General features: G+C 42.2%; 2 protein-coding genes and 1 pseudogene across 12 annotated transcripts; all 3 read right to left on the reverse strand.

Annotated features, from left to right (window-relative positions):
* Nucleotides 1-920: 920 nt before the first annotated feature.
* GPM6B (glycoprotein M6B) lies at nucleotides 921-111889 on the reverse strand. 5 transcript variants are annotated; one of them, XM_054196223.1, is made up of 8 exons: nucleotides 33210-33285; nucleotides 25736-25855; nucleotides 14856-15042; nucleotides 10936-11092; nucleotides 7522-7693; nucleotides 5551-5624; nucleotides 5174-5239; nucleotides 921-2824 (listed from the first exon to the last, which is right to left on the reverse strand). In XM_054196223.1, exons 1-8 carry the CDS (start codon nucleotides 33268-33270, stop codon nucleotides 2675-2677), a joined length of 987 nt encoding a protein of 328 aa, XP_054052198.1. In that variant the 5' UTR covers nucleotides 33271-33285; the 3' UTR covers nucleotides 921-2674. The 5 variants fall into 5 exon arrangements, with proteins under 5 accessions (XP_054052198.1, XP_054052179.1, XP_054052173.1 ...); XM_054196233.1 differs by lacking the exon at nucleotides 921-2824 and adding an exon at nucleotides 3296-4474; XM_054196204.1 differs by lacking the exons at nucleotides 25736-25855; nucleotides 33210-33285 and adding an exon at nucleotides 111711-111889.
* Nucleotides 111890-115708: 3819 nt separating this feature from the next.
* On the reverse strand, nucleotides 115709-157215 carry GEMIN8 (gem nuclear organelle associated protein 8). 7 transcript variants are annotated; one of them, XM_054196292.1, is made up of 7 exons: nucleotides 157039-157211; nucleotides 156154-156206; nucleotides 152822-152858; nucleotides 149623-150049; nucleotides 131236-131482; nucleotides 116400-116464; nucleotides 115723-115871 (listed from the first exon to the last, which is right to left on the reverse strand). In XM_054196292.1, exons 3-7 carry the CDS (start codon nucleotides 152822-152824, stop codon nucleotides 115849-115851), a joined length of 765 nt encoding a protein of 254 aa, XP_054052267.1. In that variant the 5' UTR covers nucleotides 152825-152858; nucleotides 156154-156206; nucleotides 157039-157211; the 3' UTR covers nucleotides 115723-115848. The 7 variants fall into 7 exon arrangements, with proteins under 7 accessions (XP_054052277.1, XP_054052267.1, XP_054052257.1 ...); XM_054196274.1 differs by lacking the exons at nucleotides 115723-115871; nucleotides 116400-116464 and adding exons at nucleotides 124208-124283; nucleotides 126008-126150 and having other exon boundaries at nucleotides 157039-157212; XM_054196302.1 differs by lacking the exon at nucleotides 116400-116464 and having other exon boundaries at nucleotides 115709-115871; nucleotides 157039-157210.
* On the reverse strand, nucleotides 117922-121342 carry LOC128917136 (patatin-like phospholipase domain-containing protein 7; annotated as a pseudogene).
* Nucleotides 157216-288358: the final 131143 nt, after the last annotated feature.

The following is a 288358-nucleotide window of genomic DNA, read 5'->3' on the forward strand; positions in this document are numbered from 1 at the left end:
CCCTTCAACCGTTACAAACGGTAGGTCACAGTAACGCTGTGCAGGTAACACAAAATTCAATCTTCATCCCATGTTTTTGAAGGTGTCCCATGGAGCCCCTTGGCTTGTGATAGACCCGAGTGGACGAGCCCCTTTTACTGCAGTGGCAGGGGAAACAACCACTTAAAAACAGCCTCGTCTCATGTATCACCTTGTTGGTATTAACCAGCCCAGAACGGAGAGATTCAAATAAAAATGCTATTTAACTCATCTTTATTTAAGCTTTGTATTTTGTAGGTAGATTATAGGCAAGATCATTAAACTTTATTTACAGTATAAAATACAGGGTTTTTTTTTTTTTAATCAATAAAGTAATTTAGGTTGGCAGCATATATTACAACTTGCACTGCATTTGAGGCTGCTCATCTTGACCTAACTACAAGAACGCGAAGCCAAGTTTGACAGAATTTTAAGGGCAAAAAAAATGAAGCTCTATCTTGTGAATTTATTGGCTGTCAAAACACGGTATACCAAAAAATGAGCCAGAAACAAACTCTGCTTTTAGAAATTCAGATGAGAAGCGACTGGGTAGTTCAGACTTAATTTTACATGCTGCTTAATTTGGTGTTGCAGCAATGCTAGCATTCGCAAAATTTCTGCGAGACTCGTCGCGTTTGCCGTGCGGGAGGGGACGGATAGTGCTCGTTGCGTTATGCTGGCCTGGAACAACTACCGCTACGTCGTCGTCATCGTGCTGGGAACGCTCGCTGACTTACCACGCTGCAGCCTGCACCTGCAGGGCCTCCCTTACCCCAACAGGAGCACGGGGGTAGGTACCACTGAACTAAACGCGTTTTCACTTCAGGTAAGAGACATAAAGCCTAGAGATGCACTAGGAGGGAGTAGCTGTCGGTCTGTTTTCAAATAAGCGTACACAAGTGTTGTCTATTATCTACAAATATTTATTTTAACACTTGGATGTAACTACAGGAAGCCCTTGGCACTGATAGAAAATATTGATTCACTGTTAGGTTACAAAAATTTATACATAGCAAAATTTAATGCTCTTTACATAAAAATATTAGACTACTTAAACAAAACTTCAAAAACTCCCAGTAATAGCTACACTGAATTAGAAAAGAATTAGGCTTTAAGACACTGCCTCCATTATTACCCTTATGCAAACACTGGGCTAGAACATCACCTGCATTGCTGTAGAAATGTCTCCTTCATGCAACAGGTAAGAACATACACTAGGCTATTTTGTCATATTTGCTCTACATTGATCAACTTTGCCCCTTTTTTGAAACTGTCAAATTAGACTTCAATATTTAACAAAAAAATTTACGTTTGAAGTTAATACCCCCCCCAAACACCTTTTCTCTTAATACTGACTTGAAGAAATTTGTGCTTCCTTTGATTTATATTCAGCAAACAGTCAAAACTATCAAACCACACGTCAGCTTAACATGGGTATGACTCGAATATTTAATTTTTTTCAAATGACTGATGTATTTTACTTTTTCCCCCCAACATTTATATATATATATATCATATAGAACAAACACCAAATATACCATCACTAATACTCAAGATATCACTGAATGCTTCTGAAAAAAACATTAATTAGAAGGCAGACTTCTATGGGAAATGACTTTAAAATGGCACCAGTTTGTTGTTTTTTCTCTGAACACCACATTTTCTTAATGTGCTAATTAATTTGTAAAAAGGAAAACACATAAGCACTGACTATAAATTTGCTAAGCACCAAGATAGAGAAAGGTGGACATCCTGTATTCTATTTTATGGCTGTAATTTTTATTGTTTGTGTAAAACTCTGCAAACTTTCTCATCCGCTCATTTGGAATTGTCAGATCAGTGTCATTTTAATAAGGTAACACTTTTCACTTACTTAAAACGTAGGATAATGGTCTCCTGCCACTATATAAATGCTAAGACATTTATAGAAAATAAATATTAAGGCAAAGCTGACATTTATTTTCAAAGAAGGGGATCATTATCCAGATCTGGGGATCTACATTCCGTTAAATAGTTAATAAAAAGATTAAAACTGGGGACATCTGCTCAACACGTAAGCACAGGAGCGTGACTGCTTCACTTGGTCATAAAAAAAAGTGTGGCACAGAAGCAGAGCGCTGTTCCTGCGGCCCACGGAAAGAGCGGTCAAAGACAGCCCGGCTGCAACGTAGGAAATGCTGCAACGGTGCTGTCGCGTAAGCACGAGCGGCCAGAAATGTTAGCCGGCCACAGTTTCATTTGGTGTATAAAAACTGAGAGACTAAATCACGCACCGCACACGTGCCTTTGCCTAAGGTCTGTACAGAGCTCTACTGCCTGCTGGTTTGGAGCACCTGCCACAGTTTCGTGCAGGACGTCATGCTGTGGAACGTGTCAAATAGTAAATACCAAAAGTCTCAAAGAAGAATAATTTGGTCACTTGTTGTGAAGTGTTGCCTTTTAAAATGCCTGGAATAAAACCTCCATTCTCTGCACGAAAGGATGGAAGATTACCCACGGGAAGGTTTCCCTATGAATGTGTTCCAGGAGCTGGAATGTGAAGCTTTTGCACTTCTCTCTAATTTTGTTTGGTAGACACACATCTGTACTGCAGAGCAGCTATTTGTTGATTTGTCAGAGCTACAGAATTCTTCTGCTGAATTACTGTGGCAAACATTTATGTGTAAGAATTGAGTTGCTCTTTTGACCGAGACTGGATATCCTGAAGCTCCTGCTCTTCTTTTGCTTTGATATCTTGGTAGGCCTGCATTTTGCTTGCATCCTTTAAGTAGGCCCAGTTAGAAGACAGTATCATGAGGAAGTGGATCTGGAAGAGAAGGGTGAGCATGATGGCTAGTGAGCATGTCAAGAGGCAAAGCAAGCTGCTAGTTAGATTAATAGACGCTCTTTATAATAACGACCAAAAAAAAAAAAAAAAAAGTTACTCTACGTTAATAAGCATTCTGTTATTAAAACAAGCACAGAGGCTATTTTCAAAGATCTCTAGAACTTGGCATGCTAATATTTCAGTTGGTTATTCACAATTGAGAGAAAGTTAGTATAACAGTAATAAAATGAGCTACAGAGTTGTACGGATCAATTAAAATGCAGAATGGGGGGGAAGCAGGAAAAAAGTTTTGTACGTGGCGATACATGTAATCTGTAAACTAGGAGGTGCTCAGAAGAACTGCTTCCTAAGGTTGTGGTGTTTACGCAGATCCAAGCCCAGATCCTGGGAAGTCTTTTCCCCCAACAAGCAGGTGAGAATTCCACCCTCCCCCTGGAAAAAGCCTGAAACTGTAAACCGTTTTATTTATGTGAACAAGGCTACATTAACATATTGAAAAATTAAACAACAAAACATGAGTCCAAAACTAAGCAAAAGCATGCAATCTCTGGGTTAAGAAGTCTTAATCGTATATTTTTATAACTACATTTTAAACTTCCATTGTCCAACCTCAAGTGAAGAGTTTTATATCATATGTAGCGACTGGTTCTTTTTTTTTTTTTTTTATTTTGTGGATTTCCTCTAGTTTGTGCATTCACCTCTTCCCAACTTCTTTGCACCGTACTTCATGCAAAAAATCTACATCCGAAAACACTGATTCACTTCTCTTATTTTTTAATCCCAACAGCGTAAAAAGGTCTCTATGATCTATGCATGGTTTTGCTTCCCGTGCAGTCATACTTACAGTTTTGAGATCTGGCTACTGAGAAATCAGTTACTAAAGTGCAAGCCATACAAGAACAGAAGCTATTTATACGCTGTTTCTTAAAGTTCAGGGTCCAAAAGAAAGGAGGTGATTGTTTTACGCAGAGCTAATACAAGGATGTATTTCCTTCCAGAGAGAGCGTGATTTGGCAATTACTTAAAAATGAAGTAAAAGAAAATAACTTTATCATCCGTGCACTGGAAATGCAAGCCAACTAATTCGTAATACCTGGGCTTCTGATTCCTGCCAAAAGAGACTGGCACTACTTTACTGTTCCTTTTCTTTTGTATTATATATATTTTATATGCTCGGGGGGGGTTGTATTTGGTGTTCAGGATGAAGAATAAGTTAATAATTCTGACCCTGAACTGTTCCAGTATTTGTTTCAGAGATGACTGCTAGAAAGCAAGTGGGGACTTGAAATGGAAACATCCCATCTTCAGAAGGATGATTTATAAACGTCCCTACAGTAACTGAATCCTCTCGACATGAAAAAATAGCCAGATCTCATCCACATCATAGTTCATATACAAGAAGTCATTTTATTAATCTGATAAGCTAAATGATGTTTACTGAAGCTATTTACAATTACTGTAACAAAATTCAGAAAGCTAGACTTTTAGCCTAGGGTGTCAGTGGTATTTCAAGCTACGCAATGCAGCTCTTTACTGGGCTTATACAATTTAGAATTTAGTGCAGCAATCTTCCCGACTCTTAAACTTCAAAACAGCATAGTTATATGTAGTAGCCATCATGTAGATCAGCTGGTGGAAGAGAACAAAATACAGGAGAGTAAGATACAACAAGGTGTCGGCTCAAGCCCACGTGGACAACTGTCCATACTTTTACAACAGACGTTATTCTGAGCTTCTTCCAGGGTGAAGATGCAAGATAAATGCCATTTATCTGGAGAGGGTAGTCTACATACAGACCCTAAGGCCATCAACAACTAGTGAGTATTACACCCGGATTTGGCTGACGTGAGGTTAGAAGCTGGCAGCTAGAGGAAGCCTTAAGACATATGAAGCAAGGCGTCTTGTTAACGTCCCTTTTTCCAACTGCTACCTGTCATTGGCCTTGCAGGGTCGGACTAGTCAAACTGCCTGGGTCCAGACAAAAAAAAACCCAAGAGGTTACAGGCAACTGATCAAATAAACTACAAAAATGAAAAGAAGCAGTGGACATAAAAACAGAAATAGTGGCTAGAAGTAGGATTTTCAAAGGACATGCAAAGAATTTTTTTCTACAGATGGGGGAGGTGGGTTAAGATGACTTCTTAAAGCAAAAGTTTGGGACCTGCTGACTTGTAATGACCGAACCACAGCAGCAAATAACGGCGATTAAAGCTCACCCTCCTTAACGTCTAGTATCACTATTTTTAAGATACACAAAATGTAACCTTAAAGCATCTTAAGCCTGAAAGGAACATGTTACACAATAAAACAACAAAAAATGCTACCCACCAATGCTATGACAGTGGCACCAGCTCCAGCACAAGCCACAATGAACAGGTGGTAAGACATGTAGAACTAGAGAAAAAACATGTTAAAAACATTGAAGCAATTGAGGACAGTATAAAATACATTTCAACTGTTCTAGAGAACGAGGATAATAAAACCATCTTTGTAGCACGGTATGCAAAGCTTTAGAAAACAAAAATGTTCTGAAATAATTTTCATTTTCTGGATGACCTAACACAGAATAATTTCAGCATTGTGTTCGAATCAATCTCTTTATACTATTAGTACTAGTTTTCTCCAAAAACTTTCATCCAATTATTTATTACATGGTGCCCAAGTGACTTGGAGGCAAAAACTGCACACCAGTTATGTGTCTGTACCTCATTCGTGTTGCAGATGTTCTCTAAAATCGGACCACAGGCTTTGCCAGGTACAGCATTCCAAGGGATAATACCTGAAATACCACAGCAAAAGAAACCGCTAATTTTAGCAATCAACACACGCTTTCTGTTCCTCTCTCATCTTTCCCACCCACTCGCCAGTTGTGTTCCCATTCTGGGCATCCGCGCCTTGACCAGTACAGCTTTGGAGTTGGCAGGAGGAATTAAAACAACTCACTCAAGTTGTGCCTTCTCCCTATCCCGCGGCTTGCTGCCAAGGCGTGTTCTCAGATGTGGTTTTCCCATATGGCAGCCAAATGGTTGGTTGGGTTTTTGCACTTCGGGTCCAGTCGCGTACTGCCTACTCTCCCACTCAGCTCTGGAAGGGATAATCTGCCTCTCAGAGGTACTTGGCACCTCACTTACCAGATCAAGCTCTACTTGGACAAATACCTACTGTAGAAGAGTGTGAATATGGAGGTAGAGGGAAGAACGACGGGATTTTTTCTGTTTTAGTTCCAATGGGTAAAAAGTGAACACCGCTATAAGAAAATTCAGTCTGCCTCACCTCACGTATTCCCAATTACTTTTCTTACACGATTGAAAAATCTGAAAAGTCAACAGGATCTAGCAGATTTGAAATAACCTAAACTTTTAGGCCTGTAACAGATGTAAAGCTTAAGCAAAAGCCATTTGAAACAGGAGAAAACCAGTTTGCCTACCCCTTATAACTTGCATTTCGAACTCAGCAGGTTGGAATAAGCAGCTCTGTCAGGGGCAGGTCACTGAAATTATCTCAGGATGGAATAGCTTTCAAAAAGATTTTACGGGATTTACTTTAAAGCCAGCTGCTTCTCTGCGACCGCAATATACACTTGAAGCCTTTTAGCCACCGCTTCCACCTAAAAACGTGTGGACAATTCAGTGACACGAGTTGCCTGTTAAGGAGCTGCTCCCTGCCATCACTCGTTGAAACTCAAATGATTTTACTGCTCGGAGGAACAGCACGGCCCCAACACGGGGCTCACACAGCTGAGAAACCACCAGGAGAAGCCCAACGGCGGAGGAGCCCATCTTCTCCCTGCACTCCGAGGCTTTGCTGCTGAAGAAAACGTCTTCCCAGCCTCTCGCTGTCAGTTGCTAAAATAGGATGCAAACATTTAACTGATTTGGGACTTGTTGCTTTTAAAATTAGTATATCTTATCTTCTCCTACTGGACTTACAAGCCCGGATAGGAAAGCAAAGCCAAGCTTTCTTACTTTTTCAACTCTGAATCCGTTTTCTCAGCTTTGAATGACTTAGTCCAAAGAAAGAAACGTTCCTAGAAAATATTAGCTAAAAGGAAGCCAGAAGTAACGGTGACAAAAGCTCATCTGCACAAGGGAAACTGAAAAGGTTAACTTCAGGAAAAAATCACCTTAAGGGATGAATTACTTGAAAAGCTATTTTAAGCTATCATCCCCCTCTCTGCTACCTGCACCCCCCTCGTATTTCTGTGTGTCATCAGAAAGCAGTATTAATTAATTAATAGTTAAGGCAGACTCTTGATTGCAGGTTTTTTTGCCTTTTAACTGAAAGTAATTGTCAGAACAAAGTTTAGGTGTAAAATGTAAAACCAGCTTTTTGAAAGGAAAGAATAGATGCATATGGGTTCAAAACCCAGAATCTGGTTATCTATTTCTCAGCGCTGTTTCTAAGCAGTTTATTTGGAGGCTGATCTATTTTTAAACCTAATATTACAGTATTGGAAACCGCTACAAAGCCATTTTAGATAAATGACTTGCCGGTTCAGTTAAATTGATTGCATCTGGAAAGAGATCGCTGTAATCTGAATTAATTAGAAAAGTAACAGCACATTCAGAGATACGAGATGCTTTTGCGTTGAGTTCATTTGATAAGGCTGAGACAAAACTACTGAAGACAGACCAAGGAGAAAGGATAAAGCTTTTAATCAGGATTAAAATAAGTACCGTATTGCCTGATATCCACGCAGATCTGGTCCCCGGGAACTGTCACGTTTGTCTGAAGAGATTTGATGACTTCGCAAGTTGACCATATGTTATAGAACATAAAGACAGGCACAGCAGAGAAGCCAAAGACCCCAAGCCAGGCCACTCCAAGCACATAGGTGAGGAAAACAAACTGGACAGAGAAAACACACGTACTTCACCTTTATTCTTTGAAAAGAATACTTGAATTTTCCTTAAAAATGCTTCAAAATATAATCTTTAAGCATACTTTCAAGAAGTCAAGTAATAAAACATTTGATTTCCAAGCACAAATAAAATCAGTATTCTCGTTGCTTACAAATACTTTGGTAGTTTAAGTGCTACTGAGAAAGTAATTCGGACACTTCCTTTTTCATCAGCCTGCTTGAGTAAACAGCTTGACCTCCTGAAAGAACAGTCCATTAATTTCTCAAGATTCTCAGCTAAGCAGGGATGCTGCTTGTGGGCTAAAACCAATAACATTCCAACAAAAATCAATGATGTAAGGCGTTTTTTTTAATTAACTGTAACATACTAGCATTTCTATACAACTTGCAAATCAAAATAATATAGTGAATTGATGTTCACGGAGCTGCCCCGTACTCCCTGATTTATTGAAATCAATTCTGAATGTAACTTTTGAGAATATTTGGTTTTGAAAATGTACCACGACCGTTACAGCAGATCAGAAAGATTCGGTTGATCTAATATACATAGCCAAGAAGAAAATGAGTTACTCCACCTTAGAGAATTATGAATTTTCCCTTGAAATCTGCTGGTTTGGCTTTGCTCTTTTAAAAAAAACCATTAAGTATTATGTGCATTTTCTTGGGTAAGATTATAAGGTATAGCACTCATTGCTTTGGAAATCTCCAGCTTCCCCCTCCCACCGGACCTCTTCCCTCTTCCCCCTCTTCTTCTAAGTTTGATGGTGAAACAGTAGCTCTGGCACCAGTTCCTGGCTCCCTCCTCCTGGTGAAACGAGGATTTGGATCCTACTTAGAAAGCGGGGGAACGCTGCTCCAGCTCGTGTGTTGCCTTTTCACTGTTACTTAACCGTAGGTGGACTGGAAAGCCTTTACTTCCAGTAAAGCACTGATGCCGTACTGTCTTACTTGAAACGTGTGTGCCAGAGCACAGCCGCGAGGATGGGAAAGGCTCTGAGGCGGGGGAAGGTTGTCTCAGCCTGACCCAGAACTGACAGACCGAACTCACGCCGCAGGGGTGGAGGTTTGCATCCTCACAGCTTTTTGTCCAGGCGCGCTCAACAACGCTGCGAACGTTGCAGCAAAGGTTGAGCAAGTGGTTAGGATTTACAGTCAACGAAAGCGGTGTGTGTGGGGAAGCGGAAGTGCTGGCAAAACTAAGGCCCATAAAACCCCCAGCTGGCCTTTAATTTATACACAACTGAACTAAAATACCCGAGTTCATATCAGATAGTGCCGTATGTAGTGCCACCTACACTACATCTACGCTACACCTGTATGTTTTATGCGAGAATAGAGAATTCTCTCTTTGGATTTTGGTAAGGACCAAGTGGACCGGTTTAAAGGATTTCTATCGATACACTATACATAAAATATGGGTTTGCATACGTGTATGTGGAACTGTGCACGAGAGGAAGTACGCAAAGCCTTTAACTCCTAAAATAGCCAGGAAAAAAACACGCTCACTCTCACATTTAATGCGATAACTGTGGGAAAAGGCTATTCTGCATTACCACAGCCAACACAAATAATTTAGGAAAGCTGGAAGTCTTGTCTTCCCTAATAACCTCATGCAAGATGGAAGGGACTGCCTTTCAGGACCTTGCTCGGTAATGTAACAGAGGAAGAAGTAGAGGAGCTCTTGATCAAAGAAGCAAAAAAAAGATAATAAATCACTGTATGTCCAAAAGCTTGTTGTCCGTACCCAGCTGCAGCCGCCAGTCTGTTAAGATACTCTATCTCCTCACAAACCTTGTTGTAACCCTGGTGTTTTATGCAGCTCTACCACTATACAGGCATTTTGACACCATGACTGTCACCATGAAACGCTGATGTGTCTTACCAGAGCTCTGAGCCGTTACTCAGTTGCTAAATTCTCTCCTTCATGGTGTGGACAAATATGGGCAAAAATAAAAACACATTTTTCTGTCATATTTCCATGTGCCGCCCTGGTATTTGTATAAGCAGCTGACAATCATGTGCCTGCAACTACTCAACTGCACAAGCAATTGTCTGCGCTCATGAGATGCACATATGTGTGCGTTTCTACTGCATTTTGGATCTTTGGAAAACACTGCTTTAGATCTAATTTTGCTCCTCAGTGAAGACCATACTCGCTAGAAAAAGAGCAAGCAAATAGCTGCTTAACTGGAAAGTGATGGGACGTCTTATTTTTATTAGCTCTTGAAAAATTCACTAAGTATCCAACAGCACAGTGGAAAATTGTTAACCCTCTTGAAAATAAACATGCATCTCTCTTGTATTTAACCAGCGGAAAGTACATATTTTTTAAGTACAGGATATAGATTGTATATTAAAATGCAACAATCACATCAAAAGCCTCTTCTCTTTTCACCCACACTCTCCCGTGGGCGATCTGTCATACTGCTTCGCTTCCTCCATAACTATGAGCTTTGAATTCAGATTTTCAGAAATAGCTTTGAAATCCTGTCTCAGAAACATAGTTATGTTTCTGTTCTTGCAGAGTGCGCCCTAGGGGGCAACGTGGGTGAGAATCTGAAGTTTTATTTTTAGTTAAACTTTGTTTAAAATTTTATTCTGGTACAGAAGTATACTGAAGGGAGGAAGGCTTGTAAGTTTAAGGCTTTAAGTGTTGCAGCTTTGCGAAAAAGCCTCACTGTTATATCTGCGTGCCTTTTGCCATCTGCAAAAGCAAGACAGCAATACTTGATTCAAGTGCAAAGATGCTGCAAAGCCTCATTCATTACTGTTTGTCTGAAGGACCCAGACATCCTCAAGCAGAATTGACGATGGAAGTCAGAGGCATTACAGTTTGTTATTTGAATAGCTCTGCAAACCACAGCCATTTTACAGTCTGCCTTTAATCATCACTGGTGTGCTGATGTTTAGAAGCACAAATTTAATTTTGTCTCACATTGAGTGTTTTAAAATTAGCAGCCTCCACCAACTTAATTTAGACCAGTGGTTCAGCTTTATGACAGGGGAGGTCATGGTAGCACCCCGACTATCCGTATGCAGAATTTGGATTTGACCAAGCGTCCTTGAAGTTCAAAGAAGGATTAGCAACAGGGATTGACTCTGCTCACCCATAAGGAGTTAAACAAAGAAGGCAGCAATACACTGTTGTTCAAAAACACAGGAGTCAAACTGAGCCCCAACAGGCTTTAGGCAAGCGAAGGCCACTCTTCCCATTTCCGATGCTACTCACCATTCCACTGATGCAGCGGCCGCAGGCTGTTGTTTTGAACTCTCCATGCAGCTCCTTCACAGCACTTGTTGTATAAAAACCTTCTGCCAAAAGGATGATTCCGTATAAGAAGAAAAATGATGCAATGCCATAAATTACATACTGCATTAGCTGTATTCTAAAATGGAAAAGAAAAAAGATAGAATTAGATTTCAGTCCTATAAAAACAAAGTCAGTCCTCCCAAATCATAACAGGTAATAGATAACTCCTTTTCTAGAAATACTGTGCAAGGCTCCTTAATGCATTTTAAGCAAGCAGGCTGCAGGAGAGCGCCATACGACTGTCCCGCTTCTACAGGTAAGCAATACAGATGTCCATGAGTCTTCCACGTGCTCCAGCATCCCCTGTTTGTGCTGCAGTTCTTACATGGACTGGTATTAGTCACCAGCACAAAGCCACAATTTTATGCCTCCACTATGGAGATTTATTTTTTTTTTCCTATTATTGCTCCTGACGCCTAACTCAGGGAATGTCTGACAGGGACAACACAGGGCTTTGAAAGGGCAAAGGCTGGAGCTGAGCTACTGGCTGAACTACCAGGCTCTGTGGTGATTCCTTTGGCTTAGGGAAAGGAAGCAGCCCCTGAAATTCACCGTTTTCACACGTAAAATCCCATAAATGTATGTTTGCAAAAATCTGTAAATTCAGCGATACTTGTCGGATACAAAAAACTGAGCAAATGTGCAGTGACTTCTCCTGGGGAGGAATAACTTGCTCTACAGCCTAGGAAGGTACTGCCAAGTTAGCAGGTAGTTTCAGTGCCTTCAGAGTGCAATTACATTTTAAAAAAAACCTGAAAGAAATATTTAGGAAATGCTTCCATCTGAGGTACTCTGGAACCATCCAGAGGAAGATGATCTCAGGGCTTATGGTACAAGCACTTCCATCGGATATTATTTCAGAAAGTTCTTGATTCCTTAAAAATCTACCATCTGCAATGGCACACTCTGGTATTTTTCCTCTGGCTGGAACAGGTAAATGGAAAGAATAATTTCTGAGTATTATCAGATTCAGTATCTGAAGCTAATTGTTTTAGAAGACCAGAAAGCCAGATCTACACAATGCCTTCTGGTCTCCAGAAGTCATACTTCATTATTAGCACAACTTCCCCAGAACTTACGCCTTCTTAAAAGTAATTTGATTGTTGGGGTGGTTATTTTGGATGAAGCTATTCACAGAACAGAGAGGTTAATTTTATACATCCATACTGCCAGTTTTTTAAAGACAAATATCAAATATATCTTTCCTCGGATGCTTTTTTTTCAGTTCTTACCACTCTCCACTAAGTAGCTGCTAGCACAGGTCTCCAAGGAGCACCTGCATGGTTTAGCTTAATTTGAAGAAAACTGATGACTTCGTTTATAAAGTTAAATATTATCCAGACAGATAGCACATCCCTTGTATCAAAATAGGATATCGCTCATTTAAAATTATATGTGGGAAGTGTTATGTTTGTTTTCCAAACTGATAAAAATAACAGGATAAACTGTTGCATCTGTGCTGTAAAGCATGAAAAAATTAAGTCACAATTTGAGAGAGTATAGAAGAATTCATTCCACCATTATTAATACTCAAGGAGGGACTCAATGCATGTTACCAGAAATTAGTAATATGAGACCCTGTTAAAAAAAAGGTAATTATATTCCAAAGGGTGCTTTTCTAGCATATTCTTCATTTATTTTATGTCTCTGTGGCCTTAAATTATCTGCCCCCTTCTAGCACCCCTCCTCCCTTGCCTTTCTTGTCAGGCCTCCACAGAGTCCAAGGCCTCAGCTGCTTTGGTAGGAATTATGCGTCTCCCCAGCTGCTGATGCTGACTTGACAAGAAACATTGTCAACAATTCTCCGAAATGTAAAACTCGCTGCCTGTTGCGGCTGCTTTTGCAATTTCTTCTATTTTGCTCAAACGAAGACTGACAGAAGAAGAACAGGGCGTTCTGCGACTCGGTTGCCGAAGAAGAGCTGCTTGCAGTTTCTCGCTAAGCCTTGTGGCTAATGGCAGGGTCCCCGTGGCTCGTGCGCTGGAGCTGGGGAGGGGGTGCCCAGCCGCAGCCGAGGTGTGATGGGCAGCACTGGGGTGGGGGACCCCCAGTCCCTCAGCCACGTGGAGAGTCTGGGCACAGAGGGTCCTGCAAGGCCGGGGGGAACCCCAAAATGTTGCTGTGGGACTGACACCAGTGATCCCTGGGGATGGGAAGGGGTCAGTTGTGCACGCGAGCTGGCAGGTCTACAGCTGCAAGCATATAAAGGGAGTCGGTGATGAAAGAAAAGAAAAAGAAAAAAAGAGAATTAAGTGTGTTGGGTTGGACCCTGATACCAAAGTCCTAAATGTAATGTCCTAAAAGCTGGGTCTTAGGGGCAGGTAAGCAAAACATGCCATTGTGAATCACAACTGGCGCAAAATTCCTCGCTGCCACCGGACAAAAGCCTTTTCAAAGCCTGGGGTTCAGCTGGAAGGGCTGCATAAGGCCCAGCGTGTTCAGGGTCCCCTCCCAGAGCCCGGGACCTGCACGTCCCTCAGCATCAGAGTAATCACAGAATCATAGAATGTGTTGGGTTGGAAGGGACCTTTACAGGCCATCTAGTCCAACCCCCCTGCAGTAAGCAGGGACAACTTCAACTAGATCAGGTTGCTCAGAGCCTCATCAAGCCTGGCCTTGAATGTCTCCAGGGATGGGGCCTCCACCACCTCTCTGGGCAACCTGTGCCAGTGTCTCACCACCCTCAGCGTAAAGAACTTCTTCCTAATGTCTAAAGGAAGGAGGGGCTCACGCCGGCGGGGCTGGGCGCTGGGTACCAGCCATGATGCAGCCTCCAGGCCTTCCTCTGGGGTCACGGAGAAGCCTTGGGAACACAAAAGCCCTGCATGTTTCACCGGTGGTTATTTCCAAAGGCTATGGTTGCAGAGACAAACATTTAAGGCCTTTCCAGTCTCTTCTCTCTCTTTTTTTCGCATTTGTGCAATCCCAGTCCACCTTCTTCTAAGGGGGGATGGACAGAACAACACTTCCATAGAATTCCTGTCATCCCTTCAAACTTTGTTTTCAAACCCTCTTTCAGATTAAAATCATTACCCCTTGTTCCATTGCAACAGGCCCTGCTAAAAAGTTTGGCCCCGACTTTCCTGTAGGCCCCCCCTTTAGGTACTAGAAGGCCACTATAAGGTCTCCCTGGAGCCTTCTCTTCTCCAGGCTGAACAGCCCCAACTGCCTCAGCCTGTCTTCATAGGAGAGGTGCTCCAGCCCTCTCATCATCTCTGTGGCCCTCCTCCAGACCTGCTCCAACAGGTCCATGTCCTTCTTATGCTGGGGGCTCCAGAGCTGGAGGCAATACTCCAGGTGGGGTCTCACGAGAGCAGAGTAGTGGGCTCTGCTCTGTCGGCTCATGTGCAGCTTTTCATCCACCAACACCCCCGATTCCTTCTCAGCAGGGCTGCTCTCAATCCCTTCATAACCCAGCCTGTACTGATACCGGAGGCTGCCCCGACCCAGCTGTAAGACCCTGCACTTGGCCTTGTTGAACCTCATGAAGTTCAATGGGGCCCACTCCTCAAGGCTGTCAAGGTCCCTGTGGATGGCATCCCTTACCTCAAGTGAAGTAACTGCACCACTCAGCTCAGTGCCATCTGCAAACCTGATGAGGGTGCACTCAATCCCACTCTCTATGGCACCGATGAAGATATTAAATAGTATTGGTCCTGAAATAAGCAGGTTAAGCAGGATACGCTGGTTGGTTTTGCATGAACATGAAAAAAACACTGAGTGCTGTTGGACCAACAAGCAACCTAATACTCAGGGATGGAGGCTGTGGTTTGAATCCATCTCTACGCATTTAGCATGAAGGTGTTATGAGGAGTAATGGAAATGGGAGGCATACTTACACTTCACTCAGCAAAGCATGGTCGCTGGCAGTCGTGGAGAAGTGCTGCTCGAGGATAGACACGGTTCCCGTGAGCGCCACGTGGCCGCAGCCACAAAACAATGCTACCCCCGAGAAGCAGAGAATGGTTGCCACGAGCGAAGCATATGGCACTCCTCCTAGGCACTTAATGCAACATTCAAAGCAACCTAAGCAGAAGAGAGAAAGCGAAAGAAACATTATGAGCAAAAAAAGCAAATTATGAGGAAAAGAATATCTGTCCTCCACTTGGTAAAAGCCACAGGGACTAAAAGGCCCAGGCATTGACATGCTGAGCAAAAATCTATAGGTGGTGCAAGACATCATCACCCTCTAAAGCAGTGACCTACAGATCTGTTGGTATGGACTGAACGCCCAGAAAGTGGGCTGAGTGCTCCTGTCTTTACAGGATCAAGAGGAGATCAATAAGACAGCCTATGAAATGGAAAAAGAAAAAAAATCACTTGTCTAAAGTGATCCATTGCAATTCAGCTGCTCATGCAGAGCTCACGACGTTTCAGCATTACTAACAGCAGGAGCATCAGCTACGCTCGCACCATTCAGGAAGGCAGAGAAGCAAATACTCAAGACAATGAAGCCTTTTGGAAAAGTAAGAGATACTTTGCATTTCCGTTGGAAGAGGGACACATTTAGGTCTGCAAAACTTAACTAGCCTACACTCTTCCATGGCTCCCGAGTGTCTTTTTGTATAAATCCGTATGAGGTTATAGGGATGCAGATATTGTAACAACAGAAAAACTAAAGGCAGGCCACAGAGTAGCAATTTTTATGGAGAGCAGCGAGATGAAGCTGTATTCCACAGACAATACATTTCCAGCTTTATAGGATACACTGGATTTACAGTGATCCCTGAATACAGTCTGCCGTAGCATAATCACAGTTTTAATGAAATGTATCATTTAAGCAGTCTGAGTTAACAAAACACCCCCCCAGAACTGCTGTTCTACAAACACTGTAATAAGGAGGTTGCAGCTGAATCGCCAGGTTCCTCCTGACTGCGTGGCCTGAAAACCCATCTGCTTGCAGAGCTGGGAAATGTAAATCGGAAACAAACACAGCTTTTAACTGCGCTATAATGGTAACGGCAATCCATACCAATTCATTACTTTAGGGTGATGGCATTAAGCTGTCTCCATTAATGTGCATTTCATACAACTGTGCAAAACGCAAGCCATTAAGACAACGCTTAATGGAGCGACCAGCATTGTCCATCGCAGGGACGGCCCGCTGCTTCTATGGGAAGGTACTAAACGGACAAAGCGTTTGAAGGCAGGGAGACAGCTGGCGCGCACGTACATCACATTACGTCTTCCCACCCCAAAAACTCCTCACCGAGATCAGCAAGTCTCCATCCGCCACACGAGGCAAGTTTATTTTTATCACCCTCCCTTTCCCACTAATGAATGAGTTGCAGAGCAGGCATTTCCGTGAAGCACTGGGGAATAATATGCATCTGATAATTGAAAGCTTTCCCATTTCCTAAGTGGGAAACTCTTCTTTTAGAGAGTCACTAGCAAGTGTCCTAGTCAGGCTTAAGCAGCTATCACCACCGAAATGACTTATGGAACGCTGCCTCGCTAACTGCAGACAAGATTTAATTGTACAGAAACAAGCCTGGGAAGCTTTTATAGTCAAGCCCACAGCTGGAGTCCACTCAGTAGGAACTATCTTCATGACAATAACACTGCCGCATGAACAAACACCGCCGCTTAGCAGTGATGGGGCAAACAGAATCCAAATGTGAGCTATCAGAGGAAATCATCTCTGGTTTTCATCTTAACACACAGGTCCAGAGTCAAGTTCAGACACCAGACCTTGCAGAGTGATCCTCTGCGTTGGGGAATCTGCCTGGATGCAGCTCACGAGCCACACGCCAGAGGCATCGGCAGTCGTACACACGAGGCTGGCTCGCCTCCGCGGCATCTGCACCCGGGTCAGACCCAAACCTCCAACAGTTAATCCAAGAAACGCTTGCACCTGGCACAGGATTAGCAGGGAAGTATTATCCAAGAGTAACGATGCTCTGATCCAGAGGGCAACGCTCAACACATGCATATGGCCTCAGCCCAGCACAAAATGAACGGCCTTTCGGGCCACACTCCCACGGGAGAAGGTGACTAAACACTAGGTTGGCGTGGAGAAGGTTGATCACCTAATTGTGCTGACCCACAGGTTGCTTCACAGAAGGATCCCATCAGAGATAGGAAACAAAAACCAGCTGGAAGCAAAGCCAAGGGACTGATGAGGCCTGAAAGAAAAGCTGCTGGTTTCAGAAGATGGGGGCAGCCTGCTTGACAGAACTCTAAAAAATGGTATTTACTTTTTTTAGATTGACAATTAACGCCCTGCAAGTAGGTAGCTGTCCTCCTGGTACCCCACACCACACACCTGGCTTTCCAGGCCACCAGCAGAACATTCGCCCTGGAGAGTTTGTTGTGTCCCTTACCCAACACATGGCAATATCCACCACTAATCCACACACCCTTGAACACAAGCCGAGAGTGGCAACCCCCCCCTCATCTCCCAGCGACTGGCAGCTGCACATAGCGTCTTTGTGGCCATACTCTTTATGTCTTCCTCCACAGCCCAAGTAAAAAGACACCAGAATATCTGGGTGGCCTTTGCTTTATCAGCACAGGCCACGGCCAAGGGACTCCCTCAGAGGTATCTAAAGCAACCACGCTATTTTAAGCGAGGCGGAGAAAACTGCCCAGATGTGGAACTGCAGAAACTACTCGCCCTCGCACGGAGACTAAAGCAGGGTGCAGAGGGACTCCAGTTCACAGGGAAATAGCGCGCTGCCAGCTTGCAAGCGCAGGAAGCACCCCAAACCAGCACGTTTCCAAGAGACAGCGCCCATCCCCACATAGTCATTCCGCACCCAAAGTGACAGCAGAGCCACGCAGCCTCCTGCCAGAAGGTAGCTAACTGTGGGACACCACCTCATCATGGTGCTGGGGCTGCCAGACCCCCCCCACATCCCACTGTGAACAACACTCTCTATAAGCAGCCTAAATCCATGCCTCGCCTGAGCAATATCACCGGTTTTATAATTTTGTTTTAAAGCAAGCCTAAAACAGCATTGCCGAGAGCAGCTTTCAAAACCAGCTCAAATTTGAAGCTCATCAAGCACTACGATATGCGCTTACCAAGCTTCCCGAATAAGCGCTGAATCAAATCAGTGGATTTCTGAAGAAAATGAAAGCCTTCCAGAAAACGCGCTTTATGTAATCCCAAGTCAGCAACTATCTTCATACAGTACAACTGAAAAACCCCTGATAATGTTTGCCTAGTTCCTGTTCACAAAACAACGTGCTAACGCACTGATGATAACTACAGGCTGAAGGCCTGTGAGCTCAAGCTGACAAAAATAAGTAGTATTTTAATAAGTTTATTTCCAATTTTCTGCTAGGTTTTACTTTCCATATGGCCAGCACGGTGAACTTTTCAGCTGTATATCCACTTCCAACACGAGAGTGTAAAATGATTTAAATGTGAAACTGTACAGCACAAACACACATCGCTGCATCTCCCCTTTCAATGGCCATTTTGTGCAAGGCATCACTAGGACCTTTTGTGCAACTCAGCAGAATAAAAACATTTTTTGTCCTCAGGCTGGCGAGCAGCAGTTGCCATGGAGGCAGGTTAATAACAGCCCAATGATTAGCCCAGAGCTGCCTGTGATCTTGGCTACAGATTTAACGCACTCTCAGAAGGAGGCCAGCTAAAAACAAGGACTGAGATTATTCTCTAGGGAATGAATGCTATTAAACACACAGATACACACACAAATATTCTTGCTAGAGGACAAAAATAAAGAGAAGAGAAAAAAAAACAGGAACCGGCTATTCTTTTAATCTCCTGGAAACTATCAGTCACAGGAAATTGGTAAAGGATGAACCTACATATGTACACAAATCGGCAACTGGTTGCTCAATGTATGAAGAACAATTATACAATCTACCCAGCAGTGTGCGAGCTATTGCATACATGCAGGGGCTTAGCCATTCAATTTCCCATGTCAAACGGCAATTGTGTGGCTAAACCTTCTTTGGTACTTTAAGTATGGCTTTAAGATTTAAACTCAGAAAAGCAAGGTAATGCAGAATTAATGGAAAGCAGTCTTAAAAAAAAAAAAAAGCAATTCTCAGACTCTAACTCATCCTACTAAGGTCAAGATAGAGTGGAACGACAAAATCTGTCCTTCGGAAATGACAAAAAGACAATGCAATGGGATCAGGTAGGTGTCTTGAGTGTTCCCAGGGCTTGCTCTAGGGAGTTTGCACATCAGCTTTGAAGCCCGGACTTGAAAAGCCGAGACAAACACATGTTCACAAAGCCATCCCTCAAAGCAAAGCACAGAAAACATGATGAAGGCAAGAGCGTCCACACCTCCTGGAGAGAAAACCAGCCTGTCCTCTAATGCCCCAAACTCCTCCTAGGTGAACTAGTGCCTCAACATATCTAAGGTACGAACCATTGTTCCCATAGTCAGGGTCACTATGGAACAAAAACCCAAGGAAGGAACAAAGAAACCCTGAAAGGAGGTTAGAAAAGCTCTCAATTCCAGGGACCTAAACCTCCCGTGGCTGTTTTCTGAGTTAATTCTCACTCTCTTTTCCTTAGAAGTTTCATTTCTTCTCCTCCCATAGATCTGTCTTGCTGTTCTGAAAGATGAAGCAATGGGCACCAGTTTTTCTCATCTCTTACTTCCTGTAGTTGTGTAATGCGCTTTTAGAAATCCTGGCATGTTGGACGACCATCCCGTTAATACCTGGTAGAAATTACATGGCATGTTCCACCACAGAACCACGATCTCTGTTGGCTTCAGCAGCACAGCTCAGGGAACACGTGTGGAGGAATGGTTTTAACAAAAAAGAAGGTTGCAAAAGACCCAAGGAAAGAAAAAGCACTAGATAGCATCTTAAATGACAGCACTAGATAACATCTCAGATGCAGCCATCGCATGTAAATCAGGCACATTATTACATATCTATGGGAGCCTGCTGTTGGGAGCATTACTTCCAATTCACAAATAAATGTAAGAGAACTCAATACTTTACATTCACCCTGTCTCCCCAGTGCCGAAGATTACCCTACACCAAGTGTACCTAATACCATGGGAGTCCTAAACCACCATGGATCTTTGTCAGAAAATGAACTTTATGTCAATGGAAGCAAATGCCAATTTTACTTGCTGACATCTACTGTATTTTTTAAAATCTCCATTCTGAATGGCTTATGCATGCTAGGATGTGCATTTTGGTACCTTACAGTGTGATTGACAGCTACGGGGGAAGTAGTGAGGGATGTGGGAATACATTAATACCTCAGAAGCAAAATCGGAATTTACCTCCTTCTTCCCTGTGTGAAAATAAGCCAGTACCTGGCCGAAAGGTAACTTTACTTCTCACATCTATCACCCACACCAGCAGCCAAGGGTTAGTGGCAGAAGTACCATAAGATAAAACATTTAATCTTACAAGGGTAAGTTTAAAGCATGTGACAAATTTCTCTCCACACTTTAATAGGGGCACTAAAATAAAAAGGCTGTGTGTTAAATCACTTGGCAGTCTTTATTGAAGCTTTGTCCTTACCTATTCCCGTTCATCTTAACTTTTACTGATTTACAAAACATGACACGAAGCTAAAACCTCTGCTATTAATTACAATAAATGCTCACTCACAACACTTTGGATTAAGTACATTAGACTAAATAAGTGATGAGCTCAAATAGAGAAAATCCTGTTTTCCTCCCACAAACCTCTCAAGGCTCTTCCACAGAAAACCTCCTTTCAAGTTCAACCTTCCCTAATTTTCCCTTCCTGTCCTTTCCAAATCAGACGGTGTGAAATTAACTCATACTGAAAATGAACTCTTCATGAGAGCCAGAAAACTTCATGTGAGGGTACTTTAGCCTAGCTAGATTGGTAATCTCCCCCTGCATTTGCATCCCCCTCTCCCAGAGTTGTAAAACAATAAATAAGCCTTCTTAGCCAGCACACTATCTGTGATGGAGAAGACGTGACCTTTGGAGACCACAGCCATAGGGCACCCACAAAGGATGAGATCTGAAATCCATCGATACCACCACTCTCGCCCTTCACGGTGTCTATGGCATGAGATGCTCCATTTGAGTTTAACACTGTGAGATCTGGGGTACTCCGATTCATTCAGTAAATCTCACCCCAATCTCTACTATTTAAGAGCTGCTCAACAAGTAGCACCTTTCTGAAGGTTATCAGCATTAGTTACAACTTCTCCAGATACTCGTGATACATACAGAAGATATTTGGTTTCAGCACTGCCATACAGTCAGTTCTGCACTTCTGAGAAAGTATTTATTGTCTACTACCAGTTTTAAGCCTGCCATCTTCAAGCTTCATTAGATGCTTCCATATTCTCCTTCCTCATGCCTCCTGTGCTGGAACAGGCGCGGAGAAACCAGGAGAAGTGGTTCCCACTAAGAACAAGCACCTCACAGCCTGGAAGCATCATTGGCAGAGTCCTTTTTAAATCCACAAAGCACCAAGTATCTCTGTAGTACTGTATGAGTAATGATAATAAGCTGCTCCTAGTGCTCCAGGAAAAATACAGTATGCATAGGTTTAAAATCAAGCACATTTTTTCCTAACGTGATTAACAACAAAAAATCCTTGCAGAGATTATCAATGTTCCTCAACAGAAAAAGCTCAATTTTTCCCTTTTACTAAAGAAAACATGAAGTTCAAATTGGAAAAAAGGCTATTTTACCAAGGCAAGATTTCTCTCTTCTGGATGCTGTTAAATGACACAGAGAAGACTCTAAGGCAGTAAATATAACCCCCTTTTTTCTTCAAATCTCAGGCCCAAACCGGCACATTCCCACTGCAGGAATGAAGCCTGTTTCATGCAAGGACACGTGATCCGACTGGCCGTTTACAGGCCTTATCTAATTTAGTTTCTTCAAATTCATTGAAACACCCCACATATATCGCTCCCAGCCTTGGCAAGGCTCATTAAAGCTCACAGGTGTTCTGAAGGCGTCTTTTTCAAACAGTGCAATCTATGCAATATGAATCACTACATCCATGCTTACTGCAAGCGCCCAGCCCGGGTGTTTGCTGTGTGAGAGCAAGGAGTCAGACCTGCCCTGTGAGACATTGCTCTCGTCCAGCTTTATTGCTCTCGGACAAAGGTCAGGCAAAACTTTTTTAATTTCAATTCATGCCTTCGCTGTTTTACTTTCGGCCCATAAAACAGTGGAAATCACAGCAGGAGAAAAATACCTAATTTGTACTTTGGAAAAAGCCTTACTTCAAACAGGTCTATATGGGAATCCTTGAGGGTGGATATTTTTCATCTGTAAGCCACCTCTGCAGAAAAAATTATGTAGATGATTTAAAAGAAAAATTCTTCTCATGTAAGGAATAACTTAAGGAGTATTGATATAAGCTTTGGCATTATTCCTCCTGGAGACTTGTTCTAGCGTTTTACTACTCAAAATAACCCTTGGACTTTTGCACAGCCTGAGCATGTGGAAGGGCTCGTTGACACCCAGAGCTCAAAGTGCAAACACACTGCCCCAGCAAGGGCAGCCTCTGGTCCAAAATGTGGCCCTAACTCTCAGCTGACATATCAACAACTCACTGCTCAATGTCTCTGAAGACATCCCTCCTTTCTGCCCTCACCCTGACCTCACTCCCCTTGCTTCACCTATTTTTCCCTTCTTGGAGAAACACTCAGTAGGGTCAGCATGGAAGAACTGCTGCTTCAGTAGGTGCCAGCCCAAGTGATTATTGTGGACAAACTCAAGCCAAAGAGGTAAAACAGATGAAACGATGGGCAGACCGCCAAAGACATTCAAAATGAAGGTCCAGACAAGCTTGCTGGGACACATACAAAAGCACCTGAGCACTTCAGTCCCATGGGCTACTTCAGCAGTTCTGTGAAACCTTCTGTGAGGACATTTGAGTTTCCTTGACTCAACCATCCTCCAGACCCACCTGTACTTGGCTGACATCATTTTTCAGGGTAACTTTACTTTAATCAAAGGTGAGTATCTTACCTGGGAGACTGGAGTTGAGACTCTTAGCTCCACCTTTCTGGCAGTTGTAACTCACCTCACTCTCCATCAGCCTTCATCATTCAGTGGGAGAGCAAGACTTTTGCCACACGGGATTTCAGCCACCGCTACCGACCACTTCCCCAGTTGACTCCTCCCTAGCTACAAAGAAGCAAACAGAAACACAACCTCTCTCTCCCTACAGCTGAAGGCCAAAAACAGCATGTGGGGGGGATTTCAGCCCGGTGGATCTAAGATTCGGAAGGTAAATTCTCCATTTCAGAGACAACTGAAGCTGCCAAGATCTTCCCAGATGTTTACCCAACTATGGAACTAGAGGAGCAGTAAGAAACCTGAACCACAGCTGCAGAAGTCCTTTGCCCTGCAACAGCTTTCATGCAGGCATTCCCCCAGTTGAGTTCCCACCACACCATTTTCACAATTTAAGCTTGCTGCAGTAAGGGAACGGGCTGTCACAGTGAGATGCTCCACATTCGCATGCCCTTATGGGCTTACAAAGCAGCTGAAACACCTCCCAGCATCTGCAGGAAGCAAGTTAAGGAAAAGCAAAAAAAAAAAAAAAAAAAAGAAAAAAGGTTTCCATAAAGCAAACAACGCCCACCCAGCCTGGAAGACTGCCGACAGCTAAGCTCATGTTAAACAACCATTGCTAAGTTTCTCTTACTAAAGAAAGAGATGGTACTTTGCTTCCTGGGAAAAAATTGTTTTAGGCGTTTTGAAAGGCTCATTAAGTTTGCAGGTGTTCTGGGGAGGTCCTGGCTCCAGCACGGCAGTGAGTATCCCACGCTGACTCTTCCCTTGTTGCTCAAGTGCTGGATTAAAGCTTAAAATGGGGAGGGGAGATCGTGTGGTATGTGGCAACCCTGGGAGAGGAGGTGGATGCCACCAGGACTGCCACAGAAGTGCTCCCCTAGCGGTGTCCATTTGGACACTGTCGGAGGAGACAAAGTAGAAATATCCACGTGGCAAAGGCACCCAAGAAATAATGCGGCTTGCCAAAGAAACGGAGAGTTTATCTCAGCACAGCAGCCAATGCCGCCCAGCAGCAGGGAGCTGTACGGCAGTACAGAAGGGAGGCATGTTACAGCTGTGACTTGTGTTGTGACTCAAGTGTCATTTTCCCTCTGATCTAAGGGCAAGGAGCAAAGACTGTGGCTTAATCCATCCTTGGCAGATTGGTCTTACTCAAGACCTGTTCAGAGCAGTTTCACTGCTGCCTAGGAACATTTTCATTTCCTTAAGTGCAGCCATTTAAGCACATTCTCTCAAATGGGTATTTCTGGGCTTTGTTGGTGGTTTATTTTTTTACCCCCATCAGCAAGAAGCCTTTCATCTTCAGCTCCTCCACGACAGGCACCACATTTACCTGCATGATATTTCAGGAAGCTTCCCAAGGCAGCCTGCATAGGGTTCAGTTGCCGAAACGAGGGTTTCTAGCACCATTTTACGTGCCAGACTCCCAGCTGCTGTGACAGAAGGCTGTGCGTCTCCTCTGCGTCCTGCCTCATCTGTGCCAGCGCATATGGACATGTCTCATCACTGGGGACAGCTGACGGGGCACAAGACCCTGACAATCAGGCACCTGGCCTGCTCCCTCCGTGTCCTCCTTCCCAGGGAAGGCAGCATTCATCATCTGCCGCTCCTTCCTGAAGCATTTCACCCGCGTATAAAATAGGCCATGAGCACTGATCTGAAGTTTGGGAATGTCTTCCAGCAGCCCCAAGTCTGTCACCCGGGTAATTTGTCATAAAATATGGCCAAAATGACTATTGATATTGAAGACGGAGATCATGATTTGCAACCTAAGTATTTGCCAAAAAAAAAAAAAAAAAGGCATTTTGAAATACATAAACATTTGAATCCTAAAGAACAAACGTATGTAAAAATATAATGGAAAAGGGAGGGATTAGGCAGCAAGCTTTGCTGAATATTTCCCTGCAGTTGCTGTTGAAGTCTCCGATGCAGAGGCAGGCATCTCCAGCAAACAAGCTGTCAAGCAGGCTTCAGTCAATCAGCTCCATAAAGAGAAGAGGATTGCTGGATAGAGCTAGCTGCAAACACTATCTCTGAGCATTTATATCCTTCACTGTGTTAACTCCCAGTCAGACTGGAATTTTCCAATGCAATCAATCATGTGCTTGACTTCAGGTGCCTTTCCGAGATGCTTCAAAACTAAATTCCCCCCAAACTCTTAAAATGAAGCTCCGGGAAAACAGAACAGGATCTTTTTGAGGTCTCAAGCCAGGTATCGAAAGGACAGGCACGTGGAATCACCAAACCAGTTTTAAAGCTTCAGCTGAAATCCTCCTTTAGACTCTGACCTACGCACTTACTGCTTCTAGCAAGGGAAAAATGCAAAGAAAAATCATGGAATGCCGCCTAGGAAGCATATTGTAGGAGACCAGTAAATCAGATGTGCCGTCACTGCTTTAGTGTCAATTACTGCGTTTGTGGCTGATCAGTTTGATAGATTCATCTGCATACAAACCCCATACTACGCCGTCTCATCTGTAAACAGTTCTGAAGCAATTGGGCAGCACAGTTACAAGGGAGGTGTCCCTCACCACGCATTATTGTCCTTCAAGTATTAACAACCGAATTTAAATTTATGTTAAGTACTCATATGAAAGAACTAGATTCCTTACAGCCTTAACAAACAAAACAAGAAAAACAGAAGAACATTTATCATAAATTGTTAGGACTAGTGCAAAGCATTAGGTTTATGCTACCACCATTTCTGAACTCTCCATTTCCCTTTCACCCAGCCCTTTATTTACCTTGAATCCCCAAAGGACTAATATTGCCTCTCAATGCTGGCACATGATGGTACCGGTGTGGCCTTGAACTCCTGTACATCCAGTGGTACCTGCCAATTTCCATTTCTGGTCTGGTGATCACTGCCAATTTCAGGTGGTAAAAAGTCAGTGTCACCAGCAAGTTTTAGTTCAGCACTTTCAGTCATTTAACTTTAAAACTAAGAGCCCAGATAAAAACACGCTGTAGTTTCAGAACTGAAACAACATAACTTTACTGAACCGAGGGAGGGGTTGGGAGGGACATCGACAGGGAGACACTCACACAGGTGTTAAGAAAGGTTGAACAGCTAAAACTCCACCTAGGAGTTGAATTAAACATGTAAGGAAGGACCCTCTATTCCTTCCCCCCGCCCACTCTCACATCTCCCTCTCTTTGTCCATGGCAAAGAGCTTTGCTACAGAAGTAAAAGAAGACAAAGTCATGGAAAACCACGTTACCTGTTTGGGTTTTTTTGAGAGACCCTAAATCTGTCAAAGCAAATGGTTATTGTCATGCGTAGAGGTAGGGCAAACACAAGAGTTTGCTCCATTACTTTCTTACATTAAAAAGTCATTGGTTTTATTTCACATAGGTTCTGCTGACGTCCAAAAATCTGGACCGAGTATATTAAGGCAGTCTACAATGAAGGAGGGCAGTTATCCTTCTCCTCGCCTTTTCAGAGGACAGATGAAGCTCAGCAACACACCTGACCCGCTCGCACACTCATCCCACACTCACCAGCACAGGGCTCCCAAGCCCCCTGAAAGAGGCCACTGGCCACCTACGCGTTCCCCCTCAGCACCGTTATGGCTTTGTCAAGGCTGTCAGGGCGAGACAGACAGATCTTCATGTAAAATGCACCAGTCCCACTCTGCGGTGTCTAAATGAGAAAGTAACCATCATCTCTGGCCAAAATAAATCCGATTCAGCAGCATTTGAGCAGGTGGAGGAAGCGAAGGTCATGATGCTGAAAACCCATCTACCATAGACTACATCAGAGACAAATTTCAGGGGGCATGTGGATTTGGGGGGAAATTTATGGCATAAGGATGCCATAAATTTCTGGCCTGTGAGGGGCTAGGAAGTGTCCTGGACCTGGTCCTTCCCTCATGGGGTTTTGCTGCTACAAGTTCGACACAGCTACATTTACATACATCAAGAAAAGAAAAAAATCTTGGCCTCAAATCCACATGTTGGATCTAGAAGTTCGAAGCAAGGATTTGTTCATCCCCTACACCGGCAAATGAACTACAATACTAAAACATTCTTTTGGGTTTGGGGTGCAAACTTAGTATCAACGGCACTCTCAAAGGATATTTTGTGGCTTGGTATTTCTCCCCTCTCTACGACTCACACAAACGAGCAAGCAGGTTATTAGGTAGTATATTTTTCCTAAAAAAAAAATAAAATAAAAATTCCTCTTTTTACAGTTTATCCTTCCTTTTAGGAAAGGCAAATTCCACATCTTACAAACATAACCGAATTCAAAATGTGTTGAAGGCATTGTTCCAAAATGACTGTGCACGCTCAGGATGATATCATCTCCTTCTGCTTACACAGGAACAAGCCTGTTTATGAGATCACACAAGACGCCATAATAATTTAATTTGATGCAAAATGGAAATAACAGAATTGCTCACTAGTACTGCATACTGTCTGCCCTCTCCCTCCCAACTGTTTGCTCCCTGTTTTTTTGAAGCTACTTACTGGACCACAGTAACAGATTAAGACTTTTTTTTTTTTTTTTTTTTAAATTAAAAATAACCAGCTGCAAAGACTTCTGGGACGAAAAAAAAATTCCTCATTTGCATTGCAGCAGCATCTAGACCAAATCCATGTCACCAAACGGATTTTATCCTATCAGGCCTGAACCCACGATTTGAGATTTCTACTGCAGCAGCTACAAACCTCCCTTGCTCAGAGCAGAGCAGGCAGCTGCCTTTCCCCCTTAGCCTGAGGGGATGCTGGTGAAGTCACCATTGTTTGCCGTGGGATGAACATCAAACCCTGAACCGTGGAGATTGCGTGTAAACTTTGTAGCATCGCCTCGGCAGGTGAAAATATCCTATGAAGTTGGCTTTTTTTTAACTAGTAATTTCTGGTTTTGCAGTAACAGGGCTCCCTTCATTAGGAGACAGCTCAGACTCCGTAAGGAATCTCAGTTTCGCCACTGCTCTGCAAAGAGCCACTTCGCAATGGCTGTTTGGTAGCCCTCACTGCATGCCTGGCACAACATCTGAAGCTGAAGAGCATCTTTTCGTGACTTCACTGGGACCCATCCTGACCCACTCATGCAAAATCACCACCAGGTCAAAAGCCCCACAGGCTTCAGTGGCGTAACAACTACGGCACACAGTACATACGAAACAGAGTTTGACTGTACCCTGAATAGTCAGCAGAAGAAATAATGACTTCTTTATCTCTTGCTTTTTGAGGACCTAACTACACAAATTGCATTCCCAGGTCTAGGTTACAACGCTCTCCACGCACAGACAAGCTCCTACAGCTGGAGGTCTCCTGTTTGGACCAGGCTGTACTCCATCCTGCACAGCCGCAGCAGCTACAGGGGTGACGTTTTCATGTCACACCACACGGGCAAACTGACGGCGACTGTGGTGTTCAGGATTCACTGGGATGAATCATCTTGCCTGCTTGTAATAAAACTCCCAGTGCCCAACATCCTCACGCTTGCTGTCTTTGGCATATGGTTTGAGAGGAAACCAACAGTTACGACCTTCACCCTTGGCAGCTGACAGAGCAGTCCACAGGAGCAAAGAGAGGGCTCTCATTTGGTTGTTTGTGATCTGGCGATCTGGTGATGAATACTCCATGAGGAGCAAGGCTGGCCAGAAAATGGGGAAAGGTTAGAGTAACCAAAGGGGGTTCCCCCCCACCCCTCCTTGCTCCCCTCTTTAGCCCCTTTGCTCCCACTGCAGAGTCCATTGTGCACGTGCAGTGCCATCTGGGGCTTCCCCCCCTCCCCGTTACCATATCCCGTGGCACATATGTCTAGGTTTTCTGCTTTCATGAGGTCATTCAGACCAGTATGAGTACTTTCTCCAAGCGTTTTCAGCCCCCGCCTCCTATTTAGAAACCAAATCCTATTCATTAAAACCTAAATCACTAAGCCTGCCAAATTATTATCCCCAGAATATCGCGTGTCCCAGATTCTCCCTGGGCTGGACCTCTCTCCTACTGTCATATTCTTCAGGGACTTAAAGCAGTTGTTGTTTTCAGGGGATCTGAAACACCAATAAACTGCTTGAAATGGGGAAAAAAAACATGCAGCATACTAAAAATCTTTAAGCGGCTTGACAGCTCTGAAATTACCATACGAGCCTGACATCAAGGGGATACATTTGAAAATTTTGGCTAATAACCATAACGTGTCTACAAAAAAAAGACAATTTTTTCTATTTGCTGTAATGAAAAACACATCTACCTGTGATGCATGAAAATGTCACAAGCTCACTGTCTAAAAAGAACTTTGCTAAAAGTGAAATAAACTGCACATTAATTCACTCCTTTCTCATGTTGCACTTCAGCAGCTCCGTCTACATTACCGCACACAGTTGTGCAGTTGTGTTTATGGCAAGTATTTTCTTTCTATTTTTGACTAGCATATACTTGTCTATTTAGAGTTTAAAATCGGAACGATCACTTCATATATGATAAATAATAATAAAGCTCCCAGCCGTTTCTGAGCATGAGGTCTTCTTTCATCGAGAGCACATTAGTAGGGAAGAGCCAATTAAAAGGAACCTTGGGTACAGCTGCTCAGGCCGCTCTGCATTATTCCTCAGCACAGCATATGCAATTTGGACATCGTATGCATTCATATAAGGAAACTATATCGTAGTGAAATGGCTTTCTTTCATTCTCCCATGTGTAATTTGGTAAATTCACCATGGTCATCCACAGTTGGGTTTTGGGTTTCTTCTTTGAATATTGCAGCTTGGTAGTATTTCTCACGGTTAAATGAAAAAGGAAACTTACTGTCTCTGTTAATGTGTATCAGGATCTATAACCTTCACTGCTGATGCAAAACGGCATTTCGTTTTTCATATTTATTCCACCTCAGTAAATCTGCCTGCCCAGTCCTCACGTTCTGATTTAATTTAATGCCTGCAAGATAAACCCTGTCATTTGTAATAATTTGTAAACCTTCATCTTTAAAATGCATCCAATCTGTCCTGCAGCCCTGTAAAGTATCTGTTAAACATTTTGCTTCAGCTTGCTCATGGTGTTCTCCTCTGATAAGGGCTGCTGATACGCAGCATAAAGCTCTTATTTCTTATCTCCATCGACATGGGTGTTGTTCCATTTCCAATTAAAAAAAACTGGGGCAGCGACCACTCATCTGGGTGCAGAGAAACAAATGTCTGATAAACACTGAATCCATCAGCTGGGGCAGCATCACTGCCTGAATCAGGCAGGGGACTCACAAAAATAATTATTAAAATCTAAAACTGGAATTCGCATACAATTTAGTGAACTTTAAAAATCTAAATGAGATCAATCATTTTCATTTCCCTATCAGTAAATATTCATAAAGCACATCAGCTTGTGTAAATTGTCGAAAAATAGCTGGCCACCCGCATTTGCCACAGGGACAGGAAACACAAACCAGTACCTTTGTGACACCGCCGTTCAGATCTGACTGTATTAGGCGCTCGAATTGAAAACGGCTCTCGCTGCTCATCCCAAGTGCTGGGGCAGTCTCGCTTTCCATCATTCTCCTCCAGAGCACAGGGAGCCCTGTACACAGGGGCTGGCAGCTGGGCATGTAGTCCTAGCCCAAATTCCTCCAAGTATTTATTCTATACAATTACAGTAAATCATTAAGGAGGTCCTTGCATTAAAAAAACACAACCTGGAAAACTGTAAAACTCCAGTAAAGGGAAAAAAAAAAACCCCTTTTAGCTGAAAAGTACAATTTGCTCATAGCTAAATGCAGATACTTTCCCCTGAACTTGGCAGCGCGAAGCATACTGAGTGGGATCTTCTCTTGCTCAGTATTAGCAAAAACTACATCCCCCAGACCCCTTTTGACACTGGTTTATCTCCTAGGACTTTGCAATTCATTTCTGGAAGGAAGAGTTAAAAGACTTTGTGACAGCACTTCCACCGCTTCGAGCTACGGTGGCTGCCTCACAACCACTGCATCCAGAGCATCCCGCGAAGGACGGACATTACGCTAAAGTCCAGGAGGATCTTAGAGGAAGAAGCAAGTGTTGCAAACCCGGCAAGCCTGTAAGGCACCGCAGGCAGGAGATCCAGTCCGGACAGAAAATGGACACGTTTTTGAAGGGGTCAGCTTCCGTTTTACACCCCAAAGCGAAGCGGCAGCATTTTCCAGCAAGTTTCTTCACACAGAGAAAAGGCTCATTTTTCTCCATGAGAGAGCGCTGCTGGTGAAAACAGCCCTTTTGAAAAATCCTGCTATTTCGGAGGTACCTGATGCCTGCTGAGCCCATCTAAAAACCCGACTGGGCTAGACAGTCTAAGCACTTTGGAAGATCTGCCCCCCAATTCCTCCTGCCTCACTGCTTCATGGCAAGAACTTTGCAGGGGAATCTGGGCTATTTATTTTGCTACTGAAACTAGGAGTAGGACTGTTTCAGTTTTCTCCATTTTAATTCACTGTGAAACATATTGGGAATTTAAGCGAATAGAAATAAAGAGCATAACGTGAGAGACCATGTGTTACTTTCAGAACTGGCAAGAACAAAGCCTTGAAGTGTTACATACACATACCTATGTGACAGATCCAAAGTATGGAATTGTCACAGAAAAACTCGGAAATGGTGGTAAAATTAAGATAGGAAGTTCCCCTGCCTGCATCCTATGAAAGCAACAGATCAACAACCGTGACTTGGTAACAGATTTACCATTGTACATGTTGTGCTTTCATCCTTGCCAAAATAAAAGGGAAACCATAAACTCATCATAAACACACTCGGCAACACATTTCATTTTGCACAGCTGCTAACGCATACAGATAACTTTTTGTGGTGCTTATTGTAGATGAGTTCTATCGGTTTAAAAGAAACTCATCAATCAGAAGAAAAAATTGCAGTAATTTTTGAAGGATGGTCTGTGAGCTCAAGATGGCTTTATAGCCAAGGTATTTAGGGCATTTTGTACATTAACTACTCAAAATCTGCAGTGAGGTGGGTTATTGTCCACATACACTAACGGCTTTCAGAGTTTAATCTCTCATCAGTGGACCTCCTTTTGTGAAATCCCTAAGGGATTATGTAGTACTATGTCTAATCACTTGACAAATTTCATTTACTTGAAACTGAAGCTAGGTTTGAATTATACAAAGCATGCTGGAGGAATCAGATTCAAAGTAGGAAAACAAAATCTGGTACTGGACAGTACCGGGATTTATCATTACATTCACATCTGAACTGTTTAACAATAAATTAAACAATTCTACTTGGGGAAATGTATTAGGTGTGCATCAGCTGCATATGCCTATGAGATACTCAGATTGCTTTAACTGACACACAACAGGTTCAAAATATACTATGACTCATGTAAAAAGGCAGTGGAAATTTAAATAACTTTGTTACCGCTGTATCATTTAGCAAAACAACACTGCTACGATTTGTACAGCGGTCTGCTACACTGAAGAGGGACATTTATTTGGCACCAACTATATGATGCAGAAACAAACCAGTCCTTTGCTAGTTGAATTTACCCTCCGAAGTTCAGCACTTCAGACCAAATAAATCACCTGTGAGGCTGGGAGGGACGAAGCACCTCTCTCCTCCTGCGCTGCCATCTCCCTACCGCAGAACCGCTACCAGGGAATTGTTCCCTCCACTAAGCAGCAATACTTGGGGATTAACACATCCTGAAATCTAAGGCTGTGAAACTCATTGCATTATTCTCCGTTATCATAGTGCAGGCAGATCTCTACAGAAGCACGGTTTGCCAGACAACACCATAGAAAAGGAAATTTTAAATTAAGAGTAGCGTTTGGCACCAAGCTAACTACACAAAGGTTGCGTGATATTATCATCTATTCTATGTTATTATAACCTAGGTCTCCCACACTGCATTGCAAAGCCTTGCTACATGGCTAGTCTCGACAAAAAACACCAGATCATGGCTCTGAAAACAGCACGCAAACACACAGGCACACGCTACCTCTGTAAACCAAATTTACCAAAACCCATCAAAGACGCAGCAATAACAAGATTTATTTTGCAAACATAATTTCTGGTAGGGTTAGGACAGATTCAGAGCAAATACAGACGCAGACAGAAAGATTGCCACTCTATTAATGTGTTGTCAAGCCATGCAGGAAAGGACAGCTAAAAGCCCAAAGACGCAGTAATGATTGTTTAAGAGCTATTCGAAAAAGTGACAAAACTGGCCGAAACCTCTTTAAGCCCCCTGAATGAAAAGATTTAAACAGGCTATTGTTAGACCCCTGGGTACCTTTTTTCTCTTGGCTTTGTTCTGCATTTTCCTCCGCTGCAGTTTCCATGGCTGGCTTCATACCATCCACCAAAAATGCCGCCCCCCCCTCCCCCCCCAGAAAGCACTTTTTCTCTTCGCCTCCTTTCTCACTCCCTTCCGTCTCCTATTTACGGCGGCGGTGATTGAGCGGCTCTGTTCTCCCCTACAGTAGATTACAGTCTTTTCCAAAAACGCCAGAAAAGTCTTGTCAGCTTCAATTTCGCTCCGCTGACTGGTCCACGGAGGAGCCGTGCCAGCCAGCGCTCAGCCATACGTCACGGCGGTCCCCAGCTATAAAATAGCCATCCTGCGCCCGACCCTGCCCCGGCTGGCCGCCTTGTGGGGACCGGCATCACCACCTCGCATCCCCTTCCCCTCGCCCTCCTCTCTTCCCCCTCTCTTTACTCCCCCACCCGTCTTCCCAAGGCTCCCGACGACGAATGTTAATCAATTCTCTGGGCGGTGAATGGATTGGCGACACCCGGGAGGGGAGACGCGAGGGAGAAAGAAAGGAACCCCCCCGCCTTGGCCGCCATGGGGTGAGCCCCCCAGCCGCCGTCTCTAAGGGGAGGTGCACGCCGGCACACAATTGCCAGGCTCCCTTTTCCCATGGGACCTCGTTATTATGCTGCGCGTTTTGATTTATTCCACATGCCCTCTGCTCTTTTCAAGGGGCAGGGGGCGACAGGGTCTGTTCTCTGTTTGCTTTCTTTGCCGAGCAAGTTCTGCTCACCCACGGCAAAAGACTGTGTGAGAGAAGCATAAAAGCAAAAATGGGCATATATCTATATACACACACATGGAAAACTTAAATTCTTTCTCTGACTAGCGAGCACGATGGAAAAAAAAGCACAAAAAAACACCCAAGCAAGTAGAAAGGAAGCAAGCTCAAGCAACCTGAAATGCACATGCAATGCTTTAAAGGATAAAATGTTTAAGAAAACGCAGCTTGGGTTTTTAAAAGGATGTCTGCCATTAGAGACCTTCTAAGCCATGCTTAGAATCAGGCGCAGAGTTGCTGCTACGCACATGTTTGGTCGCTCCCCTAAATTGAGACAGGCTACAGCAAGATCTAACAAGCTGTACTAACCTGGCTCTGGGAGCAACAGAACCAGGACACATCTGCATTGCTCCACACGAGGTGACTTTAGGTGTCCCCAGCCCGCTCTGAGCGGCCCCATGCCTGGCAGCCACAGACCAGGCAACACCACACAGGGGTATTATTCACCTTCCAAACCCCAAGATAACTGACATATTTAAGGCTGTGCTGTACCGAGGCTAATTAACCTTGCCTGTCACTGTGCTTGTCTCAGTGGCCTCACAGCGTGCCACACTGCGCAGGGCAGACGTGCCCAAAGGCACCCCCCTTTTTTGTGTGTAGGATGATGGAGCAACCATGGCGTAATGGCCTTTGAGGTCTGGCAGTCTTCTCCGGTCCAGCCGCCGTGGCCGATTCTGCAGGCTGCAGAGACGCCGAGCAGATTCAGCAAATGCTGGGGATGTTAAAACCTACACACTGCGTGTACCATATAACAGATTCAACCAAGGGAGTGGGAAGAGGGAAGCAGTCCAAAGATTTGTAGCTGCAATTCAGCCTCTTCTGGTTACAGTTACTACACCCACAATTTTGCTGTGCATTTTTATTTCTATAGACGCCTAGTGAAAAGCACAAAAAAACCTCAGACCCAGCCTTTAGAGAAAGTTCCCTTCTCTCGCAAGAAATCAGTGCACAAATCCTTTTCTTTCACCATGGTCGCCATAGTTGTTACTTTGCTTTGGGCATTACTACTCAGACATATGCTTCAGCCCAGCTGCCAAGAGCTCTTGGACTTATGCTAAGGTTTCACATCACAGCATCAAAACTTGATGTCATGCATTTGCCTAAAAAGATTTCCTGGAGTCCAGGAAAAGCCTGCAGTTGAAGCTCCCACTTCAAGCAGACCTTTTTATAAGCAGGAAGAAGTTAATCGGTAGAGGAGATGGAAATATCCTCAGCAATCAGCGTGAGGCAATGGGTTGGGTTCCTGAAGGTGATCAAATGGGCAGCACCAGCAGAGACCTCAACCCAGGCACAAGGCATATTTCTCCGATCTCCTCCTCCAGCGCCCACACAGCAGTCCATCGAAAAATTGAAATCCCTGCCCAGCAAGACCATGCACTGCAAACACGTTCCCTCAAGGAAACAGCTGAAAGGTGAAACCGTAGGTGATGTGACTGCCGTACTCTTTTAACCATTGCTAGAAGTTGTTCAAGTCCCGCAGTCAAGAAAGGAAAGAGAACTTTACAGTTGGGATGATTACACAAAGAAAATGTTCTACAAAGACTGTGTTTTTTCCCCTTTTAACATCAATAAGATTGAAAATCCATAGCAAATACACCCTACTTGCTGAGCGTCACACAAATTTTAGTCGTTGGCCAAACCAGCTGATTGACAATAAAATTCCCTTGGAATTTCTCATCATGCAGTCCATACTTCTGCTCACTGTTATCATAGTCTGTACCTCTGTTTCTTAATGATCTTTGCTTATTTTGGGAAGCCTAAAGGTTTAAAAGGTTGAAACCTCTCTTCTGACTACCAAAAATTACAAAAGGCCTGTTCAAAAACTAATTGAAGTGGTATAATATGAATACACTTATCAGTATAAATACACAGAAAACACAAACATGGCCTGGAATTTCCTTTCTTTAAACAGAAAACACATTAGACAGAACCTTTGGTTACAGACTGTCCCCGGAGGAAACCCACTAACGAAGCTCTCCACTCTGTATCAGTGAGACCTACCCCTTCAAACAGTTGCATGCTTTCCTGCTGGTGAGCAGAATTTTTTAGGCAGGCTCAGGACTTCAGAGCAGATGTTTTACAAACACAAAACTAACAGGCTAGGAGATTATTTCCCCTACTTTCTCCAAGGATAACCCCCTCCCCAAACCAGCAACGAAGAAGTCAGTGCACAATAACAGGTTGCCCAGAGAGGTGGTGGAGGCCTCATCCCTGGAGACATTCAAGGCCAGGCTTGATGAAGCTCTGAGCAACCTGATCTAGTTGAAGATGTCCCTGCTTACTGCAGGGGGTTTGGACTAGATGGCCTTTAGAGGTCCCTTCCAACCCAACACATTCTATCATTCCATGATTCAATACCAGAATCAGCTTCGGAAGTACTTGAACTGAAGACTTCAGAAGCCATCAATCCCAACTAGTCAAAAACATTAATTCTACCTACTAAATCATCCTCTAAAAGCTGCAAGTGATGCGTCAGTGTAAAGTTCTCCCCCTTCCCTTCCTATTAATTTCCAGATTGCTGGAATGTATGATAGGTTTTAAGCGCTTATTATCTTAAGTAATTTCTTAATCTTCAAACCTCTGTCCCACCACTGATAAACACAGCAGACGAAACAAACTATATGCTGTTTCCTCCAGGGCTAACACGGGTGCTGATCTCGTGCTTCGAGCATTAACCTTAGCCAGCAAGTTGTCTCATCCAACGCTCCCTCCCTTAATCAGATACATCCTTTTCACAGTATGTGATGAGACTAGAACATGTCAAGTCCATGCCTACGACAACACAGCAAAAGACAAAGCCACAAAGGTAGAAATTACAAAAAAAAAATAAAAAAATTAAAGGTTGATATTCAGCAAAAAAAACCTGCTGTACAGACCAGGCTGATTTAGATAACCAGCAACCAGAGAAAGCGGCTAGTTACATTTCAGGAGCTCGGCCCATCATTTTATTTGCAAACAAAAATAAAAATGAAAATGAGGAGAGGGGCTGAGCAGTGAGGGTTTCTGAGCCTCCAGCCAAGCCTCAGGATGAACAGCAGTAGAGCAAAGTATGTGAAGGCACTGCACACCAAGCGACATTCACTGCCAAATAGTTTTTAAAAAAGAGGTTTTAACCTACTTTATCTAGCTTTAAAAATAAAAAAAACATTTAATCATTTTGCTCAGTCAAGTAAAATAGTACAATTGCACAAGTTAAAAAAGGCATTAAAAATCCAATTCTGTTCACTTGCCAATTCCCTTTGAACATCTATCCTTAATGTCACTGAATCTAGTTTACATTCCTGAAGGCTGAGAAGCTCTACCATAAGCTACAGCAAATTCTTCACAAGCTTTCAGGAGACGAATACACACTTGCCATTTCTACAAAGGCTTCGCAGAGCTGCAATAAAGAGCGTTCTCACATAACTTCAAGAGCAATCTGAGATTAGCCTCTGAGATGCGAGACTTAGAAGTTTTAAAATACAGGGACTGTCCCTCAAACAAGACTGACATGTATTCCAAACAGCCAATTTTAAAGACAACTTGTGGAATGCTTTCTCTCTTTTTTTTTTTTTTTTTTTTTTTTTTTTAGGAAATATGCAAAAATATTTAAGAGAAGAACAAATACACGTGCAGCCACTTGGTGTGCCTCTCAATGTAATTGCTTATGTTCAGACCAGCTTTAGACGAGCTACCTAAGACGTGAGTATAAAAACCAATCTGAATGCTTATGCAAAAGCAGGCAAATTTTCCATGTGGATACAATCAAAGGATGACAGCAAGCTTTTAGTTGTGCGGCAGTCATATACCTGGCAAATATTTAAAAAGAAGATTGGGGCCCGTTTTTTCAGACATACTAAACTACTAAGAAAATGAAATCCAAAGTAATGAACAAATAACAGTGGAAAAACCTGCATTTTTACCACAGTATAAAATATAGACTACTAAAAAACACGAGTCTGCACTGCACTTGGGGATCTCAATCTTGGATTTCGGTAGAAAAGGCAAAACTAAAGGCTTAAGTGTGGATAGTGTTTATCTTTGCAACCAAAGAAAATCACAGAGTTAACTGATGCAGGTAAGTCCAGGAGGGTGAGCAGACCTTAACAGTGTGAAGGCACCTGTCCTGTAACCCCTTTAATAAAGCCACATGAAGATGGCAATAGCTGCTGCCAAACTAAATGCCTGGCGGCAAGCAGATGGGCAAAGTAGTTGTCGTTCAGTTGTCGGGTTTCATACATTTGTGTGGCCGGCCTGCCACCTTCCAGCTGGACCACTGCTTTAGTCCACTGCAGTCACAGCCACTGGCGAGAATCAAAGCCAATAAACAGCCTAAATCCAGAGCATACACGGATGGCTAACCTTTATTTGGAACATGGGGGGGGGGGGAAACCTGATAGCATCACAGAATCTTAGTGGTTGGAAGGGACCTTTGAGATCATCGAGTCCAAAGATGATAGATAGATCACAGGAATCTCAACTACACTGAAGACTTTTAAGGAAAAGTTATAAACATGAAAATAAAATAAATAATGTTTGAAACTGAGCTGGAAGCAACATCACCCCCTGCACCCCTCTGCTGCGAGGCTGCCTGGAGTAGCACCATGCTTTTGGCAAGCCAGACAGAAACATGGTGACAAACTGGAGCCCACTTATAGTATAGCTGAAAGAGCATGGATGAATAGGAAAAGCTAAATGAAAAATTAAGAGAAGGCAGGAAAAGACTCTAAACATTCACAGGGTATAAATAAACATCATGATGGGAAGAACTGATTTAATATGATAAGAAGAGGATGCAGTTGAAAGGGAAAACCTCAGGCAAACTTCCTGACATCACACCAACCTCTAACGGAAGCAATGAAATCTCCTCTCCTATGGGACTGACCACCTTGGGATGACAAAGACTACAAGAAAAATAAAAGCAGACACCCCATCTTCTCCCCCTAGAAGTAGGTTTCATTCAACAAGCAACATTCAGAGCACCAGCCCCAATGGTCATCTTCAGCTTCTACTCCAGTTCAACAATTTTATGGCAATATGTACAGTTTCCTACAAGTGTAATGCATACCAAGTTCCAAATGCTTTAAATCTGAAATTAGGCAGCAAAACAAGGCTTTGAGTTACCCAATCTTATACACATTTTCTGCTCAGCAGCGGCAACATCCTCACATACATGACTAATACATGAAGTCCTTCAGCGGTGATTCAAATGCTCCTCCATCATTTTAAGGGCTAAGTTCTTGATTTTGGCACGCATAACACCCTTTTTTTTTTTTCTCTCTCTGTCACCTTTAAAACAGAGGAGATTCTCAGCTGTTATGCCTGTCTCCCCATCCCTCTGCCTCGAGTCACACATTCGACAGTGGCAGGAACACTGCAGTTCTGCAGGAAACTGATATGCTCAGGTCCTTTGTCATTCCCTTAATTCTGCACCTTAAAGACAATTCAATCTACTTAGCTTTTGCTATGAACCCTCTCCTCCAATACTGTTGCCAAAGCCTACTGCCATCTCAGAAGACTAACAATAGAGTTCTAAATACTTGGACATACTGAAATAGGATCCTAGATATTTATGTTGCTCTTACTAGCACTTCTAACATAAGTACCTCTTGTACTTGTAAAAGAGCTATTCCTGCCAGAGTTTTTTAGAAGGCAGCAAAGGTATCATTATAATACACTCCTGCTAATGCAGCTGCTTAGTCTCAAAATGCATGAGAGTTGAGACAGGATCAGTATCGGAGACTACCTGTTGATTATTTTTTTTCTTTATCTATCTGTAAATGAATCAAAACTTCTCCGAGTTCAGCCTTGACACAAACTTATTCTTCTGCTCCACAAAGTCAGATTTAATCACACAATCCTCTGTTAACTTTACATCCAGTTCTGATTTTCAAAAACTGCCCTCCCACTCTTCGCATAGACTTCAGCATCCCACCTACAATCTCTCATCTATTCAGTGCTCGTTTTGTTCTTCAGTCTTGGCCTCAGTCCAGTCTTTTCACAAAGTGTGGAGAAAAGCAGGGAAATACAAAGAAGTACAAAACCCTACAGCTCCCCAAAGAGAAACCACGGGCACTCATTATAAAAAAGTACCCCACACTGGAGGGGCATGGGGAGAGACAGGGATGAAGACCCCTCCTGAATTTCATGAGGCATTCCATACAGAAATCACAGATATAGATGTGTGTGTGTGTATACATATGCAGAAAACATGTATGTGTGTGTATAAGTAAGTACATGAAGAAAACACATGCATATATTACATAGATATTTTTATTGAGCAGAAAACCTTATCAGCACCATCAGAATGACAATGACGAATGCAAACTAATTTGTCAAGTCATGCAATAGGTACTAAATTTGATAGTGAATGCACAACTAAGCACCATCCTAGTGCTACAGCCTCCCCCAGATCAAGATTTCAGGGCCAAGAACCAATTCACCCAGCGTCAGACTGGATTTTGTGGCAGAGCTAAACCACGCAGCGAGAGCAGCGTTCCTTAGGCACCATTATCCGATCACCCCAGCATCCCGGGTTGAAAGGCCAGCCCCACCACCACCAGCCTCGGCTGCACGTTGCTCCAAGACCCCACTCATGGATTATTGGGCAGTTGCGTGTCAACATTTTGAAAAGACCATGTAATTCAGCTGTCAAAATGTTGATGTAAAAGAAAGTATCAAAATAATGATTGGTACAAGGTACCAATTCTTCATTCAAAGTTTCAGCAGGTTGTAAGTCACTGTTACTGTAGCTGTTTCCCTGATACTGAAAATTCCCGTTCCAGTGTAATTAAACTATGCTTTGGGAAAGATCCTGGATCAGTTCTGTCATGCAGCCCTGGACCACCTGTTGAATTGCAAATACAGTTTCTGTTCACACACAAGACATTAGTCATGAAATCCTCAGTTAAGACACTAACGAAAGGGTCCCCAATTAATCATTGTATTCTTCGCAAGAGCAGATATCCTCATTAGGAAAGCGGCAGGACAATAACAAGTTCCACTTTGAGGGTGTCCAATTAACTCATCGACTAAATATGTGCCAGGCAAGTTCGACCGGCCTAGCTTTTCCAATCCCCTCTTTTCTAGCGGCATCAACTGGGATCCCAGTCATGTATAAAGTAGCGGTTCTTTCCACGCTTTACAATGCCTTTGAGAACACCGCCAGTGGACAACAAACAACAGCCGCTGAAGTGTTTAACAGGTCTTTCACTTGAGTCCATAAAAAAGTTAAGTGTGCTCTTGGAGAGTTCAGCGCAATTAAAAAAAATAAAACCCACCCTCTACCTTATAAACAGGGAATAACTTAACCTGCCGACAACGAGCACGATTGGAGCTCCGTCGGGATCATGTCACGCCTCGACTTCTGCCGAACCTCAGCAGTGGGTGATCCTGCATACAAAGCAAGCGCTGAGACAAAAGCGCTATAGGGTGAGTTAAGGACAGCGTAGCAGCTTTCAGCCTGGATTCCCAGATAGGCTGTCAAGTAAAATCCCTTGCCAGGGCAGGATTATTCCCTGGAGTATACCCTTCCAATGCTTTGCCTCACCTAATTTTTTAAGTGTCTTGAGCTTGGAGCCCCTCGGTGGTTTCGTGGGAAGAGCCGCTCTGCAGCCCAGCAGGTTTTGAGGCTCGGCACAAAGGAGGGCTTGAACCACGGGCAGCCCCCGCTGCCACCAATGCAGAAGGAGAGGCTTCTCCAGAAGGAGCCAGAGCAGGATCCTGACCTCCAAACTACCCTCCTATCCTGCTGCCTGAAAACCACCCAGACTCCGTTTTTAGCAATCTCACCATGACATTGCCTAGTTACATCCCCATTTCTCTGTTTCTTTCCAAACATGGCATTCACTTGTTTTAAACCGCTAAAAGGCATCACTTCTGCACTTCGTCATGAGTCAGAGAGAAGTTCATTTAGCATCTACTTTTCTTCATCTGTTCCTTGTATCATTCCCATTTCATTTCTGCTCTCTGGGTTTCAGCACATTTGTAACCATCTCTCTTGCACTCAGAGCTTCCCAAGTGTAAACACTAAGCATTATCATTACATGTTTGCTCTGGAGACCCTCACATTCGTTATTCAAAATGGCACTGGGCATTTTTGTTCTCAGAAGTACGACAGACACATCTTCTGTCTCTATTACCACTACCGATTCCTGAAATACCATCATCTGCTCCACCTTTCTGCACCTTTTGGAGAGGAAAAGAAAGGAGCTAATGAACTAAGGAAAGGGAGAAGGAATGGATAGATCAGGAAAAAGTATAATTAAAACATTGCAGAAAAGCACAAGACAGAAACAACATCAAAGCCTCTAGCTAAGGTTCTTTCTTTGGTCTGTAGGAGGAACTGTGTCTCTGTATCGAAAAACTGTACTACATCAAGTGTGCGCTCACCATCCTGGAGGTGACCAAAGGCATGTTGCTCAACATGGGATAGAGCTCCACTCATTGCAGATCAGAGACTCACCCACAGGCTGCAGAAAAGGATCGCAGCTTCTCATGCCCAGCCAAAACCAATCGGCCCCATTTGCCTGTTCACAAGTTTATTAGTACAAGGAAGAAACTGAAGACGAACTACTACTTTAAAAGCCTTTCTAAGCACTTAACTCCAGCTATAGTCCTCAGAAATATTTAAACTAATTGTGTGTTTGAATGTGGCACATACTTCTATTGCAGACAGAACATCACCAGATTGCAAATGCAATCAAAAGCCCATTTTCTTAGTTTAATTTGCCATTAGTACAGTGCAGGTTTATAGAGCCAAACAAACAACTACAACTAGAGTTCTCATTGCCATTTCAAACCGTTTCCAAGCAAATATCATAGCAACATTATCAGAACCTCGAGTTCATTTAATCCCAAATTCTCTATAATAAAACAACACTAGCACCTGTTAAAAACTAAAATGAAAATGTAGTCCTCCTGGGTAAATTGAGCATCTCCCCAGCTCCAGACCAATAAGGTCAGACTCCTGAGACAAAAGCCACCATTTAAAGAGCTCTTCGTGACTTGAAGAAAGAGAAGAAAACCCCCAAACCCTAGGTTTTTATATTTATCACACAGTAAAGAGTAGTGCTTGCAGATTTTTAATACTTACCAAGCACTGATGAATGTACTTATTTCAACCTATAATATAATCATATAAATGAGCAGTAACAGACTAAGCACCATTTCACAGATTCCCCACTGTTTCATAACTATGAAGAAAAAAACCCACTCCAACTGCAGCAGCAGTGGAAGGCGCCTCTTTACTGCAGGAGCTCAGCTCCACGCAGCCAGCGAGCACCACTGCCCCGCAAGCATCAGCAGCTTGGAAAGGAAGCAAAAGAGGCCTTGTCAGGAAAAAATCCGTTGTTTCAGCTTAAACTGCACTTAAAGTGAACGCGAAGTAGCTGCCCGTGTTACAGAGAAAGAAATACTGTGTTACAGGGCTTCAGGACGGATGACGGCGGCGAGCGCTTGCAAATCTTGATGGCAGCCCCTCCGTTCCTATCCTAGAATCACAGAATAGTTTGGGTTGGGAGGGACCTTCAAAGGTCATCCAACCCCCTGCAATGAGCAGGGACGTCTTCAACTACATTGGGTTGCTCAGAGCCTCATCCAGCCTGGCCTTGAATGTTTCCAGGGATGGGGCATCTACCACCTCTCTGGGCAACCTGGGCCAATGTCTCACCACCCTCTGTAAAAAACTTCTTCCTTATATCTAGTCTAAGTCTTCCCTCTTTTAGTTTAAAGCTGTTACCCCTTATCCAATTGCAACAGGCACTGCTGAAAAGATTGTCCCCATCTTTCTTGTAGGCCCCTTTTTGGTACTGGAAGGCCGCTATAAGGTCTCCCCAGAGCCTTCTCTTCTCCAGGCTGAACATCCCCAACTCTCTCAGCCTGTCCTCGTAGGAGAGGTGTTCCAGCCCTCTGACCATTTTTGCCCCTGTCCTGGTTGGCGGCGGGGTGGCTGACATGGGGAGCACCCCCGAGGACCCCTGCCCTGGTGGCACCAGCGGGGGGGTCCCTTCGGGGATGGGGGCAGGCAGCGCCCATGGGAACCGGCACGGCCACGGGGCCACGGGCCTTCACGGGTGACCGGTCCCATCAGCCCTATTCAGCCCCGCTCCCTGCGCACAATAACCAGCAGCCGCGCTCCCATAATACGGGCCTCCCCCTTCTCCCTGCTTTTATCATCCTTCATATCTCAATGATGACAGGACTGAAAGGGCTTCTGATGGGAAATGTGCTTCGAATTAGCATATTTCCCCCCGCGTACAATGGAGGCATTAAGCCGCTGCGTTTTGAAAGTCCAAACAAAAGCAGCCCAGGCTGTTTTTAGCAGCGCTGTTTGAAGTTTTATTCACCCCCCCTTCTCTCTCTCAAGTTGCAAGCACATTTAACAAATTTTCACTCTTTCTGAAAAGAGGGAAGCGTGACCTATAAAATCTGTTTTAGTAAATTGTATTATTTGATACATTTCAGACTTTAAACGTAAAAAAATAAAAAGCGCCACCCTTTTTGATGTGGCAAAGAGCAACATGGTGTCTGTTCAGTGTTTACCACAGGCTTGGGGTCCACCCCCCCGTGAGCTTGTCTGGACACCACCAGCACTTGCACGCACCCCGTCATTGAGGATTTCGGAACTCAAATACATTCACAGTAAGCCAGCATAAAGCATCCTGTACCCACAGTTCAATTCTCCCCCTATACCAGGGGCACACTGCTGAAAATACTGGTTTTCAATGGGAAACCAAACAGACGTGCTGCAAGGAACAACAAACCACCCCCCCCCCAGCCCCAGGATTATCCTTTGGTTTAACTCGAGGGTTATGAACAGGGGAGCTGAACCTCAGAAGTACAACCTTTATGAAATGGCTTCAAATTAGAAAGTGAATAGCTATTTACCAGGGAAAGGAGGGCAGGAGGAAGGAGATGGAAATGGAAGTGACACAAGGCTCAACACAGGGAGGAGACGAGGAAAAAGCACTCCTGTATCAAAACATCTTTGGGCAACAACTGCTAGAAGAACAAATCTACCTCAGCTCAGTGTGTTGGTCTGTAATTGCTCATTAGCACAGCTGGATCATTAGGAAGCCAGTTTGTGGCTTCCCTCCTATGTTAAACAGCATTTTCTCTGAGAGGAAGACATAAGATTACACGATCAAAATGTTTCTCAGAGGAAGGGTTTGGTAGGTTGTGGTGGAGTTTTTTTTCCCCTCCTTCTTCTTCTTCCCCCTCCCAAGATTTCCAAGGTATTTATGTAATCTTCTATATGCGGCACAGCTAAGAACAAAAATCATGCTCCTTAACAACATGAGATTACAGCAGAAAAGCAGAATGCCAATGAGATCCCAGGCAGCCAGCCTGCAAGTGAGGTGGATATAAAAACTCTTCAGCAAAAAAGCCTGGGATGCAGCCTGCAGAAGGAGTCTTATAGGAGAAATGTCTGCTTTGTTCAGATTCTTCTGTCTGTTCCAGGAAATTTTCCTGAGGATCAGGATCCATCTCCACTCCTTGATTCCATTAGCAGCAATGCTCAAGATACTCAAGAGTCTCTGCTGTGCACGAGCACTTTGCTCTCAACCATCCGCTTTTACCCTGCCAGGTGCTAAGCGGCCCACGCAGCGTCCTGCTCCCTCCTGCAGAGTGCCAACCCAGTGGTTTTTGCAGATCTGCATTACCTGGCACAAGAAGTGTTTTCACTTACCAATTTCCACCAGAACTAAAGAGCTCCTGGTGCAGATGCGGTACGGTGTCCATACGGCAGCCATGCAGCAGTTACTGAGGGCTAACAGTATACATATTCCTCCCTCCTGCAGATGTTCTCACACCCTTCTCACCAAAACATCCTCTGCAGCATCAAGCGCCTACAGCCCAAGGGATTCTCCACTAATGACCCACACTCTCCTCTGATCACCAGCTCAGCCAGTAATGAGCCAACTTTCCCCCCAGGAAAGCTTCTCCATAGTCTCCAATAGCCACACATTCACAATGTGTTTGCTGTATTTGAGGCCACACATGACTGAATGGTGACTTTCTGACCAAAGGGGGCTAAAGAAATCTGGCTGGTGAGTACTGTGGCAGTATTTGTCTACCACCACCTGTAAACTGCCTTTAAAGGCTGGACACGCACTTTCCCATGCTCTGAGGCACTTCACAACTTGGTACCAAAACAGTGGACAAGACCTTCACATGGCACCCAGAAAGGTCTCATGTCAAAACAAAAGGAGGAAGGACTTAAGGACTTAGGATGCCTTTCAGAGACCTTCATTCAGTCATTAACAGATGGACGAGAGTAATAAAGCAGTCTAGGCAGGAGACAGAGGAATTAAAGACCAAAATGGAGATTCATTTTCTCACTCATACTAGGATGAGCAGAACTTCACTTTGTAAGCACTCCTTCTGAGATGAATCCTTTGGAAATGTTGTTCAATCAACTGCCACGACAGCTTGACACAGAAAATGAAATAAAACAGATTTCAGCTCCATTTACAAACAGATTTACTTGCACCACCACAGTTCTTACAGGTCACAAAAAGGTGGTAAGAGAAATGCCCGCTAAAAAGGTCCAGTAAACTCAGAAATGACATTTTAGGCTTCTTGAGGATGGCATCTATTAACAGAAACTTTAGGTAAAATAGTCTCAAAACTTTGAATTTAGATCAAGACAAGAGAAGGCTGAGAAAAAAAGCCCTCCACTGATTAGGAGATATTAAGTCTCACCTGTGGGATTTCTCTTCAGGATGGCTGGGGTGTGCAGAAGAAAGAAAGTGAAAGAGGCCAGAGCAGGGTAAAACAGTGCCTTTCACATTGCCGATGCTCCAAAGGGACCTGACCACAGTACTTTACCAATCAAGGAAATATTCTCAAATTCCAATTATTCTTCAGATTCACTGGATTCAGACCAACGATGAGTACACTGCACATGCCGCCATCCGCTGTGGCGTTCTGGCACAGGGCAGCACCCTGCCAACAACGGCACCACTCTTCCTTTCAAAAAGCCCCTTGAAAGAATGCTCTGTGTTCTCATGTGATGAGACGGCTTTTCACAGATCAGATCACTACAGGGTATTGAACCCTGACAGTATTCCTACCGAAGGTTCACTTGCTTTTTCTTCGACCTCAACAGGTACGTATGGTATCTAAGCTAAAATAAAACCATCCTCGTTACATTCATTTTGTCATCACGAGTCACTCTCTTGCTGAAACAAAACTACCTTCTCACCTCCACATTGAGTAAGTGTTATTAACTTCTCCAGTATCCCACCTACTGCTATTTTCTTCTGTGCAAGTGAGCAACATAGAAGTACCTCAGAATATGCTTCACGCTTCAGCTTTCAGCGAGAAGAGAAAGACACAGAAAACGTTCAGGACATACTATGCATGCTCCTGCAGGCAGAAATAGTTTCTGGCCTTCTATATTAATCCCATGAAAACATAAACCCCAAAACTACAGGCACTCAAAGATTGATTTGCTGCGAAGTGGGACAAGTCCCTTATGTCTCCTTTCCTGTCCTTTTAACTCAGTCTAACAAAATTGACTTCCGGGCTCTTTACTATTTTTACTACTTTATCAAAACACTGCTCTGACTTGGGGAACCTGGCTGAAGGTATGAAGTCACTGCAGAGGTGATTTTTGGTCTTCTCAGGATATGGTAGAAATTTGCTAGTCTAAAATTTCTGCTCTAAATGTGAGCGCTCCGGCACTCATTCAGACACACATAACAACAGACATTAAAGAAAGCACCCTGGGCTCTTAAGGCTGCCCTGGCACAGAAGAACAGGGTCCCATAAAATAGAAGACTCCCTTCAAGTCAAGGCTGGAGAGCTGGGAACACCAACTATTGGAGCTGGGCTGCAAGCCACATCGTGACCAAGATCAGGAGAGCGATGCAAGCTGGCACGGAGCAGGGCGAGGAAGAGAAGGAAGTTCTTCCCTACATCTCATCCTATGCACCCTACCCCATCCCAGTTGGAGTGCAGTGCTCCTAGGTGGAGTGTTAGACATGCTGGTCCATCCTGATAACAACTGTTTGAGATTTTTCCTTAGGACACAAAATGCCTACTACCAATAGAGAGGGGGTCCCACTTCCCACCCCTACGAGTTGAAGCACTGTTACAAATATGCTGTGTAAATAAACCCTGTGCAATCCCACAGAAAAAAAGAAATTGCACACCTAAAGCTGAGCAGTCAGAACTGCAGCAGAGAGGGAAGACATAAAAGCAGCTATTTCCATCTTAAAATATTTGTAATTTCTACTGCATAACTCATCATTTTCTTTTTGAAAGGCCTTTGCTTCTCAGTGCTGGTGTAAATCCTAAATTTAGAGACATGTAAAAGAATTTCTGTTCCTCTACAGTAAGCATTATAGAAGGATTTTCTGCCTCCATCTCTCCTTTGGACCACAGTTCAGCCTGAATTTAACCTTTCTTCACTGTACAAAATAGTTGATGTGCATGTAAACGAATGAGATTAGAGGGGAAAGTATGTTTTTGCTTGGAAACATGCTGTTACAATGCAGTATCGGAAAATTAAGTATATAAACTGAGTAGACTGTCCTTTTGTGTTTGCTGAGATACTTCACAAATGTAGGACAGGTGTATTATCCTTTTTAATGCATAAACTAGGACGGAAAAATTGCTTTCACAAACACTAAAATCACTTTATCGATCTCTCACAGTATGTGCCTAGATTTCTAGATGGACTCTAAACTACAGGGGCCAATTAGATACAACAGATATATTTAATCATGTAAAATTACCTGAACAGAAAACGTTAACAAATAAAGTAAGCTACCATTCATGTGTGCCACATCTTTCAGGAGCAAGAAAGCTACTTTCAAGTTATCCTCAAGGAACATTTCAGTAATACTTCTCTTGTATGCCTTAAACCCCCTCTGACAAGCTCTACTGACACAGTCATATTTTTCCCATTTGCATTTTCACATCGTTTGAATGCATGCATTGTCAGCCTCCTCTGCTTCCACCTCTCCTTTCCTACATTATGTGCAGTACCCATTTGTTTCAGATTATAAAAAGCACTAGTGGATTCTGAAGCCACTAAAAAGAAGTAGCCGGCATATGGGATCTGTGGGGAATCTGATCCAGTAAGTGAAATGAGTCTCAACTTTGGAAGCAACTGATAAATAGGCGAGAAGTTTCAAATATTATTACTAGAGGATGGGTTGGATTTTCCTTTTAAAGTTATACAGAACTGCGGCCACTGCCCTTGCAGAAAACTGCAAGAAACCTGGGGTTTTTTTTAGGAACAAGGCAGATGGCCCTGGCTTCAAATATAGAAGACCTTCCTACACAAAACAGAGGTGGTGGCACATGATATGTGGGTAGAAGGATTTTTCTGGGTACTTTCCCAGGAATGTGTGCGCCCAAGAGGTGAAGTAGCAGGATAAGAGAGAAAAGAGGAAAAAAAACCCAGAAAAACAAAGCTGAGAAGGAAGAGGGAAGAAGGAAGCACCAGAGCAGCAGGTTCAGAAGGCATGGTGTTTGTGACGGAAGAAAATGCAAAAAGCATAGTTTTATGAGCAGATGGGGAGTGGAAATGCACCTTTACATGGGGATTCAGATTACCACGTTGATCCCCATTCCTGAATGATTAAAGGGGACTTGAGATGGCAAGCAAAGAAACAGCTTCAGTTCAGACGCAGGAGGTGGCAGAGCTCTGCCAGACACCATCCACCTCCCACGCGCATGGGAAAGGAGCACTTAAGAGTCCTGCAAGAGGCAGGGTCATGCCAAACCCACAGTGGGTTTCACCCGGTGACCAGACCACTTCAGGAACACAAAGGGGAGCCTCTCCCACCCAAGCAGCAACTACTGGCAGTTGTCTTCTCGTTCACAGTCTTCCTCCCCTGTTGCCCGTCACAGACACAGGCTCGCTTCCTTTGTCTCCCTCCCGAATAACTCCTCCTGCTTTCAGCCTGTGCTTAATCCTCCAGGAAACCTCCCTCTCCCGAGAAGAAGAGTGCTTCTGTAAGTAATCTCCAGACAGCAGCTGTGACCCCGGCACCCAGAAAGGGGATCATTGTGCAGAACCGTGGTATCAGGGATGAACTTCCCCTCTCCCCCCCCACCCCGATTTATTTAAGGGCTGCTGGAAGAGGACCCTTAGTTTATGCACGCTCACTGCCAGCAGTGATTTTTGCTGGCAGCTGTGGGGTGCTTGTCCCTTCCCCCTCATTGCAGGCTACCCTCAGGAGCTGCACAACCATCTACTTTATTATTTTTTATCTTGCATTTTAAGGGAGTGAACTTCCCACCTGCCAACAGAAGGAGCACTTGTTTTTTTTTGCATTCGGTCCTCGAGGCTACGGCAGTATTACTGAAAAGTCACTTTGTCCATTTTTAATATCCAGAAATACAGAACAGCTGTACTTTCTCGTAGTCCTTTTGTGAAAGAGTGGTTTAGAGACAATACTAAATTCAAGGCTGCTAAGGCTTGGATCTGAACTGCCTGAAAAAAATGGCTTTTGTTGTGTTTTTTTTTTTTTTAATTTTATTTTTTCACACTTTATACCAGTTCTAAAGACACTATCCTACCAGCACAAGTCGGTAAAGCAACAGGTGTCATTTTAAGGCAGAAGAATCTGAACAACGTAATCTTTCATGGCCAGCTTATCAGCCTTTTAGCACACTCAGCTTTTATTACTCTGACACGAGATAAACTTACATAACAGCACAGAACGTACTAATTTACAGGACAACAACATGGATGCCGAGTTCGGAACACTGCACTTTTGTTTCAGACTGTGGATATTTCCCATACTGCTAAGAAAGGCATATGCTGCGCAAACACTTTTAAAAGCATCCAAGTGGAATTCAATATATTGAAAGAAGCTGAAGTACTCTGGAGTGATTAACAAACGCGCTTCAGCAGAATGGCACAAAAGGATAATTAAGGACTAAACCCACAGAGATACTGAGATAACTAAAATCTCTTCAATTTCTTCTGCAATTGATCAGAAAAGCCCACTTGCCCATTGATGGTGTACAGGTGGATATAAAAGTGGTTCCAGATCACCGCAAGTAACTACAAACCTTCCTATCGTCTCATGCAAATCCTCACTTCTGGAGGATTTAAGCGCCCCTTTTGGAGACCGCGAGGATATATGTGGTCACGAAGCTGAACAGTACCCCCTTCTCTGTCTCCTTCCTTGGCTAACTTTTCTCCCTCATGTGCAGAAAAATGCTGGAAACCGTCCACCCAGGAGCTGGTCTCAGAGAGTAAGAGTCAGAGCAGAAATAGTATTAGAAAGACAGAGCTGTCTGAAATGGCAGGGGGGAAAAAAATTGCTGGGACTGCCTAGTTTTCCAAAATTAGCCTGTTTGACCTATCCCCGAGGACAAATACAAAACACCTGAAGGACAAAGAAATTCTTTTTTCCTCTAGCTCAATAAAAGTTTTCCAGGCTTTGCTTATGCAGTCCAAGGCATCATCTCCCCACTGAAACGACACAACTCTGTTGAAAGATAAATGGTCACCATTCATCTTACTGAAGTGGATCACAGCAAAACTATTTTCTTTGCTCTGGTCTTTCCCAAAGTCTTCTATTTCCTCCTTGAACTACTGTTGTTATCAAAGTCCTCAAGCAGAAAAGAAAAACAACCAAAAAGCACTCACAGCACTTACTCAAAGGCTGAGACAAATTTCCAGAAGGGCCCATGCAAACCTCATGAAATTTAACAAGGCCAAGTGCAAGGTCCTGCACCTGGGTCGGGGCAATCCCAAGCACAAATACAGGCTGGGTAGAGAATGGATTGAGAGCAGCCCTGAGGAGAAGGACTTGGGGGTATTGGTGGATGAGAAGCTCAACATGAGCCAGCAATGTAAGCTCGCAGCCCAGAAAGCCAACCGCATCCTGGGCTGCATCAAAAGAAGCGTGGCCAGCAGGTCGAGGGAGGTGATTCTGCCCCTCTACTTTACTCTCCTGAGACCCCACCTGGAGTACTGCGTCCAGTGCTGTGGCCCCTGACAAAAGAAGGGCATGGAGCGAGTTCAGAGGAGGGCCATGAAGACGATCAGAGGGCTGGAGCACCTCTGCTATAAAGACAGGCTGAGAGAGTTGGGGTTGTTCAGCCTGGAGAAGAGAAGGCTCTGGGGAGACCTTATAGCAGCCTTCCAGTACCTAAAGGGGGCCTACAGGAAAGATGGGGAGGGACTTGTTATCAGGGAGTGTAGTGATAGGATGAGGGATAAAGGTTTTAAATTATAAGAGGGTAGACTTAGATTAGCTATTAGGAAAAAATTCTTCACTCTGAGGGTGGTGAGACACTGGAAATTGCGGATGCCCCATCCCTGGAAGTGTTCAAGGCTAGGCTGGATGGGGCTTTGAGCAACCTCGTCTAGTGGAACGTGTCCCTGCCCATGGCAGGGGGATTGGAATTAGATGATTGTTAAAGTCCCTTCCAACTCTAACCATTCTATGACTTTATACTGAGCTACTATTTGCTGACTTGTAAAACACACCTTCCCTTCCCTCCTTGGAGACAATCATCCTTAAAAGAGGTACATGCACGTACACATCCCTGCTAGCTTTGTCACACATCTTCAGCATTTGTGGACCTGATGATGAAAGACACTTTGTGCCATGAGCTAGAGAAAAGCTCCCAGCTGTAAATCCACACAGGTGAGCCCTTCCCACCCATTACTGATTCCCCCCTCTAAAGAGCACTTGCTTATACTCTATCTGCCACGCTAGTCCTGCATACACAGGCTGCTCTGAGCATCCAAGCATTCATAGCATTCATATGACGGTCCAACCCTTCTCAGATGAGATGCCTCCAACCAGTCAACAGGCTGAGGACCCCATCCCATAGTGACAAAAAACTGCAGGCAGCAACGGCCCATGAATATTCATATATTGCTATATCTGTTCACATATCAGCAAGCACCAGTGCTACTTCAGGTGGTTGGCACCAGGGCTGCCTTCATCATCAAGTGCTTCGCAGTGAGTAAGCAGCTCTGAGGCAGATCCGTAATCACTGCAGATGTTGTTTGCGTGTCTTTTGCCTGTGTCTACACAAGTGAACATATGGCCTTCTAGCACAAGGCCAGCTTATACAGTCATTAATTAGATATAATTTCAGCCTGCCCAATGCATCTGATGCAAAAATCTGTCCTCCAGCAGGAATGCTGGTGTGCTGTAGAAACTTTCTCTCTTTGTGAATTGTCTCATCTGATGAGGAAGAGTTAATTCCTTTGCCTATGACCAGAAAAATTTCTGTTTATTGCAAAGGCAGGCGTAGCAGCGTAAATACACCTGAACTTCCCAGTGGGTTCCTTCTCACTTTCTCTGGTGAGCAAGTTGTCTCAGTACAAGCGGAAGATGGTCACCCCCCTCTCTCCCTCCAGCATGCAATAACTAAGATATTCTCCCAAAAGCACCATCACAGCCCAGCAAGGCATTACGATGCCAGCAATTCTGTTACGCTGCCAGGCTGAGAGCGCTAGTCACCGAGCTCAGGGAAAGCTCATGGAAGTAATCATCTCACATACAGACATACCTCATGCCTCTATATACCGAAGTGGACTTGGTGAATTGTTGGAGTTGGCTCATTTTTAGATGCATTATCAGAAAGAGGATTAATTAAGGCTGAAGACTCATAAAAGTCAGTATGCAAAATATATTTTTGGTAAAAGAAGGGAAAATTTTGCGCAGATTTTGTCTCACTGCTTCGTTTTTTCACATAGAAGCACTAAACAGCATAACCTCACTGGGGTTTCCTCATCAACCCATGATCCCACATGCAAAAGACAACTAAATCACACTCTCTTCCTTCATCCCTCATAGTGTCATGCGGAAGTTTCCAATATAGCACCATTTGCAGAAAAGCATCACAAATTCACGGAGCTTGTGAGAATTTCCTAAGATCAGATGAGGTGCAAACTGACAGTTCATAAGGAGAAAGAACTGACCTACAGGCACAGCCTGGAGTCAGCAGGGGAGAAGACCTTCCATGTGAAATACGAGTTTTCAGAAAAGCAAAGCAAGTATTTTACAGAAAGCAGTGAGGATTTAACAGCAACAACAAAAAAAAAAGCATTTGAGTGATAGCGTCCAATTCAATTACTCTTCTTTGATGGTAGTGAACTATTCCTGAATTCCTATAAAAGAACTTTTTAACTTCTCTTAGTAGCTCTTGATTAGAGACCAGTCACAGGACGAAAAGATCCCCAACAATAGTGGCCCTTCAGAACACAGTGATGGGTAGAGGCGCTTTTCTGTGGAAACAGATGGGCAGAAAGATCTTTCCTTTAGAAGCTAGCTGGTTCACTGGTTTCCCCTTGAACCCTGTAATGTTTGCATATGCTTATTTTTAGCTGAGCAAATAAACTTACTTGAAAATGCATTGAACCCCTCTTTCATCTGAACCCTGTCAGCTTTACTGAATTGTTTTGTGAGAGACACAAGTCTCACAGAGCTGAGTAGTCAGGAATTACATATATCTACTGATTATTATTGAGAGGAAACCAATTTTACCTTCTTTGTTGTGTTTCATTGCAATGGATTATTTTTTAAGACTGACTTCCAGCAGATTCTAAGTGTTAGTAGATAAGTTGTACTTTAAACACCTATGGTATATGAATAATGCTGTGCTTATGCAGTATACTCATCCTTTCTCAGATCCCAATTTCCAATTGATTAGTATTTACTTAGTAGTCACTTTTTAAATATAATTCTTCACTATTAACTTCTGAAATTGGGATTTCTGCCAGCTAATCGTTGTTGCCAAGCATAGGTATTTTCCTCATGCCTCTCTCCAGACAAGGTACTTTCAAGCAGGAACAAGGCAGCACTCAGTGGTCCATGTACTATCTAGGATTCCTTATTATTATTTATTCTTATAGCGTCCATAGACTGTATCAAGAGCTCTACAAACTGAGGAGTTCAAGGTTTGTTTGGATTCCTTATTATTATTTATGTCCATAAACTGTACCAAGATCTCTACAAACTGAGGAGTTCAAGGTTTGTTTGACATCTTCGCCATCTCTATCCCTTTCTCAAAGTTCTAGAGAGTGATGACAACGAGCTGGTAATGAAGAATCACTTAACATGGTTGATATTCACATGGAAGGCTCTAGAGAAAGATTTGGCACCTGGAGATCTCAGTCTGCCCTAATAGGCTGGAGACAAATCACTGAACTGGCTCAACACCTGGTGATAAAGTGCTATAGTAGGTCAAGGTGTCACAAGGCAGGTAGGAACATCAGAAGGTAAGTCTCCCTGAGCTGGAAGATAAGGATGGAGAGCAGAGCAACCCACCCATAATCCAGAAGGAAGCAGTCAATGATCTGCTTCTGCACCTAGACGTACATAAGTCTATGGGGCCGGATGGGATTCACCCAAGAGTACTCAGGGAGCTGGCGGGAGAGCTCACCAAGCCTCCCTCCATCATTTATCACCGATTCTGGTCAACAGGGCAGGTACCAGATGACTGGAGGGTGGCTAATGTGATGCCCATCTACAAGAAGGGTCAGAAGGAGGATCCAGGGAACTACAGGCCTGTCAGCCTGACCTCGGTACCAGAAAAGATCATGGAGAGGATCATCTTGAGTGAGCTCTCACGGAAAGTGCAAGGCAGCCAAGAGATCAGGGACAGCCAGCATGGGTTTAGGAAGGGGAGGTCCCGCTTAACCAACCTGATCTCTTTCTATGACCATGTGACCCACCTTCTGGACGCGGGGGAGGCTGTGGATGTTGTCTATCTGGACTTTGGTAAGGCCTTTGACACTGTCCCCCACAGCATTCTCCTGGAGAAGCTGGCGAATCATGGCATAGACAAGTGTACTCTTCGCTGGGTTAAAAACTGGCTGGATGGCTGTGCCCAGGGAGTTGTGATTAATGGGGTGAAATCCTCTTGGTGGCCAGTCACCAGTGGTGTCCTCAGGGCTCAGTTTTGGGGCCGGTTTTGTTTAATATCTTTATCGATGATCTGGATGAGGGAATTGAGTGCACCCTCAGCAAGTTTGCAGACGACACCAAACTAGGTGGGAGTGTTAATCTGCTTGAGGGTAGGAAGGCTCTACAGAGGGATCTGGACAGGCTGGATCGATGGGCCAAGGCCAACTGTATGAGGTTTAATAAGGCCAAGTGCCGGGTCCTGCATTTCGGTCACAACAATCCCAAGCAGCACTACAGGCTTGGGGAAGAGTGGCTGGAAAGCTGCCCAGCAGAAAAGGACCTGGGGGTGCTGGTGGATGGCCAGCTTAACATGAGCCAGCAGTGTGCCCAGGTGGCCAAGAAGGCCAACAGCATTCTGGCTTGTATCAGGGTTAGCGTGGCCAGCAGGAGCAGGGAAGTGATCGTGCCTCTGTACTCGGCACTGGTGAGGCCTCACCTCGAGTACTGTGTTCAGTTCTGGGCCCCTCTGTACAAGAGGCTGCTGAGGGGAGACCTCATTGCCCTCTACAACTACCTGAAAGGAGGTTGGAGAGAGGTGGGTGTTGGCCTCTTCTCCCAAGTGAATAATGACAGGACCAGAGGAAATGGTCTGAAGCTGTGGCAGGGGAGGTTTAGATTAGATATTAGGAGGAATTACTTTACTCAAGGAGTGGTCAGGCACTGGAACAGCCTGCCCAGGGAGGTGGCTGAGTCACCATCCCTAGAGGCGTTTAAGAAATGTCTAGATTTGGCACTTCAGGGCATGCTCTAGTAGCAGAGATTGTAGGTTGTTTGGTTGGACTCGATGATCTCAAAGGTCCTTTCCAACCATGAAGATTCTATGATTCTATGATTTAGTAAGCTGCTTCTAAAAGTTTCCTGAAGAGCGAAACTTAACTGCACGCAAAAGCCTCCAAGATCTAGTCTTGCCCTTTCTTCTCCACAGGGCACTGATCTGGATTTTCGTTCTGTATTTTCATTTTTTTCCTCTGATGCCCAAACAAATGCTCTGCTAGAACAGATTATAATGTGCATCATCCATTCCTGCGGTGAAAAGACTACGAAGCAAGCCCACATTTCCTTCCACTGCCAAAACCACTTAGACATTTTGGCAACATAGGACACATTCTTTATGTTAACTGGCAGCTACTGTCTGACAGCTGTTCAGCAGCCTATCTGAAAAAGTCCTGATGGCCTCACTCCAGTTCCTGACAGACTTATTCCAGATCACAAAGCTTTGAGATTATTATAGCCCACAGGACTTCACCCAGTGAGTCCTGCGTCATCTCACTGCCTTCTACCTTTGCTATAAAGCTATACCATTTCTTCCAGAGAAAGACAGCTAATCTGATGTTCTTTAAAAACTTGGCCAGATGAGGAACCTACCAAATTTATGCCTTAGCTCTTTCATAAATCAATCATCAGCATAATAAAGACTATTACTTTTTAGTAGCATGCATTTTATGTTCCAACTTCCAGACGTCAAATCTTGTTATGCCACTGCCTTATGAATCAAATCTCTGTCTGCTGGTAGAAATATTCTCCCACATAGAGGTTGACCTGGCAACATCTTAACCTTCTCTTGGATCAAAGCAAAAGCTCACTCCCTCACAGCTTTTCTAGACTTACTGTTCTCCTTGCAACTCTTGGGAATCAGACTCTTTCAGGCAGTACCGAATCTTCATCACTCCTGTAACCAGGGATCAGCTGTGTTTCTTTACTGAGTACGCTATGCTGAGAGCTCATGTTTCATTACCCATCACCGACCGTATGTGCCTCTCAAATGGCAGTTTTTCCCCCTCTTGGATTGTGACCTACATTTGGTTTCTAGATACATTCTCTTTTCCCACTGTTTCAATACTCTATCTTCATCAATATTCTATCTTCATCACCTATGGCTGGTTGAGTTAATTAAAAAAGACATTATCCTTCTCCCCCATCTGCCCCTCTGAAAATTCATCTACTTGAAGTCCACTGGATTTTTTTATGAAGCCATTTAATCTGCATATAATTTACTCATATTAGCATTTATTTACAGCTTAGACGGTGATAACAAGATTTTCTTATGCTTTTTTTTTTTTTCGTTATTGCTTAATAAGAAGGTGGCAGTCACCCTTAATTATACCTGTTGGACTATTCAGCCCAGGTGCTCCAGGGACAGCTATCATTAACTGAGTAACTTTTCCACTTCTAGGGGTGAGGGGAGGGAGGAAAAAATCCAGGTATTGCTTTTTGAGTCACAGCTACAAAGATTTTAATCTCAGCTCAGCAGTGTGACAGTTTTAAATGGCTTCTGCAACTTTGCACAGTATAGAAGATACATCTCAACACTGCTCGGCTGAGTTCTTCCCAGAAAAAAACATAATTCTTCAGAAGTATCTCAAAAAAAGCCAACAGACTTTGTCTTTCAGTGAACATCGCCTAGTACTCTTCCTCAAGTCACCTGTCACTTTAAAAAAATAAGCGTAAGGACACCAATATGCAGAATGTGACAAGAAACTCTTACCTATCTCCTTCCAGCCTGGACCACACATCTAATTGATTTAGAATTTCTTTGACATTGACGGCCCAGAATCTCTATGGACCCGCAACAGGACACCACTGACACATTCGTGTTAAAAACTAAGATATATGAATTAATGAATTACTTCAGAATAGCAAGAAAGTAAACATCTAGAATAGAGAGCACAACATTTTGTGGAAGCCATATTTATTTTCTGTTGAAACATTTAAAGTTAGTTAATGCCAAGGAATTTTCTCCTTCCAACCTGTCGGGTTGGGAAGCATCTACAATACCATGTCTTTTTGCTCATCTTGAATCTCTCTGGCAACAGGCAATCAATATCCTCTCCAACAACCATAAAGTAAATCAGAAGGCTTACAAAGGATTAGAACTGGATATCCCTGCTACTTTACATGTTTAGTTTAAGCCATGTGAAAATTTAACGTTTAAACATGTTTTGAAACAAGTACTTACTTGGAAAAAGTCCTGGAGTTTGCCTGGGAGGAGACAGGTGTTTGAAATTGCTGCTGTTTGTTTTTCTCAGCATTCAGGGAGTAGTGCTATGAGACTGGATTCTGGTCCTGGCAGAGGGTCTATACTAGGGAAAGTAAAGCTATACAGTACTTTAAACTTACTATTTTCAGTCACCGACACATTTTTATGCACATAGGAAAAATCAGTCCTGGGCATACCTCTTCACAGCTACTTTCAACACGACCATCCGCAGACAGTTGCCAAGGAGTAACGCACACGCGCTCCCCTCCATTTCATGGCTGGCGGATAACATTCCGAACATCCAGCAGCTTGCTGCACTGGACTCCTGACCTCTAGTTGCTCACCAACTAGTTGCTGCTGTAGACTTCTGACCTCTACCAAGACCATTCCCTCTCCGTTTCTTTGCGGTTGTCAGCAACTGTACAGAAAATGCCATCATATAATAAAATGACAAACTCATGCAATACCATAGATATTGCACATACAATGAAGATTAATTTCACAAAATTATAGAATAATTTATGTTGTGAGGGATTCCTGATGGTTTCTAGTCCAATGCCCTGGCCAAAGCAAGGTCAGTTATATCAGATTGCTCATGCCTTTGTCCAGTTCTGTATTGAGTATCTCCAAGAATGGAGTGTCCACAGCCTCCCTGGGCAACCTCTCCGTCCAGCGCTTAACCACCCTCACAGGGAAAAAAAAAATTTCCTTGGATCTCATCAGAAATTCCCATGTTCCAGCTTGAGGATATGTTTTCTCATCCTAACACCATACATTTTCAAGGTGAGCCTGGCTTCTTCTCCAAACCCTTCCATTAGGGCATGAAAGACTACCCGCCATAAAAAAAAAAAAGCTTTCTTTCCCCCATTTAAAGCATTTTAGCCAAACTGATACAGTCTTGAAAGTATTTTGCAATCACACAATTTTTACAGAAGAGCTGAAAATATTTGTAAAAAAATACACTTTGAGAGGATGCTTCAGAAAGAGCCCCGCTAAAGACTTTATTCTGCACATTCACAGATTTCAATAGAAAACTGACTACTCACTATTAAAGAAAAAGCAGAGAAGAGGGACCAAAATTTCCTTTGTTGGTGCCAAAATCTTCAACTCTTTCAAAAAAAAAAAAAGGAAATCACATCCTGTAGTTCTAAAAGCTGCTGCACGAATCAACACGGTATTTTTTCTTCCAGGAAGAAGAAAGTTAGTTTCCCATCAGGCGATCACGGCTAAAACAATTCATCCACATTGTGATTAAATGAAACTTTTAAAATGTACTCAAAAGCTACATTCATTCCTGTAAGGAAGAATGACCTCCCTCATAATGAACTCTAAGGCTGGCAGCCAGCTTACAGAGGTTTTATAATGACCAGTTTTGGCTTCAGAGTAGCTGGTAGCTTCATTTTGCATGTAGCGTAGCAGATTTGGGGGCCCGCTGAGACATTGAAGAACCTAACTCAAAAGTCTGCAATTGGGGCTGGAAAATGTTATTTTTGTATTTAAGTAATAATACTATAAACCTCAAATTTAGCTTTTATTTTAATGTTCTGTCTTCAGATAAGCACTAGAACTCGAATACTGCAGGCAATCTTAAACGCTACATTTCAGTTTTAAATGACATGAGAAGAGAGCTCCTTACATACTGAAGAACATGAGTTGGATCAAAGGACAGACAACACTCCTGAATGCAGTTTGCCTATGAAAATCCTAAACTGTGTAAGAGCCAAAAGACATCCTACTTGCACCGGGGCAAAAGGTTACCCGTGAAGGAAAACTAAGGAAAAGCTAAGGTGATGGACAAAAGGGCCAAAGGGCTGTGCAGAACTGACCCGCAACAGAAGGGCACACAGTGAGGTCCCTCCACACACCACCATTGCGCACTTCTACTCCCAGCATTGCCTCGCTGCTGGTAACACAACAAATTGAACAATGAAAGATGTGTAGGTGCTGTACATGGCCAACAGCTGCAGTTGGTCCGTCCTGGCCTAGACAAAGCAGTGGGACAACTTTTAGGTACCTGGATGGATTTTGGTTCTTTGAGCTAGGCAGTGAGGCTCTGCAGAAGATGGCTGTTGCCTACAGACTGGCAGCCAGGCTGGGACCCAGGAGCACGCTCATGCCATGTGATGAGAAGAGAACCTCAGCTCTAAGCTTTTTCAGATCTCAGGTGAGGACTTCTGCACACTCCAGACCCAGCCACGGAGAACACTGGCTGAGGAAAACTTCTTGAGAGCCTCTCTTCCAAAGCCTGCTGACCACAGGAAAAGGCGGCAACAGCCATGGTGTCAGCAGTGGGAGTCACTTATGTACACAGCAAGAACACACGCATGCATGCAAGAGCACAGTCCACGCCTGGAGCTTGCCCCCCTTACCTCACTGTTGTTTTAGAAGAACACAGTGGCCATCAGTGCACGATGCCAGGTACCCAATCACAGAAGCCCACATTCATAGGAGACATGTAAGTTTTCTTCTGCATCCCTCCCTACCTTTGGTACAACACAGCTCAGGACTTGGAAGAGGGACTGAGCTTGCCCAGAGCTCACAGACGAGAACTCCACTGGCTCCCCTGCACAAAGATGGGGTCCCACAAGCCTTCCAAATTTAATTGGGAAGGGATTTTCATATTTTTAAATTCAGCCTCAGGTAGCTGAAGCCTCTTCTGGTGTGGGGTTTTGCCTGAAGTTACTGTACCTTACAATAGTACCGCCCCTGCTGCTACGGCACCAGTCTTTTTTCTCAGATTCAATATATCGGGCACATTACTGCTGCATTAAATCAAAATAGAACATATAGAGCTCAGACATGTCTGTCTGCAAACACAAGTTAAGAGCCCAATACCCAGAATTGCCTTTCCTATAGACGGATGCACAATTGGCAAAGCTGGGAAAGCAGTCTGTTAGTGAAAGATCTCTATAAACAAAACCTCTGTCCCTTTGGGGTCAATATCAAACCAAAAATCTTCTTCCAGAGCCCCTTCTAAAAGGATACGCCCATTTAATTACCAAGGGGGCATTCCATTAGTTAAAAAAAAAAAATCAAAACCAAATGGTTGGACTTGATGATCTTTAAGGTCCCTTCCAACCTAGACGATTCTATGATTCTAAGCTTTGTTTGTATTCTAATACTCGATGTTTATTTTTGTGGGACTCCTGGCTAGAACAATATCATAAAGCAAAGTAACAGGAGTAAAATGGGAGGGGGGGATGACTGGAAGAATTCACATTGACCCGTACAGTTTTCACAGGTTTTTCTCCAGCACACCTTATTGTCAGAGGCGCGATGGTATCACAGGAAGGCATGCCCAAGTTGGATTCTCTCTAGCTAGCGCAGTTATTAACCACAAGCCAAGTCACAAGGAAAGAGATGCAAGAACAAGCTGTACCAACTCAAGTACATGGGCATTTCATTCGAAACGAAGGGCGAAACACCACTATTTCACCGCAGCCCCCGTGAAACTGAATCTGCTTTGAGAAATCTGATTTGACGCCCCTCAGACTTGCCTGCATTTTCTCTACAGCCATTTCCAGCAACAGGGACTGCCACAGACCTTCAGGCACGAGGTCCTTCCCTCCACTGGCCTATATCTGCATCTGTGTTACTAGTAATAAAGCACAGTAATAGAGATAAGCACCACATAAGCCATTTTCTTTCCTCCGTAATTTAAATCTACTTTCTGGCTGCAGCAGCAAGTGCATGTTAAACACATAAGCACAGTAAAAGCCCTAAGACTTAGGCACAATGAACTCAAGGGAAGAATGGGATTCTGCACTAGCACAAATACAGTATGCAATTATAATGACTACAAATATTTTATGTGGAAGACTTATTGGCAAATCTCCACAGGGCCTGTAATCCCTAGCACAATTTCCTTTTCTCTTATTAAAGGAAGATAACCTTTTGGCAATTGTTTTTTATAAGACGACAGTAATTGCTCATGATAAAGAGCTTAATTAGAGAAAGATAAAGTATTTAATTGAAGGAAATGACAGCAAAATACATTCTGAGTAATTCTCAATTTTTGTAATAGTTGATAAAACGGAAAAAAAATAATCTTATCGTTTAAAAGAGCACAAGAAAATATTTAACAAAACCTAGGATGGGGATTGCAAAAACACTTTCCAGCCAGCTGCAGATAGCTGGACAACAGCGTACACATACTCGACTTTCCCTTGGGTCGTTTGTGGGTTTCTTGTTGGAAATGGAAGTAACTGTGATATACACAGACTTCTAATGAAATGTTGTAATGGAGTCCTTTGTTACCGTGTGACTGGGACACTGCATGACCGCGTGCTTTCGTTTTACTCAGAAAAGAAGCCTGCGGAATTTTAATCAAACACAAACGCACCGCAACATACAGTGTGGCCAAATGCCATCTAAGACATCGTGTCTTAGACAAATACCATCCTAAAAAGACATCAGTTTCTAGCCTGGATCAAAAGAACTCCCAAACCCCACAACATGCGATAAACCGAGAGGCACAGAAACATGAGGATTATGAAGCACGAAGGCAAGGATAGGCAACAACTGCTCCATGCCTGTAGGTGCTCAGAGTTGCCACAGCAACAGGAGACAGGCTGGAGGAGGCAGGAAGCAGCAAGGAGATATCTAGGACCGCATTGCTCACACCCTCCCATCCCACAGCTCGTACACACCGCTAAGTGCTGGCAGTTCCAAGACATCTAAACTGCAGAGGAAAGACCACCAGGAAATAGGCAGACAGACCAAAAAAACATCCACCACATATTGAGTGGTTTTTGCACTGGCATGACTTCTGCAAATACCAGCCCCTGCATCGATTTCTAGACACTTCTACCCACCAAAAGCAAAACACAGGCTTAAGAACCAGGGCCCTAAACAGCACACCTCAGCCAGCAGTTGAGCGTGGATCCCAGCTCTGCATCAGGTTGAACTTTTCCTACCAAACCATACCGGTTTGCATACAGGTGCCGTCAGGGCACAGAGCACTTGCACAGAGCACCCTGGATGGGGAGAAGATGTCCTGGAGCAACATCCCAAGCTCCCCCTGAACAAGAAAAACCAAAATGGATGCTTTGAACATAAACATCTACTGGGCAGCCAACAAAGCGACGGAATACAAACAGGTCACAGCTCACCATGCTCCAGCCTGCCCCTTAATTACATGTAGACAGCACACACTAATGAAGCACTTAGGGCTCAATGCCTTTTCAGATAGCAGCAACGGCTGCTCCAGGGTAGGGAGACAGAGTAAAGCCGATCCATGTTAGGAAGCAGAAGCCCTAGGATTAAACAAAAACAAACAAAGGAACCACATTGTTCATCTGGCCGTAGGGAAAATTTTAAGAAGAAAAACTCCCTTCAAAACAAGAAAGGAAAGTCAGGAACAGCAAAAGGTTAACTCGTCCCAGAAGAGGAGATGACATGCGTAAGAACTCCCCACAGCAGACGGCTACCTGCAGGGCTGGCAAGAAGAGTGAAACCGGCCTGACATGGGAAAGCACCAAACTTCAGGGAAGTGAAGTCAAAATTATGCAGCTGAGATCTGTTTTTCATTATGTAGATCCTGTATTGGCAAGGTGCGAACGGACAAGAACAGACCTCAGACACTTCGGACGCTTCAGTCAGGCGTGTGCGTAGGGCTCATCAGCAATGTAATTTATGCAGTATTTTACGCCATACTTGGTCACAAATAGAAATACCACTACATTCACCATGCATCACTTATCTGGTGGACAAGAAATAATCTTAGGCGCGGCTAGAGGCAGAAGATGCAGACAAATGTCCCTTTCCTGGGTCCCACTAAGAAGAGGTGCCTGCTCTGAAGGGCTCATTGCCCCATGTCCCAGCAGGAGGGGTGCTGCCCCCCCAGCGCTGCCACTGCACACCCCGCGGGAGCCAGGAGCCCTCAGACCAGCAGCTGAGCCGAGGGAAACAAACACCCGGGTGGCTGGGAGGTGGCTCGTGTGCGGGGTCCACATCTGCCTCTGCCCACAGGGAATGAGCATTTCATGGAAGCATTTTCTCCAGATGTAAAACTAGTTTCTAAAGCCAAAGAGAGCCCGGAAATATATCTTTTTGCTTGGCCTGGCCTCAGAGCCTAATGCGAGACACTCATGGCAAACCTGGGCTCATGCCAGCGGCAGTTCGAATGCGGGGCTTTTTCCTCCCTTCCACAGCAACTGGCTTGAGAGGCTTACATTTGTGATCCTAAGCATGCACGGATACCAAAAAATGAAGGAGGAAACCAACCTTCAGGAGAGTTATGGAAGGTGGCTGAAAGAATTGGCATCTCATCCATCCTCCTGCACGGAGTCACCGGGTCTCCGAGAAAACAAACTGATAATCTAAGGCAGCATTCACGCAGCGAGACAACATGCATTTTGAGCACACGTTCAGAAACAACACTTTCAAAGGACCGAATCCAAGCCCTGCTGAAGCCCAGGTGAGCCCTGTAAGGCTACTAACAGCTAATTTTGCACACCTGTGAACAACTTCAAGCTCTAGCAAGATTTTGATCTGCAACAAATAGAAGAAATCCTGCTCGTCTCTGTGTGAAGTTTATCAGTAAGGGCAGGCAGTCCTATAAAGGACAATATTGCGTACACATCCAGCTCATTTTCATTCAGCTGCCATCTTCTAACTAAATACATTTTGTGTCCATGGGAAATTGTCCAGGGAACAGGTCACACATAAGCACTGCTACTAGAAACCACAAGAACAAGAGACTTCTGAAATACAGGATAAACATTTCAAGGCCTTGTTATGGCACATGTGCATGCGCACATATATGGAGAAATTATTTGGTTTTGTGCTAATCAGGAGTGGTAAATAATATCTACGCAGCATTCAGCTGGACCGAACACTTTCCAGTCCCCCTCTTTTCCTCCCCTCCAGTTAAGAATCTGTTCAGAGCAATTCACCAAGAGAGATCGCGGTTGGAAAAGCTCTCTCCTCTTTGTAGTGCATCCTTAAGTGCTACCCTTGAATCACACGCGCTAAAATGCTTTGCCAGCTCAGAGGCACACCAGGCAGCACATGACAGCAACATCCTCGGTCTGCATGTGGCACTTTGTACATCATCTCGGTAACATATGGCCCAAACGCGAAAAGCCAGTAGTGCAGAAATTACTTGCACCCTTCTCCTACACACCTGAAGAATTTGCAAGTTGGGCTCCAGTGAATGCACCTCCACGAACAGGAGCTTTGAAACAAAGCTACGGGAGGCTGCAGAGACAGTTTCACAAGACCCCGCTTGCCTAATTGGAAACAGAAGCGTATTTTTCTTAGCAACTGACATCTCATGAGACTCACTGCTTTCTGAAGTACAAAGCATGTGTGCAGGGAAATAGGAGGTCTGTCATATGACCTTCATGTCTTTCATAACCATTTTGGGGAAAAAAAAAAATGCGTCAGCCCTTGGCACATCAGGTGTCATTTTTCTGACTAAAATGTGATGTCTGTTTTGTTTTCTTTTAACAACTGAAAATCATCGTTTTTCCAAGCAACTGGCAGCATAACCTTTTTTTTCAGTGTCCTTGTCACTTTCATCTTAAGTCTCTACAGAGTTAAAGCAATGGCAGGTAAGTCTATGGAAGTATTAAATCTATTGCTATCCCCAACCCAAACCAGTTGACTTCATTTATACTTGCACTGAGCTTGGCTCTTCTCCTCAAAATCATTAAACCAGCATTTTAAATTAATATTAATTCACGCAATTTATACTTTGCTATTTGTCACAAGCACTACCAGGTTTCTTTTTGAAACACCACCCTGCAAACTGCAAGTAGTTGAATGAAGTATTTTACGTGCACACAGCTCAGTCTTAGATTAAAACTTAATGGCCATACTTCTCCACTCTTCACATACTGTGTGCTGAGGCAATGCCTATCATAAAATGGCCCACACTTAAGGCAAAGGGTGAATAAAATAGCCATAAATTCAAATGATGTTCTAACTGTGCAATTTGAGACGGGTTGTTTATGAGTCTTCACTGAAGAAATAGGCCATGGTTTTAAATACTGAAAAAAACAGAGATCTGCTTAAGAAACATATTTTCCTTATTTTAAGGTCAGCTTTTAAACATCTGCATCTGATAAACATGTTATTTCCATGATATGGCATACAAAACACTAATGGCAGATCCAGTTGCTATTTTAATTCACTTCAGGGCTTTAAAATATGGCCCTATTTTGATATAATAATACGTATTCATGTTTGTTAGGAAGATCATTAGCAATGCTAAGGGAGTATTTCTGTAGCTCTAACGCAAGTGTTGAAGCCCTTCAAAGCAGCTAAAACGTGTAATATACTGGGCTCTGCATGCAAATACATCTTTGCATCAGCAAATCCTATTTTTCAGCGGGCTACCATACAACTTAACCACCATCCACCCTTAATTTACTCCCGTTGAGGACTAAACTCTTGAACTCCTTGATGCCTGTATAAAACTTTTCACTCTGGCCACCATGATCTATTGCCTTCACCACTGTAATTCCACTGTTTTGGAGCAGACAGCAAGCACAGCTGCAGTCCTGCAAGCCCTCTGACTTACTCTGGGGGAGGCTAGGACTCCCACAGACAATGGGTAAGAGATACCTCCACCTCAGATACTCTCAGCATCACTTCAGAAGACCAAACCACCCAGGAAGCAGATAAGTAGTGGGAACGTGCACTGACAACCAAGAAGTCGGGGGCTGCTGAGAGACCACCGAGTGTTATTTGTACTTGCTCTTGTCCCCGTTGTTTGCTGCCAGTGTCCCCCCAAAGCAGCTGATGCTGCATTAACAGCACCACCCCAGTCGGCACCAGCACGGGTTGCTGGGTCCAGAGTTAAACTTGCTTGTAGGCAACTGGGGTGCGTGAAAGGTGTTCACATCCAAGAGAGGTCTACATGCACACATCTATAAGAATCATAGAATCATTTCGGTTGGAAAAGACCCTTGGGATCATTGAGTCCAACCACCAACCCCACTCTACAAAGTTCTCCCTTACACCATATCCCTTAACACCACATCTAAATGACTCTTAAACGCATTCAGGGATGGTGACTCCACCACCTCCCTGGGCAGCCTATTCCAGTGTCTGACCACTCTTTCTGTGAAATTTTTTTTCCTAATGTCTAGTCTAAACCTACCCTGCTGCAGCTTGAACCCATTCCCTCTTGTTCTATCGCTAATTACCTGTGGAAAGAGACCAGCACCAACCTCTCTGCAATGTCCTTTCAAGTAGTTGTAGAGAGTGATGAGGTGTCCCCTCAGCCTCCTCTTCCTCAAACTAAACAGTCCCAGTTCCTTCAATCGTTCCTCATAAGATTTATTCTCCAGGCCCTTCACCAGCTTCATTGCCCTCCTCTGCATTCGCTCCAGCACCTCGATATCTCTCTCTCATATTGAGGTGCCCAAAACTGGACACAATACCGTGGCACACCTCTACTGGGCATCTGCTTGTTGGAACCGTAATGAAGACATGTCACTGTTCAGCCATTTGTTCATCAAGTTAAGAGAAGAGGAGGTGAGCTATCTTCACTTTCCTTACATTAACTTATCACTTTTATAATGCAGCAAGTCAATACAGGACACAGAGCATTACCATGTGCAAATGTGGCTCACGCTGTTGAGTAATACCACTATTTTAAACCCTCTGCTGCTAAGCAACACTGACAGTATGGTTAGAACATTTTGGAAATACCGAATGCTTCAGTTCTTCCCCCCACACACATGTACAAAAGCTGCTCCTGCACTGTACATCCATCCAGAAGCTACTCAAAGATAGGGCTTCAGTTTTTATCGTGCTGGTTCTCCATAGCGTTGCAAGGACACTGGTCACATTTGCACAGAAGCAGCCCCTTAAGAGATGCACAAACCTGGCCCCTTGATTTGTACTTAGGCATCCCAAAGGCACCATTCCCGGAAAGGCTCGGCAATCATCTGCTTGTTTCGGGCGTTCACAGCCAACAAACAAAAAAAATGTTCAGCTCTCTTAATTCAAGAACAACACGGGCTGGGATCACCTCCAAATATGGTGCCTACCTGAACTGTCCAAAAAACCAGCAGTTTATACACCTTACTTTAAGAGCCAGAAGGGTATTTGTGATGAGCACTACAACACAAAGAGTAATGGCTGACCTGCTAACATGAAAAATTTCCAATGCTTGCAGAGCAACAGGGACAGAAGACAGCATGGAGAAAGCACAGCACTTAATGTCTTAGGAGGCTGACAAGATATGGGAGGACTTTGGTGAAACTGCACTTACTATGCTGAGGAACACTTAGTTTAAACCCTTCTATTTACTTACACACTTCAGTAGGAGAAGGCCTGAAACCAAGCTTGGAGGGCTCTAGCCCAGGGGCTGCCAGGACTTAGTCCCTTTAAACTGGTCTCACCATGTGAAGAACCTTCACACTCATCTCTTTACCAAGCAACCAGCACAAAATGGCCCAGTGCCCATTAACTCTGTTTCCTCTTGGCTGGATTGTTTCACAAGGCTGGTCCGTGTTTCCTCAGGCAAAAGCCTACCTCTGAGATACGCCTGATTAAGGAACATTGCCCAGTTTTGACAGAACATACTTCAAACTTTTCATAAGCTTACTCCTCTCATTGTTATTCTAATTTATTCAAGAGTACTTAATTTCGCCACAGACATTAGCGAGGTTACAAATATTCATGTCTCTCCAACTATTAATTTTATGGCATCTTTCACTTCATCGTGTATTTACCCGTCTATTAACTTACATGGATGATTTCATTGCTAATCATTTCTACTAACACCCTCTTAGACATCTGTGACTTCAATACTGAAGAGGTAGGTGGCTGGAAAGACTTGTTTGTCTTCCTCCTCCCTCCTGAGATCTAAAATTAAAACGATGTGACCAGGACAGTGTGCCTCACACATCCTATACTTCTTTGACAGATAGCACAGGTCTAGACCCAATTTCCACCCAAAAAGTGAATCACTGAAGAACGGCAAGGCAAACCTTAAGTAAGCACACTGCAGCCCCCTGGGGCAAGAGCAACATAAGATAGATGTAGAAGCCAAATTTGCTATCATAAAGGTACCATTGAGTAAGATGCTGTTAAAAAAAATGTGTTTATCTTCCAGTTGACTGATTTTTACTGGAACAGACCCTAATTTGGTAAAATGAGAACTGTATTACTCTATGATTATGCTGTAGTTGAAAAAGGTCTTCTTACCTACAAAAAATGCATTTAAGAAGATAGCGTCTCTTTGGACCATTCTCTCTTACTCCAAAATAAGGTCCAAAAGTCCACTTTCCATAATTAACAGAGCCTGGTAATCCTAATCCCATCACATACGTCTCTCTGATTTGCAACACGATTATCTCGGTGATCTACTGCTGTGGAAGACAACATCGTTCAAGCACAGCATCCTTCAGCCTGCAGTATTTAAAAGCGCTCTTCAGCTATCGAAAGGCAACTCTTTTCTCTCTTTTCATCACGACACACTGCAAAACAAGAGACTACAGCATGACTAATGACTCCCTGAATTCCCATCTGCCAACACAAGTCAGTCAGTGTTTCACCCGCTCGCCCCCAACTACTTAGCACTCCGAAGCGTCTGCTGAGCCCTGCATCTGATCCGCCTCAAAACTGGATGGCTGAGAACTGCAGCACATGCCACGCAACCAAAATCTTCCTGGCAGGGCACTGGACACCTCTCGCCCGCTTTTGCTGTTAGACAAAAGGGTATTTTTGATAGCTTTCTCTTCTTCTGTTCCACCGTCAAGTTTCATTGGCTGTAAATCACAGGAAGACCACAAAATGAGTTCATTTTCATTTCCACGTCCAGTATCAAGGTTTACTTTCATGACTGCTGGAGTACGAGACAGGCACAAACCACTACCTAGTATGTAATTTAGTGATTTGCTTGCAAATTTTCTGTCCTCGTTAGAATTCTCTTCTTTACATTAAAACCCTCAATGTCACAAAAATTACTTCCTTCTAGAGCATTTCCTGCCGAGTTTAAATGTCAGGATGAAAAATTGAGCAATTAATTTAGATACGCTTAAAACAATGTACCTTCAAGGTCCAAACTATTGAAAGGTGGAGACAGAGTGGAAGCGAGGGAGCACGGTCGCCTCTATTTCAGTTGTCACTCAATGACCTGGTTTGTGAGCCCAGCAAGTCAAAATGATCCTCCATCTCCTCCGTTCTCTTTCCCTTTTCCTCAGTCTACCAACAGTGGGTCTCATGGAATCTGAAATCAAACACCGCTGTAACTTTGCTGATGGGAAAAACCTAGAGCACAGATACCCAATAAGGGTGCAATGAAAATCAACTCCAGGTAGCAATGGAGGGGAATCCACTGCCATTTTGATGCAAGTTTGCTCCATCCGATGAAAAGCAGAAACGCAACCGACCTGCTGAGGGTACCTGGCCCACCCTGCAGCTCTCCTACATGAGGGTATTCTTATTCTGCTGAGAAGCAACCATATGCTGTAAGCTGTCATGATCAGCAGAAGTATTACTGCATTAGCACCTACAAGGCTCAATCAGAGAGAAGGCTCTTGCTGTGCCAGGCATGTCAGAAACAAAGAAAGCAGACTGCTGTAATCCTAGTCTGAATTCTCTGCTACATAGACAACTTGCAGGAGCTGAACAAAAGGAACAGATGGAAGGGAATATCCGTCGACTAAAAGGATAAAGCAACAGTGAAATTAGGACACATTTTATCAAAAGCTGAGACTTCAATCAGATGTTTGAGATCATGACCAGCCTGATACCAAGGCAGGCACACTCTGGAGAGGGCTGTTGAGTAAAGCATCGCTTTTCCAGACAGGGAAGTCTTTACACATGCACACAGCAATCCTACGAAGAACCAGAAAGTGCGTGCAAAAAAAGGCACGACGAAAGTCAACAGAGCTGTTTGAGCAAGAATTCATACCCAGACCGAGCCGGTGTCAGGGATAAAAAAGGAAAAATGCTTTAATCAATTTTTGTGCTTTTGGGAACATATTTGGTAACAGTCCAGCAGCAGGTTTGCTCAAAGCAGGCAAAAGTTGTACCACCCTTTATAGTTACCAAATCCCACTAGTGTATGCAAAGGATACTGCAACTGGGAAAGGGGTTGTTTTTTTCCCCCAATCACTTCTTGTTCACAAGGATGCAAAGGTCAAATGTGGCTTAAGTAAGTAGCGACTGCTCAATGTTGTCAGAGAATAAGTGAATGGGAACACACTAGTCATACTGTCATGAAGACGCAAAGGACGAGGGAAAGACAATGGCAGTCATTCATTTTTTAAAATGACGTGTTGCAGCAAGACTTTCGGGCAACACTTCCCTTAACAGAAAGCAGCAAATATGATCGAATGCCTATCCCCGCCTTCTTTCACTTGATTTTCCAAACAGAACAAACAACACATGTTAAGTAGCATCACCCATCCTTTACTCCTCCAAAAACTCTTCCAGAGCACCTGGTTATAGAGAATGATGCCTGGCCTATCAATTTCTGATGCATCATAACCAAAGCTGTCACGGAAAAAGAAAATATTCTTCCTATGAAACTGGGAACAATTTGTTTCCATGGCAGCAAGGACAGTGATGAGCAGCTTTGGCAAATAGCTCGAGAATTATTAGGAGCACAATGTGGATCAGATGATTTACATACAAAATAAATAGTGCAGGAGGTGACGAGACCAAGCAAATAGCCTTTGAAGTATGAGAATGATAGAGCCAATCATCGGATCTAGACTTCTGTCTTTCCCTTTCATCCCCGTGCAGAGTCAGGAGAAAACTGTCAGTGCAGATGGATAAACAGCACTGGAGAAGATAGGATGGCGTCTCTGAATCATAACGCTGTAATCCCAAAGTGGGCTCGCAAGAGCCGACACCTGCATGAGAACAGCAGTAATTTTTAACAATTTTCAAAGTGAGGCATAAACTTTGTTTAATTTACGCTCTGCAACACACTGTCAACTGTTACCTCAAACAGTCTGACAGACACTGTACTACTGTTTGTGGAAGTTGCACATCTAAAACAACATCCACTCAAAACTCATTTTCATCAGTGAAACGAGCGTTATCTGTCCTCAGCTTTGAGGAGACTGACACACAAATTTCAAGGCAACACAAACCCATGCGGAGAACCAAAGTCAGACTCCCAATCTTCTGTCCTGAGCACAGGATTTCACTCCCTCCCTCCACCTGTTTGTCCATAAATGCCCTAAGTTATTAGAGGATCCCACCTTAATATTGTTGTGTCTCGGCTCTTTACAACCTTGAACTAGAATTTTGGTTCCAAAACTAACTGAACTAGATATGTTGATTGTTAACCAGCTGCAACAGCTTCTGCTAAAAAAATAAATTCTGTAACTTTTGAAGTACAAAAAGTTGCACATCAGCTAAAAGTTTCTACACTGTGATAGAAGATTAAACTACCTGTGAAGTTTTTCTACATGGATTCACTTCATTTTGTTTATTATTAATACTGAAGATTGCCAGCAGGCACATTTTGAGAGCAATATTGCTAACGCCGTTATGACACTGCAACCTTGAAGGCACTTTGAAGACTGAGTAGCATCGCAGCCATGCCAGGGCTAATCCACTTAAGAAAATCAAGATGAAATTCCTTGCTTGACGTTTCTGAGAACAAGGTGACAAAGTTTTAACAAACCTATCATTGAAGACAACTCAGAAAGTTTTCATGGAGATTATATTCAGTTTACGGTACAGATTATATCCATATAGATTGATGCAATAACCTAACTGAAAAAATTAGGTGGAGTGACCAGGGAGAGAAAATTATTTTCTTCTATGTGGAGCGACAAAACATTCTGCTGTCCCCTTCGGGTTCCTCAGCCCCACATTACACAGCCAGAAACCTCCCCTCAATTAATCCTAAGTGTGCCAAAGAAAAGCTTTGAAAGAAGCTAGACCTGACGTTTTCCTGTTCGGGGAATTATCTTTTGCAGCCATCCAACTAGTCTTGAAATAATAGCATGGGAAGATAAGCATTATGAGGGTGCATTCATCCCCCAGGAAATAAACATTTCCATATGTATACACAGCGAAAAAATATCTATAGCATGAAGTTTGTGGGAACATGGGAACAGGAATTTCGTGTTGCTTAAAAATATAAGTAATGATGCCCAGCTGTGTCAGAGCAATAGCCATCTAGCCCAGTATTCTGACTTGGAGAATGACAAAAGCAGATGCTATTCAGAAAGATCACACGAGTCTGGACATTTTTTACAGCTCTTTCCTCTTATACTCCCTGAGGATTTGGAATTACTATATTAAAGAAGCTAGTGGGTACTTGGAACTTACCACTGAAATTTTCCCTGAAACCCTGAATCCTTTCCTACCTGTAAATTACAGCCTTCCAAAATTAACCCTCGCTGTGGTAGATGCTGCGGAGTTTGATCAACAGCAGTGCACGGATTTCAGTGACACAAAAAAGCTGCAAAACAATATGCAGGCAGGTATCTGCAACTCATTAATATCTCTAGTGATTTTTCCTTTTAATATCTGCGCATTTCAAAGGGAGAAGAGTCCTCCTTTAAGTTAGTTCAATTACTGTTTGTTCATTCGGGAGCACTTTAAGTTGAATTCTATTAAAAATTACTGAAGCCAAGCCAACGTGCACTGGCGACGCTGGCAGAAGAATGCAGGTGCTGTCTTTATTTCCTTTCCAAATGGCAGGAAGGCCCTTTCCAGGACAGAACATTTTTACATTTCATTGCCCTATTTTAACCCACCATTTTTGTAATTGTTCCTCCTGAGTTCACATACTCAGACCACATTTCACTGCTTACTACTGCACTGCAAGGGACCAAGAGGCTGCCACCACCGTATCGTGGGAAGTTGAGCTCAGTCACCTGAGTTTACCATAGCTCTGAAGCCGCTGCTACCACCGCACTCAGCCTCAGTGAAGAGCCAATAATAAACCCCAGGCCTTATTCTCTTGAACACATTCGCATAAAGCAAGACTGTTGATTTCTATGCAAAAAACCCACATATTGAAGTTAAATTCCCACCCTTGCAGCCCACGGAGAAGGTTGCCCACACAGCAAGCAAGCTGTTTAAAAGCTTATCCCTGCGCCAGTTTGGTTTACTGTTTAGCCAGGAAAAGCTTCTGCCTCCCCCTGCTCAAAGGACATCAGCGTTATTCAAGTTTAGTGAGAGCAGCCATTATTCTGGCTGAAAGCAACAAAACGTCACCCTTTGAGTATACTGACTGCAGAAAAGCTTTGGGGTGGGAAGAAAAGCCCAGGGGAAAAACAAATACGTAAAGGCTATAGTTACCCTTTGATCCATGGAGAAAGATCTTGCTTGGGACTGGATCCTAGTTAAAGGGCTGATATGTTTTTAAGCTTGATATGGAAGCACTGTGGCGTTATTACCGTGCTACCAGACTACGATAAGCAAGCCACACGTGACACTGGCTTCACACAAACCTCTTCTGGTGGAAAGTGTTAGCTGAGTTTTGAGGTACCTGGCAAGCCCAAGGAGGCAGAGTCTCAAACACTTAAACACGAGCTTATAAAGCATCGTCTGCATTAGCCTGATGTAGGTTACTTGCTCCAGATCAAGGGTCCATCCTCCCCCACTGAAAATGCCCTCCTTCATAGCGTGCCTGGATAGACTCAGGATAAAAGCTAAGCACAGAAGCAGCCAGGAGGAGTTGAAGGATCACTTGAAACTTGTCAGGGAAAGCACCCTGATTGCTGTTAGGCCAACGATGCCCTTGTGGTTGAAATGGGTAGGATTAAATAGAAGCATAGTCAAGAGGCCAGCCCCTTCAAGGCTCTCTCAACACCAACACTGCCAGAGCGTACCTGACACCAGCCATCTCCAAAGGGCTCTTCTGTGAGCTCCCTCCTGCCACCACGCATGGTTACCTAGAGAAAGCCTCCTCAGCTATGAAGATAAAGTTAGCCGGTAACATAGAAACGCATTCTCACTACCCACATCTCCAGATGTCAGATTAATTTAAGCATATTTAACCATATTCAAAGTCTATGCGTTGCCAGGAAAACAAGTGCACTCATTTGTGCCTCTGAGAACTTCAACTGGCAAATCCAGAAGCGACACTGCAAGTGATAAACAGGTTAGATAGTGGAAATAATCATGCGTGTAGTCTTGGCTGTAATTTGTAAATATAGGGCTTTTAGCAAGCAAAAAGCATTTGCACGGAGACCTAGAAAATGAAGCACTGCCAAAAAGATCAGCTGCTAGAAGCAACACTGCCATCTCATGATTTTATTTCAAGTCTCATGATATTCAGTGCTTTCATCAGGAATTCAGCTTCTCAACTGTTAAAACGTCAGCTGTGAGCTGTTTAAAAAAAACCACAAACAAAACAAAACCAAATTTTCTAGCCCCTATGTTTTCTGAGAAAAAAATTAAGACTGTAACCTTTAACAATTCACAAACAGGCAAAATTGATGAACCCAAAGCACACAATTTAAAAACAAACCGTGTGCTTTTGGATCATGACTTTCCAACAGCCTGACCTTCTGCATCAGACTGCCATCCTCATGAGCTAGGTAAGTATGGCAAATGAGTTCACCGACTGATTTTGAGAAGGTCTGGCCCTCTGCTCTACTGGTTCCAGAGCTCAACTTCTGGGCATCTGAGAGGAAAAAAAAAAATAATTTCAAGATAAGAGCCCACACTTCCCTTGTACAACAATTGCTGGAAGGGACCAGCACATCCCAGAGCTCGGTAACTTTTCTAGTTTTCTCAGCAAAAAATAAACACACCTGAGGTACAAACCACCCACAGATTCCCTCTCCCCCACTGACAATTTACTGGCAAGAAGGCTTTACAAACAGGCTGTGGTTTGGTGGTCACAAGCACACAAAGAGTTATTTAAACCTGAAGCGAGAAGGCCTTTTGTTGTTCAGAGCAAAAGGATGAAAAGGATGAGGCTGAAAAGGATGGAGGCACAACCTAGGCACCGACTCCTCTCCCTGACGTCTCTCAGCCTGGCTCCATCTTCTCCCCACTGTGAAAGTACTCTCCATGCTCTCCCTGGCATGCGAACCCACTGATGTGCTTTCTCTGGCCCAGCAGGAGCAGGGAAGAGCCTGGTACACAGGTCAATTTGAAGCGTCCTCTCAGTGATAAATACAAGGTTTCTTACTGACAGCTCAAAGCCTCTCTTGATTTTATCCACTTTATTTCATCCATGACGGCTGGAAGGCTTCTAAGTAGCTTTAACTACCTGTGGGTTTGAGTTATTTTGGGAGGGCGGGAAGAGGTTAAGCCAGACTGCAGATACTCCGTAACTGAAGCAAGCCAGCCTCGGCAAAGAGCACACGAAGCACAGCACCCCGAGTTCCCCTGGCTGCCCGACCCCAACCAACCTGCAGTTGCAACCCAGAGCCAAAGCCGGCAGGAGCTACACTGTGCTTTGAAGCTCAGGAGGAGTTTCTCCCAAGACACATCTGCTCATGGAGGCAACAAAACCGCAATGCTCAACAGAGGAACACATGCAGCTTTGAGGGCTGTACTCTTGGTAGCAGGTCTTGATTTGAAGGGCTCCCCACAACAGCAGATGCCCCAGAAGGGCTTTTTTCATTCCCCCCTGCCCCAAACTTCATTTACAAAGGAGAGATTTTCTGGACTATTAGGTTTCGAAAGGAGCAAACCTGAACAGCAGAGCTCGTGATTTCTTTCCTTTGCAGAGGAGCACCAGTAGAGGCCACCACGAACCCAACTGAGCAGGTCTTCAGTCGCACAGGCAGGTGCATGGGTTCACCCACACTGAGGGGAAAAGGGACTGCAGATGGATCGGGGCTGCAGCTACATCTCGACCCGTGTTTGAACAAGGCATCAAAGCGAGTCTCACCACTGGCAGCCATCAGAAACTCTTCATGTATTACTCACAGTTCTGTTTTTATTCCCCTCTTCTTCAGTTTGAAACTCATCATTAAACACAGAAGAGCACAAGTGAAAAAATGGTAAATAATACGACAGTATTTCCTGGGCATCGTGCAAAGTGCTGTGGCATTCAGCAAGGAGAAATCCCAGTGAATCTTTACCAAGAGAGGCTGAGGTTACACCGTCATCCCTACATTCTCTTGTGGTTCACAATAAAGCCTTGTCTACTAATGTCAAATCCCATTTCTGCTAGGAGAAACAAATACAGGCCAGATATTTTCCCCTCTCACTTTTCTCCCCAGTTAAGTCATCACCTCAAACTCCCATATACATGAAGGCCCCATCCTTATACCCACTCCTTTCTTAGGAACAGCTACCTGCCGAACAAAGTACACCAAAAACATGCAAGGGCCCACAGATGTACCACCAAACAAGGTTGCTTCAATTCAACACTTATGAATTGCCACTGGACTAACAAATGCAGTGTGGCCAGGCCAGCTCAAGCCAAGACTTTTTTCAGAGCTTATACACACCAACGTAAAGTCCAGTCCAAAATGCAAGCTAATTTTGCATGGTAACTAAGTATACATTTTCTGTAGGTGACGAGTTGTGGAAGGGAGGTATACTCAATGGATGTGGTTTTGGCTGATGCTCTTGAAGGAAGACAACTGGAGTTAAGGCCAGGGTGACTTAAAAAAAATTATTAAAAGGTTAACTAACTAGCTACAAACAAGGTGATATGGTCCTTGTTATTACTGAAATACTTAAGCAATATCACAATTTCAAATACTGCAGCAATCTTCCTACTCTCCCTTTTCTACCTATATGTACTCCTTGAGGGAGGATCATCAGATGAGCAGCGTGCCTCTCAATTTACAAAGACCATTTATTTTACCACAATGCCTGAATACTAGTCCTTTTTTCTTACTGCTTTTCCATAACATTCTTCACACAAAACACTCCCTTCCTAGTAGCATTTTTAATTTCTATTACACTGTTGACTATAGATCCCAAATAAGATAAAGCTAGGTGGTGATTATTGCACTTATGGTCATTATTTGCAAGACATGTCTCAGCTGTAGGTGTCAAGGCGAGGAGAAGTCCCAGTAATAGTTCAGAAACTGTTTCCTGGGAGTCTCATCTTCTTACGGTAAGACAGACTTTTCCTCAGCATCCACCAACCCACAGTAACCAAACAACACGTAGTGCAGGAGATCACTTCCTCCACAGCCAGAAGTTTTAGCACCTGGCAATTCCTGGGCTAGCAAAGCCCCGAGACTGGTCATACACAAGACCTTTAAGTTACTTGCTGTTGTGGACCAGTAAATAGAAAACTCGTAAAATTGCGTGCTTTCTGACCTGTGTTAGAAACTGTCACCCAGCAACCTCTTCTAAAATGTATGCAAGTTTTTTTTAAAGGTGTGTGTAAAAAAGAAAAGTAAAACTAGAACAGTATAAAACCATTTAAATACCAACTATGCAGCCTTATACGATCACTGGCAGATTCTGCAAAGACACTGCATAGAAAACATTCTCCAGTGGATGCATGTACATGAGCTCATCAGGCTTGAAGGAACCTTAAGTATATCTTAAGCTCTTGCTTAATCCAAAAGCTTTCATTAAAAAGCCATTTTTTATTTCCCGAACAGGAAGGCTTTCAGGCAATGATGTCTAGAACTTCTGTAAGTAGAGTTCACCTCATTAATATACTTTTAAAAGAAACCATAAAACCACTAACCCTCTCCAAGCACCGCTTCTGTATCTTGGATGGGGGCATTTACCAGAACCAGCAGTCCCTTTTGAACCAGAACTGTAGAAAGGCCTCTCTTTGCCCTTTACACTCCATAAAAATGAGAACAGCAGCCTTCAAGAGAGGCCAGATTAAAACCCCCCGCTCTGGCTCAAGCAGAGGGGTGTTTCATGGCAGATTCTGTGGAGACTGAACCAGGTATCCAGAGGTGCTCGGGTCTGGGGTGGGTGCACACCAGAGAGTTACAAAACCCAGGTATCGCAAAGCAAGCCCACCTTTCCAGTTTACCTACAGGCCGTGCTTGGACCTGACAGGGAAGAATAAGTCACTAACTGTAGCTAACTACTGCTGCCAACTATTTCTAAGTCATTGTTCACTGTCCAGTTACGTGTTATTGAGCATTGTGAGTCATTAATTGAGCATTACGGGTTAAAGCCACATAAATCAAGGTTAGAGTGATAAACAGGAAGAAAGTGTACACATGTTCTGTCCCAACTGCTTATGCTACATATTTGCTACTGAACACACCCATGGTTTCACAGATATCTTTATTTTTTAGACTCAGCTAGACCTCCATCTGTCATTAGATCAATAGTCTATAAAGAAAAGAAGGATGCGTGACAAAAGATTTTGAACATCTGAAAGGTTTCCGCAAAGAGGATGAGAGTGTATCCTCCTCCCTATTCACCAGGGACAGACAGTACAGTTGTCATAAAATGATGATAAAAAGACATTTAGTCTGGTTATTAGGAAACCATGGGGAGGCGGCGGTTAAGGGAAGAGGAGCAAGGGAAAAAAAACAAAGACAAACCCCCGCCCCAGGTGTGAGAACCAGAACGGGTCACCTAGAGGTGCCCACAGTGTCAGTCCCTGGAGGCGTTTCAGAAGAGGAGAGAAAAATGTGTGCTGGGAATCGCATGGAGACTGCGAGGAACTGGGGGAGAACCAACAGGATGGTAGGTATCAGTGCGCTCTCTTACAGTGTTATGATTACCAGATTTAATTCACTTTCTTTTTGTCTTACAAGTGCTTTCACCAACAGACACAAATCTATTAGATAGCTGACAGAAGATTACCGCTTAGAAGAAATGCATTCACCAGAGGTGAATGGCAATCTAAGACTTCTTTTAAAAAGTCTGAAGAGAGGAGGAGAAGCTCTTAACCTTCAACAATTCCCCACTGCCCCATCTCATGACACTGAGCTACCCCCTTGACAACATCTCCTGCATTTCAAAGCAATGCAAAGACCCACCCGAGGGGATTTGACAGCTTTTTAGCAACAGGGACACTGCAATTTCCTTTTTGATCCAAGGAGTGAGAACGAATAAAGTTTATTTCTACCAATTTCAGCTACCCAGTTATCTTTTACTGGATGGTACATGACAGAAAAGAATAATTCCTTTGGTATTTTGTTGTTCAGTCATAAAGTTCAATATTTTGAAAGCATAACAACGATTTCTCCAGGTCAGTAGAAGACTGTCGATCATGCTGGGTTTTTCATTAACTCAAGGACAGTACAACTAAGCTCTTTTCTTTCCTCTTCATGCTCACATATATTAATCCTTTAAAATGAAATTTTGTAGAAGTTGCTTTTCTTTGTTTAACTATGTAGTTAAATAAATGGTATCGTAATGCTCTGGATAATGCATAACAGCTTTTATCCACAGATTTTTGGCATCTATGTCCTTAAAGTTGTCACAGAAAGAAATAGAAAATTTAAAAATAATACCAGGAATTTCTGAAAATCTTTTATAGTTCATTAGTGACCAGATCTTTCCAGTATCTCCTAAGACTTACGCAATTCTTTCCACACATTGGTATTGGCTGCACTCCAGAAATGTAACTATTCAACATATGTATTTGCTCTGTTTGGCCATCAGCTTTTTAGAAGCAGTTTTTCCATTCAGGAAAAGTCCGGTTATGAACCTACAATACAATAACCCTAACCACAAAACAACAATATGTTTCAAGGACAGTTTGCCTAAAAAACACCATATATATTTCAGACTTACTTTTACAAGGACTTAAAACCCAGTATCAATGGTTCAAAACATTCAATAGCTCTCTTCAGCAAACACTTAAATGAGTGTAAACTACTTCGAAAATCTGTACTGCTTTTAATCTAATAACATGGAATAACAATTTCAAACACCTTATGTGTGCCTATAGAATAGGTTATGTTGCACACTCGCACTCGTACATGGACGTAGTAGAGTTGGGCAGTTCCATGGTGACACAAAGAAGACCCACAGAGGGCAAAGGAGCGAGGTGTACCCACAGCCCCCTGATTTCTCCCCTAACTAGAAAGTTCATGTGCTTAAAAAGAGAAGAGTAGCACTGAGAACTAAGGCACTGACAACTGTGATACAAGGGAGCATGGTCCTGTTACCGTAGATCCTTGACACGCTGAGCAACTGGTGATTGAGCAGGGCTAACGAGTTCTCAGCTCCCAACCACATTTCTTGACTCCCGAACAGCACTGTAGTAGGCATCTTGGTTGGTTTTTTTTTTTTTTTTTTTTTTTTTTTTTTTCTTTTTAACTGAAACACCAGAGTCACTGATTATTCAAAGTGGTGGAAAATAAAAATCCCTTAGCTTAAACACAGTATTTTTTCAAGTTGGGGAAAATGCATAAAACTGGCTGTACTATTTATTCTGGCTTCTTAAAATGGTGATCTGATCCTTGAGCAAAGATAGTAACAGGTGAACCAATGAATTTGACTAGCTTGTGTACAGGGAAATGATTAAAATTTCATCAGCCCTTTAAAATAAATGTTTGCTATTTCAAGGTGAAAATGGAAAATTGTCTTTTGTTGACTATGCCACTTCCATCTACAGTTGCACAGTCTTTGCATTCTGCAGTGATCATATAGTCAACCATAAATTCTCATAAAATCACCTGACTCATTAAATAACGCTTAAACAACAGGCACTCATATTAAATCTTCCATTAATGAAGTATTCAGAAGGTGTTTGCCATCAATAAAAAATAGTAACAGGCTATAAGACTACATGATAAGGGCAGAGGAGAGGACAAATGTGTATTAAATGAGAGCTGAAACTTGACCTCACTGCAGAGTCTTCACCCTGCAGCAGGACACTGCAAAAAGTGATGAATGACACTACCTGGTCACATACAGCTGCTAAGAATTATAGCTGCTAAGAATTATATTCCCACTGATATTTAATATCTATTAAAAAATTGACTTGGATCTTTTTAACCAAGAAAGTTGTGACAAATCACAAATTAATTAATTTCCCTGTAAAGTTTGGCAGTAGTTTGAAAGGCCAGTTGTCTGACGGGACCTTCTCAAGTAACTCATAACAAGCATACAGTCTTTTTGATGCCAGGGATTTCTCTCCCACAGTTATATACCCATATTTCCCTGGACAGGGTGCAGGAGAAATGGGGAAAGAAAAGAGGACCATACACACCTCAGAAAGGTGTGCTATGAACTGTGCAAATTAAGTTGGGAGTAATTTGGTAGGGGCCTCTGGAGGTAAATGAGTCCAAACTCCCGCTTATAAAAGGGCTAGTTTCCAAGTTAGATCGGGTTGCTCAGAGCCTTGCCCAGCTGAGTTTTGAAGATCTCCAAGGTCAGAGTTTCCACAATCTCTCTGAGTAACTTCCAGCACTTAACCACTCTCACTCCAGTTTTTGCTTCTTATGTCCAATAAAAAATTTCTCTTACTGCAACAAGTGACAATTGTCTCCTGTCCTTTTGGTGTGCACATCTGAGAAGCATTTATTTCCACCTTCTCTACAACACTCCCATTATGATTTGGGGATTAGATCTGGCCCCCAACACCATCCTTATTCCTTCCCTCAGCCTCTTTTGTCATATGATCCAGTCCCCTAAACATGTCACTGGATTTCTGCTAGACTTCTCCTTTCTGACCTCTCAAGCCAAGATAAAGCAGTTACAAAGAAGTGGCAGCTCAAGGAACAATAAGTCATTATTAATCTGCTTCGAGCTTTTTAGTGGTTCTTACACTGATAGGACATGGAGAGAAGCACCAACAAATCCTTTTCTGAACAAGGGGTATAATAAAGTATCCCAAAGGCGTGCTCTTCTTTTCCTGCAACAGTTAGGTTGGTCAACAATTTCAGTCTCATTGACCTCATACTAAGAGCCACCACCCTTGTCAAAAGTCTTCTACCATAACAGACAAAAAAATAAATCTAATTGCATTGTAAAAACAATCAAGATACATCAAGTCATCATTTGGATAAGAAACCAAACTTGCCAGACAGTAAAGAGTTTGCTTCTTTTAATTATGAGCTGTAACGGACACCTAGCAAGTTCAACAGGAATTTCTATAAAATATTCTAGCAAATACAACGCATGTGTTTCATGTTACGACCAGAGAGAGGGATTAGTACACTAGATAAATACACTGACCACGTAGAAAACATTTTTTTATATGTGTGTATATACATATGCATGTGTACGTATGTGCATTAAGTACTTTGACTGGCTTACAGTATGAAAAACCCAAAGAAGTCTGTGTTCTGACTGATTTTATAGAAGTAGTAGTTTCCTGCAAACAAATACAATTTAACGGTCCAAGCCCCAACTCAGTTCCATAAAGCAATCTGAGAAACGGCATTCTGGCTCCCTCCCAATAAAGAAAACATGAACTTCCACATTGGTATAGCAATCTTTCAGCTCAAAAGAGAAAAAAGAAATTTCTTGAGAAGTGCTTCTCCTCACATGAACCAACTCCCCATCAGAAGCCTGCAAAAAGCATAAGGCTTCAAACTGACCTATATCAAATAGAAAGCATGTAGTAGCCATTTATAGGTGGTTTTTAAGAGTAAAGTACTTTTAAGTGATTTATTTAGAAAGTGCATTTTAATCATTTTAAGTTAGCAGTTTGCTTAGGTAAATTAAGTTAGCAAAGACAGAAAATGAGTAAGCTGTACAATGCTAAACATATCATAGTGAATACACTCATGTTGTTGTGAGGCAGAAGGAGAATGTCTGCACAACAGAAATAAGTTTTACACTAGTAGAAAGTTCGTCAAGAGATCTCTGTGCAGAGTGATACATGTCCAGAGAGGAATTCAAATACGTAGCTTCTTCCATATACTGCCTGATCACTTTTGCTCATGGGGCTTTGCTCATACAAAGCAAGCACATCTGTGTTTCCACTTCAACTATCCATCTTCCCAATGGTTAACCCAATAAACAATTAGGTGACTTCCTCTTTGCTGGAACCGGGTGAGATACTTTTCAAAGTCATTTTAGAAAGCAGAATAAAATGGAATGGGCTTTTAGGTAAGACTATAGATAAATGACAGCAAGTTTTCCTCCTGCATCCCAGGCAGAAAGCAGTAACATAGTTGTGCAACAATTCAGGTGAGGTGGCAATTAGTAAGTCATCATCACCCACCCACACTTCCCATGGTCTCTCTGTCTAATACTTTAGCATTAATTTTGACTGGTCCTGGAAACATCACTTATTTTGTGTGTTCCGTCCCAAGAACTGCTAAAGCAGCAAACCGATAATTACAAGGAAAACAGCTTGCACCAGCTGATTCTAGCAATGAACCAGTTAGGAAAGTACTGGAGGGAGGTGGGACAAAAGGCATTCTGAACTAGTCAACTGAGAACTGAAGAAGGAGAAAAGAAGTCCAAGAACTCACTCTAAGAGACATTTTGCACCTAAAAAAAAAAAAAGTTTACACTTCCACAATACAGCCAACTATCAATGGTCAAGTTCTTCACTCAAATTTCATGAATAAATGATACTTCCCTCTTACAATTAATTAAAACCAAATTAATAAGGGTTGATCATTATCAAAGAAAATGAAAGCAGCCTGATCCTCTACATTTAGAAACCACAAATAGTAAAACAAGTACAGCCTTATGATCTTCACTCCTAGAAGATGCGAGATGCAAGACACTAGCAATGACAAGGTCAACAGCTGAGCAGAGTCAAGGATGCAACTGTGGCGAAAAGGCACCCTCCATTTCTCCTTCTCCACTTGCTGCTTAGAAAAGAAATATCAAGATCCAAGCCTGAAAGGGAAAACAAGTACTTTCAGTTTATTATTGCAAGTCTTGGACGTTGAGCTTTGCTGAATCCGAGCATCGCTGATATCTATAGCAGATCAGTAATTATCTTTGCACGCGTGCACCCCCATCCCCCTGGAAAACAGCCTTACTAATCAAAACACATTCAAATGCAATTCTATAGGAAACAATCTAATTTTGCTTGCCCAGCATCAATTTCTGGCTCTCCCAGACAGTGAAAGTCCTTTTTCCTACTTTGGAGTGGTTTTATTTCAAGAGTATTGAAACAGATTACAAAAACATTCCTCAAGCGCAGGACAGACAAGTTGCTGGTACTCATCTGCAAAAGGTCAATTTTTCATTCTTCTCAATTCCTACAACTGCCAAAAGGTATGCAATTTACATTTCTGTTTCAGTTTATTGGTTTAATTATATGGTCCGTATCTTCAGCTTACGTAATGATTATATACTTAGCAAGCAGATGCAAAGACTAACACACGAGTTGCAGGATGTCAGACATGGGGCAGGTGGCGGAAGAAGGGGAAGAAACATATCAGGATACAGAGTACTCCCATAAATCATTTTCACAAAGCAGTCACAAAGAAAGCATTTATGTGAAACTGAGTAATTTAGTGTTGCGCTGGTCTGCTTTCCAGCTGCAAATTAAACTCTAGCACCAAAAGGAATGTACTAAACCTGTTCCAAAATGACCAGATGCGCACACTCAAACACCATTCACACCACTCTGGTGAACAGCTGGAGCCAAGTTTTGACAAGGGCAACACCGCAGTTTAGTACTGACAGACAGCATCATCTGAATTATAACCAAGTGATAGGCTCCAGCCAAAAACCAACAAACAAAAAAAAGTTAGGTTCATTGCAGGAACACATTCAATAGACAGGGAAAACTAATGCTGGATTGAACGGGCAAAATTAGCACTGCATTCTTACAAAAACGCACAGGGATTGAACAGCCAGGGAGCATCCATACTACAAAACCCTAAAAATTACTATTTAGATGAAACAAGTGCACTTCTGTCACAAATCTCTCAGTTATCCCCCCTTACCATACCTTGTCCCACATTCCAGTGTAGTCTCAGAGCACACATACTGGCTTTCTTTTTAATTAGAATTAAACCAAAATGTGTGCTCTAGAAGCACATTTAATGTGCCCCATCTGTGTAAATGCACTCAGTTTTCAGGCTCAGACCAGAGCTAATTTGACATGACCCTCCACCCTCCAGGTAATATACTCAGCAAGGACACCGGGACTTTATCAACAGTGGTTTCACCCTACAGATTCAACCCTAATGAGCCGCACTAGCTGCTCGTGTAGGACACGGACACCTCAGGCTGCGTCTGCTGGTTGTGCACAGCATCCCCTCCATGCAGACCTGGACCTGGCGCAGGAGAGCCACAGCTCTCATCAGGCTCAGCTAGAGATGTGGGTTTCACCTACCGGGTTGCATCAAGCTGTCGTACATGTCCAAGTTTGGCTACAAATATTAAAGTATTTCCTTCAATACTCTACCTGAATAAGCACTCTAGAAGCTCAGTTGTTGTGCTACAGCCTATTCAACACCACCACTTTAGCATTACTTCATCATTTTACGTCTTTTTGAAGTCTGCTCTGTCAAACCTAAACACAATTCAAAGAGAGAACTACAGAAACTACTACAAATCCAAAAAAGCATCAAAGAGCTAAAAGCCAAGGCAAAATAAGTCATAACAACTTCACTCCCTTGTGGCATACCTTTTACCCTCTGACTTTTCATATGTCACATGCACCATTTCCTTGGCACAGACACTAGTCTGAACCCTGGTCAGCTATCCAAGCGTGGCTGGGGGCTATGTGGTGGGTGGGGAGGGACATACCACAGAAGTAAATTAAAAACCTAAATTAAAGACTTCCTTAAGTTTTCTTCAAAAGTAAAACTTCTTCTGTGCTTTGAAAAGCTGAGGCTTACATTGATATATGACCTACATGATTACTGCATATAGCATATACCCACACAGTTTATGTTTTCTGTCAGGTTTTAAAGACGCAAATCAGATTAGCAGCAGTCACTAGCTAAGCACCCAGAATTAGAGGCTACTGAAATGGCTTTTTTCTTTAAATTCTGATTTTCCTAGCGTAGTGCAAACATTTCCCTCGTTACGATTTATTTTCTAGACTAGTCACTTAGAGCTGAGAAAGTGATTCAGATTTGGGAAAAACCCAATCTCAGTCATCACTTTCACCCACGGGGCCAGGACATGCTCCCCAGAGCTGGCCCTGCACGCCCCTCCCGCGATCACAGGATTTTTGGGAACCATCCTGCCCAAAGCACCGCCAGACAGCATGAGACAGCCCGGGTACAATCCATCTAACCTCACCAGGGGCAGGAGTCCTCAGGATGTTGTCACAGGCAGCTGGAAGGTGAGGTGATGCCATGCCTGCCCCTGCCCCAGTACCTAGAGCCCACCTGCGCTGCAGAAGGGAGAGAGGCAGGGACCGCAGGGCGGGTGGACAAGCATGAGCTGCCCTGCTCCGCCACCTACCCAGGAGGGCTCCCCACCTCTCCGGCTTCCCTCAGACCCACAACTCCTCACAAAGACCTGCACCAAAACAAGCGTGGATCACCGGCAGCATGTGGGAGATCGCGTGCCGGTTTAAAATACAGCATACACATAGTCAGGAGTGATCGTATGCAACTACTTCTACTTACTAGGTACACGTGCCCCTTTTTAAGGCAGGTTTGGTACGCGTTATTATTTAACCTTGTTTTAGTCAACTAATAAATACTGAAGGTGTTGGAGTGCCTCAAAAGGATGTGCTCCTCATTCAAACAAAGCCCGACTGGAAACTGATTTATTGTTTAAAAAGAATCATCCTCCATGTTCTAATAGATTAAGAAACTCAGATTCTGTATCTTCTTAAAATAGACCCACATATTGTACAAATAACAAAGCCACGTGTGAATTAAGCACAAAGGCTATCTATAGCTCAGTCAACAAGTTTTAAGTGGTTGTTGGAGAACCAACTGAGAAATAAATTTGCAACACGATAGCAGCTGACTTGCAGGACAAGTTGCTGCTGCTGAGGCCTCAGCACCCACAGAACACGCACTCCCAGAGGAGAGGAGGCGACTTCAAGCCAGCTCTAGTCTGACCCCACAAACTGAGAAACTTTCCACATGCCCTCCTGGAGGGTACATTTCAGTCCGGTTTCATCCAAAAGGAACCCAGTTCGCGTGCCCCAGAACTACTCTGAGATCCCAACCAAAGCACGGTACATGAGGATCAATGAGATTTGCTTCAGGTCCTCATCCCCGTGTCAAAAATAAAACACAAACGCAGAAACACCAGCCATCTGTTATGGCCACTTAACTTGACTACAGATTTCTCTTTGCTCTCAAAATTCAAAATATTTGAGTTTATCCATTCCTCTGGTACAGTTTTCACTGTGCAATAATTTTGCCTGCAGTTCTAAAGAATTAGAAGAATTCCTTTCAGCTTCACAGCTCTCAATTTTCAGCTTTGCCTGGTGACCCCAGCTCCTATGAGTACAGAACAGCTGGGGAGAAGAGGGGGCCAGCTCCTCTGTACTCCGCTCTCTCCTTCCCTGTCTCATTAAAGGGTTAGCTTATTTGCACACTTATTCACGATTCCTTCCTCTTCGGAATGCAGTACTGGGTGCAGCCACTGCAGGACAGTTAATTTTAGGAATATATCCTAATTTAAATCAGAAGTTTTGCTCTGTAGGTAGACTGAAGCAACACACTGCATTAAATGTAGCAGATAAACATTTTTCAGCTGAGCTAAATGGCACCTTAATGGTGATTCGCAATCAATCACATTGCTCGACCTAACAAAAATGGGGTACTGGGGAGGTCGAAAGGGGGTCTTTGCATACCATTTTATCAATAAATTAACAGCAATCTTACCAACAGTAGGACAGTACTTGTCTTCACAGGTTACTTTCTTTCAGCTCATGAGATATATTTTCACACATCTCTCTCTCAAGGAAAATAATCCTTTGAGCTTGACACTTCTACTTATCCTTCAGCAAATTAAAAAAAAAAAAACCAGCACAAACATTAACATTTAATAAAAATACAGTCTTAACATGGACCTTAAAATCTGTCAAAGTTTTACCTAGCTACTCTGCTCAATATTAATCTGTATCCTCACCGCAGCATATCTCCAATTGCACACACAGGAAAAAAGAAGAATGCGTTCGTGTCAAATATTCACATGCTCATGCCCAGGTTCGAAGTCCTGGTAAATGAGCATTCAAACATTCTGCTGAAAATTGAGCTGCACTCTGTACAAAAAGTTGTGTTGCATCTACATCGCACCTAATGTTAAAAAAAAAAAAAAAGAAAAAAAGATTTGTACATATGTAATCAGACACTCAGGAGTGTGACTAACTTATAATTATGTCCAGCTCTTGACAAATTTGACAGCTGTCCTGGAATACATCTTCTCTTTTCATCCCTTCTTTCTTCCCCATTTTCACTCTAACAGATGCTTTTATTCTGTTTTGGGTTTTTTTGTTTCTCCTTCTCTCTTCAGTGGCAGCATTGGGGGGGGGGAGGGAGGAAGCGTAGGGTGCTAATGCACAAAGCAGCGCTTGTTAAAAACTGAACATACCCAGGCAATTCGCCAAACTTAATTCCAAAGACCCCACTTGTGATTCGATGCTAAAATGGAATATAGCATTGTTCTATCTGTCTGCAGGACACTGTGTCTTCTATGGAAGAGGGGTTAAAAACAAAAGGACAAAAACCAGCTTGACACTCCCCCCAGCCTCCAAACACACACTTCATTCCAGAAAATACAATATTCATTGGCCTTCAGAGTTGTTAGAAATAAATCAAGCAGCAAAAAACCGGGATTATCTCACAAACACCATGAAAAAACATTATTGAAGTTCATAGCGGACACAGTAAGAGCCAAAAAGGGGTCAAATTCTGCTGCTTTTATCAGATCTGCTACGTTCAACGTCTGGATTTGGACCCTGTTGCAGTGAAAACTGTTCATTTAGAAAAGATATCAGAGTCTTGCCTGAAAATGTTGTTCCCTGTGTCCTTGAAAGATGTAAAATACTGACCAAGCTTCCCCAATTCTTTTGACTGTGAATCCCTTATTTATTTCATAAGCAATCGTTACCTGAGGCTAGAGGAGAGGCTGCTCAGGTGAGAAACCGCTCACACATGTAAATCAGTGACTTTGAAGCAAAGACAGATTAGTTTATGAAACGGGGGAGGGACAAAGACAGAGAGAGATTACTTATGCTTAAAATCATGATGAGTAATAGTCACACACGCTTTCTCTCACGCAGTTTGCCATGTAGCCTGATTTGTCCCAACAGATATTAAACCATAACTGGCAATAATTTAACAGTGGAAAGGAGTACTAAATTGTGAAATGTGCACAATGTAACTTTAAATTCCAGATGATTTATGCCATATTCCATTACTAGCCTTACGTATCCAAAATAAAACAAATATAATGACATCCATAGAAGTAATAATATATTAAACTACATACTCAAGTCACATGCAGAGATAAATCAGTATTTGACTGACAGTACCAAGCACAAATTTGAACTCGCTTTCCATTTAGACCATTTTTTCTTTTTTAACCTCATATGCAAGAAGTGCCTCTCTCTTTTCCCATGACTTTCCATTTTTCCCCCACGAACAGCCTTTTCTGTCTCTGCCTCAAACCCCCTGCTCATCGCCAGCTCCCTCCCCTCTTCAACCCAGGTCACTCAGGCACCAGTTGAGCAGGGATTAGCGCCTCGTAAGGGCTCACAGCAGATGTTCCTCTTCCCTGCTCCAGCTGTGGGGTCTCTGCCTTCATTCGAATGACCACTAACAGGGTCCAGCTAACTTTACTTACAGAGCACAAAGAAAAATTCATCTTTAAAGATGGGGAGATAAAGCAGGAAGAGGCTGGATGTCTCAAGGCCAGGAAAGAGAAGAGCTTCTCCATTCAAGAGCCATCAAGCCTGCAAACTCTAGGAAATACGGTCACTCTTCTCAAAACCCTAAACGCTGTCACCCAGCTCTTTCTCAGTCACATAGCAGAGGCAGAGGTGTCCCCCCACCCCCGTCACCTGGATGACCACATAACTCAGCTTTCCCATGCAAACACAGAAAGCAACAACGGGATGGTTTGCAGCCAGGGCATGCTTCCTATTGCTGATGCTACAGAGGTGGCAGAGCCACAGATAGCTCCAAATCAAAAATCTTAAGCAGCAATAGGCTTTTCCAGGGGTTTTTTTTCTTGCTTAGTTTTTGGGGGCTGTTTTGTGGGTTCCCCCCCCCCCCCTTAAATCATAAGAGACTGTAAGTCCCTCGTATTTAGACAAGCATATATAGAAAGGCAGGGAGGAAGCAGAACATGCTGGGAGAGTGTTAGAAGGAAACTAAACTGCAGGAAAAACTGGACATTGGTTTCCCAAAGGCAAGGCAACTCCTCTTTCCTCAGCCACAGCCCATTTCTTTTTCCAGTCTCCTCCTTTATGGTTTGACAGGATTTATCAGCCATTTCAGACATCACTCTTATGGAGGGTGCAGACACACACACTAGTTGAAAATGCTAAGAACAAGTATGAATCAAACCTGCAACTCTAAGTCATGTTTTTTCCACAGAAAAACCTCTTCAGCATCACCGTCCATTTAGGCACTGAAGCATTTTGAAGAGAATAATTACCCATTAAGCATTCTGAGTACATAAGCAAATGAAAGACAAGTGAGCTAAAAGAGTTCAACTCATTCGCTCAAAGCCATAAAACCAAGAAACGGGTATAGATAATACTTAAAATTCTCGTAAATCATATGATGTTTGCCACTACAGCATATTACCTTAATGAATCGCTTAGCATTTTACTAAGTCACTATGCTTGCTCCTGTAAAAAATGGACTTGGGAAGATTCTCAAGACCATTTTCGTCAGATGTTACCTTCTGTAGTCAAAACCATAATGCTCTCTCAATAATGTTAATGTGAAGAATTGACATTAAAAAGCAAGAGCGACTGAAAGGCTTTCCAGTAACACTACAAATTATTGAAATGCTACACAAGACTTGTGTTTCTCAGTGTTCAATACATGGAAGATCAACTGACCCGCGTCATTACTGTTAAGGACACCATGCGCTTGACAATTTCAGCTGTTAGGAAAACTTGCGTGTTGTCTTCTGAGTCTAGTAAAATTACACTATCCTACTTAGTGTCACATTTAATGAAGTTTAAACATCACAACAAAAGAACTATCTTGCAGCTCTTATGTTCTAAATTCCCACAGACATAGCTGTTAAGGAATCAAGCTTTTTGGAAATTCAAGAGTTAGGAGAGCTGCTGTACACAAAGCGTTCATTTATAGAGGACATAAATTCTGCATCCTCAAGCATTTTCTTAATCACCCCATTTTGTAACAAGGCATTTATTTCACAACCCGTCACACAAAATAACCTGGTTCTTCTTCAGTAACTCTACTGCCCTCGTCTTAAAACAAACTAACTTGTGTAACTTTGATAAGATGGTGCACTCAAAAGTACTTTTTATGCTGTTGACACAGCATGAGCAGCTTGCAGACTAGCAAATTTGCTGCAATGAACAGAGTTTGAAGACAGACAGCCCTTTCACACGTTGCTGACCCAATGTTTTACACAGAGGAAAAACCCAACAAGACCGGGCCACCATTGCTCATGAACTGTTGAGGGTTGGCTTATTTTTTTTTTTTTTTTTTGCTTTGTTTTCTAATAGTTCCTCTAATCAAAGCACGCTACTGTTCTTTGTACCACTGTTATGACCCTATAACTGAAGAACCCTGAAGAAGTTTCTTATTCACACAGGAAAGCAAAGGTTTCACCCTAACCACTTTAATGCTTTAGTCTAATAGCTGCCAGCTTTAATGACGGCTTTGTCTGGAAGTTCAGAGATATATGCAGAGTTGAGCTTAAGTCTTCTCTGGCTTCCTATCCAAACCACAGTGTCCACCAGCCAGATACTACAAAGAGCGGGTTGGAAGGTCAAAGAATTTAAAGCAGCACACCAAAACGACTCACCACCTCTGCAGGTGAGCAGCGCCCAGCAAAGGACTGAACAAGCCGTAAGTGGAATTGCAGCAATCAACTGAATTTAGAGAGTTTCCTAGCAGGGCATAGTGTTTGTTACTAGCTGCATTTCCATTTTAGGTTGATTTGCTTTTAGGAGATAAGGCATTCTTTTTGAAACGGTAGCATATCTTAAAATAGAGCAAACTTTTTCCCCCATATTGTTCCCCATAATTGCTGCATTATATAAGGGCCCAGACCACACAATTAGGGTGAGCTTCAGGTCTAATGAGTGACACACAAACCCCCAAAACAGTCCCTGCTTCCAATTACTGACACCCTAAGCTTCTGTTCTGCACAGGCACACTCACATACCAAACCTTCTTTCACAAGAACAGTTTAATTGGCGTATATGTACATAGTTGTACAAGGTATGACAGGTAAATGACTTGACAGCAGATGGTAAGAAAGCCACAGTGGTAGAAGCGCAAAGTGACTCCTCTCAGCTATTTTTATTTTAAAACTGCATAGAAGAATCTATTTCTGACTATTTAGATACCAAAAGAAAAGATGCCATCAGTAAAACAGAAGGAGGTTGCTTACTTTTGTCTTCTCAAAGGACACGTTCCTGGCAATACACAGGTATCACAAAATTCTTTTAAAGAAACTGAACAGTCACTACAAAGCAACACTGCTGCATTTATAGTAGCACTTTATTTTTAAAAAGCATAGTTTCTGCCACCTAGCTGCTACATGTAGGTTTATGTACTCTCTATCTAAAGGAGTTTCAGCATTTCAGAGATTAAAGTTTATTCACAATATAACACAGTTTTGAAACAGTACATGTATTACAGCACTGCTTTACACCATTAAATGCACGTATAAGGGGAGCTATCTATATAAGAGGAATCACCCAGAAAGGCTGCAGTTAAAGTAATTGTTAGCACTTCATTACTGAAAAAATAACGGGCATTTGGGCTTGTCTTTGCATTTTTACAGAAGACTGAAAAACGCAACTCTGAAAGCACAACCAGCATGCTCCCCTGCACTCCTGGCAATGGATGCAGCACTTCCCAACGCATCCGTGACTCTGTCAGAAGCCCTGTTTTCAATTAAGTATAAGCACGTTTAATGTATTTTGCAACTATGAAACAGGATAAACTTTGCAATTGTACTTACACTCTCCACCACAGATCAAGTTCTTACTTATTAATACGCATTTGATTGCTAGACGGAAAACAGCGCTAACAACAGTTGCAAAAAGAAAGTGGTGTGAGGTTCTGGAAAAAAAGTTCCAGGTCGAAGCTTCTACATGCTACCCCACTGCTAGCCTGAAACATCTGTTAGAAGCCAATAATCATGCTTTCAGGTGTCACTTCTCTACGTAAGCTTAATCATTTGTAAGCAAGTCGCAGTGTACTTAATTTCCATGAGAGCTATCTCCTACCATGGTAGTGATCTTCAATCACAATTTCCAAGATCGTGCTCATAGCATGAAATATGTTTTGTAGATCTTCTGATATCAAAAGTTGTTTCCTGGATTCTCAAATAGCAATGCTTATTACTGTAATTACTTACCTGAAAGATGAAGCTAAGGAAATATTTCACTTGGTCTTTAACGCAACGTGCCAGCCAAACCAAAATTATTCCAAGTCATGCTTCATGAACAACCCCAAACCATTTTTTTCCTACTTCTAAGTCTAATACAAAATATGACTTTTCCTGTCTGTTAAAGCAAGCATTTGCAATGGTAATAAAACACTGCTGCAAAGTCTCAAATCAGCCTAATTTTTCCTGCTGTGTATTTTCCTACGTGTCTTTTTAACACAAATGCACACATACAGATGCTAATCTAGCAGACTACTTACATGTTCTACGGCTAAGTACACTAAGTATTGCCTCTTGAGCTCATGAGGCTGCTTGTCGATGCATCTAGGGATACGCACATACATTGGTGCATTTCTGAACTGGGACAAAATTTCGTATAACAAGTATGTGCCACTAACACATTGCACCCCGAGACACCCTTCCCCTCTAAGAATTAGTTATTTAAATAGGCATGCATTTGGTTTCACATTTTAGCCTGTTATTTTTTTTTTTCAAATAGGCACTTCACACTTCCATTTGCACCCACTGCCTCTCTGCAGCTTGCCATATAATGGGGGAAGGAGGGGCCAACACTGAGTGTTAGGAGACAACAACTAGTCCTAGGTCTGCAGAGATGAGTTATACACTTCAGAGTAATCTTCATTACTTTTAAAACTGTTTGTCTTGGGAAGTTTCAGGAGAAAGTTATCCACTAACATAATATTTTGTAGAAAGTGACCCTCTAAAAATAATTTATTTTTTTAAGCTCTTCACTCAGAACAAGGCAAAACCAAGTTAACTCTCCTATTCTTTGCAACGTTACGTTAACATCACCTAGCTCTAGATCCTCCTATTTCTTCTCATGGAAGACAGTGGAGTGACCTGCTTAGGAACTTTAAAAAAGAAAATTACCATTTTTTGCTCTTAGGCTCCAAGCAACCACCAATCCAGTAAATCATGGTTAATTTTTAACTTTAAATACAGCCCTGACTCAGCTTGCTTCCAGTGAAGTGTTTAATAAACTCTTATTAATTGGGAGAAGTTCAGCTGAATGCAAAATCTTCAAATCAGAGGCCTACATTAGATGTCCAGTGGGGCTCTTTTACCACAATGGACTTTTTTTAAATGAAATTGGCCTGCATGAAGCCTTTTGTCAAAAAAAGGCCTATATCAAGACAAGCGGAAACTTCTCAGCATAGCCTGACTAACACACGGTCTACGGTAGGGAATATATAAGCCATTTGGATAAGGAAGTCCAAAGCCTCCAGCATTTCTACCATCACATTAATTACATTTACTAGAGACTGAACAGGTGGCAGCAGAGAGATTTGAAAAACCAATTCCTTAACGTGAAGTAGCCTAACACCTACGGAAGCTGTACAGGGCAAAAAGAAATCTATGCAATTAGTTCACAGTTCACTGAAAATTAATTGCACTTCCAATTTTCAGGACACAGTTTTATTGGAATTTTGCACCTTGTTGTAAGAATGCTGCACGAAACAGAAAAGGAAATTCTCCTCTTCCTGCTAAAGGGATTTTGAGGACTGTGCGCAGATCTTCATCGACAGCTGCTTGTACCAGACCACCAAAGCCACGGTGGCGAAATGATGCTCTAACAGTAGCTACAGGCAGCTTCTCTTCCCTCGCTGTGGTTACTCCCTAACTGTTTTAGTAAAGGGCAGATGTTGTGCATGACCCAATTGAATACCCATTTTTATTTTGTTATGGCTTTGGGGTGTTGCACGCAGAATTCAGCGTTGATTAAAAAGCACTAACATTTGGCTGAACAAAACCCAATTTAGCCCCCTGGGCCTGTCTGACCCACTAACCACCGCTTCCTAACTGCTCTGTTATGACAAAGTTTGCCTGAGAAATGCAGAGCAAAAAAATATAACGCTTACGTCAGTTTTGCAACATTTCCTAAATGACATTACTGTGAAAATCCCCATTCCCCCATCCTCAAATTTATTGTTTTTAAATTAAACATTTGTAACAGAGACATAACAACTGATGGAGCCTCTTTAGTGACCAAACAGGGAATGCACAGAAGTATCAGATAGACATATTACATCGCTCAAATGCAGACAATAAAGTTATAGCAAGATCTCATTTCACTACAGGGAAAAGATGGGGGAAGAAGCACAGAGTATTTTGAGAATTTAAAATATACCATCGCTATGTTACAGGACACCACCTTCCTCCAGGCACACCTATCCAAATAGGTATCACCCACCAAAAAAAATTATCCCCGTTTTGTATCCAGTTTTCTTTCAGGTAGGTTTCCTTAAAACATAGGTCGTTCATATGTCTTGTAGGCTCAGGGTTTGCCTAGGGTTTGTGCTTTCCGATAGACCTGCAAGAGTAAACCCTATGCAAAAGAGCATAAAGCACGGAGGCAGGTAGCACAGAACATATTTAGCCTTTTCTTCCCAAAGCAAGAGCAAAGGTACTAGGTGTCATGCAGGAAGAGGGGCGTGATAGCTACATTTGCAATACCTCCACCAAATTTATCAAGACTTGGTGCCAAACTTAAGTCCCAGTTCTAAAGCATGCAGGGAAAATTGCATCTTCTATTGTGATTTTTTTTTAAATAAACGTAGATTTCCCATTTATCACCACAAAAGAGGGAAAATTTGAAACAAGTACCAGCCGCTAAGTGCTCAGAAACCAAACAGTAAACAAAAGCCTCCAAAATAATAGCAGGTCTTGTGATTTTTTTCAGCATTCAAGGACTACAACAGACAATGGCTGGATAGGAGCAGGAACCAAGAGCAAAGGTTTTTGTGGTGCTTAAGAACTAGATGCCTGCAGCTCTCCAAAGCCCGCAGAGAAAGTAAGGAGACAGCAGAGACCCCCTTTCAAAAGAACATGAGACATCTTACGGGTAGTGGAGGTTAATGATATCTTGCAAAAATGTGATTCTTAACAGGGAGAAGGGACTGTCACGTTTAGAGATCATTAACACTTAATCATTTTACAGGACCAAGGAAAATTATGCTTAGTGATCTCTCATGTCTTGAGCTTTCCAAAGATAAATTAGGACTTCTGAGAAAGAAACAGGGAAAAATCAGCAGACCCCAAAACACAGCCTCTCTGTACAACTCATACATTTGCTTTCCTTTCCAATGACTCCCAAGCTGAGGGGATGTGCAATACAAGCCTTCAAACTAAGGACTGGTTTCATTTCACAGAGACAAATCTTTCATAGTGGGAAAAAAAAAAAAAGGCAGCATACTACTGTGTACATTTCAGACATTTTTTCCACAAAAGAGGTTTCAATTTCTTATGACAGAAAGGCCTTTCTAGTATAAGTATCTTGCTTGTCTGGATTAAAAAAAAAAATTCCTACTGGTTTTTGTTCTTCTGCCAACATCAACTTCTTAAACGCTGTAAAAGCGATCGACGGTGAAAAAATAATAATATTTGCGCCATCATCAGAGGTCACAGACATGGAAGGCCTTACCACACCACTGTACGTCACAGCAGAACAAGGCTGGGGCATCAGGGCATCCAGGCACTATACTGGAGAAGAATCTGGGAAACCATTTCAGCAGATCCCCATGGATCCTGTCTGAAAAATGCCTTGGAAAACAAGTAGCACAGCGGTAACGTGAGAGACTTTGAAACTAGGGCTCCATAGTTGTGACACAACGACAAGACAACCTGATGCAAAATGCTTCTTTTCAAAAAAGCTTTACTGCATTTTTTTTTTTTTACAAAAATCCATGTTCACAGTTTACCGTCCTTTCCGCAAAGACAGACTGAAGATACTCTTTTAAATGGTGTTGTCTACATATAAGGAAAAAACAGGCAAATCACATAGCTCATGTGAAAGAAAACCATAAGCAAGGGACTCTCTGAGCCCTCAAACTGACAGTTTCCATGGTTTGAGATTAAAACTCTGTTGTACTCTTGCTTTTTCCTGAATTTCCCACACACGCATACAAAAGGCAATGCCTGTAAAGCCCAAAGGACTTGGATTTAATGCAGTAACTCCAAGCAGTCCTATTTTGTTAACTATTTCAGATGCTTATGAGAAGAACAGCATTCAGTACAGTTATAAAGTTACCTTTTCACTCCCCCCCCATTTTCTGCTCCTATAGGAAGTCCTGGCTTTCTGGAGATGGGCTAACAAGAGACCCTGCCAGCCATCGGCAAGCTCTGCAGTGGGCACTGTACCCCTGACAGAGTCTCACCAACGTACGTGTTAGCCAAGCCCCTGCTTTCTCTACAGAGATGAGGGGTCCCATCTAAACAGATACTACCCCAGCAGACGTTACTGAGCCAATGGAGCAGCAGGGGAATGAACAGCATGGAAGGAAAGATTTAGCAAAGCCAAACGCTGCTAGAGTTAATAATCATGCCCTAATTCAAACCAGGCTCCTCCAAGGCAGTTCAGGTTCATTTTAATTACTACGCAGGTTTTTTTCTTGGCATAAGCCAAAGGGGTTCACATCAGAACCGCAGCAACCACTTGGGAGGCAGGAAGCTGCGGTGCTTATCCTGTGAGTACCATGACCTGCATTAATTAGTATGTAGTGCTGCACATTTCCTCAAATCATCTCCAGCACATACATTCCTGGTCTCACATCCAGGGTCACCACAGCTATGAGGAGACAAAAGACATTGGTGAAACTCGCCGGCACTGCTGCTGGGCCTCTTCCACACATCTCCACAGGGGCACAGCTGCCGGGGCTAACATTTGGGAAGGTATTTCCTCGTGAAAACTCCTGCCATGGATGCTACAGGTAAGCCCACACACAGCTTCATGGAGAGAGACAGCAGGAGACAGAACTCCCAAGCAAAGCTGGAAATGAAAAAGACGGCAGGCCAGTGTGTGAGAGACTGAGTTAATAGCCAATTTAATGTCATGTGAAGAGAGGCAAGTTTAGGTTACTATAAAAACCCTGATAGGAAAGAAGCTATACAGCCCAGACAGAACACTACCAGACATCTAGACTGAGCAATTTTTGCCCCAGTGCATACAGGGGGATTGCATCTGAGGGTGATCACAAAGCCACCTAGTCCGCTGGGCTTGTTATAAATGAAGTGTTATGTCAGCAGTATACACAAACACAAGGAGGAACCCTTTAATGCAATATTACTTTTACATCTGCAAAAAGTCTTTTCTATTGCATCCACCGCGTTCCATAAACAACAACAAAACAAACAAACAGATAAAAAAGCAGACACAAAGGGGGGAAAAAAGTAAAAAAAGAACATTTGCCTTGTTTCACGCTGAGCCTTGAAAGGCTGTAGAAACACCACCCTCAAAAACCCCTTGCGGAAAGGACTGCAGATGCCCAAGCCATGCCTTGCACTTTGTCCTGCAGCCACAAAAGCCCCTGATCATGCTGGTTTCCCACACAACGGATGCTGGCAATGGGCACACAGCTAGGAAGGGCTGTAATCCTGCTGTCCTTCTCTCAAGCTTCATGTTTTGCATCATTAACTTCAGTGCTTAAGAGAAACACAGCTGCCTTGGCAGGTCATGCTCAAGGAAGAAAAGCAGTTTCTGAGATAATAACTGCAAAAGCTCCTTAAAAGCTCCTTAAAAGGTCCGCAATGACCTAGGGGAAGGATTTTAAATTAATTGCCAGTATCTCCTAGCAGGAAGCACCGGCATGGTACATCCTGAGTGCTGTGGGAGGCCTGGGATGCAGGCTGTCACCAGGGTGCTCTTCCCAGCTGTCCCCTTCAGGACAAAGCAGGGCATGCAGCAGCTGCCAAGTGGGAAAGCTTTAAGGGTCACAGCTCCAGCCGTGTCTGCCACCAGAGAGCGAAGGCTCTTGCTGCAAGTCCACTCCTAACTATGGAAGTTATCAGAGTGCCCAAGAGCAAAAGCCTGAATGTCTCTGGGACCACACATAGCAGCTCAGGATCTATTCATTTTTGGGATACTGCTGTCACATCAGTGATTTAGCCTGACAAAAGAAAATATTATTAAAATGGAAAATAAATGCAAGTTCAACAAGGCCAACTGTATGGTCCTGCACCTGGGTCAGGGCAATCCCAAGCACTAATACAGGCTGGGCAATGAGTGGATTGAGAGCAGCACTGCCGAGAAGGACTTGGGGTATTGGTGGATGAAAAACTGAGTATCAGCCAGCCATGCACACTCATAGCCCAAAAAGCCAGCCATATCCTGGGCTGCATCAAAAGCGGCGCGGCCAGCAGGTCGAGGGAGATGATTCTGCCCCTACTCTGCACCACATCCAGCTCTGGAGCCCTCAGCACAGGAAAAACATGGACCTGTTGGAACGGGTCCAGCAGAGGGCCACAAAGACGATCAGCGAGCTGGAGAGGGCTTCTCTTCTCCAGGCTGAACAACCGCAACTTTCTCAGCCTGTTTTCATAGAAGAGAAGGCTCTGAGGAGACCTTATAGCAGCCTTCCAGTACCTAAAGGGGGCCTACAGGAAAGATACAGAAGGACTCTTTATCAGGGAGTGGAGTGATAGGACGAGGGGCAATGGTTTTAAACTGAAAGAAGGGAAATTCAGATTAGATATTAGGAAGAAATTCTTTACTGTGAGGGTGGTGAGGCACTGGAACAGGTTGCCCAGGGAGGTTGTGGATGCCCCATCCCTGAAGTGTTCAAGGCCAGGCTGGATGGGGCTTTAAGCAGCCTGGTCTAGCGGGAGGTGTCCCTGCCCATGGCAGGGGGGTTGGAACTAGATGATCTTTAATGTCCCTTCCAACTGAACCATTCTATGATTCCATGATTTCTCTCCTGTGTTTAAACTTGAATAAGAAAAAGAAATCTCTCTCCATAGAGATCTAATAACCAGATGCAAATGCAAAGCACAAGTGTTGGAGCAATGAAGCATATGCAATGAAAAGCTTGACATATTTTCTGAGTAAGGCAGTAGAAAACACTTACTTTATTTACAAGGCACAGGACCTAACATAAGGGACATTTCACACATGCAGAAGATGACAGATTACTGACCATGTGGGAAGTGGGTACAGCAGTCACGCTGTATGTCACGTATGGAAGGAAAAACACATGCTTCCCTCCTACTAATCTTACCATCCTCTTCCCTAAAAAACAAAGGGTTAAGGATCAAGTATTTTAAGAAGGATTACAGTAGATGAGAACTTAAGCAACATGATGGCATTTTTTGAATCCATAAACCTGCCTTATACCACGGGAAAGGGGAAGAATGCTTTGGGAACTCACATTTTGGCTGGATAACTGCTTTTCCCCTTCTGCATCTTCTTATGAAGTTGGTATAAGACCCTCCTCAGGAGTCCCTGCACAGGGACCCATTTAGCATGCTGAAGAAAGAATTAATGAACAGAGATACCACCTTTCCAAGTAGCTAGTAGAGCTTCTTTTGTTTCTTTGTTGTTTTTTTTTTTAAACATAAACTCAGGTATTGTTTCCATTCTCATCCTTCAGTTAAACTCTAACAACTGTGTTGCAAACAAGAAATATTCCTAATTCTCTAACCCATTTGAACAGAATTATTTCTAAGAGGGTAGGTAATCTTCGTAAAGTAGACTGCCATCCTACTGCCAGCATACTGAACAATTTGGCTCTACATACAAAAACCAGCAATGCTATCTAAGATCAACTAATCAAGCATGAAACAAAATAGTTTCAGCAATTAAATGCATTTTGTAAGGAGAAGTAGATGACACCAACTAACTACATTGGTATTTTCCTGAATTTTTTGTTTGTATGTTCTTATAAAAACAGGGAAAAAAATTCAGTGTGCAGTAATTAACACATTTATACACTGGGTTTTAACAGCAGCTGGGGCATTCCCATTAGCCTTGGCAACAATATTTCATTGTGTGCTGTGCCCTTCTGGCACTGTGGAAACAGAAAGCCAAGCCTCCAACTTCCCTCCAGTAGAGCACTTAATTTTGCTTTGAGAGTGTCTCCTGAATTCCTGAGTTTTTTTACAGCTGTTTCTCCCAATGTCCCCGCTGTTTTCTATCTCTAGCAGAAGTACATCACTTACTTTGAAAGTTTTACAGAAAAAGAAAATAATTTTAATGAAATCTGCAGACTCTTTAAGGCTAAAATCATTTGAGTCTTGACTCACTGCTACCTCATTTGTTTTTTGTTTCAGTTCCACCCACTCCCTAAATACTTACCTTCAGTCTGCCATGGCTACTTTTAATCAGCATTTTCAAGAGTTTACTCCTTCATGGTTCATTTCTGCCTCCCTGAGGTTTCCACTGAGGAATAAAAGGAATTTAATATGTGGTAGATTACAACAATTTCACAAACACAGTGTTGCAAGCCTATTAGTGGCAGATAGGATGAAAAACCTCAAAGAATTTAAGGAGGAAGTTAAAGATTAAGTACCTATTGTACGCTACTCACAGCTCAAGTTCGAGGAGAAAAGCAGGTATTTCCAAACTGTTTAAAAATAATTTAAAGGGAGGGACTAAAAATTACAGGTCGTAAAACCCAAAATTACTTAACTGGCTATTTTTCATTCCATGTCATTATTTCTTTAAGTTTCCAGACATTATCTGAAATGGGGGATTTTCATCAGACAATTACCAAGCATGAGAAATTGCCACTTTAATTTCAGCATGGAATGGGAAAAACGTCTATGGAGTGAAGGCACACACTGTATGAAGGAAATAATTACTAACACGGGCTACATCAGTCACACATAGCAAAGCCCCCTCTGCATTGCATTCCTTGTATTTGCTTATGGAGAATTCTGGCTCAATATAACAGTTATCAGCTTTATTACCTAATAACTTCACTGGCTAGGAAGCAGGCGATAATAGATGATGCACTAGATTCTGCCACATTCCCCTGACACAGTACGACAAGCATCTCAGAGATTTCAAGAGATTTCAAGGCTTTTGTGCCAGTGCCCATCGCAGAGCCTAAGCAGATGTTGCATGAAGCGTTATTGTTCGTTACACCTTGCAAGTGGTGGGCTCTTGACAGATGTGCTGGAGCAGATCCCTGTGCTTGCACCGAAAGTTCTCTCCAAATACTCCCACTAGTCATCTCTCTTTCCTCCTGACTTCTTTTTTTTTTGGTAATACATGCCTAAGCAGCTCAAGAAAAGCATTTAACTTCCCACAAGGGAAGTTCCATGGGGCAAACTTATTTTCAGCTGCGTGCCTAACAAATACGACAACTCATTTTACACTTTTGTTTGGGAAAGTGCATGACATTTATGTCAACACAGTTGTGGCAACAAAAGCTTAAGTTTACACACAAACAGCAATCATTTAAAACCTTCCAAAAGTTATTCCTTAAAAAAACACCAATGCAAAAATACACAAAAAACAACCAAGAAGAAAATTAAAGTTACTTTAGTATGGAAGTTAGGAAAAAGTAACGAAGATCCAGCCAGCACTCTGCACTAATTCAGATTTGCATGGCGTTTGTCGGCACTGTGTGTGCCCAGGACTTCATTCCAGCAAATCCTGACAGAGGTTCACAGAACCTAGAATTTAAGCAGCTTTAGAGAGACATCTTGACAAAAGCACTTTCTTACGTTGCAGAACACTTCTGACCCATCAGAAAGCAAAACACATATAAACCCAAAGAGTTTAAAAAACAGTCGATGGGAAATCTCTCTTGAATAAGGTCAAACAGCAGCTGCTCTCCCGGGCAGGCTCACAAAGGGCACAGGCACCAGCCAATGCTCACCTTCACCCTGCAGCTTCCCCAGTGTGCCCTCAGCACTAGGAATGAAAACCCTCTATGCGTTTTTCTAGCACGCAAGCTGCCAAAAATTCAGACTAAATAGTAAAGCGAAACCCAGACATCAGAGAGTCCCAGTTAGCTGTGCCTTGCTGGCAGCATGAGGGAGTGGGATTCCTCCTCGGTTCGCCATCAGCGGCAGCTTCCATGGCTCCAGCTCAGCAAAACGACCATTAAGTCCAAATGTATGTTTCCAATATTATGAAACCCAGTACACTACTCAAAAACGTAATCCTCCTCTGGCTGGACTCCCATCATTTACTCTGGTTTTTGGATCTCCCGACCAGCTGCATTGTTAACACAAGGCATCCTTTCTGCCTGCCCGGTCCACAAACCGGCACCTGGAAGGCAAACCAGCTGCTTCCCTACTCCTGAGCCACTATCAGAGCAAGTTTTGCCCTGCTTGCCTTCAGCACAATCCCATTCTCTGACTTATGTGTGGTTTAGATGGGGGCAATTCTTATACTGTCATTGGCTTTGAAGGAATGTATACAAAGACAGAGTTTTAGGCTGCAATATGCAATGATTGCTCTATACTCTTAATAAAACATTTTTAAAAATCCACAAAATTATGAAGGCTATATCTTAAGTTGGATAGTCCAAATCAGTTCATAACTTCAAGAAGTCCATTCTTCTTCATGACCCAGGTCCTGACTATCTTTGAACCACAGTCCTTTTCAACATTCCTCCCCCCAGGCAAAAAAAACCAAAACAACAAAACCAACCCAAACATTAAGTACAAACACATTCCTGAAACTTCAGGTTAAAATTTCAAGTGTCACATGCACTCAAGTATCAAAGCACAAAAACAAACACACAGCGATGCACTGAGGTTTATACCACACTGACAGCTCTGCATCAGGCACATCTTTCTATTAATGAAACATAAGCTCCATTCACATTTTGAAATTGCTGCTAGTCAAACAGCTCCAAAAAAAATGGAGAACAAAAGATCTTGAATTCTCATAGTTCTTTGTGTTGCTTGCAAATGTTTCCCAAGCCGCAACTCCACATGCAAGCTTTTGAGCCTAAAACCCAAGAGACAAACAATTACGGAGAGGGAGACTGACAAAGCACCAAGACAGAGCAGCAACAGAAAGTAACAAACAGCTGAGGACTAAGTGGCACATATGATGCTATCTACTCGTTACACCGAACGGTCACATCTCCTCCACTGCTGCTCACTGTGTTTAGAGGGGAGGGATGACAGGGAATTTTGATGGGCACAGCCACCCTGGCACCCCAGCTGTCTGAGGTTCACGCCTGCCTGTGGTAGAAAAGTTGGGAGAGGATCAGGAGACGTGGATTCCTCCCCTGGTGCTGTCACAGTGAGTTCGCTTCTTCCAGGCCACAGGCTACATCACATATGACCTGGAAGAAACCACCTTACAAGATGGGTGTGATGGGCAAGAGTCACCATGGCTGTTTCGTCCTTTGTGGATATTGACCCGGTAATCCTCCCAGTGCAGGCTTCTGCATCTGTATAGAGCCTCGCAGGCTCAGCTGAGACCCATTACTTTATTACAACCATCTTTGATGTCCCACACAGAGACTAAACTATCTTTCATTTGCTCACCACAGCTCAAACCCAGAGGCACTCGTACCCAAATGGATTTTAAAGAACTAGCCAGGGGAACAGAAAGGATTTTGATTTCCCCGGATGGTTCAAACCAATCCAGCCACAAGCATGCTGAGGCAAACCCTGAAGAAGGACCCCCCAGACAGTACCACACATCCCACCAGACCAGCATCCCGGTGAGATGCCATGTGCTCCATCAGGAGTGAGCCTCAACCCCACACTCCAGGGTAAAAAGCACCTATGTTAAAAGTACGCTATAAGCAAATATATACATCCTCCACTGCATTAACACTGTGGTGCCACAAAGGGTTCAAAGTTTTTGCAGGAGGACCTGAGCAACTCGTGGGAAGGTGGCTCCCATGGCTCCATGCAAGTTCTTGGTGTCCCAGTGGGAACAGCCTAAGGAGCTGCACAGATGAGCAAGGCGATGTGCAGCCCAGGCAGGTGCCAGGGATGCATTCATGGGGCCCAGGCGCACCCCCGTGTGAGGAGGGGTGAAGGGCACACACCGCTGGGACGCACATGGGGAAGGTGAAAAAGAAGAGAAACCCCAGGAGTTTCAGGGGGAAGAACTGCCCTCGTGGGGAGTGTGGTAACATAACAACCCGCAGCAGCTCCCTCTGAAAATGCTTTACCCTAGTGAAATTTTACTGGATACAATGTTCTTCTAGAAAAATAAAAAGGCATTTAAATCCAAATACCATCAGTGGAAGTACAATATGCGCAATGATTCCGCGTCTGGCTGTACCAGCTGTATATCTCAGGGAAAACAAAATCCTCGCTATGAGATTGTGCACCCACTCAGGGATGACACGATGCTGCTGCACGAGGAATAAAAAAGATACCAAGGAGCAGCCTTCTCTGGGTTTATTTTAAATTTATTTTAACCTTATCATGAAATGGACTTTGGACTTATTTTTTTTACAGCAATGACTTTAGATACTGCTAAATATTGCCCAGAGAAGTTGCAGATGCCCTGTCCCTGGATGCTTCGTCCCTGGAAGTATTCAAGGTCAGGCTGGATGGGGTTCTGAGCAAGTGAAAAGATGTCCCTGCGCATGGCAGGGGGTTGGACTAGATGATCTTTAAAGGTTCCTTCAACCCAAACCATTCTATGATTAGGCAGCATTAATCTTGAAAAGCAAAGGCTATAGAAAAAATACTGTATAAAAAACAATGCTTGCAACGTGATGACTGCCAGAATAATAACACGCGGAAGCAAACTTGAAAAAAAACCCACCATACCTGGCTTGAGAAAAAGAATCGAATGCTTAAAGTCCTTTAAACATTGAAAGTGACCTGCAGATTTCAATTGGTTTATAAAATTCTAGAAACACTCTGAAAAAGACAGATAACGAGGCACTGCCACTGTTCAACCCTGACAAGGATGTAATCTATAATCCAGTATGTTTTTCTGAAACGTAACATTTCAAGACTTATCAGACACATGATAATTCACACATAGGACAGCAGATTTCCTATATTGTTGAATCACACATTTAGAAAGAGAGCAGGAGGGAGAATCTGTAAACATGGTGAAAACACAAGTTGTTTAGGATACTGGGAAAAATCTGAAATGCACAACATTTTCTCTTCCACCTCCTTCTAAGACAAGGAGGATTACAGTGAGAAGGCAAAATTAAGTACTTTTTAATAGCCTAAGCAGGTGTTGTGGAGACAGAGGAAGGGCAGCAGTAAACAATTTTATATTTCACAGGTTTTAAGAGAAGATAAACTTAATATTAGTTTCTTTTTTTATATATAGGAACAAGGTTAAATATATTTAAGAGGTGCAAGATTTAACAGAATATGGACTACAACACTTGACAATTGAAATCCAGCCACCCTTAATGACCGATACTAATCAGATTTTACTATTACCGCAACACACAAAAGATTTCAGCTCCCGCCTGGACAAAGTATACAGCTGAACAGAAAGACAGAGGACTGATTCTCTTTCAGGATTTGCCCCCAGCTGTTTATAAGAAGAAAGCCTGGTTTAGGGAATATTTGAACCTACTCTGGACACGTTTCACAGAAAAGTGAGGACCATTTCTATGGGTGGTAGAAGTCCCCCGAGATTACTATCTAGGAGGAAGGGATGGGTCCCTCTGGGATGCAGGAGCAAGTGCTGCTGGGGAAGCTGGATGTGCTGCAGAAGGCGTGAAGGACAGGGGACGGCCCCGTCACGGCACAGCGTGATTGATGCTCCTGGAAACTCCTGGGTTTGCGGGCTCTGCGTGGCAGCAGTTTCTGCACAGGGACTGCAGACAGACGGGATGCAAACCCACATGAAGGCGGGCATCATTTCATCCCCCGTTTGTGCACAGTGTTCTCCTCAGTATCATTTTTTGGTTTTTTAAACAACAAAAAAACCACCACACATGTACGCACTCTGCTGCAACCACTTTTCTTGCTTGAAAGCAACAGTTTGAGGAGTACAAAGAAGAAAATCATGAAAACATGCAGTTCCCAAGAAACAACACCGTACCACTTTTCGGAACTTCTAGGAACAAAAATCTTCCACACTTTTTGTTCATTTTGTAAAATACTAGCCCCCTCCCCACCTCCTAGATGAGACACTACGTTTGGGAGAGCGTGTGCCATGCTGTTAAGAGGTGGGTTTTCTCACACGAGACACATAGAGCACTGTGCTGGTTATTACCGACAACCCTCCAGCAGATGCAAACCGTAACCGGTGCTGAACACAATGTCCCCGACCCTCAGAACATCAGTGGCCACGGTGGGCTCTCAGCACCTCCGCTAGTCCTACACAAAAATTTTGTGCGAGAAAGGACAACTGAAATGGTCCCAAGGAAAACCAGTCAAACACATCCTTCCCATTGGATCAGGAAGCTCGACACAGCACCAGGGCTGCAAACACGTCCTGGTTAGATGGTCACATCAACCTCAGCCTACCCAAGGCCAAGGCAGCAGTTACACAACGGCACAAACAAAACATCGTATTCATGAGGGACTGGATCCCCAGCTGACAAAGACTTCTTTTTGTAACTTCTTTTTGAAGTTTTTCATCTGAAATTTGTGCTCTCTAGAAGTACCCTCTAGAGCCTGACTGACCATGCCACCGCCACCCCACCAGGCATGGCTTGATCATCCAACAGCATTTCTAAGCAAAGAAGTCATCAGACCTTGGAGTTTTGTGCTATTATCATCATTATTTGCAGAACATTCAAGAAATGTTTTCTTCTCTCCACTCCCCTTTTCCCCAACTGTTACATTCAGGACAAGACATTCTATACAGACATAAGACATACATTTCAGATACTGTTGCAGAGCCACAACTTGCGAGACTAACTTCAGTGTTTTTCTAAGATTTTAGGACTACAATTAAGATTTGCTTCTCCTCAAGATGAATCATCCACAAAGATTTCAAACAACTTTTTGATTTCAATCCCTAGCAACTTAATTTACTGAAGAAAAATCAGTTTCATAGACTTAGTAGCAAAGACACTTAAGAATAATTTTACACGTGTTACATGTTATTTAACAAACTTTATTTCCTGCCTCTTCCCCCAATAAGATGTTGTAATCCAATGAGTACAGTTTTCTTCGTAAGAAACCTGAAAACATTTCTCTCCCTCTCCCACCCCCATTTCAAGATTTATTTGACATGGATCCATGGCAGTAGAGTAAAAGTGTATGTTGAGAAGGATACTAAGATACAGACACGGGAGAGGCTGTGAACTTTACAGTTTCATTTAATATCAAGAGTTAGGAAAGCATAGTCTACAAGAGTAAGTATCGGAATATACATGCAAAAAATAAGCTTTCTGGTGCAGATAATAAAGCTGATTGGTTTGTTTCAGCCTTCAGAGCTGCAGAGGCAGTAGGGTTCCGTACTTTAACATGCATTGAAAGAGGTTTTGGAAACTTCAAAAAAGCTTAGCAAAAAAACTGTAATACGACAGGAGTCTGACCTTCACTAAGCTAGGGAACAAACCAGTTAATAAGCATTTAGAAATTAAGGAATTAGGTGATGAGAATTAATTTAACAAAGTAGCAACCATAGGAATTCTGTCAGCTTCCTTTGGCTTTGGCTGAGTAATTAATTCTTCTTTTTTTTTTTTTTTCCTTCTCTTTCTTAATTAAAACCAGAGACAGTGCCAGCATCAGCGTGTGCATATTAACACATGGGCACGCACTGATAGCTCTGCTTTAGCAGCTGCAACCTCTACGCAATAATACGCCACTGGCAAACTGGACCGAAGATACAGCTGTATTCTTCTTCTTTTTCTTTTTTTCCCCCCAAACCTCCTAACTTTCATTAGTGCTTAATACATTTGGGTCTACCGTTGGTTGAACGGGAAGGCTCGCAGGAGGCAGCCCCTGCTAAAAAGGCCCGCGCTAGAAGGACGCGAAGGCTGAGCCTGTGCTATCGACCACCGAGCGACCCACGGGCAGGACCAACCCTTCCCCCGGCGGGGCCTCGCTTTGCTCCCGGTAACCCACTCGCGCCAAGCGCCCCCCCTCTACATAAGTTCGGGAACAGAAGCCGCCACTTTCCATCGACGCCCCATTGCCTCCACCGAAGGAGGAAGAGGACCAAGACCCCGAGCTACAAGAGCTAAAAGCGCATCACTTTATCCCAAGGGCCCACAGGATTCCCTCATGTTCCCGCCGGGACGCTGATGCCGGGCACACGGGCGTCCCCAACGCTTCCCACCTTGACGAGACACCTCCGCTCCCCCCCCCCCAGTCCCATCCTCCTCACTCGCACCGCGCTCCGACCCCCGGCAAAACCCGCACCGCCCCCCAGCCGACCCGCGCTGGGCGCGGAGGGGCCGAGCGGGACCCCCCGGCCCCGCCGAGGGGCGATACCACCTCCCTCCACAGCGCCGGCTCCCAGCCCCGCGGGGAGACCCGGCCCCGTCCCGCTCCCCCCGGGCCCGGCACGGCCCCGCCGGCCGCCCCGCTTCCTCAGCTTCAGCGGGACGGAGGGAGAGCAGACACGCTCCGGGGCCGGCTGCCTACAGCGGCCTCCAATAAACTGTAGCTCCGGGACTCTGTACTACTAGTACAGATTAATAATAATTTATTTTTAAAGGAAGGGAGCGCGCCGCAGCTGGCGAGGTCCCGTTGCCCCCCGCCGGCTGCCCAGGAGCGCCCCCCCCCCCCGCTCCCGCCCGAGTCCCTGTGGTGGCAGCGGCCCCGGCCCCAGCGGGGCGAGGCGGGGGCCGGAGGGGCGGCCGCCCCGGGGCCCGCTCAACAGGCTGCTGCCCCCCGCCCCGCCGGGCCGGGGCCGCCGCCACCCCCGGGGCTGCCCCGCACCTGCCCCCGGCTCCCACCCTCCCCGGAGCGGGGGCTCCCCGGCAGCCCGGCTCGCTTACCCATGGCTGGCTCTCGTCGGCCGGGCGGTGCGGGGGGGAGCAGGGACAGGGGCTCGCTCTACCGGGCTGGGCTGGGCTAGGCTGGGCGGGAGGCGCGGCGGAGAGCGGCGGCGGCAGCTCGCACACTGGCGGGCTCCGCTCGCCTCCGGCGGCTGCGGCGCGGCCAGAGGGGCGGGGATGGCCCCGCCTGCCTGCGCCCGCCCGAGGGGCTCCCGGCACGGCCCTGCCCGGCCCCGCACGGCCTGCCGCGGGGCAGGGGGGCGGAGCGCCGCCCCGCGGCCGGCCGGGACTGGAGCTTGGGTGACCCTGAAACGGGGGCTTGTTTTCTTATTTTGGCCCCCTATTTCCTCGCCCTCAGGCGGCTTCCAGCGCCCCGGGGCCGGGCAGGAGCCCTGGCCCCTCTCCCCTTCAGGGCCTCGCCTGGGACATGGGGCTGAGGGCGCCCGTGACCTTCAGAGGCGGCGGCTTCTTAGTGTTTCTCCCCGACGACGGGAAGGGCACTGTGTGCTGAAACATAACGTTGTCTCGTTAATACCTATATTCGTGTTCAACACTGTGGTTCGTACCTTCACAGCCTCTCCCCAACCCACGCTGCGGAAGCTGACACTTGGATGATGATGTTCCAGCCGCACAACCTCGCGCCACGCTGCTCTCGCAGAGACTTTTTCCTTTCTTGAAACACTGTGAGAAACATACCTTAGCTTTTGGGAAAACCAGCGCAGGGGATCCCTAAGTGACAGACTGGTTGGTTTGGGGGGCGTACGGGAGCTTACTGGTCTAACCCCTGCATACCTGGACACGTTAGAGGCAAAAAATAATTGTGTCGCACAGGAGTAAGCGCAGATGCAGGCAATGGGTATGAAAGAGACTGTCAAAGTCGGCTTTTTCAGTTTAGTTGCTTTTTTGAGTTGGACTTCTACCATCAGAGCGATTTGATTGCCTCAAATGCAAAAGCCAGCTCTTTTGTCAGAATAAATGCACCTACAGTGACTAATACCAATCAGATGGTGCTGATTTACATTAATTGGTTACTTGGCATGCATTTCCCTTGCCTTTGTCACAATAATAGTATCCTAATTTTCTGTTATTTCCGTGAAGCATAAGGACATATTTCATCTTCTCCCATGATTGTTAACAAATTGATCTATTAAATTATGTAACCATATTATTCCCCTCTAAATGAGATCGATTGCTTAAGAACACATTAATATAACACAAAGGCAAAGGAGTGACGAAAGTGTGAACACTTCTTTTCAGGGAAATTAGTTTGTACTTTCCAATTTCAGGCCCCTGCTCCCAAAGCAGCGTGCGTCTGCGCTCACGTATAAAAGTTGCAATGTTAAAGCTGTGGTTTGTTTTCCATTAAAAGAAAAATCCCAGTCTCTCGGGCCAAAATCATCGGAGGCTTTCGCATCAGTTAGAACACACATGGTTTTCCAGTAAGGACTACAGGCCCAACACCATGCAAGCACTGCAGCATCAGGGAGTAAATGCTTCTTCTCTACAAGGCAATAAGTGGATTGATTGAATAAGCCATTTTTTAAAGATAGGAAAAAAAATTCACACCAAAGCTGATCACTGGCAAGCTGCTTCCAGTCCCCACTGGGAATTAAAGCAGATGAGCTATGCACCTTTGAAAAATGAGATTAATCATGGAAATAGCACATGACCCTTAAATACAGTGGCACTAAATAGCACTGAAATATGGTGGGAACTGAAGGCAAATGGTAAGAGCACCCCACTAAGTGCTGGTGAGGGTATAAATTAATTTCATTTTTTTAAAGAAATTCTTTAGTTAAATTTATGTTCTGTGAAGCTCTTGCAACACACTGCTTGATTAATATTAGGATCAGCTGAAAAATATGTTCCTGATTCTGACTGCGGTTGCACTTACGGGTAACTTGCATCGTTGAAATCCATGGGACCAGTTGCTCAGGGGAAGTTGGTCAACAGGGTTAGCGCTGTCTGGATTGGGTTCACATACTTGCACCAAAGTACGGGGTAGACATTCCTATGGTAGTGCAGAAGGAGTTGTCCATATTAACATGGATGCAGTGAGAGGAGGGACTCGCTGTCCTTTATTAGCTTTCTGTCATCCTCAGAAATGTTGGTCATTTTTCTTTCCAAAGAGTAAAGCAGAGAACAGCTGTCCAAATATTGGTTATGGCTCAGCAGTCAATGGGGATTTCCACTCACAGAGATACTGAATCTCTGACAAGTGACATCAGAAGTTTTGGTTCTTTAAGCAAAACTACATTACAATACTCAAATGAGGTCAAGGAGGCAGGAATACTTAGCTGGAATTTCTGCTAGGAATAGAAACTGACGGATTTCATTTCAGAACTAAGATGTCTGTAGAAACAGGGACTTCCCGAGTTGGGAAAGGCTTATGACTGGATTCTGGTCCATGCTCTTACTCTTTTATCAAGTACATAACGGAAAGGAGAGAGGCCGGAGTGTGCAGCATTTCAGCAAGTCTTAGTAGCTGAGTGGCTCCTTGCGTGCTGTAGCAGTAGAGTAGTGCAAAGGCCTGCTGTGAATTACGCTGGAAGCCAGGTTGATCCAGACAATCTTGGCACCAAGGGATTATAAAATGACAAAATCTGCAAATTTGATCTGCAAAAAAGGTCATTGGAATTTTGCACTGATTAATGTCATTCATTGTCTATGCTGGGTGCTCAAAGCCTTTTCCATAGCTTGGGTAACACCCTGCAAACATTTCTCTATTTGTCCTGTTACCCTAATGCTTGTGTGATGATACCAGGTATTTCAAGAAACACTTTCATTCCCTGCAAGCAATATGCTTGGTGTCTCTCCTAACCTAGTCTGGAGCAGTGCGTTCTTCTCTGGAGATGTTTTAAAGAGGTCATGATTTGCAGGAGAAAACTGAAGCTAAGCTTCAATATCAAGATCTGGCAAGGAGAGGTAAGATGGAAAGACTCATCAGTTGTAACTGAGGGAGTGGTATCAGCCTGAAACTCCGTATTTCACCATACATTTCACCATTTCCAGCAATCAGTGGTGAAACAGATTTTGAGAGCAAATGAAGGCTGGTTGCATATAATTCTTCATTATTTTTTTTTTTTAATTTACCAGGCTCCATCTGTCTCCCCACTTCTTCCACTGGAGACCATCCCAGCTCTAAACAAATCCCTGTTTTTCTTTGTAGATGGAACGGTGTGGTAGCTGCTGCTACCTGTTTGCTCATCTCTTTTACACTCCTGCCGTCTTTCCTCAGGCGGTCTAACTCGACAGATTGCCCTAGATATGGAAGCCTTCCCAATTAAAAGCAGAATCAAAGGCAGTATTTCCACTTAATGTTTTAGCTTTGACTAAACATTTAGTCGCATTAAAGTTAGTTGCTTAATAATAAGATGTGCTAGTGGCACGCCTGCTTCGATGGGTTCTCACCTCACACCGTGCCCTACCGTCGGCTCTACGTGAGCCCCCCTCCCTTGGCTCCCTCTGCTAATACTGAAGCTAAGGGTTAATTGTGAATATTACTTCTTCTGACTACTACACAGGCAGTGCCAGTGGGTAGCAGTGGCTGCCAGTTTCCAGAGGATTAGAGTGAGTGTATAGGATGCCACTCCTACGCTTGAATTTGCAAAAATCCTGCGAACTTCTAAAACCTTATAAAATCAGGGACTCATAAAACAGCCTCCCCTTGAATGTTAACAGGAGTGTAGTTTAAATTTAAGGGAATCAGAAGGGATAAAATCTGATTTTAGTTGTAGTGAGTGTTCTTTGTGGCCTTTCTCAAGGGGGTTCATCCATCCTCTCTGTCTTCAGCTTCTGTGATTCCACGTACAGTCGAGGCATGCTGGGGTTTTTCTCTCCCACGTGATCTCTGTTCAAAGTGGCGTTACAGAGGCCACAGACGTTAAAGAGAAATAAGATGACAATTGGATCACTTTGTACTCTCATCTGCGTGCAAAGAGGTGACCTTTTCGTGTTTTGAACTCAGCATCTTGGTGTAGATTAAGGGGAATGACTCACGCTCTCCTGTGTCGTTTGTACCTATTATATGAAGCTGATCCGCTTTAGACTCCAACTGCTGCTACCAAAACCCCTTCTCAGTGCTCGCTGCAGAGAGGTGTTTGCAAAGTTCATCCAGCAAAATGCCGAACAAAATCGTTCAGATCATTGGTAATGTGTAGTCTGGGGGAAAAGAGAGAAAGGAAAAGATAAAAAATGAGAAGTAATTTGATAGTTTAGTCAGCATGTAGATACTCCTCCTGGAATTCAACATTCAGGTACGATAGTGTAATGAATAAATATTCTTCAAAATCAAAACTGTTTCTTATTACCAAGTAGGTCATATTTCCAGCAACCATTTCTCAATATGTAAATATGAGCAGTGATTGCTTTAGAATAGATATAATTATATATTCAACAGAATGCATAATTTTTCCCAATGAACCACAGTTAATTTTATCTGAAAATTAGTGATTACCATTTTGGTGTTAATTACAGAGTACTAAATACATCTTCAGTGTTAAAAGACAGACTCATCTCTGTTTCGTATACCCCAAGTCACTTGTGGAATAACCAATGTCACGTTGTGATTTTAAAGATACAAAAAACCTAATTAGAAAATATTATTGAAAATGAAGGATTAATTTTTAGATTAGTATCTCTGGCAACTAAAGAATCATCTTTCACTTAGCTCTACATGAGGGACCTTACCATAAGAACAGCATTTTGCACTTAGGTGCGTGGCTATTCTGTGAGTGTCCGTGAGAGATCCGGGTCTGCGGAGATACCAGAGGGAAGGGAAAGGTAATATTAGCTGTTTTTATTCTGGATACACACACTTGCTTCTGTGTCTTTCTCTCTCTGCATGCTACGTAGGTAACCACACCTGGTAGGGAACCATGTAGGAGATAGTATGAGGTCTGAAAGAGGGTGGATGGTCTCCGTAAAGCATTATACAGAGTGGAAAGCTTGTGAGCGAAAGAGTAAACTAACATCTTTAACACCAGATGCCCGTTATACAGGAAAAATACAAGTCAGTATGACCATGTGCACTCCACCTCGTTTCATCCTCCCTGATGGATCTGTGAAACGTGGATGAGAAATACTGACAAGTCTTCCTCTGAGTGAGAGAGAGAAAAGTCTTATCTCCTGCTATCCGTGTCACAATAAAATGACCCTGGTGAAGGCATTCTTCCACACGCCTCATTCTAAAACGTTCAGGCTCAAAAATGCACTTGAGTTTGGTCAGGGATGATGAGTTCAGTCTAACAGGCTTGGCTATAAACATCTACTGAAGTGCTTTGCTAAGTTCTTGTTACGTCGTGGGCTAGGATCGTGTGGGCTGGAGAGGCCAGCCTGTCTTTAGGAGGAGCTGACTCAAAGGTATGGATTATCCAACATTTTCATTAGTACCAGTGGGGAGATCTGAATGTGGAATAATTTGCAAATGAAGAAACCAGACGGGGGCAAAATGCATACCCAAGGATCGTTAGCATTCAACTTCAGAGCAACTTCTGTGGGAGCATATATGTACTTATTGCAATATCCTGAAAATAATTGCATACATATGTATGTTGGCCCCACCCTCCAGGGGTATCAATAGACTTACCCTAAGTTTTATGTTGAGTTGCAAATTAAGGGAATAGACTTTATTTTAAGAGTGTTGAACACATGGCTGCCATCCAATAACTTCAGTATGGCACCCACCCAAGAAAGTGCTCCAAGGCAGCCTAATCAGGACAGAATTCCTGGCAAAAGTACATTTTGAGACAAGGCCCGCTCTCTTTTTCCAAAGTAGAAAACTCCTTTGATGCGAGGCACAGAGAGCATTTAAGAACATTCTCAGGTGCCTTTTTTTTTTTTTTATCTGAAAATCAAGCTCAAAGAGCTGGGAAGGAAAATTGCGGGACGCATTTTAACACTTTTCCTGATCCAGTTGGGCAGTGGATGCTGAGTAACAGCCAGCTGATTTCATTTTAGTTCTCATTTTTTCACTTCTGTCAATAGGCACAAGCTCATAAATTATTACAGAAGGTTTTAATTCTGCTCTGTAAACACGAATGGTGCCTAAGATTTAAACTGTATCATAAAGCTGAGTTAATTTCTCTCATAATGGGCTACCCAGCTTTAGTTTTCTACCAATATACTTTTAAAAATGCTGGTTTGGGTTTTGTGTTGGGGTTTCCCTCCTGCTTTGCACAGTCCAGTTCTAGCAAACGGCTATACTCCCGAGTTACGGTTTGTGGCAAAAATGTGATGTGTTGGAGAAGAGATGGGAATGACTCAGTAACTCAGCAGCAGTGTCGCTCGCTTGGCGTGCCCACGAGTGCAGCAGCATAGTGCAAATGGGCTGCAGCGGTGCCTCCAGCTCTCCAACAGTAGGCTCCTGGTCTCCCAGTCCCACCATTAAGATGCAGTCAGCCTGCTGGATGCAGCGTTGGGTCCTGGGAGTAAGGGTGCTGTCTGCCTGGTAGGGTATAATAGGGTGAATATTCTCCTGCTGTCCCAGCCAGCTAGTTGGTTGGGATCCATGGATACTATCCAGCACAGCAGAACCAAGTCGTTGTTTGATGTTACCATTGGTGAGCAGCAAAGCGGGACCCACAGCACTGAGAGCATGCTTGAGAGCATGCGTGAGCTCCTGAGTAAAAGCCGTAAGTGGCACCTCTTCAGACACCACCATAAGAGCTGCTGTGGAGAGATTGCTGGCAGGATTTCCGGCATCCCACTTGCTACTCGAGCTGTGTAACTCACGAGGATGACCTTCCTGCTGAAGACTGCCAAGAATCTTCTCACCCAGCGGGTGAATAACTCTAGTCACAACCTGGGAGAATTTGTGTTTGGTAAATCTCAGTGCTCCCTCTGGGAGTCTGGCAAGTTCTGACTCTCTGACTGCGTGTACTGTTGCAGCTCCAGGTTGGTGGGTTAATGCCTCTACCACTCCAATTGAGTCTCCCTGTCCATATTCACCTGTCAGGTGCTTTTTTCCATCATCCATACATATGACTGAGTGAAGTCAACCATTCAACACAACGTATGTGCAATCTGACTTGTCAGCCTGCCTATAAACAGCTTGTCCAGACTCAACGTCCATCCAATCCAGGGCAAAGTCAATTTGCCTCTAACGAACTGGGGCATTCTCTTACAACAGCATGGGCCACACCGAGAACAATGCTTGGCTGCTCCTGCATTATCTCAGAGAAATGGGACTTGGAAATAGACCGGAATCTGCAGTCTCAATTAGCCTTGATGGTGAAAATCAGTGGTTCCCCAGTCAGGGCAGCAAGCTGGCCTATGAGTTCTCCTGGATGGGTAAGGAACAGACAGGTGTCCTCCTCCAAGCCTGTCTTCTGTGGGTACATGTGAAGCATCACTGAGACCACAACCATTAGCATCCTGATCTCCTTGCTTTGATAGCACAGTCCCAGCAGTAATCTGATGCAGCATCACTTTGCCATTCCACAACAAAGGATCATCAATTTTCATCAAGGTCGAAATATCTTTCTTTGCTGCTTTGACGATGGCATCAATATGTTTGCTATTACATGAATCTTGCACAGCACTATAATGGAGAACTGCTGAAGGAGTTTCTGTCGCTGTCACAGTCTTCTTCAATTTTGACTTGCCCACAACAGAACTGCTGGCAGTGTCCTCTGAGCCAAAGTGCACTCTGTCCATGTCTATGTCTGACTTTTGCACCACTGGAATTATTAGAAGCCTCTGCAGACCCTCCATAGGGAGGTGAAAAAAGGCTTCTTCTGAGAACATGCTCAGAGTTTTCTGTACCAGAAATCTTCAACGTATCTATTTCCAGTGCTTCCCAACTTTTTCAAACTTTTATCCAGGATCTTCCTGTGATACATTAGACACTTGTCTTTCTACTGCCTTGCTTGAACTTCCTCCAGATGTTACACTTGCCACAGAGATGAGTGGGATGGCTTGGCTCTGACAATTGAAGAGCTCAGTAGTCAGACCAAGGCAGTTGTGCAAAGCAAGGAATGTTGCTCTCTGCAGCCTCGCCATGGTGATCTGTACCACTCTAACAAGGGTTCCAGGATATTTCTGGAAGACAACTTGAAAGGCACTTGCTGGAAGTCGCAACATAATGGACAAAACAGCTGCTCAGGCTGAGACCACTTTATAAGGAGCAGGGTGACCTGTGATAACATCAAGAATGCTGAGATGGCTGGAGATGCTGTCTCCTGCCAGCACCTCCTTAACAACCAGTTCTGTTCCATCACTTTCTTGAATGCAAATTTCCAGCATGCCATCTGGCACAACGTAGATGCTGTGATCCAGCTGCCCGGGATGAAAGATGTATTCACCTTTGTGCAATTGCACAAGAAACACGTGCTTGTACAGTTCCGGGAAAAGAGGTTTCCCAAAGTGGCCAAGGACCCTAACGTTTTAAGCATGTCTAGGAATTCCGATGGCAAACAGGAATTCTTTACATCAAATTCAGTCACATCTGTTAGTTTAACATCTCACTCCCTAGACTAATAAACGTGTTGGGTTTTTTTCTTAAAAAAACCCAAACAGCTATTCTAAGCATGAACATTTTCCTCCTATTTTCAGTCCAGACGCTGAATTTTTGCAAATGCATGAGCACATGATTAAAAATAAAAAAGCAGAACACGCTAATCACCCATATATATCCATGCTCCAATTGGGAGAGACGAAAAAGTAAATAAATGCAAGTGTCAAGTATCTTATGTTAGTAATCATTTTATCTTTCACTTATAGCATTTCTTAAATAAAGATCTCTTTTTTTAAGACTCTTGTTATCTGACTCTTGTTTTCTTGGATATCATGTTCAGCAAGTAGGAAAATAATACCATTCCAAGAGAGGAATGTAATAAAACTTTTTATTAAAGCTGTATTAAACATGGGCTACTGTCATAGGTGGATTTGGATTCTTACTTTTTGTACAGTTTTTTTAAAAATAAAGTTCAGGCCAAACTTGAGTGTCTTAGCTGCCATATAGAACATTAATTCTGGCCTCCCATATTCCAAGGAAATAACTTCTTTGTGTTTAAAAGATAAAAGGAGCACAGGCAAACCAAACATCACATGAACCTGGCAGACAAAATGACCCAGGACCGTTAAAGAAGTTACGGAAACTGCAGCTTGGGAAATTATTCCCAAAAGGCAACGGCACTTCTAGCCGCCCTTGGGCCTTCCCTGTTTGAAGCCCACCTTGAAAAGGACGCAGAAGTGTGTGCCCCAGCTTTGAAATACTGTGAACAGGCTCCTGCATGTGAAAGCAGCAACGGGACGATGCTGTGATGGGCTTGGAGATGACCTCCCGGAGCCCTGGTGGTGGATGATGGGCAGGAGGAACCAGAGACAACACCCAGCACTGGTCTTCAAAGCTGCTGCGTTTCTGCAGAAGAGAGGCCGGAGCAGAGGTAAATGAGCCCAGCAAGCTGGCAATGAAGGCACCAAAGCAAGCAGGAGCCAGGGAAAGGTACAGAGAGGGAGGCAAGGCTCTGGAGGCAAGCCTGCCGAGGGAAATAGGGAGAACAAAACAGGAAGTCAGTGGTTATATTTCAGAAACGAAAAAAAACCGATCTTATTAAAGCAGTTTTTAAGGCACCAGCTGCTGCTTCACCTGCAGTTAGATGTAGCCACATCTCTGTGGCAACTGGGTACATGTTCTGGGCTTGTGTCCTTTCTTTCCTATGACTCCCACAGGTTTTGGACCCTACTATTATAGATTTGCAGGCTTAAAGATTCCAGCGGTAAAGTTAGAAACCTGTAGCCATTAAAATAATGGGAGATCCCTAGAGAGAGCAAACACGGCTATGTAGAGAATTTATTAGGAGCAGGAAGAGAAGCCTGGATCAGCACTTTACTGGTGGATAAATCAGTGGGTTTGCTAATGATGTTTCGGTTCTCTTGATTGAATTGGATTTGTAAGAGAGAAATGCAGCTGCAGACTGAATTGCTTTATATGACAAGAGAATAATGAGTAGCCAATCCTCAACACCCAGGGTTTCTGTATATATGGGATAATTTAGCTTCCGTTCTTGTTGTTATTATTTTATATGCAAATGAAATTATCAATGCCTTTATATAATCACTTCCTGGCTCACATTTATTCCAGAGTTTTTGCCTGTTGGAGTGCAAGAGAAATCTCCTTCCCTCATTTTTAAGCCAGGGTGTAACACTAAATCTTAGTCCTGCTGCAGCCTGTGGGAGTTTTATTATATTATAGATACGACCCTTTCAGAGACATTGGAAGTGAACAGAAAATACTGGAACAGCCTGTGGTTAGGAGAGTGCTATTATTTATTTGGAGATAGGGCCCATTACCTTATGCTATTATCTGCATGTTACATGTGCTGGGTTTTGCATATTTGGCGTTTACTTAAAATGCATATCAGGTTCTTTTAACAGTAGCGTTTTGGAGATGATCTGGCCAAGTGCCCTCATCAGCTTCTTGCTAGGTTGTTCTCTGGGGTTCCAGCCAGTAAATCTCTATGTGTTTTAAGCTCTAAATAGGCTACTGCTCCCCCTCCAAAGGATCACGCTGAGCTGAAGCAATGCCCGCTGGAAAAGTAGAAAATGGAATGCCAGCTGGCAAAGAGGGCTGAAAAGAGAGAAAAAGAGATAAAATCATTCTTAAATTGAGAAAGTGCCTTAGCAACTTCCTCATCTGCTGGGTTGGAATAGATCATGGCTGCCTGGTTGGTCTTTCAAATGGCTGAGCTCCTAAATTACAGTTACGCCTTGCCATTGGAGAGATGGAGTTGACAGAGATGTACTGTCAAGACACGCTATAAATTAAACAGATGGATTGTGAAGTCTAGGCTCTGTATCCAGTAATTGTTCCTCCCACTAGGGGAAAGTCTTACAAAAGCTTCCCCTGGTGCTCAACGGGATCGTGGTGGTTTCATTCCACTGCGACTTTAGAAAGGCTTTGGCCAGTAGTTAGGACAAGTGGGGAAATCTACTGTGGGTGATTGACTGGAGTCTACCCAGAGTGGGGAGAGATGAACTGGCAGTGACATCCTTCCCACCACTTGCACAGCAGTGAAGAAGTCCTGTAGTTTAATTAGGAAAACAGGAGAGACTGATCTTCCGTCAGCCACCGACAGCTCAGGGACAGCAGTGTGGGAAGCATCTCAGCGCTTTCTGCTTTCAGCATTTATGGTGCCAGAGGCACTGCCTTTTTTTCTGGTCATCTAGATTAGTCCTTCTCATTTGCTCTGCTGGCTGCTGAGTCTCCAGGCAACATTTCATGCCCGACGTGTGGGAGGCGGACAGGAGTGTAGGAGCTGAGAGATGAAAGAGCAGCATCAGGCTGCGGAAAAGCGTGTGGTGGAGTGGAGGGATACAAGCTAGGCAGGAGCCTTTGTGAAAAAGAAGATGAGGGAGCAAGAAGAGAGCACAGATGGACCGAAAATGACTGAGGGAGGAGAAACCCTGAAAACAGCTCAGCTGGATCCTCAGAGATCTAAAGTATGATGGACATCGCCAGAAAAATGCATCACCGTGCATATCTATTTAATTCAAGGTAGCTTCGTGGGGATGGCAGTGGGAGAGGCAGTGTAGGCGTTTTTCCTACATTCAATATGCATTCAGATGTTATTTCAAGCCCTGCAAAGTGCGACTGCGACTGCTAAGCTGTTCAACATTTTAAAGGTTGCTCAGTTAAGAAGTACAAAACAAATTCTCAAGTTTTATTTCTGGAAACCAGGAAATGAAAATAATATTGGAAAATCAACAAACCCAACACAATTTTTTTTGACACTTCTTCACAATTATAACTTTGGGCACCCTATTAGAAAAAAAAATCTGCATTGTACTTGAGATTCTGTTGTATGCTTTCTAGCATTATAGTGGTTTTACATCATTTCACACTTCAAAAGCCTGTCACAAAGAAAGTTAAACTAGCAAACAAAATTTTTCAATTACTGGTTTTTAATACGGTATTTTAAAGTTTCAACAATATAAACTGTTGGTATGTTTTATTCTAGTAGGATGTGGTATCTTCTTGGACTGAAGTGAACAATTCTGTTACGCTGACAGTGACTACCACGCTGCAGGCTATGCCTGGAATGAGAGTTTCCACAATGTAACACAAGCCACTAGTGCTGTTAATTATTATCAATGTATTTACCACAAAAAAGCTCTAGCCACAGCCATAACTTAGAAACAGATTTCGCTTTGCTAGACTTGAATAATGCAAGTAACACCGCTAGACTGAAAGAGCTGTTGAAGGGAAGAGACTACAGTAAGGCAGCTCTTTTTCTCCTTCCAAACAAGATTTACCTGCTGTTGACAGGGAAAGTATAGGACATCTTTCTAGAGCAGCTCTGCATAGTAAAACACGCTTATGAAGGGCAAATAACTGATCTTTTTAAAAGTTCTCAATAGAAGCATTTTTGCCCTCTGGAGATACGTGTTTATGCTCTCACACTTGAGCTGTAGATGACCTGAAGAGGGATCTGCTCAACAGAACAACACAGGAGGGAGCACTGAGCACTCATTTTTGCAGTCATTTTCTCCATTTTCTTTGCTGGTAGAGGAGAGCAGGTCTGGAGTAAGGTCTTTCTGTAGCACAATGCAGCTGTTCTTTCTGGTGCGTCCCTGAAATTAATTCATCATCTGACATTTATGAGATCACGGCCTGTTGCCATGGCACCCAGCCACGTCACACGTATCACGCACACATCATCATTGCTTTCAGAGCAAGAGCAAGAGCAAGCCTTGAAATGGGCAGTTCGGTTTGTGTGTTCTGAGTGCAACGGCCAGCAAAAAAAAAAGATAACATAACGAAGACCACAGGACTGGTATATAATGATAAAAACAGCCACTGTGAGTGCTGGCCAGCTGCAGGGCTTCTCGGAGGAGGTACCAAGGAAGGACTCTGTGTGTGCCCCTAGAACACCCAGGGTGGTGACACCAAAACAGGACCACAAACCATCCGTGGCACTGCTGGCACACAGCTCTGTGGCAGAGCAGTACAAATGGAAATGTCATCTTATGCTCAGGAAGACTCAATATAACAACTATGTTCTTGGCTGTAGCGCAGGATGATCTGGCATTACTGGAAATCCTTAATTCAACAACAGATAGACAGAAAACTGTGAGGAAGTCATGAATATTACTAACTTCCCCGATGTAATAATTATGTAATGCCTGTTATTTTTTTGCTTTTGGTTTACAGTCCATTTCGGATTTATATTCTGCAGCCATGCAAGGATTATTCTGCTTGGAGCAACTCATCAAACTTTTGTGTTTCGAGTGCATTGCAGCATAACTGGCTGAAGTTTTAGCTCAACCTCACCACTTTGCATGAAAGGAGGACAGTGGGATGGGAGCCTTCAGTTATTACTCAACCATTTCATGGAATATGCTACAGACCAGAAGTGTGGCCTTTGATGAATTATTTCTTAAGTAAAAACATACTTCAAGCGTTTACTTCTGTCACAACTGCAACTCCTTTCCTTCTGTCCAGGGGGAGGATATTACAAAACCCCAGGATACTCTGCATTTACGTTTTTGCAGCTCTCTGACAAAGGACAACTTAAACTTGTGGCAGTCTTGATATTTTATTATGCTTCACAAGCAAGAAGCATGCCATGCAGCCTTAACTAGCAGAAGTGGGGGTGACAGGAAATGGAATTTGCTTTTAAGTGGAGACTAATTAGTTTCTGAAATGTAGCAGACAATGTGGTTGCCGGAGGTAGCAAAAACTAGACATGATGACCCAGGAGATCTCTTCCTGTCCAGTGCAAAGGATGGGAATAAGACTTAGCTATGTGAGAATCAAAATTAATGAAATACAAGGCACAGACTTTTTCTTGCACGTCTAGACCAAAAGAGCTGACTGAATCTTGGGCCTCCAGCTCCTGCTACAGTTCATAACAGAGCAAAGGGCATGAACCTGAATAGTGCAGTATCTGCAAACCTGCATGCTCAAGACACTACCTTTTACACAGAAAGTAGCAATGAAAAAAAATCATTAGGAATCTTGGGATAAACCTTTCCGTAGGTTTGCCCAAAACAAGCATTAATTTCTGTGTTCAGCAAGGAAAATAAACACATGCTTTTCTAGATGTTTCGTAATAGAGAAAGCTGGCTAATATGCCTGATGAAAGAAACGCCAAGGGATTGTTTTTATACCAAAGCAGGAAAAATTCTTGAAGGCTCCATGTACTATGAAAATGTGCTCATACGTTCTCTTCTAATGGTGGCAACATTGCCTTACGAATGCTTACGCCTGTGGAGTTTGCTACCTCTAGGCCTGCTCGTCCAAGCACAAGCAAGTGCTTCCCTTAATCCTTTTCACAACAAACAAACTGGCTTACATTGAACAGCTTAGCTGTAGGGCTTTTCCAGCTCGACTCCTTCTGACTTACATCGAGGGAGCGACCACACAATCAAGAGCTGCTGGCAGACCTCGATGGAAGTAAACTTTGGCACAGTTGCGCCACAGGGGTGATTTCTGTACCTAGGAAAAAGTAGATGCATGGGATAGCCAAAAGCTGAACCTCAGGACTGATATTTCAATCCTTATCTTTAATATAAGCATATGGAAGGATTCTAAAAATCACTATAAACAGATCAACAGTCTAGTTAGCTTCCTATCTTCCTATGCCATCACCCAATGGCAGCTGTCTAGAGGACAGTATAAGAAAATTCCATGAATAAAGCAATATTTTGTTACCCCTTCCCAGCGTCCAGTAAGGTGCAGCTTAGGGACATCCCAAGACAGGGGTATAACTTAATTTTTAACAGCCACTGATAGACTTTTGCCTCACATGTTTATTGAACCCAGATTTTGGGGGTTTAAAACAAAGTCTAAAAATTAAGGAGGACCACTTTGAACTTCGTTTGGAAAAAATCCCAATCCTTTCCACTTTTGTCATCCCTTCCTCCAAAGGTATTTCTTTAGGACGGCTGTAAACAACAGTCACAGGGATAGCAGTTTTGTGTATTTTGGGTTTTCAAAAGCCTTTGTAGGCAAAAGATCTCAGTGTAGTTTAGCGAACCAGCAGTGGTATTGGCATCATTACGCTGAAAAGTATTTTCTTTTCAAAAAATACGTATGTTCTCACTTACTCTGTGTGCTTGCTTTCTTAGAAGAAAATGAGTCATGATTAAAGGGGAAAAAATCCTTCTGTGACTCTGTAATTAATGGAATCCATGCAGAGAGAATCTCGATTACACACTCAAGGCTCAAGACGAGCAAGTCTTTCTCCACTTTTGGTCAAGCAAGACTTCTGTGCTGCTCCTGCCCCGCAGAAATTAATAGTTGAGGCTGATGCATGTGCGCTCACCTACGTCAAAGAAAGGACTTGAGTCCAAGCAATTCTTCCACTACGATAGCCAGGTCTCCAAGAGAATACCTGGATAGCAATATCACAGTCTATCACCTACCCACCCAGAGCTCCACTGCACATGTCTCTGAGTACCAGCTCAGCAATTCCAGCTGTGTAAGAATATATGAAGGGATGTGAGGCTTGAACTTCAGTCTGGCTATAGCCACCCTTCAGGAGCAGCTGAGACTCCCTCACAGGCTGCTATTCTACCTAGGAGAAAGCCCGTAAGAATTTCTTTCCTTTGGACTATCCAGGCAGGATCACAGGAGACAACAGAGCAGGTTAGACAGGGTAGACGGTTGATGAATTAGCACACAAACATGAAAACAGAATTTTCTCACAGCATGAATGTATTATTTATCAAGTAGTATATTCCCCAGTAACTTATGCTTTTAAGAAACCAGAAGGAAAACAGGGTTCTGGATACTTCCTTTTGACAGACTGTATTTCACATTTTGGGCAATAATCTTGGCCCCACTGTAATTCTTTCAGCCAAAATATTCAGACCAGCATGCCAAAAAAATCATACTTAAAAATCCAAATTTAAGCAGCTGAATCAAAGTGTCTTACTTTTCTCAATTTCTATTCAAAGAGTTGGACTCCTGTTAATGCAACAAGAGATGAAGATGCCAATATTTGAAATGTATTTCATATAATGAATGAGTGAGAAGCTTTTGCAAAGAGAAAAAGACGTGAACGAACAAATCCATTTGGATTATATATGTGTTTATCCTTCACAAAGGCTGTTACGGATTTTAGGTTGCTTTTTATTAAAGCTTCTTCTAAGTACGAGATGCTTGCAGCTAGCCATTATACACGACTACCATCAAAAACAATGAATACTTACTAATAAGGTCAACTAAAAGAAAAGTTATGCTCATCAAAATTGTTTAATCTCTTCTCAGTTTGCCTATATACACAGGCATACTAAACTGTCATCTGCTTTATGGGGAAATAATTCTAAAAGGATGAGCGTTCTTGACAATGTCACCAATGCATAAGAGTAAGCAGTTTTTCTTTCAGCAGGAAACAGGGAGGTCATTGCTTCATATGTATGTTAAATTTGTACTGTACCAGTTCTGAAAGTTTTTAAAATTTCTTTTAAGAATGCTTTCAATAGAAAAGATCATTTTTCTCCAATCTTCAAACTGTCTTCAACCAATCACAAACTCTTCTTCTGAACATGAGGCTCATTTGCATATTTGCACATAGCAAATGAGGAAACCAGTTCCTGAAATTAAGACATGTTTGTATGACAACTTGTACTTGCAGCTTCAGGGTGTAATTCCTTCTACTGGAGCTCGGAAAAGCTCAGGAGAAACAGCACCACCAGGAAGTGAAGAATTCCCTTTGGGCAGAACTGTATACGCAGTTGCCGTAACTGAAAGCAAAGGTGCAACGTTCTGGACAAAGAATAATCAAGTCTGCAGCATCATAGTTGCATTCCAATCAAGAGGCTGGCATAACATTGTATTTGGTGGGGGGGGGAAGTCTACATGGTCCCATGATTGAGGATTGCAGCATAATACGTATGTGCAAGAAAGGTGAATGTTACAGATATTTTGACTGAAGAGCCATTTTTGAGTTGCGGTCGCATTGCTTCTGTGATTACATGTTTTTATGTGAGATATTTCTTAGAAAGTAAAATGAAAAGTAAAAGAAGTGTCAATCTCCAAGTTCCACTGAACTACCAGCAAAATGGGACATCTGGCCAATTACCAGCAACAGCCCAACCCCTGAAATTCAGGAGCAGTATAGAGATTATTTGGCAGCAACTCCTAAGTGTGCAGTAGTGTATTCCTCCCTTTCAGGCCTTAGTACACAGTTCCTGGGGAACATTTCACCCAGTTCTCTCTACTTCCAACCTCATGAAGCATATTAAACCCTCCTAGAAATAGTTAAAAGAACCAAAGGCAAGGAAATTTCTTTTATGTTTTATCTGAAGTAGGAAAGGAACTGAATGTTTGTCTTGTAGGAGTCTTTACAAATACTTTTGGAGATCAGAATTTCTACTTCTGCTAGAAGAACCAGTTGGATGCAGAAACAACCACAGCAAAAACTGGGAATTGGGTTGAAAAGTAAGAACAGCCCCGTCCTACCCTTTCTTTATTCTGTACTGAACTGCACAGGGGAGACACCACCACCACACTGGAACCATTTCAAATAGGAACAGAGGGACCTATGCACGTTAATCTGGGACAGGGTTTTCCCCCAGCAGGTGTGCCAGCCCTCCCATTCATTTCGTACCATACCCTGCGTGTGTGGTATTGACTGGCATTTATGTGAAAGTCCTGTCAACACTCTTCATGCTTCTCAATATGTTAAAAATGTCCTTGCTCTAAGTTCAACGTTCCTTAAATGATATAGTAGCTAAAAGAAGGCTTTAGCATCTGAGAACTGGAATGCTGAAGTATGGAAGTTTGTTTATAAAAAAATAAAAATAAATTACAAGGTGTTATAAAGAGAATTTATTTTGTTAACAAAAGGAAACCCAAACAAAACACTGAATTTCTGACAAAACCTGCCAAAAACAAGAGTGAAGACAAATGCAGGACTGCTCATAACCCTTTTCTCTCTCCTGTCTCACACAAATTTTTCAGATTAATCACACCAGTAATAAGTCTTGGAGACTGGGGCCTTTTACTTTCAGTTTTCAATTTAACTCCATCTCGTCACACCTAAAGTGAAGGAGATGGAGCTGAAATTAAAATGCTGCTTTGAAAAAAACATAGTTACTACTAGCAAAAGCAAAGATGTTCCAAACTGCACCGCAGACTTGCTTTGGTGCAGCTGGCTGCTGCAGAGGGCATAGCAACAAAGCTATTGTATTACAAACTGCGCATGCTACAGAGGTACATTAGACACAATAGACATGAACTGAAGTTAGAATTTTATTTGTGACCTTCCTCTGTTGCTAAAAAAGCACATGAATGTTTGTCACAAAATGGCATAGGGTTCCTTTGCCCTGGCATGGAAATGCTGCTTAATCCAAACTATAGCCCTTCAGCACACAATGATACGTAGCACAAAGTCCTTGGAAGTGTTCAGGGTACCATTTTCTAAGGAGTCACCAGTATTAAGAGGCCAATTCTGCCTGTCTTACGCAGACCACTTGTGTGCCTCACGCTACCTGCTCAGCTGTTAGTGGGGCAAGAACAACTGACCAATAGTAAAGAGTGATGGAAGTGGAGCCAAACAGCCCCTGCAGATGGATGAGTACACACAGAGGCACATCTAACTTGCCCGTGTTTAAGCTTTGTGCATGTAATACGCAAGTGGGCATTGGAAAGCTGCACCTAAAATAAACACAGGCCTCAGGGCTATATGGCTTCCACACATCCATATACGGCATACAGACACACCCTTTGTCTGTCAGACTAATAACGTCTTTTTTAAAGCTTCAAACCAATTAAATGCTTTTTATTAGAATAGCAAAAATCACTGTAGGCATTGGCCCCAAGACTGCTTTGTCCTCTTAAGTTTCTCTTCTGCTAAACTGATCTATAACAGACAGGGCCACATCAGGTTTCTTCCCCACTCCCCTCACCCCCTTCATTAAAGGATTTTTCTATGTAATTTTGCTTTAGAGTCGAACTCCTGCCAAAGAAGTATCAGTCTGGAAGAAAAACTTCCTGCTTTATTACAAACATTTGAAATAGAATTCAAATGGCTGGGCTACAGTAATTTGATATGTTGTATCTTGGCCAGTGGGCTCCCAGTTCTCAAAAAAAATAATCAAAGATTAGCAGACATAACACTTCGAGCTGTGCTGTGTTAAACAGGATCCAAATGCTACTATGTTAAATAAGACTGAAAAATGGGACTACTCAATTTCCTAAATGGGAAGGGCAGACGGTTCGTATAGTCTTTTTCTTTTTGACATTACTTTGTCTTCCCAGTTCACTGAGTACAGACATTGTTATGTTTCTTGCAAGCATGGCTCAAGGCAGGACGGTATAAAATGAGTGAAAAAGGTTTGATATTTCTGTCCCTCCTCCTACTACTTGACAACAGTATGTAGGTAGACTGGACGGTGACCATTGCTGACAGTGTAAAAGGAACACAGGGCAAAGAAACATGCTGCCCTTGCTGGCCTCAGCCCCAAAGCCCAACCAAAGCCAACATTTGCAGTTTGTTCTTTCAGCAGCACAATCTGACTGAGGCACCTGTCCCTACAGCTCAGTGCCAGGTCAGAGCGCAGTACAGGTACTCACAGCTTAAGGGGAATAATGGGCCAGTATTTGGGCTGCTTTTTGTCACAGTTTCTATCAAAGATAAGCTGCATGGCAGCCTCCATTGCCTGGATTTTGGAAGCTTCAGCACCATACAGTTTCTTCATTTCTGCCATGCGCCTCTCCCCAGGTCTTTCTGCAGGCGGCTCCACAGAACGCCCCCTCCTTTTGTGAAGGTCTTGATCAGCCTCCACGTACTGGTGCTCAGCTTCCAGTTGCTGCTGTCTCCCTAGACAAATAAACCACAAGAGATGTAAATTACAGAGCCATCAACCAATCATGTTTTATTTTAACTTTTTAAATATTACATATTCAAATTTGCACTGGGTCTAGCCAGCCGCCATCCACATATTCTAGGTACAGCCAGCTTCTGCAACTTACAAAACAAATCACATATTATTTATCCTGCTGTGCTCATTATGCATAATGACAAATTCCTACTGAACAGCGCAATAAAGCCAGGCTGGAAGAAGTGGGGACAAGGGAAGACAACCCTGGAATTGAATCCTAAAACTGTAGAAAACGTCTGTATTTGTAAAAACAAGCAAAAATCAGCATTACTTCATTTCTCCCCAACATACACATGCTCTGAAAAGGAAAAAAAAAAACAAAACCACAAAACCAACGAAAAACCCAACTCCCCCCTCCACCACCATCCCCTCACCAAAACCAAACACCAAGGAGGAGAGTTGTTTCCAAAGTAATGACTTAGCGGCTGCGATAAGGAAACAATGCGCTGGACAATGCAACTTTAGATGAACCGTAGCCAAGAGAAAATGTAATCAGTTACTACTCTATGAAAATGAACACATGGGTCATGTAAGCGTCTGTTGGCCATGAAGTGCATCCAATGAAACACAGCTGTAAGCATTGCGTTTAGATAAACTAGACAACCCCATCCATTTCTCAAGACTTACAAAGTTCAAAACTGACAGTCTTACTGCTATTGCTTTGAAGACAAACCAAAACAGTACCCAACATAAATCCCTGCACCACATCTTTTAAACAGGATTTAAAACAGTTCAGAGGGGTGAAACATTTGGACCAATTTGTCATCAAAAATCCTCTTTGGTAAGCCTAATTGGGAAGCAAGAACTTGATTTTGCATGCCCAAACGTACTTCCGCTTCCTGGGTGCCCCTCTGATGGATAATAATGCTCTATGCAGTTAAAACAGTAAAGTGCTATACAGGACTCCCCTCTTATGGGGATATTTCTAGAGGACGAAGAAATCGTCTGGCAGTTGTTGAGCTCCTTCACCTACCAATAACAAATGACAGTTCTCAAAACCACATCACAGAAACAGTTCACTACTAATAAGGGCATTTTTTATTTTTGTTTTAAAGCATCAAAAGGGACAGAGTGTCCACAGGTCAGGATGCATTAGTCACATACAGGACATGCTTCCCAGTGTTTGGTGCAATGTACCTCTTCCCTCCTTCCCCTAAAACAGAGATTTAGCTTCCACAAAACACATGACATCTGCAAACCCTAACCCCAAATTAAGTATCCTGACATATCTGTGTAAAACATCTGCAGCTTATTTTTACACTGGAAAGTAACTGTACAGAGCAGCCAACTGACTGTCTGTCAGCCTTACTAAATGAATTATCCCCTGTACCTCATTCACAGAAAACAGATATTTTAAACACTATAATCAGAAACTTCAATTCTGGTGTCTGTTTGCCAGAGACACAGAAGGTTTTTGTTCTGTCATTTCAAACACCATCCACAGTTTTGTGTTGATAGTTGAAGGGTGGGAGTGCTTGATGGGCTATTAGCAATCTATTCCAGAGAGCCATTTCACTTTCTGTAATTTTGCTTTAAGGGCACACCCCTGAAGTGGGCTGCACTGCCAGAATTCATGAGGAAACATATATTAGAGTCCATATGTGTTTTTGGAAGAGTCAGATTTATTTGGTGTGAGGCCATTTTAACCAGAAGGTCTGAATTAAAAGAACTAACACTGCCTAGTGGGCCCAGCAGTATGACAGGCTATAGCACCCAGGCTGCGACTGCACTTGCATCCCATGGAAACAAACTTCTTGGGATACCAGACTGCCCAGAACTAGGTAACATGCTTTTAAGCATGAACTTGATGCAAATTACACTGAATAGTGTTAGTCAGCAAACAAAAATCTATGCTGGAAAAACAACATCTCCCACTGGAGGTTACACAGCAAAATTCTGGCAAGGCAATTAATCAAATATGTATTTGTTGACTACCTTGGGCCACAAAGACAATTCCTGGTACTTCTGTATTGCCCATGGAAATTTTTTATTCATTACTTCTGTAGCTGCATGCTAAAGACAGCTGCTTCCCTGCTTGCTTGCTGTAGAATGCTCTCTGGTCGCTCATTGCACACAATAACACTTAAGAAAAATTAATTTCTCTGGAGATAGATAATGAATTCTTCTGTTTGGAAATTAAGTAGGTCTCTAGCAGAAGCTTTTTGATGGATGAGTAGATTACAGTTTAGTGTGCATCAATCTCCATTTTGTAGCACAGAGTAGTTCATAAACCTGCAGATCCTAATGTTAGCAATCAAAGTAATAATAACAATTTAAATTCCATTCTCAAAATTACCTAACGAACGTCTGGAATACATATTTTACTTTACACTAATCAGATATATTGCCCTTAACTTTCCAACCTGACTGGTACTATTGCATAGCTACTGGTTAAAAGATTCCCACAGCAAATCACAGAGTCTCAGACACATAAATCAGTTCTACAGAGTCCAGCAGAGGCTGGGGGCAGAAATCTGTTACAGGGACCCACAGCTTTTTGTACCAAAGGTTGAATTTGAGCACAGAACATGGCAGCTGTGCTGGTAATACCACTGTAGCTGCGTAGAATATGTTGCAGTTTCAAATCAGTTATTTGTGGAGAGATACTACCATGACAAACTCTGTCAGTGATGGCACTATTTGCTGTCATGGAAAATCAAGGAAAGAGAACCCATGGAAATACATGGGTAGGTAAACTACTGAAAAGCAGTGTTTCCAGCTAAACATAGAGATAAGAAATAGATGACAGCAGAAAGTTTTGTCCTGTTGAGATGCACGCTAAACTTTCTTTTGTGAGGCTGGGATAGTACTACTTACTGTTCTTATTTCCAGCAGTCTGAGTTCTTTCCATTACCTCAAAATTTGCTTTAAAAAGATAGAGAGCAGTGCAACTTGAGCTAAATGTGCAACTACGTCTTCATCAAAAAGATGACAACAAGCATCTGACAATGGAAAAAACAAAAAAAGAAAAAATTATAAACTTTCTATAGCCCTAAACCTGCAGGGTCAGAGAAATCCTCATAAGTAAGCACCCAATATTCAGCCATAAATTAGGCAGCAAGGTTTATAAAAACACTAATTCTCAGCCTGCAGTAATGAAGTTCCTCAGCTCATTCTCAAATCAGAGTTTCACACTCTGAATTCGCAAGTCATTGTGCTGCCAACTTATAAATATAAAACAAATAATTTTTACACAATTCTAAGTAGTTCCTCCTTCCACTTCACACAGACTAAAATAAATGTGCTTTCTTTTACAGCACTCAGCTTCAACTACTGGCAAGCTTCCCCCAGTCATGGAACAGTATTTTGCAAATATTCACAAGGTGGGCAGGCAGCTGCAGTAGTGGTTAGCTCCTGCACAAAGGAAAAGCATTGCTGACATTTTCCTAATTGGTCAGTTCCATTTTTTCCCAAAGATGCTCTTCCTCCCTTGAAGCTCTTTTCGGAATTAGCTTATTCCTACCAAGTCCAGTTCTGCTGGGAAGTCATCATTACCTGGCCAAAAACAGTTGAGACACCTTTTTCCAAACACAGAAAATAGCCTTTTTTCTTCATCTTTTAGGAATACTGAGATCTCTGCCTAACTCATACCGCATCCTGAGACATCATCAGTGATTCCAGCCCTTTTGAAAGAAAGTTTTGGGTTGCTGTTCCCCGCCCCCTTTTCCATTTCCCCCACCTTTTATGGATGACTTTTCAGCTAGTATACCCCAGATTAAAAGAAAAGTGAACAAATACAACTACCCGCACCCTCAGGGACTGCCAAAAGCAGGACAAACAGTAACTAGTACCTTAGCTATTCACTGCATTTGGGGCTTCATATGCACACAAACGCCCTCTTACATACTTTCAGCAAAACTATGACCTAAGCCCTTCAAGATGTAAGCTATTTTCCCCATAGGCCCTTAAAAACTCAGATGTCTTGTTTCTTTTACTTTATAAAAAGGAGAACGTCATATACTTTCCGTAGGTTTGATCTACTTTTCTCTTCTTTCTCTGTAATATCCTTTCAGAAGCTTAAGTAGTAATAAAAAAAAAAAAAAAGTTCCTCTCTGGAATTCATCCTTTTTCTTATTAAAAGGAAAAAAAAAACAAAACAAGGAAAAAAACAACCTCAAAACCAAAACCCAAATAAATTCCCTTATTTGGAGAGAAGCCTCCATGGAGAGACTTTTCAACATTAAAAGAAGATAAAAGTAAGGAGGGTAATTGTGTTGGATTTTTAACGAAAGATTCAAACCCAGCATTATGTGGTTTCTTGTCCCATTTTTAGCTCTTAATATTTATACATCCAACCCTTATCTCATTGTAGCCAGTGATCATATGTTTCATATGCAGCGAACATATGACGATGTTTCTTATACATAGTTCTCCACCGTTCTCTAGGTGCACAGGCTCTGCAGTCTGCCATGTTCCTGGGCTCTGCCCCACATAATGGTAGATACAGCAAGAGACCAAGGGCTTGCTCCCCATAAGTTTCAAGTGGCCTTTACGAACTTTCAGTTTCTTGCTTAGTTTGCACATTATTCTTCAAGGAAATATTACGCTTTCCCTAGCCTTGATCTGTTTTATCTTTTCCATGATTTCTGACTGACCTATACCCCTGTTCACATATTTGCCTGCTGATTTCAAATGATGAATGATTTTCTGTTACTGCTGCATGTGCACTTTCTGAGATTTCTCATCTTGTCTTAAATGCTACCTGAGCTAAACTTGAGCAGCCCACACTAACAGAGTTAAAAACACTACCCATTTCTACTGATTAAAAACTCCTAGTTCTCTCTTTGAATGCCACTTCCCACAAACCTATCTGCTGTGTTAAATATTCTGCCCACACAGGCTTCTCAATGCAAAATGCCAGCTTCTTCATCTCCCTAGAAAAGCTAAGTACCTTTGCCATAAACTTATGTATGAATTTTTCTGAAGTGATAGCATCAGACCATTTTATTGGTTTCATGCACCATACTTGCATGAAACAGGCATACAATGGGGAAAACCAAAATCTTTGCCCAAAGGAATTCCAACAAAGTAAGGATTTAAATCTGAGGATTTGTAAACAGGATATTCAAGGAGTTTAATTTCTACAGAGCTCTGTATTTCCAGAGAGCTGACATCTCAAGCATTACTCTTTGTCAAGTGCAAAGCTTTGCAGGACAAGAGTTTCCATCAGTGGGATCCTGTGAGACACAAACAATTGTGATTTACCCCTACATCTGTGAAGATAAAGTATTCTGGGTTGCCGAAAACAGCACAGAACTGTTTGCTGGTGGGTTACTTTGGAACACTAAGCAACGTACAGAAATTGTGGAAACGTACTGTAAGAAGAGAGCGATGATTTTGTAGCAAAACGAACAGCTTCAGTCTAGCTGCAAGTTGGTTTAGGGAAAACAGACTTTTATTTAAATTTCTACTTAACTTCAAAACCTTGTGCTTGCAAAAACTGCAACAAAAGGATTACAGATGACACAATGTAACTTCTCCCCTCCCATTTTTAACTGCAGAAGTTTGATCTTCAAAGAAGTGGAGACAGCTAGGCCATATCTTACCACAGCAGCAGTCTAACCTATGCAAAAAACCCAAATGCAGTAGCTGGCTTGAAAACACTAATTTGGAGTAAAAGTGTCTTTTTTGGGGGTAATTGCCTGCAACGATAAGCTCTCAGTCACTAAACTCACAAATACAGTTAAAGAGACCACAAATGCTGAAGGTTTTAAAACCCCAAGTATGTCCACTGACAAGTTTTCCATCTGCTAGTTGAGGAGGGAATGAGTTAAAAGAAATTGGGTATTTCACCACATATATCTACAAGCAATGCAATATTCTCAAGAAAAGAGAAAATGTTCTGTTACAAGCTTTGAAGTAAGAGCAGATGTGATTCCTTGGCAGGCTTGTGGCCGTCTGAAACCATGGTTCCACGGACATTTTTCCTTCCTCAGCTACAAAACCAGCTTATGCAGTTTCTGCTCCGCTCCTTCTCCCTGAGCCGCGTGATCCAGCTCCCAGGCCCCTCAAGGATGCTGTTACAGTTGTCTTAGGGGCCACACAATGAATCCTACCAAAAAAACCCCCAAACAACACCAACAAATTATATTTAATCCTGGTGGTCTTGGCACCACACAGGCTGAACTAAAGGGAGCAATGGAGCAGGAGTAACTGGCTAGGAAGAAAAATTGCTTAACCTGGCTTTGGTACTGAGAAGTGCTCATTGAAGCACAGCCTGACTGAAAACCTACTGCTAAAAGCAAGCAAGGAAATAGTCTAAGGCAAGAGAGTATGCTCCCCAAGAAAGACACAGTTGCAACAGGCTGCCTATGCAGACAGCAAAGAGATTTTGCTAATCTGAAGTACTCAGTTTGATACATTCTCTTCCACTTAACACAGATTTTCTACACATTTTAAAGAGGACATCTCTGTAGAAACAGGGCAAAATTACTTACCAAGACAGCAAGTGGAGAGAAACTATCTTTGAAATCAAAATTAATAGAAAGCCAGGAAGTAAAGTTAGAACCAAGATGTTCCACTTCCATGTTTCCTACTGCATGCCATGTATCACTTTCAAGTTAATTAACCACATGCCTCCCTGTAATGAATCTGTAAAATGACTCTAATACTTTCCTACCTGACAGAGAGTTTTAAAGAATTAATTATCTCACATTATTTCGACATCTGTGAGTTAAGTGACTGGCACAAAGCTACACAGTTAACCAGAGAATAAAGAAGCCGATTTCTGTTTTAGAAACAGGATTAAAAACCAAGAAGGTTGTCTTCTGGTCTCCAAAACAAACTGCCAAAGATCCTAGATGGAAACAATACAAACCTTCATGTCCCTGTTTACACTAGCAGTAGGCTAGGCTGGTTACTGCCCAGCTAAACAACAAATCACCTTTCTTTTATTTTCTTCTATTACCTGCCACAATGAAACCCTCAAGAAGGGATATTCTTATCCCCAACCAGAAAATGAACCAAAACAATCAAACCACATAAACACAAAGCAGCCAGCTAGACCAGCAGAACCTCAAGTGAAAGCCTGCTCTAGAAATGTGAATGTTCTACATGTAATTCATAATCAGGTATACGTGCATCTAGGATGGAAAACACACGGGTGAGTCCAGCGTAACCCGGGGTCTGTATCTCACCAGAGACACCAAGGTGGCCACACTGTACGCTTGTGCCATCTGACAGAATTAAACAGCCAGGAAGCTGCTGACTGCTGCTTAGAAATTAGTACAGGATCAGGCACTGGCAGCTGCCTCTAGTAAGGATCAAGTCTACAGCAATAAGATTAAATACAGACCAGCTGACTCTGTGCTCCCATCCCCCAAAACAACTCCAATCTGTCACTGATGGCAACAATGCTGACGCCAGACAAAGACACCAGTGCTAGCATAAACAGAAGGATTACTTAAATCTATATATAACTGTATCTATATATACACATACATATATGGCACAGTCGCAGGAAACTGAGCAAGGAAACATTCAAATTTAAAAGTGCTTCTTTAAAAGCAAACCAGCACATTGAAGAAACATGAGTTTCACAGTCCTTTTTCACATATGCCCTGAATAGAAATTAAGCACATGCACTTGGAAGAAAGTGTTCCATGATGTATGGAGCGCTAGACAGCTAAATAATACTGAAAAGTTTGGTGCTTTCAGGAAAAAATAAAATAAAATAAAATAAAGTAGCCTGTACCAGCCTTCTAAATCAAACTTGCACATTCGAACTTTACGTTGAAATTCCTTTCTTGACTACAGCCACAGACTACACTGCTGAATTGAACTTTGTTTTATTGTATGACATGAGAAACCAACTCAGTAATACATGCAGGGAAATCTGCAACTTTATAAAAAATATTTGAAAAAAATTTTTGAGAGCAATCTGCAATCATATAATTGATTTTCTGAAAAGAAGCATACTCAAGCTGACCTTTCAAGTTAGCTGGCAGGCCCATAGGTTAGTATTACTGCAGACATGCGGAATTGAGTAACAATCTCTGATCCAGATAAAATTAATTTCAGCAAGTAAATATGCATTTTTTCCCATGCTGTTAGTAACTAGCCTGCTTGCCTGACCAATCACTTTGAAAGAGCCATCTGGAAAGAGGGTCAAAGTAAAGAAATCAGCAAAATGTATCAAAACTTGTGAAAGAAAGAGCTGAGAGGTAGCTTTGGAAACTTAGTTTACTTTTGACCTTCTGAGCTTTTACCTCCTTTTATCTCCTTTTACCATACTAGTAAATTAAATGAAACATACTTAAATACACGAAGATAATTGCTATGCCTAGTATTAAAAACACAACAAAAAAATACTGGGAAAATATGCTAGAGAAAACCTGCAGATGCACGTCCTATCGTACCTTCCGCAAAAGGGAAATGTTTGACGCTGGAAATAATTCCACCGTTGGTTGCTGGAGTATAAATCTAAGCACTGTCTCCTTTCAAAAAGGCAGCTGGCATCCTGCCCTTCAGCAGGTTAAGTTGTACTTCTTAGCAAGTGGGAGCTCCACATCTCCCACTCTGACACTTCAATGGGACAATTCACACGTGAAGGAAGCATTTAAGTGACTTGATGAAGACAACACTTTACACGAGGAGGGCCATCAGACTAAAAGCCCATCTAGCCTGGTAACTAATGCCAAGGGAAGAATGAAAAAGCAGGGAATGCAAATAACTACACATCACCAGCTTTACCTACTGAGAAATACAGAGATCAGAGAAAGGCAGATACTTCTTCCTGCACTCCTCCAAAGCCAGTCAGATGCTCTGCCATCTACCACCTCCTCCACCAACGCGTCAACACATGATGCAGTCTCCATAGTCTGGACTCTTATACAATTTCTCAGCCTCCTTCCCACCATACCAGTGTCCAAAAATCCCAAAGCAATGACAACTGATGAATTTTAAAGTGAGTCCTCCAACCCTTCTGCTCAGCATCCACATCAGGAATTGCAGACCTAGAAATAATGGTGCTCTGCAAGGGCTTGTGCACAGTGAGAGAACAGCATTGGCTTGTTAGTATTTGAACAACCCCATTAAAATTGAGGCCTAGCATGCTCTTTGGAGACCTGCATTCCTTGGCAAAGTTTCTCCAATTTCTGCGAATACAGAGCTGTCTTTTAGAGCAAGAACCACCACTTCAGCAACTACAAGTGAGATTAAACCCAGGTGATTCTTATCCAGCTAAATGGGAACAATAACAATCAATAGTATAACACCCACGTTATTTATTTCAGTACAAACCTAATTTCAGTACAAATATCCATTTAAGATTTATTCTTCATTTTACATAGCCTCTATGATTTCAGCGTACTGCATTGTTCTGATAACTTAGACATACATCCTTGAAAACATCAGGGGGAAACTCTGATATCCAGATAAACAGGTCTGGGTACTTTGGATGCCAGTAACAATTGTAACACTGATGAACAGCTGGATCAACCTTTACTGAGTACTTCGCATGCCTGCAGCACAACAGTTTCTCAGTGTGTTGTCGTATCATCCTTCTCTATTTTCCTGAGAGACAGGGAAGTGCTATCACCCCTGTATTACATGTCCAAATAAAAAGAAAATAGACAAGAATTCCTAGAGCAGGAGGTGCTTTAGATTCCTTGGAATGGGCTTCACGGCAGATCATCAGGAGGTGGCACAAGTGCTCAACCTAGCCACTGGAAAAGATAAGAGTAACAATGTTCCCTTGCACCTTGGGGTTTAAGATGCGTCATCCTTTGGGTATAAATGACTATCTCCCTTCTTCCTGGAAGGCATGGTTGGAAGAGAAAGATTATTTTGGATATCTGTTTCTAAATTCCACCTGTGTTAAAAGTTTTTGTGGATCTAGTCCCAAATGGCATGCTCAAGGTCATGATGGAAGTCTGTAAAGGCCACCCAAGTCTGAGACGGGATGCCTAACAGCCTCTCTGTCTGTCTCTCACTTGATTTTCAGCATGCTAGGAAATGAGTTTTGAAAAGACCTGAGCAGATGGAACTCCCTGTTTCTGCCTCCACAGCACCCATGCTTCCCTAATGACGACGGACATGGATGCTTCTGATAAAACTGACGCACAGTGAGAGATGTTGAAAAGCAAATGGTGCCTCTGAAGTCTTGGCATTAACAACACCCCATTAAAATTAGCAGGGGTAAATTACGTGTCTCCAAGCAAAACTGTACAAGAGGTTTGCTTTATAACAGAGACTTAAAATGTGTAACACTTGAGATATTTTGCTGCCATGCTCTGTTGTAGATTCTGAGCAGGTTTTGCAGATAAAGAGCATAAAAAGCACACATCGTTACATCCTTTTCCACCTTGGTCCTTGACGATGCTTTTCACCCTGGAATTCTAAACATTCTTGCTACAGCAACAGTTCCACTATGTAGATACAAAAAACATTGTGTTAGAAAATGCTTAACTCATAGCCGACACTGCCACAGTCCACTTACGAGGTTGAGAGTATCACGCTACAGGCGGATGAATTCAGAATTACCAGTACAGAACTGAGTCAGAGCTCTACCCTAAGTAAAATCATGCAGAGATCCAGAAATGTTGCAATGTGGCACCTAGATGGAAGCAGTAATCATGGAATTTTAGGGGAAATGGAAAAGCGCATAAGCCGTGAAGACAGACTGCCCGAGACGAGTGATTAGCACAGAGCAGCTTTTATGCCACTTTTCCCTGGAGCTGTGTCTGTCAGCATGGTCTCACCTGCTCTTTTCCACAGCAGCTGCAGCTGCTTTCACAGGCTCCCCTGCAGGGACAAAGAATGAAGACTAGAGGAGCCACTCAGAGCAGCTGCAGATGCTAATGGCATAAGCAAGCAGGCAGACCTGCCTTCAAAAAATTACCAGCACCAGTTCTGAGTGTAAGTAGTGTCTGTGTCTTCCCACACCAAACTGTTCCCATATGAAGCAATCTTCTAAAACAACCTTCTGAAACCTATTTTTGCTCTAACAAGACCGGGGAAGAATTCCTTGTTCCACATGTGGCCTCTCAGCCCTGCTGTCTGCCTGGCAGTTCTTTGCCAAAGCTTTGCAGAGCCCAGGTATGTCACACCAATGTCCTCGAGCCTTGGGAACCACATGGACACAAAACACGCACTGACACTCTGCTTGTCTGACCTAAAACTGAATTACTGCATGTATTTTCTCTGTAAAGAGAAAGTCCCAATAGCTAATCCATCAAAGCTACTAAAGTGACCACGTATATGACAACAAGCTACTGACCTGTTTCCACAGGATCCTTCTGAGACCAGCAACTATCAAGAAACAGCTATCAAAAGCAGATCTAGCACATGGATGTTGAGGGACAAGGCAGCTGAGAGGAGCAATGATCTGTCCCTGTCCTGCACATCTTATTCTCATATCCTGAAGAGAAGTCCAGTCAGAAGGAATTTTACCACAGCACTGATTTACTAAGGGCAGCAACAATGCAAGATTCCCAGACTTCTCTTACTGACTCATGAATAACTTAGGGATAATAGCTCTCTGGGAGAGAGGGTAGTTCATATCCTGTATTTGTCCAGTAAAGATGATGTTGAGAGGATGCCTTTTGGTCACAGGGATGACATCTAACTTAACTGTTAAGCAAAAGGTCTGGAATGAACAGTTATTCTCAGATCACATTGTTCATTATTCTACGACCTGAGGCTTTTGCTTACTTCCTGCTGAGTTACTCAAAATCCCTTATAAATATGAACAAATTGAGCCTCTCAACAAGCCGTCTGAGGTATGTACTATCTCTACTATAACAGGAACACATTAGAGACACAAATAAAGGGTGACAATTGTAAACACAGGTTTCCAAAGTTTAATACATATTTTCATATTAACGCAGCTACTGAGGCATTCTTCATTTTCACCAAATGTAAGAGGAAACAGAGGTGTTTGACATCTTGGCACACTGAACCACATGAGCTTCTTTACCCACTCTCCTAGCTATAAACCTGCTGTAACTCAAATCATAGAAGCACAGAATGGTTCAGGTTGGAAGGGACCTTAAAGATCATTTAGTTCCAACCCCCCCTGCCCTGGGCAGGGACACCTCCCACCAGACGAGGTTGCTCAAAGCCCCATCCAGCCTGGCCTTGAACACTTCCATGGAAGGGGCATCCACAACTTTTCAGGGCAATCTGTTCCAGTGCCCCACCACCCCCACAGTAAAGGATTTCTTCCTAATATCTAATCTAAATCTCCCCCCTTTCAGTTTAAAACCATTACCCTTCGTCCTATCGCTCAACTCCCTGATAGTCCTCCCCCATCTTTCCTGTAGGCCCTCTTTAGGTACTGGAAGGCTGCTATAAGGTCTCCCCGGAGCCTTCTCTTCTCCAGGCTGAACAATCCCAAATCTCTCAGCCTGGCCTCATTCCACAGCATGCTTAGGAAGAACTGAGCCCAGTACAGCCACTGGCAAACACGGCAGTGGAATTCCAGGCTGCATGTATGGGAACACGGTCCACAGCATCCTCAGATGCCACTTCGGAGCTGAAACCTGGGTCATCCCTTAGCAGCAAAATAACAGGCCTGGCCTCGCACTTGCATCCTTTCAGGGGTCGCCAACACTGACAAAGTTTCAGCCTGAGGCACATAACAAATAAGAAAGATTTCACATATAATTTCCATTAACATTCACACAACTCTACTGAGCATGCAGCAGAGGATATCCATCTCTGACTGTATCTGGTCCAGTGACACAAAAAGTGCCGTTTCCCTAGCAGCACCTCAAGCTTTCTAGTGTATTTCTTCCATTAATTCCTGTAGCAGCAGGTATACCTGGACAACATAATGTCCATTTGTGGCAAAATGTGTTGGATTGATAGGAAAGACATAGGTCCACACAGCAAAGCTAAACATTCTTCTAAGCTCAAATTCTGTCTCTAGAAGGAGATCCAAGGATATCTTCTTGACTACCACCTATTTTACGAATGGATGTGTTCCCAAATTGATACTCTTAATACAAAGATAACCTTGTCTCTTATGAAACAGATATAAAACTGTGCCCAACTGTTGCTCTCCTAATGCAATTCAGAACCTCTATTTTTGCAAGTACAGATTAGTTTTTGATATTAAAGTAATGAAAATTGTGTCACTTTTCCTTGTTTCTCTAGCAAGGAGGCATTTTCTCAGCTGTTGGCTTCCAGTACCAAGTAACACATTGGACACAGCGTGTGCACTTGAGAAGATTCTGCTGCTACACAGTAAAAGGTTCAATCATCAAGAGCAGAGATGTGGTACAAAAGGAAAGCCTTTCACATTTCTCCTTCAATTCACAAAAGAACATGCTTCAAAAGCATCTCCCAAGCATCCACACATATTGCAGACAGCACTCTTATTTCACAGGCATTTCTCAGAAGCTTCAGCAATTCAATTTCTAAAGATAGCAGTAAAAGTTCATGTGCCAACAAGGCTGACAAAGCCAAAGAAGTTGTGCAGACATTTGTAAGGTCACCACCCACACCAATTTGACAGGTTAAGGTAGGGAAGAAGAAATGAAAAAGATGCTGGTGTCCATGAGTAAGAATTTGAACTACAGTGTGATGGAGAAAAGGACAGGTGAAGAACAGGGAGAAGCATTTACCAAAAACTGAAGGAAAGACAGAAAAGATGGGGTCAAAAAACCTGCATCAAAGTCTATTTTCCAGTGAAGTACATAGGCCTTAAAACCAAAAGCTCCATGGATCTCGTACTATTCAAAACATGGAAAATTCCATTAATCTCTCTTCACAGAAGAGGCAGTGGCAACCATCATCTTTCAGAGAAAAAGAAACCTGAGGGGAAAAACCCTACAAATTGCAGATTTGAAACAAACATCTTCATTCACCATTTCCTTTCAATATTTTTAAAGGTTTTCCGTCTGGCATGAAAATTTTAAGTTGAGACAACATTATTTTGGGAAAAGCTCGAGGGTATGTGTGGGCAATACAAACAGAGACCGGAAAAAACTAGTCATAGCATTAACAATTGACAGACTATTATCCTTCAGTAATGAACTGACATGATGGTACTTTTCCTTTGCTTTTCTTTGTTTTTAAATAAAGGACACGGTCTCATTGCCTGTTGACTACTACAGAACGGTCTCAATGTTCTTGCAATGCTGTATTCACTCAGTTACGGTAGTCATTTTCTCTTATATGTAAAAAGGGAACAAAGAAAAACTGCATCAGGATACATGTTTCAAAGCCTAAATTGAAAACTGTAATAAATATGCGCAATTAGCCTAGTTGCAAAACTGTTAGGCTTGTGAATCTCCCTTTCTTGGTTTTTGTCCTTTTAATTCTTGAAAATACAAAGGGGCAACTTACTGCATTCTGTCCTTTACATCTAGGATGCTTGGAGAATTCAGTACACTACCTAGGTCTGACAGGTATGGTAACCCAGAAAAATAACTTCATGCTTTCCACCAGCCAGAGGGAAGACTTTTAAATGCAACTAAAAACACCTCCAAGAAGCACAGTATATTAGGATCACCAGTTACATGAAGAACCAGAACAACAGACTAGCCTGACAAGAAAACTCCCCAGAAAACAGATTCACTAGATAATTATGATTTCCTATGAAGAAACAACTGAAGAGGGAAGAAATTAAAACTGTCTGTAAGGGATTTTAATCAAATGCATCATATATCTAGAATATGAGATAAGTTTGTAGCACATTAATATGTCTGAGTTCATACAGCCTCAGCAAAACTCTGCTCACAATTACTTCAGGGCATTCCAGGAACACATAACTCGACTGCAATGCCTGACATGAATATAAAAACTAGTAAGAATTGACACTAATTCAAAGACGAAAAAAGAGATTGTTTTAAAAGATGTTGTTTCTGAACAACTGTATCACTGCTGAAGTATTAAAACATGCAGCAGGCTCAGAGTTTGCCGATTTCAAAGGCTTTACTGTGCAAGTCATCCAATCGTTGCAAATGCCCACTGTGAAAACAAAACAAAACAAAAAATCACTACAGAACTTAGGAATCTGCTTCTTCTTCAAGTTTGTGTCAGTGAGTGAAAACTGAAATAAATTTGAAGTTTTCTTCTTTGCTGAGTCTGACATGATGGCTTTCTTATCTTTGAAACCTTTCTCTTTGCAATTAGCGTTAATATTTGTATTTCACCATCCAGACATAAATGCCTTTCCCACCTACATCTCAGGCCTATTTAAGTCTCCCACAGTTAAATTTAGCAAGATCCTATCCCCTAATGTCCGTGATCATGTTTACCTCCAGCAGACTCTATCTAGATCAGGCATTAGAAGTGAAGAGTCTGACATCAGCTAGGTTTCATTTTAGTCCATTTGATTATCCTTCTACATGTTGATGAGACACGGATCATGTGTGGGAACCAGCTATATCGTACTTGGTAAATCAGGACTCTCATTATGCATGCCCACAATAGCTGCATTGATGCTGTGTAGTATTTCCTAATTTTGCAGACTGACGGAAGTCATCCTTCACAAAGACAAATCAGACCTCCACCCTCTCTACTATTATCCCCTTCTTTATGTGCCAGATTCCCGTTTCTATTTGTCCCACTGCTCTTCTTTTCGCATGTGTCTCACAGTTCAGTAAGTTGCAATAAACATATATCAAACTCTTGCATAGCATTAATTTTAAAGAAGAGCAAGCCAGGTGTCTTCTCCCAAGTGCATATCAAGGTGCAGGGGTCAAAGGCTGTGAACTCCACCTGGAGCCCCTTATTTATCCAGAGACAGAAAATATGAGACACAGCCTTCCCCTTAACGTTCCCTAACAGCTGGCTTATAATTCAACTGATCATCAAGGTCACTATTGGTATTCTGCTTTCACATACCCAAACATTCTCATTCAATTTAGAGAAAATTTAAAACTCCTAACTCAACATTACAAATGTCTCTTCCAGAGATGGGCGCCTAAATTTCAGGCATTACTGAGCTTAATAGTGGCCAAGTTCCTCTACAAATCTGTTCCTACGGTGAGGAGGGCAGGCCAGGACATACACTTTGGGATTAAAAGGAAAAGGCATCAGAGAGGAAATACTTAAGTAACTGTGGGTTTCCTTTGTGGATGCATTATCTCCATCTTCTTGAGCATCAATACAGAATGACAATCATTCTTCAGCATAGTATGAAAGATATAACATGATAGCGTCATTATGGATCGCAGCTTAATGAAGCCCTAAATTTCATTTGGTTCAGAAATAGCATCCAGGAAAATTAAAAACACTACCTTATAGAGTACAGTGGTACTGCCTTCAACATGATCTCCATACCAGCTCATTTCCACACCATCAGGGAAACGATTTCCCCCTCCTCCTGCTGCTTACATTTCCTCTTTTGAGAAACTTCAACAGACTTAAAAATGTATTCTATTTTCCTTTTCCCCCCACTACGCAAGAAAAAAATATTTCTGAACAAGATCATACCATATTTTTAATTACTCATAAAATTAGCATTTAGATAGCACCATTCACACAAGAGTTCTGTGGCACTTTGAAATTTCAATTAAAGCAAGTACTTATTTACTTTTTCATGCTTTGAGGAATCACAGATGATTATTATTATCCTCACTTTATCAGGGACACCACTGAGGAAACAAGCATGCAGCAAATAAAGACAAGACTCTGCTTAAATTTGCATCAAGATCTGGAATAGTGCTGCTGAAGTGAAAGGGGTTACACTTACCCAGAATTAGGCTAGTACATGGCACACAGCAGAGACCTAATTATTCCAAAAGGTTCCGAGCACCGCTGTGGTGGAAGGAACGAAAGTAAAATCTGTATTCTGAGTCACAAACTTCTCCCCGATTCACCAGCTCATCATAAAGAATCAAATCATATTTTTAGCAAAAGCAGCCAGTGAGGGGTCAGGAAGAGATTAAATAGCTATACCAAGGTCATATAGGAAATTTGTGACAGAGAACTTTAATCACTCGTACACCTTTAAACACCGCTAACCATAAAGACAAAATAAATCCAAACAAAATGTACTGCATTTCTAGAAGTCGCGGAGCATCTTAAAGCATCCTATACCTCATTAAAGGAACATTTCGACAGAGCACCAAGCTGATTCTGCAAAAGCATGATGAGAAAGGGATGCACGTCAGGCACTACCACTGAGCTCCGTAACTCACCTTCCTCTGCTAACTAGAGCAACTGTGTGTGCATCATACTGATGGGAAGTGTGAAGTTAAACTTAGGCGTTTCAGCTCACCGGATACCCTCTGATTTTTATCTCCCCCTCCTAATCATTGCCTTTATTATGCATATTTACAACATTTCCCTCTTTCAAAGAAAGCGGAGAAAGCTCTATTAAACATTCATTCTGGGTACTTCCTATTGGAGTCTTGTTGGAAAAGTTATTTTCATCATGCTGCTTTCTTAAAACAGGAATAAATTTGCCTGCAACATTTGTACATGCAGTAAAGTGCCACTAAAGTACAACATAATCTTATATTTCTTTTAAGGATTTCACAGAAACAAAGATGACCAACACCTCTGAAGATCAAGAACTGAGAAAAATCTTAAGCCTTTGCCTTATACTCCCTGCTTAAGGACTTGGGTCCAAATCAAGACGCAAAAGAAAGAGAAACTTCTGGTATGGTACAGAATGAAGAGTACCCTAGGGATGCAGGGGGAGAAGAAAACAGTCATGGAATTTTACTGTTGAATTATCCAAAGAATAACAAACAAAATGGCTGCTCCATGTTATAAAATACATTGAGGCTTACTCTAGGGTTTAGTGATGTAGTAAAGCATTTCCTCTGGGTTCCCCTCTCAGACGTATAGCACGTTATCTAGATTTAACCATAAAAATTCTGGAGTTTTTTCTTCATCACTGAAGATGAATATTGTCTTCTGGACAAGTGTGTTATTCTCCTCTTTGCAGTCAAAGAGTAAAGCAACACTCTCTCTCTTAACGAAAAGCCTTCAAACATGTTCTGACACTTACTTCTAACGAACGATACTTAAATGCACCCCACTAGTTTTGCTGTTTGGCTTGCTCACTTGCAGTACCTATTTCTGTGAATTGTTACAAAACCTGTAAATGTTGAAGCCATCCATCGCTCAATGTTATGGCCACCAAATACCAGAAAACACAGAACAAGCATGTACTTACGCAGTTCTTCCCGGTGCCTCTCTGTCTGTGCAAAAAACTGACGAAGCTCCTCTGTGATCTCCATGTTACTCAAGTCATATTCTATCTCACCTTCAGACTCAGAGTCCTCCTCCATTTCAGAGTCCCCATCAGCATCCTCCCTCCCTTGGTGGGTATCTGTGTACTGCTGAGCTCCCCCATGGTACTGAGCTCTGCCATGTGGACTATAGCTGGAAGAATAGTTGTGGGTATGTGGGAGATCATTCCCATCCCAATCGGAGTAGCGGCCACGTGGCGAGGCTGCAGAAGGATGCCATGGCAGGTGATAAAAGGACTCCATGGCTTTCCTGTAGGCTTTCTGGTGTCTACGCATCCAGCGCATGGCTAAGTCATAGTGTTTCCAGTATCTTGCGTACACTTTCTGAGAATACCATGGCTCTGTGTCTTCCTGTGGACAAAAAAAGGAGAGGGAAAGAACATCAGGGAAAAAAAAATGTAAAAGGAGGAAAAAAAACAGTATTTGAGGGGAGAAACACTGTAAACATAAGCACAAAGTCTGCTTTTTAATCATTAGTTATCCTTTTCCTATTATAAACCATATGAATCTGAAAGAGAAGAAGAGGTATTAACACAGTGCAAGTGCATTACACTTCATTACTCTGACAAGAGTTTTTGCATGAACAGAACTACCAATGAAGAATTAGTAATAGAGAAGTCGCAGTGTTCAGAAGGAATTTTCAAAGTGTTTGTGCTACTACAGCGGGAGTCAGTTCTTTTTAGGGGATATGCGGTGTGGATATGTTCCACATTTCCATAGCCACTCATGCGAGCTGCAAGAACTGAAACACTCCAAGGTGTATGTATTACAACCTACACCTGATTTCCAAATCCGCAGACAGAAAACACAAGAGATTAAAATTCCTCCATATTAAACAAAGGCATTCATTTTATCCAGTAACATATTTCCTCCATCTGCCTGCCAAAATAAGTTTCTCAGAAAAGGTCAAATGGCAACTCAGCCAAGTTCATATATCCATCATGGCCTCAATCAAAAACAAGGCTGTATTTAGCCAAGTGCAAGCTGCCAGTAAATCTCCCTTTTGTAGTCATCAGCAATCAACATATGAAAAGGGGTAATAAAGTACCACTGATAAAGTACATGGAAAAATAGTTCTATAGAATGAAACATACTGTAACACACCTTCTCCTGTCTTCCAGCTAATCTTAGTTTTCCTGAAAAAACAGTTTCCTGCTGTTCAGATTTCACCAGCAACTACAAAGCCCTACAGTCCCTCTAGCCTTAAGCCCCCTTCCTACAGGCCATTTAATTTCTATCCTCATCCTATTCTCAAAAAGATGGGATAATAGAGGATCTTAAGAGAAGGCCATAGAGTAAACTAGAGCCTAGAATAAGTAAGATAAATAGCAAATTTTTTTTTTTCTTTCCCCCACCTCTTAATTTCCATACAAAATATTTTATTTGGGCCAAAACAGAATGCCAGTACTTTAAATTGGAAGAATTTTAATTAAGCCATGTTTTGGCAAACACTCAAAACTATGACGAGATTAGCTGAGATTTTCAGATGAATGTGACATTTACAGTCCTTTATTAGTTTTTGGTGTTGTTTTTTTTTTTTTCCCCCGAAAAGGGCATACAAGACAAAAATCTTTCTTTAAGCATGCTTTCTTGATCTGCGCTGGCACCATTCCATAGCCTTACAGGAATGATCCTCTGGCAAAAAAAAACCCCAAAACAAAACAGAAAAAAACAAACCTAAGAAATACTTTCCATTTTATGATAACAATATCAAGTGAAGTTAATTTCATTTACTTACATTTGTTTTCACTTTCTGGTTCTCATGCAATAATGCAAATGCTAGAGAGTTTGGAATAACAATTGTAACTCTCATGTTTCCCTTCTTTCTGCAAAATTGAGCCCATTATCCCGTAAGAGAACCATAAATGCTATCTCTTTTTAAGGTCACTGGTAAGTGCTCTCAGAAACAAAACACCTCTGGCTAGTAGAGTCCATAAAGAAAACACACTACGACAAACACGCATTCCTTACGAATTTCTGATCAAAAATTGCGCCCTATTTGTGAAGGGCTGTGGAGCTCAGCTACATGATTTAAAAGTCCAGATAAATTATCTTTCCTGAAAAGTAAAAATTCATGGAGGTGAAACTTCATTCTGAGTCTCCTCTTGGTCTAACACTGTGTTGCTACAAGACCATGCATTTCAGAAGATTTATTCCTAAAATGAGTGGGTGCAAGAAAAGCATCTGCCTTCCATATGGAATTTCTTCATTCTTAATCATCCAGCCACCTAAAAGCTACAATGACAATGTTTTATTTACCGTTCTTGCTTTGCTTAAGAATGTCACACTGACTCCTCATCCTTCAGCAGTTAGATGAGAATGTCCTGCTGTCAAATCCGATACATTCACAGGTTACTTTTAGAACATTTTGTCTGTTTTTTCAACTACTTAAAAACCTAGTTTTGAAACACCATGAAGCTTGACAAAAGCAGGTATCTCCTACATTCTATGTATTTCCAAAGAAGACAACATATTCTTTTAAAGCACAAAAATTATCTCCAGTTCTTCTAAAATGTTTCTAAAAAGGGCCTTGATGACTTTACTGAAAGCTCTGGAATCCAGCTGGCTGATTTGTCTAGCTGACTAGCTCCAGTTGTTAATTTAGGGGAAAGGAAGACAAAAAGCCAGTTCATGTAGACGGAACTGTGATGCTGGTGCCTGTCCAACTACTTTTTGTGGCTTTTTTTGTTGAAAGTGACCCTTGAAAACCCCTTTTGCATTTGAATATTAAAAATACATCTGTTAAAAAAGAAATTACAGAAATGTTTTATATTGGGGTGGAAAAGGGAAAGGAACACTTTAAAGCCTAACTTAGTTCTATGTCTGTGCTTTTTCAGCTGCGGAATAAATGGAAATAAGAGATTTCCTCAAGGAAACAAAAGCTATAAATCTAAAGCAAATGATCAGAGTCCTCTGTTATTTTCCTGTTATGTCTCTGGAGTCTTCCCAGGAGTAGACAAATCACTCACTGTTGTAATCTGAATTCTATTTTCAAAGCAATTTAGCTACTTTCACATCTAATTTTTACGTGTCTGCACTGACAGTTCAATAGAAGTGTTTATATGCATTTTATACATAAAATGTGACTAAGTTATCACATAGAAACCTATAAAGACCACTTACCATCTCTTGTGGGGTCTGTTCTGGTGATCAAGGTGAACTGGAAACGATAATTCATAAAAATATAGGTATTAAGATGGTCACAAGCACTGAATATATTTTTCTTAAACATGAGTACTGTGGCTACAGCTATTAGATATCCCTTCTCTGTTGTGGCTAGTTGAAGTCTCTTATTTATAGTTTTTGATTAGCATCAATAAAAATCCAATTCCTTAAAATTCACCACTGAAATAAGAAGGTTAAAAGGGAGTCTTCTACACAATATAGCCTAAAATGCTGGGACCGAACACCTTTCCCCCCCCCCCCCCCCATTACCCTTTTCTTTTCTATTTTCTCCCACACTTTATGCTTCTACAACCTTTATTTTCCAAATTAATGCCAAACAAAAATCATAAACTTAAATGAAACACACTGTTCTTGTTTTTTAGTGGTGTCTGTGCAGGGACATCTATAAGAGAAGCAATTACCATAAAATAATTAAACCCATCTTGACTCCATTCAAGTAGTGAGGTGCACTTATAACCGCAGGCAATCCCTTCTTTCATTTTATTTCTCTTTTTTTTTAGACATATGATCCTGCCTCCCATAAAACATAAGCCAATTCAGGTTGCAATCACATTTTTTAAATGTGAGGTAAAGGTTAAAGGAAGAGGGGCAACTGGAGAGGAGAAAAAAAAAAAAAGAGGGGGACAGCAGAAAAAGGGAGAAAAAGGTATCTTTAACTACCAGGCAGGATTCATAATTACCATTATTTTCAGTGTGATTTACCAGCATGAAGCACTGAGAAATATTCTGAATCCCCTTCCTATCTGACAACTATTTTATTATATTAAGACATTAGCTGTTTCGTCCACATATTTCTCCTGATGCACTCACCCTCAACTCGAACTTTATGTTAGGTGAGTGCCAGTGAAAGGTAACGGAAACTCGGTACACTAAACTACCATTGCTACCTCTAAGACACAGTCAAATGCTATTCCCAGCAACTCTGGAATATAGCCAAGACAGCTCTTAGAACTGTTGTAGATTTATACCAGCACAAACCCAGGATTTTTCAAAATGCATATGAATACAGTACATACACGAGTTGTATGTGCCTCAGATTTAACAATACTGATTAAACAGCAACTTTTGCCTCTTAAGATAAGCTGTATTGCATGAAAGGAGAATGGGGATGGGCTGCATTCAAAGAAGATGCAAATCATGCAGCTACCACAAAGGCAAATTATTGTCCTTTGCAAAGCCCACACCAAGCTCAAACCCATAAACAACCCATAAACCCTTGATTACACCAACCCATCTACAAGAAGCCCTGCATACATGAGCAGTCCCAGTGTGACCAATGGGACAACTCATGCGAGTGAAGGATTGCAGGATCAGGCATTAGGCAACCAAGGACTGTGAATCCATTGTATTCTCTCCTGCCTGCTTTAAAGAAGCAGAAAACCCAGCGGTCACTGTAAAACACTGCAGTAACCTGTAACACTCGAAACCCATGGATACATAAAAGGCTCCTGGGCTATCCCTCTTTGTTCACTTCAAATATCTCATTTCCCATAGTAGCTCTCTTCAAAACTTTTATCTCCACTCTCATGACGTACGCATGTACTTTTCGTCCCTTTGCTACATACATCTGGATACTGTCAAGGTTGCCATACTGTCTTTTTCTCATTCTTAAAAACCTAAGTCCACAGTAGCAGATTCTTCATTTCCACTTCAGAAAAAGTATGTGTATTTCATTTTCATGTTCACTCTAATTCCTGCATGACAAAAGATTCTTTGAACTAGCTTCAGCATAAATAGAAATCAGATTCAGAGCATAATGTAAATACACTTTTTAAAGTGAAGTCTGATACTTTATTATTAATAGCAACATGTACATATGCTCTCTGAAGGGGCAGGAGGGGAAAAACCCTGGCAAACCTATCGAACTATACTAGTTTACTGAATATGAAAAACCTGTTTTACCAAGCACAGAAACTTTAATTATTTTCATAAATTATTTATGAAACATTAGACTACAAATATAAAGCAGAATATAATGATGTTGCAAGCTGGGACGGTAAATTGAAGAATGAGTTTGTTTTACTTTCATCTGAATTACTATTACAAAACAAACTACATAAAATATGAAACATGTCAAGAGGCAGAAAATAAATGTGATAACTCTACTTCTATTATTTATATTTTTAAAAATAAAATATGGAAGCAACTGAAAATATGAAACTTACCAGCAAATGTAGAATTTAAAATGAGGATGAGATTTCTTTGCCTACGCTGACCATTAATGATGGAAAAGTTATTTTTTGATAAATGTTATTACTTCCTTTTCTGAGCTTCAAAATATTTCCCCACTGATAATTAAATACGGATGTAAGCTCTTTCATCAAAACATGTCTGCCTCCTTGCCAACTTGAGGCAAGTAAGCATTAGTGAAAATAAATAAATCTGATCAAAGCAATGACAGCATTTAATTCCACTGGAGTCAAAAGAAGTTGAGACAATGTCTGTCATATTGCGAGACGCAACCATGAAATATTGTTTTTTATAACTTGGAAACGTAATTCATACTCTGGGAGGAAAGCCCTCTAGTGGTGCGTTGGGTACAGTGCTACCACATGGCTGCCATACTGGAGGTGATATGTGCAGCTCAAAAAGACCTACCAATGATGGAACAAGGAGGGTTTGACTTTTGACATTTCTCCTGATTTCAGCAAGTGGCAGTTCAGATGCTTTTTTCAGCCCCAAACTGCTTTTGGCATGCAAATCCAGAATGTGTCATTTCTCTGAACCCATGAATACTAAGTGTTTCCACGACAATCCATGGCAGTAAGTTTCACAATTTAAGATGTTAAAACACCAGTTTGCTCTAATGTATGTTGAACTCACCCTACTACATATTCTTTAAAAATATCTGAAGAGTTCTGTAAGAAAAGCATGCCATGTAACAACATCAATAGTGTGCATCTTCCCACAAACACCTATTTCATTTTATACTTATCTAATGCTTACTTTTGGTGCAGAATTACCACCAGAAGAGGGAAATATCCGAAAAGCGTTTTGACACTCTGTGCTTCAGATTAATACTGTGCATTGCCGGTGTACGATATTAACTTTAATACCGAAGCGCCCTAATTACAGTCACGCAGAAATTTTACCCTGTGATTGCTGAGACAATTGGCAAGTATTAAAAGGAAGAGAAGGTAAAAATTCCCAACACTATATTCTGCACTGTTGTTTGTGAATGGCTGTAAACAGAAGACCTGCCTGGCACTTAGGATACAGTTATGGCTGGCTGTCATCCCACCAGGAGAGTCAGTTGAGCTATGACCTACCTATCACTATGATGTCTTCACACCGGTGTCCTTAACACCAATAGTAGCAATTCCTGCAAATGGAAGGGAAACAAATTACATGCAAGACAAAATTACGTTCATTGCAGGGGCAATCCACATTTAACCACCAGACCTGCAAACAAAGCATGCAGATCAAACTTCAGCATATGTATTACAGGTCTTTGGACCTCAGCAGAGCCTGAAACAGTGTAATCCCCTGCTGCTCCCAAAACCAGGGTCTGTCTTCTCTGAGATCCAGGATACAAACCCAAAAGCTATTTGGGTCAAAAATCAGAGGTTAAAAGTGAAGTGCTAAAGCCTGTACAATTATTAGTAACGCCAGTTAGCTTATGTTTTGTATATGGCTTGTCACTTTAGTTATAAAGGAGGAAGTGGATGAAACTTTTAGACTGTTGCTTTGAAAGGCAGAATTCCTTTCCCACAGATGCCGTGCCCAGACTCTCTGAGTCGTTAAGCATTGCCCCGATGACAGAGCCGATAAGCAGCTTCTCGCCTCTGCCAAACAGGACAACCTATTAAATCTACGATCTGGCAGGAAAACAAGCCCTCACGCCCGGGCTCACCGCGGCCTCAAGCCCCAGCACACACAGGACGCCTGAGCCCAAGCTCCCGCACCCCTGCCTCAGGCCGGAGGGCCGACATTTTGCAGAGGAAAGGAAAAGCCCCGGGCCCGTAGAGCCGATCTGCGTGCCATAAACGCCGCCTCTCCGTCCCCGCCCGGCTCCGAAAGCAAAACCGCCTCCCGAGCTGTTCGCCTTCCCGCTCGCCCCGGCTGTCCCTCCCTCAGCCGTCCCGCCGCGGCCCAGCGAGGTGGGAGGCCTAGGGCCGCAGCATGCCCAGAGGCAACGCCATCCCCGCACCCACCCGGGCAGCGTGGGGCTCCGGCGGGCGAGGGGAGCCGAAGGGAACCGAGCAGAGCCACCTGCAACGCTTGCTTCCTCCCTCCCTCCCTCCTGTGCGGCGAGGACGGGCCCAGGGCGGTGCAGCGCGTCCCGGCGAGCGGAGCTTCCTCCCGTCGCTTCCGCCCGACGCCTCTCCGGTCCCGCGGCGCCATCTTGTGGGGCCGCGAGGAGGCGGCGGCGGCGGACCGGCTCCCCGAGGGTGGCCGTGGGCCTCCGACACCGCAACCGTCTCCTTCGGTGGAGGGAGTGACCCCACATAGCCACCTTCCCCTCAGAGAGGCGGTGGTGCGATCTCTGCGATCGGTGCCGCTCCCTCTGCGCCCTCGGTGCCTCCGCCAGTCTCAAAGCATGTACAGTACTCAACAGGCTGAATCGTTCCTCAAAACCTGGGTGTGCTGTGGTGGGTGGCACTGTCATACATTGTCCTCGGATTATTATTTTTTTCCCCAATTAATTTCTAAACTTTCTGTTCAGGTTCTGTACCACTACTAAGCTAGTATTTTCACGGGACTGTGTGTGAGCAGCCTGTCTAGGGCCTGTGGCAGCCAGCAGAGGAAGGGTTGCTTTTTCCCTTGTATAGCGTTTCACATTATCTGTGTTAAATTAATCTGCTATTATTCAGTGCCGTAATGTTGTTCCGTGTTTCTCCACCATCAGTAAACCTCAGCTTTAGCCTACCGAACAGCAGAGTACCCTCCCCAGGCCATGCCACCCCATCGCTCCAGCACTTCTCCGGACGACTCGTGGATGGGCTGTGCACAGCGAGCATGGCTCCTGCCACCGATTCTCGCAGGGCAGGCTCCCCAAGACCTCCTCTCCCACCGTCAGAGCTAATGGTGATTTCTCCTCTCTACTTTCCTCGCTTTTAATTAGTACTTCCAGTACAAGAAACTCACATTTTATTCCCATCTTTCAGTTCTCCTGGTGTGATTACTGCCCTAGCTGCTTGCCTGCTGAAAATCCCAGCAGGCCATGCTGAGACAATTTCCCTTTCTTACCTGCTTGAATTAAAAAAATCCATTGTGGAACATGATTTCACTTTAAAAACACACATATTGAGTCTGAGTTCATATAGCAAATTTCTACATTTATCTCCAGTATATCTACTGAAGTTATTTGAAATAATTTCAACTAATTTGTCTGGCATGGACATCAGATTTAATAGTTCGTAAGATCTTCAGATGTTTTCAGGAACATGTTTTACTAATGTCATCAAGTTAACTACCTTGTGCTCTTCTACTGAGAACTTTAATGCAACTCGTGGATACTTGAGTTCAAGAATAATTCAGGATTAATTCAGTTTTGTGTTCCTTTCAGAGCTCTTGGGGAAATACTCTCTGGCCCTGCAGATCTGCCATTGCTCAGTTTCTCTGTTTTGTCACCTGCTCTACAAACACTTCAGGTGAGAAAGATCCTCTAATGCACCTCTCAACATGCTAGCATAGCTGTCTTCTCCATGTTTCTCTATGATGAATACAGATGAAAAAAAACCCCCAAAAACCCAAACAAGCCAACCATTACTTACTAGCCAAATCTTTTGAATGTTCAAATCAGAACGGGCAGCAATAAGGCACAAGTCAAGATGTGAATCGATTCCTTTTTTATAGCTGTTGTATATTTTTGCATATATTTCTGGTATATTTTTCCTTCCCAAGATCATTCTGATTCTGTTTATGGCTCCTGCAACGGCAACAACAGACCAGTTCATAACAACAGACCAGTTCAGAATTCCCTAATCAATGATACTTATAGCGGATAGATCTACAACAATTCGTATGTATGTACTGAATTTGATCACCTTCCCACCAAGCTGCATGGCAGTGCAGTTGCTGGTCATCAGAGTGAGGTGTACATTTTTTCATCAAAGTATTTGGATAATACCATTATATCTGGTCTCTTCAGGTAATTAAATTATAGACAAAATTGGACATTGCTTTATTTGCTCTCATCAGTATAAAATCTCAAATTCGAAGAAGTAGACACTTTGCTTCAGCAGTTTACTACTTTAGCACAAATATGGTAGGAGTGCTAGAGGAGGTAGTCTGGCAATGATGGCCCTGAGGTAAAACACACAAGAGTTTAATTATAAGAAGTAAATATACTGAACATTCTCAGCACGTTAAGAGCAGTAAATCGCTCCTCTTAAAACACTAGCAGCTTCTCCATCATCTGTTTATTCTTTTCCTCCAGCTACTGTGTCACTGTAGGCATCTGTGTAGAGCTGATTAGTCTAGATACTACAGTGCACTTTAACTGTGGTCTTGTTCAGCCCCTGCATCACAAGTGTTTTGTGATTTCCCTGGTGTGTGGCCAAAAAAATTTGTCACAGCCTCTCTGTCTCCAAGGCAGAAGAGGTGTATTATGCAGTTGTCAGCCTGCTTTTTCTCATGAGCACCCGATGCACTTAAAGACTCTTCCAGCTTTTCTTGCTCCCCTCTCATCTGCGTATTTCCACAGACAGATCGGGTTGCTTCACGCTCAGACATTTGTGCTTGCTTTTACACATGGCAAACTGATGGCTGAAAGTTGTGGACAGCGGAACATCTAGGTTAACTTGGAGAGTCATTAGGTGAAAAAAAGGTATCAGGCAAATCATACAAGGAATATCTGTTAGTCATCAAGATACAGTTCTGGCTTAGGAAGTCCCTATGCACTAAGAAAGAGCTGCTGTGTGCTTGCCCTGTTCATTCCTGAGGACATTGACCACTCAGAGACAGTGTAATGGACTGGATAGACCTTCAGTTGGACTCAAAGAAGTGATTCTTATGTTACATATATATTAAAATGAAGGCATGCATTACTGCTGAACTGCGGTACTTTGTATGGGAGAAAGGCATCAAGGCAAACTGCACAAAGGTATGCCATGTGTGTTGGTTTTGTCAAGGTTATCAATCTCAAGCAAAGACTTTAAGGAATACATTACTGATGCTGCTATGTAGATTCTGAAAATGTGATTGTGCTGTTCTTAGTTTTGTAATATTTCAGTTTAAAAGAGGACTTTTTGGGGTAGTGTTACTATGAAATGTACATTCTCTTCGTTCACCTCTTCCTACTTATTCCCTTCTACCTGCCTTACTTATGCATATTTGCAATTGCACAGTTATTGTCTGTGTGGAAGCACACGAAAAGTTATCTATCTTAACGGGATCTACACAAATATCACATTAAATAAACCTCTGATTATATGCATTTTGTGAACAGTGAGATCAGTACTTCCTGCCTGCTGAAGACTGATTTCTTCCTTTGCGTTTCATCTGATCACATTCACTGGGTCACTTCTGGATCTTTCACTTTGCAAAATATCTGCTGCTGTAAGAGCTGTATTTTCCTTGGAAACCTGTGTAGATCTTTCAAGTATTTAAAGTCTACCTTTTATCAGAGGAGAAGGAGCAGCTTGGCAGAAAGGTTTGCTTTTAAAGGCAACCCCTTTACGTGGTCCCTCACACAACCCAACAGTAGAGAAGGTTTCACGTTAATTCTCGATTTGTAAATCCTTTTCTTCTGCACTCATGAAACATGAAAAATGTAAACTGGGTCTAGAATGATGTAAATACCCCTGCAATTTCTTTCCCAAACCTAACACTGCTGAGGAAAGGGTGTCTCTTACTGATTCCAATATGAGATCTTCCCTCCCAGATTTGGGTCCAAAAGCATAATAGAGTATGTTTGGTTTTATTGATCAGTTTTATCAATGGTGTCCCATAATGCAGCATGTCCCTCTTGAACTACTTTCTCCCGTGGCTGTGTTCCTTGAAGCTTTCAGTGTGCTCCGATGGTTGAACGTTAGACTCGAACCAGGCTGAAAATAAGGATGGTGTTTCCTGGCAAGAGAATGAAATGTTAGACTAGAACAGCTATTAGAGTAGGGAAATTTCCTCATAAGAAACAGCATTTGAAGTTGTCAAGTGTAGACATCTTAGAGAGTATTTTACAGCTATTAAGATTCATTAATTAGCCAATTAATTTAATTCACTTATCCTTTAAGAAGCAAGGAGTGCAATGACTGGAGGTTTGTAAAAAAAAATGTAGAAAGTTTAAATCTTCAACACACTTTATCGCTTCCATAAGCTGAAAAGAGCATTCTTAGGCACCAGATCTGAAAGGGTGGTAGTTTCCGGCACAGGGGGATAATGATAGGAAGTTGGAAATTAGGCAGTAAACACTTTTTCTTGTACCACTTTTAAAAAGTGTGTGGTTTTGTTAAACTTGTGCAAATTTGTATGTAGACCATTGTTTTGCAAAGATTGTTATTGTAGTGTTGCTCTATACTGAGTTAAGGATAATCCAAAAGAAGTCACCTTTAGAACTGTAGACTAATTATGGACTGGCCAAAGCGCTGAAATTATTGACTCTGCTTGTCCTTTGTTAAGACAAAATCATATTTAAAAATACATTATTTGTAGCCGATTTTCAACCGTGATGCAAATTCTATTGCTCTTGTATAATCTGAATCTACAATTCATAAAATTTATAGGAAAAGACTGATACCTCTTTCTGTGTTTGTGTGTTTGTGTGCAGAAAACCACATGTAAGAGTTCTCTTACTTAACAGTAAAGGGACAGGCTACTGGAGGCAGAGGGTGGAGAGAAGTAGAAACATCTTAAAGACAATTTTACTGCCAAAGGAAATATCCAGTGGAGCTGGACTTCTGGACCAAAGGTCATCGCTCATACCAAAAGTTTGATGTAGTTAATCCCTCTTTTCTGTAATACCTGTGGCCCCACTGTGTCAATACCTGTTAATGAATCAAAAATCAGCATCACCTCTCTCTGAAGACTTTCCCCACTAGATGAGGGGATAATATTCCTTTTGCTGGCTTTCTGTGCTTACTTACAGTGTGACAGTGATGCCTACGCCTGAGCTAGTCACTGTTCAGATACCTTATAGCCATGAGCAAAGCACAGTAGTGCTTTTTGGGTGCTGCTTGTCTGATCTATGTTGATTATCTACTTTGGGGTGAAATGAATCACACCCCAGAATTGCTTATTCCTTCCGCTGACTTTCAGGGAAGCTTGAGGCCATTCTCACGAGGTGCTTTTGTTGCAAGCGTGTATGTTTAGCCAGATAAATTCCATAGAGAAAAACTATGAAAGTGCAAATAGTTGATAAAGGAAAATGTGGCAACACTGATTACAAAAGATAAAAGCCCACCTAAATCAATAGATGGCAGCATTGTAAATGGTAATGCACAACCCTCTGCCTGAAACAGTGGTGCTAGGGAGTCTAAGCTGGTTGCTCTGGAGAAGTAAAAGATCTCTGAAATAGCCCTGACTCATGTACCTCTAGCTTGCTAAAATATGCTGTCTTCTCTTAACTTTCAGATGGCACAAAGTCTCCCTTTTTCATGAAAGCTAAGAAAGGGACCTTGTGCCATCCAGATTTCCAGAGTTTGAAAAGCAAAAAAGGACTGAGCACTCAGCTAATTATTACATTTCCATTTCTGGAGGCTTAACACTGGAACATTTGGCATAGCGACTTAACAATGATTTAGATCAGAATTTTATGTGGTAATTTTATGCGGTAATTTTATGCAGTATACACACACACTAAAACATTGTAATGATACATTTTCATCTTGTCTTTGAATTTTATTCTCTTGGTCTTTAGCAATTGGATTTATTTTATGTATCTTTGTTAATTTTGGCATTATTATACAGCAACAGTATTTAAACTTTTTAATTAGGAAATAAAGATGACATAGTGCTGTTTCTCTTGTATAGAAAAAAATTGAATTGTTTCACATTTGCCATCAGTTATTTTTAATTAAACAACCTGAGGAATAATGTCAGACGTGTTTTAAATGCAGGCAGGCAGCCAGCAGGTAACGTGTGAAGAGGCCACAGTAGGAGTGAAGCCTGTAAAGACCTCAGAAGATGTGGGCCAGGTTTTGACTCCTTTGCTCAAGGAGAGACTCAGTGCCTAGATCAGATCCGGGAAGAGTTGTGTAGCCCAAGGGCTGTGATCACAGTGGTGAGGGATGGGACCGGATCTCCTGGTAAATCCTGTGCTTGTTCTGCCTAGGCTGAATAGCTTCCACCTCATTAGCAATTCTCCTGGCTCAAGTGTTACTGTGTACAAAGTACGAGCTCCTCACGCCTGAACGTGACCCCAACAAAGTGTGTTGAATCAAAGTGCGTGTGGGTTAAACCAGCACTGTACCTGGCTTCATTATTCCCCTCCTCCTTCTGTTTTTTGATACACACTCAAAAGATTCCCAAATCCATATGGGCCGCACACATAGATATACTGAAATATTTGCCCCTAATTATTAGAATTTAGTCCACAAAACTCATGATATCGAAGTTAATGCCCCAAACTAACATTTAATCCACTCAGTTGTATGTTAGTGTTGTAAGACTTTGCAAATGATTTATGACCAGTAAGGACTAAATAACATTCAGCATTTTAATACAGGCTTGCTTTTTTATTTTCTGCTTTGACTAACATGGCATATTAGAGGTACAGCTGGCTTCCCAAAAGAATTTTTAGGTTTCTGTTATTTTTATTTGTACACCGAATTTGTTCATTGGTCTTTGAAATATCACGAACTGCCTAAGAGTTATGGATATGCAGGTTCCACCAAAATGAATAGACATCTATGTGTGGAAAGAGTTTGTGCAAATCCCATAGCTTGGGATCAGATTTGTTCATTATTGTGCATATGTTAACTTCTGCGTAACCTTAAAAATCATCCTTTGATTGACCAGAAGTTAGTAACAGAAGTGCTGAATAACACTTTGGCTTCAGTCAAGATCACTCAGCTATGTACTTTGTCAGGCCTTGTAGCTGTTTGATTTATTAGCATTGCCCTCTGTCATCTTCCTTCTTTTCTTCCCTTCTTCTACTATTTCTTTTACCTGCCTGTTCTGTCCACGGCTGTTGATGCTGGCTGCTTGTTTGTGAGCCATAGCTCGCTCTCACTTTGAGTTGTTATTGCAGACTGCCTCACTGATGGTGTTTCCATGACCTTTTGAATTTCCACAATTGCAAATGGCTGTGCTCAGTACAGTGAGTGATAATAATTCTACACATGGCTGCACCTAGATCCAGAGACAGACCACAGCACGCTGACCGATCTTCCTGATACAAGAGGGCTTTGAGGAGGCAAAAGGCTTTCTCTGTGTTATCTGTATCCTCTGCTATAAAAGGCTTTAGTCACAGATACTTTGAACTGAGGCTAGAAGTGTGCTGAGAAGCAGTGCAGAATATAGATTAGGTATGTATCCATGTTGACCTGCCCCAAATAAGGGGAAGCTGCCTGGCACTGTAAATGCATTGCTCAGTCTCCACAGGACTGAGAATGACAAGATGCCTGTTACACCGCTCCAAGAGCAACAGAAAGTTCTTGACACAGGGACAGGAGATGGCAATGGCTCTTGAGCTTGGTGCACAGGTGGATTGCAACTCAGGAAAGTCAGTCTCAGCAGCTTCTTCTAGCTTCCAAGGATTTAGATGACCCATTGTCTGTGGGGCCAGCACAACCCTGAGAGGTATGGCTTTGATGAAAGAGCCACACCTGAACTGCTCATAAGTCCCCTGTAATCCGAGAGATACGTGTGTCTCTTTAGTATCAGGGTTCCTGAGGTTTTCCAGGGTAGTTCATTAGGGGTCAGATTACATGTGTGAAACGAAACTGGCTCAGGAGTTGACTATCAGGGAGGAGAGGGTAAAAAAGACAACTGTAGTAGAGGACATAACTGCATGATTTTTAGAAGCTTAATCCACAAGGTGGGATCCAAAGCTGAAAGCCATGTCTGAGGTTTTCTGTTCAACACAGAGAGGCAGTTGTGTGCCCCAGAGAGTTACCTGGAAAACCTTTGTACTGGTACCTGTGTTTATTCTACCAACATTAAGCTTCCAGGTGAAGTGCCTGTGGGTCCTTTATAGTCAAGGAAGACCTGCACCTCCAGGAGACAGAGTTCCAACCTAGCATTTGAGCTAAGCTGTTTGGAAATGTCTGCCTCCATTGACCTTAGACCACCAAACCTAGATAAGAGCTTAGGTACCTCTGCTATGTATTTAAAGGTAGATGAGAAGAAGGTGGAGAAACCATAGTGTGGAGACATCTTTACCTGCAGCTGTTCTCTCAAAAAATGATGCATGTCTCTCTCTTTCAATGAAAAGTCATGATGAATGTGCCCCCTCTGATTATAGAATAGCTTGCTGAGTACATCACTTCCTTTGAAAATGAAACATCTGGGTTTAATTCCTTTCTAAGCCTCAGAGGCTTAATACTTACCCCTAGGAGAACAAACAAACCACGTACCTCTCTCTGACCTTGAAAGCCTGACTCCTGTTTATAGGCCAGCATCAACATTTTGTTTTTCATTCTAGCTTTTGTATATGTCCACAGACATTATTTGGCAAGCCATTCTGCTGGCTTTGCCAGAGATATTGCAGTGCTCCAGACACAAATATTTTGGCCAACATAGGCAAAAAAACCAGGCAAAGTGACTTGAAATCTAGGGGAATAAATATGATGTTTGTTGCAATAGGAATGAGTAATCCTGAAAAAAAATAATTAGGTAGGTTCATAAATTTTAAATATTTTGAGCATCAGCAGTTTGTTTTGTTTTTGCTTTATTTGTCTAATCATGAATTGGATCCAATTTCTCTGCATAATTACCTCAATTATGTTATTTCAGTGAGAATGCTCTCCTGGGTTGACGTTTTCACAGAAACATTTGCTAGTGCTCTCAGTGTAGTTTGTTTTTGCACAGGAGTACCTGGGGACCCACCACAGTGGGATCTTCCTAGGAATGGGGACATAAGAAGGGGAACAACTTTCCTCAAGAACATTTGTGTGAGGGCTGAGGGAGGTCCATCACATCGCCCTCACGTTCTCAGCTCTCACCCATGGGATCCAGCTGTTGGTGATCTGTGGGAAGCTGATTTCTGAGTGAAATCTGATTTCACTGTTTTCTCAGTGAAATCTGAGTATTGGAAATACCAGATAGAAATATGTTTATACATTGTATGGTAAATGGCCATACATAGCAAGGCCTCTGCTATTGAGAATTTGCTTGTGTATAGGAAAACCAGGGAAGCTTCTACAGCAAATATGCTTCTTTTCCAGCAGCCCTATCTAGTTCTAGAGTTGGCTGAGCAGATGCTGTTAGGTTGGTTTATGCTTAGGCAGCAAAACCTTGGGAGCCTCCTCACGTACAGCAGTCCAGAAACTCCAGACAAATGGATATATCCTGCAGATTTCCGCCACCACAAATTCCCAAATCAGAAAAAAAGGGCTTGTCCAGGAGAGCCTAGCTGCATGCAACCTCAAAGGAATGGCCTACATGCAACATGGAGATACTGCTGTTTTGGGAAACAAATTCCCACTGAGCATCAAATCCTGAAGGCTTCACTTCATTTTGGCCAGGAATGTGCCCACGTGGCCAAGAAGGCCAACAGCATCCTGGCCTGTATCTGGAATAGTGTGGCCAGCAGGATTAGGGAAGCGATCATCCCCCTGTACTCGGCACTGGTGAGGCCCCCCCTCGAGTACTGTGTCCAGTTTTGGGCCCCTCGCTACAAGAAAGACATTGAGGTGCTGGAGCGTGTCCAAAGAATGGCAATGAAGTTGGTGAAGGATCTAGAGAACCAGACTCATGAGAAGTGGCTAAGAGCGCTGGGGTTCTTTAGCTTGGAGAAAAGGAGGCTGAGGGGAGACCTTATTGTTCTCTGCAACTACCTGAAAAGAGGTTGTAGAGAGGTGAGTGTTGGTCTTTTCTCCCAAGTATCAGGTGATAGGACACGAGGAAATGGCCTTAAGTTCACCAGGAGAGGTTTAGATTGGATAGTATGAAAAATGTCTTCACTGAAAGGGTTGAGAAGCATTGGAACAGGCTGCACAGGGAAGTGGTTGAGTCACCATCCCTGGAGGTATTTAAAAGACGTGTAGATGTGTCACCTAGGGACATGGTTTAGTGGTGGACTTGGCAGTGTTAGGTTAATGGTTGGCCTTGAACTTAAAGGTCTTTTTCAACCTAAGTGATTCTATGATTCTATTTTCTGTCCTAATTCCTGGGTTCAAACTGAATAAAAGTTGAATGAGAACCTCAGTATATGGCAAACATTGATATAGAATAGTGTTGGAAACTCTCAGAATATTTTTGGTAAATCTAAATAAAACGTCTTCGTACAGAAACTGGTTTTGTAACACTGAAAGCAAATGTATTTTCCTTTGAGAATTCATTAATTACTGCTTCTGGGTCTCATTATTTGGGTTGCATTTGACTTATACATTCTGGCTTGACGTCCCAGTTAAATTCTGACAATCCTAAAGGATGATGCAAAAATGAGAACTTTGAACCAAGCTTTTTAAAGAAGATGGGTACGTGTCACACTGCTGGGTTGGCTCCTGTTGATCCTGTGTACTTTTAAGCTTTCTGCCTGTGGCGAGTTGACCCTGGCTGGATGCCAGGTGCCCACCAAGCTGCTCTATCACTCCTCTCCTGAGCAGGAAAGGGGGAGAGAAAATATAATGAAAGGCTCCGGGGTTAAGGAAAGGGAGAGATCACTCACTAGTTATTGTCATGGGCAAAACAGACTCTACTTGGGGAAACTAGTTGAATTTATTACCAATCAAATCAGACTATGGTAATGAGAAATAGAACTAAATCTTAAAACACCTTCCCTTAACACCTCCCTTCTTCCCGGGCTCAACTTCACTCCCGATTTTCTCTGCCTCCTCCCCCACAGTGGTGCAGGGGGATGGGGAATGGCGGTTGCAGTCAGTTCATCACACGTCGTCTCTGCCGCTCCTTCCTCCTCAGAGGGAGGACTCCTCACACTCTTCCCCTGCTCCAGCCTGGGCTCCCTCACATGGGAGACAGTCCTCCACAAACTTTTCCAACATGAGTCCTTTCCATGGGCTGCAGTCCTTCAGGAACAGACTGCTCCAGCATGGGTCCCCCTCGAGGTCACAAGTCCTGCCAGCAAACCTGCTCCAGCATTGGCTCCTCTCTGTCCATGGGCCCACAGGTCCTGCCAGGAGCCTACTCCAGTGTGGGCTTCCCATGGGATCACGGCCTTCTTTGGGTGCATCCACCTGCCCTGGCGTGGGGTCCTCTACGGGCTGCAGGTGTATATTTGTTCTGCTGTTAACCTCCATGGGCTGCAGGGGGACAGGCTGTCTCACCATGGTCTTCACCACGGGTTGCAGGGGAATCTCTGCTCCAGCGCCTGGAGCACCTCCTCCCCCTCCTTCTTTACTGGCCTTGGTGGCTGCAGAGTTGTTTCTCTCACATAGTCTAATTTCTCTCTCCCACTGCAGTTGCACAGGGTTTTTTTCTGTTTTTTCTCTGTTACCACGGAGGTGCCACCACCGTCACTGATTGGCTTGGCCTTGGCCAGTGGCGGATCCGTCATGGAGCCCGCTGGCACTGGCTCTGTCAGACATGGGGGAATCTTCTAGCAGCTTCTCACAGAAGCCACCCCTGTAGCTCCCCTGCTACCAAAACCTTGCCACGCAAACCCAATACACTGCCACTTGAATAATTCTGGTGTTTTGTGTTTGGTCTCTTCAATGAACTTATGCAAAGCCTGGGCATCTTCCTCAGAAACAGGGCTTCATTGCCTAGAAGCCTGAACTAGCCAGGAGCAATGGTGATCCCTTGGTGTCCCTCACACGAAATTGCCCACTCGTTCTCAGAGCCTGACTGTGTGGGGATGCAGTTTTGGTAAGCTTTCCAGGAAATCAGAACCAGAGTGTCTTCCCTGTACCTGTATTCCAGTTTTCTCCTTGCTCTGGAACTATCCTTGGGCTTGGAATGCCCAGAATCCTCCTTCTGCAGCAAGGATATCTCCTCTCCGTACTGGGTCACTGCTCTGGCTTGTAACTAGCTTTCTGCCTCCTCTCCTAGACTCACCTCTGCTCCTTTACTTAAACCAAAGTTCTCTATGTCAATTAAAACTTTTATTGGTCTTCTCGGATGATCCAGGTCCACATTTAATAATCCCCTGCTTGGTTACTTCCCTCTTTAACAGAGGATGAAAAAAGTTTAATGACTAGACAAGTTCAGCCAGTCTGTGGACTGCATGCTGACTCCTTTCCTGGTGGTGGCCTGGAGATGGGGAAACAATCTGAAGTGGCCTGGATGAATTGCTTTGGGAGCTCACAGCCTCTTCCCTGCCAGTCTCCCTCCTGAAGACTCAGTGGCCTTTTTCATCATGAGACTGGGGATGAAATGTATTTATTGCAGCTGACATGCTCAGGGCCTTCTTGCTGTGGTCTGAGATGTGCGTGTGAAGTCACTTAGGAGACCTGATGCAAATGCACAATCCCACCACATGTCCAGAAGTGATGTATGTGATGGTGCACGTAGTGACCATGGTAGAGGAAGGACCTTGTTGATACTCCTAAAATGCTGCATGTGTGATTATACAAGTGAGGAAGTTAGTGGTGAATAGCGACTGAATGTCTCCGTTAACAGGTTGTGTGACACATGCTGGCAGAAAGATGGCATCACTGCTCAGCTGTTAGCTCTGAATCACCATCCTTGGGAATTTCAGCGCAAAACAAAAATGAGGAGATAAAACAACCAGTAGAGAGGGAAGACAAACTCAGTGTATGAAGTGAGATTGCAGCCTTCACAAATTAAACACAGGGAAGCTGTTTTTAAATTCTACATACAGAGATTCTACAAATCATTGCATAACCATTTACAGCCAGTCACACTGAAGTAATAGGCACAAGCTTTGAAAGTCCTGGTTCTCTAATCCCTGAAGATGAGCATTTAGTTTATTACTGACATTATCCTTCATACAATTTTTCCAAGAAGTCAGCGAAGGGCTAATGACCTGACTGTATCAGTCATACTGGAATGGATTGGTCCAGTGTTCATTAATGACCCTATAAAAACACTAGAAGGCATACAAGTGCATGTACTACCTTTGCAAATATTCCATGATAAATTGCAGTGGCATTCATTCCCAAATAATTAATTATGAATTGTTCGTCCATTCTCTGTTAATCTAAATGTTCTTTGCAAGTTTTATCTTCCCAGTTTGGTATCCTATGATGTACAACTGAAGCATCTCCCTGTTAAAAGAGAGATTGCGGTTTCCAGAGAATCCTACAGAATGAATAATGAATTACTTTTTATTAAATGACTGCGAAAATAAAAATCTCACTACAGGTATTTCATGGAGGGTTTATTTTACAAGGAGATGCACACGGGATTGAACCAGTGTGACAAGAAGTCTTCAGGAGTAGAGATGAAAATCTCCCTCTACAGAATGAGAGAAATGCTGGTGTGATAAATAATACTGGCTTTCAAAAGCAAATGCAATATTGTTGAATTTTCCAGGCTTGTGTCTATGCACAATATTACCAGGCAGACCAGCTTTTACTTGACTTTGTTATTTCTTACTTTACTTACTGTGTATTGTACCCAGAGACACTGGAAAAGCTGCACTATACAGGCACCAGATACACAAACCACCTAATCTGCTAGCATAGAAATGAATATGAATGCAATCCTATTGTGGGAAAGGAGACAGAGAATGTTATTTGTATTTTAAGTAGTTGGAAGGTGTTCAAATGCTGCTGTAACAGATACAATATGGCATAAGTGGATAGATCCAGAGGTGGTTCCAGAGATTTATTTCTGAGAACATAATTCCACTCTTACACATCAGCGTTTTGTGATACACTTAACCAAAATAATAAAAATGCTTGTGTGTTCGCATTGTTATTTTACAGGTTTATGAGGGCACCGTAAAACTCCGTAGTTGAGATTGTTTTGTTATGTTTAGAATCCTATTCCTAAGAAGTAACAATTAATTTGTGAGAATACAAACACTGAAAATCCTTCTCAAAATCCTTTTGGCTGGCTTAGGTTGTACAGAATTACCAAGGCTTATTATATTACTACTGGTTTATGTGGTGTTAGGTTTTCAGAAGACATTTTCATGAACTAATCAACCGTCTTTCTAGTATTTATCCTTTTTCAGAATGTCTATGACCTGTCATTACTGTGAACAATGAGGAGGCCAAGCTGTCCTCTGCTAAGATGGTGATAGTTTCCATAGCATCTTTATGGTACTGAGCTGGTCTTCAGCTATGATAGCCACCTTTGCAGCCGCAGTTACTCTGAGCTTATGCCATTTACCTCTGTGGAAACACCCTCACTGGCTTCAGAAGGTGTACAGGTGAGCCAGCACTGAGGATTAAGCAGGAGACAGCAAGAGGAGAAGCAGATTTACACGCAAACGTGAGCATTAGAGGAGGAAAAAGCAGCAGTACGACAGCATATTTGTAGGGCAGCAGTAGGAGATGGCAACTATTGACGCGTGAGGTGCTGAGATCTACGCTATGTGCCAAGGTCTGAGTTATTTGAGTATGGGGTGATCCTCAGAACAGTTTGTTCTACTACACGCAGTTGCTTGCTTGGAGATAAATAATTTTTGATGCATCGGTCTAGTGCCAGCCTTGTGAGTTGTGATACAGTCTGAATACATACTGAATACAGAATACAGTCTGCAGTACATACTTTCATTAACTTTGTATCCAAGAGTTTCCGGGGTTGTGTAGCCTAAGGGTACCTCTGATCACTTTGTTGACGAGAAGAAAGACTGCCATTTTGATGCCCTTTCAAGCTATTACTAAGGATAGGTGCAGCAGCTGCAGTGAAGATGGGATAGGGACAGTCGTATGGTGAACAACACAAACTGCTGAGCAGTGGTAATGCATACTGCTACAGCCTCTCCCAGGGACAACCTCCCTAGTCATCAACCTAACAAAGCACTTTTTGCTGCTTTCAAAGGGACCCTCACCATTGTTTCTGGAAACAGTGGGGTATGAAAGTGGCCAAGGGAAACTCATGTCTTGTCATGTGAGGTTGTTCCAAGTGAGACAGCACTTCTACTGGAGCATCTCCTGCAGTCAGGAGCAGGCATCCCCAAAGGTGGATTTCAAAGGCAGAAGACTTCTAGCGTGCTGCCTCAACTCCCCCGTAGGCACATTCTTCCCATTCTTCCCAGAGCCTTTAATGCAGCATGCCTTTCTAGGTGAAAAAGTGCTGTACAGCATATACTAACGTCTTCACAGAATACCTTAAATCTCAGACAATATAATTCAGGAATTCAGAGAAAGTAAACAATCAAAATACTTGTGGTAGAGGAGCCAAAAGGAAAAATAAAAAGTATGCAAGTCCCAGAAAAATGCTGGTAAAACCAGAAAAACTACATGCAGAGCTTTGTATCATAAGGATCTAAGAAATTAATTTCTTCCCTTTCATTCCTTTCCTCACATTTATCTTATTACTATTCTTGTTGCTCTAGAATTTATGAAAATCTGTAATTTGGTATTTTTCATTTTGAAGTAGAGCTCTCTGTCTTTTCTTGGCATCTAAATACTATTCAGATTTCATTGTGTTAAATTGTCTGGATGTTGTTCATAGGACATTACATTTTTCAAACTTTCAAGACACATAGCCTTCAAATTTTTTAGTTTAGATTAATTTTGGCTCATTTTATCTTCCTAGAATAGATTTAACTGAGATCGCAATGTCTTCATTACCTTGTAATGATTATAGAAGTCTTTCCTTAGCACATGAATACAAGTCACAGTCTTTGACACATTTATAAGGGTTATCAACTAATGAGATACAGTTTTCACGTGTGTACAATGGGGCCGCATTCCATCGACTTTCATTAAACAATAGATGTAGCACAATACTAGCTGGGCTGTACAGAAGCATAGACAGAAGTTTTTCTCTTAATATTTCCTCTCTCTGCCACTTCAGGAATTTTGAAGACAGAGTTTGGAAGACAATGATATAAAGTATATTAAATTATAAAGCATTTTAAAATCATTGTGAATACCGCTTTTAGTTAAAATGTTCGAGTCAGGTGAGAGTGGACAACCCCAGCAGTGCAAGGGCAAGGCAGGCGTGGTGAGGGGCAGTGCAGGTGTAGGGTGGTGCTGGCAGGGGCGCACATTTCTCTTGCGGGATAGTGATGTAGCTGGGGGGCACCAGAAATGGAAGCAGGAAGGGATAAGACCCAGTGATACTTGGAAAACAGTGATTTTTGGGATGGTCTGGTTAGATGTGCAGGGAGCTGGCTAAGAAGGTATCGAGGTCTGGTGAGGCAAGGTGCCAGGAACGCTTCTGGAAGGCTGCAGTTCTGACTGAGGTGCAGAGACCTAGGATGGATAGGCCTGGTGTGGCCTGGGCTGCAAGGATTCGTTTGGAAAAAAAGAGGTAATAGTTGCTACATTTAGAAGGGCTGGGAGAGAACCTGCAATCTGGAGGGGCAGGAGCGTACAGCTGAATAAAGGTAACCGTATTTATAAAGGAGGTGGAAGCAGGAGGGTAGACAAGCTAATGCAAGAAAAGAGGAATGGGACCCTGATATTAATGTTAGATAAGTCTGGAAATATACATGCCAGCTACTTAATGCTGTTGCTATAGCTATAGAAATAATAGCATTCAAGTTTTCATCAAAACTCTTCTTGTTACACGTTTTGACAACAACTGAACTTCTGGAGTGGTTTAATTTCTTTAAACTGGTCATCTCACCACTATCTCTGTACCTTTCAAATTGAGACAAAAACATCCAGTCCTTATGTAGGCTGTTACAGGTGATAGACAAAGCATCTGTTAACTCACATTGACAAGAGAAAATTTTCAGCTTGATGGTAATTCATACAAATTTTTGTATGACCCTGCCATTAGAATGGTCATAAAATGTGCCAGCTGTTCACAGCTGTTTCCTTGACCACGAACAACAGAGTTCATTACCATGCTCCATAACATAACAAATAAGCTAAACTGGAAACTAGAAGAAATAATGACATCAGAGAAGAACAGCTGTAGAAAATTCTTTCTTTTCCAAAGCCTAATTACATTTAACCTGCCCCATTCAAGTGCTTGAAAACCATGTGGTATATAGCTAATATTTAAATATCCTTGACCTGAGCCTTTTCTAAGTGCATCAGTGTGCATTCCTATGTCAAATGTGGGGACTCTCACAAATAGACAAAAAACCCAAGGTGATTCTACACCCAACTATAGGGGGAAAAGTTTCACAAAATGTCTCTGGGAACAGCTTCCAGTCTTGGTAACAGGAAGAAAACATTTATGCAATCGTTATTTGATTTTCTCTGTATTCTGCCTTCTGGTTTCTAAACAGTTCATCTGCTGCAGAGATATTACTGGGGCAGAATTGATAAAGTCTGGATGTTTCAAAGCAAACAAACACTGGGAATTTCTCTCACGTAATTTTTTTTTTTTTCAGTAATGGCATTCAAACTAAAATGGCACAATTCCTTTTTGTGGATAAAAAACCCACAGCAATTAGAATTTTTTAGATGATCACGGTTTCTGGCAAGGACATACTGGGCTTTTTTATATTTCAGTCAGGTATAATCAGGCACTGCAGCAAACACTTGTGAGATAATCTGCTCTAGAGCAGTAAGACGAAGCAGAAATCCCCCCAGCAGTAAGAGGAAGCAGAAATCACCCCCATCAGAATACTGTGCATCAACCTGTTTTACTGGTGTTACCCATAGCATTGGCTGCAACTCACTTAGAATTGCAAGCGAGAAGATGAGATACATTAGATATCAAATGTTGGAAAACCTGTGTTATTTCCAAATGTTGCAGTCTGGAGTAATTGCTCTGACTATGCCGTGTCAAGGTCTGGGTTTTACTTTTGTTTATAATGGGTGATTATTTAAAAAAAAAATAATCTCTGTTTTCTCCAGGTAAGCATGTCATTGCTTCTGAAATGCTCCAGTTTTCCACCCAAGCGGGCGATTTCCTTAATAAATATTTGATTTACTTTGGCAAACATCAACATTTAAATGGCAATCCCTCTACATCTATAAAAAGCACAGCAACTCAGGGCTTGTTTTTCTCCAATGTCCCCTCCTGGACCTATCCTACTTTTTTCTCTGTTCTTGCCTTGCTTCTCTTAGTAATAACTTCTAGCTCCTCAGAAAATCAGGCTTATTCCACAGATGCTTCTCTCTGCTCTTTAAAGAGGGAACAGAGGCCATGGTCAGCACAATCTACAGCATCCTCCTGAGCAGTCTTGACTGCAAACTGTCCCCTGCAGCATGGAGGCGCTTGAGAACAGAGATGTTGATGAAAACATGGCTGAGTGCTTACTTGTGAGTGGGAACATTGAAAACAGGGTCTGGGAGGGAATACGGTTAATGTCCCCAAATGCATCAGTCCCCACTCTTTTGAATCTTGTGTTGTCATTTACACTATAAGAAGGGTGTAAAATACTGAGGAGCTGATTTTCTTCTTACTGGTATTGATGAATAGCAGAAAATTGGAATCAGACCTTGGTTACTTTACCATGTTAGATAAATAATTCTGCTCTGAACCATTTTTGCTATGCTTTGTGGTGATAATTACAGTAATAAGATGATGTTGGAAACTTTGCCTGAGGCACTTTTCTCCCTTTCGTTTTTCCTCCTTCTCTTTATTTAGCACCTTTCTGCAAACACTAGCTATTGCATGGTGAATTTTAAACAGCCAAAGAAAGGCTTGTTTAGCATGGGAAATGTCAATAGAACAGTATTTATGTGGCAGGGTAATGCATGCCTGTTCAATAAACACTGAACCAAAGGTCCTGGCTGGATGTGGAAGAGGAGTAGGTGGATACAGCAAAAGTTCAAAACCCAAAAAAAGATCCTCTGAAGGCTGCAGCCCAGAAGGCTGCAAAGCACAATTTTTTTGAAAGCCAAGGATTATTTTCTCCCCAGCTCTCCACAACAACTTTGCGAGTAGTCTTAACCTTAATAAAATACTTCTCTAAAAGTGCAATTTGAGAGAGAATGTGAGGAGCTGTGTTTACCTGCTGTACATTTATTTTCATAGTGTTTCACTTCTCCCATGAGTACTGAAGTAAGTGATTCTCTTTCTTGGTGTTGGATTTGATTTTGTCTGCTCCCTAAAGAAGGAGTTCAAATTTGTCTTAATAACATTTTGACTTGAGGACTTCATATGGAGTCAAAAGTGCTTTGTGTTCTCAAGAGCTGATCTGAAATCCAAGTAAACAAAATGAAATGAAAATGACCATGCAAATAATCTCATGACACATTCAGCTGAGATTTTTTTCTGGTTTTGATTTAATTTCTTGTAAAAGCTCTGACCATAGTCCCAGAACTCAGCAATTTGGGCACTGTGACAAATGCCAGTATCCTGCACTCTCAGTGACTTGGGGCAGAAATTCATCCCCTCCTGCTCTCTCCCTTCAGGAGCAGAAATGAGGCCAGACACAACTCCTGTGACTGGAGCAACAGAGATGGACCTTCTAGCTATACCTACATCAATTAATTCCAACTGTCTGAGAGTACTGCCTGGTGCTCTTACTGAATAACACAGGACACCCTGCATCCACATCGCTAAACCACCCTCCTCCCTAATACAAGCTGCTGCATGCCAGCTGCCTATCCATGCTAACTTCTGAACCAGAAGTGGAAATTTTTTGGTTGTGTTAGTTGAAATGGTCCTGAACTGTACCAGGGATCACTAACAATTTAATGGTGTAAAGAATGGAGGCTGGCAGTGCTGAGTCTGAAATGTGCCTTGGTGCTGTTTGATTTACAAGTATAAGCATAGCCTTTCCGATTTTCAGCTACCCACCATTAAATGCACCATCAGTTTTATGTTGGATTTATTTGGCTGTGCTTTACTTCTAAACTCAGGATCTTCCTGCCGTGCTTCTTTTCCCATACACATGGCTCTTTCTCTTGTACACCCTAGCCCCAGTTCCCCTGTCCTCTTTCTACTTTGATAACTTCCTTAGCGATTGTTGAACTAAGAAAATAATCCTTCTTTGTACATTCCTTAAAGCATTGCCATGACCCGTGGATGGAGCTGAACTCTGCTCTTCAGTCGCCAACAGTTGCCTAGTTCTCAGTTTATGAGAATGCTGCAAAACTCATGTTTTCTTTTTCTTCTCTGGTGCTAGTAAAGGGGAGGCTGGGAGAGGCAGAGACATGTCTTTTTTTTAGGCTATCATTTTATATTGCTGATTAGACTCATCCAGAGTGCAAGACAAGCTCCCTTTTAGGACTTAAACAACGGCACTCAATGGCCCAGCCCATCATCGTTAAGCACACTTTTCATAGAGGGTCGTGAACTCCATACTGGCCTCATTAAAGCTGTGGAAATTCCATCAGTGCTTATGTTTCTGTGTAATGATTTAATTGAATTTTCTTATTGCTGGAGATGTCATTATGCCAGTGATTTTCATGCTGGCTCCCTAAACTCACAGAATTTTTGCTCGAGTCTAAATAATCCAAAATAGGTTTCATCAGTGTGTAGTCTGCCGGCAATGTACGAGGCCTGAATGAACAAGCTCTTAATTGGAGGGCTGGGGAATTTTCTTAGTTTTGTCTTTTGCTTAAGAACTTAATTTTCAGCTCTGCTTTTTTCATTTTTTCTTTTAAACAGAATACACAGTAGACTTTCCAACCTGTAACATAAGCCTTAGGAAACTCCCAACATGTAAACAGAAGAAGCTTGGACTCATTAGTATGTGCTAGGTAAAGCTGGATTTAATTTGTAAAAAAAAAGCATGTGACAAGAAGCTGGGCGATACAGAAGTGTTAAGCTCTAATCTAACATTGTTCTGGGAAGGCACAAACCTATTCAAGACACAATAACTTCTACATTAACATGGGATTGTGGCTGAGAATTTAAATGCTGCAATGCCAGAGGAATTCCCACAACAATCAAATTTCAGGCCTCTGTGGTATTGAAGATTCATTTTAGTCTGGGCAATGTTTTTGTATGATAAACCCATTAAAAGCTTTGATGAGGAAAGGCAGCCGTGAAGTGGAAGAGTTGGAGGGCTGGGTGGTGACTTGTGAGCAAGCGGAGATCATAGAGACAGGATACTGATACTGAGGCGTATATGTCTTGGCACAAAATAGGTATCAATGAGGAGGTGAACCCCAGTGACAGGGTGGCGCATGCCTCAGCTGGGCATGGCTGAAGAGGCAAATAAGCAAGATCAAAATCTACAGCCAGAATACGGCCCACTGTATTTTATATCTTGGAGTATGAGCCATGCCTTTCAACTGACTCTGTGTAACGACCAGTTCTTCACCTTACCTCAGCTCAGCAATTGTATACTGCTTTGGACACCAGTGGTGCCATATAAATGACGCAGGAATAAATGCCAATCATCTTACATTTGTGACTTGATGTTCAAAGGTCATTTTTTCTTTTTACAAGCTCTTTAATTTGAATTGCATGATTTTATAACTCTAAGTTGTAGCCTGTCTGCAGTACACTTGCTAGGTTTTGAGGGTAGAGCAACTTGTGCTGCTAAGGAGGTGCACAGACGAGTTTTGTATCATCTAGATTTTTCTTCCTGACCTCTGGTTAATGTCCTTGATACAGCAAGTTTTTTTTATGGTGCCTAGAAGACATTGAGTCCACAAATGATTATGGCCAGATCTGCGGGATGTCTGTACTTGACAACCATACATTTATGACATCTGGGCATTTGGGGTTTTTTTACTTGCTGATAAGGCTGGAGCTAAGTAGGTAACATCCAGAGAGAAAAAATAACCTGTGGCCAAAAACCATAAAATCTCACAAAACACTTTGTGATACTGCTCCAGACGTTCTGATATTTTTGCTGAAAAAAACCCCAAACAACTCCACAAGGGAAGAAAGTGCTATTTCACGGGAAAACAGAAACATGAAGAAGACAAGTTCTAGAAAAGACGCAGTCGGAAGGCTCTTGGGGTGAATATAAGAGGACTGACACAGGTCAGAGGATATAAGGTCACATTTTGCATACTGTTGCTCTTGGAGAAAAGGACTGTGGGTCTCAGTCTTCTCTTTCTGGCATACTGATGACAACCTGAAAAATGTTTGTGACTTCATCAAATGGGCAAAATACTGCTAAAACTTTCTTAATAGTGTTTAGTTGGTAAACCACAGTCTGTACATACTTGTGATGATATAAGCTCAGAGTATCCACTGGTTCCAGTTAAATTATTCTATATTTGCCTAAATGAACAGAGTAAAATTAATCCTGATATTTTTACAGGCTATTATTTGGCAGACCAGCTTAGCTTTAATGTAACTTGCTGCAACTATGAATGGAATTTATTTGTACAATTTACAATTTTTTAATGTACAATGCCTGTATGTTGCACTGATGTAGAATAGTAATACTGGGAAAACCAAGTCACGAAACGAAACAATTCAATCAGAAAGTAGGAAGACAGGGTTTGAATGCTGCAAGAGTTACGTCTGTTGTACATTCATGCTACATTTATTCACGCTGAAAAATGGAAGCAGAGGAAGTAGAAGTTCAGTTTAGCTAATTGCCTCACATCATTCCAGCTCTTGATGAGACTTTCACTGCAACACTATATTTTGTTGAACCCCATTATTAAATTCGTTTATCCCATTCTGGGGATAAAGATTTTCTTGCAGTGACAGGTGGTTTAAAGAATGCAGCCCAGAAAGCCTGAATTATAATTTTTCTGAATGAGTAAGATCTCAGTTTATATATATTGCTTATATAGAATATGTAAATATTTATCATAAATACAGTTGTTTGTAACACATATGGCATATGTTTATATATTATAGATTATATAAATACATAGCACATGTATATTCATATTTTATGGTGTGTGTGTAAATATATAATGTAAATAAATAATGTAAATAGAATATCTATATGTTATAGGATATATCAAAACAAAGTTTCACTATGTTGCCAGCTGGAGGCTGTTTGTACAAACAGCTACACTGTTTGTAGCTGGAGGCTGGAATATAGGCTTCTTCACTAACGAATTGCTCAGGGAAAAGTATCCACTCTGCTGCCGTGGTACGTGAGATTGTGTGAAGATGGGCTCTGCTTGGCGATCCCGAAGCAGGCAGTAAATAGCACGTCACTGGGAAAAGAGGATGATGGGCTCAGCTCCCCACCAACCCTGGGTTTGGTGCTGGAAGGCAGCAGGTCTTACTCATCCCGAGCCGGGAGCTCTGCTCGCTGGGGCAGCACGAGAAGGAGGTGCATCAGTGATGTGGACCCCACAGGAGAGGTCTTATCGTTCCAAGCTCATGCAGACATAAACATTTAATTCAAAACTTTCAGAGAAGCGCCTGCTGTGAGCCCTCTTCTTCTCTGCTTCGGACAATTGTCTATTCAGCGAAGCACTCGCACTCCCAAGGAAACTTTCAGGATTATTTCGTTGTTGTTAATGGGCTTCCAGGCAGCAGGGGGAAGTTGGCATCTTCGTTAGTATTTTGAATCATTCTTCAGGGGCCTTCTTTCAGGCTGGGCTCTTTCCACAAGCTAAGTAGCCCTAAGCTGAGTACTCTGAATTATTTTATTATTGATGCCTGCTGTGACCAGACATCTGGTTTTGAGATGTTCAGCACTTGTGTTAGGCAACTAAAGTAGGCGATCTGAATAGATGCCATTGTGCCAGAGGACTGAAGGAAGAACAAGTGCCAAATTTAAGATTATGTTCTACAAACAGAAAGCCTATTGCTTCTGTCTAGCTCAGCAAGCCAATTCAAAGCCAATCCCTTGAGCCAAAAGTGAACCAGCTCTACTTATTTCTAATTTTGAGTCCGAGCACAGAAGGCAAGTAATTTGATTTGAACTTGGATTTGCAGATGGGAAAACTGACATACTGCATCTGGATGTTTACCTTATATATTTGTAATTTTATTTATGAAAAGTCATGGAATCTGAACAACCACTTCCTGAATTGCTTGCAAAGCTTGCTTTAAATTTTCTACGTATTTTATCTAAGTAGAGAAGCATGGGTTTCAGCATGTTCCTTTTTCTGTTTTCATCGCTTTGATTTATTTTGTAAGAAGTTCTACTTGACCATCCTGTAAAATCATGCATTTGGAAGTGTTTTTGCATGCTTTCAATATTAATCTTTTGGTTTCTGTTTTGCATGCTTATGACTGCCAGTGCACATTGTGAAGATAAACTGGCTTCTTCAAAAGGATCTGTCCTTTCTCTGTCCACGTGTGCTTGACTCTTTTGGGAAATAAGACATGGACGAGGAGGAAAAGCAAACTGGAGCGCACAATAATAAACCTACCTTAACTCCTTTTCCCTTAGCAGGCTGAATCAGTTTTTTCTGGACATCAGAGAATCCTTGGGAGAGGCTTCGTGCTTTTGAATACACTGGTGTTAGTTGGCCTTCCTCAGCTCTCTTTCTCTCAGTGCTGTAAAACATCTACTATGAAATGTGAGGAATGATGCAATCTGAGCTCAATATTGAATCCAGTTCTGCACGGTAGCATCCAGTATGGAGGTGACAAGAGCTCCAGACTTTCTTGCCCTTTTTACCCTTGCCTTTCAGTAGGAGCACTGCAGTCCTTTCTCTCCTTATCAGAAGTCTTCAAGCTTTCCAGGTCGCAAAAGTTTTGTTTTACTTCCCGTGTACAAATATGCGTCTTTATTCTTGTGCAAACAACTTAGCTGACAAGTCCTGTCCAGGAGTAACTTCATCAGCTTGAGCTGAGGGTTTGGTAATTGGGACTTACAACTGAATTTGAATGCCTGAATGGAGGGCTAGTGTAAGGCAGTGTCATGGTTTGGGCTGGACTGGACACTGAAGCGAATGACAGATGCTCTCCTCCACCTCTCTCTCCAAGGAGAAGAGGGAGAGAGAGAAAGAGACTTAGGAGTTTAGAAAAAAACCCAAACTAATGAAAATATTAATAATTAATAATAATATAAATCTGAAGTATATACAATATATACAAAACTGAATCAAGCTCCCAGGATGACGATCACATCACCGGCAGGCACTGGGAAAGTCCTGGGCTGGACTCAGTGACAGACAGGAGCTGGATTTCAGATCTGGATTCAGGAATGCACAGATCAGGGTCAGAGGATCAGAGGCAGATGAACAGACAGAGTCCCTCTCGGATGCTGGCCATTGAAGAAAGAGGGCTGACCCTTTCCCTCAGCTTTTATACTGAGCATGAGGCAGATGGGATGGAATACCCCTGTTGGTCGGTTTTGGGTCACCTGTCCTGTCCCCTCCTCCCTACATGTGGGACCCCTCTAAGCTCTTCCGCCTCTGACCCTCCAATGGGGCAAATAACAGAGTTAGCTGGCCTTGGTTGTTATAGCAATAAGTATAAGCAAGAGCCTCTCTGCATACCATTCCTTAGCACAAATTACAAATAATCAGGTCTTATCACTCTGAGAACAAACAGTGTCTCCACAATATGCTGTTAATTTCTGAGAGTTCAGTTAGTTAGGAGAGGCTTAGCTAAAATGTAAAATTACTGAACAGAAAATTGGTTCTGCTTTACCTCAAACCAGGACAGGCAGGATAACTTTGAAGGGCAAATCAGGCCTCTGACGTAATCAAGAAATTCTTTCCAAATGGAAAAACAGTCTAATTTTTTAGAGAGATTGCTGTAAAATCAATCCTTAACAACTTTCTTGCTTAAGTTTCTAGACATTTGCAATCCTTTTTAAAACAATGCGGACGCGAACTGTTGCAAAAGAATTTGGGGCAGAATATGGTCCACTGTGAAATCAATAGCTGGACATTGCATTGGTTTTAGTGCTTTCTATGCAATAATTTGAAGGGGAGAAAAGGATTTTCTTGTGGTTACTCTATCACTCTGCTGCCTTTCTAATTTGCTGTTGTGGGAACATAAAATTACTTGTCTAGTGTGTCACTCAATGTATAGCAAGTAGCTTGAAATGACTTCTATTGAAAAAAGCAATTACCTCTCCAGCAGCAAAGAACCGCATGTAGATGTCATGGCCTTTTTTCTAGGAAAGCTGCTTAATGACACAGGACATGTACATAAAAAAGTAATAAGTCTATTTTTCAGCCTTGTTGTATACTGGACTTCTGATATTTCAGAATTCTTACTCCTCAGGAGCTTTTGCGTATGTGTGGGCGTACGTGTGTGGGTGTGTGTGAGAATCAAAGGAACAGGGTGTCCTTTGCTTTAATAGTTTATTTTATGTTATTGCTTTGTGTTTTGCAGTCCCTCTAGCCAATCTGCATTTATGAACTGAAGAGAATAGGAGCCAGGGGCCTAATATTACAGTAAATTAGGTACTGAATTTCTACTCGAGTGATTTAGTTTTGAATTTAGCCTTTATTCTAAGTAGTTAATGTACAGAGATATCATATTGGGAGTTAGGAAACTTGCCTCTTTCCTCAGCAACAAGAAGATGGTAGTCAAAGAGTGAAGAAGAATGTTTCCCTTTTAAACTCTGTTTTCTCTGGTCTTTTGGGATGTTTCTCTGACTTTTATATTGCCTGCCTTGGACATTCAGGGGTCCAGTTGCTAGGGCTATCGGGATTTTTAATTGCGACTAGAGCAGGAGCAGGATGATTTCTATCCATGGGAAGGAAAATGCAGCGGCTGCGCTTTTCAGCTTTATTTGGAGCAAGAGACTGTTTGTGTTACCAGTCTCAAAAAAAATTATTACTCTCTGATAATTTTATTTTCTACCATTGCTAGAAGCAAACTGGGTTAGCAGAGGGGAAATTCATAGAGTTTGTCTTTTTCCTGTTTCACAGTTTATGAGACACTTACTCTGTGTTGGAAATATGATCAGATTAGACTGATGCTTCTGTTCCTTTTTCAGCAAATGCAGTAAAATGTTTATGGGTCTGAATTTAGATTCTTAGGAATATAGCCTTTTTTAAAGCAGACTGTGCTCTGGTGCCACTGGGAGGATTGGACTAATCCTCTGAATAATTGCCTCCTCTTTTTATACTGTAAATACTATAAAATTAGCTGTGTCAAAAATTCACTGCTTTTGATTTCTCAGTGGCATTATGCATCCAGATTCAAATTTTCACAATAACTTGTGAGGGATATTTCGCATAAAAATTGTTACAACTTTTTATCTTCTCAACCCCAGTCATCCTTATTGCTAGAGGTCGTGTCAACGGGAGGTTTAATTATATGAGATTTTCAGGAATTGCAATGATGTGTTTTTGCTGGTATGACTAGTGAGCTTGGTTAAAAAGATAGTGTCATCCCATGTAACTGGTGGAGGCACTCTCTCAAATGGAGTCCTAAATGAAAAGCTAACTGCCAAGGTGAGAGCAGCCCTCTTACCTCGTGTGAGCGCAGGTGTCCCGGCTGGTAAATCCCCAGGAGCTGCTCCAGGAAATCATCTTGGAACTCCAGAGGATGGCTTGAGCACCTGGCTGGTTGGGCTTTTCCTTCTTTTCAATTGACCTACCTTGATAAGACTTTCTGTTGTAGTATTTATTTTCCTGTTTGGAAGTCACACGGTTTTGTATTAGCCTCAGTGAAAAATGACATCATATGTGAGGTTGGCAACCCAAAGGAGTTTCTTCATGACACCTTTATAGCCACAGTTACTTTGATCAAACACAGAAGACAGCCATAAAATATAAAGACTAGGCAGCTGACATTGAAACTGCTGCTTTTTATCCCAAAATATCAGTATCTCATTGTCAACTCATGTTTGCCTATCTGCTTTTGGTACCCATGCAATACCTCCTGTTACCTAAATGTCCTCTTTTGAAGCAGGGGCTACCGTGTTTCGCTATGTTTGTGATGGTTGCTAGCCTCCTGTTCGGAAAACAAACAGTTCCTAGAGGAACAGACCGCTGTGATCTGTGCAACATGCTGTTTAGATTGTCACGAGATTACAAACTTCTTGTCATGCCTGAAAAAATAATGTGATATGTTTTACTAAAACTTTTACTAAGCCAATTATTTGACTAGAATCACGTTGACTGCAGCCGAAATGGACCGGGGCTTTATAATGCATTATTTACTCTGGGGTGAATATGAGCCAAAATTGCAAAGAAAGCAAAGTATATGCTGAGCCACTTTAGGAGGAATGTGGCCAACAGATCAAGGGAAGGCATTGTACCCCTCTCCTCGGCAATGATGATGCTACCACTAGGAGACTGTATCTAGTTTTAGACCTCTCTGATTCAAAATGGATGAGAACAAACTGAAGAATGTCCAGCGAAGTGCTGCCAAGATGACCGGGAGCTGGACCACATACTGCATGAGGGGAAGCTGAGGGGGCACTCAGCTTCTTGAACGGCAGTTACAAAGATGGTGGAGGCAAATTCTTTTTGGTGGTGTACGATGACATAGCAAGTGTCAACAGCCACAAAGCTTGGCTGTGAACATTCGGGTTGAACATTAGAAAAATCAGATTCACCAGGAGGAGGGCAGAGCAGCATTGGAATAGGTGCCCAGAGAGGTTTATTCGATAAGCATCCTTGGACATTTTGAAGACTGGCCTGGACAAAGCCACAGGTGGCCTGATTGAGTATTGATGAAAGTCCTTCATCAAGAAGGAGGTGTGTGGGATGACATCCGGGTGCCTTTGAGTCAACACTTGTGCAATTCTGTGACTTTGTATCTATATCTACGTTATAATTCTGGTAAGGGGTCTAATCTTAGAAACCCAGAATACCGTTAGACCTGGCAACTGGCATCCACAATGCACTATAAAGTCAAGCTGTCTGTAGGATTAATCTGTCCTGAGACAGGTGATTTCGGGGCCTTTGTAGGGAGGACTCCTGGGGTCTTGATATGACATTGGCCATGTGATGCCTCTCAAAAGGCAGAAGGAGGCTGTATGGTGTGCCATGGTCTGCTCATGTATCAGAGAAGTGCAGTGCCACCTGAGAGCACAGGGCATATTCAGGATCTCTTTTCAAGGAATATCAGCTGGATTGCCCACTCAAAAGGGTACGGAGGAAGTTAAATAGAATTACTCATTTCATACCAGAGGTATGAAACCTCTTCTGTATGACTAGACAGAGGAGAATATTGAGTGTGGAAAAGACAACTGTGGTGTGAGAACCATGGAGAAGGTGAATAGGGGCTAATTAACTGTTTGCTATGTTCCAAAATGAGGACTGAGAGAATATGAAATAACACTAATAAACAGAAATAGGCTTGAATGCAGCCTAGATCCAACACCTAGTGCAATACTTACCCATTCATTAAGTATCATTGGCATTGTTTCTTTTTCTAGTTAATTCAGCTGAGACAAGCCAACTCATCCACAGATGTCAGTGGCCTGAGATCAGCCACACACTTTGCAGACAGACTGTCTAAGGTCATGCCTGTATTACTCAATTCAGAAGCATTTCCCGTATCTTGGTTCCAGGTGGATCCTCAGGCCCCTACCTCCTGTGGTATCAGGTTTGCACCAACCCCTCCCCATTCAAACCTCTTAATCCTTCTGCGGAAGTATGGCAAACCCTGAAGAGTAAGTTATAGCCTAAACAGCCATTACGTGTGAATGCAAATGAATGCGAATGAGAAAGAAGCCCATACAAAAGTTCTCCTCCCACCATCCATTGGAGGAAGGTGAAGACTATCTCTGAGACAAGCTTCTGAAGACATGTACATAACTAATGTGGCAGCCATGCTGCCTGTCTCAGCTGATGACTGGCAATGGATGCTGCTGGAGGACAGAAGTTTCTAACAGGAGTTAAACTATCCAGACTGTGATGGACGTGAGGCTGATAAAGGTCAGTCCTCAGTGGTGACCAAGGGCCTGGAATGACAGTCTTAAGAGAATGTCTGAGAAAGAGTTGAGGCCCATGGCATGTGTCTCATCCACGAAGGCTTCACAGCAGAGTGCTGCGAGGCAAATGAGGAACGACTGTTGAATTCCTCAAGGCTGCCTATTTTCCTTCCAGACATAAACAGTGGGACAGATGCAAAATAGTTGCGCTTTGAATCTCTCATTGGGAGCTAGTCTATGCATGGCTGCATTGCATGGGTTTTCTGTAATTTTTTATGTCATTTAAATGTTTGTGTTTTAGTTCATTACAATTCTTAAAACAAGACTCTTAAAGAAAAAGTATTTTTTTATCCAGTGACCTACAAAAAGTAATTGCTGCCTTTCCAGACATTCTGTTTAAAAATTAATGATCAGAATAGTCCAGTAGTGAAACTACTCTATTAAAAAGGAGATAATTTTTTAAAAACGCACACCAAAGACACTTAGAGCACTACTTAGGAACAAAACAAGCCACCTGTTTTGAGAACTGTGCTAAAAAATGTAAATTGCCGTACAAAGTGCAGCCCTTCTGGTAAGCCTGATGTGGGTTTTGCTGTGGTACACACAGGTCCCAGCGGCTCCCTCCCCACTTCTCGGCAAGCCTTTGCCACCTGGAAAAGCGGATGCTGTGCTTCCCGGGTGACCCAGCTCCTCTGGATCCCACTGCCTGTTCCCTCCCTGTGCTGCGGGCTGCTCCCTGGCAAGAGGCACGCCTCCCAAACCTGGGCTGAGCTGGGCTGCTCAGCAGTGAAGGATTTATGCCTTTTCATAAAGCAAAAGCTAGATACCAAAGCAGCCCTCTTCAATATTTAGGCTGGAGTGAGTAATCCCTGGCAGCACAGTGGGGCAGGGGAGGCTCTGACTCCATACACGGACAGCTTTGCCTCTGACCCTTGGGCATGGACCGTGGTCGCTGTACATAGAGTACCATCACCTGCCCCAGCAGGCTACGGCAGCATCTTCCAGCCCTCTGTGGACTTGGGACCAAGCAAAAGGTGGCTTGTTTTCCTGCGCAGCCCAGCAGGGGAGGGAGGCAGCGGTGCTGGAAAGCAGCAGCTTTGCTACCAGCATGAGCCCTGGCTTGCTCTGCACAGAACGGGTTTCCTCTGGCCCCTGGTGAAGCACTGCATATGGTTCGGCACGCTCCCGGCACCCCTGCTTGAAGAGGAGAGCAGTCCAAGGCCATCTGTTCTTTCTCTGTGCTATTAAGGGATCAGCAGCTGGCCATGTCAGCTGTGTCTGCTCTAATAAATTAAGCAGTGCCAGGGCACATCACTGGACTTGATTATTTATATTGTTAAATTATTGAAATGCCCCCTGGCTTGCTTTTGGCCAAGTAGTGCTCTCCCAAACGGTTCCCAGGCACAGTTCAGAAGTTAGCTTGGGCCAGGAACTGCTCCCACGTGCAGCGTAGCTGCAGCCACTCTATTTTACAGAGTAGGAGAGTTTAATAGTATGGATACAGGCTTTTCCATACCACTTGGCCTTAGTGTCAGGGAGCAGCTTCAGGCATGCTTCATTCAGCAGTGTGGCCATAGCTTTTGGGTCCAAACCTCCTTTGTGCCATCGGAGCAGCATGAGCTTAAAAATCTATTCCAAAGAAAAAGAAATCCATCTCACACAAACAATTGTCTTTCCTTTCCTTTCCTTTCCTTTCCTTTCCTTTCCTTTCCTTTCCTTTCCTTTCCTTTCCTTTCCTTTCCTTTCCTGTCGTTTCCTTTCCTTTCCTGTCGTTTCCGGTCATTTCCTTTCCTTTCCTTGTCGTTTCCTTTCCTTGTCGTTTCTTTTCTCATTTCTGTTTGTCCCGGAAATACCTGGCCTCTTCACTTTGAATATATTTTTTTTTTCTCCAGCTGCTCTTATTATTATGCTGTTTCTAAGAGTCATATAGAGGCATAAGATTTTGTGCTTAGTGTTTTAGGGGACCTCTTCAAGGATGGAAAAGGAAGGGCTAAAGCTGCAAAAAGAGTTTAAGTGTTTTTTTTCAGCTTGATAGAAAAATCCATAAATAATATCTCCCTGAAAAGCCTGTTCCAAACACATTATGTATCCATACACCCACATTATATATATATATGCATACACACATAAAATTTGATAACTTACTTTCCTTTAAATAAGAAAAACATCTTATGATCTCGATATTCTGATGAACACCTTAATAGTCACAGCTCTAAGTTTTTCTTGGATTTCCTCCTGCTCTTTTTTTCTCTTTTAATTTCCTTTTCCAATGCATTAAATATTTCTCTGCAGCACAGACATTTTTTATAAACAGTAAATTTAATTTATTCTCTGTGGAATCAACCCAAATGTTCAGGCTTTGCTTTCTTGGCTACTGTTTCAAGTGTAATATTAGCTGTGAAAACTGAAGACTTTAACACCCGCTGTTTCTTGGACAAACTTAATATCTTCCTGTATTCTGAAGAATCTCTATTCCAGAGACTATGAAGTAAGAGAAAACAGCTCTGCTTGTATCTTTACTCCCAGCTGGTGTCACAGAAGCATGCATTTTGAGGCTGTAAACATGTTGATGGGAATTTCATCCTTATTTTAGGGAGAGAGAGAGGTGCTCTTTAAAGAGAGCGTCTGTCGTCCATTTCGTGGCCAGTCCAGCCCAAACCAGGACACATTTAGAAAACATTCAACAATGGGAGAGACTGCGTCTTCTCAAGCCACAGCAGAGCATGCCCTAGGTGTTCCTATCTAAGCCTCTTCTTCTTCCCTGATCCAGAGGAAAAGCTTCACATCAAAATCCCTGGTGAAATCATTAAATGACAAGCATGAGCTCAGTTCCGATTTGCTGCATTCCCACAGAAGAAGCATGGGGGTGAATAACAATCCTGGGATGGAAAAGGCCACTTTGACTCAATTTTCCCTGGGTTTGGTTGAGAAGGGAAAGGCTTTCAAACCTACACTCTTTCTCTTTGAGTTCACCAGCAGGTAACAGTAAGGATTTTCAACAACCTCTGATTTTGCCAGGAAGAATTATTCCATTGCAAGGATGGAACCAAGCGTCTAATTTTAGCTTGAGATCTTTAGTTATTTTTTATAATGTCATATATCATACTTTCACTATGAGACTGATGTTTGAAACCTTCAGAACCTACTTGTTCTGTGGACTTGTATCTCATCTTGTAGTGCTTCTGCTCTTGGCAATAGCAGTGGTGGAGGGTCACAAGAAAGGAAAGATGAGGACTTCTGGCAGCAATGTTGAGCTTGATAATCATGTTCCATGCAGCTTACAAGAGAAAAACAAAGATGTGAATCTCCTTGATAGTGCACTGGAAGGCAAAAAATATGTAACGAGACAAGGCAGTTTAAGATGTATTTGAACAAGCATCCAGTTATAGAATGGAGTGCTTGGGGGGAGGGGGTAGACACCAATGAAACAACCCCAAAAAAGAGTTTGCTTGGAAAAAAAAAAAGTTTTCTTCAAATTTTTGAGTCATGCTGTAGAAAAAAGTTATGCCTCTATTGACAAAGGGGAAGAGAGAGAAAGGAGAGAAAGATAGAAAGCAGAGCAGAGGATTAGGAAGGGGTCATGCTCAACAGAAACCAATGAACTCAAATCACACAGTAAATTCCAAGTGTTAAGATAATTTGAGAGAATTAACTGATTTAAAACCTTTAGGAATCTGTATAATATACTCACTTATTCTCACACATTAAAACAGAGTGAATGGTTTTATAATTTAACAAAGGATTGTTCCCAAATTCTCTATACTCTTCATAGTTTTCCTGAAACTAATTCATTTCATTTGGGCTCAGTGAAAATTATCATTCACAAAAAAGAAGTATTTCAATCTTTAAGGAATGAGAAAGGGAAACTTTTTATATCCTATCTAAAATGCCTGTTATTGCATAATTTTGTCTTCCCTTATAAATCAGAGCATAGCCCTGTCTGATAGCAGATATAAATCCATGACATCCATTTATTTTATAAGAAAAACATAATGAAAAGACTAAAGAAAAGTATCACTGAAGTTTATTGGAAGTGATTAAAAGACAAAGAAAGTTAGACTGATAGATTAAAAGCAGAAAATCAGGTAATTAGATTTTGCTAGCGCTGCATAGCGGGGCACTATGTCTGTTGCTCCCTGTCCAATCCAATCCAATTCAATCCCATCAAAGCTAATCCACCCCAATGGACATGTTGTGGCTACGGGTAGGCAAATGTTGGCCCGTGGTGGTCAAGATCTAGAAAATGTTTTTTCAAGCACTGTTTTAATGGTAAGGCCTCTGACTTCCATTCTGCCAGTGTCAGGACTGAGCTCCGTGTGGCTCTTGCTCCTGAGCTCCTAGGTGTGGGTACCTGCCCCAGGCCTACTCCTAGCTGGGGTGGCATGTGTGCAGCTCAGGCACAGACAGCGTGAGCATGGTTGTTACACGGAATATGAGCAACAGGAAGTGTTGAGTCTCGACAGCCTTGGGGCCATGGAAGGGATTAAATGCAATGTATTTGATAGAATTAGTGGGAAAGTGGCCACTTCTCCCCTTCCAGTCCCCCAGGTTTCATTAAAATGACTAGCCAAAGGAACAAGGTGGAGTGAAGTGTGAACAAAGGGATGCTCTGAAACCTCCATTAGCAGAGGTACTCTCCACCACATGGTGGGGAAATGACAAAGCGATTGTACAGCCCTCATCCAATTTGTGGTCACAGCCAGAGCTGGCTCAAGACATTCATCTCTGTGGGGAAAGCTCAGTATCTGCAAAGGGGGCTCCAGGTGGGTAATGCGAAGAGAAGAGGAAAGAGGGAATATGGTGGTTTTATATAACTGAGTATGTGAAACTGATGTATTGATGACTTAGGCTGGGAGAGAGCAGGGGAGGTTTTGTGAGGCTTGGAGAAAGAATTGGAGTTTTGGAGAGCAGTAGTGGGGGCAGGAGCCTGAAGTTTCTTTCCTCCTTCTGTTTTGCCCTAGGATACGGGACCTCCACTTCCCCCTGAGACCTGTCAGGCAGTGGAGTATCCCCCCTGCCTCATGTGGTGACCTGCTCCCTGTCCTGTCCCACACTGCTTACCAACCTGTGTATCTTGGTCTCCTGGGGAGGGAAAGGATGGGTCCAGTCAGAGATCCTAGAGGAAGGCCAAAGAAACCAGGGCTTTCTGGTTCTCCTGTTGCAGGAAAAGGCCACCTTCTCTAGACTCTAACCCCTCCCAGAGAATCATCCAGAGGTGTCTTACCTTCAATAACTCCTTTCTGTGCCAGCAGCTGCCAATTTGCCTTTGTCTGAAACTGAGGGCTCCAGAACAAAGAATCATCATTGACTCGAGAAAGATCTCCCACCTTTGCAAGGTGTATTTGTTGGGTGTTTTTTTTTTTTTTCCTATGAGCAAGAGTTTGACTGTAGTTTGATGCTCAGATATTACGCAATTTATTTTGCTCTTAGAATAAAGTAGATAGATAGTTCCAAGATGCACAGAATATGTGCATCAGAAAACTTTGTGATTATGTTTGTGAATCAACAGAAATACCTTACCAGGGTGCTTTGGAGACTTAGAGTCACTTTATTGTCCAAAGTAAAATCAAAGAGCATGTTGGTATTACCAGAGAACAGAAAATGTACTGCTTTTCGCACTGCTTTACTCTTACTGTAGAGTTTTACTGCTTTCCTCTTTTAGATTTGTAAGATAACAGAGCCAATGACTCTTGGAGACAATGAACTAACCCACCTAGCCTTTCATCAAAGCCAATATAAAGCATCTGATGATATTTCCAGCCCCTGCAACATGGGTTTGTAAGTCTTTGATTTGACAGATGGCTCAAAAATAATATCATCATTCTATGTACAAAATCTGCCCACCGTAATGTTGTTTTGATTCTTTTGAAATTCCTTCTTCAGCTTTGTTGCTAACTTTAGGTAATATTCCCATTTCCAATTGCCTTTAACAGCTTTCATGACTCCAGCTTCACAAAAGATCACAGTTTGGTCATTTCTCCAGAGCCCACTTTGATTTCTGTTTTGACAAAAGACCTCCTGGTAGCCAGATACATAATTAATGGTAATATGAGGCAGCTATTTCTCCTTTAATATTTCTAGGCTTCTGCAGAAAGCATTGTTGGCCTCCTTTTCTTTTTTTTTTTCATTTTCCATTTGGTTCTTCTTCTGTGCTTACAGAAATAACAATATTGCATTTGTTCTTTAGAAGGATTCAAAACCTCTTTCATCTAAGATCTAAGAGCCAGATAGATAGTTATTTGCATTAGAAAATAAGTCATGGACCAAGATGCCATTATGCTTGATGCTTTACAGACAGGCATGCAAAATGGTCCTTGACCGAAAGAGCTTAAAACACAAGTATAAAAGGAGACGCACTGGACAAAAAAATTACCAGGGCAGCACAAGGAATGGATTAAATACCATTGGTCATCATGGTAAGTGGGGCTTGCAAACCTATATACAGCAAAGAACCTTTGTTTTCTCTGAGATTTTTTGTCTAGAAAATCTTATGACAAGGGTATGAAAAAATTCACAACGACAGTTCCAGAACAAGTATTCATAGACAGAAGAGTATTTGCAAATACTTCAAGTATCTCTATTTTTTATTATAGTCCCTTTAAATTTGGAGACTGCATCACTAAGAGGATAGAATCCTGATACACTGAGTTTTCATTTACACTGCAATTTTTTTGTTCATCCTGTACCTTTGATAAGATGTGCAAGCTCCTAGCTTCCTAACCAACTTTAAGTTGGTTAGGGTAGTAAGAAGCTTAAATCTTTAATCAAATCTGGCTTTTGACAGACTAGTGATTTCACGGTACAGTGTGGTAGACGCTGTATACAATGTGATTAAAGCCCTTTCCATTGTTTGACTGAGGCAGAAAGGTCTTCAACGTGATGGCTTTGTCTCTCATTTAGTAGTCATTGTACAACCTGTAAAATGGTGGGAAACATGATCTAACTAAACACTGAGGTAAGACAATCCAAGACATAGCCTTCACTCATGACTTGTGATCATTTGCAGTGTTGCAGGATGAACTACATATCTGAAAGTTAATGTTTGCTACATATTATACTGGTAATATAAATTTGAATTAGCGAGATCTAGTCATGTATTCAGAGAGACTAAAGTAGGTTTCAGCTATTTTTCAGAGAAAGATGACAGCCAGGCTACTTCCTCCAAGGTAGAATGCCAAAACCAACACCACAGTCAATCAAATCGGTTGATTGGTGGTCCCCTGCTTTATTTATTGCTCCCTTAAGAATTCTATCATCTGCCCTGCCTGGGCCACGTGGCTGGTGCTGCTTGTCTCAGGTACGTGCAGATCGAATGTATCCCGTGTGCTAATTATGGTGCCTAAGTCCTTTTGGACCACAGTAGAGAATAAACGCACAACAGCTGCGGTGCAGGAAATGGCAAAAGGAAAGCTAATACCCTCTAATAACTAGCAAACATGACTCCTTTGGGGAAGTACCCAAGAACTAAGAATAAAATGCTCTAAAGAACAGCAGATTATAATAGTTCAGTGGGTTGGTCTAGAAATGAATTCTGGAATAAATATAAAAAGATTAGCTATACGATTCCTAGTGACTAGCGGGAAAGAAATTATTATATGTTTATATGGGATTAGTGGCAAATTTAGAGTGCTATCTTTAATTAAACTTACAACTGCTTGGGCATGACTAAAGGAAATAGATATGATCCTAGTATTTTCCAAGTGTATATTGTGATTTTTATTAGCATAGCTATAGGATTGACATCTCCCAAGATTAAAAATCCTGAATAAATTACCCAAGCCTATGAGACTGGCTTGCAGATAATGATATCTTACCCGTACTTCTTGATTTTGTTATCATCTGAAACCATTCAGGAATACAGTTAATAGCTTTTGAGCAAAGAGCTCAATTTTGTTCTGCATAAAAGCTGTATCCTGATGTAACAAGCTGGCTCTAGTGTCAGATGTTGCAAGACTCACAATAAAGTTGGGAGACTGACATCCTTCAGAATGAGATGTGCTGATGAAAATGCTGGGATGCAAGCAGATATAATTATAGCATTTTCCCATGCCACTCTTACAGAAGACCTAATCTACTCAGGGGGAGTGACCGAGCATTCTCCAGCTGAATGTTTCAAACAGGAAAGGGAAGCCATCATTCTCCAAACAGCTATAGCATCTGTGTTTCTCCTCACAAAGTCCCTCACAAATGTAGGCCTTATTCTGCCAGCTGTCGACAAGGTCATAACCAGGGATAAACCAGTGACAGAACAAACAACCAACGTGAGTTTGTCTCAGTGGCATATTGTCTGACATGTCACATAACATAGTGAGTTATTAACGTTGCAGCATACATCAAAACAACACAGGGTAGAATATTTGATCTCAAAAAGCAAGATTTGGTTGGTTGTCAGTATTCTCTTGGAAACGGAGGTTGCAAAAGCCAGGGCCAAGCTGTTCATGAATTGACAGACGCTCGGATTTACCAACTAGCCTAATTATATTCTAGTTTCTGAGCTTGTCTTCTGTGGTGACTTCATCTATTCTGTCTGCCTGATGGTGGCATAGAGCAGTTCTAGGTCTAGATACAAAACAGCATAACATAATTCATATGGTTTATTGGCCTGGCTTACATTGAAAGCATCAGTTTTTTAATGTGACTAGAAAGCCCAGATGCTGCAGTGGCAATTTACTGAACTAACGAATCTTCACAATGATTTCATTCCCATCGAATGATGCTGAAAGCTACTTGCTGTATGTACTGCGTTTCTGTTTTGAACATCCTTCCCCAGAGACTAATATGGGTGAAGAGGACTTCACAGAACATGAAAATGGAGCATCTATGATAGCCATTCCTGAAGTCAGTGACTAAAAAGAAAATGAGACTATCTCATATGAAGTGGACCCAGCTGACAGACCAGATTGAATTTTCTTTTTAAATTATGGCAAGCAGCTGCAATATTTCTGTTTAACACAACTTTTTGCAATGTAGTAGTTATGGCTCTATATGTATCCAGTTATTTCCAGAAAGAAGAGAAATTGAACAACAGGGAGATTGCATACTTTCAATTTCAACTTGCATGCTTCTCTTTTTCCGGTTATGATCAGAGACTATAAAAGAAGTAGCTCTCTGCTATTTTTGGGAAGTGTAAAAGTAAACTGAATCTCTCCTCAGTGCCTTTGGTTTGCGTGGTGCTTTTGAAGAGTAAACAGGGAAGTTTTTATGTCTGTATAAGTCAGGAACAGACAGCTGTGACTTACTTGACACCACAGATCTGAAGCCTCCGCTGAAGGAGTCTTCAGAAAAAACAGGGAGGCACCAATAATTTATGAGTCAGGACTAAGGAGCACTACCCAGAGTGCTTAGAAAAATACACTTATTCAGTACCTCACTGGGAAGCTTTTATAATAGGCCAAGACCACAGAGAATTCCAGTTTGATTGAACTTCTGAAACCCCGTGTTATTCTCCATCAGAGCAAGACACTCGTTGGAGTGCTTCTTTGTAGAGAAAGGCTTGGGCAAAGCTCCGAGAGCCAACAGTCCAGTGATTCGTCTCTGTATTTAGGATGTGTGCCAGTCCCATCTAAATTAGGCTGAAGACATGCTGACCTGTGATGTCCACAGCAGTCACTTAAGACACAGGTGACTGGCTGCTGCTGAGGCTGGTGTCTTTGACAGGATTTGTTGGAAACGTTCATCCTAGACTAGAAAATCCTTCTGAGGATTTCAACAAGTCTGCATGTTGACCATATTCTGCACAAAGATTTAACTTTACTTACCACTCCCCAAAGAGATAGCAAGAAGTCTGTTTTTTCCCAACTGGTTCTCTTCTTCCGGTAGCATCCTATCCATATGGTAAAAGTATTCTCTCCAGTGGGTATAGAGCATGAAATCCGCCCTACTGAACTGAACTGGATAAGGTACATGAAAGGACACGACACACAGATGTTCTCTGCATCCTTTAGTAGCTGGTGTCTGCAGTAGTGATTTAGCTAGGGATGAGCTAAATAAAGAAACCGTGTGTATCTTTGCTCATTACTTTGAAGCAATTGAAACTCACTTTGCTGATAAATTAAATCTGATTAAGTGTTGAAAGTCTTGAAGGGAGGCAAGAACAGAGAATGCCAAGTAATTGTGAAAGCCTTGCAAAGAAACATGAGGGCTTTCCCAGTGGAAGTTCAGCTAAACGGTCTAACAGTGCAAGAAAACTATTCTGGGGAAAAATTAATGGCTTTAAGGCTGCAGCCTCCTTTCTGTATGCCAGCTCTTCTATATAAACTATATTTTTTACTTCTCACAGTGCTCTGTGGGGCTTAGTGTCCTTGTCCTTAGTTATATCCTCATTGATTACTATTCTTGTCAGTTTTTTAATTCAGAGCATGTCTCCCTCTCCCTTCAGCAAACCAACCCAGGTCAAGATGAGATGGTGTAAAAGGCAACATCCCCTTATACTTCCCTCTAAGAAATATCATGAGTGAAGAAATTTTCAACTCTGTTCCTGCTTTTCCCACCAGCTCTCTGACCCAGTTCATAAAGTGGTCCATGACCACTTGGCTGGACACGGCTGGGGGGGTTGCATGCTGTCGAGAGTGTAGCATTTCGTTGCAGTGGTATTTGTCCAAAGGGTCTGCAAAACTAAAGTAGGTCTCACTTTCCTTAATCCCCTGTTTTGGGATACCTGACTCCTCTCAGCAGCACTGTCTCTCCTCTTTCATGTAATTCTTTTTGCCTGTTGATCAATAGCTATAATCTCAGTCAAAGATTTCTCATCATTAAATGCTGAAGGACACTACAGCTTTGCCTTTTTCTCATTACCTTTGTTTTGTCCCATTTTGTTCTCTTCTATTCCTCTGCCACCTTCATTTTCTTTCTCTCCCTCCTCCTCCTGTGAGTTTCCTCTTTCCAAATTCTGCCTGACTTATCAGTGCAGTGTCTGCAGACAACAATACTATTTGGATATCCTTTGTTCTTTACAGACACCTCCGCTCTGATCTCCAGACTAGTCTCCTTGTTGCCTTCTTCCCCGTTGTGCCTGGCAGGCTATAGCAGAACTCCAGCTGGGAGCCAGATTTAAGTTTAACACCACGTTTATTCATTATTCTTTCAGTCTGGCTGCAACTCCAGTGTTGTACTTGCTATTGTCATTTTTGCAACTACCGTGAGCGTGAGAGATAGGAGTTGGGTATTTCCACACAACAATCCTATTATCTGGTGAAGTTTTATATGCCCAGCATGCGTTTGTTGAACAGCCTTTCTCTCATATCTTTCCTGGCTTCTCAGGAATGCCTCGGATCTCCTCCATGCTTAAAGTCTGCTGCGTGCTCACCCTAGGAATGGGACTGCCAGAGGGTACAGCAGAGAGTGGAGATGTCCAGGTGACTCTTCTCAGACTGAATGAAGTAAAAATATAAAGGATGTGTATGGAAATGGCATATAACATCACTCAGACCCTTATCAAATCCTGCATCCCCCATTGCAATTAATTTAACCAATTTAAAAAGATAGGTCTAACAAAGCAAGCTCTTGATTAAACCGAATCACACCTCTGGTCTGTTCCTTAGTAGATGTGATACATATAGGAATTCCAAGATTCCCCAAATTACATTTGGATTCAGATGGGTCTTGTTTCCCTCGGGCCTTAGCTTGCTGCTACATGAGCTATGTACCCACAAAACCCTTTCATGGGTGGGATGTAGCTACTTAGTGCATTCTGCAGCTAGGGAACATGTAAAGGAACATGCAACCTCTCAAACACATAAATACACACATATATATATGTATGTATATGTATATATGCAAATATCTGTTATTGTGTATATTGATATATGTGATGTGTCTGTGGGGACTGAGTGAGGCACAAGTAAATGGATGCCAACATGAAGATAATTTCAGGCAGGTGAAGTTGGTGGCCATCGGTGCTAATAAATAATAAATGCTATTTTTTTTTTTTTTGTGATCTCTTCATCTTTGGATGAAGTTTTTACAGAGTCTCTAGTTGACTCTGGGGCTTGTTGTTCCCAGACACTCAGAAAAGGGGCCTGTGTATTTTTTGTGCAGAAGTCACAAGCAAGGAAGATGCCAAAAGGCTGATGAGATGTATCAGTCTTCAAATGATTGGTAGATAGTGAAACCAAGGCCCTTAGTTAGGAGGTTAAATGGAAAAAGTTGCTAAGAGCTATAATAAGAGCTTCACTTTTTAGCACTCCTAATCATCACTTGAAGGAGCAGCTTTCTGAAAATGGGAATTTTAGTGTAGACGGTCCAGGCATGGCCATGGATGGGTGATTTGGAATGATGGCAATAAAAAGAATAAATTGATATTGATACTGACATTATTGTTAGCAACACTGATAGTAACAATAAGAATAGCATTACTGTAGTACTAAAACCTGTGACATTCTCTTAATGCTTATGCTACAGCATTTGATGGAGGAATTGTCCTTGTAAAGGGCAATGTAAGAATTTAAATACTAACATGACTTTTTAAACTAATGGGACCAAAAGATGAATGTACACTTAATACAGCAGGTAAAGTAGATGATTACTAACAAAGAGTATAAAACACTTTAAACAGAGAGTTGTTTGTAAAATATTGAGAATGGTAAGCAATGTCAACCCCCAGCCCTAAGTCTACTGGTTCATTGTTACCTTAGGTGGGATGGATGTTATATAACAGCAATTATAAAGCCCTCTTTAAAATGATCTGCCTGTAAAAAATGCAGTTAGGGGATGGTACTGATGAAATAAACCTGCTTTGTAATGTTAAAAGGCTTGCTTTGGTAAAAATATACAATTTGGAAGAAATCTGTGGTATTGCTAATTACACTTTGGTTACTGATAACTTTTTTGTGTGTGTTGATGTAATCTAGTCACATTTCCCCATTTTTTTTGTCATTAACAAAAGCAGGACAGTGGCATTGTTTTTTCAATTCTTCACAGCCTCTGAGGTTTAAAAATGGTAGCAAAGACAAAAAAAGGATTCCATAGGAATAAGCTCCTAACAAGAATTAGATTTAGTTAAAACAATTGTAGCTATTGATTTGACTTTGATCCACAGAGGTTTCTGGCAAGGTAAAGAATCAACAAAATGCTTTAGTGTAAGAATACCAATTTTCTTTCTTGATGTAGATGCAGCCAGCTTAACCATCTTCTTTCTATGCAGAAGCACTATGTTAACCTAACTATGAATGTCGTGTCAAGATAACAAGTGTACAATTTCTGAGAAAGAGTAGAGTGCGTTCTTCAAATGTCTACATACTTTAGACAAGGGCTATGAGAAATAGGATAATCTAGCCCTTGCATTATCATGTTTTCCATCACAAAACTTTAAAATGTAAAATGAAAGCCAACTGCAATGTAAAAGATAAAAAGTTTTATAAAATTTATTTAAAAAATAAACATACAGCAATAAGAAGACAATTTTATTATCTAGAAATTGCCTACTTTTCACCAATATATGGCATGTACTTCCTTTATACTTAAACTGCCATAATGTGATGCCAGTTATGCGTGTCTTTCGCTAACAGTATTTATAGATTTCTTTCAGTCAAGAACCAAAAACTATATGTCAAAAACTAAGTGTCCTGTAAACATTAATATGTACAGTAAATGCTGGATTTCAGATCTTTTTTGTATGTGTATTTTCTCAAAGACAGGAGTATGGGGCGTTTTTTTCTGCGGCAAGTAGGGAAGATGTTGTTTCACCATTACCTAGGTATGTTGAGTTTATAAAGAAGAAACTGGAAGGGAAAACCTTCAAAGATTTAAATTCACAGTAATACCAGGAAGAAGAAATGACTATTACATTGTCTATTGCTGTGGAACACATGGAGAATCTCCAGAGATGACTGAGATGAATTTCTGCAGGGACAGTGTAATTTGTCACTGTTTCTGACCCTTTTTTCCCCTCTTGATTGAGATCCTATTTTAATTTCCCGTAACAAAGCATAAAGCTTTAAGTCCTCATGGTAGCAGACCAGCCTGCACTCAGTATAGTCACATGGGACTCGGAGGACAGCCTTGAGGATCACAGGGTTTTAGTCATTCATTTGCTATTAGCAGGCGCAAAAATGATGGTTTTACTTTTACAGTGAAAAATGTTTTGCTTGCTGTGTGTGAGAAATATCCCGCTGCTGGAAGAGTGCTCTCTGTGCCCTAGGGCCACAAAGGGTTTGGCTCGTCTTACTTGTGAGAGTGTAGCATTTTTTCTTGAGATACCGGTAGGACTTGGACTTCAGTATCTTCTTACGAACTGTAAAAACTGCAGCTTTAAGTGGACTGATTTGGCTGCATCTTAAAACACAACCTCCAGACAGAAAGATGGCTGCTTCTACAGACCCTGAAACAAGGCTACCTGTTTTTTATAACTACCTTTATGTGTATAAATGTTTCTGTTTTAATATGCTGCCCCAGTCCTTGGGGTTCATGCTCTGCTTACAGGCTTGTTTTTCTGATTGCGGAACAGCAGGAGCTTTCTGTGATTCACTCGGAGTGCGTAAAGGCTTTCTGAAGAGTGTTTTGTAATGAGTAATGCTTTTAGTGCTACACTTAAGACAGCAGTCACGTTGGAGATGCAATTGCCTAACTTGTATTGTTGATTTTTTTCTTGATAGTAGAAGTTTTCATTAAGAAGAGGTTTAAATAGCAATAGTGGAAAACCAGGAAAAAAAACCACCACAAAACCGTTCCTCTGGCCTATGGGAAAAATAAAATTCCTGGGAGCCTCTAGAGTTGTTTGCACTAGTGGGCTTTGGATACACAAGTAAAGTATGCCTTGCTTGTTTTGTAAAATTATTTTGTTTAGATACGGGTTAAAAATGGCTCTTGAACTGTGAGTCTTATCTTTTAGAAAGGAAAGAAACATGCCAGTATTGAATTTGATGTATGTTTTGGACTACTTAGTAATAAGATGATCTGTACGCTTCCGGTGAAATCAGAGACACCTTTAGAATTAACAAACTTACAGAGAAGAAAAGGGCCTGAGAGAAGGAAATTTCCCCATCTTTGAAGAAAGTAAAACTGAAGAGTCCTGGTAAATACATTTTAAGGGTAATTGCTTACAAAAATTCTTTGTTTTGTAAACTGACACAACCTCGATAGCTAGGAGGAGTAGCAATATGTTTAAATAAAGGGTCAGCAGCTTATTCTTGTGAAAAACGCTGTATTTGTTTGGTACTGAATTTTGTTCTATCCCTTTACTTATGCAGATGGGGTCATCGTATCTATAAAAAATATAAATATACATAAAAATACATAAATATGTATAAAAATAATCAGCATCTCATAGCATGAAGCCTGCAGAGCACCCGAGGGCCATGGTGCAGGATCAGAGACCTTTACGCTGCAAAGACAAAGTATCAGGTGAGAGTGTTCAAAAATCTCTACAGGTCTCTGCACTGCAAACACCTTCCTGAACGACAACGCCAATGACAACAGCAAGTTTCCTTACATACATGTCTCTAGATCTTTTTTGGCCTACCATTCTGTGCCCTGGAGGAGGAGATGATACTCGCGTGAGAATTATTACTCCCAACCTTCACTGTCAGCAAATGGGAGTTAGGCCTGCAGATGCTGAGAAGCAGGACACTTGCAACCAGCCATTTTTCTTTGTGGTGCTCTGAAAGCCTCAAGCAGCGGAACGAATTCCGGTATCTCACAGGCTGCCGGACAAATCCGTGTTTCCATCTTTCTGAGTCACAGATTGCTCAGAAATGCTTTTTCCTCTTTTTTCCTCCTGTGGAAGAGGCAGCAGCTGTGATCAGGCTTGCTGCGGTGGTTGGGGCAGCACCCACTGCTCAGCCTGGGGTGAGCTGTGGCCAGTGCCCGGCAAAGCCATACACCTCTCTTCTGGGAGTCACCCCCCTTCTGTGGACCGCTCCGGTCAGGAAAAGTTTCATCGGGTTTTAAAAACTGAGTGCTGAAGGTACTTGTGATGGCTTGAATCTCAATGTAAAATGCCTATCAAGGGGGTCCAATTGCTTGTTGATTAATTAAATTTCTTTAATTAAGTGTAATTAATTGCAATAGAAACAGCGACTAGGCTTCACAAGGGCTTGAGTGATATTAACCCCTTGCTGTACCACAGGACAGAGAGTATTCAAACGTGTCCTGAGAAAATGAGAACGTACTGCATACAAGACATGCAGTTTCCAAAGCAGCAATTTTTGGAAATTCCCAGGCATGGGATATGAAAAGGAGCTGAGGCCAAATGGGAGCATGGCATTTTAAACTCCTTGCATTAGCAAGGCAGTGTTCCCCTGCCTCTGTAAAACAGCCTCCCCGCCTGCACTCCCCTGCTCACCTATCGCTTCCTGATCTGGAAAATCACTGGCCAAACTGGATGCTCTCTCCAATGTGCCTCCAGGTCACTGGCATCTGGCTACTTTCTCTTGGGCTCCTTATTTCAACAGTCACCCAGGATGAGCCGAAATGCAGATTTGCACCACCTCCCTCCTTTTCCCCGCTGCCACAACTGCTTCTTTCAGTGCCCGTCTCGCTCCTTGTCCTGTTCTCACCTCCCTGAACTCTGACTGCAAAGTACTCAGGAAACCTCCCCAGGTGCCTACATGTCAACCCAAAGACCTCATCCCTGCTGTAGGAGAAAAGGAGGTATCATCTCTGGGTTCAACCTGGCCTCTCTTCTGCAAGGACTTCCCCTAGGGGATGGGGTGAAAGCTATTCCCACCTGGCTGGTTTCCTAAGTATCTCTCCCACGCGAGTCCTTTGCTTCCAACAAAACAGGCTCCAGCAGAAAGGCCCTCCTCCCCCTCAGCACACTTCTGAGTTGCTCGTCCAGTGTGGGGTTTGTGATTTAGCCAGGCTGGGTTTTGGATGGCTTTTCATCTCTCACAGGTCATCTGTCCGTGTTTCTTCTGGGTGGACTCTCGTTTTGATTTCACCAGAGAGCTGCAGCCTCTCCTGCTGCCTGGCCAGGGTAGCTGGAATATTCCTTTATGGCCGAGATAGCTCTTATGTTAAGCTCTTCTTCCATTTCAAATATTTATACAGCATCTCTTGGGTGAATTTGTTTATGCCGTCTAGGGCAGCATCTCCAGCTCCTCTACAATGGCTGTTTATGCAAAGTTTCTCCTTGGGGAAGATCTCCTGATGCTGAAAAACTTCTGAGCTCCCACTGCAGGTTTTACTTCAGTTACAACATGGATTTGATCCCTCTCCTGTGCAATGTCTGTCGTGATCAGGGATGCCTTTGTGAATACTTTTCATGCTGAACTGTTTTATCTGATTCCTCCTTGGAGAGCATCTTTGCTGCTCCTCAGAGCTGTATTCACTCTGACAGACTTCCTAATACCATACCTTGGGGAATTGTAATTTTCAATTGTGGTGTTAATGTGTCTATGTGTATTTTAATTCCTTGAAAATTTCCTCTCGTAGGTCCTTGCTCTTCTCACTCAGGGTGTGCACCCAGTGAAGAACCCAGGTTTGCATCAAGTGCCAGACAAAGGAACCGCAAAAACATACGTGTCCTTAAAATCCTCCTCTAGACCCTGCCCACCCGCCCAGCCAAATCCATATAGGCTCCACTGATGCTCAAAATACTCCAGAAAAATCAGCAAAGCAGTCTCCAAATGAGGTTACAAGAAGCAGGGTGTACTTCCACTTGCCAGATGAAGTCTCAAGGAGAAAAAATGATAATGTTATTGCTAGAAAGTATTTATGATCGTTAAAAAAACAGTAGGAAGCTATAGAATCTGACTGAGTTTCTGCTGCAAGAGGAGAAAGCAGCCATAAGCAACCCAGAAGTCCTTCCTTACCTCATCAGGGTATCAGTTTCCTGATGCATAAATTCTGTACTCAGAGCCTGGGGATCTAATCCTCCCAGTCAATTGTCACAACTGATATATTCCCACAATTTCACTGTTAATCCAGTGTCTTGTCAGTCAAACAGTGCAATTTGAGTCTAGTTTGCACTGAGTGGCTGTTAAGGAGTAAAGGCTAGTTTTGGTAATTCACTGAGAATCTTTGGCGTGGGGGCAGAGGTGATGGGGGACAGACTCCTTTGGGTTTCCAGAAGGAGAAAAGGCGGTCTGGAAAGCAGGAAACAGGGCTGTGGCCATTACCAGCAGATCTCTTAATGCTGGTTTTGCAGCCTGATTAGTTGTAAGATTTTGTGATTTTGAGACCGTATTAACCTTTGGTATCTAAAACATACACTTGACATAAATGTTTAGGTGCCTTTTAAGATCAATGGAGGAAAAAGGCAAAACTGTATCAGATTAAAAATGTACACTGCAAATGTCCAAGACCTGTTGGATGAATCCCACTTGCTGTAACTTTTGCCTGTAAAGAGTCCACCTTTCATTAGAAAATAAAAACCCCATCCTAGCTGTGAAATAGCCCATGTCCCTTTATCTCTGTAAAGATGCCAGAGAATGAATGTTCTGTTCCCTGGACTTTTAGCGTGGCTGTTGTGCATGAATGGTCATCTGACCAACTCTGAGTGATTACTCAAGCATTTAAAAGAACGGTTTATAGAAAATGAGATGCTCTGATGAAGAATACCCTGAGGATAGATAGCTGACATAAACTGAGCAAGCAGCCCAGCTCAGGCTCACCAAGCTGTGCCAACCCCGTTTGACCCCAGCAGGCTGTTAAACTTGGGGTCAGGACAGCTGTGGCTTAGGGTTGGTAACCAAATCTAATGCAAGGTGAAGTGGGGTGTCAAAATCAGGAGTCCAGTACACAGTAACAAGACTGTTACCGATGCACGCACAGGAGATCGATCCACTTCACCTCTACTTTCCCTAGTTTGCCAAAATTAAACACCGGGCTGAAATTCTTCTTAGTTTCTCAGCCGTTCATCCTCTGCCATTACTCACTCCCGTTTGGCTCCCCTGCCCTCTTTCCCAGGCTCACCGGTTCCGTTCCTCAGTACAGAAAGGTCCCGGAGCGGCTGAACAGATGGGAATCATCTCAGCTTTTCTGGTCTGTTCATTCCTTTTGTGATTTACAAACAGGTGTTCAATGAGGTTTCTGGAGCAACATGTAAGCTGACACAGACCACCCACCAAAGCCAGGTTTCTGCCGAAGTTCAGGCAGAGCCCTGCCTACCCTGTAAGAGGTTGGACATCTCCCATGAGCTGCTGGCTCCCCAGCACAGGTAGTTTGCGTAGGGTAACCGTGGGGTCCTGGTTGCGTACGTCACCTTCCTGCAGTCCCCGCTGGTGGACACAGGCCTGGAATTTGTCCCAGGAGTGATTTCTAAGGCACCTCAATTTGAAGTTGTCCCAGTTAGTGCAGACACCATTGGTATAGCCGCCAAAATTCAGCAGGCAAGGAGAAAACAACGCTGACTGCCTTAAATGTCATGGGAGGCAGACCCATAGGGTGATTTTTCATTTCATCTTTCTTCTATCTTTCATATTTCCCTCACTGAAGCTGGTGGAAAATGCAAGCATTCTGCACATTTTAAAACCAGACCACTTTATTTTAGCCTACAGACACACAGGCTGGATGATATGCCTTTACATTCTGAGTTACTCTAAAGCCTTTTGCACGCAATGAAAATGTTCTAGTTGACTGTCTTTGGAAAATGCAGTTTGCAAAAGACTAAGCTACATAGAGAAACTATGCAGAAGTCAGAACCAAAATATCAATTTATAAATACTTTTCCCAGCATGAGGTTTTTGTTTTGAAAAGTTATCTGGTGTTTCATTGGTATTTAATAAAATAAGTGGAGGGACTTCTCTCCATTTTGAAAAATGAGATGACATTTCTACTAGATGACAGCTTCAGGCAAATTTCTCCACTTTTCTTGGATTTTTTGCCATTTTCTCTATACCTCTTTTTTAAACAATTCTGTCTTATTCACTGTCCTCTTGGTCTTTCATACACTTTAATGTAAAAATCTAGTTCAATTTCATCTCAGTAAACACCCATCTAAAAAAAAAAAAAAGGCATTCCTCAAGATATCCTCAAAATCATATCTCCATGTATAACATACACTTGCTGCTTCTGTACTTTCATTACTGTTCCTTCCCTCCACAGCTCTATCCCTTTTTGTTCTGTTTCTCGGAATTCCCTCTGGTTTCCTGAACTTTGCTGGGTAATAAAATGGATACCACTGAAAGCTGTGGGCCACAGGGGTGTTTTCCAGCATCACACAATAAACAGCTGCCTTGCCCCTGCCAAGCTGCTCAGACACAGTTCTAAATGATCCTGTCCATTTTTTGTTGCTGCTTCTTACCATGTCAGATTTGAGTTCCCTAAGTGGGAACAGCTAAGATGGGCTTCTTATTTCCTAACCAAGGGTGGACTCTCTGCAGGTGAAAGTTACAGCAAGTGGGATTCATCCAAGAGGTCTTGGATATTTGCAGTGTACATTTTAATCTGATCTAATTTTGTCTGCTTCCTTCATTGATCATCAAAGGCACCTGAATATTTAGCTCAAGCATGTGTTTTAGCTATCAAAAGTTAATACAGTTAATATATTGTTGGCAATTTCCATGCTTCGTCTTTTCCCAGGACACCTCCATCTGGGCTATCATTTCCCCCAGATGCATGTGTTCTTCATCTGCTGGAGCTAAACCGGTGTGGTACCTGCAGCATCAACACTGGGAAAAATCCTTCTCTGCCCCAGTTCAGATGCTTTCTTCTCTTGCCTTTCCTTCCTTGCATTGTTTCACAGCTTTTCTCTACTCCTGACTTGGAAATCTGTTACCTCTTTCTTCATCCATGGCAAAAAGGGGAAAGAGAACTGATTAGCTCAGTTGGTTGAAGTTTGATTCCTCCTAATTACAGAGGGGAAAACAGTGTTTGTTTCATTTGAAAAGGTAGTGCTTGATTAAAACTCATCCCTCGACAGCCTGAGGGGGATTCAGCCGACCATAGTCCTCTACATCGGTGCTTGCTGTCTAGTCTCCTGCTCTGATCAAGGAAGAAAAGTGGGCAATTCTCCTAATCCTAAAGGAAATATCTAAAACAGATGATGAAGGGTCCTTAGTATAACTCCCCCCCGGCCTTGTCCAGGACTGTACAAGGTAACTTCCCGGGATTGAGTGGCCTTACCTGAGAGAGAGGGCAAGTGATTTAATAACATGTGAAAGATGTGTAGCATGCTCTAAGATCGTGATTTGTGCACTCGTTTAAGGTATTCATGTCTAGCGGGCTGGTGCTTTGTGTTGTAACTTTTCGGGATCACTTGTTAATAGTGTATTCTGTGAATTGTTTTTGTTCTTTTTTCCTTAAATTGCAATAGTGCATTCTTCCATTGTATCCACAAGAACTTGCAATAGTGGCGTGTCGGACCTGTGAGTGAAGTCCAAATAAATTGTTAATTTGAACCTCTCGGTGAAGTCTCTCTCTCTCCGCCACAGTGAGATCATCTCACCTCAGCTGTCTTTAACCATCTTACAGAAAGGTTGTATTCTACAGGAAAATGCTTTAAATAGTAACTTTAGCAGCGTTTCACCAGATAGAAGTTCATTCTCACTGTGTACCCTCTTGCTCATTGGTTGAGTTTCTCTCAGGCTAGAGAAGCAGTGTCATTTTGCCTACAGTAAATCTCTCTTTGCAGCTCTGGTGCATGCTGGCACAGTGCTGTGATGCTGCCATCCAGCAGATGATGTTGCTTTTCCTCCCTGCGCATAAGGTTCATTTCCTTCACCCTCGTTCTGAACTTTATGCAGATCACATGAGAGTACTGTCTGCTTTGGATTCACCATCCACGGTTCCTACAAGAATGATATTTTGAGACAAAGTTCACTCAAAATGTAACACTCAGAAATTCTTATGGAAATTGTCAAAACAGTATGGGGCTCTTGCCTGCAGGACACAGCCTAAATGCCCATGTTCTATCAGAGCCTTTCAGACAAGCGCTTCTCCTGCATAACGATGCTTGCTGAAAAGGGCATAAGAGTCACTAGAGGAAAGGAAGAAGCTGAACCAAATTTTGTCCTGGTAGAGCATGAGGAAGCCCCACTGATTTTATATGTTTTTAACAGGGTTTAGTTGAATGCTTCTGGCAGGAACATGTTCCCCAGGGTGTCTGAGTAAAATCAGGTTGAACTCTCACTTCTGTAGCTGAAGAGACCGTAGGAATAAACTGGTACTGATGGCAGTGAAAAGAAAATGCAGGCAAATGTGGATTATACTTTTGCCTAAAAATCTGAAGCAGGGCACTTTGCACTTGCCTTTTCTGTTACTTGGAGTCCCCTATAATTAATCCGCTGTCAGAAAAATTCAGTTTGTTGTTGCTAGGCATGAAGAGCATCTACAGGGAGCTACTAAAGTAGCACCTGTGTTCCTGGCAAAGACTGGAGCTAGCACGAAATACGTTTTCCAGCTCAGACACTGACTTGTTGAGTACCCATGGGGACATGGAACTGAAGAGGGGTTAAGCAGGGATAAAATACGTTTGCAAAGCACTTGAGAGCTGCGTAAATGCTAATTGTGCATGGCCTGTGGCTTAGGTGGCTACCTCCTGCTTTCAGCCTGGCACCACCCTGTGAATGGACATCTTGTCTCTCCTCAGGGACCAGCTGAAGAGCCTCTTGCCTCTGAATGTTTCTTCTGCCTCAAGGGTTGTGTCTGGAAAAGTGGAAAACTTCTGTGCCTTTGGGACAGCAGAGCTCACCCTCTGCCAGCAGCTCATGATGTGCATTATCTTCCTGGCCCAGTACAGCGATGCCCAGCCAGGGCAGTTGTTTTATCTGAAAGCTCTCCAGAGATAACAGGCTGCTTAGGGTCTGCAAGTGTCTGCAAGTGTCTGCATTGCTCCTGGCTCTGTCTGCAAATGGCCGTAAACACGGTAGGACATCTCTGTTTTCTGGAAGGGCTACTGTAGCTTAGAGAAGTGAAACTGGGAAGTCACATTTCAGAGCCCGCTCACTGTAGTAAGGACCCAGGTATGGACATGGACCGCCAAATGCTGAGGTCTGTTTTACTTTACCTTGTTCTTGTGTCCTCCTTGAGTATGATCCCTGGATGAAGTGGTCGTCCCCTTGGCTCTCTAGGGCTAGCTGGAAGAACCACAGACACTTGTGTTTGTTTCTCTCTCAAACACCCGTGGAAAACTCATAGCTAATGGCAAGCCTCAGAGTTGACAACTATTGAACACTGAAGGCCTATCCTCCTTTTTTCAGGCAGGAATTTAGAGGAATTTGTATATTGTCCGGACTGGCATATATCTGGTAGCTCCAGACACATCCTTAGCACACATGCCGGATGACTGTGCTCTGCAAGGGCAACAAAGCTAACACTTGCAGGAAACATCAGACAGCAGCTGGGCATATGTGAGATGTTGGAGCTTAAATCCCCACATCCTGAAAGCATAGGCTTGCTGGGCATGCACACACCATCTACACGGCAGTGCAGACACATCCACAAAGCTTTGGATTTGTTGCATGTGCTCCCTGAAGGGTATGTTCATGATTTCCTGGCAGACGTTTGCTGTATTTAGCTGTAGCTGCAGTGGTGTAGGGATACAGGCAGGGCAAAGATTGTAGGTAGAGCTAGGATGCTGTACTACATTAGCTGTCAGAGATGCACAAGCTTTCTGGGGCAGGAGCCCTTCTTGAGGTCTGCAATAGAAGCAACTGCTCTAGGTATGGGCTGACAACAACTATTCCGTTTATTAGGTATTTACCACAACAAGTGCTGTGCTAATTAGATATTTACCAATTAGATTCTCTCTGACAAAGAAATAGTTGGCCCCTGGAATCGCGGTTATGTGTGTGTGGTGGATTCCTGTCTTACAAAGCTGTAACCAGAGCACAGCTGCAGATATTACCCAGAGCTACTGTTCTTAAGGTATTGTCCTCAGATAAGGGTGCATTGAAGCGTATGCTGAAATGTTTCTTGAATCCAGGAGTTCAGAATACTGGAGAAGAGAAGAGAAGAGAGAAAGGAAAAAAAAAGAAGAAAAAAGAAAAGAAGGAAAAAGAAAAGAGGGAAGGGAAGGCTGCCTTTACTTTTCTGAGAATGAAATACCTATTTTGCATAGGAGGACTGGGGACAGATGCTTACCTTTTCAATCCCTTCACACTCATAAGTTAAGCATACTCATTTCTAGAAACTACTGTGTGGTATTTAACATTGGGAACAATAGTGTATATTACCCAGAACACAGAGTAATCGCATTCAGATGCAGATTCCAGTACAAATACTGTGGATGTTTGTCCAAAACCAATATTTAGCCAAAGGAATATGAAAATAACTAATTAGACACGTGACTGTCTGTTTTAGCTCATGCCCATGACAAGTTTAGAGAGGACTGATGTCACTTAAGTGTTCAAGCTCTTCTGAGTTTTCTTCTTTTTAAGAACCTTTCTTTATATTTATTTTTGGTGCTTTTGATATCAGATATTGTTTACCAGGTCTGGGTACAAATTCTCTTTAAAAATAAACTGTTTGCAAAGTCACATCTTGATATTTCTTATCAGAAGGAGCGTGTATTTGCTCTACTTTATCAGCAGAACCATAAATCAGCAAAGCTGTTAATAATGCTGAATGAATATACTGACAGTGCTGGTATGCCTTTCAGTTTGAAATCAGACTTCAAAATATTCAACTGATAGTTTTATTGTTGAAACCTTAGCTGAATAGAAATCCTTATGAAAGTTTTTATATAGAAAATTCTAGACTCAAGTTCACTGACACTCAGTGACATGATCTTCTAGTGCCTCTAACTGTATGGAGATAGTCAGCAAACATATTGCCTATCATCTCATGGAAACTGAGCGCGTACCTAATTTTCATCATTAATTACTATTTGTAAGTTAGGTGGGTTATATGGGAGGAGAGCCAGAACTCAGGTATGTTAATTTTATTATCAGCTTTTATTCTCTACTCCTGTAATTTAGAGATATCATATCATATGGTGCACGTTGTTTCATGAAGAAGAGGTAAGGATGCAATTAATAAAGTATCATTTCTCTTTACACAGGTCACCTTTACCTTCAGGGATGCCACCGGTACCTGATTTTCCTGCCAGGGTTAAGGTTTTTCTAACCTTCTTTAAAGGTTGCTGTAACAGCAAGTGTCCTCTTATCCACTGATCACGTGGAAACAGCCCTTTTAGGAAACTCCTTATATTACTATCATTCATTTACGCTGTTCAAATAAGTGCCTAAACAAATAAATGGATTACCTAGGTTGTGTTTCACTGCATGCTTGTGTCTCACATTCTTATAAACAATTCTGCTTTGACAGGAGAGAAGTCAGGAGGCTATTTGTAACACATCTGAGCAATTGACTCCTGATGGTAGCTTAGAGGTTGTATTTATTTATTTACCTTTTGAGCAGCCAGGCTGCGTCTAAATAGTGAGAACTGGGAGTGTTTCTCCATTTATGTATGGATGCATATGTGGGTGATATCCTGGCTTCACCTCAGGATGATACTCAAATGCATCCCTTCCTTCTTTTCCTCTTCAGATTATTTTGTAAAAGAAAGGCATTTTCTCTGTCTGTACAAAGGGAATTACCCTCACAACGGCTTTTGAGAGAAGGCCCTAATTTTCTACAGCCAAGGAATAAATATCAGTATTGAATAACAGTGCTTCTAAATATGTATTAGCATGATAAATTTTATTCCATTGTGGTGATTGTTTTTATTTTGAAAAAATGAAATATTGTTAAAGCCAAGTTGATTATTGCATAGTTTTCAGTCTAATTCTCCATCACGTAAGAATGACACTGAGTTTATCCCAGCTAGTATTCTGCATAAGCCATGGAAGTTGAGTTATCTTCTAAAATTAACAGAATGATGTTGTTTACTCTCTCCACAGACATATGCTGCTGGCTTTTTGGATAGAAGAAGAAACAGGCCCAAAGTGTCTAAGGATAAAAGAGGTCTAAAGGCAGTTGCTTTTTCCTGGAAGCTTCTGTAGGTTTGCAAATATCGTGTACTTGCATGGAACGAAGACAAAAGCTTGTAAAAAGAGATATTTATAGTAAAGGTTTTGCAAACCTTATAAGCAATTATAGAAACAAATATAAATAGGAAATGTGTATGCGTGTGTAAGCAGCTACTCTCCAGCCATGTAAAAAACTATTGAAAGGATGTAAACAGAAGTGATATTTCAGTCATGGGTTTGTCTCACCTGTGTTGCATGAATAAGCATTTCAGCTGAATGGAAATACCATAATTCATACTTACTGTGTGCCTAGACTTGCATAGTTTTACTTGTCAAAATATAGTTGAAGAGCTCTCCTCTCCTCTCCTCTCCTCTCCTCTCCTCTCCTCTCCTCTCCTCTCCTCTCCTCTCCTCTCCTCTCCTCTCCTCTCCTCTCCTCTCCTCTCCTCTCCTCTCCTCTCCTCTCCTCTCTCCTCAAATGATAATTTTAGTTTGTGGAAAATCTTTACACTCCCAAGTTTGTCTTAATTCACAATCAAACAAAAAAAATAATCACTTACCAGCTTCCCACAGAATGAGGAAAATGATTCAGAACCATTTAATTGTTTCATTCAGATAACATCAAGATATTATAATGTAAAATATGTTATATAATTGTAATATAATAGAATGGTAGTTTGCATATTTTATATAGCTAAGCAAAGTGAATCAACACAAAGCAAACTCGATTTTAATCATATTTGAAACAATATGCTCTAACATCAAAAAGTAATGTGAAATTGAAGTGATTAAAATAAATTTACATGTTTTTCCCCATCAGATTTTTTAATAGACATATTCCTTCTTCCATTGATTTCATTCCAGTTAAACCATCTTTTTTAATGTAAATTTTGGCCAGTGGTCTCTCTGAAAACAAACTCGTTACTGACTAGTGGAGTGAATTGCTGTGAAAGTCACGTGACAAACATTCAGTCATTTTCTTTGTAATCTTTTGTCATTGGCTATATCTAAAGGGTAATTTCAGTCATCTCTGTAGACTTATTCCCATGTACTAAGACTCAATGCTTCTGTTCAAAACTTTTCTAAATAGAAATCTGTATGGCTGAGCTATGGCTAATGACGTGCAAGAAACAAGTCTTCAGGAACGTGGGACTCACATGCCAACTGGACAGCACGAATGCAGCATGTCCATCCTTGCAGCAAAGCTGTATGGTACACAACTTGTGTACAATAAATATAACATTTGCTGAAAATTGCTTGGAGGCGCTTATCACATCAGACATCCATGAAGCAAATCAGATGCCCGGATGTAGGTGCCTAGGGCTGTTTCAGATGGTCCAGCATGTATGAGATATTCAAAAGGGCTGGTGGGTGTAGCATAGGACACATGGGAGATCTTTGTCCATCTGGAGAAGCAGCTGGAGGACATATGGGATACTCCAGGGTATCTAAAATGTCACTAGATACCTATAGTTGATGACAGGAAACATTCCCCATCAAAAACATCAGGCTTATATATATGTACATGTGTGTATATTCAGATATATAGGTTTTAAAATCTGCTTTGACAAAATTTCTGGGCAAAAAGAAGGGATAATGTCTGGGAAAAGGTTTTATATGCTCTGGAAATTACATGAGTTGGTCTTTCTGTATTTTTTTCTGCAGAGCTCTTTCTGGTTTCCTCATATGTAAGATGGCAGAAGGCCTACACTCTGGGAAATCTCAAGACACCTCTATACTTTTAAGTAAGAAGCTCCGTAACAGTCAGATGGTTTCAACACTGTCTAAACAGAAATCCCATTTGACCATGGCTTCAAATTTGGCTTCAAATTGAGATCTGGATCAAACCCCTAAGTCTTGTGCAGTACAGCTTTTCAAATGTTTTCAAAAGCTTTGGAGATCTCGCTATTGGAGCAAGGTGGACAGCGTGCTTTGAGAGAAACACAAACTTTGTGAATACAGCACCAGCTAATATTTGAAGACAAAGGACACAATTTATTCTTGATGTTACCCTGTTGGCATCAAGGTTCAGTCTGGTGTGTTCTGGCACAGAGGAAAGGATGGGCGTGAAGAGGATGCTTCACTGGGGTAGGGACCCTCTGTTGATTGTTTACTCTTTCCTTGCAGAGCCTCCTTGGGAGCATCAGCGTGTTTTTCCACGGTAATAAAAAGATTAAATTCTCTCTCTTTTGATTCTCAAGTATGTTGTAACGTTTTGTGTGTGACAGACTGTTCAAAATCATGTCATTTGTTACTCAAGCACAAGGAGTCTGGGTAATAAGAGGATTATTATCAGAAAGGTTACAGTATGCTTATTTTTCTTTTTTCTTTAATGTGTTAGGCATACTTTTATAAGCACATTTAGTAAGTTTATTCCAAAACACTTTGCACTTACCTTCATATGAATATGTGGAATGTTTTAGATTAATTATATACTAATTATAGAGATAAATAATTTTAAATAGTATGAAAAATAATTGAAATGAAATAGAAAAATATGTAAAAAGTGAAGTGAAAAGCATGGAAAACAACAAAATCTGTTAACCTCCCAGCACCCTCTGGTCCATACAGGTTCTATATCCACAAGCTAGAGAAAACAGCAAAGTAAGCAGAATAAGGGCACTGTCTTAATCTACTGCTGCTCTTCCAGTTTTATTGAGACACCAGGTATTCACCTCATGGAAAAATAGATATTCCTGCATTTTATTTTTATTGTAGGTTGTTTGCAGAAGTTTTTGTGTCTTCTTCAGTTTGTAATTCATTGAGGAAACCATCCAATTTTAGATTTTCTGAGGTTCTGAGTATTTGAAAACAAAGAACCCACGGAATAAATATCTGAAGAATATATTAAGTGACTGAATGCCCATAGAGAGTCTCTACCCTATTAGAAGGATAAATTTCCTATTCTGGTTAATCACTTCTATCTTCCAGCACAATTTTCATCTACTGCTTGTCTAAACTTCACAAGAGATTAATGCTTGATAGTATCAGTATTTCACTGTTCTTTTCCATGGTTAGTTTTTTTCTTCTAACTGATTCTTCTGAAATGAAACTGCAACCAGGACATTCCCACACTGTGTGTGTATACTACGGTTAGAGTTTTCGCTATTTTCTCAACATTAAATTATTCCAGTGGGTCTGGATGCTTTGGGCTGGGTATACCCGTGTACATTACAGAAAGCCTTTCTGAATATTGCAAAAAATATTCTATTATGTCTTTCATCTTTATTATCAGTATCTCATGCTGTTAAAAATGGATTACTTTTGGATGCAGTACAGTAAATTTTTTTTTTTTCTTTCAGAGCTAAGCTTGAGACCGTTGGAAAATGCAATGCAAATGTTTCTAAATTTGTAATGAAAAAGAAAGGTAATACTTTTGCTGAATTGTTGTATGATTTTAAACCCTTACTTAGCATCTCTGCCAAGACATGTATACCAAAAGTCAACTATAATTCCCAAAGGAAAGTTGATTTCCCAAGGTTGCCACAAACATTTGCATTTATGAAGGGAAATGTACAAAGACCAAAGTTTTCCACCCAGTGAGAATTAAATCCATGCATTTCAAACTTTTTGTGTGATTGTATTGACATTCTGCTTCATGTTATGAGGAGGATTAAAAATATTTGTTTTGGAAAATTGCCTCTGAGGACTTTATTTTTGTGAAAGCAAAGGCATTGTTGGGATTGAATCAGCATCCTATACCGGTTGAAGCGTAGAAGTAATATTACATGAGTCATTCAAGACGAATTGCTGTGGTTTTAGATAGGAACTCTCAGCTGTTATTGTTAAGAAACTAAACTTGCATCCATCATGCTTTGAAAGTAATTGCTTACTTTATGTAGCTATTAATGCTAATTAAATTGCAGGAGCTAATGTGACAGGCTATTTGTTATCCTTGAAGGTATGAAGTAGAAAGTTCAATATGTCAGCTGGTAGCATTTTTCTGAAGTACTTGACAAAGCCACCAGTTCCTGAATTGTCTTCGTAATTCTGCAGCTGAGTTAGATAACATTTTATTTCTTAGTATTTTGGCCTGACCTTTGGTGGATGAAACGTGTTTGAGTGTCAGGTAATGAACGGTGGACAGAGCATTTTCTTAGAAAGCCTGTATTATCCAACTCCTTTATTATGTTTGATTGTCAGTAAGTTTTGTTTTGTTCTCACTTTTATAGGCGCAGTAGCTTTCAAGTGCTGTAGGAAAAGATCCAGAATCTGTGGTCCTGTTCCCAAAACTGAAAGCAAAATTCCATAAACAGATTAGGCAGATTCCATGATTTTCCTATTTTCAGCAAGGTTTTTATATAGAAAAATGCTCAGAGTGTGAAGGTTTGCAATGACTGATCTGTTTGCCACAAACCTTGTACGTTCTGTGGAATGAAATAGCAGTTCCTTTTTCTCCTTCCTCTTCAAGACTAACTTACTAAGTGTTTATAAGTATATATTTACATATATGTTTTAAAGTCAGTCACAGCGTGTCTTAGCAGTACTGTCTTGGAGACTAGTGTTTCAGGGCACGTGGGAAGCTTTATTGCCCTGAACTCCTGTGGCCGAGTGCTCTACACGTAACTTGAAGAGATGGCACTTCTGGATGTAAGGTTCTCATACAAATATGCCAGACATAGGAAAGAGATTTAAGAACATAATATTCGTAATGCCAGTGTGAATAATATCTGTGATTCCAAAAAGTAATGCTAGGAAATAATCAGTATATGAAAAAGCTAAAGTAACCCATAAAAGTGAATGCAATCCAAGTTAACCAACTTCTCCAGTTCTCTAAATATGAGAGAGATTCAAATTCTTATTAAGGATCTTAAAGGTCTTGCGGGAAATAAACATGGCTCTAAAGCCTGTATGCATTCCTTCTTGGCAACCAATGTGATTAGTGATAGCAAAGTTTCAAAGCCCTTTGATGACAGAGGTATGTGACTCTGCACTCCACGTCATCTGAAACACATGATGGAAAAAGAGACTGTGGGACTGAAGAATAAATTTCCAGAATGATGCTATTTGCATCTGCAGAAACAAGTTTATTTGTCATATTTTTTCAATGGAATATGTGTATATTTATGCATATTTATGTTAAAAACCTCATCTTAAAATGCCTCTTTCTTAAAATACCTTGGAATGAATAATGCAGTTTTGACCTCTTAAGTTTAAACAACCAATGTAGGGTGGTTCAGCTAGAAAAAAATATACCTAGTTCATTGCATCTAAACCAAAGTAAATGACCTAAGACCACAGACTGATTGCTGCAACACATGTCGTATCATTACTGTAGTAACAGTCGGTTGAGTGCAGTTGATCCATTAAAGTTTGAAACAGTGGGTTCACTTCTGCAACTGTACGAAGACTTTTTTGTTGTCTGAAAAAGCAATTGGTTATTTGCTTTGGTGCACACATAAAGCATTTTATCTTCCGCTCAAAATCTTATAGCAGCTCATTTCATTGTATGGTAAGCATAATTCTATGTTCCTTGCATCCTTCTGTGGTGTCCAGCTGACTCGGGTGAAATGTGTGAAACGGGAAAATGCAGTGTCATGAAAGATCCTTTACTTGTACTATATATAGCCTTTAAATCACTCCATCTCTAAAAGGTACCCTTTGTACACCAAGTCTACACAGACTGAAAAAAAGAAAGCAAAGCAGAACTCGGCCTTATTGTGCAGGCACTTCAAGTGCCCCCGAAACATGCCTTGGGCTAGGAAATGCAGGGGCAACTCTTCACATTAACTCCCTGAAATCAAGCAGAACCTCTGAACTTGGTGGCCTTTGAAATGTCCCTACCAAAATCAAAGCTGGTGTGTTGGTGCTGTCTGCCACGTGTGGTGAACTGTGAAAATGCTGGGGAAGATCTTCACAGTGTATTCTACCAAGTAAAAAGTAAAAGCTCCAGAAGCCATGGATTTGTATTGCAAAGCTGAGGGATTTGCCGTGGTCTGGGGTACTGCAAAGGGAGTGGGTGTGCAGTGTCTCCTAATGTTCAACATGGAAAACTCTTCCAACAAGCGTGCTATGAGAACTAGCGAAGAAGGGACTGCACATCCAGCTGCTACTGCTTTTTTTTAGGTATTAATTTGTCATGCATCATTTCCTGTTATTTCATGTCATGACATATTATATTAAGTTATTTTAGGATATAGGTTGTGGCTGCAGCTGGTACCATATGTCATGTTATATCACATCAGGTGGCAGCATAACGTAAATGCTTGGTTTGAGCTTTTAGTTTTTTTCAGCAAATTGAACAGTTAGGGCCATTTGGGTGAATGAAGTGAACAAACCACCTTGGGCTTACTGAAGGGGTAGAAAACTCATCAGCCTTTGAGAGTTGGATGCCCCCCAGGGCATCCTTTGCCACACCCCAGTGCTCTCACCGTGTCCCTGTGGAGCCCTTGGCTTTGTCCCAGTACGAGTGTAACTCTGCTTCTCTCACAGGCTGAAGCCTGGTTTCCTTTTTCTGGGAGCCCTCTTGTTTTGGAGAAGAAAACCCAAGTTGTGTTTTGAGCTTTGGAGGCTGAAAACTCAACGTGGTCCCTTCCTCTGCCCCACTGCTGGGGGCTGCAATTCGTTTGGATGGGTTCATTGGTTTTTGGCGCCCATGTCTGCTCAAAAGCCTGGGGCATAAGGGAACAGGCAGCCATCCCTCACCCAGATCCTGGTTAGGGAGCTGCAAAGGGGCAAACTTGGGCTTATGCTCTCTGATATCAGGGTATTATCCCTCATTTTGCCTGGAGGTGACCTAATGACTAATACAGGCACAACGTGGAAAGTAGATCTGGGACTCCATTCTGCCCCTTCACAGGTGAGGCTGCCTCTTGCCCAAGTACTTCGTTCTCCCTGACTTTTGCATTCCTGTCTGCACAGCTGCCTACTTGCAGGGGCTGCTTGGGCAAATACCTCTTCCCTTTTCACTTCTCCTTCTGAGAAATGATATTCAGATCAAATGAGTAACAACTAACTTTCCAGTCCTAGCTGAGAGAGAAAACTAGAATATTCCTGTAATCCCTCTGCCCCTTCCTTTTTGCCCAGAGGTCTGGTCTTTTCTTTTCAGACTGCAGCAAATCTTTGTGAAGGCTCCAGCTCTTAAAGTTTACCAAAGACCAAACCAGCAATCTGAGAAATGATGCACCAGGGCTGGCATTACCGCTTCTTAGCTCTTCATGGTGAACTCAGTGGTGCAGCCTCCTGCTTTTTCCCTCTTCTGCAGCCCTGATGTGTCAGACCTGGCTGCAGCGAGAACTGTCAGGCTGTTGTCCCGGCTGATGAGTTTCTGTTCATGCAAAACAGCTGAAGGAGGGTCAGCCCCTGAGCTGTGGTTTGCTTTATTAATTCTCCGATAAAACATGTTCTGGGTTTCAGCTGCAGTTAAAATGCATCTAGCAAGACTCCTCAACTCATGCACTTTTCAGCATATGTCTCCACATAGGTCTCTGGAGATCAGGCACAAGGTATGTCACTGACTTTATCATCCATGTCATATGTGAGATGTTTTGCTTGCAGACGATGACGTGGATCTGCCAATGGCTCCCCAGATACAAGCAAAAGACCTTTTGTTTCCAAGCTGCTAGCAGTCACAACTCTCAGTGCTGACATTTTCATTCCCGTGTATTCAGGGGCTATGAATAAATCTAGACTGGAAATCAGAAGCAATGAAGGTCTGTAACAGCCTTCCTGTAAGAATTATGGGAGTGAGCTAATTACTTTTTAGATGGACCAGAGCAGGAAAAGGATTGGATGATGTGGCTGCCTGTGATGGCTGAGGGTTTTGTCACTGTGACCCATGTGTTTTCTTCCAGTGCTGTGTTTTCTGTTTAGAGGACAAAAGAGATTCCTATTCGTTCCTACATTTTCAAACTGTTAGTGCCTTATGAGCACTCAGTGCAAGTTTAAGTTGTTGGATGATAACCTCCTGCCATTGTTAGCTCTCACCTAAGTGTGCTGATGCTTCATACTTAGATTAATCTGCCCAGTTAGGCTCAGATGCCACTTCCATTTACATTGAGTATGTCATTCTCAAGAGCTAATGGTCCACTAATGGTGTTCTACAATTCCCTCCATGAGACCAGAAAGACAAGTTCCCAAACTCTCCTCAGTGAAAAGATCAGAGTAGCTCAGCATAATGTAGCATCAAGAACCACAGGAGATGCCTGCAGATCTAAAAAGATAACATGAATAAGCAGGGTACCAGAGAAGGTCCATTAAATTGATTGTGGCTTTGTAGTGTGACTAAAATCAGTTGGACAAGGGTAATCCATCTGTGCTGATGCAAGATAACTGTTCCTGTGAGTTAATGGTGTGTTAAAGAACATGCAGCATTTTCATCTTCTAAGAACACAGGAACATTTCGTTCAGACAAAAGGGCTGTCTTATCCTGTACTCTCTCTTCGACAGCAACCAGCAGTGGTTACGTAGGACAAGGATAAAGAGGGACCCTGGGCTTGCCACAGGGTAAAACTGCTAGATATAAGAAGTGTGGACGTCTCTGATGAGGAAATATCTCAGTGACCCAAGGAGAGAAACTGCTGAGCTGAGTTCCAGCAACAAAATTGAGACTTCATTCAAGTTAATGGAAAATGTGGATTTCCGTGGGGCTAGGATTTCAAAACAAATTTTCACCCTTTGAATTTTTCTCAGCAGACATGTCTGTTTCTATTAAATCTCTCAGAATCAAAAGCTACTTATTTTTATCCCTCTAGGCTCTGTTCTCCTATTAAAAAAATCACCAGTGCCACTGGTGCCAGGACTGTAAAGGTCTATAGGCTCAGGGTCTGTATATAAAGGTCTGTACATAAAAATAGCCTGCTTTTATTGCAGTCTGAGATGGCAAGTGCCATGCGGTTAGCTGGTGCACTGATGCTGTATCTCTGAGACAAATGTTGAAATATAGCTTCATGTGTATGCACTGGAACCTGAAGACAGGAAGCGTTCAATGATGCCTGCTTGTATAGGAATGCCCAAGTATTGGGGCACTGCATGAACCCTGGCTCTCAGAAAGAACCAGGGAAGCTGGGTCTCTGGTGAGCATGGAGCACTTTTGTGAGACCAAGAGGAGGTGGTGAAACTGTGAGACAATGCCCCAGGCTGCTGCAGCGACTAGTATGGAAACAAGGAGAAAGAGTCCTAGAACCTACCAGGCTCCGCTTCCCTTGTTTTACTTGTTTTTTACTGTGGGTGGTAGATCCAGAAATCCTACCAGGTGTTTCAAGGCACAACTTGAGATAAAACTGAAGACCAGTCATTCTTGTGCTTTGCCTTACTGTTTGTTTTGCCACGGCAGCTGTGCCAAACCTGGTTCCAGAGATCCAGTTTGCCATGGAATGTCTCCTACTATTTTCAGGATCCAGACTATTAAGAGTTTCCAGTAAACTCTTTAGCAAAGGTGGACGTTTAATGTAAGCAACGTTATATTCAATGGCATCATGAACTGCTTTCCATTTTATAATTTTGCCTGGATTAACACTTCTAATGGAGTTGGTGGCTGCAATTTCTTCTGAAATGGCTGCTTATCTACACCACTGTCCTGGTCTGGGGTGGAGCAGAGCCAACCACCTGTCCAGTTCTACCACGCTGTACCTTTTGCAGACAGGAAAAGCGTAAGTTACTGGTAAGGATGAAAAATGGATAAGCACATCTAAGAGATGATATATCTATCTCAGCTGACAAATGAAAGGATTCTGCAGCTCCGCAGCACGACACACGCTGATACGAAGGAACAAAAAATGTACGTTCAGTAATTTATATTAGCATCTTCATATGCAATACGTTTAAGATCAATATTGCAGCAGGCTGAAATATGAAAAAAGACAGTTTATTTTTATACCATTGAATACAAATTTTGTCTTTTACCATCTCTATGTCAAAACCAAATTAGCTGCTCATGTGAAAAGGGGTGATTCAGAAGCAATTATTAGTTTTTTGCTGTTTCCCCTTGTTAGATTGAGGATACTTGGGCCTATCAGAGAAGGCGGCCGTTCTTTTATCTAGCTGTGAAAAAGGTTTTTGGAAGTATTTTTTTCTTTTGGGCACATCAGAACTATTGGGGATTAATGAGGGTCGTGCTTTCACACAATTTCTTTAATAATGTTACATATCAGAGAGATCTTAAAGTAACTGCATGTTGAAAGGAATAAGTGGGGAATGGTTCATTACAGGTCATTACACAAGCGTTCTTGAGGAAGGGAGCAGGTAATAATCTTCCAGAACAAAGGCAGTCACAGAGCTCTCGTTATCGTTTCCAGAGTTTTCATAGGCTTCTCACGGTGCCTGTCACTAGCATAAACAAGAAACAAGCTTGCGGTACCTCACAAGCTGCAATATACAATGTGATAATTTCCTCTTGGCACAGACTGAGAAATTAGTTTTCCGCTATTCCTTAAATAGCAAAACAAAACAAAAATCCATTTTGAAGAAAGAAGATGAATGCCTTGTGTTGGAATAAAGGGCCTTTTACCTTGTTTTGTCCTCTATGGCTTCCATAAGTAAATGTTAATTGTTAGTACAAATAGTAGGCAACACTGTGGTCTAAATACTTATTTGTATTTGAAGTTGGGACTCTGAAATGCAACCGCTTGATGCACTCTGAGTCAATTTGAAACCAGGGAAAGTTTCTGAAAAAGAGACCATCACGTTGACCTCACATATTCAGAATTCAAATCCCAGAATTGCCTAAACCTGCACTTTGGAGCCTGAGAGAGATGTTGAAACACTTGCAAGCCCAGGATATCACCGAAAATGGCAGGCAAGTGAGATGGAGCTTGAAAAATTGCAGCTGAGAAGGAAATGCTGTACGGAAACAAATGGCTGTGTTTCTGAGGACTAGCCTTTAAATGCATTGCAGCTGCCTCTAGTTTGAAGAAGTCTAAGGAGCTGGGTTTTCTACTCTGAAGCATAAGGTCTTTTACAACCATTGGTTAAAATTTATGAAGAGTCTTGGGCCACATTCAGCCCCTGGATAGACCAGACAACTCTGACTTCAGTGGGAATTTCATGCCTGTTCCTCAGGAAAGACTTAGAGTTGCTCTTTAATATGCTTTCTGACATTTTAGACTCTTCTTTCCTGTAGGAGTAAGAGGATTCACACATCAGAGAGCATTCCAAGCCTCGGTGTGCCCCAGTGACCACCGCCTGCCAAGTTCATTCACTGATCGCCAGGCAACAATCCACCTTCATGGGGTAGGTAGGTTTAATTTTCCAAAATAAAAACTCACAGATTCAGATGGGAGTAGAAATGAAGAGGCATTTATTATTGATGCCTTTTATTAAATATTTATGGAGAGCCATGACTTTGTCTGGTATTTTAAGTAAAGTATTTAGGGATTTATTTCACTTTCACCTCTTTTGGATTACTAACACAGATGTACTTTCATGGGCTTTGAATTAGTTATCTTGGCTCCACACTAGCATCGATTGCACTTCTCCAGAGAAAGCTTTGGGGTGCGATTCAACTGGACGTTTATGTGCTTTTGTAGCATGATGTGTTGTTCTGATGAGAACTAATGAGCCTCTGGATACTGCACGTGTTTCCAGCTGGGCTAGGTCAAGGCTTTCTAAAGATACAGTTCCCCACATCTTCCTTTCCCAAACAAACTTGACGGTAATACCAAGTAACGAAAATCAGTACAGTAGAGAGCTTCACATTCTTGCAAGCAGTCTCTTTTTATCACACTATTCATTAATATATATGGCCAGTACTGTCTGCGGAGTCTGGGAGATACTCAGCTATCCAGATATAGGTGTCTGCTTTGGGGTGAGCTGAACCCCAAGCTGAATCTTGGGGCTCCAGTTGCCTTGATTTCCATGGACTGTAATGGGACCTTAGACATCCAGCTCATGTTTAGGAACTATACACTGTAAGCCAAGTCCTACCCAAAACGTTCAATGTTACCACTCCTGGAACCATGCTCTGCCCTCCCTGAGACAGAAACAGGAACAGCCACCAGAAAAAAACCAAGATCAAAGGGATCCTGTATCCTCCCCCCACCAGGCTGAAGGCAGTAACTTACAGGAAAGGAGTGAATGGAGGCAAGTCCATGCTCAGGGCAGCAGGCAAACCTTGCCCACCTCACCTTCCCAGGTGCCTCTGTACAATAGGTACGAGGCTCTGGATGTGGAAAGCCAGTTAATGGATGGTGTGGATGATGGTCCATTTTCACCACAGGCATTGCCAAAATCAGAAAGGCCTACCCCCCTGTATCATGTCCACCTCCATGCGGAAGAAAAGACAGGTTATAGTTGTAGGCGACTCCCTCCTGAGTGGAACAGAGGGTCCAATATGCCAGACAGACCCTCCTCTTAGGGAATTCTGCTGTATTTCTGGGGCCCAGGTTAATGACATCACTAGGAAACTCACTAGCCTCGTACCTCAGACTATTACCCATTACTGCTCTGCCATGTAGGTGGTGATGAAGCCACAATGCATAGTCAAACAGCAATCAAAAGAGACTGAGGGCCTTAGGACAGTTGGTAAAGGAGTCTGGGGCACAGGTTATTTTTTTCTCTCTCCTTCTTGTGGGCAGAACATTGGAAGAAACAGACAGCCCTCGTCTATAAATACCTGGCTCTGTGGCTGGTGTCACTGATACAGTTTTGGTTTTTTTGATAATGGGAAGGCCTACATGGCACCAGGGTTACTGGCGTTGGATAGGATTTGCCTTTCTCAAAGCAGGAAGAGGGTCTTGGCTTACAAGATAGCGGAGCTCATCGACAGAGCTTTAAACTAGGCTTGAAGGAGGACTGGGATAATATCAGGCTTGCCCATGGCAAGCTGTGGTATGACACGCCAAAATTAGAGGGACGGGGTGCAAGTGAGGGCCCTCAGCCTGTTATTCTGAGACATGCTAGCTACTCTGCAGCACGCTTGAGGTCTTACAGACGTGCGCCAAGGGCTCCTAAGGTAACAGGAGCCAAGAGGGAAACACCAGTGAATTAAGGGGTGTTCCTCTAAGAAGGTGACGCAGTAGACAACCCAGCTGAAGTGCCAATGCACACAGCATGGGCAACAAACAGGAGGAGTTGGAAGCCACCATGTTGCTAGACAGCTACGACATAGTTGCCATTACTGAAACTTGGTGGGACGAATCACATGACTAGAGCGCTGGTATCGATGGCTACAGGCTGTTCAGAAGGGACAGGTGAGGAAGGAGGGGCGGAAGCATTGTCCTCTACATCATGAAATGGGTAGAGTATGAAGAGGTCTCTGAAGAATAGCCACGAGCAGGTTGAAAGCTTATGGGTGAAAATTAGAGACCGAGGCAACAAAAGGAACCTTGTGGTTGGTGTTTGCTACAGGCCACCCGATGAAGGGGAGCCTATTGATGAAGCCTTTTTACTCCAGCTACAGGACGCATCATGCTTGCAGGCTCTTGTCCTTCTGGGGAACTTCAGCCACCCCAACATCTGCTGGAAAAGTAGCACAGCGAGCTGTAGGCAATCCGGGAGACTCCTGGAATGCATTGATGATAACTTCTTAAGCCAGGTAATAGACAGCCCTACCAGAGGGAATGCAATACTAGACCTGTTGGTCGCTAATGCAAGTGAGCTATTCCGTGATGTCAAGATTGGAGGCAGCCTTGGCTGCAGTGATCATGCACTAGTGGAGTTCACAGTCCTGAGGGATATGGGTGGGGGGAAGAGTAGAGTCAGGACCCTGAAGGGGAAGCAAACTTCCAACTCTTCAAGGAGTTAGTCAATAGGACCCCCCAGGAAACTGCCCTCAAGGACAAGGGAGCAGAACAGAGCTGGCAGATCTTCAAGGACGCTTTCTGTAGAGCACAAGAGCTCTTGATCCCCAGATGTAAGAAATCAAGAAAGGAGGGCAAGAGACCAGCGTGGCTGAGTCAAGACCTGCTGGTCAAACTAAAGGGCAAGAAGGAAACACGCAGGCAGTGGAAGCAGGGAAATGTATCCTGGGAAGAGTATGGGGATGCTGCCTGGTTGTATGGGGATGCTGCCTGGTTGTATGGGGATGCTGCCTGGTTGTATAGGGATGGGGTCAGGAAGGCCATGGTGCAGCTGGAGCTGAACTTTGCAAGGGATGCAAAGAATAATAAGGGCTTCTACAGGTATGTCAGCCAGAAAAGGAAGGTCAAAGAAAGTGTACCCCCCTGATGAGCAAGACTGACAAACTGGTCAGTTTGGAGGAGAAGGCTGAGGTACTCAACAACTTTTTTACCTCAGTCTTCACTGGCAACCTCCCTCCCCCCACCTCCTGAGTGGATGGACCACAAGACAGGAATTGAGGGAGCAAAGTCTCTCCCACTGGTTTCATGAAGATCAGATTTCATGACCACCTGAGGAACCTGAACGTACACAAGTCTATGGGACCCGATGAGATGCACCCCAGAGTCCTGAGGGAACTGGCTGATGTAGTTGCCAAGCCACTGTCCATGACATTTGAAAAGTCGTGGCAGTCAGGTGAAGTCCCTGCTGACTGGAAAAAGGGAAACATAGGACCCATTTTTAAAAAGGGTAGAAAGGAGGGCCCCAGGAGCTACTGCCCTGTCAGCCTCACCTCTGTGCCTGGGAACATCATGGAACAGATCCTCCTAGAAGCTATGCTAAGGCACATGGAGGACAGGGAGGTGATTCGAGACAGCCAGCATGGCTTCACCAGGGGCAAGTCCTGCCTGACCAACCCAGTGGCTTTCTACAATGGAGTGACTGCATCAGTGGACAAGGGAAGAGCAATGGGTATCATCTATCTGGACTTCTGCAAGGCCTTTGACACGGTCCCCCACAACATCCTTCTCCCTAAGTTGGAGAGATATGGATTTGATGGGTACACTGTTTGGTGGAGGAGGAACTGGCTGGATGGTTGCATCCAGATGGTGGTGGTCAATGGCTCAATATCCAGATGGAGAGGGGTAACAAGTGGTGTCCCTCAGGGATCCGTACTTGGATGGATGCTGTTCAATATCTTCATCAATGATTTAGACAGTGGGATCAAGTGCACCCTCAGCAAATTTGCAGATGACACCAAGCTGAGTTGTGTGGTCAACATGCCAGAGGGACAGGAAGTCATCCAGAGGGATCTGGATGAGCTGGAGATGTGGACCTGTGCAAACCTCATGAAGTTCAACAAGGCCAAGTGCAAAGTCCTGCACTGGGGTTGGGACAATCCTCATTATCAATACAGGCTGGGGGATGATGTGATAGAGAGCAGCCCTGCAGAAAAGGACTTGGGGGTACTGGTGGATGAAAAGCTGGACATGAGCCAACAATGTGCGCTTGCAGCCCAGAAGGCCAATTGCATCCTGGGTTGCATCAAAAGAAGTGTGGCAAGCAGATCCAGAGAGGTGATTCTCCCCCTCTACTCTGCTCTGGTGAGACCCCACCTGGAGTACTGTGTCCAGCCCTGGAGCCCTCAGCGTAAAAAGGACATAGACCTTTTGGAGTGGGTCCAGAGAAGGGCCACGAGGATGATCAGAGGGCTGGAGCACCTCTTCTATGAGGACAGGCTGAGAGAATTGGAGTTGCTCAGCCTAGACAAGAGAAGGCTCCAGGGAGACTTTATTGTAGCCTTTTAGTACTTAAGGGCAGCTTATAAGAAAGTTTGGGACAAACTTTTCAGCAGTGCCTGTTGCAATAAGACAAGGGGTAAAGGGTTTTAAAACAAAAGAGGGTAGATTCAGACTAGATATAAGGAAGAAATTTTTTACAATGAGGGTAGTGATTCACTGGAACATGTTGCCCAGAGAGGTGGTAGATGCCCTGTGCCTGGAAACATTCAAGCTCAGGCTGGACGGGGCTCTGAGCAACCTGATCTCGTTGAAGGTGTCCCTGCTCATTGCAGGGGGGTTGGGCTAGATGACGGTTGAAGGTCCCTTGCAATTCAAACTATTCTATGATTCATGACAGGTTCAGTTGCCCACACATATGTGTCAGGTGCCATTTGAAATGCCCCTTGGGATCCCACCTGGCACCTAGGGGCCACTCCAGAAAGGTGAAAGATTCTCAGAGGTCCAATTCCCTTTCACCCAGCCTTTGGTTTTATGACAGTAGGTACCTGCATTCAGATACCTGAATTCTGCTTTTAAATCCCATGTTGATTGTGTTCTAGTGAAATAGCTCCGTGAGACAGATGTTGCTGTTCAATCACTCGAGACAGAATAAATATGTAACCTATATTTTGCAAACTTTTCATAATAAATAACTTACTACTGATTTTTCACAGTTTTTCTTCTGGTTTATTTTTAATAATGTGTTCACTTTGAATGTGTTCCTGCCTTTTTTGTTTGATGTTTTCCTTTGCTTTGTCTACATTGTGGCTATTTGTTTTTTAACTAATAACAGGAATATACTTCTAAAATCAGTCATAAGTTATCTTTATTTTATTTTTTATAACTGTTTCTTTTTGAAATGTGTTTGGATTTTGTGCCAATGTTATTATAGCTGTTTACTTAGCATGATGCATTTCATTGCACTAACAACTACTCTCCTGCAAGATGAGCTAATTTTGCATAAATGAGTGCATAATTACAGACTCTTTTAAAAAATAGTGAAGATCCCTTCACTTTCAAAAAATGTATTAAGTGATGCTGATTGCTTACATTTTACGCATAAAATTGAATTCAGCTATACGCATTTATTCCTTCAGAAGTGCAGAATGGACAGAAAGTTATTGCAGTTATTCAGTGATATAAGGTAACATCACAGTTCATTTTAGCCCTGCTATAGAACTGTTTCAAACGTTTTTGGGTAAGGACAATGTTATTTGTTTCTCAGGCAATTTTCCTAAGGACACGGAGGTAAATTTTTATTATGGATGAATTTTATCTAGTCTTTCATGACCTGAGAGAATTTCATGTATTGCTTCAGGATCTGAGAACTATGCTTCTACTTATGATTTTCATACACATGATTATCTTCTCTATATCTAAATGGTCATTGAGGTAACTGATACAAATGTTCCTGATGGGTTGGTATTTGTATTTATTGGACTATTTTTATCAACATATATACCAAGCTGCTGCTACTGTGATGATCAGCTTTATGCATTACCTATTGATTCACTCAATCTAAAGCTCATACTGGAGTTGCAGTTTTTTCATGAGAAGGCATTTTGAAGAACACCGGAGCTGACAGACTGCCTCGTCCATAGATGTGAGGCTGTCAACTTCAGTGTCAAGAGGGTGAATTCCCAAATACATGAGACACAATATCTGCTTTTGTTTCTGCGTTTGCCTCTGCTTAAATTAGTGGAGGAGATGTGCTAGAGTCATATTCTACGTTCTTGCAATGCCAATGACCATGAAAGGCTGAATTTCAGGTCCTGTGATATTTTCCTCAAAGTTCATCATAGAATAAATTTCTTCAGGAACAACTTCTCCTATACATTGGATTCAAACTCATTTCTTTGAGAAAGTGCTCCAAGTTGAATAGAAGATATCTCATCATTAAAAATATTGCTACTTCTTTAATGATCTAATTAGTTTTACCTGCCAGGGTCAGCTTCATTGATTTCAATTAAAAAGAAAAAGAAAAGACCTGTCAAGTGACCTACTTCCTAATGTATGCAGTAAGATCAAGGTTGGAGCAGCAAAATGTTTTAATGAACACAATCCTTGTTTGCTAAAAGTAAAGCTATAACTGATTTCTTATTGATCTGAAAAAGAAAGGACAAACTAGGTTAGAGGATATTTCATGTTTTATCATTAAAAATCAATGAAACCAAGACTGACCTGCTTTCTCTCTCTTGTGTTTACACTTGAAACAGATTAGATCATTAGGGAAACAGTAATGGTCTAATTATTTAGACCATTCTTAATTCAAATTGTAGAAGTGGATGAACTTGCCTAACTATAAATAACAAAATGCCTTTATCTACATAATAGGATCTGGGGAAATGGTGTGCTGGGAGTCAGACTATGGCCACAGTATTTTAATTTATGGCATCACTTCACAAGTACCGTGTAACGTTAGGTTGAACAGGAATACCAGAGTTAAGAAGAAAAAAAAACTTTCAGATCAAACTTCAGTAGTAAGTGAAGTCTCCTCTCTTTGAAGAGGGATAATGTTACGTGACGTACACCACAGCTTGTGAACTGGTTGTCTAAATGCCGTCTTCAAGGCCTGTAAAGCAAATAGCACATATCGCTTAGCCAGATATTGCACTATGGAATATTATGGTGATGGCTGTGCCTATACAGTTAAATAAAAGCAGTAGATGGAGTGGCCCTTGCACTGGATCCCTATGTGACTGTTACCTCTCACCCTAGCTCTGCTTTGGACCACTCCAGTTGGCTCTTTCTAAGACCAAATTTCTGTAGGTGTTGGCAGCATGGCTGTGAGCTAGCCACTGACCCTTGGTCTTGGTGCCAGGAATTGCTCCTCAAACCTCTTTTTTGGTTAGCAGTAGGAACACGTCCAGTGGGACTTACTTGGAGCCCAGCCTTACTAATCCTTTCTCAGACATACCATCTTCTTGCTGCACTGTCATAGCAGTGCCAGTGAAGTGCTTTTCTGAGCAATGATGACATTTGTGAACAAGGAACTTTTGGGCTAGGCTTATAGAAAGCTCAACCGTTGTTGGGATCTGTCTGACATTTCTGGCTTCTTTGACCTAAGGCTGTTTGCCTCAGTGATCTCAGTGCCGTAATATATAATAGAGAAATGCATGTCACTCTGTGCTGGTGATTTTCTAGCCTTTAAATGCATTGTTTAAATGCACTACCATTAGCCTTAGCCAGAAGGCTTGTCTTATCCTACATTGAGGGGCTCTAAAGGGCTAGAGACGTGGCCCACTATTGTATTCCTTTCCAAAATATAGAAGCGGGTTTTATTTTTTCTAATTCATGCCTGCAACTTAAAACAAGCTTAAAACAACAATGACTCAAGCCTTTCCTGTTTAGACAGACAACCAATCAGGCTTTGAATGACTATTGTGCAGGTGAAATCTAATCTGCTTTTGCTGATGTATACTATCATTTTTTTCACCATTTATATTCACATGTGAAAAATATCATCTTTTGTCAGGCTATTCCCCTTAGGTTTTGTATGTCACTTTATATGTCCCTAATGGTTTTACACATTTTGTTAAGTAATTCTTATCTATGTCCATTTCAGCTCAGCTCCATAATCCCCAAGTAAGCTTTTAATAAAAATAATATTTTTTCATGTACGTCTTCAGAAGCCTGTTCAGTCAATAATTTGATTACAAAGCCTTCAAACCCTTTTTGTAACATTGCCACAGCCAGGATTAGACGAATGACTTGGTAATTATAAAGCTGAAGTTTTTGAGTTATATATTATTGGATCAGTTTGATAGACTCCACTTTGCGGAAGCACAACAAAGTGGTCAATGAAAGAGAACTTTCTTGTTCTATAATGAATTTTTACACCAAAATTCCAAAATTCAAGTATCAAACCATAGCCTATTGAAGTCTCCTTATTATTACTATTATTATTATAAGCACCATGAACTTATATGCGTGACTGCAATGTCAGATACAAAGTAGGCCAGGCAGATGTCTTGCTCTGCGTTTTCCGAAATGTAAGATGTAGTTAGGTTACTTTCCTAGCAGTCTTCTGGGAAATCAGTGCATCTTAAAGCCAGATGGTTAGTATCATTTGTCAGGTATCTTGAGTTTCTGTTTAAATAAATGCAAAAAACCCAATCACAAAAAAAATCCTAGCATTCAAAACACACAGGCTGTAGTTTCTACAGTAAGAAAGATAGTTACATAGCAATGGATGCTATGAATATCATGCTGGTGCAACAACACTGCTTAACTCATGGTGTATTTGTCTGGGACAGGTGTTTGGTATCTGAGGGCTGTTTCCTACATGAAGTACTAGCAACGAAGCTGTCTCACTCCTTGCATGGGAACACTGAAGAACTCGCAAGGAATTTGTAAAAAAGAACCGGAACAACTACTTGCAAAATAAAAGGAGTAATTAGTTCAAATAACATGTGAGAGGATGCTAGTAATCTACTTACTAGTACAATAAAATATATGACTGGTACAATAATTGAGATCAGAGAAAAACCCCTTCTGCAACTGCTGTTCTGGATGTGTCCTTCTCCATTTCTTGTGAAGTGCAAAGGATGCTATGTTTATCCTTGGAAAGAAAGACTGCAGGTATTTTGAATTTTTGACTGTATTTTGAATTTTTTGACTTGCTGTTCTCCATTGTGCTATTCTCCAGTTTGCTCTTAGCCACCAGCTGGACAATGACCTAGTTCAAGACAGCAGCCTTATTCTCAAAGAGCATTTAATTTTACATTTAAAGTTCACATGGTAAGTTCCTTCTGGGACTTCAAGTCTTAAAATTAACACTTTCTGAAAGTATTTTAAGAACTCTGGGCATATTTTATTAGCACAAGAAAATTATTAGATTTCTACTTCAAGAAAGCACTTGGGTGACACTCTTAGTCATGTGGTTTAGGTTTTGAGTCCCTTCCAACTCAAGATATTCTATGATTCTATGGAAAGAATACTACGATACGGTTCACTCTGTGACCACTTGTTGTTATTTTGCTGTGATGTAAATAGCTACTCCTCTTGGGACTTTATACGTATCTTAAATATGTACACAAATAGACATCATATTGAATTAAGTACAAAGTAGTCATCTCATTCCCATAGAAGACTGAAAATTCCCTCTTCAATGTTTAATACCTGTTTGGTGTCCCATATGTGAAGCTATAGGGTTACATACTGGAATCTAGGGTGAGAAGTTTGCTTGCCCTCCTCATGTGAAGAGGTTAATACAAATCAAGTGTAAAGTTAAAAAGAAAGGGGAAAAAAAAAGAAAAGGAAAAAAGACCCTCACTTTGTTATATACTTTTGAGAGAGAAGGCACTACAATTACTTGTAGTCCCTTGTATGGTTCTGTTATCCTGCTACTGTTATGATCCTTACTGTAGGAAGCACAGTGTTTGAAGCAGTTCATCGTGTTCACCAAAATCTACTGGTGTAGTTTGTGCTGGCCTTGTCATCCATGTTGCCATGAAGACAGACTGGGAATACTACCAAATAGGAACATCCAGTACTTGAGGATGGGCTGTATCAGTGAAGAGATTTCCCTCCCTTCTTGCCCTCAACAATATTGGAGATGTGAAATGTCCCAGGGAATGCTATGTCTTGTTAAATTTTTGGTTTTCGGTTGTATGAACCTAGTTTCAGTTTTCTAACAATGAACCCTAAAGCAACTTACTCATCTCTTCCTCCAACCATTCACCTGAAAAAAAGAAAACCAACTCATGTTCTTTTAACCCTGAAAAAATGCCTGGTCCATAACACTCTGTCCTACTGCCCTCTCTGTAAAGCCATATGATGAATTTACAAGCTCATACTGCAGCTAGAAACTAGCTCCTCTGCACAAGTAAGGAAAGGCAGGTAAGGTGATTTGTCTGTAGGGCAGAGCCAGGGAGCAGTGCCAGTGAAAAATCTGATCCTGGGCAGAGAGGAGAGCAGGGCGATGGGAGGCTGAATCTTCCCAAGGGATCGTCCTGGCTGCCCCAGCAGAAGCTGCTGGGGACCCTGGCTGGAGCCAGGTCTTCAGCCCTGACCCTGGCCAGCCTGGGAAAACAGGCTAGCCAGGTTTATAATGCTCTTACGGCAAACGTATTCCTGTATCTTTAGAGCACTCATGACATCCAAAACAACTTGCTAATCTCCATTACCTGTTCTCACCTTTTGATGCCTGGAAGACAAGTTATCTTTATCACCTGAATAGTTTTTCCCATCCTGTCCCTGATGGCTCTAGGTCCAAACGATCCCCAACTGATGAATCGTGGGTGTCGGGCTAGACAGGTGGAATGGTTTGCCTCCTGTGACTGCTTCTGAAATGCCACAAATGGCACAATGCCACAAAACCAAGGTGACTGTATAAGTGATGCTGTCTGTTTGGACGGAGCACTAATGCTGCCATAAAAGAAGTCACCAGAGAGACAAATCAATCTTCCTTTTTATTTATTTAGTTTTAGGAAATGTACGGTGTACAGCACTTAAAATTAACATTGTGCAGGCAGAAGCTGGTAACAAAATAGATGGGCACAGAACAGGATAAAAATAAAGCACAGGTCTTGCGTTGGGTTTGGTTCTCACCTATACGACAATGAAAATCACAGCTCCAGAACTACCCACAGACCCACAGAGGTCCTTTGGCTTACCCCAACAGGCTGCATTTGTCATTCACCCACAGGAAAGGTGGTACCCAATTCCTCTCTTTTTTAGGCTCCTTTGGCCTCCTGCTTATCTTGCCATGAAACAGTGTAGGTTGATTGCAGATGAAGTTTATAACTGATTTCTAAATAATAAGCTAACTTATGGCTAACCAGCCAACTGCTAAGTTAGTAGAAGAATGTTGATAAAAGTATTTGAACAATATTTGATTTTTATATTTACATAGCATAGAACAAAGGGAGTAGTGATTAATAAAATCATACATAAATTATTATTTCAGCTTACATCATAATAAAAAAAAGTGTATATACTTCTTGTTAATTCTCTTATGTTTGTGTGATCCTTGTGGCTAACTGGTACCAGTGGCCAGGTAAGATTCCCTTGTCAAGTCATGCCATCCCACTATCCATGAGGTTTACAACATTTTCGCTGGCATTATGGCCCCTTTATGAGCTTGATTTCTTCCTTATCTGCCAGCATCAGCATTCATTATATTAAAACATGATTTTGCCTTTGTATAAACAACAGTAAACATGTATATAATTTTTATTATTGATACTGGTTGAAAATCTGCAAAAGCCCTGAAATCACATCAGTTTTGGCTTTCATTGTCTCACTGAAGGACTGTGGTTTCCTTTTCATTCTCACTCTAGAGCAAAACTACTCCATCAAATGGTGGCTCTCAACAACAAAAACTGTGCAAGAGTTCTATACTTTTTAATTTCTACATTTAAAGTCTGGGAGGCTGAAATCAGCTGTTGACGTAAGTCAGGTTCTCATTTAGACAATTCTGTTTTGAATAAATCTTTTTCTGGGGGAAGATTTGTGCTGTAAAATTGGATGCCCTTTTTTTTGGTTTCCAGTGATAGTGGAATCTCCTTTTTATGGCCATCCAAACTTTTATTGAGAATTTCTCTGGTTGTTATTCTCTAAGAAGTTAGTTTTTCATGACCAGATTGAAAACTGGGATGGTCAGGTACCCAAAAAGCCTACTATGAAACTAGGTTTCATGAAGTGTTAGTATTACTAATCTTTGTGACTACTTTAGCACATGATGAATTTCCTGAAAAATGAGGATACAGGGCAAGACAGCCTCCCTAGGTAGCATTTAGCAGCTTATAGGCTGTGTTTCCTAGTGTACACTCAGAATGCGTACTTTATAAATTATTGCAATCTCCAACTCTTCATTAACTGCATAACATTGACCATAATTTTTATTTATGAAGATGGAACAGGTGTTATCCAAACTTCTTTTAAGTGGATCATCTAAGCCAAGTCTTCTAGATGGTTTAATTTTTACCAGATAAACAATATTAGACCATTTTTATGTCTCCTTTTTAGGTATGTTGATTTTTTTTTTTTTACTTAATATGATGCTGACTCCATCAGGACAGAAGTTAACTATACTTTTGATAAATAATTTTTGCCAAATGCATGCTCAGAAAACCATGTGATTAACACTATAAACGTGCAGTTTGCAAAAGGAGATGCAAGCGCCTTCATCATCAGGAAAATCCTCTCTGGCTCAGCTGCAAATGGGATCTCACGCCACAAATGACTAGAGTGATCTTTTCTAGCAACCATTGAACTATTGGGACTTTGTCAGTCATTGCACACACTTTTGAGTCTCCACCAACTTCTCATGGGAAAATGGGAAGTTTGAACGGGAACTGTTTAGCAATGCCAGTCACGGAAAATCTCAAGTGGAGGGAGGTAGGTATGTGCTGAAACCAGTTCCATTATTTGTTGCAACTTGAGTGGTGTGCTTGTGTCGGACATAAGCCTCTCTCACGTTCCCAGACTGTGCATGTCATTGAACAGATGAGTAAAGGAATAATAACTTCACAGTTCACACCACCGGTTGCACAAGGCAGCACTTCTTTTCTAGACTCTTCAAAATCTTGTTTTTTTCACGCATGCTGCCAACAGTAAGTAAATTGCTCATTCAGTTTTTCTTTCAGCAATTGTCTCTTGTGCCTATAGAGAATTTGTGCACAGAGGAACTAACTTCATAGGTCATGCAGTCAGTAGACAAGCGAGCATGTCCCACCCATTTTAATTCTCCATGGTCAACTAGAACAGAGCAGGATTTACAAACCAATCTTTTATGTTTTATTGTCAGCTAGTGATGCTGTTATTAAAAATACAGAAGTTGGTTTTCAAACCAATAACTGGGAATTTCATGCAGTTTGAAGTGTTGATTATAATGCATGACGACATCGTTACCTAACCCTGTACTTGGCCAGGTTATGTTTTGATTTTTGATTTGGTTTCTGCCTCCCTTTATTTTCTTGGGTTTATTTAGACAAGCTGAGGGTCAAGCGGTTTAGGTCTCAATGATTAAATTAATAGAGATTTTATTTTTCACTATAAACCTACAAAAGAAACAGTCTCACCCAAAGCTTTTGGTAGTCCCAGGGAGTTCTGTCTACAAACATTTCTATCCATGTTCAGAGGCATTGATTTGGATGAAGGCCTTACAGCACCATGTGCATCAGGGCCAAGACCTGTTTTCTTGTGCTAGTGTTTGGCAGGCACATGAGATAACAGGAAAGATGTAATGTGTAGTCCTTGTCTGGGGAACGCACGGTAGCCGGTGTAGCTGAAAGGCAAGTTTTAAGGTAAGTAAGTATCTTTTTCTGACTGCCAAGGTTGGGGCCTAACTTTTCTTTTTCTTCAAACTTTTTATCTTTTTGTTTTTTTTTCAAATTTGTTCTCCTTTCAGACCTTGTTTGCTCCACCCTTGCACCCCCCCTTCTTGTTAGTCTTTTTTGAGATATCAGAAAGCTTTGTTTGCTCACAGGGCTCAATGTCCTGGCAAGCAGAGGCACTGACTGCATACCACTGCTTGACTCTCTAATACTGGGGGCAGATTCAGTTATGTAAATGTGCTCCTTGGGCTTGTAGACCAGAGGAGTCTGACTGTGAGTGGATGGCAAGAAGACAGTACAGGCAGAGGCAGAGGGGCATCTCCAACAGAGGATGGATGAAACTCGCTGGAGGCAGTTTTAGGAATGGGCTGAAGAACCAGGAGTGTTTCTAATAGTTCTCCAGAAGGGGGTGAGATTACTTCCGGCTCAACTGTGACCACAGCTAAGAAGATTATGGAGGCTACCTGTCTTCTCTTTCCAAGTCAATCCCTTTGATTCAGTCATGGTCATCTGGATGGAGGTTTACATTGCTGCAGTCTTAATCCTACTTCTTCACTGGGGAAAGCTTCCATACCTGCTCTGGGTCCAGCATATGAAGGGCAGGACCTCTCCAGTGGCAATGCACCCTGGGAAGAAGGAGAGGAGCTCAGTGGCTCTATTAATGCTGATAAAATAAATCAGGACCAATCCCTGATGCCAATGCCATGTGGCATGACCTGTCTTACATTCATATGGCTTAGAGTTTTTCCCTGGTGGAATGAACTGGCTGTAAACATCCCTACCCTGGGTTTCCTTTGGGACACAGGTAGTGCTTCTGAGACGTAATTCACCTTTTGTACCTGGGGAGGTGGGTTTCTGTTCAAAATGTCTGAAATTTAGTCTGAATTCTGTGTTGCAGTCTGCTGGAAAGGTATTTTTTCAGCATGAAACTGAGGATGTGTCTGGCATGATTTGGGGTATGGCATAAGGTGGGGTGGGGGTGTTTGAAGGTGAAGACCCTGTTGAAAAACAGTTGGAGTTTGGAGGAGCCCACACACAGAGGTGCTGGAAGAAGGCTCAGGAATGCCAGAGATAAGTGGACTCTAATACCCTCATGCCCTCCCTTCGGTTACCCAGACCCTACTACCCTCCCTTTTATCTTCCTTCTTCTCACTGGTGCAGACTTCTTGAACACCCAGTCCCTCCCAGTACACATTCACAGGTATTATTCAACAACTTCTTTAGAAGAATTTGAGCTCCTCCTGAGTTTTATGCTATGCCCGTATTTTTTTGTACAGCTTAAAGCCTTTCCCCCAAAGCCCTTGCTAGAGAAGATTGCATCAAAACATTTGTCTTTCTTCCTTCGGCTTTCAAAGGCTGGGTGTGAATTGATGATAGCAGGATGAGAGGCAGCTGCACTGAATGCTGATCCGACTCACACACTACCCAGCTCATATTAAAGACCTCAAAGTCAAAAGTTTGAATGACCTTTCATCTCCACAGTGTGCTTGTAAAGCGTGATCCCTTCCGTTAGTGAGCACTGATGAGAACTGGGCTCTCTCTTTTCCCTCCAGGTGTGCACCCACTACGTAGCTGGCATAAAAGCCAGGCTGTTAAAATAACTTTGGTGACAATTAGAGCTGTGAGTTAATCCCAGATGAAAACAAAACAAATGAGTGAAACTTTCCATTTTTTAAGAAAAGCTTTTTTTTGGTTTTCCTTCACTTTTTGTTATATATATATTTCTCCAGAATGCTGTTTGTCAAGTTTGCCTTGTTCAAATATTCCCAAATCTGGATCACTGATGTTAACCACCCATCCATATAAATTTTAAAGCACTTAGATGAGTTGATGAGGAAGAGCGAGAGGACTTTTAATTCCAGTACAAGTGGCACTCAGCTATAATAATAAGGAGGGACGAGTATTATCGTAAGAATACCTTTCTTTTAGTACAATTATGCTAATAGTTTCTCAGTCTGGGGCAGCTCTAAATGCTATTTTAGCAGCATTTCTTATCAAAATTGCTTCAACATCTTAATTAAACAGCATTTATTTAATATCCAGGTCTTTTAAATTGGTGGAACACTTCTTAACGAGTGTTTTTCTGTCTCAGAAGATCCCCATTGGAATTGTTTCAAGGATGCAGACCTGGCAAGTGGGAAAGCAGAAGGCTGAATCCCCTCCCTGGGGTTTTGGAGCTGCAGTGTCTTACAGCAAGGGCAGGTTCTGAACCTGCCAGGGGGAATGCTCTTCCCAGCCATGCCCACGGCTTGCTTCTCTCGCCCTCTTTCTGCTCAGGTAAGTTATCCTCATATATTTTTGTGTTCAGCACTCTCTTATCCGAAACAGATAAACAAAGTCCAAGGAAGCTGCTAGAGCTTGTGGCAGCATTAACACTTAGACTCTTGACATATTGTGGCAAAACACCTAGTTTTCCACTGTTCAGAGAGATACCTGGCCACTCTAAGAACTACTATTCAAGCAGGAAAAATACAGCATTGCTTTTCCTCTGATGTACAGCCACAAGTAGAGGAAGTGATCCAGTTCATAACCAGCTAAGCCCAGGCACTTTTTCAGTAATTTAAAATAATGGTGCTGTTGGAATATGGTTATATTCACAGTAAACACATGGTTGTATTCTGGTGAGAGCTGGTATTTGATTGTAACACATTGATGCACTTTGCCTGAAATACCTTGATTAGTGATCCTGCTGAAAAAGGGCTGCGTGCATTGTATTCATTTAGGAACCTTGCTACCCTATACACATGATTAAGCATTCTGGTGCCAGGCCTTTGGGAAGAAAGTATGGAGACAAGGTGTGAATGCATTTAATAAAGAAGACAAGCTACCAGAAATAGGTTTTTCATCCTGCATAGTACATGAGATTTGTTCTAGAGAGTGTAGTGAAGGACACCGTCTCTCAGCTTCTTTAGTATTTTTCCTGTGTATTGCTTTATGTTACATTGCAACAGATTGCATTATTTCTCATTCCTTTAGGAAATGACATGTTGGATTTCATTTGGCATGGTCTGCTGAAAGCTGTATCTGATGGGTGACAGATCTCACATTCACAAAAGGCCCCTAGGTGTTAAAAGTTGACTATTGTATTCAGGTTCGGAAGACAGATTACTCTTAGTGTAATTCCAAAGGCATCAAGATGAGTCACCTCTTTCTTTTAAATTCCTTGTTTATGTACTGTGTCTTTCTGCTGTCATGTTGATGTTTATATTCATACCATGTTTCAAAAGGCTTTAAGGAGATAACCTTACCATGGTCAGGCAGTCCAAGCTCTCCACTACCTGGCACTCTGCTTCCAAAAGCAATCTCTGGGCATCACATAACGGGCTTATCGAAACACATTGTCTGCAGCTGCTTGTGTATTTCTTTACAAATAAGTCTATCTTGTTGCACGGAAACAGATTTTTTTAATCATTCTTTCTGTTTTCCCAGAAAACATTAGGCAGAATCAGATGTAGCTGTTATAAAGAAGGAAGGGAAACACCACAGAACTAATTAACATTCAAACATTTATGGCTAGTGTAACGAATGACATTACAGAGAACACAGGAGTGCTTGCTAAATTGCTTTATATACAAAGAAACAAAATAGAGGCATTATCTTGAGAATCCTTACCATAAAGATATATTGTTTGGATGAATCGCGTGGAACAAACACCACCTCTGACATTTGCATTGCTAGTGTGATTTTTGGAGGGATATTTCAGTTCTTTTGTTTTCCCTCCAATTTCTCTAGTGGCCATTCCTCAGGCTGTGTCTTCATCTAATGGATCATATAAATCCCACGATTCTTCAAACGCAGGCTTTGCAGCTTGTAACCATTTTTGCCATATCAGTATTCAAAAGACCATATTCATCTGTGCACAGTAGAGCAACTCCTGCTAACTAGATGATTTCAATCCGCCTGCTGATCGGGGCTAACTCTCTTGTTTCTAACTTTTCTTGGCCTTCTGTTTTCTCTCCCAGAGCAAAATCTAATCAGAACTTCCATCTTGACTCCAGGCAGATCACAAAGCAGCAGTTTATAGGACAAAAAAAATGCCAGCTAGATTTTGATTATCCATCTATTTTCAGGTTAGCTTAAACTAATTTGTAAAGACGACATCTTTGTAGCCTTGACTTCATAAAGAAATAAAGCCTAGATGGTCACAGACCATACCGACACATATGCACACACTTGTGTGCCTGTCAGTGCCCCAGTAACTCTTGAACATTTTTTGCCAATTTCAACCAGGTTGACTAAAATTGGAAAATGCAAATATGCTACATTTCAGCAAATTTCATGCAATTCTGTAGTCTGTAGGATGAGGGGAACAGACCCTATCAGTGCTATCATAGAGAGAAAGATTGCTCATCTTTCGTTAGACAGTAGAGAATCATACAGTGCCTCCCTTGTAAAGTGCAAATTGTAAGAAACCAGGCAACAGATTCAAACTCTTCTGTTTCTTCTGCTTACAAACATAGTTTTTCTCATCTTTTTCCCCCTGGTAATGTAAATGGGTAGCTAAGTAGAAATGATTTATGTGTCTTACTCTGCTGTCCTTTTTTTTATTGAACGTTTAAGCTAGTTTCAACAATAGACTCCAAAATGCCTTTCTACAGTTCGTCCCAAAGCAAATCATTTGGGGGATAGCGAGCATTTTGCTGCAGCTCCTGGTTTCCACATCAATGACATAAATATGGTCTCCTTCTCCAGCTATTCCCTCTTGCTTTTCTTGTTGCATGTATAAGATAATTTATCGTTTCTAAACAGGTGCTTGTTATCAACTCTCATTTTTTACTGATCTTCACATTTATTTTGTTCAGCCTAGTCAGAAGGCAAATTCATTGGTATCTTCTGAGAACTGTCTTCTGCTAAGATGTCTTCCACCTCTTTTTCTGCTCGCAACTTTGGATCTCCCTTCACTTAACAGAAAGGAGGAAGGTGGCATTTTTGAAAAGGGTAGGTATCCATGCAGAACTGGAAGTGGCTGTGTTATTTATTGATCTCCATTGAAAAAGATACTTCACATTATCAGGAATAATGGCCAAAAATGCATCTGAACACACAGCTGGGTAACCTCAGAAAGCTCTGCACTCTTAGGGAAAGGGCAGGTAACCACGGTGGTAACAGTCCTCCTTGCTGCGTGTGTTTGGGAGCACTAAAGCCTTGGCAAAAGAGAGAGAAATACTTGGGAAATAATCCCTTTGTGAAAGGCAAATGAGTTAGTGGAGCCGTATGATTAAATCCTACCTCTGCTACAAAAAAAAGAAGGAAGTCTTAAGAGATTGCATAAAGTGTTAAAATAAGAGTGAGAAAACTTCACTGCTTGAGAACAGACTGAGCTGCCACTACTGCGGTGCTCAGGGAGCCAGGCCTACCTGATGGTGACCCCTCACAAATGCCCAAATGCCTCCCCTTCTTTTCTTTCTTTCTTTTTTTTTACCTTTTTTTTTTCCCATCTGAGCTGGAAAGGAGTAGGAATACAGGCGGAAAGGAGCAACATCCCCTCCTCTAAACCCACAAAGAAGGGATGTAACATTTTTCCTGTTATTTTTTGCTTCTCTCTCTTTCTTTGGATTAGTGATGTTTTTGCTTTGATTAAATAATGATGAAGGCAGCCAACCGTTGTGGGGACAAGTACATGAGTAGCATGTGTATCTCTTTGAGACATTCCTAACATTCAAGCAAATCCAGAACAAATTAGACAACTCTATCTAATTCTGTGCCTTTGAATTAATATAGCATGAACTAGGACTCTTCCCACACAAGGCTTGGCACACTCAGATATGGTTCCCTCTCCATCAGTCTACCATTTCTAAAATGGAAGAACATCTACCCCTGGATGCAGGCAGCCCCGGTTGGTTTCAATAAGAACTGCCTGGGTACATCTCTGGGAAGCATCTGGCCACTAATGAGAATGTAGGGACATAGTAAAACAGATTGTTCCTGTTCTCCTAACTAACAAACTCAGTAGCCAAAATGTACAAAATCTTCCAATTTGTTAAACATCTCACCAAGCCATTGTCTCAGAATATGAACTAATATATCTCAAAAATAATCTTGTCTGTTCTGTGAGCTGTTGTAAAGAGTGAACGAAGGTAGTTCAGTTATCTTGAGTGGAAAAGCACTTGCCATTATGCCCACATTTGATTAGATGGAAAATCCAGTCAGAAAATTGAGAAACATTTTATTTTAGCACATGAGTTTATCAAAGAAGAAACAGTCTGTGTGTGTTGGAAGAATGCAAAAGACCATTTGCCATGTCTGACTATTCATATAAGCACAGCCAGTTTAACTGCTATGCTCAAGTACCATCTGTCAGATCAGCTATGAGGCGTGTGTTTGTATCACAATAAAGATTTGATGATAGCTTATGTTTAATCTTAAACAAAATGGGGAGATAAAATGGTAATTTGGCCTATCATTTACATCTAACTGCTACCAGACCTTGATCTGGGGACTCTGTTCTGGTGCACCCCAATTTCCCTCTATTTCCCCAGAAAAAAAAAAAAAAGACACCCCATCACAACACTTTCCAGCTTCCTCATTGTCCCCCAGAACAAGTAGGTGCCTCAGAATTTCTCCATTTTGAGTAGCAACTTCTGAACTCACCTTTCCTTTGTATGGTGAGAGCTAGGACCTGATGGGAATGGTGGGACCAGCCTTTCCTGTGGCTTCTGGCACTGCTTGGGATGTGGTGGGTGCTCAACTTCTGACATGTAACACCAGGCTTTCAAATGCATCCTTCGATTTTCAGACCTAAGATTATTTGCCCACGAGTCGCATAGTCTGAGTTTAATTTAATTTGTTAATGAAAATGTATTTACAAAAATGTCAAAATATTTTCCTTTTATTCTCCTTTTGCCTACAGGAGAAAGCCCGTTTATTTCATAAGAAGCTGAAAAATTTTCTCCCTAAGGTTTTTCCCTCTCTAAATGAGAGCTGGACTAGTACGATGTGCTAACATCCTCACTAGGTTCATACTCTGTAAATAAAGACTAGAATTGCATGTTGCAATAACTTATGACTGGTGAAACATCTTGTTAGGGCCATAAACTTCTACAAATTCATTATCCCCTAAGCTTCTAGGCCTCTTCCGCCTAGTTGTAGAATTAGGTGGCTGCAAAGGACAAAGGCAAAGCTGCATCTGCTGATATACAGGGAACCGGCTCCGTGTGGCTGGAAGCATGGTGCATGGATTAGGGCACTGACACATGAAATATGTAAGATCCTAAACAGATTCCTGTATTTAGGATAATTAGGTCTTTCTGTGCCTCAATGTGTTGCCTACGTAACTGAGGTAAGAGTGCTTCCATGCCTTATTATACAGTAAAGTACTACAAAGTGTCTTGAAGAAGGATGAAAAACAAATATTTTCTTTGACGATATGATCTTAAATAAATTATCAAATCTCCTAGTTAATCTTTTTGGCTGCACTGACACCGATCGGTGACAATGTCTTTAAGGTGACAATGCATGTCAGGAAAAGACAGTGTGGGAGATGTGAGGAAGCCACCCATTACCTGTTGTGCCAGACAGCGTACCCTCTTTTCCTGGTCCCTTTGCTCCCCTCTGGTCTTTGCCTTGGGCAGTCCATCTGGCTGGTGTAGGTGCAGATGGTGTGACCCTTCCCCCCTGAAAGCCATGGGCCACTGCAGCTATGCCCAAGGTTACCATGGGCAGGCCTCCAGTGCTCACAGTAGAATCATTGGTAGCTTCCATACTGGTGTTCACTCTCTCAGGACTGTCCAACAGCACCAGTTGGCAACTGTTTCCATGATAATGCTGGACACACAGGCTAGTCACCTCCTCGTTTCTACAGCTGCATCTATTTCCCTGTAAGTGACATGGTTCCTGCTCACTCTAGCAGGCAACTTCCTTCTCAAGCCTTTTGAAGAGGTTGTATGTTTCAGTTGCAATACTTTGCACAAAGCATATTGGAACAAGCTAACCTTTAAGAGAACTTTGTTGACCTGCATAAAGTTCTTTTATAATTAAATCTGGCACAGTCCCATTACAGGTTCTGAGTCACCTCTTACCATCATAGCAAGGAGCTACTGAGACCTCTAGCCCTTTAAAATTGCAAAAACATTTTGCAAGACTATTTTCTGTGTTGATTGAGATGTGACTACCTTGGGAAAAGTCTCTGAAACCTTGAAAAGAAACAATTTCTTGTCAGCTCAACGTGACACTGTAAAAAGACTGAGTATTAGGAAATGATTTCATTAAAAAGGGAAAGAAGTCTTACTGAAACTTTAAGATGTGCCAAATCCCTATTGACAAGACCTTTCACTTACCACAAATGACATAAATGAAAACATCAATGCCATATTAGGTAAGCAACTAAACTGAAAGAGTGAGTTTGAAGAGTCAAAGGACCCATTGGGAAAAGCAGAGCATCTCTTCAATGGGCTGAAGAAATTAAGAACGTTCTTCAAACGGATGCTTTATCTGGATGTGAAAAGGCCAAGCCTTTATGCTACTATAATTTATGGATATCTCCTGTTTCTAGGACAAAGTGAAATAGAAAAACTTAATCATATTTCTGCTGGAGGAAGAAAAGGCTCAGCCTCTCTTATGTGTAAAAACTCAAATTAATTTTAACTTGATTGCCTTCTGTGTCACTATCGAGTATGAATAAGTAGGCAGGGGCGCACAGTGTAACTTTGGAAGCATGCTTGCCAATGACAATAGCAGCAGGAGCTCAAAAAGCACATCTAAAATTAGGACATGACTCTGTATTTCCTAGCATCCTGCAAACTGGAAAGTATAAAGCCTGAATTCTCAAGCTCTTCCCTCCTGGTGGTGGTGGTGGTGGTGAAGAAATTGCAATCTGGTCTCTTCAGCTTTTCTTTCCATTTTGGCTATCCATACATATAGTATCGTCATGATTAACGAAGACAACATCATGCATTAAAAATGTTACATTTGACAAGTGCTCCAATTAATGCCTCAAATGTTATGCTCAGTTCAAATTCCCTGAACCTATGAAGTTCACTTGAAAGAAAAGTCCTTCTTCTGGGCAATGCTCCCAGCTTTCACAGCACTTTCATGATTACTTTAATGGAGAGGGGAAATACTGACCATCCCCACCTCCAGGCTGCAATTTATGAGGCTTTATCATTAAGCCACTTCTAGAATCAAGAAAATATATTTCTAGGTTTATTTTTATGCAACATTAGTGACTTCTGGTGTGTGCTTGATCTAATCCTAACCTTGTTTTTCCAGCTGATATCCCAAAGAATGAATGACTCTGCTGGACTGTCTAAAAAGCATAGTCAGAATTAACTTGGAGAACCAAATCACTGTTGTGCCATAGTTCAAGTTCATACATTTTTCCTGTTGGTACCAAGTTTTAAATTACAACTTAGACAATATTTTTTCAAGATTTTTTTGTTTTCTTTTGTATTCTTATATTAGAAACGTGTGGTGCATTTGGCCTTGGCTGCCCACTCAGCTGTTCTCTCACTTCCCCTCTGCAAGAGGACAGAGGGAGAAAATCAGACAAAAAATCTTGTGCGTTGAGATAAATATAGGGAGATTGCTTACCAATCACTGTTGCAGGCAAAACAAACTCAACTTGAGGAAGACGAATTTAATTTATTGCCAGCTAAAAAAGGATAGTGAGTAGGATAGTGAGAAACATGAACAAAACTAAAAACCCCTCCTCCCATTTTTTCCCAGGCTCAACTTCACTCTGTCATTTCCGACTCTTCTATATCCTTCTCCCTGAATCGCGCAGTGGAAAGGGGGTTGTGGTCAGTTCATAACAATTTGTATCTGCTGCTCCTTCCTCTTCATACTGTTCCCCTGCTCCAGCGTGAGGTCTCTCCCATGGGGTACAGTCTTTTATGAACTGTTCCAATGTGGGTCCTTCCCGCAGGCTGCAGTTCTTCGAGAACTGGTCCAGCATGGGTCCTTTCCATGGGATGCAGTCCTTCAGAAATAGACTGCTTCCAGCATGGGTCCCCCATGGGCCAGAAAACCTGCTCCAGCCTGGGTTCTCCACAGGCTGCAGCTTCCTTCAGGGCACATCCACCTGCTGTGGTGTGGTGTCCTCCACGGGCTGCAGGGCGAATATCTGCTTCATTGTGGTCCTCCACGGACTGTAGGGGGGCAACCTCCTTCACTGTGGTCATCTCCATGGTCTGCAGGTTACTCTGCTATGGTGCCTAGAGCACCTACTTCCTCTCCTTCTTCACTGACCTTGCTGTCTGCAGGGCAGTTCTCCATTTTTTCCCAATGCTCGTTCTCACAGCTGCTCTGCAGCTTTTTTTACCCTTTCCTAAATACTTTATCACAGAGGCACCACCAGCACCACTGATTAGCTGAGCTGTGTCCTGCAGTGGATCCATCTTGCAGCCAGCTGGAATTAGCTGTGTCCAACACGGGTGCAGCTCCTGGTCTTTTTCCAAGAAGACCATCCCTGCACCTCCCTACTACCAACACCTTGGCATGTAAACCCAATACAATATATCAGGTTACTGAATACTTAAGATACACTGTACTGAAAAGGTCATGCTGTCCATACAAGCTTCTCCTTAATGTTAGTAGAACATACCATTAATTTTCCCTTCCCTTGCTTCTCATTATTTATTTATATAGCATTTTGTTATTAAGAACCATACTAGTGTCTCTGTACTCTTAGCGAGCAGTCACTTGTGGTTTGGAAGGGAACTGAAGCCACGCTGAATGATGTTCACATAAAATGTAATGGTGGGGAGCTAGTATGTGCCTCCTCCTGAAAGACACCTGCAGATGACACTGGTGATAGGTGTAAGCAAACTACATGGATGATTTGTGCCCCTTTTTTCCTGCAGATGCTTGCAATTATCTGGACTTTGCTCAGTTGTATCTGGCCGTGGCTCAGAAAAACAGAAAAAAATTCTGTTTCTGATGGGTATTGAGAGTGTTTAATTCTGGGGTTCATAGACATTATGCAGCTCTTCAGGTCTGTGTTAGTTATCAGCTGTCAAAAGGGATTTATCTTGACAGCATGAGTGTCTGTTCCCAGACCCAAACAGGCCTTTGTAGAGGAGTGTGAAGTGTGTGCCCCAATTTTCTAGGCTTTCCTAATGCTTGCTGACGGAAAAGCCCTCTGTGAGTTTGCCTATTCACCCTGTTCAACTCCTGCTTGGAAGAATGGGGGACCTTTTTGCTTGTTGTCTCACTCAGAGTTGGCTTTTTTGATAGATGAGACATAGGGATAAAAGGAATCAGCTTGCTTCATTCTGTCAAAGTGAAGGTTAAGAGAAGGGTTTGCAATTTTGAAAACAAAACACAGGGCAATGAAATAAATTATTAACAGTGCCCTTGTATTTTGACTTATAATCTTTCCACTCCTGCCACGTTTCCCTTTTGAGATATCATTTATCAGCTGGACTGAGGGTAAAACTTTCTTGCATCCTCTCCATCTGTGTAAGCCTCCGAAAATATTTTGCTTTAGTCTTTGACCTTTATTTGTTTCCTTCATTCCCTTTTTCATCTCTCTCTCCTCTCCCTGCTCCCCCACCTCCTTTTTCAATCAATAGGAATACAGGTGTATTTTTGGTTTTATAAAAACTGGGAACTGGGGAATACATCTCTTGCTGCCTAAACTCAGCCGCCCTGCCTGGCTCATTCTGAACATATATGCTAAACCAGGTGAATTTCACTGATCTGGTTTTCCCAGCGTTACCTCAAGCTAATGCGATGTGGGGTTTGCCGATTCCACCATAGCAGCCTCATGCAAGCTAGTGCTATGGGTTTTCACTCACCCAGTTCATCAGACTCATTCCTGTTCAGCCCAGACAGCATGCTAAGTCCTGTGCTAATGCAACAAGGCTTTGTTTTGTCTAGATGCACTAATCTTGTGCACTACAATCCTTTGTGAATAATATAAATAAGAAAACAAATAAGTATACAAAGACATCTGTGCATTGAGCCTGAGCTCTACCTCCTCCTGTATTTTCACTTAGCATATACAACAACACGGAATAATTTGTCAGAGGTTTATTCAATCCCTTCTTTTACTGTTCTAGAAGTACTAGGCAAGCATTTGTTCCTCAAACATTCAAAGCCTACTGTTTTTCTGATCTAAATTTACATCCACTGTGCAGAATGTTTATGACTGGAGCAAACAGTTATTTATATTCCAATTATGATCAAAGAGGCACAGCAGAGTCTCTTCTATATACTGCTTCTAATATAGCTGTATAGATTGTCACTAAAACCAGCATTTCAGCAGCTCTCAGACAAGCTGCTTCATTTTCTTATGAGTTTCCTGCTACAAGTAAAAATCCTATCAAAAAAGAAGTGTATATGCAGAGGACAGCACTGGAAGAGATAATTTTATTTTTTATTGCTCTGCTTGAATTGAAATTAGATTCATGTCTACTTTTCGGGTGTTTCCAGCAGCTCTAAAGTAATGAGCAGGAGTGGAGATCAAGATGTTGCTATTGCCTCTTTTTCTGATGTGGAGCTCAAATTCGCCCTACTAATGTCCCTGTGTCTGTGGTAGCAAAAATAATGAGGCTGAGCCTTTTTCTGCCTCTGGGACCAATAGCAGCTTGTGCTGGCTTTCCAAACTCTCCTCTCATCCAAAACACAATGGACTCATCCATATGGTTTGCTGGGTACAATGCGAGTATGAGCTCTGCTGGGTCTGTGCTCTCCTGTGAAGGATGCTTGGGTGCCTGGTCTGGGTGGGAGATAACTGGCACAAGCTAAGCCTTTGTCAGCGTGTAGGCATGCTAACAATTAAATGGGATGGGCGCTTGAAGCCATGCTATGGACATAGCCCTTGGGACTTGCGATGGCCCCGGGATTTTTCATGGATATTGTTGGGGGAAGAAGGACTGGGAGTGCAAGCTGCCTAAAAGGAGTAGCCTGGCTAACATGGAGGCCACAGCACATGCTGGGTAAGCAGCACTGAGTGAGTTACCTAGTCCTCCCGTGACCACAGCCTAAAGCTTATTGAAAAGCTTTCCTTGCCTACCCCAGGTCACTATTCTCTTACTGGAGAGGACAATAAGAGATACAAGGGCTGCAGGAAACATCAGCACCTCCCAAGTCTGCTGGTGGAGCTGGGGTGTGGCAGTGTGGCCTCACCGTGGTGGCTCGAAGGGTAGCGAAGAGACGGCAAGGTTACGCTTTGCCACTCAATCAGCCTTTCTCATTTCTGCGTCTCCGAGTGGTTCGTTTGCCCTGGGGAGATAGCTCATTTAATGCAGAGAGATCTGCACAGCCCTTTTGCTATCAGGGTTGTGTAAGCAAATGTTTAGTTTTCTTTGTTTGGAAATATGAATTTGCGTCCCCAGCTACCTTGGTGGTTAGCTTCCTCTATAATTAACAAGTGTTTATGCTTTCCCCATGGGGTACAAGTACAAGTCAATCTTGACTTCATTTCCAGTATGTGCAGTATATTTTTGCCAAGGCTCAAATGCTTTCTAATGTAGTACACTCCATCTCTTTCCTAAAATCAATGTTTCAAAACACAATTAGCAGTGCTGCAATAGATCTCAAAATATCATGAAAGAACTGTGAGCTAGAGGGCTCCAAGATACCACTACTAGCTTAGTAAGTTAGCTCTACTGTTGGAGAAAGTTGAATTTTCCCTCTTTCACTCAGATAGTCAGTTTCAAATATAATATGCTATAGAAATAATTTACATAATTACAACTGCCAATGAGCTACGCTGCTTTTCCGCATTGTTGAAAGAAAATATATTCACTTAAAGATACAAAATAGCTTTTCTTTCCCTTCTAAAAGGACTTTTCCTTTCTGTTTTATTTGGATGCAACTAACTTTAAATGTTTCAGAAATTTTAACTCTATCTTCTAAAAATTCTATGACCTTTAGTAAGTAAAAATCCATGCAAAAATAGATGTTACTTGATTGCAGAAAGCGTGTCTGTCATCTGCCTAAAAGACATGGTAGTACATTTAATCTGATGACATTATAGACTATTTGCTTTCCAATCTCTTCCATGAGTTCTACATCACAGGTCTGGCAGTAAGCCTAATAAGAAAATGCTAGTTTTGGAGATGGCAATGTAACTGGAAAGCCTAGAGGCTAGGCCATGGGCAAATGCCTATCATCTGCCACTTACTTCTTTCAGAAAGGGGCATCAGGCCCCTCAGGATCCACGTAGTGAAATACCTGTCCAGGCTCGCTCACCAGGTGCTAAAAGGGAAACTGGAATCCTACAGTTCTGAATAGCAGAAATATGTATACTTTGTTGATGAAACTGGTCTGTCATCTGATAATGATGATTTTTCAACTCCTAAATCCATATTTAGGCATGGCTGGTAGCAGGCTGCCTTGTCTTTAAAAAAAAGAAAGAGAAAAGGCGCTTCTTATTTCCCTTTTCCTTCTGCAGAAGCTACAGGATATGCACAGCTTTTGTTTCCAAATTTAGGCATCTGGATATGCCTATAAGAGCACAAATCTGGCATCTGTTTAAAAAAATAGATTGTGGAGAGAAAGCTTTGTGCATATTTTTGATAGATTTGCTAAGCACTTGCCAATGTAACAATCCTCCAAAATAATCCTGACAATTCACTGAAGAGGCCAAGAGTCTAAATTATTATTGATTTTTCTCCTTTAAATAACATTCATAAAAATATTTTTAATTTGCTGTGAGCAAGGAAAAGGAATCACCACATTGCAAAGGCAGAAACCTCTCACTGCTATAGCTGAGGTTTTGCTACAGGCAAAAGAAGGACTGCAACAATCCATTGATTTCAGTGAGCTGTTAGAAAAACTTGTGATCGTTGTAGTCAGGTACATTAATGCCAGGCAGTTCATAAATTTTCTCATCTTCAGTGCATCAGCATTTCAAACACAAGCTTCTAGCCTAGCTCTGAAGAAACATGAAGCTGACTAATTCAGGAAGTTGTGCACGTGCATGCAAATATTTGGAAATGCAATCTAGGAACACTACATTTAATTTGTACCGATGAGAAGGAATGACGACATATATTAATAGCTTACAGTTCCAAAGCTGATCTTTTAACGGCTTAGCTGTGGAACTAAATGCCTGTCTTTGTGTCTATGTTGGACAAGTTTCTACCTTATAGTCTTGTTCGATGAATACTTTTAATGGGTTCTGATCCTGCTAAGAAGCCCCTGTGTGCCACTGAAATCCAAATGAATCACTATAACTTGGTACAGATGTCGCTTGCCTCAGTGCTGCCAGTAAACTTTTGCTAGGGAATTTCAATCAGCCATAGGAAAAGCTGGTAAGGAGTTCACAAGTCAGGTACCAGCCACGTCAAGCAGTGATGCAAATAACGCATACACACTGCCAACAGAAATGCCACTTCTGAGCATGAGGTCTTTTTCCCACCTTGAATGTTTTAAACTGTTCTGCAGTTCCTCCAGTGCCTTAACCTTTTTGATGCTCAGGGCTTCCCAGCCCTTACCCTCTAATACTGCTGGCTGCCTTTCGCGTGCAGCTGTGCGAGCTGTCACCTGGGCATGCCGAGGCTGCTGTGGCAGCGCTTTTCTGCTGCTGCTTTTGTGCTGATGTTCTCATCGTCTTGCACTTGCACATCCTGAAGTGTTGTTATGTCTCTCTTGACAGCTTTCTCATGGAAAGGGATTGCCACCAGGATGAGAATCTCTTTCTCCTTTTGGTTTTTTTTGGGTTTTGTTTTGTTTTGTTTTGTTTTTCCCTGAAAGCAACTTTAATCACTGGAGTCTGTTGCATGCCATCAGCTATGGACATGGACCCAACAGAGAAACATTTATGCACTTAAGCCTGTCTCAACATTTTTCAAGATACATGAATTGAATCAATTTTATTTCACAACCCATAATGGTGTAGTCCTTAGACAAAGTATTGTTTAGTTCAAGAGTTTGAAAGTAAATATAGAAGAAAGATAAAAAATAATGCTGTCCATGAGGCACCCAGTTTGAAAACAAGAATTTTAAAAGAAAGAAGAAACTCGTGAGCATGAAGCAACAATTGTCAGTGTAGTATTAGGCAGGGGTTTCCCTTGTGAATCTTTTCTATTACTGTTCATTATGAAGTTTCTCTGAAGTCTTTGCTCCTGGCTAGTACAAGAAACAAAACACCGAAACAGGACATTCATTTCATAGGGAGTGTTGCTGCAGAAAACAATTAGGGATGAGACTGAATTGCAAAGTTCAAAATGAGATTCAAATTTAGAGAACATGGCTATTTATGTGGACATAGGGACTTCATTAATTGTATTCACTGTAATTGCAGGGGTGAATGTTCTAATAAGCACACGAAGTTGCCTTTGTCTCTTGGGTCCAAAGAATGCTGAAGCATATTTACAGAGAGGGTTAACTTTGCCAGATCTCAAGAGTGATCTCGTTCATACCAGCAATTAAAAGCAGCCAGTAAGAAACCCTTGTGAGAAATGGGAGACCGGTCTTAAAATCTCTTTTCTGAAATACTGAAGGACTTTTACCCTGGGCCTCAAACTGCAAGTAGAAGCGTTGAAAAGATGAGGAGACTTCCAAAGGTATAATAAGGTATTAAAGCAGTGGGGAAGGAGGGATACAGTCTTTTGTTCTTACCTATTTTGTCCGGATTGGGTTCCACAATGCTGAAACTTCTTACGGATTCCCTCTGCATTAGATGAAAGCTAGCTGGCAAGTAGCTCAGGTTATTTATGACATGGGTGCCTACCTCTTCCTAAGTGATTAAGTCATTCACGTGAGGATGGTCCTGAAGGCCTCCTGTGAAGCGTGGAGTGCTTTCAATTACCCATGACTTCAGCAGGGCTTGACGATACCGAACATCTCGCAGGAGTGATCTCTATTGCACCAGTTCTCAAAATTACAGAGTGCAGAAAGCGCTGACAGACTGCTGTGAGGTTCTGGACCAACATTACGTACCAACATTTGAGTGTGCCATAGCTTAGGCCCACTTGTTTTTACTAAATAACATAACAGAAATGGATAAAAAGCACTGCCTCTACAAAGTGACCCATTTATGCTACAAGGGAGAGTTGCCTAGCTTTGGGGTGATATATATTTATGTGGAGTCTTGCATATCAACAAAAGTAAAGTAGTTATAAAAGTGACATTCTGTAAAGCCTGTGGGAATCTAGAATAGGAGGTATAAACAAACAAAAATCTGTTTCTGGTCGAAATACAGAGACTAGATGAGCAAAATGCAAACCGAGGTTGAATCATTTTGAAAAGACAAGTTAGAATTCTGCAAATTACTAGAGTGAAAATAGCATAGCCAATTATTTCTAAGGAAGCTAGATCTTTAGTGGTTATAATAGTTAATAAAAGGTAATTTGGCACCATCACATTATGAAGCTTTAGCAGTAATGTGGGCTTTGCGGTAATAAAGCACAGCCGATAATAAGCATTGGTGTTACAGCTGCTGTCTTCCATTTGTATCCAATTCATCTGTCTCAGTGCCTGAAGCTGTTCAGCAAGACCAAGGGAAACAACATTAGCCTCTTTATTATTTATAACTCATTTTTTTCCCTGATAACACTGCAATACCATAAACACTGTTTCCATGGAAACTCAAGACAACATTACCATGGGTATTGTGGTTTATACCTCTAGGAATATAGGTATCTAAAGTTTCAACCTGCCCCTGCATGACAAAGGAATGCAGAAGTGATTGATATTTTTAATTACTGGATAATATTGGCTGAGTTGGGGAATTTCTTGAATTACGGTGTGGTGTGCTGCAATCATGTTATCCAATTACATCTCGTGCTTCTCACCGACTTTATTTCCTTTGAAAGCTGTTCTTTTAAAAATGCAATTAGAAGGAGTTCCTTGTTTCTATAGACTTTGGTGATGCTAAATGGTGCATTACATTTATGTGATATGGAGTAATAGCATTTAATGACGGGGAAACCAAAAATGTCTTTGTGGGTTTTGTAATGCAGATGGATAAACCTGAGGCTGTATGAGAAATACAAAAAAATTAAATGATCTGAACTGTGAAGGTCATCCACAGGTTATCTAAGGCATAACTGAAAAGGAAAATATTTTGGTTTAGTTAATAGCTGGCTGGAAAATTGAAGATCCTCATAGAAAATTTAAAGGCCCTTTACCCTCTGTTGAATTACTTAACTAAACCATGGGCTCAATAATTCTATAGTAGAACATAAAAATATGAAAATGGGCCAAAAGAACAGCTTTAGCAATACCATAATGTAGTAGGTAAGGAGTTCTCTTACTTCATGCAGAATATCACACAAGTCCGAGACTGTCTTTTTCCACTTATTTGAGAACAAAAGTTCTGCAGAACTGGGTGATGCGCTCAAATCACTCATATGAAAGACAGGGGTGCCTATCTTTCATTTCTCCTAAAAAGGGACTCAGTGCCCTTTAGTAGGTAGAACAAACAAGCTTTGGTTCAAAAAGCAGAGCACGAAGAACGATGTCTCTGTCGCTCAGTGGGTTAGGCACTCACCTGGAAGGTGTTAACTGCTGCTGCACTGGACCTTTAATTATTTATGCAAGGTGGAAGATTAAAAAGGGAGGCTCAGAGCAAGTCCTCTCCCATATCAATAACAAACCTAGTGTTCTGGGCATTGCTCTGTGAAACGAAGCCAAACCTGCTCCTGCTGGGATAAATTAAAGGGAAGATCCTTGGTGAAGCAGTGAATCAGAGCTGAGGAATTTTGGAGGAAGTCTAAGATAGAGCTGAAGTGAGGCAGCAGCAGTTTTGTGATTCTAGTCTGTCCTTTCCTTCATTTTCTTAACAAGTGATTAAAAACAAAACATTTGCTTTGGGGTTTAATGGGACACGTCATTAGACTTGAACAGAATTTTTAACACTGCCTGTTTTGGCAAGAATATGAATTTGTTTGTTTGTTTTCATCTAAGCCAAATCTATTTTGCAATCCTTTGCTTTGCCTGCAGATCAGTTATTGACAAATCCTGTCTGCAGAATAATGCCATGAATATTTCTGCGTCTCAGCCAGAATGGCTGCTGCTTCCGGCTCAAGGAAACTGGAATGGCTTTTTCCCTCCTTGGGGCAGAAAGCTCTCTTTTCTTCCATTTCAGGAAAGGTACCTCTTAAGTTTAAAAGTCTCTTTTGCAGGACAGCACAAGAGAACTTAATGAGGTTAGCAGGCTAGTAAAAGATTTTTTTGTCTAGAATAACTAGACCCTACAAAATTATTTCTCTATTCTAATGCTGCACTACAGCATTATGCTGGCAAAGAACTGAGATATGTTCTTTGTTCTCCACAGCTGTATAGCCAAAGAGGGGCCCATCCATCTGAACAGTTCTTGCTTCATACAGTTTCACTTGCAAGTTGCTGCACTTCATTTTAGATATCCTTATTTTCTTTTGTTTTATGCAACATGCGCCCCATTCTGTTGTGTCTTTTGGAACCAAATCTCTCTAGAACCAAGCCTGGGATCCAGTTGCTTAAGCAGGAGAGCTTAGCTTCATTTTGGATGCTCTGGGATATGCAAGATATCCTCATTGGATTGGCAGATACACCAGAGGATTTAGGGGAAGCCTGTGCCCTTCTAGAATAGCAATTGAGGTGTTTGCATGGTTCTGGACCTGTCTACAGTGTGGTGTGTGCCAGCCTTTCTGAGTCTCTCACTAAAAGAGAGGCACAGGGTGTTTGCTCAAAGAAGAAAAGAAGTAATGAATCTATGGACTGTAACATCCTGTGATAAGCTCAAGAAACCTATTTATTGTAGATAAAGACTGCAGTACCACTTCAAAGTCTTGGGAAGGACTCCTAGAAATACATGTGCAATTCCCCCACGGGGGCTGCTCTAAACTAGTAAATAAATGTGCCCAAGACTGTTTTCCAGCACTGGTGCCTGCTGGCATGCAGAAAGTTCTGTCCAGACTGCTGAAGCCTTTCAGCTGCCTCCAAAAGGTAGCTATACGCACACCGTTCATTGACAGTGTCTGCAGGTATGTGCTGTCTCCCCAGCTGTGCCTGTGGATGGTTTGGCAGACTGCCAGCTGGGGCAGTACAAAACCATGACAGGGACCATTCTAATAATTGAGAGGATTTAGTTCAGCTCCCCAGAACTAATCCTTACAATGGTGTTGCTTCCTGGTGTAGATGTAGCCTACAACTGCACCAGCCCATTCCTATGTTCAATCAGAAAATAATTCAGGAGGAAAGGGACCTCTGGAGCCCACGTGGTCCAACCCCCTGCTCAAAACGGAGTCACCTTCAAGATTAGAGCAGCGTGCTCGGGGCCTTCTCCATCCGACTCCTGAAACTCTGTGAGGACAGAGATTTCACAGCCTGTCTCTGCAACCTCTCCCAGTGCTTGACCACTCACTGTGAATGTTGTTGTCCTTGTATCCAAGCAGATACAGGCCACATCTCACTGATATGCATCCTACTGATTCTTCAGGATGTCCCTCTCCAGGCAACCCATTCTTGCAAATTATTGTCTGGATTTTGCAGTGTGTAGGCACAGGTGTGAGTTACTGCCGCTTCACGTTATCCTTCATTAAGTGACACGAAGGAACAGGCCGTGTGTGCGCTCTCATTCCAGCCCAGCAGCGGGGCGAGGCCCAAGAGGCTTGAACCCCCCTGAAGGTGGATTGCGTGGTGGTGAGCGAAGCGAAGAGCTGGGGACTCCTCGGACCCTTCTGCTTCTTTCCCCTGCCCCATTTATGTGTGTGTGTGTTTCCTTGTAGTCCTTTGCATTGCATATTTTTGGCAATTTTTGTCCTCTCAGGCACAGGGAAAGAGATTTGCTATGGCTTGGGAGAAGGAGGTCATTCTGAAACAAATAACCCATGATGATTCAGAGTGGGTGCGGGTCTGCAACAGCGTCAGAGAGAGAGGCCTCTGTAGCTAGTGTTTCCAGTTCAGCTGACAAGCTGTGGCAGGTTATTCCAGCAAGCCTTGAATTCTGTGGTTTTTTTTTGTTTTTGGGTTTTTTTTTTCCCCATTCTCACTGTTAATTGCATGTGCTTTAATGTAATCTATACCTACCACATCATGAGCTGCATACCTCCAAGGAAGTGTCTTCCACTATGTTCCATGAAAACATGCCATGTCTAGCTATTAATGCCTTAGCAAATGTTAGCATGGCTTTGGGTATTATTTCCTTTAGAGAAAGGAATTTCATAAACATCAGGCTGTGCTATAAAACAGATTGTATTGTTTTCAGCACGCCCGGGCAGAGAATTTTAATCGCTAATTAATTTAATTACATTGGAAATCAGACTAGCAATGGAGATTTCAGCCCAGCCTCTTAGTTTCAGCCATAACAATCTCCACTAATTCCTCCCACTCCACACACGACGTCCATCCCCGCGCCAGCAGCCCCATCAGGGCCCTGCGAGCGGCAGGGAGGAGGCCATGCTGAGATGGGGCTGGGCGTTGGGCTGGGGGCCAGGGCACGAGGCCGGGCACAGGGCTGGGGCTGCCGCTATCAGGCAGGGTCTGGGCTGGGGCCGCTGCTGGATCGTGGCACCCAGTGGCAGGCCACCATACCCACGGCACCATCCGGGCCTGGTGCGGCCTTGAAGCGCTGCTCTCTATACGCCATCTTCTTTGATGGTCTCCTCCTCTGCCTCAGCTGTCCTCACAAGTGCACCTAGTGCTGAGTCACCTCAGAAGAAACAGCCGTGTCCATAGAAACTAGCAGGAAGGGAAAGAAAACCTCTTACGTGAAACCCGTGTGTTAGTCAAACGCCAGCTTGCCTTTGCCTTCTTCATGATGCATCGTCTTCCCACTCCCTCAGTTTGTTTATCTTTTAATATAAGTGGTAGTTTCTGTGGGTTCATGCTAATACGGTTTAAAATATCTCTGTGGAAAGGACTTAAATGATTTTCCATCTATAGAGAAGGTCTAAGACTGGCTCTGTTGTTTGTTTTTTGTTTTCTTTTTGACTGCATAGCAAAGCATTATGTTACAAGATTAAATCATACTGGAGATTATGATATCTCTTTGTGTTAGCCTTTCTTATTCAGATTAAATAAAATACTATGTGACTAGGGATTGCTTTGTTTTCCACAAATTACTTTCATTTATATTGTGTACCCTCTAATTTGTGATATGATGTTTCCTGTGGGAGGGTGAAGATGAGGGTGGGCAAGTGAAAATCTTAAAGGCATATTTTGAGATATTCAGAGAAGTTATAATCATGGCAAAAACAAAATAGAATTTATTGCCTGTAGCATTGCTTAATCCTGGAAACTTTATGCACTACTGGGACAATTATGACTAATCATTTGACATGAATATTATAATTTCCTTATTGCCATCATGGTACCATACGACAGAAAAAGCAAGATACATTTTTCAATGAAAATGTGTCCGATGGATTTAGTACATGCTTTTTAAAAACCCTCAGTATGTAATGATTTCTTCTGAGTCACTAATTTTTTTCATAGCTTTCTGAATCGTTATAATAACTATAATATATTCCTGAATAGTCAGCATAGCCAAGCCTATAATATTTGACAACTTCAAAGCCGATGCTCACCAAAGTTGCATAGTATTCTTTCCTCTTTAGAGGTCATCAGCTTTGTAAGCTGATACTCATCTTTTATTCATGTGTTTATTCACAGACCTATTGTGGGACTATTCCACCAGAAGCTATTCCAAATATAAGAATTTCAATCTTTCCGCTATACTTTTTCAGACAATGTATTTGTACTATCATTGTTTCTGGAAACATTTTTGTATGTGAAGCTTTCCTAAGTGCAGTTAAACCCAGTAAAGTATTTTCCGGTTCTGTTTTCATGCCATGTTCACATAGCACATTCTGCTCGCACTGCATTTGCATATGCATAAATATCTAGTAATACTGGTTGACAGACAATCAGGCCCCTTATTTAGGTAAAAGTAGATGCAGATAAATATGAAGTGATGCATCTGAGGAAGCCCTCCCCCCGGAATTTACATAAAAAAAGCTTTGAGTAAATAATTTCCACTCTAGGGTAAGATCATAGGGTTGTGACAGACCAGTCTGAGAAAATATCAGTTCAGCACTAAATAGTAGTCAAACACAAAGAACTTAAGTTAGGAATTCTTAGGAGAGGAATAGATAATAGAACAACCTCATTATATCATTATGAATATGTAAGGTTTACTTCTGTTTTTAATACTGCATGTGATTCTGGGCTTTAGTAAACAAATTCTTTCCAGCATGCAAAAGAGGTAACTGAGGAAGAGTGTGAGGAAAGGCAGTCTATAAAATCACCATTGTCATATGACTTTCAGTGTAAAATCTAGGAGGCCTCAGGTCAAGCTAGGAGGAGCATCGTTCAAAATAAATCAACTGACATGTCTCTTTGGGCAACAGATAGTAGGCTTGGAGAACTCCTTACCAAGGGATGCTGTCAGTTGGAACAGTTTAAATGGGTTCAAAGGGGACTGAGGATTAATAATTGTATAGCTATCATACACAGCTCAGGAAATGCCTGGGCTGAAAATAGTTGGAGGCTGGTGGATTAGGAGGATTTACGATAGGTGCTTGACCTATTTCTACTCTCCCACGGACATATGTTTTGACTACTGTAGAAGACAAGATATAGAGTTGTGTAAGTCCTGTGCCTGTTTGATAGAAGCATTCTTATCTTCTTAGTTATGGATCTTGTGAATTGTTCATAGTTTATTTTCTCAGATCTAATTGTATGGCAGTGTGAATGAACGGGACTACTTTGGGCACGGTACCGTGAGATTATGAAAAACACATTTCCATTGTTTTCTGAATGTGATTGAAAATTATAATTTCTTTACTCCTTACTAAATTTTCTCACCTGTCTTTTGCCTCTGCTTACTGCTACTTTTCTGAGACCTGAAGTGAATCTCTGAGATGCTTTCTCTATGAAAAAGAAATCAGCTTTATATTCAGGTCAGCATTGCGGTCAGGCAACAGCCATCCTGAGGTTATTATTTTTCCATTATTGCCTCTCTCATGGTTGTTTTTGCACAACTTCCCTCCCAGCTCCCCCTTATTCAGGATCCTTGAGGTGGGTAAAAGGTCCCTTAAATTCTAGGTGCAACGTGCACCCCTCTTTATCCCACGCAACCTCACTGTGGATACCTTGAGTATGGGGGGGCTCATCCCATCTGTCTTGCATTGCCTTGCATAAACTACCGCCGTTGGCCTGTGTGTTTAGTGTGAACTGAGTCAAAGAGGCTGAGTAGTCCTGCCATCACCTGTTGTATGGCTCTAGGTAGTTAGTATGCATGATGAATGGGGAGCCTTCCTGTTTCAGTGACCCCTAATGCACCTAGGGTAGAAACATATCTTATATGAGCTGTGTAAAAGGCAGTGATTTTTTTACCTGGGGTCCGTGGATCCCTGGAGTTGTGTGAAAAATTGCAGAGGAACGTGTAAATTCACAGCACAGGGAGTAATGCCACTTTCAGAAAATGTGTAGGGCTACAGTTTCCAGGCAGGTTGAAAATCACTAAAATAGTCCGTGCTTGGAAGAGAATTTCCCTCAGCACAGTCAGACAGGTGCACTTGTAGGATTCTTTTGCAGGAAATTCTGTAGCAGTCCTTCGTGCTGTCTTATGCTCTGAATACTGTTTTGCAGGCAAATATGAAAAGGACCAGAAAAAAGAGTGTTCAGTAAAGAACAAGTGGAAGCGGAAATCTTAGTTAAAAATGGAAATGTACACCTTGTTGATCTAGGTTCCTTCAGGGTATGTTTAATGATTATTCAAACTTATTGGTTATTCAAACTTCAACATGGAATAAAACATGTTTTATATTCATTATCATGACATCTCTCCTCCCCTCTCTGCTTCCCCTGCTGAGGCTGTATGCACTTTGTTTAATAATAGAAATTCTGGTAGGTTTTCTAGGAGAATAAAGCCACTGAGAGCACGGTTCATTCATAGCTATAACTGCTCTCTACGTGCAGTGCTTTTTATTAATTTTTTGAAGGAGCAGTCAATTATAGAGTCCTCAGATTTCTTTTCTTCCTGTTGAAGGGCCACTGGAAGGCAGTGCATTAAGCATCCCCTCCAACAATAGAGATATCTGAGCTGATCCGTCAGAAGGTTTCTGTATCCAATTATTTGCAAGCTCCTTGCAGATATGATTCTATGGAGTAAATGGAAAACATACTTCAGTCATTCTCTGCACTGATAGTAATTTAATAAAAATAAAAAGCTATTGATTTTTTTGGTAACTGTGTTAAAAGGCCACTGTAATCTTGGCTTTGCTCTGCTGTTGGCAGAGCATTCACCAGCAAGTAGATTTTTTACTTTTCCTGGGGCACCATTTATTAAATGCCATCTTAATGTGTACAGATGATTAGTTTATCTGAATTGGGGGAAGATTTATAATACCTTTCTGTTATTCAACTTCTTTAGTCAATTCAGACGTTAGCAGCATTTGCAGAGATTTATCTCCCGTTCTTTATGATTTTGTTTCTTCCGTTTCTTAAGCCAAATGTATCTCTGAGCTTTCTGAGCTTACTGAGCCCGGGCGTTGTGGGCAGGAGCTACTTTTGACAGATACAGAAAATAGCATCCTATTTGCTGACTCTTATTGAAATAACCACTCTGTGATGCTAACACCTATCTTAAATGACAGAGGAGTATCACATAAGGTGTATTGTAAACCTCATCTTGAGTAAGGAGTTAAATCAGTAAAGGTGGACTCACGTTAAATGATTTTATCTGTCTAAAAGTATGGATCTGCTCTTAACAAGCTGTTTAGGGAGATGCCTTCTTGAAAACCGTTCATATCATCTATTGCCTTTGGAAGTTCCTATTTATCTACGTGGACCATAGCTAGAGATTAAACAATTCTTTAAGTGAGAGCTGAATTTCAGGTGATAAGAAATATGTTATATGCATTCATTCCATTTTAGGTGCACTCGTGTCTCTCGAAAACAATGTTTTCTGTGATGCTGAAGCATAAGAATTTGAAAACCATTTGTCAAGCATGATTAATACTGACACAGTCCAAGAACCTAACTGCTAACATATACGCAGGGACACATCTTCACTTATAATGTTTTTAAAGATTTAGAGCTGTTGGACCATCACTATTTCCATCCAAAAGGTATTTTCCAAAGCTAAAAAAAGAGAGGGAGTCAGCTTACAGATTAAGATGCCTAAATTTAAATGTCCATTTATAGGTGATCTAGGTGTTTAAACTCCCGTTATAGCCAATGAAAGTTTAGTAGCTACAATCAGTGGAAAGCGATTCAGTAACTGTGTACTTCAGAGAGGGCTAAATTGATCTCCAGGATCCACTGATCAGATCTGCATAACTAATGGAAGACTACATACCTAACTCCCTTGTAAATACAAATGGAGTGATTCTGTTCTGTATCTAGCAACATTTTACACATCTGTCACATCTGCATGGAGCTGGCAGATAACACAGGACATGCATCGTTCTGTAAAGGCCATTGGAGAAGAGGTGGATGTCCCAGGGTACCACAAAAAGCAACAGCTACCTATGGTTAGGCAGCTAAGTTATATCCCTACGTTGCAACTCCTAAATTTAACAGCTGCAGGCTGGGTTTGAATCCAACTCCTACTTATTTTGGAGGAAAGGAAGTTTTCAACCAGAATGTGGTTAAGTTGCATAAATATAGCTGTGCACTGATGTGTGAGGTTGGTATCCTTATGACATCCTTGTTGGTTTTCCCCTATAGAAGGGGCAGGTCTCCTAGCCTCACCCAGATAAGTGCCTTGGGGCTAACAGAATCATAGAATCACAGCATGGTTTGGGTTGGAAGGGAGCTTTAAAGATTATCTAGTCCCAACCCCTCTGCTGTAGGCAGGGGCATCTTCCACTAGATTATACTGCTCAAAGCCCGATCTAACCTGACCTTGAACACTTCTGGGGATGGGGGGTCCACAGCTTCTCTAGGGAACCTGTTCCGGTGTCCCACCACTCTCATAGTAAAGAATTTCTTCCTTATGTCTAATCTAAATCTACCGTATTTTAGTTTAAAACTGTTACCCCTTGTCCAATCACTACAGGCCCTGTTAAAAATTGTCTCTCCATCTTTCTTATAACCCCCATTTAAGTATTGAAATGCAGCAATAAGGTCTGCCGGGAGCCTTCTCAGGGCTAAACAATTCTTAATCTCTCAGCCTTTCATCATAGGAGAGGTGTTCCAGCCCTCTGATCATTTTTTATGGTCCTCCTCTGGACCTGCTCTAACAGCCCTATGTCTTCCTTGTTCTGGGGACCCCAGAACTGGATGCAGTACTCCAGGTGGGGTCTCACCAGAGACAAGTAGAGGGGCAGAATGACCTCTGTTGACCTGCTGGCCACACTTCTTTTCATGCAGCCCAGGATATGAGTGACTTTCTGGGCTGCAAGTGCACATTGCTAGTTCACGTACAATTTTTCATCTACCAGTACCCCCAAGTACTCCGCAGGGCTGCTCTCAATCCAGTCCCCAGCCTGTCCTGATACGGGTGATTGCCCCAGCCCAGGTACAGGACCTTGCACTTGGCCTTGTTGAACTTCATGATGTTCACATTAGCCCACTTCTCAAGCCTGTCCATGTCCTTCTGGATGGCATCTCTTCCCTCTAGTATATCAATAGCATCACTCAGCTTGGTGTCATCTGCAAGCCTGATGAAGGTGCAATCTTTGAATAATTATCTACTTGCAGCACCTCGAATAATTATCTTTATCTGGCTCTCCCTCCCTAATACAGCGTAACCTGCTAACTTCCTCCTGCAGCTCCTCCACCTGCTGCCTGAGTGACTCTACCATAGCACACCTTGCATAAGTGGAGCTTTCACCCTTGTCCACTTATGAGCGTGGTGTACAGACTTTACATCTCTCCACCTGGTCAGCAGCTTCCTGATAGGACACTGTACTGGATTTGGCTGGGATGTAGGTTAATTTCTTCACAGTAGCTTGTATGGGGCTATATTTTGGATTTGTGCTGAAAACAGTGCTGGTAACAGAGTGATGTTCCAGCTATTGCTGAGCAGTGCTTACAGCCCCAGGGCCTTTTCTGCTTCTCAGATTGCCCCACCAGCGAGCAGGCTGGGGGTACACAAGAAGCTGGGAAGGGACACAGCTGGGACAGCTGACCTCAAGTGACAAAAGGGATATCCCATGTCATATGACATTATGATCAGCAATAAAAACATGGGGGAAGAAGGAAGGGGGGATGTTTGGAGTGATGGTATTTGTCTTCACCAGCCACTGTTACACGTGATGAAGTCCTGCTTTCCTGGAGATGGCTGAACACCTGCCTGCTGATGGGAAGCAGTGAATGAATTCCCTATTGTGCTTTGCTTGCATGTGCAGCTTTTGTTTTACTTATTAAACTGTCTTTATCTCAACCCACGAGTTTTCTCATTGTTACCCTTCTGATTCTCTCCCCCATCCCACCCGGTGGTGAGTGAGTGAGGAGCTGTGTGGGGCTCAGTTGCCAGTCAGGGTTAAACCATGACAGAAGCTCTGTCTGGGTGGCAGCCTCCACTCATCCCAGGCTAGCCTGGCTAGGTAGATGGTTCCTGGTTGCTGCAGAGCACAACCCTTTCCTGATCTCTGCCACTGTGCTTCTGACGATCTAAAAGCACGTAAGCCCTTCCAATTCTCTGGAGACCTCAAGCTGCCTTAGGGCACCTTAAATGTCATGACAACGTTCATGCAACTAAATTGCATCCTTGTGTGACAGTAATTTCCGTGTGAAGAAGAAAATATTCCTATCAGGAAAGACCTTGTATTTTAAGAACCTCTAGTTTGTATGATTTTACTGGCAGTGATCTCCATTCTGAGGTTTTTTGAACCATCGTTTTAACATTAGGAACGTTTGTTACCAAAGCAACACAGTAAGGCAGACTTACAATAATATGATGCACTTTGCCTGTCCTTGACAGATGTATTTTGGCTGTACAGCTCCAGTGGCAGAAGTAAAGACATTTGGAGTAAACTCTTGGCCTCCAAATTCCCGCCTATTTCAGTGGGGCCAGAATTCCATTTTTTTCTGCAAGGGAAGCGGACAAACTGGTTTGAAGTTTGTGCCTCAGTGAGATCGTGGCCTGCAGGGTAGTAAAATAATGCAGTTATGATAAAAAATGTAAAAGTTATAGTAATGCTAGACCCCACCTCATGATCAAGAAGATAACAATCCTTATATAAATGAAGAAGAAAAGAAGACAAGAACAGTATTTAGCTGGATTTCTCAGCAACTAATGTTAGAAGCGGGAGTAGTGACAAGTCTCAGCACTGCTGTGCACAGCTCCTGCAGAGGCAGGGTATGTAGTCAGTTTTACTGCTTAGAAACTGAAGAAATACCTCTGGTTATAATAGCTGATTCACAGTTGACATTTCTATCTGTCTTCTGGCCCATGTGTAAGGAAGTGCATATACCAACTTGCTGGGGAACTGCATTGTTCACTGAAGCATAATGAAGTCTCTCAACTGTAACTAAAAATGTGCCACTAAATCCTGCACAGTAGCTATAAAATTGCTTCATGTTGATATTGAAGCCAGCAGCAAATGGCAAAGGTCACACCTATAGCATCACATGACAGCCATGAAGCCAGAGCTTCCAGACAGGGTATACTTCAGTGCTGCTGGTGAACTCATAGTGCAGTTGCAGACACATCTCACCACTCAACTCTCAATGCCAGAGAGCTGCAAGCAAAGGGAGAGGCACGTCTAGCAACATTCACGTTAGGTACAGTTCATCTCAAGGGCAATGCTGTTCTGAGCAATGTCACTCATAGGTTTGGTTCAGCTAAGTACACCAACATCAGGGAAGAGTCACAGGATTACATCAGCCTTACGCTCAGACCCACTGTATGTTGATGATTTTGTGAATGCATCCTGACCAATCAGTGATAGCACCATGCAGTCCTCCAGATGGGAATCACAGAAACACAAAATAAGGTTGAGGTTGGAAAGGACCTCTGGAGGTCATCTTGACCAACCCCCCTGCTCAAGCAGGGTCATTGAGAGCCAGATGCCTAGGACCATGTCCAGAAGGCTTTTAAATATCTCCAAGGTGGGAGACTCCACAACTTCTCTGGGTCACCAGCGCCAGTGCTTGGTCACCCTCACAGTAAAAAATAGTTTTCTGATGGTCAGAGGGAATGTCCTGTGTTTCAGTTTGTGTCCATTGCCTCTAGTCCTGGCACTGGGCACCTGTTTTCTCCCAAGCTGCTTTCCAGATGGGTGGTCCCCAGCATATATTGGTGCATGGTTGTTCTTCCTCAGGTGTAGGGCTTTGCACTTGCCCTTGTTGAACTTCATGGGGTGCCCTGAACTCCACCATCTCATGGTCACTGCAGTGAAGGTCACCTTTGACCTTCACATTTCCAACAAGTCCCTCATTGGTGAGTACAAGGTCCAACAGAGTACCTCTCTTCATTGGCTTCACTGTCACTTGGAGGAGGAAGTTATCGTCAGTATGCTCCAAGAACTTCTTGATTGCTTTTGTCCTGCTGTGTTGTCACTTGAGCAGATTTTGGGGTATCTGAACTCCCCCATGAGGGCCAGGGCCCGTGAATGTGAGGCTGAATGAAGGACTTGCAGTAAGCTAGTAATCTATGATTGCAGAAGATGTCCTTCCTGACCATATGCTAGGAAGTGGTATAGGCTCTTAAGGAACAGGACACTGATTTCAATTGCCTCATTGTGGTCAGGAAGCATCTGGTCATCTCTAGATGGGAGCTGGCACCGCTATCTTGCTGTCCATCTGTGGCACAGCAGCGTGGTATGAAAAAGCCTGCTGTGACAATTGCTGTGATAAGTTATCCAGAACTTGCCCAAAACTTGATGCCACCAATAAGGACCCTAATAGAAATGTGGCATGCCCAATGTTATAAGGTCATCAAAAATCACATCCAGTGTTTTCTGAGAGCAGCCGTGACTACTGTAATCATAAGGAGTACCTTTCCGTGTTGCATTTGGGAAATCAGTGATCACACTGTGTAATTTATGCACACCGACACTGGACACACTTACCATATTATGTCTGTGTGTTTCAGAACCTGGGCATTTTCCTCCAGAAACTTGTGAATACCCTTTTCTAACCACATTTTTGATATCAGTGAAACAAAAGAATATATATTTTTCTATCAGGGTGCACGTATCCTATGCTGACTACTGCATCCCTGATGAACAATAGTTCAGGTACCTCCCAGTTCCAGCCAGTTATCCACGAATTTTCCCACAGTTCCATGCCCTCTTCTGCCAGTGAGGCAGCTGTTATGACACACTGAGGGCAGTCTAAGAGCTAACTGCTATGGGTGTTGCTAGAGATGCTGCACTGGGATCAGATGGACAAAGTCAGAAAGGTCCAAAGAGATGAATATTATGTGATCTCACAGTAAAATGATATGAATGCTAGCCCTAAGATCATGTAGTCTCAGCATTTCTGGGGAAAAAAAACATGGGGGGGTGAATTTTGTACCAGATTCTAAAATAGTGTAATATTTGGCAGATACAGTCATGCATTATCAGATCATACTCTGTCCCTGCTACTATCAAACACATACATCATGATAACTATCTTTTACTTCCTGTTGCATTGCCAATTTTTATGAAGAAAAATAGTGAAAGCTTTCATAACCTAATATAGCAATGGTCAAATTATGAGTTTCCTACTAAGTTCAGTCAAAAGCCTACCACTTTTTGTAAAGACGTCCCCTGTTTTCATCCCTAAAAGTACATTAAAAAGTAGTAAGAAATGGTTAGAACCTTTTCTACAGCATTTTAAATAGAAAGTGAAGCTTTCTCTTAATTTTTCGATGTCTGCTGGCTGTTTACTTTATTGAGGCATGGTATAATTTTTATGAATGGTGACATATAACCCAGTTTTCCAGGAATACTTTGGATTTGCCACATAATCTCAGTGTCCGTGAATAACTGATAGGAAGAAATGGTTTGACAGCTTTTTTTTTTTTTTCCTTGTTACTGTGGTAGAAGCTGTTAGACCCATCAAACCGATAATGGGGAATAAGCTTTCCATCAGCTACAACCGTGAAAAGGAAACCTTCCCAATTACTGTTCAAATTCACCGCCTTCCTTTGCTTTAACCTAATTTACTTAGAGCTTTAGTCTTTTTCTGGTGTGCAGTGTATTTTTCTAGCACATTCCCAGCTAGGAGGGAGTACTTGTGGCTCACCCCGGCCTTCTTTCTTGATCAGTGTTTTTCTCAAGAATTTTCCTTTGATTGCAGCCAGTAATCAGCCAGCAGCAACCTGCTTCGGTCTATTCCCCTAGTCCTTTCATTGCCTATACCTATTATGTTGCCAAAGGACTTTTAAAATAAAAAAGTTACATTATTGTTCAGGCTTCTTTCAAGTTCTACTCAATAGCTGTTAGCTGTCACTAGGATAGTTTGCTACTGCAGTATTTAGGACCGCAAAGTAAATGCTGTAGTTTGATAACCAGTCACCAAAAGCATACTAAAAATATGTGATAAAAGTTTGCTTTGTCTAGAGGATCTCATTTTTATTTAAAAAAAAAATATTATTCTCTGGTGAACATAATTTTTTCACTGCTAATGAAAGGTATCCCTGCCCATGGCAGGGGGGTTGGAACTAAATGACCTTTAAAGTCCCTTCAAGCCAAAAAATTCTATGATTCTACTTTTGTTCATTTCATACCTTTCGCCTCAGAATGAGCAGGCAGCAGTATAGACACGTCTGATGAGATTCAGTTTACCTAACTTTAGACTTCAGCAATGTAGTTAACTAAATCTAAGGTAGCCTTTCACAGCTCCCATCAAAGCCTTTGGTGAGAAACAGGCATTTCTGGGGCATGACTCATCTGTCTCATTTTAGACTTCCTTCGGGACAAGGTGAATCACACCTAAGTGGCTCTTTCTCTGCATTGATTATAAAAGACGCTTAAGGTGACTGGCTCTGTCAAATCCCATCTCTCCTGTCCACATTGAGCTTCATGGTTGATTGGCATGATTGCAATTCAGCACTAACTCAACATCTGAACATTTGACCACTGGCTTCCGAAATGGAAGAGCAGAGGAAAATTTTGCTTTCTCCTTTTCTTTCTGAATACACAGATGAGACAATTAGCTCTAATATGGGAAATTATATCTTTAAACATAAATTATAAGCTCTTCTAGTTGCATTAGCCAGCTACACATCCTTCAGGAATCATAGGAAACTGCTAATGATAATTAGCTTTGATGATCAAGTCACATATTTGTAGCTTTAAGTGTTAGAATTGTAAATGCACTAAATGCTTTCCCTTGAAAAGGATGACAGAAGCTTTGTCAGGGGCAGTGAAACAAAACAAGGGACAGTTTTGAAGGTCCTTTATAGGGTTGATAGTATAAAGGACGTTTCCTGCTAGCCCCAAGGTGGGGTTTGCACCCAGGAAGAAATTACTGAGGAAGTCTGATACATAAAGTTCTGAAACAACCTTGTTTTTTCCAGTGAAATTTAATGACAGTTGGAGCTTCAAGAAAGCAAGCAGACAGAAAATGCCTGTAGTCCACCTGCTGCTTTTAAGCAGCTAAAGACGTAAGAGTGAGTTACATTTTCTTTAGTACAGACAGCCAACAAGCATCTTTAGTAAACTTTTACCTGCCTTTGGAGCTGAAAGAAAACATGTAATCTGCATTTCTGTGAAGTAAAATATTTGTGTGCAATCACGGAGTCTTTATTTATTTATTTTTTTCCAAGGGCAAACCATAAATAGAGGGAATGTCTTTTAAATTGTATGTGCATACCATTAGCTCAGCAATTACTGTCATGGGCAAAACAGACTCAACTTGGGGAAATTACCGATCAAATCAGAGTAGTTTAGTGAGAAAATTAAAATTAAATCTTAAAACACATTCTCCCCACCCCTCTCTTCTTCCCAGACTCAACTTCACTTCTGATTTCTCTACCTCCTTCCCCCAAACAGCGTATAGCAATGGGGAATGGGGGTTGTGGTCAGGTCATCACACATTGTCTCTGCCGCTCCTTCCTTCTCAGGGGGACGATTCCTCACACTCTTCCCCTGCTCCAGCCTGGGGTCCCTCCCATAGGAGGCAGTCCTCCACAGACTTTTCCAATGTGAGTCCTTCCCACTGGCTGCAGTCCTTCAGGAAAACGCTGCTCCAGCATGGATTCCCCTTGGGGTCACAAGTCCTGCCAGCAAACCTGCTCCAGTGTAGGCTCCTCTCTCCATGGGTTCACAGGTCCTGGCAGGAGCGTGCACATAGGCAGGTTACCAGTGTACCAGTGTACATTGTACCAGTGAAAGTGCCTGCGGTTGTCCCACATGGGCAGAAGTCTCTGCTCTCGTGTTTCCATGTTCAGTGGCTAGGGTATAAAGCAGTGACACTTCATGGGGGCCTAAATTCTCCTTCACCTAGTCAAGTACATTTCTTCTCTGGATAGCCCTACTGGGAAAATTAAGACACCTAAGTCTCATCCCCTCAGGACTACTACTATCTTGCCTCCATACTGCTTCTCCTGCCTCAACTTCCCTCTCCACACAAATTTTCACCAGTTTCTTCAAATAGAAGACTTAAGAAAGATACTACAACTACTCTCTTGCCTTTGATTTCTCCCTCTTTCTCCTGCGACTGCTTCTTTCTTTCCTCCCATCACAAATGTAAACCTCTCCTTTGCTTTTCTCCATTTTGCCTCCGTGTTATCTCACAGTGTCTTCAGGTGCCTTTCTTGCACTCCATCTGTTTGCTGAGAGTATTTCCCCATTTTCCACATTCAAGAAGCCCACCCACAACCCTCACCTACCTTTCTAACCCCTGTCCAGACATTCTTTTCTCTCTGTTCCTAAGCTTGTTGTTATTCTAAACTCTCTTCTGACTTCATCCAATCTCCAATCTCTCCTCTATTCCTGACATAACTCTCAAACTTCTCTCACCAAGGCCTTTGATGACTGCAGCTGCATCTCAGATCCAGAACAGGGGGCTTTTTCAAATTATCAGGCACCTGCAACATGTTTAACTAGGCTTTTCTACTTGAATTCTTTCCTTTCCCCAGGGATTATGTCCTCTCTGGGCTTCTCTCCTGAGTCTCTAATCATGTTTTTTGGGAGACAATTCCTTTAACCTCCTCTGGCTTTTTGACAGTGGTTTTATGTCCCTATCTGCATGCATTGTTTTTTGATAATTTTGTCAGAAAACAAACACAGCTCCAGTCTGTAAGAAAGCACAGGCAGAAACAGAATTTCTCTTGTCCAAACTAAAATTCTAGTTTCTCTCTTTGGTAACCTCTTCTGAATATTCAATGATCCACTCTACTTGTCTGTGACTAAAGGCAAACTCATTTTCTCTGGGCCACTTGGCAAATTTGTGTCGTGTTTGTTCAGTCTTTAGTCAGTGGGGTTATGGCCAGTGGCTGGAGTGCTGCAGCAGTATGACAATTCAAACAGCAAATAACCATAGAGTTGAACTAGATGGAAATAAAAGAATATTGAAATGAATGTCACGTTACCTGGGAGAACACTTACATAAAGAATATTTATTGACATTAAAAAATCTGCATTTGAATCAATTGTTCAATCTAGATGAGCCAACACCTTTAACACTTCAGAAAACAAGCTGATAGAGAATAGGTTTGTGTGATGTGGGTTGAAAACATTTTGTGCTAACATTGACCAACAGTATTGGATGACAGCCATTTTAGGTTCTGAATATAACTTGGAAACCAAACCATTGCTAATAATTTTTTTTATTTTATTTTTACTGATCTCCCAAAGAATGAGAAGGTGTCTATATGTAAACTAGAAATATATCAGAGGGATATGGAGTCAGGGTGATGCAAGAAGGATCTGATTGTTTTTTATAATTACAATGATAAAAAAGTGATAATTATTCCCTTCAAAGCTTAATTTTAAGACTAAATTTGAAAGCAGTGTCCTAATAAATAATAAGGGTTTGTAAAGGAATTTTGTTTGTCAAACTAAATTTCTATCTAATTTTTCATTGCAAAATCAGTAATGTGAAAACATTTGCACATGATTAGTTAATTGTGGGGGGATAAAACAGCATATGAGCTTGCAATGATTGTGTTGGGTAAACCATGGCTTTATAGATGCCGAAGCTATTGATCTTTCCTCTTTTCCGTTACTTGATACTCCATGAAAATGTTCACAGCTGGGTGCCTGTGTTTTCTTAAGAAGGTAGAAATGAGACTGACAGGTTTATGTCCATACTCACCCATACAGGAAAGTACTGGAAGAAGAACTGCATTATCCCATCTTACTCTTCTGTGACGCTCTATTATTCACCTTGTAAGAACAGCTTCTCCCATCTGTAGAAAAATGACACGTTTATCTTCATTGCCACCTTTTGATTTCCAAATATGTTGGAAATAGCTGCTGGGTGAAGGCATGCTGACTTGTTTGATGTCAAGGAAGAAAAACCTCCACTATTTCACATTTTGTAAAGTACCTAATTTTTATTTTTTATTTTTACAGATGGTCTGACAATTTCTCAAGTCTTATTATGTAACATGAGGGAACACTTTGTTGCTTGAGTTTCTGTAACTGCCTGGCTTCTGTCTTCAAAGGGGTGGATTCTCTTACATCTAGGGCACTTTTAATTGTATAGAATCATAGAATCATAGAATGTGTTGGGTTGGAAGGGACCTTTAAAGGTCATCTAGTCATCCCTGCAGTAAGCAGGGATATCTTTAACTAGATCAGGTCGCTCAGAGCCTCATCAAGCCTGGCCTTGAATGTCTCCAGGGATGGGGCCTCCACCACCTCTCTGGGCAACCTGTTCCAGTGTCTCACCACCCTCATTGTAAAGAACTTCTTCCTAATGTCTAATCTAAACCTACCCTGCTCTAGTTTAAAACCATTGACCCTTGTCCTATTGCTACATGCCCTTGCTAATAGCCCCTCCCCAGCTTTTCTATAGGCCCCCTTCAGGTACTGGATAATGCAACTCAGTGTAGTAACATAGGAAAGCAAAGTTCCATGTCTATGGTTTGAAAATAGAATCATAATATCATTTAGGTTGGAAAAGACCTTTAAGATCATTGAGTCCAACCATTAACCTAAGACTAACAAGTCCACCACTAAACCATGTCTCTCAGCACATCTACACACCTTTTAAATACCTACAGGGATGGTGACTCCACCACTTCCCTGGGCAGCCTGTTCCAATGTTTGACAACCCCTTCAGTGAAGAAATTTTTCCTAGTATCCAGTCTAAACCTCCCCTGGTGCAACTTAAGGCCATTTCCTCTTGTCCTATAACTTGTTACCTGGGAGAAGAGACTGACCCCCACCTCTCTACACCCTTCTTTCAGGCAGTTGTAGAGAGTGATAAGGTCTTCCCTGGGTGCCCTTTTTCCCAGGCTAAACAACCCCAGTTCCCTCAGCCGTTCCTCATCAGACTTGTTTTCTAGACCCCTCACAAGCATTGTTCCCCTTCTAGGAACACACTCCAGTACCTCAATGTCCCTCCTGTAGTGAGAGGCCCAAAACTGAACTCAGTACTTGAGGTGGGGCCAAGTACACGGGGACAAGCACTTCTCTAGTCTTGCTGGCCACACTATTTCTGATACAAACGAGGATGCTGTTGGCCTTCTTGGCCTTCTTGGCCACCTGGGCACACTGCCAGCTCATATTCAGCCAACTGTCAACCAGCACCTCCAGGTCCTTTTCTGCCAGGCAGCTCTACAGCTACTCCTCCCCAAGCCTCTAGTGCTGCATGGGGTTGTTGTGACCCAAGTGCAGGACTTGGACCCAAGGCACTTGGCCTTGTTGAACCTCATACCATTGGCCTCGGCCCATCAATCCAGCCTATCCAGATCCCTCTGTAGAGCCTCTCTACCCTCAAACAGATCAACACTCCATCCAATTTGGTGTCATCTGCAAATGTCCAGAGGTTTTAAAATATTCTACCACCTTTGATTAACTTGATGTCATAATTCACTTCTGTATTCAGGAAAAAACTCAGTTCTTTGTAGTATTAAGATTGCTGGGGCAATGCTCTCAGGGCCAAAACATTAGCTAGAGTAAATTATGTGGTTTGAAGGAATTATGCAGATACTTACCATTTGAGGGTCTAGCTTTTGGCTTCCATTTTATAGAGCCATTGTTTTTTGTGGGCTTCCTGGCATTCACCTTAATCAAGAGCTGGTGAGGAATGAAAGCACTCAGATGTCTGTAGTGAATATCATCTTTAGTCTAATAATGTTAAATGATTCAATTAATACATATTGATAAAAAGGTAGGCAAAACTTGTAAAATTGTACATATTCGTGGCAAGATCTTTAGCTGATGTAGTTCACTGTCTCCACTCATGTTAACCAATTGTAGACCATCTGAAGTTCTGAATGCAAATATTACATTTATGTAGAAATTAAAAATAAATCTGCTAGAAACATAAATTTTGAGTATCAGCTGTTCTGAAGTTGCTATGATTATCAGTGGTTTTGTGTTCCTGTCAGTTTCTTAGAGTGATTAACAGTTTAAATCTGCAAGGCCAAGAGAAAACATCCTTTCAGCATTTTGCTCTTGACTTATACTACCCTTTATCTCTCAAAATCCTAACTGTAGAACAATTTTCTTGTAGAATCAGGCAAAATCATGGCAGAATCATCAGATTTCACATAGGGTTTTTTTTTGATCTGGTAGTGATATTTTGAAGGGCTGGTAACCATAGCAACCAAATAGGTTTTAAAGGCTGCAAACAGTTCAACAGTCTGTTGAACTGACAAAATGGCATGCTGCAGAAAAAACGGCAAAATGAATTGTATACCTTTTGGGACTGCTACATGAAGGGGTAGGCTCATTTTGCTTGAGACACTTTTGAACTTGAAGATGGAAATTTTTTTTTTTCCCCTGATTTGGGTATAAAATGAGGTGTCTCTAAATACTAAAATAAATGCTGCTGCTGCAAATGGCTTTGTAGAGAGTATTGTGAGTCCTGGTTTAGTATCGCTGCAATCTCTGACATGGATGTGTTTGAGCTGCCAGGGAGAATATGTCCAAACTGGGTGCTGGGGGGTGCTAGGGGGCCACCACAAGGACAGGATTCTGTCCCACCTGGCAGAAACGCTGCAAGCAGTGTGCCCTGGGGGCTGTCCCTGGGTTGTGCAGGTGGGCTCAGTACATGCTCAGCACCTTAAGCGAGGGGCAAGGCAGCCTGGGTGCCATTATAGAGCCAGGACAGCGGGCAGTGTGGCAGCCTTGATGTCCTCAGTGGCTGGGGTGGGGGACTAGGGACCCAGAACGGTGCTGCTGACACTTCTGAAAGTTTCAGTTAGGGACAACCAACACGCCTTGTACTCTTTGGTTGTCTGTTACTGGAAGAGCTGGGTGCAATCTTTATATTTTTTTTCTCCTACAGTACATTCAACTGTGTTATGAATGTAGGTGATCAATTAAAAACCTGCCTCCTTGAGTGAGCATGATCCTGGGATTTTCTGGTCTGCAAATCTCTGTGATTGCTTTTTTTACTTGATTGTCAGTGTTTCAGAGAAGGTCCTAAGTCTCGCTATACTTTTTTCCTAATTCTTTGTCCAGGCTAATATTCTTTTTTTTTTTTTTTCCCCTAATCTCCTTACTAAAATCCAGTATTTTCACCATATTTCTCTTTTCCTTTCCGTAGGATTAACTCCTCCTTTCTGATCCTGGTTCACCAATGAAAGCTGTCTTGGTAGCAGAGAAGAGGGTTTATGTGTTATGCTGCTGAGCCTACTTAGTTTCCAGAAAAATAGCTTGTGGTAATTGTAGAAGACTTTTAATAAAAATCTACTGGGTCCATTGCTTTCATCCCCACAGGGAAACTCACTCTTTCTTTTATTTTATATCTCAGGCTAAGGGTCAGATCCACGTCTAGCCTGCAGAAACCAAAAAGGAGGTGGAGGTGCAAGGAAATTAGTATTATACCTATATCATCAATTAATCCTCTTGAGCTTTTCTTAAGTCCACTCTTCCCTTGTACACATTTTTACCTGGAAGCGTCCATGGAGACAGGTTTAGACTGATCTCTGAAACGTTCTTGATGGTAAGAAACCAAGTGTCCCATCAGATTCTTGTTCACGCGTGTTGAGTAGAAAAGACCTCGTCTGGTTGAGCACTTGACAGCCTAGGTTCCCAGCAGGTGTTCTGAGTTCAGCCCTCCTTCAGCCTTTTGGGGATGCAGTAGGCCCAAGTTCAAGCTGGAGAATACCCAACAGCCTGGCTAGAAAGTGCCCGGGCCATGCAACAGGCATGCTTATATATATTCCTGAAGCTGTTGTTTGTATTTCATGGCAGATAGAGCTAGGATTTTCCAATAGCTGTTGCCTATATGTGGGAAATATCTGGGGCAAGAAGCAAAAACCTAGTGAATTCTAGCATTTTGGAATAAAGGTAAGTAAGCCCTACTGTAAAACAACTGAAACGGAGGTATCTAGGCAAAAAATTGACCACTTAATACCATTTTTCTATCATTCATTTTCTTGAAAGCAAGAAAGAGGAACCGGAGAAAACAAAAAGCAAGGATGAATGTCATTCAAATGTTACTAAGAAATTCTGATCTAAGAAGATATGTTAGAGAAGGCTTCTATAAGTACTTGAAATTAGAGGAATACAGGGTCTGAATTCAACTATTTCCCCTTGAGTTCTTAGGTTCAACAGTTTATTTAAATAGGAAATCAAAATAATCTGTGTGCTTGTGTGTGCATAGCTCTGTTTTTGGAGTTGGCCAAATAGTAGAAAACTGTGGGTAGGTAAACTATTGCACGAAAGCATTTAAAGCATACCTATAATATTACAGAAATAGCAAAAAATGGCTTTTTTTCTTGTCCAGTCATATAGCTGCAGACAGTTTTGTTTGCGTTCCGGGTCAAGTTCCCCAAGCCAAGTGACTCTGCATCCACAAAGCCTCCAAAGGTCTGTTCTAGGAGTGTTACTTCCTTCCCTGCAGCCCACTGCCTGTGCTGCCCCAGGGGTGCATCTCCACTCCAGACTCTGGACATGAGTGTTCTCGTAGACTCGGTGCTCAGCTGAAAAATACGTGAGCTGGAGCATAAACTTGAGACCCACGCTAACACCATGACATAGTAGCAAACGCGATCTATGCGAATACGTTCCTGTTGCTTTCACAGCACCACAATTCTTCTGTATTTGCCTGCTCTTTTAGCATCAACTCTGTCTGCAATTGCTTTATATCAGCCTTTTCCCATGCAGCTTGCTCCTTACAGAATACCCTGGTGTCTTGATTGTACCGATGCAGTTAAGGCTGTTCTCAGAAGATAGATCAATTGCCTGTCACCTATTCATAATTAGCGCTTGAGGTCACAACAACCACCTGCAAGCATACAGAGAGCACTAGCAGGCATAAACAAGAGGTGGGTTGTAACAGTCGCCGGCAGAGCAATACATCTCTCTGGTCTGGTGTCAGCAGATGCATCATTCATTACGATCTGAAGAAACTCCTGCGAAATTGTGTGGAGCAAACTGAGGGTATAGCAAAGCGAATGTATGCAGCAGTACCAGATGGACATACGTATTACTCAGAACTCCCTTTTTTAAAAAAATATAACAAAACAGATGGCTATACTTATCTTGTCTTTAGTACATTACAAACAGTTTCCTTCCAACCTGTTCTGAGCTTCCCTGTCAGTACCAACTGGCAGCAGAAATCACCTCAACTGACTTTAAACCCATAACAGTAGGTATGAAGTTTAAGCTGGCTGAAGATCAGGCTTGGCTGCTATGGGCACTCTAAGTGCATCTGCAGAGGAAGCTTAATTTTGCCTTTTCCAGAGAACTGTCGTAAAAAGGGATGGATTGCTATACTGAATCACCTCTTTCTCTTTGCTGAATATATAGGGAATCTAAACATTGGCTTAAGGTGATATGACTAATCTTTAGATGGCTGATTATAGAGAAGTGGAATCCTGTCTTAAAGACCCGTGTGAAGCCTCCCATGCATTACTGTTCCCACATATGGCTTGCAGTTATCAAAGGCAGAGCTTAACTCTGTTGGGTCTTTTAAAAAAGATGTAGGTATCTTATTTATTCTGGGGAACATAACTGTTTAACAGCCCTATCCTATTAGGTGTATCTGTACATCTCCTAGGTGTACATCTGTTTTGCACCGGGAGGTGCTGGTCCATTATTATCCTGGTAAGAAAAACACTCAGACTCCATGAGGTATCATTTAAAATGTTATTTATTAATGCTGACACCGTATGGAGACAATAATACAGACAATCTTACATACCTTTAAATGCTGGGAATCCCGGTCTGTGCAGCACTGAAGTGGCCTCTGATCCACATACAGCATTGCAGTGCAGACCTTGTCCATGGAAGAGATTGTTCCATTTTGATCATTTGAGCTATTACAGAATTCTCTTACAAGAAAAAAACCTCTATTCACCATTTCTATTGTCAAACTTGGGAACTTCTTGCTGTACTTTTACATAAAGACAAGGGCAGGCTGGTGGCATAATCCCTGGTACCAAGAGGAAGCTGCCTGCAGGCTCCTTTGTTAGAGCAAGCTGGCTGAGTTTATCCTGCAGCCCAGAGATTTGTGCAGCACTACACTGCCTGAAGGCCAGGCTGGACTTGCAGAACAGCACAGCACAGCACGGGCCTGGACCTGCTCAGCCTGTTATGTGGGTTACTAACTCCTTGATGTACAATGGTCTTCTAGTCAGGCCCACTAGAATATCTTCTGAGCATCTTCTTCAGTGTCTGTATCTGCTTTTTGCAGAAGCTTTGTAAAGTTTGTTAACTGTGCACGTATGTTATTTCAGGGCATTTCTGCTAAAATTCCTTTTTTCTCTAACGTATGTCTTGGGCTCTTTGCTGAACAGCTGCCCTTCTGCAACAACCTGGCACACACTAAAGTTCTGAGGCATTAGCAAAGCCCCACACGTGGTGCCTTTGTGAAGGAAGCTTAAAACATTGCAATATCGAATTGACAGCCGGGATTGATGCATACAGCAGAGGTCCAGGCTGGTTGTTTTAGCCCGGTGTAAGAAAGGTATACTCTAACTAACCTTTATGTCAGACTTACTGTCAGGAAATGAGTTCTGGACTGAGCTATGTACACCTGTTTTTATGACAGTCTCAGTGTGACTTTTTAAGTCAAACTGACATCTCTTCCTGGAAGGCAGGTTCTGTTTAAGATGCTTTTGTGTCTCACACACTCCAAATTACAGACGTGCACCCTTAAAGGTTGTGAATGAGTGGTTCGGCGACTTTTGAAATGCTACTTTCCCACCTAAGTACTTCAATGAGCAAATAGCTTTGCTCCCAGGGAAAGATCAGGTGGTATTATTGTATGTGATAGTATTTGTACCTTGGAGACAATATGGCAGATGCTGAACAAACACACAGATATTCCCTGCTTCAAAGACTACTGCTATGGTATTTAGTAAGGAGACAGAAATTCTTCTGAAAGGACAAGCCTCTTTCCTTTTCCTTACAGAGTCTTATTGTTTGAAGATCTGCTTTTTGGAAGAGTGACTTGAAGAAAAACAACCTGAGGGCCTCAGGATATTTCTAATTGTAGACGGAGCTGTTTCTCCTCACCATGGAGCAAACAAGGACACATCAATGCCTCTGGAGGGCTCTTGTGAGACGGATGATGGGGTAAGGCCAGGAAATGCTGCAGCTGGAGGCCTTTATTTGTTACCTAGAGTCCTGTCAAGGAGAAGACAGTGCTGTACCTATGTTTTCCAGAAGATGTGGCATCCCATAGAAAAGTGTGATGTCTGGCATGCCAGCAAGAGTGTCAAGCTGGTCCTAAGTAAAACTGAAAAAAAAATTACCTGTACGTAAGTATCGCCTTCAGAACCTGGGGTCCCATTATTGCATTTGTTTGCAGTAGGAGCAGCCTTGAGAGGACACCACACAGCTTTTTGTTGGTGGCTTAAGGAGTCACTAAACTTAGAAAGAAGATTCAGCATGGATCAAAATAGATTGAATTGGAGCTGAAAGGTCCCAGCAGCATTGGTAGAGGCCTGGATAGTGTCGTGTTATGAAATTAGAAAGTCCAAGGTACAGTACAGCCATGCACGCTTGCATGGAGGATTGTTAACCACTCACAATGTGGTCTGTATGGTAAAGGCACTTTTGATCTCAAATGGCCTGCCTGTAACACCCTATTCAAGCTGAAGTTTCAGGGCTAGAGTCATAGGACCACAGAATCCATAGAATACCAGATTGGAAGAGACCTCAAGGATCATCTGGTCCAACCTTTCTTGGCAAAAGTACTGTCTAGATAAGATGGCCCAGCACCCTGTCCAGCTGAACCTTAAAAGTGTCCAATGGAATCCACCACTTCCCTGGCAACATTATTCCAGTGGCTGATTGTTCTCATTGTGAAAAATTTTCCTCTTGTGTCCAATTGCGATATCCCCAGGAGTAACATGTACCCATTAACCTTCATCTTTTCCACGTGACTTCTTGTAAAAAGGGAGTCTCCATGGGAACCCATGCCCTTATGTGCAATTAAGTCATATTATGGGTCTTGCAAGTCAACTTGTGGGATGTAGAAAAATCAGGCTTTCCCTTCTCCTATTAGACAGTTTTAATGGAAAAAGACGACTATGGTTGAAATGGTACCGTTTATTTACTTGAAAGAGAATCTTGGTGCACCCAGCATGGAAAATGCATTTGCACAAAAGGTTTTTAATTTGTTATTGGCTTAAGGCTATTTTCTCTTCTCTTAGGATCTCCCCTGCCAAGGCTTATTAGTAGAGGGCTGAGGTGAACACAGGTATAACCTGCCCATGCTCCTGAGTTGCTGGAGCACAGTAGTCCATGCAAGGCAATAGCATGTGTAATTACTATTTAGCAGGTCTGTAGCTGAGGACTATGGCCTTTGTCTCAAAGCCCTGGGCATCATCTGCCCTTATAACTTGTTTATGCCTTCTCGTCTGGTAGATATTTTTTTCCTGTCCTTGGCTTCAGATCCTTGATTGTACCCTGGTAGTCGGTTTTGTCTTGAAACATTATGCTGGAGCATGTGTACTTCAGTCTCTTATAAGGCTAACCAGAAAGCAAGCATGATTTTAGGGTTGCTCAAAGACAGTTTGTCAATGGTTATGCAGGGAAACATTAAGTTAGAAAACATTAAGTTAGGAAACATTAAGTTAAGAAACATTAACTCTTAAGTTTTTGTTTTGGTTAAGATGATTTTTTTCTGTTTACTTTCAGCCATCCCTATCTTGATGTCTGGTGCTAAAAAATTTCATCTGCCTAACGTCATGCATTAATTTCTAATTTTATTGCTTGGCAGAATCTCAGATATATTCGCTTCTCTATGCTTTAACCCTGCACTTGGTCATTTCCTCCTGCTTTTCTCTATGCATTTATTAAATTACATTTTTTTTAATGTGGTCCTCCTTTTTGCTAGCCTTATTGTCCAGACAATACAACCTCCTCTTCATACTGGTTTATGAACTTTCTTGCTACACTGATTCTATCTCCAGCAGTCAAGAATTTTTTGTTTATGGAAGTTTCAAAACCTTCCCAAGGCTGCTTTTCAAGTGTTTCCAGTCTTTCAAGCTTTCTTTTACAAGAACAAGGTCCTGTCATTTTGTATCTGGCTGCTTTCCATACAAGTTGCCTTCAAAGGTCTTCTTTTTTTTCTATTCATTTTGATTCAGAAATACTAATTTTCAGCTTTAAATTGAGTACATGCTCAGATTGCTGAAGTAAACATATTACAACACATAGCCAGAAGACAAAGCCTTTAAATCATCCCAATTTGCTGTGATTTCCTTTTTTTTTTTTTTTTCTGCTTAGAACGTGTATCTAACCCATTTATCCTATTACTCATTCAGATGTTGTGAAGAGCAGGGTAGAAGTCCACAGTTTGGGTTTGCTGTAGTTTGAGTCTAACTTTAAAATATTGATTCAAAGTACAAAGTACTGATTCAGTTTTGATCTCATCATAATAGAGCATTAGACAGAGACCTCGACTTTACCACACCACAGCTATAGACTTGGTCTAGATGAACACTAGGTGCTGCCCCTGGAAAACTGCTAAATACAAACTTAGTCTGAGAAAAGGGGCCAGTTAAATCATTTAATACCTAACAGCTGGACTTCCTTAAATACAGAAGTCATTGTTATTCTATGGACAATGCATTTTACAACTGAGGAAAGGTCTGTGAAAAGGAAACATTGGGGGTTTCTTTGCCTAAAGGATACTGAGAGCAACTTACCAATTATAGTTTGTGTGTAAGCAATGTGAAATCGTATGAATTTTCTTTTTTTAATTTGAAGTTTCCAAAACTTCAAAAAGGTCATCAGCTGTGACTGAGATTTTGGACAGGAAAATTATAGTCATTACAAGTGACACACTTGTTTAGCCTTATAACATAAGCAGAAAAAGGCTGTTAGGTCCTTGGAATAATTCAAATGGAATGAGGAAAAATGCTTTATATAACCAAGAATGAATCTGCTACTCCAAACACTAGCATTTATTAAGGAAAATTCTTGGTGCTTATGTACCATGCAACTTCACAAGGGTACTTACAAATGCATGCACTCAGGTACAAGGCATAAAAATAATAGTTGCAAACTTATGAAGATCAACTTAGATCAGACACCAAAACATAGTAAAAACCCATTGAAGTAAACCTGACTAAAAATAAACAACACCGTTATCACCTGGAGTAGGATTTAATAAAAGAAACATAGATTTGTATAATAGGTCTTTTTCTTGGATACTGAAAAAAACCATTTGGACAGGAGACTATTTGACTGATTCTGTGACAGCAGTAAAAATGTGCTATTAAAAGGCATTTCCTGCTGCCAGACCTGGTGCACTCAAGTCCAAGTTGCACCTCTTTTCAGATGTGTATGTGTTGCTAAGTTTGTGGATGATTATTTTTGACATTTGAAACTGTTCATTAATGACGCACTGTGCCTACATAACAACTTTTTATTGCTTTCAAATACGTGTATATTGAGCAAACTCAATCACATAAACATCTTGGGTCTTCTTTTTACCTTACCAAGAATTCAGTAGGAAAATGATGGAGTTAGCTAAAATGACCGTTTTCTCCAATAACATACTTATCTCCATGTACATTTCTTAGATACCCACAGACTTCTGGAAATTATGATTATTAAGAATATCTGGGAAAAGACATCTAGCACATTTCCCCAGCTAGCTCACGTTGTATTGTGTAACTGAGTGTCTTTAAAACATTGCCTATTCCTCTGCTGGTAACACCCTCATATCCTCAGGAGTAACTTTCTATTGGGTACAGCAATACCACGGTTTTCATATTGCTTTACCTCAGTCTATGCAAATCTGATTGCTGGATTGGGTCCTTCCTCGTGTAGGTTTGATTTCACACATCTGGACCTACCTGTACTGAATTATATAAAAACTTTTCCTGGGAGGCTTTACTTCAGCATGGTGAAGGAATAGAAATTTTCCTTCCTCCCACTTACTGCTGTGGCTTATTTGGAAACTCAAAATGCACAGAGATCTTATTTCACCTGTTTCAAACCTTTCATACAATACATGTCATTAATTTACATTATTGCCTTTTTGCCCACATTCTATTTATTATAAGGGCCTGGCCTCAGTATGAACCTTGAGAGATTGCCATCCAGGAGCGTTAGAGAGATTTAAATCCCTTAATGGTCAATGCTTTAAAAACTATTTATGATATAGCAATTAAAGGTGACATGCTGCAACTCTTTAATCCTGAGTGGCTGCCTAGAGTAACAGGATCCCACAGAGCACGTTGCAGGCATGGCTCAGCAGAAAATCTGCAGTATGTCCTATTTATTCACTTGTCCTTTCCTCATTCCATGAAAAATGCAACTTTCAAAAAAATAAATAAAAGAATACAGATTATTGCTGGGTTGAAGGATGCCGTTTTGTTGGAGGAGGGAATGTTATAAGTGTTTTAGAAAAAAAACCCCATGGCCATCCAAAGTGGGCAATTCCTACTGCAGCAAAAGTAACTCCTGGGGGTGGGGGGCTCGTTCTTCGTAGACATTTACCAGAGAAAGGAGTTGAAAGCTACAAACTCAGGCAGTACTGCCAGAGATGTCATGATCAGTCTTAATGTTCAGATGTCCTTTCTGACCTATCTTTATAATCTGTTTGAGCTGTTTGTAGCCATGGTCACTGCACGCTCAGTCTGGGAGGGTGGATGGCAACTGCAGGATTTGGGGGATAAGAGAAAAAAGAACAGCTTTGGCACACTTGCTAACTCGTTCTCTACACCTCTGAGAATTGTTTGGTGTTTCTGCTGTATCACTCAACCTACAGCTCTGATTAAATGGAATAAAATTATGAAGGAAAATGTACTCTGGGCAAACCTGCATGCCAAATCCACCTTTAGTGGAAAGAGACGCAATTTCTCAGAAGTCAGGAGAGCTGCACCCTCATACATTACAGGTATATTTGATGAGCTTGCATTCCCCTTCTGTTTAATCAAACAAATGGATTAAGCAGCTTTACTTGTAGGGAAAGGGAGAAGGCAGAATTGGTTCCTGTTAGTGCTCACCTGGCGAATGCTACCACCTCTAAAGATACTGTTCAGCCATGGCCCTTCTTGATTTCTCTGTGGCCAATGAAAGTGACACAAACCAGACACCATTGCAGATCTGAATATTCTCCATATACTCGCTCATATCCATGACCTGAATGAAACTACAGTAATTGACTTTAAGACCACCTATATAGTTAGGAGGTGAGCAGCTGACAAAGTTAACAGTCTGAAGGAGACAAAAACGAGTCTTCCTGTTTCTAAAGTTCTTTTGTATACTGTCTGCTAACCTCTAAATATTAAAGATTTATCATAGTTATAAATTCCAGCTCTTTTTAATCACCATCCAGGAATACTATAGCTATCGCAAAGTGGCATTAGCTGATCCCTAAACAAACAATTATTTCAGAGATGCTCTTTGCAGGCAGAGTATATGTCTGGTTTTTTTGTTTGTTTTTTTTTTTTTACTGAAGTGCATATTATGTATTCATTTTATGTATCTCTTATCTTTGCCTTGCTTCATGCTGGAAGGCTCTTTAAGGAAACAATCTAAAAAGCCCTTTATATAGTATGAACCAACAGCTGACTGTGAATTGCAGGATATGTATATATCTTTGGTTCATCTCCTGCACTGGATAGCACAGGGGTATGGCTTTGTTCTCTTCATAAACAGACTGCCCTTTCAAAAAGCACTTCATTGATGAGAAAAGTTGTTCCGATTTTTTTGAAATTTAAGAAAGCTAAAAAATGTTATATTTTCTGTGGCTGCTGTGCTCCTCTGTTGCCTGGGGGAACAGATGATGATCAGCATGCCTATCTTGCACCTTATCTGTGGCTCTAGTGGAATGTGTTGCAAGGCAAAAGCAGAAATCTTGAATTTTGCAGTTGGAGAAAACAAGAGAATCGCTCACAGATTGAGATAAAAGTGGCAGATGTGAAGAATAAAAAAGTCCACACCGCATCTAGCCTTTTTCCTCGAGCCAGAGATTCCCTGTCAGACAAGGTGCCTCAGACACTGATCTCATAGTATCATACAACTAAAGCAAAGACTGCATTTGGTTACTGCTCAAATGGGAGACCTCATGGGTAAAAACCCACACTGGGGTAGAAGCAGAGTCACCAGGTGTCACTCTTCTTCCCAGATCAGCTGCGATCTGGGAAGAGTTCAAGGGAACACACATGCCACCGGGGCATGTGTGGTTTCAGTACAAAACCTGAACTCTCAGGGCAGAGGTCTGCATTAAAATACAGTCTTTAGTAAAACCTGTTTAAGAGGTGATCTTTCCAATTTCTGATTTCTGCAGCAGTTTGTAACTCCCCCAGTTATGTCAGTGCAATCATTAGTGGGGCTTGTATAAATTGCATCAAGCAGTGGTGCTCAGGTGGGAATGAGAGGGCAAGGCAGGAACAGCTTAAAGAACAGAGCTATTTCCCCCTCAGGGACTTGACACTTACAGGTATAATCTTCATCACGTTTTGCAAGAAGTAGCAAGATCTAATGTGGATAGAATTGGTTGCAGTGTACCTTCTTTCCTTCTCCGTAGAGAATATATTGAAGACTATAACATTTCACAGGAATGGTGAGATTCCATTTCCAAACATTTAATTAATTTCCGGAATTTAGATATCTCTAAGTGTCCACGTTGGAGCAAGGGACTTGACTCACTTCTTCACACAAAGGGACCTGATGCCAGTTGACGTGGCCTAGGTTATCTCTCCTTGCCTCCTGCTGCTGTTTCGAATGAGTCTGGGGGTCCTTCCATCATGCCCAGCAGCCCCGTACATACGTCTTTGATACATTGCAGCATACTTATACGCACTTTTAAGGCAAAGCTGATGGATAAGGTGATTGGAGCACTTCTCTGGTATACAGGAACACTGGGCTCAATGTTGTCTTAAGTCTTTGGAGAGGGGAAATAAAATTCAGCCCCAAATAGCCTAAGAATTCAGAAAGGGCCACCTCACTGCTTCACTACCCCAGGCAGATCCTGCTGATGAGCAGCTCAGCATGGCGTCGCTTCATGCTCACCAGTGAGAAAATGTCAACAGAAGCAAAGCTGTGAAGCCTTTTGATCAGGGACTTTGCCTGGAAGAGATATAAATGTGGCTCCAATTCTTAGTCTGAAAAATCTTTCGGCAATTTATTCATTAATTGTTTACAGTAAAACCAAATACACAGGCACACAACCAATGCATTCCAAAAAGCAGTGTGTGTTACTATGTGCACATGTACATTTTCTCACTCTCTGCACTGGCAAATTCCTGATTTGTTCATGTAAAGTAAAAAAAAAACAAAACAAAAAGAAACAGGAGCAAGAGATGGCGAGTGGGGTGTGTGTATGTACTTTTACATCCCTTTCCTGCCATTCTCAAAGCCCCAGGCTCAGCATACTCAACAGAAAGACAGTGATAGACAGTGATTTGGTTGTAAATGCTCTAAGGTTAAGGAGGAAGCTCAACCAAGTCCCTAAGCTCTGGGCAATTGCTCCATCAGTAGAGCTCCAATGAGAATAAGAAATCATGACCACTGTCTTCAGGGTTCATATTTCAAACATCTCGATGTTGCCACGGCTTCTGGTTTTAGATAGGATAGAAAAGAGTATCTTTTCTTCTTTTGTGCAATGAGTTGAATGAAATTGCATGAAAGAGTTTTCTATGAGGCAATTATACTTGGCAGGATTTTCTGCAAAGGACTGTTTCTAATAACTTGAGCTGGCATTTTTCTCACATCTGCTTAGTTTTATAGTAATTAATCTATTCTAAGTCCCCAAATAGTGTAAGATTCTGGCTTAGGGTTTTACTAAAATGCTGTGCAGGGGACAGCTCTCCACTGAAGACAAATACATTTGTCTTCAAATTAATGGAAAACAGCTGAGAAACTTCTAAACTTTATGTATTGTCAATGTGAAGCCAAAGAGTCATTTAGCATCCAGTTTTCCAAATGTTACTACTTGCA

The sequence above is a fragment of the Rissa tridactyla genome, chromosome 1 (assembly GCF_028500815.1).
Source record: "Rissa tridactyla isolate bRisTri1 chromosome 1, bRisTri1.patW.cur.20221130, whole genome shotgun sequence".
NCBI lineage: Eukaryota > Metazoa > Chordata > Aves > Charadriiformes > Laridae > Rissa > Rissa tridactyla.

What these genes read in the sequence shown, in the direction of transcription:
- GPM6B (XM_054196223.1), bottom strand. Translation starts at nt 33,270, where the DNA reads ATGAAGCCAGCCATGGAAACTGCAGCGGAGGAAAATGCAGAACAAAGC. An exon ending in CATGCTTTGCTGAGTGAAGT is followed by an intron (nt 11,093 to 14,855) that starts GTAAGTATGCCT and finishes TTTCCATTTTAG; the next exon opens with AATACAGCTAATGCAGTATG. An exon ending in ACATCTGCAACACGAATGAG is followed by an intron (nt 5,240 to 5,550) that starts GTACAGACACAT and finishes TTTTTTCTCTAG; the next exon opens with TTCTACATGTCTTACCACCT.
- GEMIN8 (XM_054196254.1), bottom strand. An exon ending in GAGGCACCGGGAAGAACTGC is followed by an intron (nt 131,483 to 149,622) that starts GTAAGTACATGC and finishes TTATTTGTCTAG; the next exon opens with GGAGACAGCAGCAACTGGAA. An exon ending in CCCATTATTCCCCTTAAGCT is followed by an intron (nt 124,284 to 131,235) that starts GTGAGTACCTGT and finishes AATTAATTTCAG; the next exon opens with GGACGCACCAGAAAGAACAG.